The 288,358-nt window shown below is 35.7% G+C and overlaps 1 long non-coding RNA gene and 1 pseudogene across 1 annotated transcript; both read right to left on the bottom strand.

The window, feature by feature from the left end:
* Nucleotides 1–84,475: 84,475 nt before the first annotated feature.
* On the bottom strand, nt 84,476–211,536 carry LOC109678579 (pleckstrin homology domain-containing family A member 3 pseudogene; annotated as a pseudogene).
* A 9,365-nt stretch (nt 211,537–220,901) lies between these two features.
* Nucleotides 220,902–263,355, bottom strand: LOC141423375 (uncharacterized). The gene is made up of 3 exons (XR_012448174.1): nt 263,165–263,355; nt 261,627–261,708; nt 220,902–225,611 (listed from the first exon to the last, which is right to left on the bottom strand). It is a non-coding gene; the product is annotated as an uncharacterized lncRNA (long non-coding RNA).
* Between the last annotated feature and the right edge of the window lie 25,003 nt (nt 263,356–288,358).

Below are 288,358 nucleotides of genomic sequence, written 5' to 3'. Positions count from 1 at the left end.
TATTGTGTAATTCAAGGTCTCTTTTCAATGTCAAGAGATAACATCTGATATCAGAGACTGACCAATGTTCTTTCTTATAATGTTCTAACCCAAACAGGTCCTGTTGTATCAATGATCATATCAGGAAAAGTAAATCTTTACAGACTGAATAAAGGAAAGTCTGGGATAAGCAACTATCAAGAAATGAACTATTCAAGAAGTGAAAATTAAAAGAACCATAAGAATATTTCAGGAGAATTAAGCCTGATCTTTTCTTGAGTATCTTGGTTGCCAATTTATCTAATTATCCTAGATCTAATATTGTGCTTTGCAAAAGTAGTTAGTCATGTATTTTACGTGTCACACATGTATAGATGTTTATGTGTTTTTTCTTCTTGTAATTTGCTTGCATAAAATCAAAGTCTGTCTTGAGCTTTTGTCTTTTATTTTGGGTAAGAGCAGTTATCTTTGCTTTTTTCTGATCTTTTTTCAGATCAGAGTGGTTTCTACTGGAGCAAAATCATAGCTTCATTAGTCATATCTTAATATTAAGAATGACAATGAGCTTGTGAGTGACTTTAAAAACCAGAGATTATACTTAAAGCATAAACCCCAGGCTTAAGGAAAATTTCTTCTCTGTGTTAAAAAAAATACCAAGATGGAAATACTTAACTCCCTTGAGTTATTTTGAGAAAATCAATTTCCATAAATACATTTTATTGCACAGTTATAAATTTATGCTTCCCTCTCCCTCACTCTCCAACTCAGTAATTGGTTTCCTGCATGGAGTTTAGCTCCATGCTTTGTTTTCATAAGAATTTTATCCCTGATATTTGTCTGGTCAAGCAGTTCCTCCATTCCTACAGCTCTTCCTGCCCAGAGGATCAAGTGCAAAACTTTAGCATGGCACTGAAGACTTTTCAAAGTAATCCCATACAAGTTTTCTATTTTCACTCCCAACCCCAGCATTCTTTATCAGTTTCCTTCAAGTTCCTTCCTAATTCCAATAATGCTTGCATTCTTTGTTGCTCTTCTTCCTTCAAAATATTTTTTTTTTACACATGTTATCCCCCAAAGTTAGGTGAGCCATGTGTGTTACTTACTGGTGGCTCGGTATCTGCAGTCATTTATCACCCACTTATTTGCTCCTTTTAGGTGGATGACCTACCCACTAATCTTTAGAACTTTTAAAATTGTGATCAGATATTCATTCCATAAAATATAGCTTGTTAGCCATTTTTATGTATACTAAGAACCTTCACATTGTTGTGTAACCATCAGTACCATCCATTTCTAGAACTTTTTAATTGTCCCATACTGAAACTCTGTACCCATTAAACACTAACTCTCATTGTCTCCCCTGATCCAGGTCCTGCTAACCTTTATTCTACTTTCTGTTATCATGAATTTTGCTAGTCTAGATATATGTTGAATCATATATTATTTGCTAGTTCACTTAGCCTAATGTCATCCATTTTGTAGCATGAATCATAATTTTATTTCTTTTTAAGGTTCAGTAATATTCCATGGTGTGTACATGGTACAATTTCTTGCACATTCATCAGCTGATGTAAATGTGGGTAGTTTTTACTTTTTGGCTATTCAGGGTATGCTGATGTGGACGTCAGTGTGTGTTATGGTTTGGATCTTAAATATTATCCAATGCTCATGTACTGAAGGCTTGGTCCCCAGTCAATGGTGCTATTGGAGGTGGTGAGACATTTAGGAGGTGAGCCCTAGTAGAAGGAAGACAGATCATTGGCAGTTTGTCCTTGAAGGCAATATTGGAACTCTATTCCCTGCCTTGTTCTCCTTTAGCTTCCCAGCCACCTGGAAGATTAGTAGGTTCATTCCACTGTGTGCTCTCTGTCCTGATGTTCTGCATCACCACAGGCCCAAAATGATGGGGAAAAGTGACTATGGATTGAAGCCTCTGAAACTGTGAGACAAAATAAATCTTTCTTCTTTTAATCAATTGCCTCAGGTGTTTTGTCACAGTGATAGAAACCTGACTAACATGGTGCAAATACTTATGGCAAGTCCCAGCTTTCAATTGTTTTGTGTGTATGCCTATAGCTGCAACTGCTGAATTAAAATTGTATTTCTATTGAAGTTTGGAAGAATATTCATACTGCTTTCTACAACATTCATCACATACATATATGTAATAGCCATCCTATCCTGTTGGATGTGAAGTGGTGTCTCTCGACTTGGATTAGTGGCGTTGAGCATCTTTTCATGGGCTACTGGTCACTTGTATATCTTATTTGGAGAAAATAATTTGGATTATACCACTTTTTAAGTTTGAATTGTTTTGCATTGTTGTTGAATATTAGAGGTTCTCTATGTGTTCTTGATATTAATCTCTTTATTAGATAATAATTTGCAAGTTTTTCCCATTGTATGGGTTGTTGATTAAAGATTTTTAACTTTGATACAATTCATTTTACTAATTTTTATTTGTTACCATGTCTTGGTGTGATGTTTAAGAATTCATCACCAAATTCAATGTTGTGAAGATTTTCCCTTAAATGTTATTTAAGTGTTGTATAGTTTATGCTCTTATTTTTAGATATTTGGTTATTTTTAGTTAATTTTATGTGATGTGAGGGAAGGGTCTAAGTTTATTCTTTTGTGTATAGTAATCTGGTTTTCCCAACAACATTGTTGAAAATATATTTTTTTCCCAATTAAATGGCCTTGGAAACATCATCTGACTATAACTGCAAGAATTCATTTCTGGGCTCTTTATTCTGCTACATTTATCTGTGTATATGTCTTTATGCAATATCCACATTGTTTTTATTACTATAGATTTTTAGCAAATTTTGATATCAATACATATGAGTTCTCTAACTTTGTTCTACCTTTTCAAGATTGTTTTGGCTAATCAGGGTCTCCAGAGATATTGAGTGTGAATTTAGGGTGTATTTTTGAAAAAAAAAATGTCATTGGGATTTTGATAACATTTGCACTGTCTATAAATTGCATGGAGGTACACTGATATCTTAGCAATATTAAGTCTACAAACTCAGGGTGTCTTTTCATTTATTATCTTTTTAATTTTTTCTCAGCAATGATTTTTAGTTTCTTCTATGCAAGTCTTTCACCTCATTGAGTAAGCTAATTTCTAAGTATTTTATTCTTTTTGATGCTATTAGAAATGGGGTTGCTTCCTTAATTTATTTCCTGACTATTATTAGTTTATAAAAATCTTTCTGATTTTGTATCCTGCTTTCTGTCTTGCTCAATTTATTACTTCTAACACTTCCTTTATGGACTATTAAGGGTTCTGTACAAGTTAGATCATGCTATCTGCAAAACAAAAGAGATAATTTACTTCTCCTTTCCAAATTATATGGCTTTTATTTCTTTTTCTTATTCATTTGCTCTGGCTGGAATTTCCAAAACTATGTTGACCAGAAGTATGAAAGCAGACATTATTGTCTTGTTTCTGATCTTGGATATAAAGTTTTCAGCACTTCATCATTGAGTATGATGTTACCTGTGAGTTTTTCATATATGGTTTTTATTGTGTTAAAGTTATTCCCTTTTGTTTGTAATTTGTTGAGTGTTTTGTCACAAAAGGATGGTGGAATTTATAAAATGCTTTTTCTGTGTCTATTTAGATGATCATTTTGTTCTTTCATTCTGTTAGCATAGTGCCTTATATTTATTCATTTTCGTATGTTACATTATTCTTGCATCACAGGAATGGATCCCATTTGGTTACCTTTTATGATGACTTTAATATTGTTGAGTTTAGTTTTCTACCATTTGTTGGGAATTTTTGCATTAGTGGTCATAAAGTATATTGGTCTGTGGTTTTCTTTTCTCAGAGCATCCTAGTCCAGCTCTGATATCATGTTAATGTGGACCTCAGAGAATGAATTAAGAATTTTCCTTCTCATTTAATTTTTTGAAAGAGTTTGAGGAGAACCGGTATTAGTTCTTCCTTAAGATGTTTTACAGAATTCACCTGTGAGTCTATCAGGTCCAGGGCTTTTCTTTGTTGCTATGTTTGTGATTACCAAGTCAATTTTCTTTCTGTTTTAGATCTTTTCAGATTTTCTATTTCTTTATGATTTTATCTTGACCTACTTCAAGGATTTGCTTACTTCATCTAGGTTACTTAATTTGTTGTCATGGAATTATTCATAATATTCTCTTATAATCCTTTCTATTTCTATAGATTTGCTGGCAATATCCCCACTTTCATTTCTTTTTTTATTCATTTATTCACATGTGCATACATTGTTTGGGTCCCACTTTCATTTCTAATTTTAGTTATTTGTGAGGAAAACATGACGAAAAGTATTTGGCCAGATAAGAAACACAAAGGCAAAAAGAGAATTAGAAATATTTTGCCCTGAAATTTTGACCAGTTGTAGGAAGAATCTGTGGTGGGCATCTACAATGTTGGTATCTAGTTTCACAACCCCAAGCAGGTGTCTGTGAACTCAGCAAGTGAGATGGATCCAAAGCTGTGGTGTTCATAACCCGTATGCTGTAGTGGCCAACTTTGGTCACTGGAGTACTGGCCTGATACTTTTCCCTCCAGCATTATTTTCTGAAGCATTTTTAAGCCAAGGTATCTGACTAAGATAAGTCATGTGGACTTACTGGGTAGTCTTGAGAGAGGGAAAAATGAAGTCGGCTTCAGTTTTTCCTTTCTTTTCTCCATAATTTCCATTTCTGTCTCTTGTTTGTAACTCATAAAGTACTAAGAAGGCATCAGTAAAATTCATAATTAATACCCAGTGATTTTCAAAATCAAAAGTTTCACAACTCACTCCAGAAAGTCTAGTTTTATTATTTGTTTATACTTTTTTTCCCTTTTACCTTAACCAAGGCTGTCCTTTGCCAAATTTAAATAAAATTTGCCCCTCATAGGATTTCAGAATTCAGAAGCCAGAAGGACTTAGAAACATATGTTCTAAATGCTATAGAATGTGTCTGTATTTTAATGGCTGTTTCATAATATACAAAGCCAGGCACATAAAACAAATTGTGACACATTTTCTCAGCATCCATTTAGAGATCATACCAAATGAACTTACCAATTAGGTTTTACATGTTTTAATGAGCAATAAGGAATGTGCCTGAATAGTCCAATTTATCAGAAACATTTCCAGATAAACTTTCTACCAGCTTCTCCTAGTAAAGAATACTTCTTTCTTTAAAAAAAAAAAAAATCAAAGATCAGAGTTTACTCTGCTTCACTTTACTTTTCTTTCTTTCTTTTCTTTACTCTTTCAGGTGATAGAAGGCCTGAACATCATTTGCATTAATTATTTTTGGTTCTTCCTCACATAATACCTGAAGAGAACATTCTATTTGTGGGAACAAAATTCCTTAGAAATATTTCCAAGCCCTTTAAGCAGAGGTCAGTACACATATTAGCTGGGGGCAGAAGAAATATTCAAGTCCAGGCATCACTTTTGAATTCACAGCTGGGATTTATGCAGCTCCATGCTGTTGGCCTGGTCCCCTTGGTTACCCTTCACCTTGCTCATAATAACCAGACAGCATGTCAGGGCCCATCTCATCTCCACATATCAACACATGTTTGTGGAGGATCAGTTGTTCCCATGGTACCCGGACTGGGGGATTTGTGGTAGAATGTGTGGTGTTTCTCAGATCCCAGGTTTTCAGCAACTGTTCACATACAATTGCGGTGTTTCTAGGATTGCAGGATGTTGCTCTAGCTTTTTCACACTCTGGGTCCTAACTCCCCATTATAAGATGCAGGGATTAAGGAATTCCTCCATCAGACCTGACTATGCTTGTCTTCATAGGACATTTTTTCTTCTCTGTTACTTTTCTCCCTTTAGGGTAATTCCCAAAGAAATCCTAGTTATCATTTCCTCATTTTAAATCTTTGTGATAAAAATTTCAAAACCATGCTACCTTCATTGGAAAAAAGGTAGAACTTTATTATCTTGGTGGAAGTCCTCCTTGGTGCATGTTATCAAATCTTATTTTCTTGACTAGGGATTTTACATCATTAAAAAACCCCAAAGTAGATGGCTATTGATCTCATGTAGCAATAAATACAGCATGGAGTATTTTTAATTAAAAATAAAATGATGTTTACAAAAGTCAAATGACATTCAGATAAGATAATGGCAATATATTTTATGAAAAAATTAAAAATACTTACCTTGAATTGTGAATAAGCTTAATATATTATTGCTTATATAAAAAACGTTTAACTCATTGATAGCTCTTTGGTCTAAGATTGAAATGTGGATTTGAATAAGAAAAATAAGCAAAGAAGAAAACTTGAAAAAAATCACACCAGATTTTAAAAGAAGTAGCTTAGGAACTGATAAATACACAGATTCCTGGTTTCCATCCATGGTTGTGCTCCCATACAAACTAAACATTTTTTTATAAGGAAAGAATAAATCCAAAAACCTGAGATGGTCAGATATAATTGAATTTCAGATAAGCAATGAAAAACCTTTTAGTGTAAGTAGGTCCCAAATAGCATGAGAAATACTTGTACTAATATGACATTTGCTATTTATTTGAAATTCCAATTAAACTGGATGTCATATTTTATCTGTCAACGTTAATAACTGAAAATTCCAATCAGTTATGTGTGGGTGTGGGTCCAAATGGTTGTACTTTTTTAAGTTGTGCATAAATTCTGATGAGAAGTCAGATTTGGAAACCGCTGGATTATTATTTAAAGACAGAACACACACATTCACACACATATGCAAACAGACACACACACACACATGTGCACATGTGTGCACTCCCATAATAGAGACAAAGCAGTCGTTCCAAAGTCTATATTTTCTTTAGATGTATACTACAAATTGGGAAGAATTAACAGTCTGAAGTAAATAGAGAAATGAAACTACATCTGATCTTGTCGTTTGAGAGCCTGAAACAGGTAGCCAAATATGCAGGCATTTTTCAAGTAATAAGCTAACCTACAGGTTGTAGAAATTATCAACATTGTCATCATGATCATTATTGTCTTGGCTAGTTAGCCTGAATTTGGGTTATCAAATACTGATTGGTTGCTATTGAATGTTCTTGCTAACTTTTATGATTTATAGTGAACCATGAATTATAAGTAAAACCCAAAATATTATATATGATTGACTAGCTTTTATAAACAGAATACAGGAGATCACACCAACAATAAATCCAGACTGAAGGTCCATTAATTCACTTATCATGCATATATAAAATATCTGGCATGTTGCACTAATGAGGGGTAAAAGGTAAACAAGACAGAATACCAGCAGCCCAGGCACTCAAATTAATGGAGAAGAATCACAGCAGTTTACAGTAGGACTGAAATTCCCCATGATAAGGTGATTTGCATAGGGTTTTATGTACAAAAATACCAAAGTAATAGAATCCTGATTCAACAGAACTTAAACGTTATACTTATTAATCATGTAGTAGTCCTACTATATAGCTTCATAAAGAAGAAATTCCTCTTCTGTACTATTGAAACTGCATGGTTTGGTGAAAGAGAGATGACATTAAGGCTCTTTGGACTTACCAAATTTATGTAATTGAGAACTAGTTATACTGTTAGTACTAGATGATACATTTCTATAGATCATTTTTTACAGGAACTTTTCTGGATTATTTTTTCCTATCAGAGTATCCATTGTAACATGGAAAGGATGTGCTATGTGACTTTTTGTAATGTTTAAGGTAAGCCTTATGTCATGGATACTTTAAGAATTTCCCATAGTGCCTCCCTCATGTGGACATGACCTTAAGTCTTTTGTCACCTAGTTGTTTGACCTGGACATCACTTTAAAGATCACAACACAAAAGTGAGCCTTGTGGACAGCAAATGCTTTTCACAGCATCATGGGTGTGTCCTGAGAAACAGCCATATAAAAAGTAAGACCTCAAATGCTCCCGGATGAGTGAGGATTTAGGCAGTAATTATTCTTTCTGGTTCACCGGAAAATGTCTTTCTGAAAATTAAGTCTACTACAATATGAAAGTTGCTTTGTTTAGTATTCTGGTTTGCACACAGAGGACTATGTCTGAACACCTGATCTCAAGGATCAACAAGTTCAGGTGTGTAGTTAAGACAAATGTGAATGAAAATTTAATTAAAAGGAGAGTTTATTAGGCCGCATGGGAAGGTGATTTCTTAACTGCTAAAGGAGAGATATGAAAGATTTGCTTCCCATTTTCTACAAAATCTTATTTTCCTGCTCTAGTAAAAATAAAATGGTAAATATAATTGTATCCTTCTTCTGATCAGATTCTTCTGATCTTGTGTATTAGGTCAATAATATTAACAATAATAGTATGATAGCAACCAATTTTGAAGTGCTTAATATCTTCCATCAATATTTTAAGAACATTTTATAAGTTAACAATTTAAGCCACTCAACAGCTCTAGGAGCAAGCAGTTATACCTCCACTTCACAGATAAAGAAGTTATAAGTTGCCCACTCAGCCGTTAGGTAGCAGAGACAGGCTGGGTCCAAAGCTCAAGCTTAACAATGGCTCCAATCTACCATCTCTACTTCTGCACTATCATCTCTCCTTGTGCCTTCTAAAAATATAAATTCCAGAAAATGTTTCCTCTTCTTTTGTCTCTTTGTGTTAGAGTCAACTGAAAGGAAAAACATCTGGTTAGTAGATGATTCTTACAAGAGATGCTCTGTTTTGGAGTAATTGCAGTTTTACATCAGTGAGGCCAAGAGAGTACCTAGGAAAGGTCAGAATATAAGAGGTGGGAGCAGAAGCAAAACAAACATTAATGTCCCTTGACAGTCCGTATGCAACAGAAGAGGTTTTCTGGGGCAACAGAGAACATATAGCTCCTCCGGGAAAAATACACCATATTACTAAGCAAGAAGCAATTCTCTGTGAGTAAGGAAGGTGATTTTGGCATGGAGAAACTATTGAGTTAACAACAAATGGGGGAAGTAGTGAGCTGTCTCAGGCTTTTGCAACATCTGTTACAACTGCACCTGCCTCAAAGATTTCCTGGTTCCTATTCTCAAGAGAAAGTCAGTCAGCAGGAAATGAGGCAAGTGTACAATGACTTTACCGAAAGAGATGGCTCTTAGCTTTTCCTTGGCCTTAATTCCTGAAAATATTACACATTCCCTTTGTTGTTCACAGTATTTTACAAGGCAGAAGATGGTGAGGTTGGTTGGGGGGTTGGGAAAGGGACTAAAAACAGATTTATAGAAAACAGGAATGTCATAGGACCACCGGTCAACTGGGTGATATCAGTGCATCTGGCTAGTTAGTCCTTGCTCTGACTCAGTGGGTAACACATGGAAACAAAGCATGTTTCTACTCACCAGAACAATTCAAAGCCCACTTTGTTCTCCTCTCTTTCTCTAATTCAATGGTTCTCAAGCTTTAAAGTGAATCAGTATTACCTGGAAGCCTTGTCAAAACACAGATTGCTGGATCTGATGCCTATAGTGTCTGACTTCATGTGTTTGGTGTAGTACCTATAAATTTGTGTTTCTTTAAGTTCCCAGGTGTTGCTGAAGCTGCTGATCTGACTACATTTGAGAACCATTGTTCTAATTGATTTAAACAGAAATCCCTCGTGCTTAGTATTCTAGGGTTTCTCTCTCCATCAGGTTTATCCAGGGCCTAGAGAGTTTCATCTTCTCTTCCTGTGGGTACCAATGATCAGGATCAGGCTCTCACGTTCTTCTACCCCCAGCCCCAACATTGCTCTGCAGCTTTGAAGACATTAAAAATGTGCTTAGAATATCAGAATAATATATTAGTTACACTCCTACTTTAGATGAAATCACTTAAAAAGTGAAATATCTAAAATCAGGATATGCATAAAATATATCAAAATACTATATAACAAGTTATATTCATAGTCACATAAGTGAATTGTTGAAAGGTAAAATACCTACATGTAGCATAATTTACATAAAATATGCATACATAGTATTAGTATTATATATGTAATATTATAATAAATAGTATTACTTATTATTTCTAACAAGCACATTTTCATTATGCATGTCTCTATTTTGTCACATTAGCATTAGTAAAGTTACTATCAATAATCTTATTAGAATGATAATTTGAATAAGCAGGTATCATTCAATGATGGAAAGCATATTGTATTTCCCTAATAAATTAAAGAATGGAAACTATAAACTTGGAGTTTTGGGTTTATATTCAGTCTTTTTCTTTAAATGCATTTTTTAAAGAAGGGGAGTTGTAATTAACTTCAGCTTCTACCTCTAAGATGTTATGTTAACTACACAGATGTTTTAAAAATTGATGTCACTTAACATAATATTTTTCAAATTTTTTCAAATATTATGAATGACAGGATTTCCTTTTTTTTAAGGTTGAATAGTGTTCTAGAGTGTGTATATACCACATTTTCTCTAGTCATCCACTGATAAACACATCTTGATTATTGTAAATAATGCTGCAATGAACATAGGTGTGCAGACATCTGTTAAACATAGTCCAAACATTTTCTTGAAATTTATATTCAGTAATGGGGTTGCTAGATTGTGTGATCTTTCCATTTTTTTAAATTTTTTTTTAGTTTGAGTCTCCATTCTGTTTTCCATAATGGCTGTGCTAGTTTACATTTCCACCAACACTGCGCAAAGGTTCCCTTTCCTCCACATCTTTGCCATCAGGAGTTGTTTTATCTTTTTGATAATAGTCCTAACAAATGCAAGGTGATATCTTGCTGCAGTTTTAATTTGTATGATGGTAGATTTCAAGTGTTCTTACCACAATAAAATGAAAACATGTTAAATAATGTACACATTAATCAGTTCAATTTAACCATTCCATGATGTAAACATATTCTAAAACAACCTGTTGTTTTATTTGCCAATTAAAATAAAGAAATACATTTTAAAAGAAAACAAATGATATTTTCAAGGCTTATATTGAGGAAAAGAGGACCAGACTGATAGAAGTTATTCACAAGCTTCTGGAAGGCTTGGCTGTTTGCATCATCTTTCTACTTTCCACAATGGTGCCTGAAATCCCATCAGGCCAGCATTTCTGAGTAATCACTGGGGTTGCTCCCTCTTAATGAGTAGCCTTTTTTAAAATGCTACAGTTTCTAAGAGGGACACCTACTTGTGAATTCCATTATCAGGGTCATCTTCTGATGACCTGTGAAGGCTTTGGGTTATTTGGAGTTTAGCGGCACTGAAAATACACAAATAGAAAGATGAAGAAAATTCTTCCAGCTTCAGGCCTCTATATTATTCCACAAAGTAAAAATAATGAACACTGAGATTGATATTGTTTGTCTTTTCTTTAATATTTTGCCAAACTAAAGGATGATATTATCAATTTTTATGGTTGTAGCAAGACTTATAACTGAAGAACCTAATCTAAATGCATGTGCTAATGAATATTGAACCAAAGCTTAATCATCATGCCTCGTGGGGAAAAAACCATATGCATGGAGAATTTAGTCTGTTATTAAGGGTGACTGGATTAAACCTTGGCTCTATTTAAATCTCCAAGCATTTTAAGTGGGCAACCACTTAAAACCAGACACACAGTGATGATTATAATAATCCCTTCCACTTGTTCAAAGATTGATGGTATACACTGGCTTTCCAGAACATTTTCAGATTATATTAAGGATGTTTTCTCATTTAAGACTTAGCCTAAGCCAACCCACTAATTGCTTTTGTAGCAAACAATTAATAATTGTATTTTACCCAGGGAGAAACTAAGACTCAGTAAGGTAATTAAATAACACAAGGTCACACAACTAATAGACTATAGATTCAAGACTAAAATCTACCCCTTTGCAGCCAGTACACTTTCTGCCCTACCGTACTCTCTTTGAAGATGTTTGGGGGCATAGGATAAATCATATGTGCTGCCTAAGATCAGAAGAGCTACTCTGGGATTCTAATTAGGAGAAAAATTGGAAACTGAATGAGCACAACTGAATGGTCTCCTCACTACATGATTTTGATCCCCTGTTCTATCTCTGTTAGGGAGTGAATTGTACCTCTTCCCCACCAATTCATAAATTTAAGTCCTAAAACCTGCAGTATCTCAGAATGTAACAGTATTTAGAAACGAGGCACTTAAAGGAGGAATTAAGCTAAAATTAGGTCATTAGGGTAAAATCCCAGTCCCATATGATTGGTTTCCTTATAAGAAGAGGAAGAAATGCCAGGGGATGTGGAGGCATGCGCAGGACCACTATGGCGAAGAGACAGCAAAAGGGTTGCCATGTTCCAGCCAAGAAGAGAAGCCTAGAAACAAACCCTTCCCTTTAGGGCCTTCATAGGAAACCAACCCCACAGTCACCTTGATCTTGGACTTCCAGCCTTCAGGGCTGAGAAAAAAAATTTGTTTTATATTTGAGGTGTTTTGTTATGGCAGCCCAAGCAAACCACTATATCCTCATCTCCATCCCAAGTCTCTTTGAATCACCCCATCCAATCGTTTTTGCTCTCTTCCTCCTCGTTCCTGCTTTACTCTTTATTTTGTCTCTCCTCCTTATCCTACCTTTCCTCTCTCTTCTTAAAACATTTAACTTAAAAAACAAATTTTCACTTCTTTTTATCCTAGTACAAACATCCTTCAATATATAATACTCCAGGGGTGTTTTCTCTGAATTCAACAGGTATTTAAGTGAAATAAATGACTCAACCCCTAGTATAAAGATAGTCATCAGAAAACAGACTTGTATTTGGGGTGACCTTTCTGACATCTTTAAATTCATGCTTCCAGGTAGATATGTAGTACATCTATTCAAAAGTCCTTCTGCAGACAGTTAAGTTAAAATTATTTAGGATTCCTGGAGTGTTTCCGATATATTTAAAATATTCTAAGTCAGTAGGCAAGGAAGGAAGGGGTTGTAAGTGCTGGCTGGCTAACATGACGGAAATGACAGTGATTCTTGAACCTATAAGATCAGGCCAGACTATGAAGTTTTTTTTTTCTTTTATTATTCATATGTGCATACAAGGCTTGGTTCATTTCTCCCCCTTGCCCCCACCCCCTCCCTTACCACCCACTCCGCCCCCTCCCTTTCCCCCCCACCCCCTCAATACCCAGCAGAAACTATTTTGCCCTTATTTCTAATTTTGTTGTAGAGAGAGTATAAGCAATAATAGGAAGGAACAAGGGTTTTTGCTGGTTGAGATAAGGATAGCTATACAGGGCATTGACTCACATTGATTTCCTGTGCGTGGGTGTTACCTTCTAGGTTAATTCTTTTTGATCTCACCTTTTCTCTAGTTCCTGGTCCCCTTTTCCTATTGGCCTCAGTTGCTTTTAAGGTATCTGCTTTAGTTTCTCTGCGTTAAGGGCAACAAATGCTAGCTAATTTTTTAGGTGTCTTACCTATCCTCACTCCTTCCTTGTGTGCTCTCGCTTCAGACTATGAAGATTAAAACACAGCTTGTCGGCACACCTCATACCTTAGGTACAGGTTTGCCTTTTTTGTTGCATTCCATGCCATATTAATGTAAGAGCTATAAAATGGAACTCTCTTAACAGTGAAATAACATTGGAATTACCAGACTCTGGCTTCCTCTTCATAGGAAACAAATGGTGAAGAACCTCTCAGCTTGTCACAAAATTTAGCATTCTCAATTCTCCACTCCAGGTTTTTGAATTTCATTCTCTATACAAAATAGTGTACCTAAAATCCATAAAAAGAAATTTTAAATTATGAGAGAAATATGGCTTAACACTTCTCTTCTGGCCCAAAGAAAATAATTGGTATCCAAGTAAAGTCATTATTAAAGGTAATGGATGGGCAAAGCCTGGAAAAATCATTCTTGAAAAATTCAAAACAGGACGAAACAGGAAAATGTCTGGGTTTCACAGTGTTATTTAACAAACACATACTGTCTGTCCAGGGGACCTGCACCTTCTCAGTCATTAATTAAACATCATCTTCTGGTGCCCCTTCTAATGAAGGCAAAATATGTGATTTCCAAGTTTGGTTTCAGCAAGAAAGATGAGAGAGAGAGGGGAGGGAGAGAGAGGAGGAGAGAGAGAGAAAGAAGTTTTAAGTACTGTAAGTATTAATTACCATTACTATAAGTATTAATTATCTTGAGTGACAAGTGAATGCGAAAATGCAAAGCTCTGTGAGATTCTCAGATCCATAGAAAAGGAATCCTTTTGTTTTGATGGTCACAGGCCACTTGTCTCATAAGTTAATGAACCAACAGGGCACATCCTAGGCTAAATTTTGAAGTCATAGAAATTCACCATCATTTATTCCCTAGCCAGCCCTTATGAGTTTCTGGAAATATAATCATGTATCACATACCAATAAGGATATGTTCTAAGAAATGCTTCCCAAGACCATTTCATTTTGTGTGAATATTGGGGAGTATATTTACACATGAAATGTACGAGGCTATTGCCAGTACAACATAGCATACTGTTTTACAGGTAACTTTTTTTATAAGTCATATACTCTAAATCAATGATTAAAAGGCATAGTATAGGAACTATATAAACCAGTAACACAAGCTACTTATTAGCATTATCAAGTATTATGTATTATACATAATTTTATGTGTTATACTTTTATTCAGGCAGCACGGTAGGTTTGTTTACACCAGGATCACTACAGACACATGAGTAATACACTGCGCTTCAAAGTCACAATGGTTACCAAGTCACCAGGTAATGGCATTTTCAACTCCATTAGAATTTTATGAGGCCACTGTCATATATGTGGTTTGTCTTTAACCAAAATGTCATTATGTGTCATAACTGTATTTTCCCTTCAAATTTTCAGTCTTTCTTTTCTTTTCTTGTTCCATACTCACCTATATATATTGGTGTCTCTTATAATGGCATTGATACCAGGTAATGATACTAGTGATATCTTCACAATCTGGTGTTATGGTGCTTCAACTTGTCAACATCCCTGAAGAGAGACCATAAGTCACCATCTATAGTAGTAGCATGAACATACCTTCCTTAGGGTGTCCATGTCCACAACTCCTGCCAAATGTCTAGAGCAGGCAGTTCTGTCTATAAAGGACCTTATAGAAGTCTTATTTTTTATTCAAGTTTCAGCCAGTCTAATTGCTGATTGAGAAAAAAAGAAAGGAAGAAAGATAATAAGCAAAACCTAAATTTGTGTCCTTCCAGAGTGTCATAGCCTAAGCAATCTATTACATAGTAATCAAAAATTAAAATTTAGGTTCATAAGCAGGAAGAAACACTAAAACAAAAATAAGCAAAATTTAAATTTTTGTATAGCTATTCATCAATTTATCTGTATTGAACTGTATAAAATATGAATGTCAGATATAGGAGGTCTGGAAATATAAATAACAGGTTTATTGAATGAGTTGTAAATATAGCAAAAATATGTGCTGGATTATCTAGATACTACTTGATTCAAATATCTGCTCCTAGTTGATGTAAATACTCCTGCTATTGTCCTCTATTTGCCTTCCTTTAATTCTAACAGTTGTCATAAGAAAAGGTCACTGAGCAATCTGTAGAGGTGGAGACAAATCCTGCCTCAATCATTTCAGCTATAAACTTTTCTTTTGTCACACTGCAGTGTCATTGAGCTTTCATTCAATAATGTTGATGGACAAGTCACATTTAGAAGGTCAAATGAAAATAACCTCTCTTTCAAAAATGTGCCTCAAATTCTCTTTTAATATCATCTCAATCTTCTATCTGTTTATTCTTCTGTCAAATGGCCAGTCACAAACATAATCATTTTGTGAAACTTATTCGTATCAACTTTAGTCTACATTACCTCAGATATAGGCAGAAGGAAGGAAATCCTCACAATGGAACACAGAGAATGTGAAGTTACTGATGTCTCTTCTCCTGGCTGTGTTGGCATGAGGCTCTGGATTTGCCTCTTCAAGACATGTGACACAGAGAGCAGACTGAAAATAAGTGGAGGCCAATATATGCAGGGCTTATAAACCCACACATGTTTCCAACTTTTCTAAGTGGTTATGCCATTGTTATTTATTGATAATAGTTACCCAAGAATCAATTATTTATGTTTATTATATTTTCCAGACTTGTGTTTATCTTCCTCATCTATCAAGTTTTGGGATATTACATTTTAGTCATTTGGAAAATAATCATTTCTTATCTCATAAGGCAGAAAAGAGAAGTGAGAGGTACAAAATATGCACCTATATGCATTTATATAGACATGATAGATGGGTAGCTAAAATATATACATATATGCTCTGTGTGGGTTTTTTGTTACTTTTTGTTCACTGTTACAAAATACTTGACAGAAACAACCTTAAGGAATATGGATTAATTTTGGATCAGTTTCAGAGATTTCAGCCTACAGACCTTGGCTCCATTTAGTCTTGGCCCTTTGAGGCAGAGCATCTTGGCAGTTGGGAGTATGTGAAGAAGGAAGCTATTCACCTCAAGGCAGACAGAAAGTGGAGAGCAAGGGAGGAACTGGGAACCAGGTATAACCTTCAAAGTTATACCCCCATTAACCTAAGCTGTCCAATGATGCCCTACCTCCTAAAGTTTTCAGACCCTGCCAAAATAGTGCCACCATCTAGTAACCTAGCATTCAACACTTAAGCCTGTGAAGAACATTTCATATTCAAACCACACAATGATATATAGGGTATATGCATTATGCAAGCACACACACACACAGGAGTATAAACACTTATAGTTCCTAATAATTTTAGCCCCTAAAATTATTAAGAGAAAATCTTAAACTAAACACACAGATGGAGTTTTGAGCTTATCAAAAGAAGTTTTCTGCCTCCCTAACTAAGTTTCCTGACTTTTTCATATCATTATCCCCTGGGCAATTTTCAAGTTTGCAGAGTATTTGTTTTTATCTATGTGTCAGGTGAGGAGATGGTTACTTCTCAAAAGATAGACTGGTTTCAAAATTGACAGGTTTCAAAACAGTAGCTAACTCTTCTTCTACATCATAGGAGAATCATTTCCTTGTGATTTTATATGGATTTTTCTGAACCTGCTTGCTACCTTTTGGAGAATCTTTTTCAGTGTGAAGAGAGGATACCCTTAGATAGTTAAAAAAAGATAGATAATCTTCTAAAACAGAGTGGCTAGAAAGTACAAAATGATTAGAAAACAGATTAGGACAAGTCAGGAGAGAAGTATAGTCTTGATGCAATGGACATTCAACTAGAAGTTAACCTTTTTAAAGAAGTGGGAGAATAAAGGAAATCATGACCAGTTAATTCACTGGAATATAAATTCGCAGAAGGAGATATTAACATCTGGTGTTGTTGTAATACCCAGAGACCAATTGTAATAATACTGGTGAAAAGTGAATGCGCACACTGTTGAAGAAAAGTATAGATATGCAGAAGATTATTGATGAAATAATAATTTCACAACTGGATATGTTAGTCAGCTTTCCATTACCATAATGAATCCTGTGTTAATCAAGGTAAAAAGGAGGAAATGTTTGTATTGGTTTATGGTTTCAGTCCATGGTTACTTGCCCCTGTTGCTTTGGGCCTGTGATAGCACAGTACATCATAGTTGGAGTGCGTGATGGAGGAGGCATGTTCATCGCATAGGCAGCCAAGAAACAAAGAGAAAGAGAGGAGGGAATGGGGTTTCCATACTCCTTCAAGGGCACATCCCCAATGACCTAACTTTTTTGCACTGAGTCCCACCTCCTAAAGGTTCCACTGTCTCCCAATAGTGTCACCAAGCATTTAACACATGAGCCCTTGGGGGGCAATTATCCAAACTATAGCCCTGGTCCAGTGGTTTCCCAATCATCTAGACAGCTTTATTCATGCTATGCACAGGTGTCTTGTCTAGTCCTGACATTGAAAACTGTTGATCTAGGTCAACAGTCATTTTATAGATAGAGAGTGACTTAGAGAGGCTCAGTGTCTTTCTGAAAATCAAATTGTTGCTTATGATCATATTGGGCACAACATGAAGGCATATGGATTGAACCATTCTGGAAACACTAGGATGTCTTGTTTTGGGGACAGGAGAGTATTTTTCTCTTAAAATCATAGAAATGAGGAAACACTTTATTTTTCCTGTACTATTCCTAAATTTGAGGGAATTGAGCTCTAACATGTTTCCTATCAAAATACTCTCACATGCAACCCACATTTGCATGCTTGAATCACTCAAAAGCTGAAGGTTTTGAACTCCGCCTCTGTTTAGCAAAATACAGTTCTCTCCAATGCTATCTCTTCTGTACTTTGGGAAAGCTGACCATCTTTTCTTACTGAATGGAACTGGTTAGTTTCTTCCCTTCAGCTCTGTGAAGGATGTATTTTTCCTTATGTTCTCTGTCAAAGATCTTTTTTATACTTCCACGATAATTAGAGACAATAATCCCTTATTTCTTATATTTAGCAAACCTCAAAGGCTTTTTTCAATCACAGTCTGGTAAAGCCTTGGTGCCAAGAAAATTTCAGGTGGCCGTGGCCACCTGAAATTACATCTTATCTGAATGATTTGAGTTACAAACTTAGCATTCACTAAATGGAATCTTAAAACTCTTATTAGAATATTGTCTGGGATCCCAGCCTTATTCTACTGATCTTGACCTATTTCTCAGGTATTCATCAAAATGGACTATTATTTAGTAAGAGGAAGGTACAGGTACTACTTTGAAGAGTTGCAAAAGGAGGAATTTGGAACCAACAATGGAAGTTTATTGTAGACAACTGTGTTTATGACAAAAAAAACCACACATCATATTTTGGTTTGCTAAACCCCTCTGGTGTTTGGTTTCCAGCTTGTTTTCTTATATATTCATGAAAACACCCTACAATGAAGACTGAACATATCCCTCATCCCTGAAAGTTTCTTTATTCCCTTTGTTATCCCTCTTTCTAGCTCTTTCCAATATTAACCTACTCCCCCACCTATGCAGAGCAACCAGTGATCTGTTTTCTGTCTGTATACATTATTTGCCATTTTTAGAATCTTACTTAGCTAGAAGCACACAATATACATTATTTTTTCAATCTCCTTTTTGTCTTATTAGCAATAATTATTTGTTTTGTTATTTTAATGGCTGATTTGATGTTTATAGTAATATATCTTTCAAATTATTTTATATCACTTCAGATGTAGTATAATAATATTATGATTTTCTTCTATTTCTCCCTTTCCATGTACAGGACTAGTATAATCACACATTTTACCTATATGTGTTATAAAACTCACAACATTTGTATTATTTTTGTTTGGACAGTTAATATCTCTAAATAGATTTAAAGAATAAGAAGAACATCTCATGTTTTCACATGTAGTTATTGTATTTATGGTGCTATTAATTTTTATTGATACATCCACAATTGCATCTAGCCTTAGTTTTCTTCTTCCTGAAGGTCTTTTTAAAAAAAAAAACATTTCTCACAGTGCAGATCTGCTGTTGATGAACTGACATCACTATTCTCTGCCATCTCTAGCACTCCACTGTATTTTCCAGCATTGTGAGGGCTGAAAGGAAACCCCCATTTGAATCTTTCCTGTGGAGTGCATTTCAGATCCAGTTGAGATGATCTTGGGTTTTTAGCTCTCCACTTGTATGGTAGTCTCTACATTTGATTATGTTTGCTTCAAAATTGATTTGCCTATTCTATTTAATTTTTAATAGGATTTTAAAATTAAATTACTGGTGCTCACAAAAAAGTTTTTACTGGAATTTTTAACAGGATTGTGTTGAATCTCTAAAACAAACAGAGGAAAGATATCTTAATATTGAGTCTTGAAACCATGATCCCAGTATAGCTCTTCATTTATTTATGTCTTCTTTGATTTCTTTCATCAGGGTTTTATAAGAGTTTATACACAGATCTTGTATATGTAGTCACACGTTGCTTACCAATGGAGACACTTTCTAAGAAATACATCCTTATGTGATTTGTTCAGTGTGTGGATATCACAGAGTGTTCTTGAACAAACACAGATATGATCTCACGAGACGATACAATCTTATGGGACCACCATTGTGCATGTGGCCCCTTGTTGATCAAAACACTGTACGTGGCAAATGTCTGTATATAGAGTTATTCTCAAGAACTTCATCTTTGGACTCTATCATAAATGATATTATCATTATAATTTTAGATTCTAATTTTAAAATGGGAAAATGATCTAAATAAATATTTCTTAAAGGAATAAGTACAAATGAACAGTAAATATATGAAAAAATGACCAATGTCATTAACCATCAAAGAAATGCTAATCAAAACCACAGTGAAATTATCAAATCACTTCAGTTAAGACTGGCTATTATCAAATAGATAAGAAAAATGCTGGCAAGAATGGAACAAAAAGGAAGTTCTCATATACTGTTTGTAAGAATGTAAATCAGTATAGCTGTTACGGAAAGCAGTATTGGGGTTCTTTTAAAAAACTAAAAACAGTTCTACTTACAACTTTTGAGTGTATTTCTAAAGAAAATGAAATCAGCTACCAAAGAGACACCTGCATTCCCATATTTATTGTGGCATTATTCATAACAACTAAGTTATGAAATCCGTCCATCAACACATCAATAAATTCATGGAAATGTAGCACATACATACATGCATATTACATATATATGAATTATTCAGCCATAGGGAAGAATGAAATGGCCATGCATAGAAAGAAAAGTACTCTCTCATATACAGAAAGTTTAAAAAAATGGTTGACCTGAAAGCAGTAAATATTTGCAACACTCTTGACTATTGGCAGCTTTACTATTATCTAATATTTCTGAGAAGTTAGCAAGTTTTCTAAGATGACATCTTCAAGATCTATTATAACTCCAATCTGAAATTTATCTCTTTTAGGTATTTAAGGACATTGTTCATAATTAGAAATTCATTAGTATTTTAACCTAACTCAAGTTAAATTTTTCTCTTTACGTTGTTTATTACATAATTATTTTTTGATAGTACTGGGATTTGAACTCATAACCTCATGCTTACAAGGCTGGTGTTCTACCACTTGAGCCACTCCGCCAGTCCCATAATTTTTAACTTGAAAATTGAATTTATTTGATGAAATATATGCAAGTATTAAAGTGAGCATCCATTATTTATAATTTCTTGTTAAAAACAAGAATTATTTCAGGAGCAATTATTCAAATTTATAAATCTATTCTGATTTGCAACTGCAATGATTGCAAGTTTCTCTCTCTTCCTCTAGCTTGGAATTTTTGTTTATGCTAATAAATTACAACAATTATACTGATAAAAGAATAATATTGACTCGGAGTATTGAATGAATTAATCTTTTCACAAATTGAATAATCAAAATTGATAGTCACCATGTCTGTTTTGCAGCTGTGCTCTAAAACTTAACTGGCAGGTTGACAAATCCTCAATCTAAATCACTATTTTAAAGTAAAAATTTCAGGTTTTAAAATAACATCTTTAGTGGAGAATATCTAACCCATATTCAGTACCAGCAAAATATAACCACAGTTATATCCTCTGTTTTCTCAAGGAAGTATAGATAATATAGTAATAGCATGAATATAGAAGATAGGGGAGATAGAAATATGTGATGGATATGTTCATGTTTATGAATGAACTTACAAATGTATAATGTAATATAATAAACTCAATAGATATTTAAATTAATGGCATCTTAAGAAATTTTATTTTTATGCTTAGTTTATAATCATATAAATTTTGACCTTGAAGCATCACAGTAGTATAGCTTTATTCACCAAAATTAATAACATGTGTTAATTATAAATTTTTTCAGCATATTTATAGGTTCCTGTAGATGTATCATTTGAGGAAAGGGAACAATGCAAGACTTTTTAAACAATGAAATAAATTAATACTGAACTCAACTTTGATGCTAGATTTAGACTTTGACTCTGTTTTATTTGTTCTTGCATTTCCTCCCTCCCTCCTTCCCTCTCTCCCTTTCACCCTTCTTTTCTTCCTTCCTTCCTTCTTCTCTCCCTTCCCCACTCCTTCCCTTTCTTCTTGCATTTCCAAGTGATTATGTTCCAGTAGTTCTGATTTAATGCTCCCCCACAGGCAGATCAATGTGCTCCTGTATTAGAACTTTGTACCCATGACCCATATCATCAGCAAGACAGCACTATGGTCTCACTTTGTCATACTTCAAACAGTTTATGGTACCATGTCTGTCCCAGTTTTCCTTCTTCCCCTCCAATCCTTTTTTTTTTCTATGTCTGTTCCCTTTTCCTTCATGTCATTTCCAGTATTGTGTTACAAAATTCTCCTCTTGGCCTTCATCTCGGTTTCAACCTCCATCACCCTGCTGGGTAACTTCATCCATTATTATTATCCCAGTATTAGAGGTGGATTCTTTTTTAAAAAAATAATCTTTTCTTTTCCTCTCATTTTGTTTTACAAATTTGTATTTATCTCCATAGAAAGTCCCTTTAAGATTGGGATCGTAGAAGTATAAGAATGAGGCATCACAAGTACTAGATCTCCTTAACACATGTTGGTCTAGCATCAAGTAACAAACTCTTTTCAAGCTAAGCTGTAGAAGGGCAGTAGTTCAGAGTCTTACAGAACTTTACATATAGATTTTTGAGCCCCATACACATCTACAGAATCTGCATGTGGGGGGATATGAGGTCTAAAACCCTGAATGTTCATAAATTCCTCTGTGATAAGAGGTGGATTCTTAACTCAGTAGTTTAGATCAATATTCTGTATTTCAGACCTACATTTTCAAATGCCTTCTAGATGCTCTCAACTATGTGACCCAAGCCCATTCATCCCCTTATTCATTTTTTAAAAAGAAGACTTATTGGGTCAAACTTTGTGCTTAAGGTTCTTCAGTTAACAAACAGACAATGTTCTTTGCCATTATGAAGGCTACATCCTGTGTTGTGTATATTTGAAAGAGAGAGATAAACAGATAGACAATAAATTACTTGCATAATAAACAAGAAAAGTAAACATTTTACCATAAAGTTGTACTAGGAATAATAATTCACTTTGGTTTAGATGGTCAGGAGTTTCTGAAGAAAATTTGCAGCTTTAAATACATTTGTCAGGATAGATCCTGTCTTGAAGGTTTATTTAAGCAAAGACTTGGAGGAGATATAGGAATTTTTTTGCATTGCATATCTGGGGAAGAGCACATCAAGACAGAGGAACACTGTACAGAGGCTGTATGGCAGGTGTGGGTCTAGGCCTTGTGAATGAGGGCATGAAGTAGAAGACGTTGGAGAGGCAAGTCACATCCTGCAGTTCTATGTGAGGTGTTGTGAAGACTTTCGCATTTGCTCTATGTCACTCCAGTGTTCTGAACAATGGAGAGGCTACTCTGCTGCTGTGTCATATCACCGTCAACCTATTCAAAACTTAAATAATCTCACCTACTTTCTTAGTGTATTCAAGCTGCTATAACAAAATACTATAGACCAAGTGTCCTACACACAATAGAAATTTATTTTTCATAGTTCTGGAGATGGGAAAGCCTTAGATCAAGGATACAAGTTTGGTGTTTGCCAAGGTCAACTTTTTAGTTAACAGATACTTCTCCTTATGTGGAAGGGGTAAAGGGACTCCCTTGAGCCTGTTTTATAAGAGCACTAATCCTTTTCATCAAGGTGCTGCCTCCTGACTTATTTACCTCCCTATAGGACCATATCTTTATACCATCACCTTGGAGGTCAATACAGGAGTTAAAGGGGGCATAAATATTCAGATCATAGATCTCGCTTCATTTTCCAACACAAGTCTACTATTCATATTAATTTGATATGAAATCTATCATGATTCCCAAACCAGAATTAAAATAAAAGTTTACTTTTTGCTTATATATAATTACCCAAGTTAGGCATTTCCTATCTGAATCAGCCATGATTGTGTCCTATGGAATTATTAAAGAACCAAGGTTCTTTTCATCAGATGACTCTGCCATCTTTAGGGTTTTGTTGTCGATGGTCTTCAGCAACAGAACAAAGAAGGCATTGCCTTCCAGAAATGACATAGGCCATATTTGATATATTCCACTGGTTAAGAACTCTGGCATATGATCCCAGTTTATTTTTAAGAGGTTGGGATATATAATTTAGTGAGCAACTCAGAGATAAAAAGACTTGAAGAGCTAAACATTCTTTACGCTTTCTAATAATTATTAAATTGATTCTGTCAACTAAATATCTTCCTCCAAATATACACATCAATATATACATCACTTTTTCCCTTAAAATTTTTTCTGCTTTATTCAGGTCTCATGCTCTCTACCCAAGTTTATGCAACCATGTTCTAAGGTTTCAGACACTCTATCTTCCAATTCATCTTCAGAGTGACATGAATAAAGATGTGTTGTTTCTTACATGCAAATTTGGTCCTTTTCTCATTTTCCAAGTTTTCTAGGAATTCCTTATAACTTGTTACACTAGTACTCAAGGACTTTCATGATCAATTTTGAAGACTTGTTCTATTTTCATACATGAATACAAGATATTTTCCCTATAATCCCCCTCCTTTACTTTTTTCTCCAGCTCCCCTCTCCCACTAGTACCCACCCGCAGACAGGACGTGTCCTTCATTAAAAACAAAAAAGTTACTTTTGTTAGTTTATGATAGTTATACAGCGTTTCTTTGGTGACATTTCCATAAAACTGGAAAGGGTAAAACTAATTAAGACATATTGTAAGTACTTATATAAATGTCACAATGTACCCCCTGTATAACTATAATATGCTAATAATAAAAAATAATAAAAAAACCTTGTCTACCCCTCTGAGATTGTGTGTTCCTACAATGTTGTATAATCACTGCTTCCCTGTCTTCTATGTCCTTGTCATATGCTTCAAGTACTGCATCACACCATTGACATATGAACCTGGCAAGCCAGCTCTTCAAGTTCATCCATTTTTCTGCAGAAGGACCTCAAAACTTGCCAGAAGTCCCCAGAGATAAGTGGTAGTCTTGATGTCCAACACCTACTTTGCTATGACCTGGAACATGTCTTCTGACCTCCAGGCAGCATTAGGTGTGTCAGCAAACAGGTATATTTCATTGTTTTCCAAAAGATTGATTCAATGTAGCTCTGCCTCTGTCTCTGTCTGACTCTTCTCTCTCCCTCTCTTTCTTTACTTTCTCATTTTACTTAGACAGTGCGTTACAAGTTTTGGGCCAGAGTATTTCAAAAACATGGGTTGACTAGAATAGCATCCAAGTTTTCTTCTAGAAGAAAGAATGATGGATACTGAAGGTTGCAAACATGAGGCCTCATCTTTTATACCACCTGCATCATGGTGCCTGGATTGAGTTTGTGAGGGCACGTTCCCTGAAGGCCCATGAATGCTCTCCAGAAACTGCAATCTACACACATCACATTTCTTGGCCACAAGCCATCTGATCAATATTAGATTTCTGGGGGGTAAAGATTTTCAGATGCTATTTAAACAGCATGACCCTTGGAAGGTCAAAATGAATGTCTGTTCTCATCTTGCTCTCTAACCCATCTGAAAAATATTTGGAAATTCAGCAGGTGGGTAACATGTGAGTTTTCTTCATGATGGAATTTCCTATTCCTTTCTGTTCAGATGGCCAACAGCGTTTTTGCAATTAATTTACTATTAGATGGACATGAAAAAATGTATTTCTCATCTCTGCAGGAGACAAGATAATGGGGGACATATTATTCTTTTATGCTAAATTTGTGATATTTTTCATGTCTTACATCAGTATTTTCCTCGTGACGTTCTGGCAGAGGGGCAGAAGTGAGTGTATATGGACCTATCTTATATAACCTGGATGCTTCCCTAGAAGTGGCTCAAGGTTTGTTTATCCGAACTTAATTGTGATCCACTGGATTTATAGCCATTACATTATCTTTTAAAATTGTTTTAAAAATGTGTAGAAAGAAAAGTTTTATAATACAGTAGTATTTTGTGAGAGGAGAGATCTTAACTATATTATAAACACAGTGACTAGTTCTTATTAGCCACTCAATAAAAATGGGTGGAGTTGACTATGTTCTTCCCTCGTACTTTGTAAGACAAAGCCCATTAAACTAACCAACAATAAAATAAGTTTTAACAAAAATTCTCCAGGTTGATATTTTATTTTTTGGCAATACTGGGATTTGAACTCAGGGCTTTGTGCTTGCTAGGCACCACTTAAGCCATACCCCCAATCCTTTTTGCTTTAGTTGTTTTTCAAATAAGATCTTGTGCTCTTTGCCCTTGCCAATATCAGACTGGGATCCTCTTTCCTACATCTCCCATATAACTGGGATTACAGATGTGTTGCACAATGTCTATCTTTATTTGTTGCAATGGAGTCTCACTAACTTTTTGCTGGAGCTGGCCTGGAACTGTGATCCTCCAAATCTTCAAATTCTGAGTAGCTGGGATATAGGCATGAGCCACTGCACCCAACCTCAGTAAGAATATGAAAAACATTCTTTCTCCTTATTTGTCATAAACAGAATTTTGGGAAATTTTAATTCATATTTTTTCCTCTATTAAAGTCAGTTTCAGGACAAAAACCTAACTTATGTATCACCTCCATGAATCTTCACAGTGAGGAATGTTGACTTCTGCATGGACTAAATCACCACAAACTCATGATTTTGTTTCATCATGTTAAAGCCATGTGAACATGCATTTATAAAACACTATTTATATCTTTTTCTCTATATAAATTCTTTCTAATTTACTTATGGAAACTATTTTCCCAATTAAATCTTTTTGAGATTTTTAAGTGTTATTAATATGTTCATGGTGACCTGAATGGTTCAAATCCTCACTTAAATGTTTTGTAGTTGCATTGAAAGTAAAGCTAAAACTTTAATTTTTTCACCAGTAATTCACCCCTGAGAAAAATGGCTTTATTAGTTTAGTTGTTGTGAGAGAGAGAAAAGGTGTGTGTGTGTGTGTGTGTGTGTGTGTGTATTTGTGTGTGTATGTGTGAGAAAGAGAGAAATTGTCTAGTTTCTTTTATCATCCCCTATCTCTTGCTCTCATATTTAGCCCTTCAATCCACTTCCTATTAATTTCATCTCCAGTTTTTTTTCCTTTATTGCTGTGCTGGGTGGGGGGTACACTGTGACATTTACAAAGGTTCTTTAATGTATCAAATATAATCATACTTGAATTCATTCCCACTACCATTCTCCTTCATCCCTACCTCCTCTGATTCCTGCAACAGTTTTAACAGGCATTATTTTTCATTTACATACATGAGTACACATTATTTGCACCATATTCACCCTCCTATCCTGTTTCCCCATCACCTCCCCCTCCCACCAGTGCCAACCCCCTCTGCCCACATAACCTGTTCCACCCTCCTGTTCTCTGATTTTTTAGAAGAAAAAAGATAAAAGTTAAAAAGAAGAACATATTTTGTCTAGTTTTGCTTTGGATGAACATACTGTTTACATCCCTTCCTTTGCAAGCCACCATTTCCAAATTTCTAGATTGCTATAAAACAAAATTCTATTTGTAGACTACTCATAAATTTTTTTCCTTCACACTTATCTTGTCAAATATATTCTTTAGAGGGAATATTCAAAATAACCTTTTTTTTAAACCTGAAGATAACATATACTGCCCCATTTCTTAAAAGTCTGCAATGTCTTCTCCTTGCACTTATGATAGTATCCAGTGTTCTTACCATGGTAGTCCTGGCCTGCTTTGGTCACTGCCTACTTCGCTCCAAAATCACCACAGCTGGACTTGCTTTGGTTCTTTCACAAAGCTAAGTCCTTTTCTACTGTGTTCAGATTATTCTTTCTGTCCCTTTCAGTCAGCTTCTCAAATTGTAGTGCTGTGCTTTAAAGCTAGTTGTCTAGAAATAGCTTTGTTGATTATTCTAAATATTAATATTTATAAACAACTAATGTGTTTCCCATCACTATGCTTTTTAATACTATGCACACTTTCCATGTAGTATAATTGTAGTGGAAAACTTGTCATTTTATATAACTGGAACCACTAGTTAATTGGATAATGCAACCACAACAAATAAGATAAGGAGTAGAATTAACAAAAGGTGCAGCCATAAATTAACAACTTATTTTAACTTAAAACATACATATGTGCTTTGATTTACTGATCTTTCTCTCATATGGTCAAGAACTTTTAAGTATCCTGTTTAATGCTTAGAGTCATTCTAGGTCTTTCTTATAATAGCATAACTCATATTGCTTGGCTGTGATTTCTAGCTGCTGTTGTTTAAGTCAAATTAGACCCTAAGAACATTTATGGAGCTATCAGAATCTCAAGTCCTTCCAGATTTTGACATTTTTGTTTACTTACAGATGTGTCTCCCACACCTAATTTGACAGTTGTTGTTTGTTATCATTTTGTTTTGTTTCCAGTGAATTGTTCTTATTGAGTTTTTCCAAAGATTTTACTCTGTTTTTTTGTCTTTCTTTTGGTACTAATCACACAGCGTCTCATTCCATCTCATACTTAGTTCTCAGGGACAAGTTCTCATTGCCTAGACCTGGAAATAGCAGGCATTTCTGCCACTCACAATCTCTTGGTTGGGCTCATTCACAGATCACACTTAACTGCTAAGTAGAACAAGAAATGGTATGAAAGTATGTGTTCAGGAAGAAGAAGAAATTGGTATGATTAGCAGGTAGCTAGGCTTGAAAAGACCTTCCTTTAAGTCCACTTCAAATTAGGATATAACCATGATCTATTCAATAAGTTATATTCAGAAAAGCCTATTAAGTTTTATAAGAATTGATTTGTTCTACAATGCCAGTTCTCCTTATCTCCTTGTAGGTATTGCCTGTGAAAGCATCCTAGTTGGAGATATTCTCTTTTGTCATTGGTGTCCATTTTTAGAAATTATTCTATATAAATAGGATCAGAAAGAATCCTCCTGAAAACAAAATTAAGCAAATATTTTAGAAGGATCACAAGTTCACCTTGTAAGTAGAATAGTGTAATAGGCATGAAAATCTTTAAAATAGTATCACTATTTCCTGGCTTACCAATCCATTTTCCTACCTCTCACTTGTCTATTAGCTGGATGAGATTCATGAGATTAAGGAATAAATAGCATTGATGGCTGTATCAGAGTAATTTTGTTGGTCAGAAATAGCCTACAAAGGTTTAAGCTTGTGTAGACCTGTTTGAAGGTATTGAGAAGATGACTTCACTAAATATTCATCAATTAGTCACAATTCCTAAGATCCACTATTAAAGTGACTTTGCTAGATTCATCATTATCTCCAAGAGATTCCCAACAAAATCCAATCATCTTTACCAGAAGCCATAGTAAATTAACCCAGCATTTGCATTGTAATTTCATGATGAATGAATGAATTAAATTACATGACTCTCTAAACAAGTGATTGAAGGCAAGTAGTAGAAAACAGATAAAAAAAACTATTGGTGAAGGTTGAGTAGAACAGAATACTGAAGATATGGGTATTAAATTAAATAATCTGGTGGGTAAGAGGCAGGGCTCAGGGCACTAGAAGAGTAAAGAGGTAGCACAATTTATAGATAGATATACATCCATCTCTGAACAAAAATATGTATTTCTTGCCAGGTTCTTCTTGATGTCTGTGTTCCTTTACTGTTTCTGCTCCAAAGAGCAATTGTAAGTCTCTTAGAGCATGCAGTGGTCACTTCCACATAATATGCAATGATACCCTCCCTTGGTCTTATGGCAACATCTAGCAGAGACTTGTCAGTGGGCAATCAAGATAGGTTTCTGATACACACCACAGATTGCAGAGCTGCAAAAAGAGTACAGAACCTCATTCCAGAGTGCCTGAATGCAAATCCCTCGTGTCATTCACTAGCCACACAAGCTTGGTAAGATTGCAACTACTCTTTGAGCCTAGTTTTAAAAAGTTAAGAAACTCTTTTATCCTATAGTGGGAGATCGCAATTAGTTTAACAATTCCTTTAAATTAGGAAAACAAATTGTCAATATCTCTTAAATTTTCTAATTTGTGAGTCTGTGGGCTCATAGACTCCCAAAAGAAACCCTCGCCTATCTACATCAGAACACATTTATGTGGATGTACAAGGAAAAAAGTGGAAACACATGTTTCACATAGGGGAATTAATAAAAATATTGTTGGAATATTTGCAATGAATGAAAAAATGTTATTAAAACATATACAATATGGTAACATTCATGTAACTCTTGCAAAGCATCTAAAATAACATATACTCCTATGTCTAAATGTGCAATGAGGTAATTAAGATAAAATACAAACCTTAAAACATTCTAAACAAAACAAAACAACTCTGGAAAGCTGTTTTCTAGTTTTTAGCAAGTTAAACACATATCTGTCTCATGAACAGCAATTTCATTTCATTTTTGTGCAAGGGAAATGAATGTTTATGTCCATAGAAAGATTTTATGAGAAGGCTCCCATAAGCCAGAAAGTAGAAGTAATCCAAATGTTCATCGAAAGAAAAATGCCTAAATTCCAAGTGGTTATACATGGTAGTTCCACCTTGTCTACAGTTTTGTTTTCTGTGATTTTAACTATTGGAAGTCAATTGCAGTTTGAAAATATTAAATAGATAATTCCAGAAATAAACAATTTAAAAGTCTTAAATTGTGCACCATTATAAGTTGCATGATGAAATCTCAGACGGTCTTGCTTGGGATGGGAGTCATCCTTTTGTTCAATGTGTTTAACTTTATACACTAGTCACTTAGTTACTTAATAACTATCTTGGTTAACAGATCAATTGTCACAATATCACAGTGCTCCCATTAAAAGTAGCTTCCATTTTTACTTAAAAACAGCTTTGGAGTACAAGAGTAATGATGCTGGCATTTCAGATATGCCAAACAGAAACTGTGAAGCACTTCCTTTAGGTACAGTAACATTTCATATCATCACAAAAAGAAGGTTTACATGTTCCACTTAATTATTAGTTGTCATTGTTAATCTCTTACTGTGCCTAACTTAATTTATTATGTATATACAGGAAAAAACATAGTGTATGTAGAGTTTGGTACTATTCCACAGTTTCAGGCATCCACTGGAGTTCTTGGAACATATCTCACACAAATAAGGGGCGACTACTATAATAAAATCATGCACAGCAATAAAGACAATTAGCTATTGGTATACAAAAACATAATTGAAATTCAAAAAATCACATTGAGCAAAAAAGCCATACATAAAAGTTCACTACATTATACCATTTATACAAAATCCAAGAAAGAGAAAATAACCCCGTGATGGTAGAAATTATCTTGCTGGTCACATAGGATTTGGCTGAGTTTTGATTTGAAAGACTTGTGACAGAATTTTCTGGAGTGATAATATTCTATGCATTGATCTAGAAGATGACTGTATGGTTGTTTATGTTTAACAAAGGTCATGATATCTACCCATAATATTTCAGCATTTTGATGCATATAAATTATACTGAATGCTTTTAGTCTAAAAATTACATTACTTTTGTTCAAAGAGTATTACTGTGAAAAACAAAAATAACAATTGCTCTATAAAATCATGAAATTCAAATTTAATCTGTATTCTTCTACCTGTGGCACTTATTTCTGGTAGACATCTGGAGCAGAGAGAATGGAAGAATACATAAAGTGACAATGCTTTAATTTTAAGTCTATGGGTGCAACAGAAATTAAATAGAAACACCAAAGATGTGAAAAGAAATATTAATTAACAATGGAGCATTTAGAAATGCTTGTGATTTGAAGCACGTGCTCTTGTAAAAAAGACATTCATGGTAAATGTTTGCACCTTGAACACGATTAGGGAAAAAATATACACATCTGTTTTCCTGCTATTGGGTGTGAGTTTTAAATTTTGGGCCCAGATATTTAAATCAATGCACTTACACGCAAAGGATTTACAATAAAAGCTCAGAATTCACTGTGGCCCCTTGGCTCTCTCTTCTGAAGTGGAAGGTCTGACTTAGCATTCAGAGAGAACTTTAAAAGACTTAGATGTAATAGACTTAAATGAATCTCTCAGCATTACTTTGTCAAGCTAAGGGAAGTCAGCCAAGTTAAGCTTTCAGATCTGTCTAGGATTGATGCAGTTTTCCCTAAGATATTTATAGGAATTGTGCACAAAAATTAATGAATCAATGACAGTGTTACAACACAGCCTTCTAATAGTTCTCCAGTTGCATAGCTTCAAAATTATCCACTGAAATTTTTTAGAAATAAAAATGATGGCAAACAAATTGCAAAGACTTAGTAAAAAAATCCTGCTACACTGTCCTATTTTATAGTCTTAAATAAAAAGCAGAAAGAAAATAAAATGATACAGAACTATAAATTAATAGTTGCAAGAAAATATGTACTAAATGATAAACTACTTATTCGGTTAGAAAGAGACGGATGATCACGTCTGAAAGCTGCCTATTAATGAACAGATATCAACTTGGAAGGAGATTTTTCCAAGGTAACTTACAGGAATTGGACCTTGATCCTCTTTTGTTGACCTACTCAAATTTACATGTCAGTGCTGGAATTCAAATCACTTAAATAGAGCTGTGTAATAAATCATCTCTTTATTAGATATCTATTGCTACATAAGAAGCCTTTATAAAATGTTGTGGCTACAACAATTTTATTTCCTCATGATCCTCTTGGTCAGCAATTTTGGCTGGGCTCATGAAAAATCAGCCAGCTCACAGTGTCACTCACACAACTGTGAGTGTTGTGTGGGGGCTAGTTGGGCTAAGGGGCTCAGCTGGACGTGGTATCAAACCTCCTGGTCTCATTCTCCTGTTAGCAAGCCTGGGCTTGTTCACTGGCAACAGCACTCCAAAGAGAACAAGGGGAAGTAGTAAAGTCTCTTGGGACCAATACTCAGAAGCTATACAGTCTCCAACAATGTTTCATTGTTCAAATAAGTCAGGAGGATAACATGAATTCAAAGGATAAAGAAATAGATCACCTATCAATGGGAGGAGCTAAAATAATTGGTGATCATTTTAAATGAAGCATATGGTTATTCTTGGTCACAATAATTTAAGTTTTTTTGCATGCAAAAAACCTCACTACCTCCTGAGATTAGGTAAAGCAGTGATTTTATATATATATATATATATAACAACCGGCTTTTGCTGTGTGCAGAAGGCCCTGATATGAAGCGCTTACTCGTGTCTGTGGTGTAAATTCTACCACTGTGTCTAGTTTCAAGCTACTGATATGACATCACTGAGTGCAAGAAGGGAAAACAAAACAAAGCAAAACAAAAATATGATTTGCCGTTGAAAGGAGATATAAACTGGCCCCTGAATACCACTGCCTACAGTGTCTCCAAATATGACCTTGTACCCACGTGCACTATGTCAAAGTCTGCAACTAGTGCAGATACATATAGATGGGGCTCCTTGACTTGGCTTTTCTTCATCTATAGGCCTATAGAAAGATCTAACATATCCTTCCCATGTTCCCAATGCAGAATTCTGAGATAGTGATGAAATAACCAGAGGAAGCAATGCCATTACAAAAGTGGTGGTGTGGCTCAAGAGGTCAAACACCTGCCCAGCAAATGCAATGCCCTGCGTTCGAACCCTAGAACTGCCAAAAGATTTTAAAAAAGAAAAGAGGAGGAAGAAGAATTACATAGCAGACCCTAGCCCATAGCAGTATCTATACTGAGAACAAATATCATTATATTTCCCCACTCTCAGAGCTAGTAAAATTCCTTGATTAAAGACTTCTAGGCTGGGTGCAGAGGCTCATGTCTGTAATCTAAGCTACTTGGTAGGCAGAGAGAGGAGAGACATGGTTTGAGGCCAGCCTAGGCAAAAAGTTAATGAGACTGTATCTCAAAGAGCAAGTGAGGTGTGATGACTCATGCCTGTAGTCTCACCTACTCGAAAGGCATAGGTAGGAGGATTGCAATCAGAGGCTTGCTGGGCAAAAAGCATGAGACCCTGTCTGAAAACCACTGAAGCAGAAAGGAGTAGAGGCATGGATAAGGTGGTAGAGTGGCCCTGCGTTCAAACCTTAGTTCTACCAAAAAGAAAAAGAAAGATCCCGTCTGCTTCTTGGGACTAACTCCCTAGTCTAATGTTCTCATATTTAATTTTCTGTAACTTTGAAAGATTTTATTTGTATTTTTTAATTGTACAAGTAGATTTGCTGTGATGTTTCAAACATGCATATAATGCACTTTGATCATATTTATCCTCTATTACTCTTTTTATCCCCCCATTCTTACAGTTTTTAATGTATTTTTTATTTTATTTTCACTCATGTGTATAATGTACTTCAATCGTATTTGCCCTCCTCACGTTGTCTTCTCTTCTCAGCTTCCTCCCTCTCACTGGACCCCCCCAACAATCCCCTTTTCACATTCAAGTCCTTAGTTTTGTTTTGGGTCTATATTCTGCATATCAGAGAATTCTGAATGTCATATGCAGTATTTGTTTTCCCAAGTCTGACTTATTTTGCTTAACGTGATGATCTCCATTTTTCTGCAAACAACATTTCTTTCTTCTTTGTGGCTGAAGAAATCTCCATGGTGGGTGTATATCACATTTTCTTTATTCATTTATCAGTTGATGAGCACCTAAAATGATTTCATAGCTTGACTATTGTGAATAGTGCTGCTATAAACATGGGTGTGCAAATGCCTCTATTGTATGCTGACTTACTTCCCTTGGATATATGATCGGGGTAGTATAGCAGGATCATGTGGTGATTCTACAAGCAGAGTTTAAGAAACCTCCACATTGGTTTCCACAGTGGAGGCACTAGTTTACTTTCCCACAAACTGTTTGAAGGTTCCTTTTCCCCTTGCATCCTCACCAGCATTTGTTGTTTGTTTCTTTGCTGATTGTCATTCTGACTGCAGTGGGGTGGAATCTCCTTGTTGTTTTGACTTGCATTTCCTTTATGGTTAAGGATGTTGAACATTTCTTTTCTTTCTTTTTTGTGGTACCGTGGTTTGAATCAGGGCTTCATGTTTGCCAGAAAGATGCTCTATTACTTGAGCCACAACTCCAGCTCTGACATTTCTTCATGTATTTATTGGCCATTGTACTACTTCTTTTGGGACCTGTTCAATAAAGTTGCCCATTTACTAAGTGGATTATTTGTTCTTTTGGTGTTTAATTTTATGAGATCATTACCTATTCTGAATATTAATTCCTTGTTCATTGAAAAGCTGGCAAAGATTTTCTCCCATTCTGTAGGGTGTCTCTTCAATTTGTTTCATTTGATGCACAGAATCTTCATAGCTTGATACAATTCCACTAGACAATTCTTGCTGCTATTTGCTGAGTTTTTGGAGTCCTATTTAGAAAGTCCTTAACTATTTCCATGTCTTCAGTGTTTTCTTTATGTTTTTCTGTAGTAATTTCAAAGTTTTAAGTCTTACATTAAGATCTTTGATCCATTTTTAATTATCTTTATACAGGGTAAGGCTAGGGATCTAGTTTCAGTCTTCTGCATGTGGATATCCAGTTTCCCCGATACTGTTTGTTGAAGAGGTTATCTTTTCTCTAGTGTATGTTTCTGGCACCTTTACCAAAGATCAGGTGGTTGTAGTTATGTGGGCTTATTTCAGCATCTTCTGTTGCATTCGTGTCTGTTTTTGTGGCAATGTCATGCTCTTATTGTTACTATGAAGTCAAGTATTGTGATACTTCCCTCCACATTGCTCTTTTGGCTCAATATTGCTTTGGCTATTTGGGGTCTTTTATAGGTCTATATGAATTGAATTTTAGGATTTTTTTTTCCTTGTGTCTTGACATTATCTTTTGTACCTTTGTCTCTGCCTGCTATGATTTTTGTTAAGCTGCCTGAGATGTCTGTCTTTTTCCATAAGAAATGTCCTATATTTCCAGCTGAGACACTTTCTCATCCTTTTTCCTACTTAGCAAAAATTAAAGGCCCTACAATATGTTTTCATTTTTTACTTCCTATGTGTTCAAGGTGCTACAACTCCCTAAAAATTACTTTGTCTTCCTTTATATAAGATTATATATAGAATATATATTCATATATACATATGTATTAAAATCAGAACCATAATTTTTGTCACCTCTGTTTTTTTTCTAGTGCTGGGGATTAAATCTAGGGCCTCATACATGTTAAGTCAGTGCTCTTTATCACTGTGTGGCCTCTTGGAGTTTTTCAGAGATACTTCGGAATATGGCCTCGGTGTGTATTGCTCTTAAATTTCTTTGAAAAAAATTTTTTGTGTGTCTTCGACAAGATGTATTTGATAGCTTAAATATTTTAGAGATATTAACAAATGATCTTACAGCTATAACTTTGGTTTGATATTGAACCTGAAAAAATTTCTTGATTTGTGCATATTTGACTGCTAGTAACACTAGAGATAAGATACTGTATTATTTTCCATCCTATCAAGTCCTAGATTTTCTTCATTTCTTCCAAATTCTGCTAGCTAACTGCATATGCCCTTAGTTCATCTCTCTTTTCTCATATATTATTAAATGCAGTTTAAAAAGAAGCTTGTACACAAATCTTAGCTATATCCACAAGTCCATTAGAGTGATGGATTAGGTACTACATAGGAATATAGGGAGGGGTTTAAAATTCATAATGGTAACCTGTTGGAGCAGAAGAGACATTTAAATTGATTCTTAATGCTGAGTAACACTTGTTCAGAATAAGTATAAGGCACATCTGTAGGATTCTTCATATAGTTCAAAATGACACCAGTATGCATCACCAAAAGGTAAGGGCTAGATGAGATTCCAACTGGGTAGATTTTTTCACTACATCTTAAAAGGAGAAGTGGGAGTGGGGGGTGGGAAGGTTTTAACAAGGACAAGGCAATGAAACCTATAATTAGAAGGTTCATCCTAGCAACACTGTGAATAAAACTTAGAGGAAGAGATTCTGGACAGGAGACTGTCCCAGCCATTCAAGCATGAAAAGATGGTGTAGCCTTATTTACATGAATGGGAATAGCACCAAGGCAGGAAAGCAACATTAAAAAAACTAGGGCACACAAATGCCAAGACTTAGTGTTGACATGGAGGCTGAGAAGAAAGGAATATTCAAGAGTGACTCTCCTGCTTTGGGCTTGGACAGCTTGACTGGGGATGATGCATTTACCAAGAAGGGTCATCGAGCAGGTTTTACTTGAAACACAATGTTTGGTTTGAGATGCATTGCCTGAGAGGAACGTATAACACACCCAAGTGGAAGTGATGGACAGGAAGAAATATTATGACCTTTTCACCACTTGACATCTTTACATCTTATTATACTGAATATTCTCTCAAATCACAGAGCTGGTCTGGACCCAATTCTGCTATCCACACATTTCACAGACTTTGTTGAGAGTCTAGGAAACATTACAGTCTATTCTATAATACACATGGGGGATCAGAACTACATCTCTCATACCAAAGCATGTTTTCTGCATGTCATTATCAAATACACACACACACACACACACACACGCCCTCCATTCAAGTATTGAGAAGTAGTAAAACAAAGTGCTAAATAACATATAACACAGGAACTGTAGTCAGATCCCTGGAATTCTAATTTAATTTTGCTACTTCCCAGCAACAGATTTGGAGTTTGTAACCACAATTCCTTTTTCATGCTCACTTTATAATCTGAATAGTTGGCCTTGCAAATAAAGTACTAATAGTCACCCCTGCATCTCAGATAAAACCTGGAATTTCTGAAGTATATACTTCTAAAGGATATATTTACTCCAAGCCAGTAAAATTATACTTGAAGATAATATTTAGGGATCAAATGACTCACTAATCCTTGTTTAGATGAAATAAACAACATGGAGACCATGAGATGTATAAACACACTCTTTACACACAGGTATACATACTTGCATGCTTCCATCCTTCCCCTAAATGAGGGAATGGAGAAAGGCTCATAGTAAACCCATGGGCACAACAAAGTGAAGGAAAAGCCTACCAAATCCAATCAACTTAGGCAGTCTTTGAAAAACTTAGACTATCAAAATTCTTTTTTTTTTAAAGTTTTAACGACAATTTATTTTTTAGTATAACAGTATGTAAGTAGGGAGAAATGGGGGGGGGGAAAGGAGCATGATGAGTAGGAAATGGGAGTAAGACTCCTCAAGATTCTTTCAGAAAATAATAAATTCTTCCTAGATTTACTTTAGTGGGTCAAAGGAAGTAGATGTCCAACCAGAAAGATGGAATCAATGAACCATTTGTCAAAGAAGAAAGATTAACTTCTTCCTGGCAACCCAGATGGTCTCCTTTCTCTAGTCCCTTTTCCATTTGGTGTCTTGGCAATAAGCTGGTTCACTAGGAGTAGATCTGGGATTTCTACTCAAAACTTAGCATCAATATGGTAATTCCTTGAGGTGATAGGAAAGGTCTAGAAGATCATTTCAGCAGACCAAAAGAGCAACTAACTTTCCTGTAAGTGTATAAAATGGTGGCAGGGGAATGAGGCCCTCTCCTGGATCACAATTCATAGTGTACTCAACCCTGTCTGTCCAAGTGCGCCTTTCTGTGTAACAGCTTGCCACCCAAATTTATCAGATTTCTGCTGACATTTTGCCCTACACATTTCCTGCAACAAACCTCTACTGATTCCAACATTGTATGAAACCAGTGGTTTTTGTCCTAGCCCTTAAACTTAACAGTCAGAGGCACTGATCTGAGAATTACTTTAATTATATTATTCTCCTTCCCATTTTACCATTATTGTCACTTAAACAGTTCAGAACTTCCCTATTCTATCTACATCCTTGAAACATTTTACTTCTGACTGTCAAAAGCAGGTATTTACCTGAAGCTTCTTAGAATTTCTGACTATTGGATTTTCTACCCCAGGTAGAAATTCTTCTATCTTAAGTAATTTTTCCAGACAAAAAGAAACTAAGAGCCATACCTGGTAGTGCATGTCTGTAATCCCAGCTATGTGGGAGGTGGAGGTCAGAGGATCTCAGTTTGAGCAAGAAGTACAGACCTCTTTGAAATTAAACTAAAGCAAAAAGAACTGGGGTCATGACTCAAGTGTTAGAGTACTTGCCTGGCAACATGCAGGGCCTGAATTCAACTTAAGTACCACCAAAAAAAAAAAAAAGACAAAATATTCTACTGTGAACTCTTAAGGTAGTAAACTGATGGTTTACACCTGTAATCCTAGCTACTTGGGAGACTGAGACAATCGGAAGGATCATGATTCAAGGTCAGCCCAGGCAAGTTCTTCACAAGACCCCATCTCAACCAATAGCTGAGCACAATGCTGTATGCCTGTCACCCCAAGCTACTTGAGATGCTGAGAATGGCAGTTCTAGATTAGCCCAGGCAAAAAAGTTTGCAAGACTCCATTTCAATGGAAAAAAGGTGGATGTGGTGGCACGCATCTGTCATCCCAGTCATGGTGGGAAGTGTAGTGTAAATAGGACAACCACAGTTCAAGGTGATCTGAACTCCAAGACTATCTCTAAAATAATCAGAGCAAAAAGAGCTGAAGGAGTGGCTCAAGTGGTAGAGCATCTGCCTAGCAAATGCAAAGCCTGAGTTCAAACCCCAGTACTGCCAAAAGAAGAAAAGAAAAAACTATTTGTATCTGAATCAAGGAGGCTAACTAATGAAAAGAGGTAGATTACCTCTGCTTGGATCTTATTGATCTGGCTGATCTCATCTGGGACCTGTTGCTGCATTTTATAGTTTAAAATTGATGAATGTAATGATTTGTGGTTCTCAGCATTTGGACATCTATTTTGTTCAAATTAAATCCTAGAAGGAACATACAGTTTTTAAATGAGAAACAAAAGTAGTACTGTTTTTATTTCCTTTAATGCTTTTAGCATAGCAAACCTTGAAGTTTTTAATCAGAGGGAAAACTAAGAAGTTTCTTTATTCATTAACATATTTGCCATATTATATATAATATATCACTTTAAAATAATTATTGAACTGGCTTTTGCATCTTTTAAAATAAAACAGATTTTATTATTTGTAAGAGAGAATTGCTATGGAATTGCAGAATTGATGTATTTTTTTAAAAATTTAATTTTATTAGCATATTATTATTGTACTAGGAGTACATTGTGACATTTACAAAAGTGCTTACAATATATCTTAGATTCACCCCCTCCATCTTTCTCCTTTATTCTCCCTCTTCCCTTTCAACAGGTATTGTACCAGGCAGTAGTATGTACACATGTATCTTCATTTTTGAGGGACTATTCTATACTGTGCAATTTTGAAAAGGTAGGAGAGTGAGTCTTGGTACTTTGCTATACCAAAAAAGATCTATCCAATAAAATTTTCTGCAATCATAGAAGTATTGCAAAATGTTTTGTAATATTTGCTGTCTGATATGGTGACAAATATCCCCAAAGTGGCTTTTGAGAAGCTCTCAAAATGTGACTAATGTGGCTGATTAACTGAAATGTTCATTTTATTTCACTTTAATTACTTTAAATTTAAGTGACTACATATGGATAATAACTACTGTACTGGAAAGTGTAACAGCTTAAATTTGTTTTTAGAGGGAAAATGGCTGGTTGAATCATTTTATATGAAAAAGCTACTGTTGAAATTTTAAGACTATAGGACATTCATTAGCCAGATTATTGGCGTCTGTAAGGATTCACTTTTTAAAAAGTTCTCTTCAATTAGCTTTCAAATAATTCATTTAAAAGAAACAATACAATCTGAATATGGGTTAGGTTATGGGGGAGAAAAGGAACAAAGGACCTAGTCAGCAAGAAATCTGCAAGAGCTAATGTTTAAAGTACATATTTTCAGTGTTAAATCACTGCAAAACAGAAATTGTACATTTAATTTACCTGGGCAAAGCATGAAAACCTTTAAGAAAATGTGTTCATAATCTCAGTAAACTTTTGCTATACAAAACATTGGAGGTGCAAAGCATAGAATAATAAGAGATCAAGAGACTAGTTTCTTATTTTAGCTAAAGGTTTTAGCAGCATCTTGTAAGGCCAACAAAAGTTTTATCATAGGGTTTGATGCTTAAAACTGCTGATTTAAGCTAAATCGTGTGTAGGATTTTGCTTTTGGAATATCTACTGTAAATGCAGTGACAAGATTTTTGTCCACCACATTTTTTCCTACACTTAAGTGTAGAATAAGTATAAGGGACTCAAAAAAACACTCAGTTTCTTGCTTCATCTGTTGTCTGAGTGTCCTTATGACTGATACAGCAGTTGGCTTAAGCAAGCCATACAAAATGGATTAAACCCAAAACTGAGTTGCAATTTTTGCTAACCTAATTTTAGAAATGGCATGCCATCACTTGCCCTATATCCTTTTGATCTCAAAATCTAACCCTCAAAGACTGTGTCAGATAACTACAGTGTTGAACACCAGGGAGTAAGAATCACTGGTGGTCAGCTTGTAGGCTATCACAGATGATAAGTGAATTGGGGTCAAAAAAAACCGCAGCAATTTATTAACTTCATTTTCTTTTTAAAAACTGGTCACAGAATCAGTTAGAGTAGTGGTTGTCAACCAGCAACCCTCCCACCAAGATATTTGTTAATATTTGGGGGAATTTTTCATCGTAACTAAAAGGAGGGCACTACTAGCATATAGCAAGTAGAGGTTAGATGTGTTGTTAAATATACTACAATGCACAGGATAGCCCATTGTGACAAATAGTTATCCAGTCTAAAATTCCAACAGGGCCAGCCATTGCTCGGAAGCCCCAAACTAGAAGCTTACATATGCAGCAGACATTTTGATTATCAAAAAGATTTTTCAACTTAATCCCATTCAAAGGATGGTAAATATGCAAAGTAATTTACAATTGCACGTACACTCACAACTACAGTTGATGGAATCAAAACTCAGGAGTTATAAATCATAGAAGTCATCATCCATTGAAATAAAAATTAGAATATTTTGGGGCTGTCATTGGTAAATAGCTATTGATGTTAACTAGATCAGTGTGATGTAGTCACAAAAGTCATTGAAAAGATGGGAACTTCAGCAGAAAATGTGATGACCTTCCTCTAGTGAGTTCTGTAGATACATTTTTCATGTTTTTCTTTCCTGCTCTGTGTCCTGATGTGATCTGGTCAATGACTACACTGCCTCAAACCCACCAATCTGTGTGAAACACTGGCAGGAGACTGAGGCTTGGAGAAGAGTAATTGGATTATTTCCTTCTCCATCTTTTCTTTTTTCTGATGCCTGGAGTCCTGCAGTGGTAGTGTTTCTCAAGAGCAGTAGCTCCTACCAGTGCTTCTTCCTACCTTCACCAGTTTCTAATGTGATTTTCTGTCTTTGCTGTTCTCACGTTCTGAAGTAATAATGGATTTTCCTTGTTGTTGGTTTCTGAGACTCTTACCATCTTTTTCCTGTGATTATTTTTTTTTCCCGAATCCCACCTGGGTGTGTCTTTCACTCCCTACTGAACCTGACAAACACCTGATGAACACAAAATCCTAATACTAGATCCCACACAAGGTGCAGATAAGCTCTGGATGGAAAAAAGTGGAGGAGGCACAGCTGATAATGGAGCAGTCTGACTAGAGACACTGTCAGGGGCATAAAATCTTTATAATTAAGTTCCTAGTTGTTTAAATGTATCCTGTTGTGCGATAAAAAATATTTCTCTTTGTCTCTAGTTTCTAGCACAGCATTCGTAAAACTTTTGGAATTTCCTAGTAGGAGTGTCTTTTGGTGTTCATATTACCCTTTTCCAGTGTAATTGAATTTATGTGATTAAGGTGACTCAAGGCAAGTTGAGGTGAGTAACCCTAGATGGGTTCAGAATGGAGGCAGATCTCCCTAAAGGTGAACATCCAATCCTGGTTAGGGCCAGGTGTAGGAAAGGTAAAGATGTAGTTTAATCACCATTGACAAATGATTTTGTCATTCATCTTTATGGAATGAAACCTTGAAAAAAACTTTTCAACAATTAGATTGGGAAGTCTCTGGGTTGGTGAACACATTAACATGCTGACACAGTGGCACCACGAGAGACAATGAAAGCTCTAACCACTCCCATGTAATTCATATCTTGTTCTGTACATCTCTTTCATTGGTTCTTCCTGAGTTGTATGCTTTATAGTAATAAAATTGTAATAGTAAGGTTAACTTTTTTCCTGAGTTCTAACCTGAGAGAGTATAGATGTTCCTTAATTTGTAGTCAGCAGAAGTGTAGGTAATGTGGGGACCCCACTTGTGGCTGGCATGTGAAGAAGAGTTGTTCTTGTGGGTCTGAGCCTTAACTTGCAGGATCTATGTTACCTTTGCCTAGTCAGTAACATAATTACATCAAATTTTATATAACCAGTTGTTATTGGAGAATTGGTTTCTGTTTAGAAAATAAGTAATCCCTTGGTATAGTAAGTATAAGTTTCCTGAAGACAAGGAAAATGCCTGACCCATTCGCCATTAAACACTGCTATACTGGCCTCCAAAGCCCCAGATGTTAAAGGCTTGGTCCTCAGTGCTATTGAATGTAGTAGAACCTTTAAATGGTGGGGCCCAGGGAGAAGACTTAGATGATTGGGGGTGCCCTCTTTAAGGAGACTATGGGATACAGGTCTGTTCCTCTCTCCCTTTACTTTCTGGCTGCCATGAGGTGAGCAGTTTGCTCCATCTTGTGCACCCACCATGATGTACTGCCTTCTCGCAGGCCTAAACAAGATGGAGCCAATTTTTCATAGACCTCCAAAACTGTGAGCCAAAATAAATTCTTTCCTCTTTTTAAATTGATTAACTCATGTATTTTGTTACAGATAATGCAGTATTGATTAATACTCAGCACTAGAACACGAATCTAAAATTATTATTTTATAAAACATGGTGGTCCTAGGAGAATTAAAAGAAATAAGCTAGACTAATGCAGGGTCAAGTTAGGAAAACATATAATCTAAAGTGCTTTCATATTCCTTGAAGACTATGACATGATTAAGAAAGAATTCTTTGTTTCAAGCATTTTTTAGTACCCTACTGATCTAAATAAATATGAGAAAAATAAGTAAAATATAAGTTTTATTTCTTCTCTGTCTCTAAATTTAGTCTTCTTCTCTCTTCCCCACTACTGACACATTATTCAAAGCCTTATTGCTTTTTGATAGACTAATGAAAAATTTTCCCATCTGTTCTTGACCTTGGATTTCTGGCTTCCAGAAGCATGCAAAATAAATGTTTTTTGTTTAAGCCACAGAGTCCACCAAGTCTATGGTACTTTTATTATAACAGCCTGAAAACTAAGATAATGTTCTTTTCCTTTTCTTTTCTGCTGTAGAAATATATCCAGATATAGATGATATAATGCATTTCTTTCAGAAATATTTACTTACTACTGAATTTTATCTAATTACTTGATTGATAATTTAATAATTGAGTATCACTTGCTAGGCTGTCAATTATCTGATTTCAGTCTACCAATTAAGACTTTGGTCTGATCTTTCCTTTTACCTACCTTCTCACCAGTCTTGCCAACATCTAGATTTCTAATACTCTCCTGTCTTCCTATCCCATTGTCTTTGCCTAGAATGTCTGCATTGTACAACTCCATCAAAATTTGATCTATAGTTTTTAAGGTCTATGTTTAAGGCTGACTCTCTCATAAAGTATTTTCTGGCCCTACATAAAGACTCCTGGACCTAATCAAAGGGCTCCTCCTAGGCCTTGCACTTGCTTAATGAAAGTATCAATTTTCTTTGAGGGCTTGTTATTGATGTTCCCAAAAGTCTGAATCAGGTAGTGATTGAGCTTGTGAACTTGAAGTCACTGTGTGGGTTTAGAATCTGGCTTAGCCCTGGGTAAGTTATTTAACTTCTCTGGGCTTCAGTTTCCTCATCTGTACAATAGGGATAAAAAGAGAACCTTGTGCAAGCGATCATCATTTTGACTTTTCCCTATCAGTCCTGCCAACACCAAAGTCCAAAGCAAAATCATCTCCCACTAAAAGAGGATTATTAAAAGTATATTTAAATATTGATTCCTGGCCTTTTGACTAAGATCAATTGTAGTAAAATATATTTATATATCAAGATCTCTCTCTTTTTCTCTACACACAAACACACACACACATCATTGATTCTGTTTCTCTGAAAAACATGAATACATTCCATTTTCAGCATGTCCATTCTTTTTGCTATTTGTTATCATGTTTGAGAACTCAGTACAAATTGAGTTGCTTTGTTCCACTCTCTAAATCAAAGTTCCTATCTCCTTGAGTACTTATCTCCACTTCATTCAACATTCATTCATTCTATCATTATTTCATTTGCATTCTTACATTCTGTAATATTCCAAGCTTTGGGTATGTACCAGTGGTATAGACTCACAAAATATATTTATTACTATAATTTCCTGATATCTGTTTGTCCTTTTAGATGATAAGTTCATAAAATCAAGGATCCATGTGTCAATCACTAACCTATACCTGAATTCTAATTCAATGTTACAAGAATGATAAATGCTAATGAAGTAATAAAGATTCTGAAGGGCAGGAATTTTGTTTGTTAACCTCCTTCACAGTATTTTTCTTAGGATAGTGTATATGCACATAAGAAGATGTTCTATAACTCAGAGTTTTCTTTTTGCATTTTATACATGCAAAAATATGTTACCTTAACCTCTCAATTATTATGGATGCTAAACAGAGTACAAAATATAATTTGCAAACAATCAGAAGGGGTAATTTGGGGACCAGAGTTTTCCAATGGATGGAGGATCTAGCTAATACATATTCTAGAAGCTCAAATCTCTCTGCTCGGATGAGTAGGGCTTATTGAATTAAGGTAAAAATCATGTTACTTTATCAGAGGCTGTAAAAATTATGTTCTACAAGAAGAATGGGAAGGAATCCAACATCTATAAGAACCTGCTATTGTGTGGGCACCTGGAGTATTAGTTCTCACAAAAGCTCTAAGAGGTTGATACTTATCATTAGCTCATTTTAAGTGATGAGAAGACAGAGACTTAGGGATGTTATATAACTTGCCCTGCCCAAGTCCCTAGAGCCATCCACCAGTAGAGCTGAAGCAAGAAACCAAGCCTGTTGGATTGATGCCAAGGCCCATCCTAGTCAATAGGATAAGAAAGATGACACACTATTGCCTCTCATTTCAAATAGCCCCTATTGAGTCAGGATACTTCAACCAGATATGTTTCCTCTAGAGAAAGTGATAGGGGAGAGCTTCTGCCAGATGAAGAGAGAATCACATTTACTGAATATCTGTACATCTATATCTCTATATAATTAGTTAGATAGATGATAGGTAGAGCTTCATAATATATTCACATTATAAACTAGAGAATAAAATTTGGGAGGGTTTATAAATAAACTTGTTCTCTTTTTGGTCTGTGAATCTGGCTCTGCCAAGCCTGGTTCAGATTGCCTTTGAACAGAGATGATATAGTGTCACCAATGACCTTGTCCTTGTTAATATCTTTCTCTTCCTTCCGTCCTCACTCTATCCCTCCCTCTCTTTATCTCTTTTATATTAGGGCCTTACCTTAACTTCCAATGTAGCATACAGGATTCCTTTTATATTTCTGTTTCCTTCCTACAACAGTATATATAAGGTGAATTGTTGAAGCCAATACTCTAGAAGCATTAATTGAAAATATTCATTCTAGGGAATCAAAAAAAAAAAATCATGACAAAAAAGAACACAAGAACTTGCCTGGATTTCGAGATCTCACTTCTCAGAATGTTGTCTGTGAACTACAACCAAAACATGACCATGGCAACAGATTAGACATTTGTTGAATTGGGACAGGGAACAGAGATGTATCTATAATACATGTCAGAATGTAAGGGTGACATAAGCGATCAAAAGAGAGGGAAAGTGAGAGGTCAAAGGAGAAAACTCTCAGCTTATAGGTACTGAAATATTTCCATGAGATCAACTACATTCCAAAGTGGTTGCAGGCTAGATGGGGAGCTTGTGGAGGCATGTTGCACAGCCCAAGAGAGAGTCTTTGAAGGTTAACACCCACCCTCATTTTCTGGAGATTTATGAGGCCATTTTAGACTCTGTCTTGCCAGGCCTACATCAAAAACATACATCTATACTTTTCTTAAATGAAAGGATAGACACCACAATATTGCAAATATTAAGGGCTGGGCAGAAATTAAGCAGATTTCACTCCTCTTTAAAAAGACAAAAAGATTGCCTTTGTAATTATAAAGAAAAGGAAAGGATTAACTCATTTATTGATGATTAAATTCTAGAGCCTGAGATATCAACATTATGTTTAGTCCATGTGATTTCTTTCTTGCATTACTTTTTTTTATCTTTTTTCTTCATTTCTTCCTCACTCTTTCCTTCTTTTCTTTCTTCCTTCATCAAATGTTTATTGATGTGTACTTTGCCAAAGCCCTGCTGTGAGGGCTAGGAATGCATTAGTAAGAAAACAGACACAGCCTTGAAATCATAGAATTTACCTACAGTGAGAGCACAGATTGTTTAAAGAAGTTATTTGAAGCTCCTATATGTTTATGTGTCTAGGAATGGTCTAGCAGTTCATAGATAAGAATACAAAGAACTTAAAATACTCCATAATTAAGAATGCATGCCAGAATGACTTGATGATTTATAGAAACTAAGATGACAAAATAGGATAAAGTATGTGATTGGAAGAAATGTTAATAGCAGGAAGCATAGAACAGTCCTGATAGGTGGTTCTTTGCCCTCTGGAAGGCACACGGGTACTTGAAAAGTGATGCTTTTGTTCAGAGATAGAGCACATGCCTGGAGAATCTTCACCTGACACTCACCAGTAGGTAGGTCTGGATTATGGCTGGAGGATATATGGAAAGATCAAAAACACAGAAGAAAAGGTCAGAGTGTCTAGAAGGCAGAGAGCGGGACACATATGTGAAATGGAGCTGTTAAAATAGGTGGTGACTAAATCCCACATTGCCTTGCAGGTCATTGTAAGAATCTGGTTCTGCATTCCAAGTTAAAGGAAACTTAGACTTGTTTTCAATATAAATTTCAACATTTTTCTTTTTTATTAGCATATATTAGTTGTCATACAGGGGTTTTCATTGTGATATTTACGTATTCAAATGAGTTTTAAACATTCTGGTTGTGTGTGTGTGTGTGTATGTGTGTGTGTGTAGAGAGAGAGAGAGAAAGGAAGAGAGAGCAAATGCTAGACATACCACCAAGTAAACTGTGGACAAATAAAGCAGTAGGGTGGAATAAGGTTAAGTACGGGAAAAGGGGTTAGAGTTGCCAGCTTTATATGATGTGAGGAAGACAAAGGCTATAAGATGTTCCCACTGGATGTATTTGGTATGAGATTTAAAGGATGACTTGTAGGTTTCTAGATTATGTAACCATGTAGATAAGTGTCATTCCCTGAGACAGAAAACACTGAAAGTAAAGTCAACTTGGGGTAAGGACTTACTTAGAACTGCTGAATTTGAGGTGCCTTAGTGATGCCCAAATTGAGATATTAGGGAGGCAGATGGATGGATGAGTTTTGGGCTCAGAGGCAAGGTCTGTAACAGAGACACTAATTTGTAAGTAATCTAGAGTGAGAAGAAAATAGAAATGATTGGGCCAGATGCAATCTCTTTGTTTGAATGGGGAGTACAAGAAGAGAACCTAGACACAAACCTTGAAAAATAGCATTTCTTGACCAGGTAAATGGAATTAAATCTGAAATGGAGATAGAGTCAATGTAAACAAAGATTCAATGAGCAAACCAAAACGGCCAAGTGTCATAGAAATAAGAAGAAAATGTTTTAAGAATTAGAGTGATCTGGAGTGTCAAGTACTTTTGAAAGGTAAACTAAAGAGACAGTTCAATATGCTCGATGTAGGGTCAATGGTGACCCAGAATATCATTTTTATATAGAAGGAACACACTAAAGGCCAGAAAAAAATGAGATGGGGGTTTATATACGATATTGGATAGAAAAGACAGAACACACATAAAATAGAAAAGATAATGATAGAAAGGATAGAATCCAAATGTTCCATTGGCAGCAAAAAGGTTAGCTCTAAATTTATATTTGAGAGATAAAGGATAAGGAGATATAGATGTAAGAAGTTTCTAGATTTCATGGAGCTAAGTTGAGGGAGTTAGCATAAGTTCGTCTTCATTGTGTCTTAAAGCATCTGGCTAATTTTTGAGAGTGAAATGAAACAAATTACTTTGTGATCACAAGCAAACCAGAGAGAAATCACAGGAGTTTCATGTTAGCTATCTACTGTCACAGCAATGCTGTGAAACAAAGAAGCCCAGAGAGAGTGACTTAAAGAAACCAGCTTCTACTGGTTCTCTATTATCTGGATTAACTTCAGAGTGCTTCTGGAGTTGTCTGAGTTGGATCACATATTTTGAGACTGGCTAACTGCCACAGGTATAAGCTGGCTGCATAAGGGTCCCTTATGGAATAAGTCCTCTCCATGTGTCCCTTTTCTCCAGCAGGCCAGCCCATGGAACTTTACAGTCAAGGGAAGATGCAATAGCCAAATGAAAAATGTGGCAAGCATGTTCTCAAGTGTCTGTCTACTCTTCATCTGCTAGCATCCCATGGGCCACACCACGTCTTATGCTCAAATTCAGGATCAAAAAGAGGAGAAACTTCTTGTCGTCCTCTTCCTCTTCCTCCTCCTGCTCTTTGTCCTCCTCCTTCTTTTTCTTTTGAGACAGGGTCTCATACTATGTGGCCCAGGTAGGCCTAGAACTCACAATGTAATCTAGGCTGGCATCAAACTTCTCATCCTCCCACCTCAGTCTTCCAATTACTGGGATTATAGGTAAGCACCACCATGCCAGGGTAGACCCTTCATCTTTAGCGGTGAAAAACTGTGAAGTTACAATACTGTGTGACACAGAGAAGGTCAAAGAATTAGGACCCTCGATACAAACAATGCACCAAGTACTCAGTAGTACCAAGAGCCCGTGCATAATGTTTACCATCAGTTGATAGCATAATCCAACACCCTATTGTGTGAATTTCTCCGGAACATTTGATTGCTTGTGTACAGAACAAAATCAATTTAAGTTATATGTGGTATTGTTAGAAAGTGAGTTAAAAATGCTGAAAGATGGAGAACACCACTTAAGACATAAGGCAATTATTGATAAAAATATGAAATATCTCAAAACATTAGCTGGATAATGAGGCATGTGTAGGAGTGGGAACATAGAAAGAAAAGATGCTGTGAAACCAAAAGAAAGTCATAATGAAAGCAGTTTAAACCATAATATTGACAAGGAAGTGGTTAAACTCAGAAAGAAGATGCTTAAATTTTTGAGATGGAAGAGTTACATGAGATAACAAGGTTCAAGGAATGGGTGGGGAGCTGAGGTGAGGGCATGAAAAAGAAAAGAGGAAGAAAATGAAGTAAGTTCAACGTGCAAGTGTTGCATCATTTTTGTATTAGGGGAAAACATGGAAAAATATGACCCAGTGTTGTCATGCTGGCTACATGAGAGGGGGTTAGCAGATGAGAGTGTAAGCAAAGGGGAAAAGCTATAACCAAATGGCATGGGTTTCCAGAGGTGAGGTTTGTTGTTGGATTGATATTATTGTTATTGGTTTTGGAGAGAAGGTTTCCTGAACTAGAAATAAGTGGAGGAAAAGATATCATCCCACTTTTCTCTCCACTTTGAAACATATGAACAGCAATTTAAAAACGAAAAAGCAATAGCCATTACCTGAGAGAGCAGCAATCCTGGTTGTAGGTAAGCCAAGATGGAGACCTATATTCTTCATAGAGAATATATACAGTTTTGGAACTAGAAGAGTACAATATTGGATAAAGTTGCCTGGCAGCTGTAGCTTGAGTTAGTTCTAACCAAAGGAGACCTGAGTGCTCTGGCATAGGACACTGATGAAGATGGGAAAGGAAATAAGTTAAGGAAAGACGTTAGAGATCATCTCAGTGGTTCATTAGCAAGAAGTCAATACTGAAAGTAACCCCTTTCTCACCATTCTGACAATTGGTGATCTCAGGCTCTTGAAGAAGCATCATTAAATATTGTGGAGAAGATGGTTGTAACACATGGAAAGCACTGTTATATTTATTTTCTTTATGAGACAGAAAGGAGAAAAAATAAGATAATCATATCTATTTTATTTTTTGAGACAGTTTTGCTGTGTTCAGGCTGGCCTTGAACTCTTGATACAAGTTTGCATGACCATGCCAGGGAAACATATGCAATAAAATGTGGTAAAAACATATCCTTTAAATGATAATAAGAGTATCAGAGATTACAGACTAATAGACTAATTTATATAAGAAGATCATTGAAGTGGTAAGGATTAAATAGTATACAACATTGCACGTGACTTGGGTTCATGTCCAGTCCTGTCTTGATCATACTTAGGTTTCCATTCTCATAAGGACATAGGTTCTGAAATATATTAATGCTTTATGAGTACATTTGTCAAAAATCATGAACAAGGTGTTAGTCTCTGGGACAAATATACTTAGGCCTTTCAGAAACTCAATTTTCACATTTCTGTTTTCCTGATTAACAATTTCTATCTAAACCATTGTCAGTACTATATGAGATAGGATTAATGGACATGGTAGACAGTAATTGCTAGAAAAGTTCTATTAGACTCTAAGTTTGCTTATGTGAAGCTGAGATGTGAATAAGGCCTGTTTAATCACTACTCAAGTTCTGTTGCTGTCTTCTACTCCACTTGCATTTTTACCCAAGCTTTTTTTCAATATAAACCAACAGGAGTGATATTTTTCATAAGGCTAGCCTATCATATTCACACACACATACACTCTCTGAGGTAATCTTCTGCCAGGCCCTTTTGATTCTATTTCACTTTCTCATGCTGTTGTCCCCTTGACGTCATCTGGAGACACAGTAGCACTGTCGGTCTTCAGAGGTTCAATTCATCCTGCCATCCGGAAACCCTGCCGACAAGGCGGCCAGTGTTAGGAATTAAGCTTGTGACATGGTGGAGTGCAAACATTGGTTAGTGCTTCCTCTCCTAGCCACAGAGGAAAGCCACACTGATTGGCCTTCAGGAAAGGGACCTCCTGTTTCGAAGGATTCCTTCATGCTGTTCAGCAGTGCTGTTTAGGGTGGATTTTCCCATTTGAACTGCAAAGCTTAAACACAAATATTAGCTACCTGAAGCTGCAAATAGCAGCATAGTACATTAAAAAAACAATGAATATTTTAAACAGCCTTTGCCCAACCAAGAAAAACATTCTGCAGAAATGAGGCTGATTTTAGAAAAATGCCCAAGGAAACATTTTTTTTTAAAGTTGAGTTTCCTTTCAAAGTTTGTTTTTGCTAAACATTCATAGTTTTGCTTTTTCCAATTCAATTTTTATTATAAGGAAGATCTACCACATGTGTACCTGGCATTCCTTTCGAAGTAATCAGTAATACACAAAAATTCTGGAGATGGTGGGTGAGTTCTTAAGTGACAGGAAGAAAAGGCAAGATACATTACAAAGAAGGGAAAGCACTGTGCAGGCATGTGTGTTTGTAGCCTCTTTATAAGTAAGGTTTTAGGTCCTCCATTGCTTTGTATTTACATTTTAACTTGACTCATTTGAAGAATCTAAAAATTTTTAGTTTTCTTTTAAATCGACACATAAGTATATACATTTATGGGGTATGGTGTGATGTTTCAATACATTTAACAATGTTTAATGATCAAGTCAGGGTATTTAATATATCATGTTATTTCTTTGTGCTCAGAGCACTCAAAATATTCTCCCAGTTATTTTCAAATAAACGATGTAATATTGTTTACTTTAGTCACCCTGCTGAGCACTAGAACACCAAAATTTATTCCTCTTAACTAGCTGTAATTTTTGTACCCATTGACCAGTCCAGTCTTCCCTCTCCTCAACCCTTCCTATTTATGATAACTATATTCTGCTCTGAAATTCTTTTAGGTTTCACAATTGAGTGAAATCATGCAGTATCTGTTTTTCTGTACCTGGTTTATTTCAGTTAACTTAATGTCTTCCAGGTTCATCCATGTTGCCACAAATGACAGGATTTCATTCCGTTCTATGGTTGAATGCTACTTCATTGTGCATATACATCATGCTTCCTGTATCATCTATTGATAGGCACTAGTTGATTTTACATCCTAACCATTGTGAATAGTACTGCAACAAAATGGAATTCCAGATGTTTCTTTGACATACTTATTTAATTTCCTTTGGATATATATACTCTGTAGTGGGATTGTTGGATCATATGGTTGTTCAGTTGTTGTTGTTGTTGTTTTTGTGATACTGGTGTTTGAACTCAGAGCCTACACCTTGAGCTACTCCACCAGCCCTGTTTGTGTGTGTGTGTGTGTGTGAGACAGGTTTTTTGAGTTAAGGTCTTGCAAAACTATCTGCTTGGGCTGGCTTCAAACTGTGATCTGCCTGATCTCTGCTTCCTGAGTAGCTAGGATTACAGGTGTGACCCACCAGCAGTGCCCAGCTCAGTTATTAAATTTCTGAGGAACTTCCATGCTAATTCTTAACTGCAGTTTCTCTTCCCATCTTACCTCACCTGTAATCAATGGAAGACTTGGATATTTTACAGCAATGATTCTGGGGAAAAAAATGAATAAACCTTCAGATGCCTGTCAGACAGCTTCCTTGGAATTCATTTCTGTCCTTGGTTGAAGATCAAAACAACATTGTTCAACAATTCTCATTTTCAAACCAGGAAAATAAGCATGTTATACTAATCTTAGTGAATCAAATGCTTTTAGAGCACTTTTATTCAGGCTCTTTTACTCAATACTTTGCTTATACTTCCTTATTAATTCATCATATGTGGTTGGTATTAGTATTAACTCATTTTCAAGGTGAGGAATTTGAGGCACACAGAGATTAAAAAACTATTTGAGTGTCTGAGTTAGGATTCCAGTGTCAGTGGTCCTAACACCCAGGCAATGCTTTGACCATCACTTTATAGGTTAAATTTGGGTTAAAGTGGCTAAAATAGCTTTCTCTGGTTTTCTGTTAATCTACTCTCATAAAAGGCTTCTTGTTTGTTTTATTTTTATTTTTATTTTGCTTTATTTTTCTTATTTGTGTATTACATATCTTATAAAAATGATAAACATGAGTCAGGTTACCTTGATTTTAGCTACAACTTAACTACTGACTCTAAATAACTTTAGATATTGGATAAATTCAGTTTCCCTCCTATGAAGAAAAGAGTTACAGCATCCATATGTGCTCATGGCATTTTGTCCTCCAAACTGACTTTTGTTAATAGGTCTTAAATAGATTTTTTGTGGTACTGGTGTTTGAACTCTGTGCCTCAAGCTTGCTAGATAGGCACTCTACCACTTGAGCCATAGTTCCCACCCCACTCTAGTAATAAACTTTTAAATGTTTTACTGATGCTTCTTTCCCTAGGTAAGAGAACTATAACAAGCTGAAGTTCATACCATTCTGTTTTTCCACTTCATTATTAACCTTCTAAGACCTTTTGTTGTAGAGGATATCAAAACTCTTGGGAGAAAGAGTGGTTTAAAATTATTGATGGACAGGGGAAAAGGAAACTTCATACTCTGCTGGTGGGAATGTAAGCTAGAAAACAATATGGAGGCTCCTTAAAAATCTAAACATAGATCTGCCATATGGTCCATCAATACTACTCCTAGGGATATACCCAAAGGAGTGCAACTCAGGTTATTCCAAAGGCACCTGCACGCCCATGTCTATTGCAGCACAATATTCACAATATTCACAATAGCCAAGCTATGCAAACAGCTAAGATGCCCCATTACTGACGAATGGATTAAGAAAATGTGGTATTTATACACAATGGCGTTTTACTCAGCCACAAAGAAGAATGAAATTTTGTCATTTGCAAGTAAGTGGATGGAACTGGAGAACATCATCTTAAGCAAAGTTAGCCAGGCTCAGAAGGACAAACCTCACATGTTCTCCCTCATATGTGGATTATAGACCCAAAACAAATGCAGCAATGTTATTGGACATGGGTCACACACTAAGGGGAGAACATGTACAGGAGGAATAGGGAAAGGAAAGGAAACCTAAAACTTGAATACGGTTGATGTTCTCCCTGTAGAGGAACACTTAAAGTAATCATAAACTGGCAGAGGCCACTATGGGAAGGGGACCAGGAAGTAGCAAAGAGGTCTGGTAGAGAGAAACTAATGTAGGTTGCAATACACAAGTGCATGGAAGCAACGCCAGGAATCTCTCTGTATAGCTATCTTAATCCCAAACTAGCAAAAATGATATGTCTTTCTTACTATCTCCTGTTTTCTCTTCAACAAAGTCAGAGAACAAGAGGATGGAACAGGTTCTGCCTAGAAGTGGGGGTGGGGTGGGGAGGTGGTGAGGGGAGAGGTGGCACAAGCAATGTATACACATGTAAGTAAATGTAAAAATGATAAAATAAAAGGAGAAAGAAAAAATAATAAAATTCTTGATGGATTTTTATCCATCCTTTTGTTCTTCATCAAGAACTAGTCAAGAATAAGTTATGACAAGTATTGGAAACAGTTATGAACAATGACTTGACCACCTCAGTTTCTGTGTATTAGAAATGTGTAAATATCTACCATGATAAACAGTGGGTAAAATGAATTTTTGACTGCCATGAAAGACTTTGTGCTACTCTTCAGGAATTGCTGAATCTATTTATCAGAGACCATATCCAGATACAATCCACAGTTGAGAGGGTCATCACAATATTTGTGAGTCCTTGGTATAAATTAATTTTCAGGCTATTTTAAGACAATTTATTATGTTTATTCCCAAGCAGGTTTTTAGAAATATATTTCTTCTCACCCACAGAAGGAAATTTATCTAAAGCCTCAAGTTCTTTTTCTTAGTTACTTCCTTGTATATCAGCCTTTCCACCTCACTTTGGAATCAATTTCCTTGATTTTCACATTATTTAAAATAATGACCCCCTGCAGGCTAGTGTTGTTCCATGAGCTATGAAAATACACTATCAATGAAGGAAAAGCCTAAGTTTAGATATTCTGTCTTGCTATCTGACAGGGACAATTCCTCCCACATTTCATTTAACACAAGCATCTGAAAGGATGTGGTCTTCAAGCCAGATGATTTTATTTGAGAAATTGGGGCCCCATCAGGTTGAGTCATTGCACACTGTGCCTGTGGGTATTTTTAATTCCTTCCATCTGAGACGTTCTGCCCCTTCCCATACTTATTAACTTAGCTCTGCCATTCCTTCATTTGATGTCTGACAAAGATGATGGACTATAATAAACCACCATAGTATATTCAATGACTTATTTACTAAGTCATTCTATAAATATTTAGTGAGTACCTTCTGTATGCAAGAACTGTTTGATGTACTAAGGATATTGTAATTAAAAGCCAAATATTTATTACTGCCCACACAATGCTTACATTGTAGGGATATCAGACACAGAAATAGAAAAATGAATTATCCATCTTAATACTTGTTTAAATGAATATATAAATTAATGAGTATGCAAGTCAATTTAGATTATGATGTAAAAACAGAGTAAAGGAAATGTGATAGAGGTATCTGGGTTGAGATGGAATTACTTTCACATAACCAGGCTGTCATAATTATGAAACTATCCATATGAAGAATATTTCAGGTAGAGAGAAGAGTGTATATAAATGCCATAAACTAACAGTTAGAATGTTGAGAAAGAAGAAAAGAGGAAATGAAAGTAGAAATAGCCAAGATGATATCTAAGAGGTAGAAGAGGATTGTGCCACATGGAACTCTGTAGGTATTAGAAAGAGCTGTGGATTTTGTTCTAAGTACAATAGCATATGGCAGTGGTCATCAGTTTTTGTGTGCTTTGGAATCACTTGGGTGACTAAATCATTTATTAATAGGTTCACCCCTAGAAAATATGGCCCGGTAACACCAGGGGGGTGCTCAAGAATTTACATTTCTTACTGGTGATGTTTATACTCCTGTTCTAGAGACAACACTTTGAGAATTATGCTATGGTAGCTATCTGCTATTGGTGCCTGATTAGAATAGATTTTGCAACTAAGCCTTGATTTTTCTTGTGAAAAATATGGAAAAATAACAATGTGTAAGTCTTTTCTGAACTCAATGCAGCCAATGTATACTGTTATACAATTAGCTGTTCAAGGTTGGGCATATTACTTTAGGCAGTTCATTGAAATTCAATTCAGCAACACTCTTAAAACTTTAAGAAAATGAAAAATTTCAAACCACTGGACAAAAAAGTGGAAAGCAATATACAGGAAAAATTTCTGCAAGAGTTTAGTCAGTGCAAAGGAGCACTAAGTTGAAAGATGACAAGAGAATGAACTCTGATCTTGATACTTCTGTGAAGCCCTTGGATCCAGCCATGCCTACCTTGATTCTACTTCTGTGTTTCTCAGATGCATCACTCATCTTTCCATTTTGTGCATTAAGAGTTTCTCTTTGGTTTCTGAAGCTTACAAACCAAAAGATAGAGATAAATAAAAATCTATTGTAGGTAACAACTTTTAAAATATTAAATGCATCTTGGTTCCTCACAGAGGAGAAAATAGAGTTTAGATTGCTCAGTAGTACTAACATATTTATGTAACTAAATAATCTTTATAGCAACCAAATTCAAGACATTTTAAAATAGAATATTTCAAGCAAATAGGATGATGAAATAGTCAAATGAGTACAAGAGTGAGCTCACAGCACTTGATTGCACTATACCCTTGCCAGTGGCACCATTATTCATAATATAACTCTAAATAAAATTTATATTTGGATCCCTTTTCCTTCTATGTGCAATCACATGTTCTTCACAAGTTGGTGCATGTTTTCCATTACAAATATGTGTGGCAGAGTCTCAGTATAGAGTTTTCATCTAAATGTGATCTCTTCAAATAGTCTTCCTTGGCTGGCCTATTTCACATATCATCCACTCAAGTTACATTCTATTGTCACCATATTTCATTACTTTCTGTAAGAACTTTACATTTCTTCTTCATGATTAGAAATTTTGGTGTCAATAACCACAATTCTTCATTGATATACATACTTTATCACATTGCCTTGCATAGAATATAAATGTACAGAAACCTATCGACCAAACGGATAGATGAATGCATATTTAAGAGTAGCAGTCCCCATATATACAGATATTTTCATATCATATATACTCTTGAAAACTGTGACCTATCCGCCATAACCCCAAACTCTTAATTTCCATTCTTATTGTATTGGAAGTTCATTGAAACCACACAATATTCATAGAATGAAAGGGGAGGGGATGGGTGGAGGGAGCCCAAACAATGTATACACATGTGAGTAAATGTAAAAACAATTAAAAATGAGTGCAGATATTCAGAGAAAGCATAAAATGAAGAGGAAAATTGGTTTAAAAAAGGTCTTTGTTCAATAAGATGAGTGAAAAAAATATAAAGACTGTCTGTAATTTTGTATTTCCATGTCAGTTTTATAATTCCAAGGTGTGCTGCTGACCCATTGGCCATAAGTGGTTCAAAGTGTTTTTCTGCAGTGGCAAAGGATTTGTGCCAACCTGTCTGTGCTTCCTCCCTCATTCAACCTTATGACCACTTCAGTATGGGCTTCTGAGACAGGGTGTGGGCATTGGCAGACCTGCCACATTTGGGAAAGGAAGCTGATTTTTCTGGGGCAGTGGTAAATCTGTTTTTAGACACGTTATTTGTGAGGTGACAGCAGGAGAAGTCTACATGTACGGAGTTCTGTGAAGTTAAGAAATATGACATTGAAGATACTATGAGAGAGCTGACAGTTGGCCTTGATTAATATTTGAGAGTAATAAGCATACAGTCTTTAAAAAGTATGCATGAATTAAAATTTTATTTCAACATTTAAGTACAGGTTTGTTATCACTACTGGGGAGAGGCATAGGTAGGCAAAGTAATATTTGGAAAGACTCATTGAGGAATGATATTCAAAGCTATTGGTAATCTTTTATTCACGATACAATGGCATGTTTTATTATTATCTTCAAAAAACATATTTATCTATATAAGTTGTATATGAATGATTCGTATTTCTCAATAAAATGTATTTGTTTTGCTTTGTGTTTGATGGTACTGGGGATTGAACTCATGGCCTTGTGCTGTCGAGGCGAGCATTCTACCACTTGAGTCATGCCTTTCTGCTATTAGTTTGTTTTTCAGATAGTATCTCATGTTTTCCCTTGGCTTACCTTGACCTACAGATCTTCCTACCTTCACTTACCATGTAGGTAGGATTACAGATGTGGGCCACCATGCCTGACCTTCTGGTGGTTTTCGAGACAGGGTCTCACTCTGTAGCTCAAGCTGGCCTGGAACTCACTATGTACATCAGGCTAGCCTTGAACTCATGATCCTTCTGTCTCAGCCTCCTGAGTCCTGGGATTATAGGCATGTGACAGCATGCCCAGCTATAAAATGTTTTTTAAAAGAATAAATAAGAATTGCCTTTATAAAAAAGTACATAATGCCAAAAGTGAACTTTTAATATTTCAAATGTCTTTTTCAATTTTATCTAATGTGATTATTTGAAGTACTTAATCGAGAGAATTCAAGTGAGAATATTTTGCCTCTGTAGCTCTTTCAGGAATCCTATTTTAGTGTAAATGAACTGATAATCTTTCCTTCAATACTTCTTACTATTGTGTGAATAAATATAACTTTATGAGTTTCATTCCTTTTCACTCCAATTCTTGCTTCTTTATAAAAGATGACTTCCATGAATCTATAGCATAAAGAATTGGAAGAGTCAGCACCAAATTGGAGCCTATATTAATCTGTGCACAACACATGTACCTGTTACTTATTGACATAACAATGTTACAAAACAAATTATCCTGATATTTACTGGCTTAAAAATAGGCATTTTTAAATCATGAGTTTGCAAGTTAGCTGAGAGACTCTTATAGTCCTGAATGGACCCATTCCTGAACCTGCAGTTTGCTGCAGAAGAGCTAAGGGGTTCTGCTGATCTTAACTAGGGGCTTTCTATGTCTGGGATACCCTGACTGTCATCTTGTATAGGAGGACTTCTGCTGGAAAAAATGGACAATTCTTCTCTGACTTATGTCTTTGCTTCTGAACACTTTCTTATGGCAATGTCAGAAGGATGTGTTAGAAAGAAGACACATTCAAGAACTTTTCTGGAGTTCTTATAGATATTTCCTGCTTTGGTTGACACCATATTTGCTAACAATTGCTCAAAATAAGAATCTAGGGATAGAGCAGAATACTGCTCAAGTTGGGAGGGCACTGAATATTGTAATACAAAGGGCACTAATCCAGGAGAGGGAAGAACAGGGCCATTGATGTTATTTATCTGCTGCCACATGGTCTTCTCTCCTCATGCTCTTCCTCTTCCTGTGATTTCCTGTCTATCCAGACTCTATCCTGACTCAAGTTAGGTGTCTTTGACTCTATCTTAGATTATTCAGTCTTCCTTCCCATCTAAGACCTTAAGGCGCTTGCTGCTGTCCTCCATCATTTCCCCTCTTGTATCTATGTTGTTGAGTGTTGTTTCATAGTTGTCTAGTCAGACAATGATGTTTTCTGTAGAGTCTGACAGAACCTTGATGGAAATTAGGCCTAGATCAGTAGTTTTTATTCTTTGTTTATTGATTCATTATTATAAATCTATTCAATCATAAATTCACATGTCCCCTTTCTAGAGTTCTGGTACACTACCATTTCTTCTTCTTGGTGACTGGGAATATCCCACCAATTACTTCTCTCCTTTCCTTCCTTCTTTTCTCTCCCTTCTTGCTTCTTCTTCCTTATTCCATTCTTTCTTCATACCCACTCTTCTCTCCCTCTCCCATTCCCTCCACCTTTCCCTCCCCTTCCCTCCCCCTTCCATTCTCCTCCCTTCCCTTCCTTCCTTCCTTCTGTCCTTCCTTCCTTTCTCTTATTTTTGTGCTAGGGATTGAACCCAGGGCCTTATTCATGCTAAGCATGTGCTCTACCACTAAGCCTCATCCCCAGTTTTTCCTTAAAGAAATTCTTTAGATATAAATAATTTGACTTTTTACAGATAAAGGCAGTAAACCATTTTCATCAAAGTTAAATATATTTCTGACTTGGACTCCACAGCCAATATTTTTTTAGTTATTACTTGTGTACACCCTAAAAACAGGTATCAAAACACATTAAAAGGACATATTCCTAAAACATTAAAGAAGACAGTGCTTTTTGTTTTCATAAATGCCACCACAAGATACAAACCTATCTAAATCAGTCACATGAACTATATTATTCATCAAGATATAGATAATTCAGGTACTTCCCTCAGTTCTGATCACATATTATTGATACATGTCTAAAATTCTCGCCAATTCAAATCTCACTGTCTGAATAATTTATGCAAGACACTAAATAATTTGAGGGCTTTTGTAGAGATATAAGGTAAAAACTCAGAAGTGGAAAATAAAAAGGGAACAGTTTAAGTCACGTTTGGCAGACTGTTCAAGGGTAAGGCACCCTACACATCAAGTGAAACCCTTCGGTCTCACAGTGAAGGGTTTAAGCAGGATATTTAGGACACAGATCTTCCACCATGGTAATGGTCTTGGCTCAAACACCAACAATAAGGATTAGAAAAACACCAAAAGCAAAATCCACATTAGATTTATCACAAGTAAGCTGGATGATGAAAGGGGAAAGGTACCAATAAAACACACTATTGAAATCTTGCTCAGTTGGGTAAGAAATACAATAAGGCATTATTAAGTTCATTGTACAGTTGAAGAAATACAAGAGAATAAAAGAAAGAAGTTGAATGTCTTGCTCAAGTACACAGAACTAGCAAGTACAAAATAATCCAGACTACTGGCTCTAGAACACTTTTTTTTTTTTTTGCTTCCTCAATAGATGGCCATATTTGCTGAAAGCCTAACATGTTATATATGTAAAACATCCAGAGGTTAAATGAAAAAGGACTTTCTGTCAGCCAAAGTTAGTCCACTGGAGAGTAAGCCCAGAAAACTGACCTTGGTTTATGAAAACATAGCCACACACTTTTATTAGGTAAGTCAGTGCAACCTGTTGCCATTTCATGACACAGATAAGAAAAACAAAAGGAAGGTAAAAGGCATGGGAAAACAGGGAGTTCATCTTGTAGCAAACTCTCTTTGGTAAGGATCTCATTTCTCACTCTTCACTTTTCCACGTAAAGCCTTACTAAGACATTTAACACTGCGTTTTTGTTTGTTTGTTTTAGTGACAGGTTATCTTTTTTGTTGTTTTTTCTTTTATCTTGAATGAATTCCACTTCTTAGCCCACCTTGAACATTCTCATATAAAATCAGCCAGGTTGGTCTGTCTGATCACATCCTCCCTGTTCTCCTAAGGAAAGAGAAGGAGGTTCGATGCTTGGAGTGTGTGAAAAATGGGGTAAGGTGAGGGCAGAGCGTGGCGGGCGGGTATTGTGCTGAGGCCGTGAATGGATAATCACTCCCATCACAGCAAATAGATTCTGTCATGAGGAATTCCATGGTTTTCCAGAGGAAATCAGCTTTCCCTGCAGGCTGCCAAGCCCAAATGAGCTCCTTACAGCACCTGCAGATCTGAGCATCAAGCAATTATTCCACGATCTTGCCCAAAAACAAAGGCTATGCTACCCTTCAGCAACCTCTGACCTTTTCCAGTGAACATAAACTAATTATACTTGCAGCAGGAGGGGAGGACGGCTCTTGGGTTCCTCCATGGGAGTTGTCCTTCATGCTTTGTACCACACTGTCAGTTCTGGCAATCCAAAAAATGATTACCCTTCTCAAGGGAGTTGCTGGAGGAAGCGCTTGAAGAGATACAGGGAGGCCCTTATCACAAACAAATCTCACTGTCTGAGTGGCCGACATGTCCATTTCCAGTGTACAAGGGAATCATTGTTAAGTGTCACTCCGCAGCAATTATAGCCTGGTCAAAACAGTTTTCTTATTTTGTTTTGTTTTTGGACAACTTGTTAATGGAGCTGTGATTAGGTGTAAGGACTAACCCAAGCCACAGGCACTAAAGCAAGGTTAAAGGTTAATTGAGAATTTTTATCCTAACAATCCGAGATTTTGTAAACTTTTGCTGAGAGAACAGTCTTAAACACAAAGGAAATAATATGATACAATTAGTTGGAAACAGGGGGGTCAAAATTCCCAGATGAGGAAGAAAACTGGCCAAGGAAATCGGACCAGAAGGACCACCTGGGCACTTTAGCTGCCAAGAATATCTGTGGCCATTCATGTGGTGAATGAGGCAGAGAGTGATATGCCTGCCATTCATCACATCCCTCATTTCTACAAAAAAAAAAAAAAAAGTCAATGCTATAAACAGTAGGCATCCCAGAGTAATTGAAATTCCAGAAGCTGCCTCATTAGAATAGTTTACAGGCCATTAGGATTTTCTTTTCTTATTGAAGGTAGATTCCCGTCTTGACATTTTACAGCTAGCCTTCTGAGGGGTAGCTGAGATTACAGGTAAGACTTTCTGATAGTTTTGAATGAGTGTGTCTAAATAAACAATTGTTGAGAGGAAGTGGCCCAATAGAGCCTCCTGGGCTTGTTGGCTATGGCACACACACACACACACACACACACACACTCTACAGTTGCTCACTCTCTCTTCACTCTATTCAAAGGGCCCCTCTTTCTCTAACCCTTCAAGGTCATAATCAACATTCTGTGTCTTAAGTTCAGCAGCCACTGCTCTATATCTGGTAAATCCAGAACCTCGAAACTGTTATTAGAGGTTTCTGGGCTTTAATATTTCTTTTTTCTTTAACCCTTTCTGTTGCTCCCACCCCTAACACAAACTTTGGCACATTCAGCTGGCAGATCCCTCTGACTGGAAGTTGACTAAAAATTGCCAACTCATTTTCTTTTCTTTTACTTTTTTTCCCTTTCCAGTGCAGCTGGTGCCAAAATGTGATGATTTGTTTTGCTCCAGTCACTGAGGTTTTTGTTTTCTTTTATTTCAACCCCATGCTGGCTTCCCCACTTGATGCTGAGTCATCTGGTGCAGGTGTTCTGAGCGGCTGGTATTTATGTCTCTGGCAGATGGTTTGGGTAAATCACACGATGTTCCTGCAGCTCGTTGAGGCTCTCTATGCTCTCTTTGATCCTGGGGCTTCCTGTGGGTTCTGCACATGTGCAGAACTTCAGGGCACTGGGTGAACTCTTGGATGGATTCTACCCAAAGCTGGTTGGGTTGCTATGGGCCCCACAGATCTAACTGAGGCTAAAAGAGGTTGACAAGAGGAAAAATCCTGTAATCACAAGGTACCATGGCTTACAATACGTACGAAATTACAAACTCAATGTGCAATAGAACGTGAGAAGTTAATGCTATAGCTACAAAAGGAAATTGAGATAAAAGGGGCCATATTTTTGTTTCTGATGAAGGGAAAAGCTATTTTGGAAAAGCAAGAGCTGGAGTGTAAATCTATTAAGTCTTAGAAATATTCCATTTACTATTTTCCCTTTTCTTGCCCCTTGTCTAACCGTAGCATCTCTGGCCCCCATTTCCATGCCCAGTTTAAAAACTGGTTCCAAGGACAATACCTGAAAATCTCATTTTATTTATCCTGTAGACATACAGCATAGATCATGAACCTCCAAATCCTTGCTCCCTTTCATCTGAGAAGGTGATACATTTCATTTGAGAAGGCTTGACATATTTTCTTCTTGTGCAGATTTACAATTTAGCAAGGAAATCCCTGGTTTTAGTCAAAGACATCAAGTATCCATTTAAATGTTCAGAAACAGTCATTTGGGGAGACCTGTTCCTTCTCAAAACTGCAGAGATCCTGCTATATTGTTTCTCACAGAGTGATTAACTATCCAAGGGATTTTCCAGTAAGAATGACATCATTGGTAAGCAGTCCTGGCAAACAGTGGCTACACTAATGTGTGTATGTAGAATTACAGAACTTGTTAAAATGTAGATCCTTGGGCCCCATTCTCAAAGACAATGATTCAAGTGGTCTGGGTGGGGCCAGAAGATCTGCTTTTCAAACCACTTCCAGGGTGAAGGTAAAATTGCCAGTCAAGACTGTCCTTTGAGTTGTGATCAAAGCACCTATTCTACTCTTTAACAACTTCTGAAGAGGAACAGATTAAAAGTGAAGAGCACAAATCAGGAGCAGTACATACAATACAGAAAGGCATTCATTTTTTAAAGTGACTTACCCTGAGTGCATCAGGAAGTTATTACCACAACAAAAAATAATCACAAAATCTCAGTGGCATACCACAGTAAACATATTTTCAATGTTGAGGGAAAGGTAAGTAGAATGTGGTTCAGCTGTTCTCTACAAAGTTTATCAGGTGTTTCAGTCTGTAAGTTGGATGTAGGTGTAGGTATTTTCCACTAATCTTTTTCTGGTAACCTGATGCATGTTTTTCTTTCACGGTAGAGGTCAGAAGTAGAAATGTAATATGGCACAGTATCATATTCACATTTTTTTTTTTTTGGCTACAACCAGTCAACTCCCAAATCAATAATGTGGGACAATATGCTTTTCTAGGGAAAGTGGGTAAAGAGAGAATAAATACTTCCTGATCGATAACCTAATCTACTACAATGATCTCAGAGTTTGAATATACTTAGTCTGATGACAGAAATAATTTATACATGTCTCATAATTTACACCCAATATTTCTTCTTTTATAATTCTTTTATAATTCAGGTAAGGAACTGAACTGTTTACTAAACACTATAATACAGATCCATCCAACTTACTTTACCTTTTAAAGAAATTTCCTTGATATTTCACTTCACTTGATTGTTTTGAAGAAAACCAAATGGAACATAGAAAACTCAATGTTAAGCCATGTTATAATTTTTTTAGGAATAAAACTATTATTTTATTATATCCAAAACATCTGTTTCTTGTCTATTTTTTCCTCTGAAATTAGAAATCAATTAATGAAACCTGAAGATTCAGTGGCTTTTCCCAATATAATTATGATAATTATAATATTTCATATGACAATATCATGTAGAAGACTTGTTTAGAAAGCACAAATAACTATTTAAATAAAGAATCATTTAATAAATAATTATTTAAGACATTATTTTGATGGCACACACAAACATATTGTCTTTTTGGAAAAGACCACAGTAGCACCATCCTGTTCTTTAACCTTATAAATTGTTCATGATTTTGGGCAAAAGCATTAAATGGAATCTATCCATATAGTAGGCTTACAGGGTATTTGTTATCATTCATGTGGCCTTTAAGATGTTCAAAATTTCCAAAATGTTGATGTTAGCATCTATTGCTCACTGAATAGAGTTTTTTCAAAAGAGTATTTGACTTTTATTGTGTAGCAGAACACTTTATGGCAGTTGGAGAAGTCATTTGCCATTTGGATGGCTCAAGAATCAGACACTGAGCCATAGTCGAATTTTCTATTTTAAAAGAATGGTCAATTTCTTAATGTTATAACTTAAAGAAGACTCTGAGTTATGTGTCCTGGTATCTGTAATTTTGTTGTTGGATCCAGGTGACCTTCACACAACCATGGCAGGAGATCACTGAACACAGTATTTGCAGCTCTCTGGCATTGCAATATATCTACCATTCACAGTTCTCATAGTAACCAATGAAGGACCATTGGTCATCAGTTGGGATTATTTCTTCAGAGAGGACTAAATTAAAACTGTAGCAAAGTGTCAAAGGTAAGTTCTATCTTGTGCTTCAAGATATTTTATGGAGGAGATACCATGTTAAAAGTAGATGAACATAACATCTTTAAAGAGGAAAAGCAAGGAGATCATATTAAAAGTTCAGTGTACAATCTAATAAGTATGCAGGGCAAAGGAGATGGATACTATTTGCAAGCATCTGCTACCCAAAATGGTCTCTCTAGAACTGTGCTGTTCAATATTATTGCCACTAGGTACAGGTGACTATTGAAAATTAAATTTAAAGTAAGCAAAATTAGAAATTCAGGTCCTGAGCCATATTAGTCACATTTAAAGTGCTCAATAGCTATATGTGGCTAGTGGTTACCATATTACAGAACACAGTTTTGGATTATTTTCATCACTACAGAAATTTCTATTGGACAGTAACAGTCTAGAGAATTTTGGTATTGAAGAAGTATTGGACTTATGGCTTATATAAGATCACAATTAAGAAAATATATTTGAACTTAAGGAAATTGCTTCCCTTTATTTGTGCTTGTTTGTTCTTGTCTTTTTTAAACTGACATCAGTTATTACTGAAGTCACTTGACTATAGAGAATTAAGCAATAGCTGCAGAATGTGGAGAAAAGAGTAAAGACTAGTACTCTGAGAAAAGGAAAACAGAAAGTGAAGTGTATTTGAAGTTTTACCAAATAGGAGGAGTTAGAGCACACTCAGAAAAAAAAAAAAAGGCAGAAATTCAGTAATAAGATCCAGGCAAGCATATAGAAAGATTACAATTAAGAGATTTGTGGGTTTCTAGGCTCACCCTAGAAACAAGTATCAGGGCAAGAGACTCATGTGGAAATAGGCAAATGGTCAGATTAGTATCCTAGTGTCCTCTCAAGATCAAATTGGGCCCAGTTTATAGACAGAGATTTAGGAACATGTGGTTGTTTGTGGATTCCTATTTTCGAAGTCTTGGACAAGAAAATGCACAACCCCTTCATTTTTCTCAGATTAGCTATGAAATTCCAGAGCAAGAGGATGGCCCACATTCCATGTTCGGAGATAGAGTGGAACACCATCAGAATAAGAAAAAGTCACAGGGCCATAGAAAGAGCAGAAGGATTTGTTGAGTGTTTCTTACACTTCAAAGTGGTTAATAATGAAAATATCTTACCATGTCCAGTCTATAGCATATTGCTTTCAAATAATGTAATCCATTAAAATCTTGGAACATCAGGGATTTCCCATCATTGTTTTATTGCAGAAAGTCTTTCCATGGTGTTTGTATTTGGAAATGTTTTCTTACACTGCAAAAAGAAGGAAAATATAAGGTCGTCAACACCTGGTTTTATTAGTGAGGTATAACTAAGGTAACAATATGATTTATCGTCTAAACAGAGACACTTTTGAGAATGAATGTAATTATTTATAATTATACCAGAACTGCAGGTGTAAACCAGAACTGTCTTAGGCAAACCAGGGAACACTCACCCAAGGTATGGACCACAGCTGGATGCAATTGGACTTATGCCATTTTCCCACCCCAGCTGCTGAATCTGACCTAAAGACTGCTCTTGGCTGTTAGCTGATTTACAAGCTGATTGAAATAATGATGTAAATGCACAGTCATGAAGATGTCCAATACACTTTCAAGTTAAAATAACTAGCACAAAGCAAAAATGTGATTATTATTGTTGAGTTTTTATTTTTAAAGAAACAGTTACTTGACTCAGTACATTTAAGAAAATTGAATAACCAATCACCACTCAGCATAGGAGAGTATTTCTCTTCAGTTTTTAAAATTGATCCATTGCCTGCCTACCTTTCTTTAAGGCATTCAGTTAGATATTCTAGTTCCAGTGCATCTTTAGGCATGAGAGCAATGTGGAGGGTACTTTGGTTGTCATAATAACTGGGGAGCAATACTGGTATTTAGTGAGTGGGGATCTGGAATCATACATGTTCCTATAATGTGCTGGATGTTCCACATGATAAGGAAAGGTCTTAGCCTCACCTGACCTTTAGGTGAATGAAAAACATGTTCATAAATGCTTAAAACTAAAACTTACCTCCATTGTACAAATAAATACAAAGTAGTTCATTACACTGTATTGATATCAACTACCACCCACACTGAGTGAATATGTCCTTGATAAGACTTGTTCACTATTTCAGAAGAAATCATATCACAGAAGTCAGAACTTGTAGTTGAGTGGCAGCCAACACAGCTGCCTCAGTATCTGACATTCAAGGTGACCATATGGATGGATATAGATGTTGACAACTTTATATCTCCTGAAATAGTGATGCCTAAGCACTTACAGATTGAAATACTATTTCAGCATAAACTACTTTTAATTTCTTTTGCAATTCATCTCTATGATATAATTAGAGTATTATATTGACTTAAAAATAAGTGTATGAATAGTTTATGTTACTTATAAAATTAATTTTACTACAGTAAAGGCTATGTTACATAAATCTATGCTATCATTAGGGATCTTTGGGGCTGATAGGGCTATGGACCAGGGCTCCAGCCAGGGTTACCCTAGTGTAGTCTCAGAATTGGCAACAAAGTGTTCAGTAGAAATGCAGGTTTTCAGACTCCACTCAGTCCAACAGAATTATAATCTCTTAGGTGATATTGCAATGATCTGTGATTTAACAAGCCTTCCAGGTGATCCTTATATTGCTCCTCTGCATGCAATGATTTGAGGATTATAGCTCTAGGTAGGACAAAGATGAGTAATATATTGTATTCAAAGAACCTATAGTCTAACATGAGATCTAAAGATATCTTCCTACTTGAGTTACATGAGTAAGAAAATCCAAGGGATCATGATCACCAAATTCACAATAGAAATTTGGCAATAACTTAATTCCAGAGACTGATATTACCGAAATGACGTATCAACAGCAAAAAGCTGAGACAAGTTTAAACTACACAACTCTGATTAAAACGAACAGGACTCATGCTGTTAAGACTCAGTACAGTCCTAAATACATACCCAGCGAGCACTTAAGCTGTTCCAGAACACGTCATTCTCTACTTTTTAACAGGGAGCAAACAGCTGGGATGTGTTATTAGTAAGCCATGTTTTCATAGGCTTTCTGGTTTTCTTTAGCCAAAGTCTTACAACAGTCTTCAGACAAATTAGTGCCTGAAGCTGTAGGAAGTCTTTAGCGGACTTGAAGAACTGCTGAGTAAGTCAGGTCTCAAAGACAACATGGCCACAAGGATTTGCTTTTTGCCCCCTTTGGCCTTTCCACCTTGGCAATACCTTCACAACCAATTACACTATTCTCACATGTGTATTTACTTTTAATGACTAGTTAAATGTTAAGAGTTATTCCAATAACCCAGTCCAAGACTAGCAAGAAAAGTTTACGTAAATCAGTAGATGTAAATGGGAAGCTTTCAAATAAAGGAGCAAGAATCAAATTAACTTCTTAGTAAAAGAGCAACAGATTGTTGTGTGCCTATGCATTGGTGGTACTGAGGCAAACCTCACCTTTTAAAAGGTCTTAAAGAGATTAATGGAAGCAGCCCTGGGAAAATGACTTTCTGGTTTTATATCTTCTCACATCCACGTTTGCTGTGGGGAATTGTGTATGGTGTGTGTGTGTGTGTGTGTGTGTACATCCACACGCACGTGTGCATGCAGATGTGTATGTGTGTGCATTTATGTATGTGTATGTTTTTTGTTATAATCACAGTACAGTGATCTAACTGTCGTGGGTTCACTAAAACAACTCCTAGAGATATTTTTTTCTGAATTTTGTGCTGGGAAAAGATCCTGAAACATTTCCTTCTCTTCTATGTTCAAGAAGGCAGACTCCATAAGGTTCTCCCTGACTTTCCCTCTTTGTGTTGGCACCTACATGGGTGTTTGTTTCAACTCTGTTCTGTTTTCAATGGTGCTCATCAAACCTTACTGAATCTTAGCAAGCTTGTTTATGTCATCCTACAAAGTAAGGTGTTTTCCTTCTGGTGTCTATTTATTATGGCCTATGGGTAATTTCCACAACTGTGTAGCCCCCACTATTCATGTTTAAGTATGTGTGTGCGTGCATGTGTGTATATGTATATGGTGTGGTGAAAGGGAGAGAAGCTTGCCAACTTTTTTGATATCTTACAATGCAAGACTCTATATGCTTAAGTCATCTGGATAAATATATAAGCTTACCACTGCTCTGGCTGAAGACAGTTTCACACTAACATTCACATCCCTTTGGTGCTAGTTGCTGCTCAAGGAAGCATTTAGTGACAGGTGGTCTTGGTTGCATGCAAGCTATTCCCCTAGGGAACAACACACATGCTTATACTGTAGATTCCAAGGCCAGTAAACCCAAGACAAAATGACAACTCCCAGTAGTCAGCTCATTTACTCTTACATGGTAGAAATCATCCCTTTGTAGGAGTGGGAAATGTAATCCTTCTTAAAAAGGAGAGATATTAGAATAGAAGGTGGGAGAAATCATTGAAAGTTAACAAATTTAAGAGGTGATAAAAAGTCTTCCAATAATTAGCTTTGGGATTTTGGAAAAAAAAAAAAACTTTAAATTTTCTGTTCATTAACCAGGCAGGTCAGTGAGTACACAAGTTAAGAGGTTTAAGAATTCTGGATGGCCTATGAAAGTACTTTTTGAAGTGCACATATACATTAATTTGGACAAAAATTGGTGCATGTCAGAACATTCTTTTTACTATTTTTTGCAAGAGTAGACAAAAGTTGAGAATCATAGGATTTAATTTACCCTCCTAATAGTCTATTTACTTTATTTCGACAAAAAATTTTTGAAAACTTTATACAGACCATCATGCTGTATCTGTCTCTTGAAATGTATAGAACTTGTATACATGGTATAACTATGTATATATATAGACCTTATCTAATCATTTACTGTTTCATAGCCTCACAACTCCCAACTATAGCACCATACTTAATGTCTATTGTAATCAGATTTCCATGCTCAAATTTACTACAGTTTTAAACTCAGAGGTATTAGTTGTTTTCTATTGTTATAAAAAATACTTAGATATTTTATGCAGAAAATAAGCTCATTTAGCTCACATTTTTAGAGGTAGAAAGTTCAAGATTAAGGGGGTTCCATCAACTCATCTTCTGGAGAAGGCCTCCTTGGTTGTGTCCTGACCTAGCAGAGTGAAAAGGGAACCAACTGCATGCAGAAGGGATCACATGGAAAGACAAGGAGCCAGGCTTTTTATGATGACACACTCTTGTGGGAAATAATCATGGTCCGATGAAATTACACTAATTTCTCCCAAGGGCAATACTCCACTTCCCAGTAGGCTCCAAATCTTAAGATTCTTCCACCCTTTAACATTGCCGTATGGGGGACTGCACACATGAACCCTTGGTGGATAGTGCACATCCAAACCATAACATCAGAGTCCACAGGTGACTTTTATTCAAAAAATTGAATGTATTACTGAGGAACATCTGCATCCTCTGGGAGTTTATTACAAATGCAGCATCTCTGGTCTTAACTTAGATTTCTTAAACTATTATAATAAGATCATAATTCATATGCATGTTAAAATTTGAGAAACTAGTCTTTAACAGTCAGTCATTCAACCTCACCCTTCTAAACTACTGATATGACACAATCCTTGTTCTAGAAAAGCTTCCAGTTTAAGTAACTTTATTACTTCTGTCAATATAACATATTCATACTTTACTAAACATTATAATAATAATATAATAAACTATAACTAATTGGTAGGCAAAGAAGAAATCAACCTTATTTCTATGTCTAAAAATTTCTTGGTTTAATATATCGAGCTACAAGGTAAAATTGATATCTTGAGTATTATTATAGTTCATAGCAATCGCTCAACAAATTTTGAATGAGTGACTATCAGAAAAAATATGACAAAATAAGTTATCAGAAATCTTTGGTTTAAAAGAGGAGGTCTCTTCTGCTTCTTGAGTAAATGGAACCATGGATCATAAAATATATGACAAAATAGATATTGGACATGAAGCACCAATGAACAGTGATCTCTGAGAGACAGAGTATAAATAAATGATATGAGCTTTCTAATTAAGAGAAATGGCTGTTTTGAGATGGTATCCAAGCCATCGCACAGTGGAGTTCCTAGAAAGAGTCTATCAGATTATTCTCTGAGGGTAGACAGGTCAGACATTCTACAGAGAACAATGTTGAAGAACAGAGTACCTGACAGAAGAAAGAACTCTGGAGATTCATGGAGAATCCTTGTGTACATTTTATCTTCCATGTGTGCAAGGAAACTGCTTGAGATTGAGGAAGGAATTCCCTGAAAGACTACTCTGTGTAAGTGGATTCCTAACACACTGTTCTGTCCCTGTCAGGCTGACTCATGGGGCATTGTGTAGAGTACATTGAAAGATCTAGCCCCAGAATGACATGTTTAGACCCATTTAAGAAATAATAAAGACAAGACTTAGGAGGAGTAAATTATTTCAAGTAATTTTCTTGTATTTTTGAACAAAACTCAAGCATAAATAGAAATATGTAAGTGTTCAGCATCCAAGAAGACAAAATTCTCAAAGTCTGATACCTAGTCAACAAGTACATGCATGTAAAGGATAAGGGAGCTACAATTCACCACAAAGAAATAAGCTAGTTATTCCAAATCAGCTTGAATTGTCTCATATGTTACAATTAGCAGACCAGGACACTATTAAATTAAAAATTAAAAAAGGGGGTGCTTTTTAAAAGTATCAGACTTCTAGGAGAAACATCACCATCTGGTGGTATATTCAGGTATTGCCAGTAAAGATATTTAAAACAGGAAGTATGATTATTCTTGGGGTTTACAAATATTTGTATAAATAATTACAACTACTCATATAAATAAACAGTTAAAATTGTGAGGAATACTTATACAAGTTGCATTCAACCACTTGTATAATTTACATATGGTGTTATATTTATATATCCACATATATTTATAAATATGAGTATTCGGAATTATATAAATTGAAGATACAACTAAATCAACTTTCTGAACAACTTGTTCTGAGAATTAAATTTCATTCATTAGCTAGTAGAGAAGCTTTTTTACATTACATCCTTATAGCAAAAGTTGTATTATTACATGTAATTTGCACATGACTTTATAGCCACTCTATCCTATTCCCTGGCTTTTTATTCTTCATATAAACAGTTTTAATCCAGTCACATATATTGGTTTATGTGTCTATTGTGTGTTTTTTTTCTATTAGAAAGAAAGTTCTCTGAGTTTCTTCTCTTCCTGCTGCATCCCAAATGAATGCCTAATCTCTGGCATGTGGTAAACATTCAATGAACAAAATTTAAAGAATTATTTTACATTCATTTAATTGGGTATACTGAGCCCTGATGTTTCAATCCTCAAATGCAATTAAGATAAAGGCATCATATACCCCTGTATATGTTGTGAAACCATGTATATATGTTATAATCTCAATCCCATTGTATTATTAAATTACTACAAATCAGATATGCACTTTATGACCAAGTTTACTTTCCAATCAAGCAACTATTGTTTTTGCCATTAAATGTTCAACAATGTAGTATTTGACAGCCTTTGAAGCCACGAGACTCAAACCATTACTCTACCTCCTACTTGCTGTGTACATTGACCAAGCCAATCTATCAGGCAACAAAAACCACTCCAGGCATTTTCATTCTACATAATTTAATATAAGGATTTAATTACCCTGGGGTATAGAAGGAGGTTTAAGCCAAAAGCAGGGACTCAAGCTGTCAAAAACATTAGGAAAAGCTGGAAGACACTATCACCTTTAAGGCTAAAAGTTCAACAGGCAGGGACTATGTTGTAGGAGACCTAGAATGGGGCCATCTAGTAGAAGACAAGATCATCAGACTTCTGAGGATCAAGGCCAGAGGGGTCATCAGGTGGGAGTCATCCAGGGCACACAGATCCTGACAGAGATACAATCTAGTTAGATAGAGGAAATGGCATAAATACCTTGGCAGGCTCCTTACTGCTTTCCTCTGATCATCTGCTCTAGCATCCCACTGGATAAAATAACCAAAAACAACTTGGCAAGGAAATCTGAGGAAGTAGTTTGCAGGAATCACTAGTTACCCACCTTTAAGTTGCCTGAATCATCTTTTTGTCCTCTATCTTTGCCTCAGGTTTATTCCATAGGTACTCTCATTCTGCAGCAATCTTCCTTCTCCTCTTTATTTGGCTATTCTTGCTCATTCTTCAGACTTGACTTTACCTGTCACCTCCTCTAGCAGCTTCCTTAGATACCATAGATTACATTATGCTTCTCTATTATATACACTCTTAGAGAATTTGCTATGCCCCTTAACATAGTACAAGTACAAGGATGTGCAATTATGAATTTACTTGGTACTTATGTACAGAATGTCTTACTCTTCCACTAGGTGACATGCTCCATGAGTCAGTTTCCCTTAATTATGGATATTTCAAAACCCAACCCAAAGTTGTCATTCAGTATATGTTTATTGGATGACACTTTTTTACTCATTTTCATCCTTATGCTTAATACATATTTAGGTTCCAGCCTTCTCAGAGAAACCAATTGCAAGTTTGAATTCCTATATCAAATTCAAGGACATGTAAAGGTACAAAGTCATCACTTAAATCTGCTTTTTTTTAATTCTAAAAGCCAAAAAACACTTCTCAACTCTATATAGGTTTTCCCTATAAAAATCACAACTAAGGAACTCAACACTATACCATTCAAATTCAATGATAATTTTAAAATCTAATTACAAATGGATCCCAAACAAAACCCCAGAAACAATATGGGATGTGTATATGTTTTTATGTATACATAGATACAGATAGAGCAATATGATTGATAGATAGCAGACAGACATATGTACGCATGAAAGAGCTATAAGAAATCCACTTGTGCTTATGAGGCTGACAATTGTCAGCATCTTCAGTTGACAAGGTGGAGAGCAAAGAGAATGGATATCATAGTTCTAGTTTGAATGCCTGCAGGCTCAAGACCCAGGAAGAGCTGTTGTTTCAGTGTGCATCTAAAAGCAGGGGGTAGGTACACAAATAAAATACAGTCCCAGCTTGAAGGTAGTCAACCAGAAAGAACTTCCTCTGCATTGCAGAGGTAGGGACATAGCTTTTGATCTATTTGGATCTTCAAATAATTGGAAGAGGCCTATTCATATTAAAGAGGGTAAGATGCTTTATTCAGTCTATGGATTCAAATGTTAATATCATCCAGAAAAACCCACACAAACACATACAATAATTCTTGCCCCAGTATCTAGGAACTCTATGGCCCAGTAAATTTGCTATATAAAATTAACCATCACAAATCTACCCATCATCATCTTTGTACCATACACACCTCCTTAAACCATACTTAATCTCCAAATAAGGACAAGGTAGTAAAGTTTATTCCTATCCTTGATATTCCATAACTTAAATACTATGATAGAAAATAAATAACATTAAAATACTACAATATACAATTAATACATTTAAAGTTATATGAGAGAAGTGAATGAGCGAAGGAAAAAGATGTTGGGTTTTTTTTTATACACACTAACATGCTCCAAACAACATAAGGAGGAAATATGATATGACAATTACTGTCTTCATTTTAGTAATGATCACATGGTTATAGCTTGTATTTTTAACTACCTTCCTCCACTACTCACTTTGTCTTCAGCAAGCATCTCAGCTGATGGCTGTTTTTTACCTGGTGAGATGACTCAAAGCTTCATTCCTGAAGAGTCTGGATTGAGTTGTAATTTTCCACTGACTTTAATCACAGAGCATGGTAATGGTAAGACACTCTCCCCTTGGGGGTATGCTGTACATTCTATTCCTTACTGCCATTGTGGAGAAGTAGTCGGATTACGCCCTTGGCTATCAAAACCAATCACTCCAGTCATCAACAGTAACTTACTTCGTTTCCAATTCATTCACAGGCAGGGAGAGCCCAAACTCTCCATGCAACAGTCTTAACTTCAGGTTTCATGGAATCATTTCTCCATCTCTTACTTGAAGTAATCATACCTGTGAAACTAGGACCTATAGTCCAGGAGCACATAAGGCTATGAAAAGAGGAAACGAATATTTTCCTAGTGTATCACTAAGGGATAATAGGTAGTGGTGCCACTCCTATTTCCAACCCTTGATTCTTGGGCCTCCAACCCATGTACTGGATGCTAATTCAGAGGATTCATAGCCCTCTAGTGAACCTTTCCCAAGCTCTGAAAGGCACTGGTACTGTAACTGAGTCTCCTCATGGCGATTCCACAGTTCTAAAAAGCCAGTTATTTCAAGATCATGGGCTACATGGTAAGACCACTAAATTCCTTAAATTTGGGCCATTGCCATACTTCATTTACTGTGAAGTTAGTTCCTTGATCAGAAGCAATGTTGTATAGAACATCATGAGGGGTAGATAAAGCATTCTATAAATCAGTGGGTGGTGGTTTTGGCAAAAGCATTGCATGCACTGAAAGTAAGTCTACCTTCAGGATGTCTATTCCAGGAAGAACAAAATACTTCTTCCAGATGGAAAGGATCTAATGTAATTGACATTGTCACTAGGTACCTGGCTGGTCACCACAGGTGATGGTGCCATATCAGGTTATGAGTCCACAGACTAATAATAGGAGTGGTTGGGAAAGGAATTTTATAAGAATCCACAGAATAGATGCTTTTCTTAATCCCAAAACACAATCCTGAATGCCATAATCTTGAAAGTTGAAATCTTAAAAGATCAAAATCCATATAGTCTAAAATCCCAATATTTAAAAACCTTGAAAATCTAATTCTAAAAGATTTAAATCACAGATGTTGAAATTCTGAGAACCAAAATCCCTCAAAAGAAAACTCACATTTAAAAGAGCTATATAAGTGGTATAGAAAGTCAGACTCTAGAAAAGGTATTGACTATGTAATACAATAATGATGAAAACTTCAGTTTTGAACATGCATTGTTGCCCATATTGGCCTTCCTTCCTACTGATGAAATTCCAGGAGCTTTTACTGAATTAAAGCTGCATTTTCCTTGATGAAGCCAGTGAAGTTACTGAACTGTTCAAGTATAATTAAGTATGCAGTAAGATAAAGAGATACTTCTGCAACACTATTGCTTTTTGATCACCAGTATTGTTTCTGCCATATTTGTGGTCTGTATATGAGTGGATATAAGTGTATAGGATAGATTTCCACATACCTCAATCAACACAGAAGCATGGCAGAGAAGATGAGAATATTTAATAGGTAATGTTTATGCTTGTGTATATCATATCAGAAGATTTGTCAGTGTATATCAAATCATATTTCAAAAAGAGCAGCACCAAATATAAAATGAATGTGAACCTATTCTCCAAGGAGAACTATACTCTAAAAGAAGAAAATCAGTTATTTATCAGGATGCATGACTTCAAAATACAATTAATGATCATGTAAATCTTCCAGTTTTTATGGATTACCTCCATGCAATTACCCATAGTCTATTCTTGTAATACAATTTTTTCATATGTCAAATTTTCCCTTCTCTACTATCTTTCAAGGGTGTCTCTGAAAGGGGCTGTAGTGTTGTAACTGTCTGTGTCTGGTTATCTCATTCATACCATGTAGAATCATCTGTAAACCAATCCTATAAGCTATAGTTTGTGCGAAACTTTATCTCCAATGCAACAATACTTAAGAGGTAGAGCTTTTAGGAGATGTCAGTCTCAAGTATTTTATCAAAGCAGAATGAATAGACTAAATCACAGAGGCTTCTCTTCCTCTGTCAACTGGTCTTAGGAAACTTCTTCTGAAGCCATTGGTACAAACTGGGAGAGAGATGGTAATGTGGCAGGAACCATTGGGCATTTGAGCCATTTCTTCATGTAACTTACTTGAATTTTCAGTCAATTACATATTTACCAATTTCCTTTGATGATAGAGGGTTGCCATGTATACCCAGCTTCATGGAATGGTGGATCAAATACCATTCAGTTCCTAAGGACAACTCATGTCTAATGGTAACTTTGTGGCTAGTCATTAAGCATTCAGGCTCTACTAAGGCCCAGTAGTAAGCAAGAACTATTTCATATGCACAAAAGGAGTAGTTATCCATAGAGGATGGCACAACAAAGGATAGGTTCCAGTAACTTTGAAGACTGTGCAATGAATTGTAGGGCCAAAGGCTGAAAACAAGACCCAAGTCTAACTAGGTGCTGAACTTTTCCTTGGTTGAAGGGGCTGGGGAACAGATGCAACAAACTGTACTTCACCTTAGAAGGAGTTCATTAACATGCCCCATTCCACAGGCCCCCTAGGTACTAGAACTGAAACAGAATACCCCTGAGGTTTTGTAGAATTTACTTTCTACCTCACAACCCACAAATGTTTTGCCAAAAAGTTTAGTGTAGTTGCTAATCCTTACCCAGTAGGTACAATCAGAATTGTGTCATCAATGCCATGGTATCTTGTTCAAGGGAAAGGCAATCCTTGAAAACTAAATTATGACATAGAGCTGAAGAGATGATGTACTTCTGAGGTGGGACAATGAAAGTACATTGCTGGACTTGCAAAGTAAAGCCAATTACTTCTGGTGGTCCTTATTGACAATGATGGATTTAAAAAAGCATTTGCCAGATCAAACGCTTCATGTTACATATGAAAGGATGAGTTAATTTGTTCAAGCAGTGAAATCACATCTGGAACAATATCTGTATGAGATCACCCTTTCTTAAATTTACAGTAATCCACTGTCACTCACTCAGATCCATCTGTCTTATGCACATAGAAGTTGAATGAGAATGTGGTGGCAATCACCACCTCAGCATCATTTTGCAATCCCTCCAGAAATGAGGTATTGCTTTTGATTTACCATTTTTGCAGGAAGAGTTACTTCTAGTTGCTTCCACTTATTGTGGCTTCTCCCATAATAATACCTGTCACATGACAGACCAAGGAACACATACTGAGATTGTTCTAGTTGCTGGATATGCTTATTCCAATTACACAGTCTAGATCTGGAAAAATAACTACTAAATGGGTTCAGGAACACATTGGCTTTGTTAGGAGAAGGACCTGCAATGAAACTCCATTATGTGCCTTCTGTAAGCCACTATACTTACTGGAGGACCACACTGATATTTTAGGTCTACTGGGATTATACAGAGTCCAGTAGTTCCCAGAAAGTTTGATTATGTATCCTTTTCCCCAGTGCACAGTTACCAAGGTAAAAGGTCATGGTAATTGGCAAGAGGTGGGAAGATTAACAATACCTTTTCTTTTTTTTTGGTGATACTGGGGCTTGAATTCAGGGCCTCACACTTGCTAGGCAGGTGTTCTACCACTTCTGCCATGTTGCCTAGCCCTTTTTTTTTGCTTTCATTATTTTTCAGATAGGATCTCATACTTTTTGCCAGGACTGTCTGGACTATGATCCTCCTACCTATACTTATGTCTTCTAGGTAACTAGGATTACAGATGTGAGCAGTCACCGTGTGTAGCCCCCTCATAAATTTTTGATATTTTACTAGGATTCTTCTTCAAAGGTAACTGTTTTCTTCTATATTCAGTGGGTTCTGAAACTTTAAAGAATACCACTGTGGGAACTAACTGGTAGTAATAATCCTCTGCTTTATGATTTTGATTACATTTTTGTTCCTTGACCTTGAATTCTGGTTATCTAGGTCAAGAAAGAACATATTAGGTTTCTTCTCTCTATTTCTGTTCTAGGAACACTGTGATTTGTTAGACAACACCAAAGGTCTAAGCAAATCAGACTCTTCTGATAGCTGCTTTAACTTTGCTGTCCACTACAGTAACCACTTCCACCTTGCCTATCTTGGGGAAGTGCCACCACTTGGCTTCTCTTACCCTGGGATCCAATGACTGCTCTTGCAGTATTTTTCCCAACTCAGTGAGCACAGTTTCCCTTGTAAGATCTTCCCTACAGAGAAGATCAAGACAGACCTCTTCAAGGATGCCAAGACTCCCCTTACATATTTATTACTCACAGCTGTGCTGAAAGGTACATCTTCTAGACACTCCCAGGGTGAATGAGTAGCTTTAAATGACAAATCCACTGTAACATTAAGATCTCCTTAAGCCTTTGAATTCCTTCCTCTAAATTAAACCAAGGCAAGCCTGGCCTTTTTAACTTGCTCCCCATGAACCACCTTTTGTTTCATGTTTCAATTAAACAGTTAATTTTTTTCCTAATGTATTCTGAAGTACAACATTAAATGCAGATTTTTTGCTTAGTGAGTCCATCTCAAAGAATTCATCCTAATTCAACTTTATGTTACATATGCCATTATTCCATATCTATAATAGCATTTTTCATTTGTTTTATATTTCTGCCTATATAAATTAGAAATGTAAAACTTTATTTATTTTTTTGGCAGAACTGGAGTTTGAACCCAGGGCTTCCTGCTTGCAAAATAGGCACTATACTACTTCAGCCATAATGCCAGTCCATTTTGCTCTGGTTATTTTGGACATGGGGCCTCCCAAACTATTTGCTCGGCTAACCTCAAACTGGGATGCTTCAGATCTCACTCAGCCTCTCAAGTAGCTAGGATTATAGGTGTGAGCCACTAGTGCTCTGCCTAAATACTTCTTAAGGGTAGTTGATTTCTTTGCAGGTCACACTTTGTACCTCACCTTAGGTATCCCATGATACTTGAATCTAGTTATAGGTATATAAGCAGAGGAAGAGGTGGTAGTAGTACCTAGAGAGAATCATCATTGCTGGGGAAATCACTATAGCTTCTCAGGCAATCAAGTAAAAGGGTGTGGAGAAGCCAATTCCATTGGGAATGGCAGACCTCTTCTATTAGGAATGGGAGGATATTGAAAATCCTCAGCTTGATCAAGGTCTTCCTCCATATTCCGTATCAATTCTTTTCCAATACATTCCCATACTCTAACATTCAGCACCTTACAACACTAGAAGTTCAACTTGCATTGTAATTTATCCAATTATAGGATGAGATTCTGGGTTTGGTTTTAAGCAACCTCAGTTATGTAGGTAAAAAAGATTAGGGCCGCCTTCAGGGCACATATAGAAAATTTCAGATCATTTTTTCAGTGGTCAACCTGAAAAATATTAATCCCTTGGTCATGTTTTTCTTTTTCCACTTTGTCCAGCAGCATTAGGATCAACCAGCCAATCTCATTATATTATTAAGTTTGACAAAATTATTCAAAATGCTTTATATATAGTAAACTAGATCTTTGATTCTTATAAGCATTGCTTAGGAGTATCTAATGGTGACATTTTATGTATTTTTATTGCCCAATTGTATTATATTCTAACAATGCTAACTCTACTAGCACACATAGGCCCACTACCATATTTAAATCTAGTTAGATGATAGGCCCAACTCAAAAAACTTATATTTAAAAATTTGATTCTCTAGAATCATCCTCAATACCAAAATTGGAATTAAAGGTTCTTTAGAGAAACAGAACCAATAATTTATCAATAGCTCTTGTTATCACATGGGCCAATTCTTTGATATCCCAAGTCTTGTTGTTGGCAAATTGGAGATGCAGGAGAACCAATGGTAGAGTCAGCTCAAATGCTGGTGAGTTTAAAAAACCAGGAAGAGACATCAGTATAATTCTTTTTTTCCCCTTTATTGTTGTGTTGTTAGGGGTACATTGTGGCATTTACAAAAGATAATTCAATTCTGAAGTCAAAAAAAAGTCAGTTTCAGCTCTAAGCCAACATGCAGAAGGAGTTCCTACTTAGTGGTGAGAGAATTTTATTTAGGCCTTCAACTGACTGTTCCACCCACCTTAGAGAGGAGAATCTTCTTTACTCATTTTATTGATTCAAATGTCGAACTTACTCAGAAATGTCATCACAGACACATCCAGAATATTTCATCACATATCTGGGAACATCATGGCTCTGTCAAGTTAACACATAAAATTAAACACTCCAATATCTTCTATGTACCAGTCATCATATTAAATTTTAGAAACCTGATATGGCCATATATATATTTCCTCATGAAGCCATATACTCTTTGTGGATGAACTAACATACACATGATTAAATACTGTGAAAATAGCAAAGTTTTCTGCAAGAATATATTCTCAGTAGAGAATATTTGGCCCCTGAGGATGAATAAGGGTCCCAATTAAAACTTGTGTTAATGCCTTATGGCTAATCTCTGCTTCTCCCCAGAACAGATTCTGTAATAAGTATTGAAGTACAAATGGCTTATTTAGAAAAATATCCAGAAACAGCAACATTAGATTGAAGAAGTGAAATAGGGAGGAAGAAGGAGCCATTATAAAGTGAATTAACAAACTACTCTGAGCAATTGGGGTTTAATCTTACTGGGAAAGAAAGAAACAGTGTTGAATATACTCTCCAGGTTTCTTGCTATGGAAGGGTGAAGAGGTAAATATATATTTATTGTCTAGTTCTCAGCTAGTCATTGAGAGCTATTGCTATAGTAAGTATCAATTCCTTGCCTTCCCTTGTACACAAGCAGAGATGGCTCTGGTACCTACAAAAATACTCAGACAAGGAGATACAGTGACTAGTATTTCTTACTAAGATTTGCATATTCTGAAATAGCAGAGCCTACAGGGAATGGGAAGGGTATCAATAGCATTTCTTAGATTGAAGTAGGGAATTGGGACTTTACTCTGTAGACATTGCATGCCATGAAATGTTCTTAGAATGTAGGATAAAGAGAAAGTAAAAGAAGACTTTGTATCCAATGGATATAGAGGAAGAGAATGGAACTAATTCTGTAAACTTGATGCTTCCTTTTACATTTGATCACTCCACATGTGTGTGTGTGTTTGTAAGAGAAAAAGACAGAGAAAAAGAAAGGGAGATACATAGAAACAGAGAAAGAGAAGAGAGAGAGAGAGAGAGAGAGAGAGAGAGAGAATTTCTCAGCTTTATTATCTACTACCATTGTTTGGACAGTAAAATTACTGATATTTTCTTTGGTTTTACAATTGTCATTAGAAGTCCCTATACTTAGCTGTTAGCTATTGTCCTAATAAGATTAACTCTGAAAGTCAGAACTTCACTGAGATCTGTTTTAAATTTCAAATCTTATCTGAGGCCACTTCTGGATATTTTTTGTATTAAGTCTATATTTTCTTTCTCATCCCATGCCACCCAGTCTCACACAGATCCAGCCATACTAAACTTCACTTTATTTTTTTTTATTGCATGCCTATATGCCATGGTGACATTGTAGCATGCTCTTCACTTCATCTGAAATTCAAGTTTTCAGTGTCTCTTCAGGTACTCACAGATCCCTTATATCCTCAATGCTTGCACAATGCATATTATGTGGTACATGCAATAAAGATTTGTTTAATGAAGAACATAGGAGAAAATAGCAGACACTGGGAGAGACAATGAGCATGCATTTACCCCCTATCAATCCTAACATGACTGTGTCATTGGACAAAGAAATGAACAACAAGAGATTGGAAAGGGATGTCTTGCTACCAGGAGGGAATTAAGTAGCATGCACTTGTTTGAATCTGATTTTGAAAAGAGAACATATTGTATGAATCATAAAGCATAGGTTTTCTTCTCCTATGCTCTTCACCCACACTTCATTCTAGCTAGAAAACATAAAGGCTTACTTGCACAACAAACAAACTATATATAGCAGCAAAGAACGCACTATTTTAGGGCATCTTCAAGGCAGAAAAGTTTGGGGGCAAGTAGGAGATCTGAAAGTTCAAATTAAAGAAAAAAATCTTTACTTCTTCATCTAGATTCTTCCATATTCTGTTGGGACAAGTTTGAAAAAGCCATACGGATTCTGTCTTGCTTTTCTTTCTCACTTTCCATTGACATTCCACATGCATCATGCTGTCGAAGCCCTGCTGATTCCTAAGTCATAGTTCAAATCATTGTTGGGTAAACCAATAGTGGATATCTTGGTAATTAAGGAAGGTTAACATATGGAATAGCTTCTCCATAAATCAAGTTAACCATATTAGGCAAACTTAGAGGAAAGCACTATTGTATGACCAATGGATTGTGTATCTGCATATCTACCATTTCATGTTCCAGAATGAGATTTGACATTTATCCTCATAAGAAAGCCTGTTGAGTTTTGTTTCATCTAATGGGGTAACTTTCTTTCAGCAACACAGCCACCACCAAGTCTAAAATGAGCAAACCATACACAAATTTTATTACGTTCTTGGCCATTACAGAAACAGATTCTTTATCCAGAAATTTTGTCAATTTGTCAGTTTCCTCTCTCTGATTTTGATTTACCCATATTTCAGTAATAAAAAAACTACCTCCCAGGATCAGCATGTGCTGGAATATGAATGTACTAAACCAAACATCTGAAAATCAGACAAATATAAATAGCAATACACTTCTTTTATTGTTGTTACAGCCAATGAAAAACTTTGACATTATAGAATTACCTAGATCACAGATTCTAACATAAAAAGACATCTGGAAACCAATGGAGGCATACTGCAAAGAAGAACAATAAACTAAGCCTAATCAAGAGCAATGTGAGTCCCCAGAAGCAAAAGTATACAGGAAAGGCCTCTTCCATTGGAAGGACATATGGGAATCAGAAATCAAGGCAGGAGGTGCCTCTGATGAAAAGGATGTGGGAGTCTTTGGTTCACTAACAACTGTAAGAAGATGTCAAAGATGGTTTTATAGTAAGGAGAACCATTCCCTATTTCCCCTGCAGCCATGAAGTATGGTCATTTGGCTTAAATTTCAAAGCCTACACACAATTCTTTATAATTCCATGGAGGAACGTTGCTAAATAAGGGTCAGGGGACTAAGGTTGTATTTGTAATATCAGGAGCAAATGTTGGAAGCTACTTTATGCTATCACATAAGGATGGTGAAACTCTTAAAGATATGCCAATTTAAATGCATTTATAGCCTCTTAACACATGGGATTAGTTCAGTCAACTGGTTTATCATATACAACAGTTTTCCACCAATGATAACTTTCTTCCTCCACTAAATTATAAGAACAACTTTTACAAAATATTTATTTCTCTTTTCTTTCTTTGCTTCTGTTACTGGTGCTTTTTGGGGCCATGTCCAAAAATAAATAAATAAATAAATCTTTGCCCAGATCATTGTCCCAAAGCATTTCCGCTATGAACTTTTCTTCTAGTAGTTTCATACTTAGGAGTCTTACATTTAAGATTTTATTCACTTTGAGTCAATTTTTGTATATATCGAGAGATAGAGATCTGGTTTTATTCTCCTGATTATAGGAATCAAATGAAGAGATTATCCTATCTCCAAAGTATATTCTTGGTGTCACAATAAAGCTGTAATTGTGTCAATTTATTTCTGGATTCTCAATTCTATGTGTCTGTTTTTTATGCCAGTAACTTCTTGTTTTGGTCACTATAGTTTCATAGTATTTTTTTGAAGTCAGGTATTGTGATACCTGCAGCTTTTTTCTTTTTGCTCAGGATTGCTTTGGCTATTTGAAGCCTTTTGTAATTCCATATGAATTTTAGGAGTATTTTTGTTAAGAATATCATTGGTATTTTGACACAGATGGTATTGAGTCTGAGATCCCATTGGGTTGTATGGACATTTTGACAATGTTGATTCTTCCAATCCATGAACATGGGATGTTGTTCCATTTTTCCACTGTCCTCTTGAACCTCTTTCATTAGTGCTTTATAGTTTTTATTGTAGATTTCTTCCATTACTTTCTTTAAATTTGTTTCTAAGCAGGTGCTCTACTACTTGAACCACTCCATCATCCCTAAAAGTATTTCTACAGCGTGGTTGCTTTCTTACTTTCCTTTTCAGTTTCTGATGGGATTATATCAAACTTAAAAGTTCTGTACTGCAAATGAAGCATCAACAAAGTTAAGAAACAGCTACTGAGAGCAGATCTAGAGGAAATCAGTCTGTTGAAAATATATCTGCACTCCCATGTTTATTGTAACACTATTCACAATAACCATGATATAGAATCAATCTAGGTATATATTGATGGATAAAGGAAATATGGTATATACACACAAAAGAATACTATTCAGCCATAAAAAGGAATTAAATCCTGTTGATTAGCAATTAAATATATTTTAAAAAATTAATTTCTTTGCACAATTTTCAGTTCCAAAGAGCTTTTGTAGAGATTTTTGTTTAGGGCTCTGATAATGATTGCTTAGTAACTAAGATGAGCACTACTAGAGTTTTCATACCTCATTTCATTAAGAAAAGTTTTTTTTTTTTTTTTTTTTTAGATTAGTTCTCTTATTTTTATACCACACACCAAAGTTCAACATGAAAACAAATGCCAGACTGCTCACTTTCCATGACTGGCACTTTCCCTCTAGTCTCCAAAGGTAGACCAGGGCCGCTCAGAGTAACCAATGGAAGCCAAGCTTGTGGCATTCCTACCAGCAGGTCTCAGAGTCATGGAGAATCTGGGGACTTCTTTACACAGGGGACTTGGAAGTGGTTTCCATACACTTCAATGTCCATATTAACAGTGGACAATTTTGTGTCCTAGAGGAATATACAATTGTAAGAAAATCATCCCAATTTTCTTTGTTTTCATAGTTTTAGAACTTTTCACCCTCATGCCATTGGCTCATGCTGTTTTCGGCCCTAAATTTCCAGGAAGAGACTGAAAAGTATAGTCTCAGCTCACTGGATCTGGGGATTTGATTTTCATATGTGATCAACATGAGGGGACAAGCTTATACGTTGTACATAATACGTGACTGACTCCAGCAAGCTGATTGAAAGGCTCTCACACAGACACGTTCAGACATTGTCATTGGATGCTGACTGGTGGTCAGCTCTTTTTCTGAGTTGGAAGGCCAACCCTTATTAGCCATGTGGGATCTCCAAGCAGTTATCATTTTTTTTCTTCTGTCTTTCTTCTTTCCAACACTGTGATAAAATTCTTGAGATTATCAGCTTGAGGGAGGGAAGATTTTTTTTTTTTTTTTTTGGTTCACAGTCTTAGAGATTTCAGTCCATGGTCACTTGGCTCCACTGTTTCTGGAAGAAAAAGTTAATGAACATTTCATCACATTGTCAGATATTCTATTTACAGAAGCAATTATTCTGCCTGCTGGTAATTTTAAGTTTTTCCTTACTTAGCACCACAAAATAATGGCATTCTTGATAAAAAATGTAAAGAAATAAATGAGTTGCATAATATACTGCTTTCATTATTTTTGAGTATCAAATCCACTAAATCTTTTACCTTTTCCAGTCTATGCACTCAAAACCATAATAGTGACAAAATCTGAGATTTCCAGTCAGCACAAGTCAATATATGTTTGCCCTGTGTTGCTTTTTGAGTTAACCAGTTTTTTGTTTGACATCACTGGAAAGTTAAGGTAGAAGTTGAATGACTGTGCATATAAATGCAAACTCAGTGTTTAGGGCGCAACTTATCCACAGCTCTCCACAGTCATATGACATTCACTTTTATTACCTCTCTTCGAACCATTTCACCTCAATTCTTCTTTAAATCAAGAGTCAGAAGTTGACACTTATTAACCTTGCCTTTACTGAATACCACCATGTCTTAGGTAATCAATGAGAAACAGTTGTGAGCCAAAAGAGACACATGGACTATGTACCTGTTCATGTTCTCTCTTTCCCATTTCTGTCATTTTTTCATATTTATTTCAGGACAGAAGAAATGTCCTCAATTAAATACACAAACTCTGTTCATTTATACACTGGGTGGGTGATTCCCCTAAAGAATTAGCCCCCAGTTAAGAATGTGACCTAAAACACTACATAAATCTCACATCCTACTTTCTGCTGTGCTATGTGTTATGCCTGTGAGCATGACCATACAGAACTGTGCATGTACAGTTGTAAAGAAAAGCTTCTTCCTTAGCAGGCATTAGAAGGAAAGGGGGACTCATATATAGTTAAATGAATTTGACCTTTACATTTTAATTGTTTTGTGAATATGAAAATTATTGCATCTTCAATAGTCAGAGCAGGAAGGGCACCTGGGCTTCAATTCCTTCTACTCCCTTATATTTTCATTCAAAAACTCAGTTACCAACTTGTTTGGTGTCTTTGTTCACACAGGGCTTGCTTGAGAATCAATGTCAGGGAAAGAAATAGTGATAAAATCTAAGCAGAACTCATATCTGGAGGCAAGTTCATTATTATGAAAATACAAGTTTAATTATGATGATAAATTATTATTATTCTAAATAGGCAAGCCTCTTTAAAAAAAAAAAACCCTCAATCATTTACTTAGGAAAATAACTATAATTTCTTCTTTAAAATACCAAAATTAACAAAAATACTTCTAATTCTCTGGAAACCATGGGAAAAGGGGACTAAAACACAATTGTCCATAAACATGTGCAGTTAAGATATTTTTAGCCTCTATGAGGAAGTGAGGCTTTTTTTCTTGGACAAAATGTCTATGATATAATCTGTTTCCACTTTTTGAATAAAAGTAAGTTGGATTTTAAACACTCTTACCTTCTTTCTATTTCTAAAATTGTCCAAAGACAATGTGAATCTTGTAAAATGGCCTAATGTCTAAAATCATTTGACAGCCAATGACTAATTCTAAACCTGATGTTCTGGAGTAATGTGTGGCCTAAACCATGCCAGAATGTCTTGTTTTATGTTTAAATGGTCACAGATTTAATAATGGGCTACAAAAAAGACTTGCATTTAACTACATCCTTTACTTTTAGAGCTCTCATCCAAGCATGCACAAACACAGGGGAATGCCATACGCTTTAAATTCACATGCATCATGGAAAAGCCCTACTCTGGGCTCTGTACACATTAACAAACTATGTCCCATTAGGTCAATGTAAAAATTAATTGTGAGATTCTTTTCAAATCCACATTGTTTCCTGGCTCTTTTGTGGGCTACTCAATTAGACACCTTTCAAAGCCTTTGTGTTGAACTAAACGCAGTTAATTGTTCCATTTCTGCATGGAGTGATTCATCTCCCAGATGTCTCAAACCTTTCAGCAGCTCTGCCCTACCAATATCTTGACATACAAAAATAGACTTATTTGGGATCTGGGCATAGGGGAGAGATTGGGAAGCAAATAGAGCAGGGTATTCTTTACCCCTGCCCTTTGGTATGATTAATCTTTAGTGAAAAAGGACTTCTGAATCATTCTCTTGACAGGACAACTCCCTCACCCTATCTGGCTCACTATGTGAGAAGCGATGGATGAATGCTTCCTTTTTTCCCTTCCTCCAGGTGCAGTCTTATTCACACTTAAGCCTGACAGCATATAATAGAATACTTGCCTGTCGCTTCAGTTCTGTACTCTTTTCTCTTCCAGTGTTTCTCATATGTTCACATCTCAGTGAAAGAGCCAGTCAAATTAAAAATGCACAAAACTCAATGATAGTTGCTTATTTCCTGGAATCAGTTTGTGTGTGTGTGTGTATTTTCTTACAGTAAACATGAATTCAGAGTAAACTCTATGAAGAAAGATCCATACAACTATAAATTTTCCAGTTAGCTTGAACTTTTTGACTTCAATTTTGAATTTTTGCTTGGTTTTTGAAATTTTTGTCCAATTTTTTTCTCTTTTACTCATAGTAAATAGAATCATTCATCCATTGTAACTATTTAGTATATAATAGTTAATGCTCTGGAATAGGGAGAGATATCCAGACCTGCCATATGTGGTTTCAATCCTATTTAAAGGAGCCAATAATGAACCATTATCTAATTTATTTTTAAATTGAACACAAGTTGGCAAAAATCTTCTGATTTAAAATGAGGTGAGAAATTGGTTGAGAAAAACAATGGCTTAATTTCATATGGATCCATACCTAGAATAGTCTGGTCTGTACTGAAAATAATTAAGCTAAACATTATTGACCTTCGTTTCAGTTGTCTGAAGATAGACATTGAAACTGCAGTGTGAAGTGATCAGAGGAAGTGAGTTAGGGGTGATCAAAGGAAGGAAGGAAGGAAGTCTCTTGGGGGTGTATTATCAAGCAAATTACCACTGTAGGCAGATAGACCATGGTTCCAATGGGAGTTTCAAGAGGCTCTATGAAGCCTGCAACTCAAAAGTTACCCCATTTGTGGAGAAAAAAAGCTGGAGTGTTTATACACTGACATGTACCAGCCAGTAGTTGACTGCTGCTTCCAACAGATTTAATTAAATTAGTTTACCAAAGCAGTGTAAACTCTGATGACCAATCAGTCGCCAGGTAAATCCATAGAGATGCTGTTGTTGAAGGGTTCCTGGAGAACACTAGGATAGCAGGGCACCAGCACTGTCTATCTGTCTTTTCAGTTTCTGAAACTTTAGCAGGAATGATTATGAGTTTTAAGATGGTTACTGAGACCCTGCACTGCTATAACATCTATGGAAAAAAACCCTGACTTTGAAATGTAAGTTATACTTGACTTTTTATTTTGTTGCATTAACATTTCTTACTGCCTTTCTCTGTTCTGACTTATTAACCACTGGCATGGCCAATTAGCCTGAGATCACTCTAAGAGAATCTGTTTATTTCTTTTTCCATGTTCAGTGCCAATATTTTCCCTGAACCATTTGAGAGTAATACACTAACCTAATGTCCCAATACCTTGAATATTTTAGTGTATTTTATGTAAATAGAATGTTCTCTCAACCAAATAGCTACACTATTCCTATTAAAATTAGGATAGTCAAACCTTGAGATTTCACTCAAATTTTCTGATTGCCTCTGTAACAACCTTCATAGAAAAATGACTCATTTCAGAATCACATGTTGCATTGTAGTTCTTACACCTCTGCGTTCCTGGTTTTCAATCTCTTTGAGGTCCTCAATAATTTTTTAACTTTTAAAGTCTTTACATTTAGTTTATAGGATTCCCTTCAATTTGGGTTGTGTTTGTCTTATTTTTCTTCATGATTAAGTCAATCCGTGGATCACTGGCAGAAATAGTTGCGAATTAATGATGTGTTCTCATTATTTCATACTTGTGTCACATGATCTTCATTTGTCTCATCCCTGCCAGAGTTAACTTTGATTATTTGATGAATATGGTATCTTCCAGCCATCTCTATTGTAAAATTATTGTTTTACTTTTGTATTTAAGAAATATCTTGAGGGGAGATACTTTGAACGTATGTGCATATCTCATTACTCATCAAAATTTAATTATTCATCTGTTTTTAAATTTATACACAGAAGATGGAATATTCTCTTCGATTCCTATTTGAGCTATTGGCTCATCATCTTTACTATCCTATAGATCCTATTCTCAGCTTATCATAGCTTGGGCCAGCAGGAACCACTTCTATATGGCTCATCTATCCCTTCCACATGTCCCATCAGTCTTTGAGCACTTCCTGGGAGGACTTTTAAAGCTAAGCAGCTAATCATTTTTTTCTTTTACTATTCATATGTGCATACAAGGCTTGGGTCATTTCACCCCCCTACCCCCACCCCCTCCCTTACCACCCACTCTGCCCCATTCCTCTCCCCCCCACCCCCTCAATACCCAGCAGAAACTATTTTGACCTTATTTCTAATTTTGTTGTAGAGAGAGTATAAGCAATAATAGGAAGGAACAAGGGTTTTTGCTGGTTGAGATAAGGATAGCTATACAGGGCATGGAATCACATTAATTTCCTGTGCATGTGTGTTACCTTCTAGGTTAATTCTTTTTGATCTAACCTTTTCTCTAGTTCCTGGTCCCCTTTTGCTATTGGCCTCAGTTGCTTTTAAGGTATCTGCTTTAGTTTCTCTGCGTTAAGGGCAACAAATGCTAGCTAGTTTTTTAGGTGTCTTACCTATACTCACCCCTCCCTTGTGTGCTCTCACTTTTATCATGTGCTCAAAGTACAACCCCATTGTTGTGTTTGCCCTTGATCTAATGTCCACATATGAGGGAGAACATAAGATTTTTGGTCTTTTGGGCCAGGCTAACCTCACTCAGAATGATGTTCTCCAATTCCATCCATTTACCAGCGAATGATAACATTTCGTTCTTCTTCATGGCTGCATAAGATTCCACTGTGTATAAATACCACATTTTCTTAATCCATTCATCAGTGGTGGGGCATCTTGGCTGTTTCCATAACTTGGCTATTGTGAATAGTGCCGCAATAAACATGGGTGTGCAGGTGCCTCTGGAGTAACCTGTGTCACAGTCTTTTGGGTCCATCCCCAAGAGTGGTATTGCTGGATCAAATGGTAGATCGATGTCCAGCTTTTTAAGTAGCCTCCAAATTTTTTTCCAGAGTGGTTGTACTAGTTTACATTCCCACCAACAGTGTATGAGGGTTCCTTTTTCCCCGCATCCTCGCCAACACCTGTTCTTGGTGGTGTTGCTAATGATGGCTATTCTAACAGAGGTGAGGTGGAATCTTAGCATGGTTTTAATTTGCATTTCCTTTATGGCTAGAGATGGTGAGCATTTTTTCATGTGTTTTCTGGCCATTTGAATTTCTTCTTTTGAGAAAGTTCTGTTTAGTTCACATGCCCATTTCTTTATTGGTTCATTAGTTTTGGGAGAATTTAGTTTTTTAAGTTCCCTGTATATTCTGGTTATCAGTCCTTTGTCTGATGTATAGTTGGCAAATATTTTCTCCCACTCTGTGGGTGTTCTCTTCAGTTTAGAGACCATTTCTTTTGATGAACAGAAGCTTTTTAGTTTTATGAGGTCCCGTTTATCTATGCTATCTCTTAGTTGCTGTGCTGCTGGGGTTTCATTGAGAAAGTTCTTACCTATACCTACTAACTCCAGAGTATTTCCTACTCTTTCCTGTATCAACTTAAGAGTTTGTGGTCTGATATTAAGATCCTTGGTCCATTTTGAGTTAATCTTGGTATAGGGTGATATACATGGATCTAGTTTCAGTTTTTTGCAGACTGCTAACCAGTTTTCCCAGCAGTTTTTGTTGAAGAGGCTGCTATTTCTCCATCGTATATTTTTAGCTCCTTTGTCAAAGACAAGTTGGTTATAGTTTTGTGGCTTCATATCTGGGTTTTCTATTCTGTTGCACTGGTCTTCATGTCTGTTTTTGTGCCAGTACCATGCTATTGCTATTGTAATTTAATTTAATTTAATATTTGCTATTGCTTTGTAATATAGTTTGAAGTCAGGTATTGGGATACCTCCTGCATTGTTCTTTTGACTGAGTATTGCCTTGGCTATTCGTGGCCTCCTGTGTTTCCATATAAATTTAACAGTAGATTTTTCAATCTCTTTAATGAATGTCATTGGAATTTTGATGGGAATTGCATTAAACATGTAGATAACTTTTGGGAGTATCGACATTTCTACTATGTTGATTCTACCAATCCATGAGCATGGGAGATCTCTCCACTTTCTATAGTCTTCCTCAGTCTCTTTCTTCAGAAGTGTATAGTTTTCCTTGTAGAGGTCTTTCACATCTTTTGTTAGGTTTACACCTAGGTATTTGATTTTTTTTGAGGCTATTATAAATGGAATTGTTTTCATACATTCTTTTTCAGTTTGCTCATTGTTAGTGTATAGAAATGCTAATGATTTTTCTATGTTGATTTTATATCCTGCTACCTTGCTATAGCTATTGGTGATGTCTAGAAGCTTCTGAGTAGAGTTTTTTGGGTCTTTAAGGTATAGGATCATGTTGTCTGCAAATAGGGATATTTTGACAGTTTCTTTACCTATTTGTATTCCTTTTATTTGTTGTTCTTGCCTAATTGCTCTGGCTAGGAATTCCAGTACTATGTTGAATAGGAGTGGAGATAGTGGGCATCCTTGTCTGGTTCCTGATTTTAGAGGGAATGGTTTCAGTTTTTCTCCATTAAGTATAATGCTGGCTGTAGGTTTGTCATATATAGCTTTTATAATGTTGGGGTACTTTCCTTTTATTCCTAGTTTTCTTAGAGCTTTTATCATGAAACGGTGTTGGATCTCATCAAAGGCTTTTTCTGCATCTATTGAGATGATCAAGTGGTTTTTGTCTTTGCTTCTGTTGATGTGGTTTATTACGTTTATTGATTTTCGTATATTGAAGCCTACCTGGGATGAAGCCTACCTGGCCATGGTGAATAATCTTTTTGATGTGTTGTTGAATTCTGTTTGCCATTATTTTGTTTTCACGTTATACGGAGAAACCAGGAGGGCCCCCGGGCCGCCAGTCGCCCATTCCCAGACGGCTTGGGAAGACGCAGACAAGGTGAGCTAAGCGGTACATGGTACTCCCACAGACAAGCCTAGGCCAGATCAGCATAGCCCCCTGGACAGACCGACCTCCGCCCAGGGAAAAAAGAGAAACTGAGTAATAAGCAATAAGAACAATAAAGACATGTTGCAAAGAGGGTGGGGCGCCGTGAGTGCCGAAGAGGGGGGAGGGGACTCCTTCCCGGAACTGTAAATAAACAAGCCAGGCCTGGCCAGAGAGGCTCCGGCAGGAACAGGAGCGCACACCCAGCAATCAGGAGGGAAAGCTTGTAAAAGCGGCAGTGGGAGGAAAACTCCACAGGAGAGGGGGGAAGACCCACTTCCCACGTGAACTGTAAACAAACACGCAGCCCAGAGAAAGCGGGTGCTGTGTCACCTCCCCCAGTGTGCTTGGAAAGGGGAAAGCTTGTAGCAGGGGCTGGCGCACAGGAGAACTCTGAGTAAACAAATCTGCAGGGCCAGGTGAGTGTTAAGCTCACCCCCGAGATCTGCATAAATAATGCCTCCAGCAACAGCAGGCTGACAGCAGCGGACAGGCAAGCCACAGCCACAGATAGGCATTCACAGAACTGTCTCCAGATTCTTTTTTTTTTCTCTCTCCCTACCTTTGATAGAAAACAACCAAACTACACCTGAATGCTGAAAAACTTACTGAAACTGTATTGCATTTGAACTTGGGACACTTTGTGGGGTTTTTTTTGTGTGTGTGTGTGTGCAGTTTTGTTCTACTTTATGCGTCCCCTTTGATGAGACAACTACAGAACAACATCTGAGGCACGATTTCCAGAATTGGAGACTGAGATGGACACCAAAATTATTAAGAGTGAAACATCATTGCATTTGAACTTGGAGGTTTTTTTTTTCTTTCTATTTTTCATTTTGTTTTATTTTATTTTATTTATATATTTTTTCTTTCATTTACTTATTTTTTATTTTTATTCTTATCTTTATTCTTTTTATTTTTTATTTTCAATCCTCTCTCTGTCTGTCTAATGCGTGCTCAGCTTACTGTTGATTAGTACACTAATGCTCCCTGTTTATATCTTTGAAGCTTTTTTGTTTGATTCTTTATTTTGTTTTTTCCTACTTGTCTGTTGTATTTGTTTTTCCCTTTTTCTTTAACTTCTTTGCTTTCCATCTCCTCTCACCCTTCCATTCTAAATATCACCATTGTTATTATTATAGGCTAGAAAATGCTTAATCGCACACAGTACAGGGACAGTAACAACAACAAGGACAATGACAGGAAGACAGAAATAACAGGGAAACCAGTTTCCCCACAGCAAAAAATTAGTACAGGAACCAGAGGGAAATGAAGAAAACAGATACTCAGATACAGCCTCCAACAAAATGAAGATAAACTATGCCAAAGAACCCAATGAAGCCCACAAGAATAATTGAAAAGAAGACATATTACAGGTACTCAATGAGAATTCTATAGAGATGATACTGGATATGGTCAACCAAAATGTACAGGAGACACTCAAGAAATTCCAAGACAACAAAAATAGAGAATTTGAAAAAGCAAAAGAAGAAATAAAGGAAACCATAGAAGCACTGTATAAACACCAAATAAAACTGCATCTATTGAGATGATCAAGTGGTTTTTGTCTTTGCTTCTGTTAATGTGGTTTATTATGTTTATTGATTTTCATATGTTGAACCACCCCTGCATCCCTGGGATGAAGCCTACTTGGTCATGGTGAATGATCTTTTTGATGTGTTGTTGAATTCAGTTTGCCATTATTTTGTTGAGGATTTTTGCGTCAATGTTCATTAAGGAGATTGGCCTATAGTTTTCCTTTTTGGAGGTGTCTTTGCCTGGTTTTGGGATAAGTGTAATACTGGCTTCATAAAAGATGTTTGGCAGTTTTCTTTCCCTTTCTCTTTCATGGAACAGTTTAAGGAGGGTTGGTATCAGTTCTTCTTTAAAGGTCTGATAGAATTCAGCAGAGAATCCATCAGGTCCTGGACTTTCCTTTTTGGGGAGACTCTTGATTGCTGTTTCAATTCCATTTTGTGTTATAGGTCTATTCATGTGATTAATTTCCTCTTGGTTCAGTTTTGGATGATCATATGTATCTAGAAATATGTCCATTTCATTAAGATTTTCAAATTTATTTGAATATAGGTTCTCAAAGTAGTCTCTGATGATTTCCTGGACTTCCATGGTGTTTGTTGTTATCTCCCCTTTTGCATTCCTCATTCTACTAATTTGGGTTTTTTCTCTCCTCATTTTAGTCAGGTTTGCCAGGGGTCTATCGATCTTGTTTATTTTTTCAAAGAACCAACTTTTTGTTTCATTAATTCTTTGTATGGTTTTTTTGGTTTCTATTTCGTTGATTTCAGCTCTTATTTTTATTATTTCTCTCCTTCTATTTGTTTTGGGATTTGCTTGTTCTTGTTTTTTCTAGGAGTTTGAGATGTATCATTAGGTCATTGATTTAGGATCTTTCAGTCTTTTTAATATATGGCCTCATGGCTATAAACTTTCTTCTCAGGACTGCCTTAGCTGTGTCCCATAGGTTCCAGTAGGATGTGTTTTCATTTTCATTGACTTCCAGGAACTTTTTAATTTCCTCTTTTATTTCATCAATGATCCATTCTTCATTAAGTAATATGTTATTTAGTTTCCAGCTGTTTGCATATTTTTTGTTTTTACTTTTGTTGTTGAGTTCTACTTTTACTGCATTGTGATCAGATAGTATACACGGTATAATTTCTATTTTCTTATATTTGCTGAGGCTTGCTTTGTGCCCTAGGATATGATCTATTTTGGAGAAGATTCCATGGGCTGCTGAGAAGAATGTATATTGTGTAGAAGTTGGATGAAATGTTCTGTAGACATCTACTAGGTCCATTTGATCTATTGCATATTTTAGATCTTGTATTTCTTTATTGATTTTTTGTTTGGATGACCTATCTATTGATGATAATGAGGTGTTAAAGTCTCTCACAACCACTGTGTTGGCGTTTATATATGCTTTTAGGTCTTTCAGGGTATGTTTGATATAATTGGGTGCATAGACATGGGTGCATACAGATTGATGATTATTATTTCCTTTTGGTCTATTTCCCCTTTTATTAGTATGGAATGTCCTTCTTTATCTCATTTGATCAATGTACTTTTGAAGTCTACTTTGTCAGAGATAAGTATTGCTCCTCCTGCCTGTGTTTGGGGGCCATTGGCTTGGTAAATCTTCTTCCAGCCTTTCATCCTAAGCCTATGCTTATTTTTGTCGGTGAGATGGGTCTCCTGTAAGCAACAAATTGTTGGATCTTCCTTTTTAATCCATTTCATCAAGCAGTGCCTTTTGATGGGTGAATTAAGTCCATTAACATTAAGCATTAGTACTGATAGGTATGTGGTGATTCCTGTCATTTAGTTGTCTTGGTTGTTTGAAGGTTTGATTGTGTTTACCTAAGTTGAGGTTACGCTCTACTGTCTTGCTTTTTCTTTTCCTGTGGTTTGGTGCTGCCTGTGTTTTCATGGTTAAGTTGGGTTTCACTTTCTGTATGCAGAATCCCTTGCAGAATCTTTTGTAGTGGTGGCTTTGTGGTCACATATTGTTTTAGTTTCTGCTTATCATGGAAGACTTTTATTGCTCCATCTATTTTGAATGATAGTTTTGCTGGGTAGAGTATTGTGGGGTTGAAGTTATTTTCATTCAGTGCCAGGAAGATCTCACCCCATGCTCTTCTTGCTTGTAATGTTTCTGTTGAGAAGTCTGCTGTGATTTTGATGGGCTTACCTTTGTATGTTACTTGTTTTTTCTCTCTTACAGCCTTCAATATTCTTTCCTTAGTTTCTGAACTTGTTGGTTTAATGATGATATGTTGTGGGGTAGTTCTATTTTGATCTGGTCTGTTTGGTGTCCTGGAGGCCTCTTGCATCTGTATGGGAATATCTTTCTCTAGATTTGGGAAATTTTCTGTTATTATTTTGTTGAATAGATCATGCATTCCCTTTGCTTGTACCTCTTCTCCTTCTTCAATGCCCATGATTCTCAAGTTTGGTCTTTTGATGGAGTCAGTGAGTTTTTGCATTTTCTTTTCACAGGTCTTCAGTTGTTTAATTAATAGTTCTTCGGTTTTTCCTTTAATTACCATTTCATCTTCAAATTCTGAGATTCTTCTTCTGTTTGTTCTATTCTGCTGGATTGGCCTTCCATTTTTGTTTTGCAGTTCTGCTCGTTCTTTTTTCTGAGGTTTTCCATATCCTGGGTGATTTCCTCTTTAATGTTGTCTATTTTCATCCTGAGTTCATTTATCCGTTTATTCATTGTGTTCTCTGTTTCACTTTGGTGTTTATACAGTGCTTCTATGGTTTCCTTTATTTCTTCTTTTGCTTTTTCAAATTCTCTATTTTTGTTGTCTTGGAATTTCTTGAGTGTCTCCTGTACATTTTGGTTGACCCTATCCAGTATCATCTCTATAAAATTCTCATTGAGTACCTGTAGTATGACTTCTTTTAAATTATTCTTGTGGGCTTCATTGGGTCCTTTGGCATAGTTTATCTTCATTTTGTTGGAGTCTGGATCTGAGTTTCTGTTTTCTTCATTCCCCTCTGGTTCCTATACTAATTTTTTGCTGTGGGGAAACTGGTTTCCCTGTTTTTTCTCTTCCCGTCATTGTCTTTGGTGTTGTTACTGTCCCTGTACTGTGTGCAATTAAGTATTTTCTACCTTGTAATAATAACAATGGTAATATTTAGAATGGAAGGGTGAGTTGAGATGGAAAGCAAGAAGTTAAAGAAAAGGGGAAACAAATACACAGACAAGAGGGAGAAAGCAGAACAAGATCAGACAAGAAAGTTTCAAAGGTATAAACAGGGAGCTTTAGTGTACTAATTGACAGTAAGCTGAACAGACATTAGAGGGACAGAGATAGGATTGAAAATCAAAAATAAAAAAAAATAAAGATAAGAATAAAAATAAAAAATAAGTTAATGAAAGAAATATCTATATATAAAAATGAATTAAAATAAAATGGAAAATAGAAAAAAAAAACAAAAACAAAACCCAAAAAACTTCCAAGTTCAAATGCAGTGAAGTTTCATTCTTAATAATTTGGGTGTACGTCTCAGTCTCCAATCCTGGAGATGGTGCCTCAGATGTTGTTCTGTAGTTGTCTCATCAAAGGGGTCGCATAAAGTAGAACAAAAGTACACACACACACACAAAAAAAACCCCACCAAGTGTCCCAAGTTCAAATGCAATACAGTTTCAGTATGTTTTTCCGCTTGCAGGTGTAATTCAGTTGTTCTCTCATCAAAGGTAGGGAGAAAAAGAAAAAAAAAAGAGTCTGGAGATAGTTCTGAGAATGGTATCTGCAGCTGTGGCTTGCCTGCCTGCTGCTTTCAGCCTGCTGTTGCTGGAGGCGTTGTTTATGCAGATCTCTGGGGTGAGCTTAGCACTCACCTGGCCCCGCAGGCTTTGTTTGTTCAGAGTTCTCCTGTGCGGGAGCCTTTGCTACAGGCTTTTCCCTTTCCAAGCACTGGGAAAGGTGACACTGCACCCGCATTGTCAGGCCTGCGTGGGAAGTGGGTTTTCTCCCCTCTCCTGTGGAGTTTTCCTCCCTCCACCAGTCTCACAAGTTTTCCCGCTCCTGGTTGCTGGGCACGTGCCCCACTCCTGCCAGAACCTCTCCGGCCCGCCTGGCTTGTTTATTTACAGTCCCTGGAAGGATTCCCTTTCCCCAATCTTCAGAGCTCAGTGTGCCCCACCCTCTTTCCTGCGTGTCTTAATTGTTCTTATTGCTTATTACTCAGTTTCTCTTTTTTCCCCGGGTGGAGGTCAGTCTGTCCAGGGGCCTATGCTGCTCTGACCCAGGCTTGTCTGCGGGAGAACCATGGTACCGCAAAGCTCACCTGGTCTGTGTCTTCCCAAGCCATCTGGGTGCGGGCAACTCGCGGCCCGGGGGCCCTCCTGGTTTCTCCGTTTAACATGAAGTGGAGATTCTCTACGCTGGCTGGAGGTGTGGAGGGGTTCAAAGTTATGCCTCTTCTCAGTGAGCAGCTAATCATTTGTGAAGTAATTACTGAGACCAAATCTTATTTTTCTAAGAGAAAACAAAAGAATATTACTCAATGCAACCCAATTATCATGATGAAGAGAATAGTGAGGAGAAAAAAAATCAAATCCATATACAAGTATCTTGACTAAAACATAAAGGCAACTTCTATAAGTAGAACTATATATATTGAAATGGAAATTTCTGATCCTAAACACCTAGAAGCAGGAACATACTCTAATGTTTCTGGAATTACTTAGATATAAAATATACTCTGCTGATTTTAAATCAGTGATCTCATAATATATAGCAATAGCTCATAAAACTGATTTGGTGTGAAAGAGAATTTTTTCATATAAACAAAGAATTAAAGAAGAATAACAAAATAACCAATTAAAAACAGTTAATGAATAAATTTATCAAGTTAGCAGTGCTATCGTAGAAAGAGCTGTATTTGTACAGGCACAAAGACACCCAAACCCATCCATATCCATTAGTTATTTTCCTTGAAATTTTGAAGTAGTGAGAAGTAAGAAGACATTCATCAATGCCAAGGGAAAATAATGCATTTTGATCAGCTCAGTTTCTAAGACTAACCAGAACAAATATTGAAAAGACTGAGTCTCACACCTCCCATCTCTAATCTCAAGAATTATTAGTTGACCACTTAGTGCAATCAATGCACAGCATATTGTAAGTATAGAGAGACATAAGAAAGAAAACTTCCTACTCTTCAAGAGTTATTGCAGAAACAGAGCCCCTATTTAACACATAGTCACCCTGTTACTCATATCTGTGATCAAGTCAATGTGCTGAACTCAACATTGCAATTACCAAGTCTTTCTCAGCATTTTGGGAAGTAATTATAGTGGTGGACTGAGAAGTAGACAGAAAGTGCTTCTTTTCCTACATATTTGTAATAGGATCTAAAGACATTGTCAGCACAGCTCATTTAAAGATGGAGCCTTTAGTGGTGAGAAATTTGTTCTACAAATAAAACACAATTAAAGTGAAATTCCATCTACAAAATATAGACAAAGGAAAATGATAATGTATGAATGTGTTTCCTAAAATTTATTTGAATTTAAAGAGTTTTATACATAACATTTTTTTTCTTGGTGACCTCTATACATGTGGGATTAGGTACCCCTAACTCATACAGGTCATACACAAAAAACAATTCTAGCCAGGTGTATAGGGTCATGGGTTCAGTTCATTCAGTGGATATACTTGCTTGGGGCTCAGCCAACTAAACCTAGTGCAGAAGAGAACTTAATAAAAGAAAGGAAATCCTACTAGGACCTGTTCCAAGGAATCTCATGGTTTTACACCTATTGCTTAGGCTCCTTATGCCTTCAGGTTAACCATATGTAAACAATTGCTACTTTTCACACCAGAAGCAGCTTACCTTTTCAAGGTGGACTGATTGCTTGACCATAAAGTTTATAAGTCCACCAGCTGCATTTATGAAGTGCTCAGGGATCCTTTGGAAATGAAAGGTGCTGTGTAGTGGCAGGGCTCTAGGGTGGGAAGGAAAGGAAATACAGCCAAGAAACCTACGTCTTATTAGGCTGATACATTGCTTTTGCAATAAAATTATACACATTCTAAAAGAATTAAGTCTGATCCAAAGCACTGAAATGCCCATAAACTGGTAAAGCACACTGCTGTTTTGGAAGGCTGTTAAGCACTAGAAAACCTAAAGAGAAGCTTGATGGAGTACAATTAAATCAAATTTGGCTGCAATGCATCTTGTCCCTGCTGTGAACTTCAGGAACCTATTCAGGAGGAAACTATTTTCCCCCTGAGGTTAATGGGAGTGCTATAGAGACTTAGAGAAGGATTTGATGCAAATTTTCTCCATTTTTATCACAACTTTGACTTTCACCAAAGCCCATTACTTCTACATTTGTTCCAGAATTTGGTAAGACATTCCTTCCTTAGTCAAATGTCTTACCTGAATTTTCTCTTCCTTTTAAAGATGAATGGAAACTATTCTCTATCAAGGTAGCACAATTAGTTTTCCTATAATATATAATTCTCCCAAAATGGCTTCAACTAACCATCTTTAATTTTCTGATGGTATTGTATTATGTATTGAATGTGTAGCCCCAGAATTCTTATGTTGAAGCCTTATCCCCAACGAGATAATATTTGGAGGAGAGGCTTTGGGGAGGTGATTAAGTCATGAGAGTACAGCCTTCACAATTGGGATTAGAGAAGATATGCTGAAAAAAACTATTGGCTATATACCAGGAAGTGGGCCTTCAAAAGATAAGAATTTGCTGATACCTGATCTCAGACTTCACAGCTTTTAGAACTGTGAGAAATAAATTTTTTTTTCATTAATTCATCTAGTCTGTGGTATTTCTGTTATAGCATCATCCTGAACAAGTTGAAACATCTTATAAATTGGCATTTGGGGTTGTCTTTAGCTAGCCTTGCTTCTCTCTACTCCATAAGGTGTTGGTAGAGTTCACCCATCTGTTTATGATCAGTTTGTGGCTGATGGTTTCATTCACATACCTAGTGTTTGGATAGCTGGCCAAAGGTATGGAAGTAATACGAGCATGTATCACCCATTCCTCAGCTAGCTAGCTGAGGCTCATTTATGTGGTAGTAGTTAGAGTTACTGAGTAGCAAGAGAAGAAAATACCTAGAGCTCAAGCACTTTTCAAGCTTCTGTTTGTATAAGGTTTTCTCATTTTCCTTTGGTCAATACTTGTCACATGACTAAATACATATTTAAAACTGGAGAAGTAAATTCAATTTCTTGTTGATAGAAACTGCTTAGTCACATTGAAAAAAAAAAAGACATAGAGCTGAGACCAGCAGGCAAAGTGTCTTAGTCCCTCAGTTCTCCCCCTGCCAGTGTGCAACTCAGTGCTCAGTTTGTCCTACCCTCCACTCTCTGATGCATTAAGCAGACAGTCCTCGATTTGGATGCTTGCTGCCCCAGGAAACACAAACTGGGGGACTTGTGGAGCAAGTAGGAACCTGCTCAGTCCCCAGGCTATAAAGTTTCCTGTGGCCAACAGGCTCCCTGTACAAAAAGTAGGGAAGCTTCTGTAGTGATAGTAGCAGCCCAATAGCGAGATATAGCACCTTAACCCTGCTGCTACACTGTCCAGCCTGAACACTGAGAGTACTTCAACTAAAAGATTGCAGGTGATTAAAACTTCGAACAAATGACTTGGCTTCAAATGTGCAAATCCCAATGAAGAACTACAAGAATAAACAAGGCAACATGACTCCTCCAAACTCAACACACACAGTAAAACACTGCAAAGACTGTGCTAAGAGGGAAGTATATAGCTATGAGTTCTTATATTAAAACATCAGGAAGAATCTCAAATAAAGAATCCAACAAAGCACCTCAGGTTTTAGGAAAGTAAGAACACATCAAGTCCAAAAGCAGTACACAGAAAAAAACAAAATGGAGACAAAAGAACAATACACAGAATCAAAGGAACAGAGTTGGTTCTTTGAAAAGATAAACAAGATCAACAAATACTAGCCAAACTAACCAAAAGAAAGACAGAGAAGATCAAAATAAAAAAAATAGAGATGAGAAAGGGGATATCACAAGATATAGAAATGAAATTTAGAGGATCATTTGGGAATACTTTGAAAACCTATACACTAATAAAGTGGAAAGTGTGAAGCAATGGGTAAGTTTCTAGATGCTTATGACTTACCAAAATTGTATTAATAGGATATAAGTTACTTAGCAGATTATAACAACAATGAAATTGAAGAAACAATAAAGAATCTCCCAACAAAGAAAAGTTTTGGACTAGATGGACTTATTGGTGAATTCTACTCAACCCTGAAAGAACAAATAATACCAATGTTCCTCAAACTATTCCATAAACTAAAGATGGAAAGAATGTTTCCACACTTATTCTATGAAGCCAGCAGGACTTTGACACTAAAACCAGATAAGGAACAGTAATAAATGAATATTATAGATTGATTTCCTTAATAAACATACATGCAAAAATTCTCAATAAAATACTTATAAATCAAATTCAACAACACTTTAAAAAGATCATATAGCATTATCAAATTGATTTCATCCCAGGGATGTAAGGATAATTCAATGTATACAAATCAATAAATGTAATGCAACATGTAAACAGAATAACAGACAAAAATTACATAATTGCCTCAATAGATGCAGAAAAGGAATTTGACAAAATTCAACATCCCTTCAGGACAAAAACCCCAAACAAACTAGGAATAGAAGGAATGTACATCAACATTAAAAATACTATCTACATTAAACCTATAGCCAACATTGTGCTAAATGGGAAAATACTGAAACCATTACTTCTAAAGTCAGGAATGAGACAAAGGTATCTACTCTCATCACTCTTGTTCAATTCAGCTTGAATTCAATTTGAATTCTTAGCCAGAACAATAAAGTAAGAGAAAGAAACAAAAGGGATATAAATACAAAAGGAAAAAGTGCAATTATTCTATTTGCAGACAATATGATCTTATAGTTCAAAACTCTCTAAAGAGTTCACCAAAAGTCTTAAAACTTATAAACACTTTTAGCAAAATAGCGAGACACACACACACACACACACACAAAAACTCAGTAGCTTTTCTATACATCAATAACAAACAGCTTGAGAAAGAAATCAGGAAAACAAACCCATTCACAATAGCCTCAAAAATTTAAATACCTAGAAGTAAACTTAAATAAGGAAGTTAAACAGTTCTTACAATGAAAATTATAAAATTGTGAAAGAATTTGAAGAAGACACCAGAAGATGGAAAGACCTTTCATGTACATGAATTAGTAGACAATTGTGAAAATGGCTATACTACCAAAAGCAATCTACAGATTAAATTCAGTCCCCATCAAAATCTCAAAGTCATTTTTTCACAGAAATAGACAAATGAATTATAAAATTCATATGGAAGTAAAAAGTCACCCAAAAGCTAAAGCAATCCTGAGCAAAAACAGCAATGCTATAGATATCACAACACCTGACTTTAAATTATATTAGGAAGCCATAATAACAAAGACAACAGGGCAGTGACAAAGACACATCACATAAACCATGGGTTAGAATAGAAGATCCAGAGAAAAGCCCACACAGGTACTGCCATCTAATTTTTGACAAAGGAGCCCAAAACACACATTGGAAAAAAGGCACCCTCTTCAACAAATGGTGTTATAAAAACTGGATATCCACTTATAGAAGACTGAAACTAGATCCTTCGGTCTTATCCTGTGTAAAAGTCAATTCAAATGAATCAAAGATTTTAATGTAAGACCTGAAATTTTAAAGCTACTACAGGAAAGCACAAAGGAAACACTTGAAGGTATAGGGTTAGGCAAGGAATTTCTGAATAGAACCCTTATTGCTCAGGAGACAAATGCAAACATTAACAAATGGGACTGTGTGAAATTAAAAAGTTTCTGCACATCAAAAGAAACAGATACCAGAATTAAGATACAGCCTACAGAATGTGAGGAAATCTTTGTCAGCTCTTCAAAGATTACTACCATTATATATAAAGAGCTCAAAAAACTAAACACCAAAAGAACAAATAATACAATTAATAAATGGGCAAATGAATTACATAGACAATTCTCAAAAGAAGTAGTACAAATGGCCAATAAATTCAACATCCCTAGCTGTAAAGGAAATGCAAATCAAATTGATACTGAGAGGGTTCATGGGCAAGATGGTGGAGGAATAGATACTTCCTATTTCAGGCCACATGAATAAGAGGTTAGATAATAAAGACACTACATACAGAAAAAAAACAAATAGAGGAAAGCATGAAAGAAATATGAAAGAGTAAATGGATATCTGAAAAATACACTGAATCAAAAGGACAACACAATTTGCAGCACCTGCCCATTGTTGCTCCCTTGGTGGGGAGGAGAAGACTACTGAAGATAAGCCATATAACACCCTGGCAGAATAGCAAAACAAGCTCTGGAACAATATTTATGCCACCCATAAATCCTAATGCCAAAGCAGGGATATCATGAGACAGAAATTTCTTCCTGCACGGCAGATCAGCAGTAAAACAGGACAGCCTTGCATTTCACATACTTCAGAGGACTTTGGCACCTGGCTTCTCAAGACACCTGAATTGAACTTGCAGCTAGCTAAGAAGTTAAAAGGTACTGGGGTAGGAATCTGGCAACTCCACCTAAACTACCTGAGGGAATTCATCAATGAAAATCAGCCAGCCTTGTCTGGCAGAGAGATCAGATATCTGTAGCTCCTTGCAGGTAGTCCAGTTTGGAGACTGAACATTTGCAGTGATAGCAAAATCACAGACCATAGATTTCTGGGTTTCCCAGACACATTATTAGTGTAGAAACCTTTCCACCAAGAGCACCCCTGGCAGGAAACACTCAGAGGTCTGTGACCCTGCCCAAACTTATCATTAAAGCCCCATTGAATAAGATCAATTTTAAAAACAAACATCCAGCTCCCACTGACTGAGATCTCTAGTTAGAGCAGCTGCTTAATAGTAATAACAAGCAATAAGCATCTAACTGAGCAAAGGTGGGATTTAAAAAGTCATACCTTGAGACACTCCAGGTCTCCAAACTGCTGTGTCTGCCTGTAAATCCACTACCAGAAGCAGACACAGAAAGGGGGAGGTTTGGACTGGATCCAAGTGGGAAAGGCAACTAGTGGACCTGCCATCTCAAGCCACTGGCCCCACATCACAGGAGTGGCCTCAACCAGTTCTGAGTTCACCACATTTCCATAGGAAGTCTCAACCTCCTTCCCCCCATCTATAAAAGCCTCAGTAACCTAAAACTACTCAGAGGGCAAAACTCTTAAAAGGAATGCATACATAAATATATACATGGAAGTGCCACAAGAAAACTCCCTGTGTAGCTATCTTAAATAAGCAAAAATGTCAGGGTTTTTTTTTTTCTTTTATATAATCAAAGAACAAAAGGGAAGAACAGGTGGAGGGAGTTGGTACCAATGGGAGCAGGGAGGAGGTAAGGAAAGGGTGTGGGAAGGTGAATATAGTGCAAATACTGTGCACATATGTATGTAAATGGAAAAATGATACCTACTGAAATTATTTCAGGAAGGAAAGAAAGGTAAGATAAAGGAGAATAGTGGAGGGGGTGAATTCAAGTAAGATATATTTGATATAATGTAAGAACTTTTGTAATTGCCACAACGTACCCCCACCCTGCACAATTTTTTTTAAAAGGAATTGATTGTTTTAGTTGCTCTTCCCTGAAGCCCCAGCTAGAAATACAACTGTGCCTTTTAGAAGCTGCTTTCCATAACGAGCAGGGCAAGAAGGTCAGGGAAACTCATCATGGACAAGAAGTATAAGCTTTTGTTGTTGTTATTGTTTTATGTTATTGTTTGTTTTTTTAAAATTGGTTTGTTCTGTTTATTTGTTGTTGCTCTTATCTTTTTTTTTTTTTTTGATTCTTTGTTTAATTCCTCTCAGCCAATTTGTTCTTGTTGAACTGTTTCCTCTTTCTCCCATTCTCTATTTCTCAGTTTCTCATTCTCTATTTCTATAGTATCTAGAGTCCTCTGACGTTACTATCTCCTACATCTCTTTCCCCTTTTTCCCAATCATCTCTCCTCCCTTTCTCACACAACCCCACAACATTCAATTTCCAATCCTTATGCCCTTCAACCAGTGTTAAACTCCTAGATCATCCTCCTAAAAATAAGAATTTTGCTCCCATACAACCTTACTGGAGAAATAGATTCAAATGTCAATTGTTCCTTATTCATTTAAATACTTGATTTATTGCTGAATTGCTTACTTTGCTTCCACAGTAGTTTCTCCACACACAAGGAAGTAAAAGGAATACCAGACCAAGAAATGTGCAAAACACAGGGTAGAAATTTAAATATGAAAAACCAAAGAAATATTTCACTTCCAAACTCACACCACAACAACTCAACATCTGAATCCATGAATTGGCCAAAATATTGCAGAGAGAATTCAGAAGCCTGCTATTAAAAATGAGGACTTAAGTAAACAGATAAGTGAAGTTGGGAACTCATTCTAAGATCTAGACAAGAAGATCAGCACTATGGAAGAGAAATTCAGAAAGGAAATGGAGATTATGAAAAAAAATTAAGTGAAATGTTAGAAATAAAAGCCTCAATAAATCAAATGTAGATCACAATGGATGTTATTATCAGCAGACAAGATCAAACAGAAGAAAGAACATTAGAGATGGAGGACAAGTTTGAGGAGCTTGCAGGCATACAAACATAAAGAAAAAAATTAATATATATGAATATAATTACAAGAACTCTGGGACATGATCAAAGGACCAAACCTAGGAATTCATGAGGTGGAAGAAGGAGCTGAGATACAAACCAAAGGGATAGAAAAATCTATTCAATGAAATCATAGAGAATTTCCCAAATCTATGTAACAATATAGACACCCATGAATGGAAGGCATTTTGAACTTCAAATAGACATGATTAGTAAAGAACAACCCAATACACTTCAGAATTAAATTGCCAAATTTAGAAAACAAAGGATACTTAAAATGTCAAGAGAAAAAATGCCAGCTTACATACAAAAGTAAATGCATAAGAATCACCTCAGACCTCTTAAAAGGCAGGAAAGCATGGAGCAATATAATTCAAGCTCTAAGAGAGAATAATTGCCAACCATGAATACTTTATCTGGCAAAGCTCCCCACTCTCTTCAATAGACAGAATGCCCAGGCAGAAAATCAAAAAGGTATCCTAGAACTAAACAATGCCTTTAACAAAATGGATTTAGCAGAACTTTATAGAGTATTTCATCCTATGACAGCAGATTACACATTCCCCTCAGCAGCCCAGAACTTTTTCCAAAACAGACCATATTCTAGGTCACAAAGCAAACCTCAACAAATGCAAAAAACTGGAAATAATCCACTGTAGACTAGCAAACCATAATGGAATAAAATTAGAAATCAATAGCAAGGAAAACCACAAAAACCATTCAACGAATGGAGACTGAACAACACACTTTTGAATGATCAATGGGTCATCGAGGCTATTAGGAAAGAAATTAAGAAATTGGTAGAATCAAGTGGAAATGAGAACACAAGTTACCAGAACCTGTGAAATGCAGCAATAGTGGTCTTCAGAGGGAATTTTATAGCCATGAGTACCCACATCAGAAAAGTAAAGAGATCTCAGATAATCTGATGATACATCTCAAAGTCCTAGAAAAACAAGAGTAAGGCAATACTTGTAAGACAAGTATTACAAAAAAGTAATAGATAGAAAGAAAATATAAAAATCAGGGCAGAAATCAATAAATTGCAGACAAAAAATTCAATACAATGAATTGATGAACAAAAAGCTGGTTCTTTGAGAAAATAAACAAATTTGTAAACCTCTAGCCAAATTGATTAAAAGAAGAAAGGAGAAGACCCAAATTAATAAAATCAGAGATGAAAAAGTAAATATTATAGCAGATACCAGTGAAATTCAGATGATCATATGGGAATATTTTGAAAACCTATACTCTTGCAAACTGGAAAATGAAGAAGAAATTAGATTACATTTCTTAACACACATGACTAGTTAAAATTGAACCAAGAGGTTATTAATAACTTAAACAGATCTATAACAAATAATGAGGTTAAGACAGTTACAAAGAACCTCCAAACAAAGAAATGCTCAGGCCCTGATGAATTCATTGCTGAATTCTACCAGACTTTTGAAGAACTGACACCAATGCTCCTCAAATTATTCCATAAAGTACAAAAGGAAAGAATGCTACCAAACACATTCTATGAAGCCAGTATTGCCCTAATATCAAAGACAGCTAAAGACACATTAAAAAAAAAGTTATAGACCAATATCCTTGATGAACATAGACTCAAAAATCCTCAATAGAATACTTGCTAACAACATTCAACACCACCATGATCAAGTAGATTTCATTCCAGGGATGCAAGGATGGTATAATATTCTCAAATTAATAAATGTAATGTACTAGGTAAACCAAATCAAGAACAAAAACTACACCATCATATCAATGGATGCAGAAAAAGCCTTTGACAAAATTCAACATCCTTTCATGATAAAAACTCTGAAGAAATTAGGAATAGAAGGCACATTTCTCAACATTATAAAGGCTACATATGACAAACCTATAGCCAACATCATACTTAATGAAACTGAAACCATTTCCTCTAAAAACAAGAAAAAGGCAAAGGTGTCCACTCTTGCCACTCTTATTCAACATAGTTCTAGAATTCCTAGCCAAAGCAATAAGATAGTAGAAAGAAATACAAGGAATTCAAATATGGAGGGAAGAAGGCAAATTGTCCCTGTTTGCAGATGATATGATCCTGTATGTGAAAGATCTTAAAAGCTCAACCAAAAAACTTTTAGATCTTATAAAGGCTTTCAGCAAAGTTGTAAGATACAAAATCAACATACAAAAGTCAGTGACATTTCTATCTCTAAACAATAAACTTTCTGAGAATGAAATCAGGAAGACAATACCATTCACAATAGCTTCAAAAAAATTAAAAACCTAGGAATAAATTTAACAAAGTAGGTGACCAACATATATAATGAAAACTACAAGTCACTAAAGAATGAAATCAATGAAGACATCAGAAGTTGGATGGACATCCCATGCTCACAAATCAGCAGAATCAATATTGTGAAAATGTCTATATTACCAAAAGCAACCTATATGTTCAATCAAATCCCTGTCAAAATTCCAACGACATTCTTCACCAAGAGAAAAGTCAAATGGAAGCACAAAAGACCTGGACTAGCCAAAGCAGTCCTGAGCCAAAAGAGCAATGCTAGAGTTATTACAATACCTTACTTCAAATTGTACTAAAGAGCTATAGTAATAAAAACAGATGGTAGTGGCACAAAAACAGACATGAAGACCAATAGAATAGAATAGAAGACTCTGACAAATGCAACTTTAGCCATCTGGTTTTCAACAAAGATGCCTAAAATATGTCTTGGAGAAAAGATAGCATCTTCAACAAATGGTGCTGGGAAAACTGGATTTCCACCTGCAGAAAACTGAAAGTAGATCCATGTCTCACCTTGTACTAGCATCAATTCAAAATGGATTAAAGATATTAATGTGAGATCTGAAACAATGAAATTAATCCAGAAAAAAATAGAGAACACATTGGACCACATTGACATAGGAAATAATTTTATGAATGGAGCTCCAATGGTTCAGGCAATTAAGAGAAAGACAAATGGGACTACATGAAACTAAAAAGCTTCTGGATAGCAAATGCAACAGTCAAAACACTGAAGAGGTAGCCTACAAAATGGGAGAAAATCTTTGCCAGCTATTCATCTGACAAGAGATTGATAACCAGAATATACAAGGAGATCAAAAATCTAACCTCTCAAAGAATCAACAACCCACAAAATAAATAGGCAAATGAACTGAACGGACAATTCTCAAATGAAGTACAAATAGACAATAAACATATGAAGAAATTCTCAACATCCTTGGCTGTAAAGGAAATGCAAATCAAAACTACATTGAGATTCCACCTCACCCCAGTTAGACTGGTTATTATCAATAACACAAACAACAACAAATATCTGAGAGGATGTGGGGGAAAAGGAACACTTCTACACTGTTGGTAGGAATGTAACTTAGTTCAACTTTTATGGAAAGCAATATGGAGGTTAGGTCCCTCAAAAAACTAAAAATAGATCTACCATATGATCCAGTGACACCACTCCTTGGCATGTATCTGAAAGAATGTACTGCAGGATATGAAAGAGCCACTTGTACACCCATATTTATTGCAGCACAATTTACAATAGACAAGCTTTGGAAGCAGCCCAGATGACCCACAACTGATGAATTGATTAAGACAATGTGGTACAGAGTGGGAGAAAATATTCACCAGCTATACATCAGACAAGGGACTGATAACCAGAATATACAGGGAACTTAAGAAACTAAACTCTCCTAAAATCAATAAACCAATTAAAAAATGGGCAACTGAACTTTTTATTTTATTTTATTATTCATATGTGCATACAAGGCTTAGGTCATTTCTCCTCCCTGCCCCCACCCCCTCCCTTACCACCCACTCCACCCCATCCCTCTTCCCCCCATCCCCTCAATGCCCAGCAGAAACTATTTTGCCCTTATTTCTAATTTTGTTATAGAGAGAGTATAAGCCATAATAGGAAGGAACAAAAGTTTTTGCTGGTTGAGATAAGGATAGCTATACAGGGAGTTGACTCACATTAATTTCCTGTGCATGTGTGTTACCTTCTAGGTTAATTCTTTTTGATCTAACCTTTTCTCTAGTTCCTGGTCCCCTTTTCCTGTTGGCCTCAGTTGCTTTTAAGGTATCTGCTTTAGTTTCTCTGAGTTAAGGGCAACAAATGCTAGCTAATTTTTTAGGTGTCTTACCTATCCTTACCGCTCCCTTGGGTGCTCTCACTTTTATCATGTGCTCAAAGTCCAATCCCATTGCTGTGTTTGCCCTTGATCTAATGTCCACATATGAGGGAGAAGACACGATTTTTGGTGTTTTGGGCCAGGCTAACCAGACTCAGAATGATGTTCTCCAATTCCATCCATTTACCAGCGAATGATAACATTTCATTCTTCTTCATGGCTGCATAAAATTCCATTGTGTATAGATACCACATTTTCTTTTTTTATTTATTTGCAAAATAATTATTTATTTATTTATTTATTTATTTTTCATTTTTCTTTTATTATTCATATGTGCATACAAGGCTTGGTTCATTTCTCCCCCCTGCCCCCACCCCATCCCTTACCACCCACTCCGCCACCTCCCTCTCCCCTCCAATACCCAGCAGAAACTATTTTGCCCTTATTTCTAATTTTGTTGTAGACAGAGTATAAGCAATAATAGGAAGGAACAAAAGTTTTTGCTGGTTGAGATAAGGATAGCTATACAGGGCATTGACTCACATTGATTTCCTGTGCGTGGGTGTTAGCTTCTAGGTTAATTCTTTTTGATCTAACCTTTTCTCTAGTACCTGTTCCCCTTTTGCTATTGGCCTCAGTTGCTTTAAGGTATCTGCTTTAGTTTCTCTGTGTTAAGGGCAACAAATGCTAGCTAGTTTTTTAGGTGTCTTACCTATCCTCACCCCTCCCTTGTGTGCTCTCGCTTTTATCATGTGCTCATAGTCCAATCCCCTTGTTGTGTTTGCCCTTGATCTAATGTCCACATATGAGGGAGAACATAAGATTTTTGGTCTTTTGGGCCAGGCTAACCTCACTCAGAATGATGTTCTCCAATTCCATCCATTTACCAGCGAATGATAACATTTCGTTCTTCTTCATGGCTGCATAAAATTCCATTGTGTATAGATACCACATTTTCTTAATCCATTCGTCAGTGCTGGGGCATCTTGGCTGTTTCCATAACTTGGCTATTGTGAATAATGCACAATAAACATGGATGTGCAGGTGCCTCTGGAGTAACAGTCTTTTAGGTGTATCCCCAAGAGTGGTATTGCTGGATCAAATGGTAGATTGATGTCCAGCTTTTAAAGAAGCCTCCAAATTTTTTTCCAGAGTGGTTGTACTAGTCTACATTCCCACCAACACTGTAAGAGGGTTCCTTTTTCCCCCGCATCCTCACCAACACCTGTTGTTGGTGGTGTTGCTGATGATGGCTATTCTAACAGGGGTGAGGTGGAATCTTAGCGTGGTTTTAATTTGCATTTCCTTTATGGCTAGAGATGGTGAGCATTTTTTCATGTGTTTTCTGGCCATTTGAATTTCTTCTTTTGAGAAAGTTCTGTTTAGTTCACATGCCCATTTCTTTATTGGTTCATTAGTTTTGGGAGAATTTAGTTTTTTAAGTTCCCTGTATATTCTGGTTATCAGTCCTTTGTCTGATGTATAGTTGGCAAATATTTTCTCCCACTCTGTGGGTGTTCTCTTCAGTTTAGAGACCATTTCTTTTGATGAACAGAAGCTTTTTAGTTTTATGAGGTCCCATTTATCTATGCTATCTCTTAGTTGCTGTGCTGCTGGGATTTCATTGAGAAAGTTCTTACCTGTACCTACTAACTCCAGAGTATTTCCTACTCTTTCCTGTATCAGCTTAAGAGTTTGGGGTCTGATATTAAGATCCTTGGTCCATTTTGAGTTAATCTTGGTATAGGGTGATATACATGGATCTAGTTTTAGTTTTTTGCAGACTGCTAACCAGTTTTCCCAGCAGTTTTTGTTGAAGAGGCTGCTATTTCTCCATCGTATATTTTTAGCTCCTTTGTCGAAGACAAGTTGGTTATAGTTGTGTGGCTTCATATCTGGGTCCTCTATTCTGTTCCACTGGTCTTCATGTCTGTTTTTGTGCCAGTACCATGCTGTTTTTAATGTTATTGCTTTGTAATATAGTTTGAAGTCAGGTATTGTGATACCTCCAGCATTGTTCTTTTGACTGAGTATTGCCTTGGCTATTCGTGGCCTCTTGTGTTTCCATATAAATTTAACAGTAAATTTTTCAATCTCTTTAGTGAATGTCATTGGAATTTTGATGGGAATTGCATTAAACATGTAGATAACTTTTGGGAGTATCGACATTTTTACTATGTTGATTCTACCAATCCATGAGCATGGGAGATCTCTCCACTTTCTATAGTCTTCCTCAATCTCTTTCTTCAGAAGTGTATAGTTTTCCTTGTAGAGGTCTTTCACTTCTTTTGTTAGGTTTACACCTAGGTATTTGATTTTTTTTGAGGCTATTGTAAATGGAATTGTTTTCATACATTCTTTTTCAGTTTGCTCATTGTTAGTGTATAGAAATGCTAATGATTTTTCTATGTTGATTTTATATCCTGCTACCTTGCTATAGCTATTGATGATGTCTAGAAGCTTCTGAGTAGAGTTTTTTGGGTCTTTGAGGTATAGGATCATGTCGTCTGCAAATAGGGATATTTTGACAGTTTCTTTACCTATTTGAATTCCTTTTATTCCTTCTTCTTGCCTAATTGCTCTGGCTAGGAATTCCAGTACTATGTTGAATAGGAGTGGAGATAGTGGGCATCCTTGTCTGGTTCCTGATTTTAGAGGGAATGGTTTCAGTTTTTCTCCATTAAGTATAATGCTGGCTGTAGGTTTGTCATATATAGCTTTTATAATTTTGAGGTAGTTTCCTTCTATTCCTAGTTTTCTTAGAGCTTTTATCATGAAACGGTGTTGGATCTCATCAAAGGCTTTTTCTGCATCTATTGAGATGATCAAGTGGTTTTTGTCTTTGCTTCTGTTGATGTGGTTTATTACGTTTATTGATTTTCGTATGTTGAACCACCCCTGCATCCCTGGGATGAAGCCTACTTGGTCGTGGTGAATAATGTTTTTGATGTGTTGCTGAATTCGATTTGCCATTATTTTGTTGAGGATTTTTGCATCAATGTTCATTAAGGAGATTGGCCTATAGTTCTCTTTTTGGAGGTGTGTTTGCTTGGTTTTGGGATAAGTGTAATACTGGCTTCATAAAATGTGTTTGGCAGTTTTCCTTCCCTTTCAATTTGCGGAATAGTTTAAGGAGGGTTGGTATCAGTTCTTCTTTAAAGGTCTGATAGAATTCAGCAGAGAATCCATCAGGTCCTGGACTTTTCTTTTTGGGGAGACTCTTGATTGCTGTTTCAATTTCATTTTGCGTTATAAGTATATTCAGGTGATTAATTTCCTCTTGGTTCAGTTTTGGATGATCATATGTATCTAGAAATCTGTCCATTTCTTTTAGATTTTCAAATTTATTTGAATATAGGTTCTCAAAGTAGTCTCTGATGATTTCCTGGACTTCCATGGTATTTGTTGTTATCTCCCCTTTTGCATTCCTAAATCTACTAATTTGGGTTTTTTTCTCTCCTCATTTTAGTCAGGTTTGCCAGGGGTCTATCTATCTTGTTTATTTTTTCAAAGAACCAACTTTTTGTTTCATTAATTCTTTGTATGTTTGTTTTGGTTTCTATATCGTTGATTTCAGCTCTTATTTTTATTATTTCTCTCCTTCTATTTGTTTTGGGATTTGCTTGTTCTTGTTTTTGTAGGAGTTTGAGATGTATCATTAGGTCATTGATTTGGGATCTTTCAATCTTTTTAATATACGCACTCATGGCTATAAACTTTCCTCTCAAGACTGCCTTAGCTATGTCCCATAGGTTCCGTTAGGTTGTGTTTTCATTTTCATTGACTTCCAGGAACTTTTTAATTTCCTCTTTTATTTCATTGATGATCCATTCTTCATTAAGTAATGAGTTATTTAGTTTCCAGCTGTTTGCATATTTTTTGTCTTAACTTTTCTTGTTGAGTTCTACTTTTACTGCATTGTGGTCAGATAGTATGCACAGTATAATTTCTATTTTCTTATATTTGCTGAGACTTGCTTTGTGCCCTAGGATATGATCTATTTTGGAGAAGGTTCCATGGGCTGCTGAGAAGAATGTATATTGTGTAGAGGTTGGATGAAATGTTCTGTAGACATCTACTAGGTCCACTTGATCTATTGCATATTTTAAATCTTGGATTTCTTTGTTGAGTTTTTGTTTGGATGACCTATCTATTGATGATAATGGGGTGTTAAAGTCTCCCACAACCACTGTGTTGGTGTTTATATATGCTTTTAGGTCTTTCAGGGTATGTTTGATGAAATTGGGTCCATTGACATTGGGTGCGTACAGATTGATGATTATTATTTCCTTTTGGTCTATTTCCCCTTTTATTAGTATGGAATGTCCTTCTTTATCTCGTTTGATCAATGTAGGTTTGAAGTCTACTTTGTCAGAGATAAATATTGCTACTCCTGCCTGTTTTGGGGGGCCATTGGCTTGGTAAATCTTAATAGAATTTTCTCAAAAGAAGAAATTCAAATGGCAAAAAAGCACATGAAAATGCTCACCATCTCTAGCCATAAAGGAAATGCAAATCAAAACCATACTATGATTCCACCTCACCCCTGTTAGAATAGCCATCATCAAAAACACCACCAGCAACATGTGTTGACGAGAATGTGGGAAAAAAGGAACCCTAATCCACTGCTGGTGGGAACACAAGCTGGTACAACCACTCTGGAAAAAATTTGGAGACTTCTTAAAAATCTAAACATAGACATGCCATATGATCCAGCAATCCCACTCCTGAGGATATACCCAAAGGAATGCAACACAGTTACTCCAGTGGCACCTGCACACCCTTGTTTATTGCACAATAAACATGGTCACAATAGCCAAGTTATGTGAACAACCAAGATGCCCTACTATTGATGACTGGATCAAGAAAATGTGGTACTTGTATCCAATGGAATTTTACTCAACCATGAAGAAGAATGACATCTTATCATTTGCAGGTAAATGGATGGAACTAGAGAACATCATTCTGAGTGAGGTCAGCCAAGCTCAGAAGACCAAAAATTGTATGTTCTCCCTCATATGCGGACTTTAGATGTAGGGCAAATGCAATGATGTGGTTGGACTGGGATCACATGACAAGGGGAGAGCACATATGGGTGATATAGAAATAGGAAGAAAACCCAAAACATGAAAGCATTTGATGTCCCCACTCCAGAGGAGCTAATACAGAAACCTTAAAGCTACAGAGGTTATCATGAGAAGGAGATCAGTAACCAGGGTAAAGATCAGTCAGAGTTGAATCAACATGGGTCATAACACATGTACATGGGTCATATCAAGTGTATATGAAAGCAGTGGTATGAATATTTCTGGATAGCTATCCTTAATTCAACTAGCAAAAACACTTTGTCTTCTTTATTATGCTTTTCTTTTCTTCAACAAAACTAGTGATAAAGGCAGAACAGAACCTGCCTGGAACTGAGGGGGGGAAGGGGGAAGAGGTTGGAAGAGGGGTGCAGGGGAGAGAAATGACCCAAACAATGCCTGCACATATAAATAAATGAATAAAAAAAAGACAATGTGGTACAAAAAATAGAAAATATAGTATATATACACACAACAGAGTTTTATTCAGCCATAAAGACGAATGAAATTATGTTTGCAGGTAAATGGATAGAACTGTTGAACTTCATGTTAAGCAAAGTAAGCCAAGCTCAAAAAATCAAAGGTCACATGTTTTCTCTCACATGTGGCAGCTAGACATATAAGTTAAATGTATATAGAGAAACATGTATATTAGATAGATAGAACAAAGTTGAGTCTGTCTGAGGGGGCTACAAGTAGTGGGAGAAAGAAAATGTTAGAGAATGAAAAATACTGAAACCACCCATCTATCTATGAATAATGCACTGTACAGTAAGCTGTTGAATATTAAGGGAACATGGTGATAGAGAATGAGTAAGTAACAGAGGGAGGGGGTTGATTTGATAAAAGCATGATTTATACAGACTTGAAGTACCAAGACAAAACCCCCTTGGACTACAAATATACACTTAATTTTTTTAAATGAAGGACAGGAGTTAAAAATAAATCTTTTCTGAGGGTGGGCACCAGTGGGAGGGATGTGGGCACAAAGAAAGGGGCAATGAGGATGCATATGGTGGATGTGTTTTGCATCCACATATAAAAATAGGAGAATGAAACCTGTTGGAATTGTTCTAGCAAGGGGAGAAGAGGAAGAATGATGAAGGAAGTAAATCTAAGATACATTGTAAGCACGTATATAAATATCACAATGTACCCTCCCGTACAACTATTATATGCTCATAAAATCATTAACTAAATGATATTGAAATTCATCCCAGTCAGAATGGCCATTATCCAGAAAACAAACAACAACAACTTCTGGTAATGGTGCAGGGAAAAAGGAACACGAATGTAAATTAGTGCAGCCACTATGGAAATCAGTGTGCAGGTTCCTCAAAAAATTAAAAATAGAACTACCATGTGATCTTGGTATACCACTCCTGATCGTAAATCCAAAGGAATGTAAATCAGCATAAAATAGAGATACATGTACACCCATGTTGTAGCAACCCTTTTCATAATATTCAAACTATGGCATTAGCCTATGTGTTCAACAACCAATGAATGGATGAAGAAAATGTGGTACATATACACAATAGAGTTTTATTCAGCCATAAACAAGAATGAAATTCTTTTTTTTTCAGGGAAATGAATGGAACTAGAGATCATCATGTTAAGCAAAATAAGCCAGATGCAGAAAGACAAATATTAAGTGTTCTTTATCATATAAAGTACGAAATATAGACCAAAAAATGACATGAGTTTAAAGTGGGAGGTAGGAGGGTGAAAGGAGAAGGTGCCGAGGGGTAATTATGATCAAAGTATTTTATTAAAAAGAACAGTGGAGGGGAAAATTCAATACAAGTATATTATATGCATTTATGGGGAAGTACCACAATGAAATCCCTGAGTACAATTCATATCCACTAATTAAAAAAAAAGACATAGATATAAGAAGAGAAAGAATTAGTGGTTAATTTTGAAATGATTATATAATGCAAAAAGTGAAAATAAAGTTGAATATATTTCTGCCATAAATGTATTCAGAGTCACCTGAAGTGATAGAAAGTAATGCTGGTGGGGAGACCAATAAATATGGATGCCATATTTATTTTTGATATATATTTACTATTATTAGATGATTTTAATAATGATTCTTTTCACTCTATGTCAACAGAGAATTTTTAGTCTTTCATAATGTAATTTTCTTTTTTGCCTGAAATTTCCTTCCACATTTTGTGCAGGTTAATGAAGTATAGTTGTTTCCTAAAAACAGAGGCTCATTTCCCCCTCAACAACAACAAAAAACAGAAGATAAATAAAAGAGAAATAGACAGTTCCATCCTGATTTCTTTCTTCTTGTATTCTCTCTCTCATATTTTCCTCTAAAGAAAATTTAGAATGCAGTGATCCCATTTAATAACTTCATGCATTTATTTTTATACATGAAATAAAATTATTATTGTTCCAATTCTGACACTTAGCAGCTGTGTGGCTCCTGAAAATTACTTAAACCATTGATAGTTTTCTCATCAGTGAGATGAACGTAATAAAAAGTACTTTCTTTGAATGTTATAATTAGAAATAAGAGAGCTATTATTTGAAAGCATACTGACTAGTGCCTAAAATATAGCTAAGTTGAAGGCACTATTACGTATGTGTCTGTTAAATAAAAACAACAAAAGATTAGTGTTTGCTATGACTCCAGGCCTATCCAGGGTATAATTAAGGTCAATATACTGTGCCAGATTTAGGAGCAAATTCATTTTCACTTATGATAATAATTTAGGCAAATTCTATTACCATTTGCCTATTCTTATTTGGCCATTGTTAGATGTTACCTCAATAATAATGTCAGCTCCACTGCTCACCTTTAGTAGCTTTTCCATCTATTTTCATTGATCCTTGCAGTGGGGTATGCATAGAGTCATATCAGCGGTATCTGAGGGCTTTTTCAAAATATTGGCCTTAGTCCAAAAAGAACTGAGTGGGAAAGCAAAGGAAAAAAGAAGGAATTAATTCTTCCTCTTTTGGTAACCTGATAGCCAATGCTCCTTGCAAAGCTGCCAACATTTTGTTCTGCCAGTCTGAATTTTGCAACTTGCAAAAATCAGGTGGAAGCCATGATATTCACACTGCAGGTAAAATTCATGAGTTATGATATGTTATTATAAATAGAAGGAAATTACCAGAAATTCTTTATGACCATTGAAAAGCCCACGTTAAGAGTATCTAAATTTTGTTTATACAGTCAAAAAAGGAAAGTGCCTTTGGTGATCTAGGTGGGAATTTTGTATGTCTGGTACATTTCTACTGTTAATATTAGGATTTTTTTGCTGTAAATAACCGAATTCTCAATAAAAATTAAAGTTTAACAGTAGAAGATTGCTTTTTAATCACATTGAAAATTCTGCAGGTTGCTATTGGTCAGCTTTGCTAGAACTCTTGACTCTTCCCCAGTTTTTAAGATGTCTGCAGTAAATTTAATCCACATAAGAGATCTGCCACATGCAGGAAGGAAAGGTAGAAGGACTTCTTGCCACACATCTCTCTATTCTTGGTGGAGAGAACAATTTCCCCTCTGATACTTCATTGTCCAAGAGTAGATTACATGTCCACATGATAGCTGCAAAGATGGCTGGAAAAGCAAGATTCAATTGTCTTAAAGTATTTACTTGGGTCGAATTGGGAGGGAGGTAGAGAGGGTGATAAGAACAGGTAAGAGAGGGTGAGGGAGAAATTGTCAGTAATCTGAATTGTCTCTCTAATATATTTGAGTTCCAAACATCTTTACAAGAATTTCTCATCTCCTCCACATCACCATTATACCCCATTCACATTTGCATAATATTTTATGAATAACTAGACCTGAATTGTCATAGGGCTAAGTGAATCTATCCAGATTTAATGAAGCTCTGAGGACCACCTAGTCCACATAGTGATAGATATATAACCAAAGATGATATCTTGGTACTATATGACTTAGCTGCCATCTTAATAAAGTAGCTTAAGTCCTTATTTTTATAAATGTATGTTTTGATCTATGTTCCTAATGTGTCTTCATAGGTCTTTCTATTCAATTTAAGGAGTTGCAACTGGGAATTTTCTTACTTACTGCCTTTTTAAATTTAAGATTAAACCGAACCATGTATATGTTTTTCAGTTGCAATATGAAATAGTGTAGTGATTTTTAGAATACAATTTGTGGTGCTCTAGCATTCTGTTGAAACCAGTGGGTAGGTTGGAGCTGAAGATTGCCCATGCTCTGTCATATTCATCTATATAGCTCAGCCATTGTCATCTTTTTTAAAAATTTGAAACAAAGAGAGTTAGTTGTGCTTTAAAATGAGTTTGCTAAATGAATTCTACAGTCCATTATGTAGTGGAAGGAGTTTAAGATTTTGACTTGTAACTTGGATGAATCTTAATACAGACATTTGTTAGTATACTAGAGGGCTATGGGCAAGTTTGAATCCTTCCCCCTGTAATGGTGGTTTTTTATATTTTATTTTATTTCTAAATTATCATACATTAATATTATGAGGGATTTCATTGTATGATAATTCCATGCTTGCATACAGTGTACTTTGAACAAGATTATCCCCTCCATTTTATTTCCATCACCCCACTCTTACCCAACTTTTTGCAGTATTTGGTGGGTTTCATCACACTATCTTCATAAGTACTTATGAAGCATACTTTGATCTTCTCATTCCTCAGCATCCTTTCCTTTCTTACTCTCCCTTCCTGCTGATTCCTTCAAGACAGTCTCCCAATTACATTCATGCTCCACTGTAATGGTATTTTAATGACATTGTGCTCATGAATTTTCAGAGATAGAAGAGTTCACAAATTCACCTGAGCCTTTTCTAAGTATAAAGTATGCCCAAGAACTACCAATATATTTCCTTATTCACATTTTTCTTATTTTAATCATAACGCAATGCTCCATTGTTAGTGTTCCATGATTTTCTTTGCCAAGGTAAGTTGTTTCAAATGCTTTCTTATAATGATTATCATTCATGCAGCAGTGTTTGCTTTGCCATAATGTTCCCATGGAATAAATTGTAGGAAGTGAGTTTATGGATGCAAGGATATGAACATCTGTTTGCTACTCAAGACTTTTTGCCAGATTTTACTTTTCCTAATAAAATTGTAATGATTTATAATGCCATTAGCAATGTATCATTGTACCAGGTTTAAAAAAACTTGCCAATTTTAAATATTTCTTTTATTTAATTTTGGCAAATGTCTCAACTATAAAATAATATTAGGGAGTTGTTAAATTTGAAATGGTTTTATTACTGGAGAATACACATTTTTCATTATTTTTTAGAATGATTTTATTTTTTTCCATAAAATGAAGCAATGGTCATTACTAAAAATGGAAGTAATTAATAAACTTATAAAGTATAAATTAATAAACCAATTTCACATTTTGATATATTTCATTTCAAAATCAACCAAAGATTATTTCAGAACCATCTCTCTTCTTTTCTTCTCTCTCTCTCCTTCTCTTTCATACATATTTCCAAATAAATTGTTGATTTAGAAAGATAAAAATAGGAAAAGCAAAAGATATTATAAAAATTGAATGATCTTATATAAATACACTTCATAATTTAAAGTATGATTTCTTTTATAAATGTAATTAAGTGATAAATATAAAACTAAATTGAGTAATTTCAAGTTTTATTTATAATGCATTTTTTCACTTGATGTTATTTCTACATTTATCTCTCCAAGAATAAGTCAAAATATTATGAAAACCCTTATTTTTAAAAGATCTTCATACTTTTCTGCTCACATTTTCTTTGTACATTAAGTTTTCAAATATTTATGTACTTCTACCAATATTTAAATGTTAATATTTTACTTTATTACCCAGATCATTTTTAAAGACATAAAGTAATACAGACATAACTTAAGTCTAGCATTTGAATCACCTTCCTTTCTTTCTTCCCTTCCTGCTCAGAGAGAATTGCTATTTTGAAGTGAGTGTTTTTTCTAGTTCTATGCAAATGTTTATGATTTTACTTTACTCACAAGGTCATGGGCAATGTATAGTAATGTCACAGATATTGTATACTTAATTTTAATTCTAGTTTTTCTAACTACAATAGTTAAGGTGATGTCAATTATAAGTTGTGAGCATCTGTTTCATGAAGTTTTTTCTTGTGGATAGTGTGAGGTTGAACTTTCCTTTGTTCTCAGTGCCAGTGCTACATGTCATAGTGGATACCTTCCCAGACCTCTCTCACTGCTGCTGCTTCTGGACTCTGCCAGCAACAGGTGTTGGCTACCAATGGTTATAGCTGCCTTGTTCTCTAAAGGATTGCCGTAGCTTAAATGGAAGCTGTATCCCTATTTGGATGGCTCCCATAAGCCAGCTGGTAGCCAATAACTGACAAGTATGTGTTGAGGGGAGGGAAGACAGGTCAACGTGGATGTCCTCTTTGCTTCTTAATGAAATAGGTACTGTGATTTACTCATTCTCCAGAGCTCCTTTTAGGATCAGACTAAGAAGAGACTCCAGCCAAAACCATACCTTTACTCTACTTTTTCCCTGTACTTCCTTGCTTCCCTTCCTCCCCTTCTCATAAGAGTCATCTTCAGATAAATCGCATACATTCAAATTCATCTCTCAGGCTCTGTTTGCAGAGAGACCTTCTAAGAGAATGTAGTTTCTAAATTCACATATATTATATCAATTGTATATTATAATTACTGTACATAGTTTAGCACCTTGCTTTCTTCACTTAAAATGATTTTGATTTACCATTGTTGATATTTGAGGTCTCAGGCTATTTATTTTAGTTGTTACTAATTATTCAATTTTAAATGAGTTTATTCCCCCATTACTCTTCAAAGGTCCCTTAAGTGCCTGTTGACTTATTCTGACATTGCAAGCACTGAACAATCTTATACAGGTTCCACTGAACATGAAATCTGTCTCCAACATCGATGCTCAAGACTGGAATGGCCAGGTCACAGGCACTACAGGCCCACAACCTTCTCAGATATCGTCAGTTTTCCCTCTGAAGTGAACATCCCGAGTAGGGCTCAAACAGCTGTTAAGTTGAATTCCTGTTTTGTATCATCCTTGCAAGCATTTCAAATTAGTTTTGGTACCTTTATTATTATTGCTAATTTTTAAAGAAATTAAACTGGTAAATTATTGTTTGGGTTGGGATTTACCTAAGGACCAGTAATATGTTTCTTTTAACATGTGGATTGGAAATTTAGGATTCCTTTGCACTGAAATGTCTACTCCTAATTTTTTTTTCATTTTTCTCTCATATATATATTTCTTATTGATCTGTTGATTACATTTATATATCTGATTTGTAGTATGTTTTTATTTATGTATTTTTATGTTTATATTTTTACTTATAGCATGCAATTTCTTCTCTTGGTTAATAGCTGAGCTGGTTATCTTCAGCTGCTTTCTGGAAATATCCATCTTTCTATACTCTGCTCTCTATTAGAGAGGCAGAACTTATTGTGGCTGATCTGTACAGATATGTTTTCCTGTATAGTTTGGCCAATGGGAACCATATCAAGAGATAAAGAGAGAAAAGTAGAAAGTGAGACATTTATATTTTGGCGCCCTCTCTGTGCAGTTGGCATCATCAGACTACATCTTTTTTATGTCCCTCCCCCCCACTGACTTGCTAAGTGAATAGACAGAAATGTCAGCAACCTCTGGCATAAAGTTTAAGACGTTTATGTATATATAGGAAGATATGGAGGAATGAAGTTTGGGAGGCAGCAGGAATATTGGAGAATAAAGAATCACTGAGGACCTCAGCCTAAGCACCAAGTGAGCTGTCCCCAAAAGGCCATTGGAAGGGACCAAAGTTTGTGAGAGTTTCTGACAAAGCTCTCACCTGCTCCTCAAGCATGCACCATCAAAGCATGTGTTCCTGAGAAAGCTGAAGCCCATGAGAAAAATCAGCTTCCCTTCTGCTAATTTTTACTTATGGCAACCTCTAACCTAAGAATAGACAGAGAACATTCTTGGAAAGGAAGCTCTCAGCAGCTCTTCTGAAACTGGCAGATGATATTTGACAAGAAGAATTTTAGTTTTATTAGATTTTATATTGAGCTTTAAAAGGTCATCTTTGAACTTGAGAGTTTAGACTATCAGAGATTGGCAAACTTTTTCTACTCTGGGCCTAACAGTGAAGGTTTTAGGGTTTGAGATCCACGGTTTCAGTGGCTGCCCTTCCCCAACCCTTCCTCTTTCTTTTTAATAGCCTTTAAAACTGTAAAAGCAATTATTAGTTCTCAGGCAGTACAAAACATACTACAGGCCTCTGACCTGGCCATGATTTGCAATCTCTAACCTTCATATACTGTCATTGCTAATATATTTAGGTCCATTCAGCACCTTTTTTGTTCTTTCTACTTAGAAAAACATACTTATTTCTCTTTACTGACTCCAAATGAATCATGCTTTGCTATATCCTCCATTTGAATTGAAAGCTGAACTTTATATTTTTATTATTACCTTAAAATTATTTTTAATCATGTTATAATTCACAGATCATATAATTTACTATTTTAAGCACACAGTTCAGTAGGTTTTAGCTTTTTCTCAAGACTGTACAACCATTGCAACTATTCAGTCAAGAACACTTTTACAATTCCCAAAAGAAACCCCGTACCCACCAGCAGTCACTCCCCATTCTTCAATTTGGATCCCCTGGCAACCAGCAATCCTCTATTGATCTTTATGCCTGTTCTGAACACTTCATATAAATGGAAACATACAATATGGAGTTTTCTGTTTCTGGCATAGCAAAAAGTTTTCAAGGTTTATCTGGGTTGTAGTATGAAACACAGTAGCTGAATAACAACTCACCTTAAATTTTAAAATATTATCTCTGTAAAATATTTTTTAAAATTGAAAAATAATAGAACCTTTGTCTTATTATTATTATAGGAATTTTATGATAACTTAACTAATCTTACCCCACTGTCTTACACAGTATTTTAAATATGTCATGTATTTAATTATATATAAAGCCATCATCCTAAGATCTCCTTTATTATCAGTGCAGAAATTTCTTGTTACTCTCCTGAAGATACTTCTGCCTTCTGTGTATCATGCCATCTTCTTTTGATATTTAAAAAAATTTAACTCTTGTTCTGTTGGGGAATGTTCTACAGCATTTATTTGAAAAAAATGAATGCATAAAACAAAAAATTTAAGAACTTGAAATTTTTCAAAATTTCAAATTTATACTATTTGCATACATGTTGGGAAATTTGCTATGCACAGATTTCACTGTTTACAGTCATTTTCAACCAAATGTGAATACCTCCTCTGTTGTTACTGAGGAGATACAGTTACCATTTTAGATCCTTAAATGTGTTCTTTCTTTCCTTCCCTCTTTCTTTCTTTCTCTCTCTTCCTTCTGAAATTTCTTTGCTTGTCTGTCTTTGTTAACTTATAGTTTTTGGGATAGTTACTAGGGTAAAACATAATTATTATTAAATAAAACAGATTCAGTTGCTCAAACTGTAGTATGGTAGATTAATTTCAAAGTGAAATTAATTCTTTGCCTAGTATCCCTCCACTTTGTAATATACCAAACCATCACTCCCATAAAGAGATGGGGTCCACTGTCCCACTTCTTGAACTTGTACTGGTTTGTGACTTGGTGTGATTGATAGAATGTAGCAGAGATACAGTGTGCCAGTTTTGGATGTTAGAGTTGGGAAATCTTTCATGTTTCCTGTTTCTCTCAGAACCCAGCCAATTCATCATGAGCACAAACTGGGGGTAGCATCTTGGAGGCTGAAGTAATGTGGAGCAAAGATGAGCTGTCCCCTGAGGATTGCCTCGTCTGACCAGCACTGAGCCTGTCTTCCCAGTTCATTCTTGATCAGAATGAGCAGCTGGCTGCACGTAGACACTTGAGCTAACAAAATGCTAAATGCTGAAGCCACTGAATGTGGGTGGTATTACTACACAATATCAGAGTAACACATATGGACTACAGTGAAATTACTTTAGAAACAAAGGTGCAATCCAATAATTCAAATTGTCAAAATGTGTTGTGCCTTCTGTACCATCTTGGACATACTGCAAAAATCCATCTGAATTCTAGAAGACAACTATGGTGACCATGAGCTCAGTTACTCGTACCTGAATTTAGCATATAATATCAGACCAGATTTGGTCATTTATTTTTAAAAAATTATGATTATGGGTATATGAATAATCACAGGCTAAGTAATATATGCACTTGTAGGTTAAAAATGTCTCTCACATTAGCTATCCTATAAAAGAAATATCCTTTCAATAATAATAAGTAGCAAACTTCAAGATACTCATGTTGAATAACTAATATCACATTAGATGCTTTCTCTTTTGTAAAAACAGAGGCTTTTCCCTCCTTTCTGCCAACCGTACTATTATAAAGTATATTTTATGCACTTAATTGCATTTCCACAAACGTCATGTCTAATGTGTGAGCATGCCAGAAATCTATGTGAATATTTCCTCTCTTGTTGTCATGCCAACTTCAGTGTAAATTAATTTTCTGAAGATCTTGAAAATGTCTCATTTAACATGCTTTCAGCCCAAACCTGCCTAATATAAACTTACACAAGTGGTCATTCTCCATTGGGAGATTGGTTGAGCAAAGATGTCATTTTGGAAGGAACTCTTAGCTTGAAGTGAGTCTCTACATATATGCTTCCTATTACCTGCTCTGGTTAGCTTTCAAACAAATAGCCAGCAATTTTAAACGAGTACTTTCCAAAGCAAATTACTCACACCTTCCAGCTCATCAGAAAGTCTCAGCTGAACTAATATTTTAAAAGACTGTTCTCAATTCACCATTCTTATGGAACAAAATTGATTTTTTTCCTGCCCCTCATTTTGCTATAACACTTTTGCTGCTTTTACCACATGTCACTATAATATGCTACCAAAAATAAAGTCCTGAGTTGGTGACATGGAATCAATTCTGGTATTCATCACTGTTATTCTCGAATGCTCCATCCATTACAAATCATGGAATGTTAAATAATCAAACTTTTTTTCTTTTTTGCCTATCTTATTTTGGCAAGATGTCTTAGTCTTTCAAGAAAAAATGAAAGCCATCTGTTTTGAGTGCGTTCCATTGCAGCATGATTACTGCAATGAAGACATTTTATTGTGTTAATTTTCATTAAATAAAACCCTGTTGAAAGCCAGTAGTTTTTCAAAAACCCATATGATTTATGACACACTAATGTTTGCAGGGAGACACTCTGTTTCAATTATAAGGAGTAAGTGAGGCCTTTCAGAACTCAGTAATATTATCACCCATGACTACTTTAATTTTAGACACATCGCATGGGTGTGAGACCTGGGAACTTATTGACAAAATTGTCAGCTTCTGCACAAATTTAATCTTCATCACCTCTATGCTATGTTTAACATCAGCTGACTATGCTTGCACAGACTCCAATAATGTGCTTCCAGAAGGCAAGCACTTCATAAGCATTAAACACTGGGTTTGCCGTAATTCAAGCATATTCCTTTTTCTTTTCTTTACAGCTTGCAGAGTAAGAGATACTGTGTTCCTAAGGGAGGTGTCAGTGCATCTGAAGGAAATGGACTATTTTTGATATCCTTCCCTTGCATCTTGCATCTCTTTCTGTTTGGTTTGCCTATCTCACTTAATGACTTTTATCTCTTTCTGAAGATTCTGGCCCTAAGTGAAAATTCATTAAAGAAAAACAATGTATTTTTCATTAATCTTATGGGAGAATTGAAAAGTGTTTTATTCTAATTCCAAGTGTGCATGAATTTATCATATATAAAAATATGTTAAATGACCAGAGAGAACAAATTTACGTAAGGAATAAACAGCAGTTTGAAAGTACTCAGGAGTGTGAGCATAACATTTAGTGAAATAAGTTTTCTTGTACCTGCTAAAATATGAAATGAAGACTTGATAGTGGATAGTGGATATTGACAGATGAATTTCAAAGGGTCATATTTTTGGAAAATTCATTTTGCTGCATCATTTTTTCACTAATATTGAAACTTTTCTAACTCTTATAATTCTCTGATATTCAATTTGAAATTTAAAATGAAATTAAAATACAGAATATCTTTGGTAAAATTTAATACTAAATGTTATAAAGGGGTCAAAACACACAGAAACAGGATATTCACACAACAGCCTAAAGAGTTGTGGAATATGATTCCTTTCCACTATTCCCTCTTGGTATAAGTATGTGAAACAAAATTCTTGGTGTTGATCCAAACATGGCATATAATTCTAATTTGTTCCATATGATGTCCTCTGACTCTTGTGTCAAGTGAGTGAGTGTGATTTTGCCTGAAACCATAATGTGGAAATACCCATTTTTAAAAAGCCATGATGGTAAAACCATTACCTGAGCAGTCATTACTGAGGTAAGTCAGTGTTGAGAGAGAGTGGGCTGTTCTTGGCTCTTACAGTTCTATAAAGGAGAAAATGTTTCTCTGCTCCTTTTATCTTCTGATTGCTATTGTCCCCAGATGATGGATACTTCAAAAAAGTTGATGAGCTGAAACATTTAGAAGACCATATTCTCTATCTGGGTGGAGAAATTGGAAATCCCATTAAGCATTTTCAGCATCCAATACTATCACTTTGGTTCTAAAATAAGCTATTGTCATGAAAGAACTATTAAGCAGAAAAAATTGAAACTAATCATGCATGATGATTCTTGGTTGGTGTGTAAAAAATGAGGAAAATGAATTCCAAAACTTGCCTATCTGTAGTGATCAAAGGGTAACAACCAAACTATCCCAGGAAATGGTGGGTTAATTGATACCACGGTGACCAAATCATCAGAATAATTATTCATTTTAAAATTCAATGTCACTTTTATTACAATAAAACACCAATATTTTAGCTTACCCACATTTAGTAATTTATATTATTTATTTGGCAGCACTGGGATTTTGAACTTAGGACTTCATGCTTGCAAGGCAGGTGCAAGCCATTCCACCAGCCCTAGTATTTTATATTTTTTAACCTCTAAATAAAGTAGATGAATTCCATGTATTTTGGAAAAAATAGAACTCGTGCTTTGAGGATTAACTTAATGATTTCTTGAAGAAGGGTCAGAAAATTCTCTATAGATTTTTCCATTTCTTCACCTCATTCAGAGAAAATTATCACTAAACATTTTGCTTCCTTTTCTCTTTTGATTTTCATTTTAAAAAACCCTCCTTTTTGTAGAGGTATACATTATTTTTTTTTTTGAGACAAGGTCTTGCGATGTAATTCAGGCTGGTCTCAAATTCAAGATTCTCTATATTCAACCGCTCAAAAGGTAAAATTACAGATATAATTTTTGTTGCAATGTTTTTAAAATTAAAGATTCATAAACTAATTAATATACATATATAATGACAATGACAAGGGTGTATATAAAAAACAAATACTTGGAGCCAGTATTAGTAAATAGCTGAACTGATGTACAGCTATCACACATACCCACCCACCCACTCACCCCCTGCACACACATATAGAATAGGCTCTGAAATATTGAAAGGCCAAAATAAAAAAACTAAGCCTCAAATTTTATATCTGTTACATGAAAAAATGAACAATACCTATCATATGGTTGTCATTTGAATTATATGGGATATAATATCAGAGGTACTTGGCATAGCACCTATTATATAGTCAATATTCAATAAATATTGGTCTTTTTTTTCTTACCTTTATATAATTTTCCATAAGGAAGTTCTCACTATAAAACTTTGTAGGATGCCTTCTTTATCTTGAGGAAATCTTGTTCTCACTTTCTTGTCATTCACTATAATTCATGCCACCAATTTTATTAACCATAGTTATGTTCCATATGTGTTGAGGTCTTAGTGATTGCCTTTAGGCAATTATCAGATTTTAAATATAGTTTTGTAAATGGTAGATAAAAAAATTCTGGTATAGGAATACTTTTGCAAATGCAAAATGTTCCCTTTAGAACACATTCTTCAGATTTTGCTGACACTTTATTATTTTAAGTTTTATAAATTAGCATAAATTAATTTTCCAAAAGGTTTTCATTTTGAACATTTTACTTCTTCATGTATGTTTGGTCATTTGTACTTCTTCTCAGAACAGTGTGTGCAATACATTTGCTTATTTATTAATTAGATTATTTGTTCTTTGTTGTTTAATTTTTTTACCTTTTATATGTTATGGATATTAGTCCTTAGTCTAATGAATAGCTTGCAAGATTTTCTCCTACTCTATGGGTTGTGTCCTTATTCTGGGAATTGTTTCTTTTGATATGCAGAAGTTTTCTAATTTGATTTAATTCCATTTGTTAATTTTTCTTTTATTTCCTGAGGAATTGGAGTCCTACTCAGAAAATTGTTGCCTTTGCATATATCTTTAAGTACTTTCCTGTTTTCCTGTAGTAGTTTCAAATTTTAGGTCTTACATTAAGCAATTTGGTCCACTTTGAATGGAGAAATAGGATCCAGTTTCAGTCTTCTACATGTGACTATCCAGTTGTCTTAATACTATTTGTTGAGGAGGCTGTCTTCTCTCCAGTGTATGGTTTTTGCTCCTTTGTCAAAAATCAGATGTAGCCATTTGGGCTTATTTCTGGGTCTTCTGTTCTATTTCATTGGTCTGTGACTACAATTGCCATGTTTAAAGTATTTGGTGAGTGCTATCAGGAGTTATATTGATTTACATTTTCTCTGCTTGCTTCAGAAAGAGCCCATTTCTCTCACAAACACTTTTTCTATCTGCATTATTTCTAGTCAATTTTATATTTTGGTATTATTTATAACTTATATTTTATTATCTTTTAGATTGTATATGTTTTAATGTTTATTTCTTTTAGCTATCTTCTTTGATGAATTAATATTTTACATATTTTACTTAATTTTTCTTGCTTACCTCTCCCTGTTTTTATTCATGATATATAAAAATATTTTTGTACAAAAAATATTAACTCACTGCCCCAATTGATTTTTGTTACGTGATATTTCTAGATTTTAAAACTCATATTTATTAAATTGTTTTGTATGCCTTTTAGTTCAGATGACACTGTTAAAACATTATTCTCTTACAGAAAATGATGAAAAATATTTTGTCATGTTTTCTTCTTTTATTTTTATTTTCATTAAAATTTTTTTACTTGTTCAATTTATTTTAGTAAAATTAACATAGTAAACATCTAGTTTTGATGGTATTTTTAATAAATAATCTCTTTTTCCTGCTGTTTTGAAATATCACAACAATTAATAAGTCTATCTGCTTCTGTGTGCATAAGCAGATATAATCTGATGATTTCTTTCTGTTATGGTGACAATACTGTACTGTTTTAATAATCATAGTTTTATACTAAAAAACCTATGACAATTTCTCTGTCTCCTATATTTTGAATAGAAGGTTGCTATGATTTTTCCTACATTAGCTAAATGGTTTTCTCAGAATATTGAAAACTCAAAGGAAATTGGAGTTACTGTGCTACCTATCAATCGATAGCCTATGGCACTTTAACACATAGTGTGATTATATGTAGCTGATACAAACATATATTTATATGCACATATACATGTATTAACACAAATGCAAATTAAGTTTATGCTAATTTAGCATATTTCATAATTCAATACCTCTGCCATAGTAATGGGAAGTCTTCTAATGCTTTAGTACTTGGCTAACACTCTGTTAATTGCTGTGTGCATGGTTTATTATTTAATATTTAAACATATGGTCAGTGTTCTTACCTTTCTATTTGAAAACCAAGGAAACAGATTCATAGTAGTTTTTTTTTTTTGATAAGCCACACAACCCACCAAACTTCAGTGTCCATGCTCTTTCCACAGGTCTTCCCCACTTCTGTGCCTAACAGTAAAGTCTGAGACAATTCTTCAGGGAAGATTGTTCAATAGGAAATAATATCAGAAATAAGTGGCATATTTGAGGAGAAGAAGGTTGAAGTAAAATAAATCTGATGGGTCCTTTGTATTCAGAGAACCATCAACATTTCTTTACATTCTGCTTATTTAACTATGAGAATTCTTATTTAACCCATGAGAATCATCGTTTTTAGCACTGTACATGAGGTCACATAAAATTTGTGTTTCTTATATCCTTACAATTAACTTCTTCAAAAAAGAAACAATAATAAAAATTTTAGAAACATCACATTTATGTACTCCAAGTAACAAAAAAAGAAGGGGTATCAGACAGGTCTAGTAATGCAGCAATGACGACCAACCATTTCATCATTCTGAATTCATCATAAGAGGATGTGCTTTACCCTGCTTTATGTGAGTCCTTGTTCCTTAAGTCCCTCTATGCATTAATGGCTATCAAATAGGCAGGTGTTTATTTTGCAAGGGAAGCCCATCTCCATAGACTGGGCTATTTAAGAATTTTAAATAAACATTCCCTATAAACCCTAAAATGATGCATTTGCCATGACTACTATAAAGATCTCATTTACATTTATGTGGAGAAAATAAACAGAAGAAACGATCATTTAAACTTGGTGTTCAACCTCTAAGTTCAAGCTCCAGATACTCCCTTTCACATGAGGTGCTTTATGGATACAGTAGAAACTGAGGTGGGTTGGCTGAGCTTGCAGTCCAGTTATACAGACTTTCCAGAATGAGCTAGGAATCCTTTTGGATGCTAAGCAGCCCCCAAGGTGTAGTCCATTTATATTTCCCACTTTTTAACACCATATTGCTTAATGTAAAGATTCATGGTGCCACAGGGAAGTAATCATTGGTAGAACCACACACTGTAATTTCACCCTGAGAAGCTCCTGATGTGGAAAGAAATCACAGGTTGCCCTGCTCCTTTAATGGGCTTCAGCATGTCACATCCATTTATCAGTGAGTGACATTAATATTGTTATGAAGTCAATGAGTAAGCCTCTTAGGGCAGTGGAATCTCTAGGAACAGAATATAATTATGTGAAGACATCATTCTTTTTTGAAATTAGAAATCCTAATGTGTATAAAGAAAGGATTAAGCAAGGAATAGATTAGTTTTCTTCACCCTACCAGTGCTGGTAACAGAATGTTCATTTTTGTCCTTCCAACATGGAAAAACATTCAACCTTTTTCAATAAATTGTGAAAGTTATCTCCTCACTTTGTATAACATTTTATTACATACTTAGAAAAGTCATGCTTGCAATGGAAACTCAAGATAATGCCATAAATATCATGACAAGATATTTTCAATCATCATAATAAATAAGAACATATCTAGTTGGGTGAGAGTTGTGTGAGCTTACAAGTATTTGGAAATAGAGCACATTACCATTGGGTTGGGTGTGGTGCTCACATCTGTATTCCTTGCTACTAAGTAGATAGATATTGGGAACATTGGGGTTCATGGCCAGCCTTGGCAAAAGTCATGGAAACCCTATCTCAAGCAACAAGCTGGGTGAGGTAGCACATGCCTGTGTTTCAGCTATGTGGGAAGCACAGATAGGGATTGTGGTTGGAGGCTGACCCTCGGCAAAAACACAAGATCTTATCTGAAAAATATCTAAAGCAAAAAAGGGGTGGGGGCATGGCTCAAGTAGTACAGTGCCTGTCTAGGTAGCTTGAGGCCATGAGTTCAAATCCCAGTACTACTACCAATAAAATAATAATAATAATAAAATAAAGAATAAGAATGAATTACCACCTTCTTAAAAACAGTCTTTGGGCTTGAGGTTAAACAACATAAAAAAACTAGTTGAAAAGTGAAAATTAGGCCTTCAATTTATAAATCTATCTTATTCATAAGAAAATAATTACTTTTACTAGTCCAATAAATTAATAAGTTTATTCTGTAAAACACTCTGTGAACATTTAGCAATATTTGCCTAAATAATATTTCTCCAACCATTTTATTCTATATTGATAAATAGAATATACCTGATTTTCTCAAATATTAAAAATATTTACTAGGCCAACCTTATACTCAAAGAAAAGTCTTCTTAAGCAAGCTTATATGTGTAATAAATTTAATTTAAAAATGTGGTTGGGGCTAGGGGTATAGCTCAGTGGTAGAGTACTTACCTAGCGAGGCCCTAGATTGCATTCCCAATGCTCCAAAAGAAAACATGTGATTGACAAGTTCTTAAAGTACTTTTTAAACACCTTATTGTGAACAAAATGTATTACAAATTTTGTTAAATTTGTATAAGTGCTGGATACACAAAAGCATAAGTACTATACAACATATACTGGGATGTGTCAATCTGGAGCATTATCTGTTGTTATTGGAAAGGTTTATGTACTTTTTTCCAACATATTCTATTTGTCCTTTTTTAGTACCATTGTGGATTTTTAACTTTTCACAAAATTTTCTTTTCTTTAGAATTCCCATATCTTCACAACTTGGTCAGGGAGAATCTCTTTTAGGTAGGCTCTGTGCTCTTTCAGAAACCTGTGACAATAGTTTTTCTCTGAGGTATCAGGTTGTTCTTGCTTATCTTGGTTTGCTCTGCTCTACTGTGATCAGCTATTCTCCTGCTTTCCAAAGCCTGGTGGCAGGAGTGTATGTCTCCTTGTTTTTCACAAGTATTGGTTGTAGAGGACAAGGCTTACAGATTGCTCTACCAAATGCACTGGAAGAATATATCTTTTCAAAGTGCATGTGTTTGATGTCTCCAACTTAGATCCAAATTTACAAAGTCTGTGTTCATTAAGTATTGACATAAAATATTGTCAATCTGTTTCATTTTATTTCTTTTCTGGTCATATATGACACTTTTAAACATTTTATAGGCTATATGAGGTCAAACTTGGTGCCTAAATTGTAACATTGTATAACCTTTTTATAATTTAAATGAATCCACCCAGGTAACCTTTACTTTTGTTTCCTTTCTTTTCATATCTTATTATAGTTATATATCTTCTTGAGCATTTTTCTGTAATCACTTACTCAGCTGCAAAAGTTAAAGAACATTGCCACTTAACTTTAGAAAGCTTTAAACTCTAATTCTACAAACTAGAACATCATGAAAACATCAATGTGGGCTCATAGAGAAACATGCTGTTCACCTTTCTGACTATCATCTATTAGGACAACAGCAACTTGTGCATAAAATAAATTAAAACAATAGAAATGGCAAAGACTCTTTTCAGGAGATTTTATTTGAAATAATACTTCTAATTACTTTTAAAATCCTTATACATGATTAAAATATTTCAGCAATTTATTTCACCTAAGAAATAAACTAAGGCTGGGTGTATAGCTCAGTGGCAGAGCACTTTCCTAGCATGCACAATATCCTGTGTTTGATCCTCAACATCACAAAACCCAAAAACAAACAAAAGAAGAATGTACAACTATTAGCATTGTATTGGCATAGGACTGCAGGTTAAGAAGATTCTAGCTTGGTAGGAATGCATTCTGGTGCAACCACTCTGGAAAAAAATTTGAAGGCTTATTAAAAATCTAAACATAGATCTGCCATATGATCCAGCAATCCCACTCCTGGGGATATACCCAAAGGAACGCAACACAGGTTACTCCAGAGGCACCTGCACACTCATGTTTATTGCAGCATTATTTACAATAGCCAAGTTATGGAAACAGCCAAGATGCCCCACTACTGATGAATGGATCAAGAAAATGTGGTATTTATACACAATGGAATTTTACTCAGCCATGAAGAAAAATGAAATCTTATTATTTGCAGGTAAATGGATGGAACTGGAGAACATCATTCTGAGTGAGGTTAGCCAGACTCAGAAGACCAAAAATTGTATGTTCTCCCTCATATGCAGACTTTAGATATAGGGCAAATACAGCAATGTTGTAGGACTTGGGTTACATGACAAGAGGAGAACATATACGGGAAGTATGGGGTTAGATAGAAAACCCAAAACGTGAAAGCATTTGATGTCCCCACTCAAGAGGAATTAATACAGAAATCTTAAAGCGACAGAAGTCAACACGAGAAGGGGATCAGGAACCAATGTAAAGATCAGTTAGAGATCAAATCAATCTGGGTTGTAACACTTTTGTACATGAAAGCAATGCTAGGAATCTCTCTGTATAGCTGTCCTTATCTCAACTAGCAAAAATGCTGTCTTTCTTATTATTGCTTATTTCCACTCTTCAATGGAACTGGAGAAAGGGCAGAACAGGTTCTGCTTGGAAAGGAAGGGGAAGGTGGGAGAGGGTAGGGGCAGGGGCAGGAAGGAGAAATGACCCTAACAGTGTATGCACATCTGAATAAATGAATAATAACAATAATAAAAAAAGAAGATTCTAGCCTGTAAAATTCACATAATTTACACACCTTTCTGTAATACAAAATGAAGAAATGACCTGTTTTTGTGAGTGTTCAGTGCATTTGTTGTGGTGAATGGTACTAAGTATCAAACTGCATAGCTTTGAAAAAAGGCAGGGCTTAGGGAAGGTGAAAACCAAGATCAACTTAGCAAAATATCAAAGAAAATTACTTATGATTGAGGACTGAAAATTTTCAGTAAAATAATTCAAGCCCCAATCATACCTTATACACAACTGAATAATTTGAGCTAACCTGAAAAATCCTCTATCTGGATTGCTTTTTATTTAATAGAAAATTAATTTTCTAAAAAGTGGAATACCTGACTCTAATGGCTACCTTTCAAGTCTCAACTCTCCCACTCTTCCTTCTGCCCACATCTGAGCAAACTACTTTTGTAGTTGCTCTTCTTTGGGTGCTAGTAGAAGCATCAAACTACACAAGGCTCTATTTCTCATGGGAAACCACTTTGGCCTCACTCCCTATTTGCCTTAAACTCCACACCTGCTTTCCATCTTTGCTTTCTCAAGCATTTTTGTACATGTTTGGGAAGCTCATCTTTCAATGCTGATTGAGTCTCCCAGGTAAGTAACAAGCATGTTGAAATCTTCTTGGTGTGTGTGTAGTATCAATAGTCTCAGTATCTGGGAAAATTTTGAGAAGGGGACTCTTTCTGAAGAATGACACAATATAAAGTCATGCACTTTTGTCATAGAGATTTTGATGACTGTAAAGTACTCAACAAAATTGCTTCATGGGAAGCATAGTGTGTGTTGGAAACCTAAAATGAGCAGACATAATTCTTTCAGTTAGAACAGATTAATAATTACGGGTAAATAACAAGGATGCTTGGCCAACCTGAAGCTTATCATTTATTTCAAAACTTCTAACAAAAATTATCACTCTATATTTGCTTAAAGCTCAAATTGTTCTATGGAAATTGCATGCTACATCACGAAATATGTATTTATGCTGCTGACAATTGTGAAACTCCTGCACCTTATTTGGCCTTTCCTAAAACACCCCATAATAAAAATATTGAGAAATGGCACTTGGAAGAGTGTAATCTGCTGCAATGCATTACTGCATTAATCCTTCACTAGGTCTTAGTTTTAAAAAATTTTTTATTAGTGTGCTGGGTGGAGGTTCATTGCGGCATTTACAAAAGTTCTTACAATATATCAAATATATCATATTTGAATTTACCCCAGGTCTTATTTTTGTACCTAGAAAGCAACTCTCTGTTCACACAAACCATAGTATATTGTACCATCAAATTCTATTAATATTCCAACGCTAAATGAAATACAGATGGTTAGATAATAGAACTCTAATGCCTCCATTAAATACAAAAGTCTAATCTTTTTTTCTTTTAGATAAAGAGAGGGAGGTGTGACTATACTAAGTTACCTGGTCTATTTCAGTCAACTAGTGGATACTTGTGATTAGTGTCTAGAGTTGTCTAGGGCTATTTCTCTTGTCTATGACTGCTGCTCCACTTTTTCATCCCTCAGCATATCACACACTTATCCTTCATGCCAATCAGTAAATGGAAAACAAGAGATGATCTCAACATAATGCTCACAAGCATTAAAATTTCAGACAGTGCATCTGTTGAGACATGTCTATTTATGTCTGTTTTTTCTGTTTTCTTTGCTAAATATATAAGCAGTCATTTTCCATACACATAGCTGTGGTTATGGAATTTGGTTGTGACCATAAAATAGAGCAAGGATAAAAAAATACAAAGATACCTTTCCCATGTGGGGTTAAGCTGAGTTCAGTGAAATCCTTCTCTCCTTTTCAGGTAATTTAAATCTGATCTTTTTAACAAATGATCACTTGTCCATAACTCTAAGAGAGTCTTATAAATGCTGTTTTTGATGTGTTATATTCATTTTGAATGCAAGACTATCAGAAATGTTTCCGTGGATAAAGGAGAATGATGGAAGGGGTAAATTCAACTATGATATATTGTAAGTACTTTTGTAAACATCACATTGTGGCCATAGTATAATAACAATAATAAAGAAAAAAAAATTCCACAGCAATGTGACAAATCAAAGGAAAATTGACCAGTTGCCACTGACAGTATCAACAAAGAGCAATCATGTCTATTTAGGTTGTAACAGTGTCAATATCATAATAAAATGAATAATTAGTGTCAATATCATAATAAAATGAATAACAGTGTCAATATCATAATAAAATGAATAACAGTGTCAATATCATAATAAAATGAATAACAGTGTCAATATCATAATAAAATGAATAACAGTGTCAATATCATAATAAAATGAATAATAAGTAGTAAATATGCTAAGCACATTGCTACTTCACACCTATCATTCAATTCGCTCTACTTTAATGAAGATTCCTTTATTTCCCTGATTTTATGTTAAAATTTTATGTTAAAGTAGAGGAACTACATGCAGCTATCGAAGAACCAGCTGCTGAATCAGGGAAGCTGCCTCTGGATTTCAAGGTCTCATCTGTAGGTTCTGTCCTCACTACATTAATCCCCTGCCAATTTTGTTTAATTCCAGGATCTTTCATTGTACCTAACATGTAAGACAAGCTCAACAAATACTTGCTACAAGAAAAGATAAATGGTCAGCCATGGATAATTCTCTTTCTGAACTTTGCACGGAGATCTATCCTAGCTGAATGCAAGAACTGTACTCATTCATGTGCCTGAGAAAGTCAGTACGCATGTCTTTGCTGAAAGAATTCCTACAGCTCTCCAATGTAATGTGTTTTACCTTGAAACTAGTAAAAAAATAATCATCAAAGCCTTGTGGGCATAGCCTAGCTATGAAGAAGTTCTCATAGCTCTAAGAAATTGCATTAAAACACCCTCTATGTGATTGTTTTAGAAAGAATTCTTCTTACTTAAGTATGTCTTGCCATATCCATACCACAGGATATTAAAAAGGCTCTATCCTTGGCTGTACCCCACAGTGGATGCTGTTTTAACATGAGAATGCAATTAACTTATTCTCCTCCTGGGAAGTGATCATACTTCTGGGAGTTTAAACAAATTAATAAATTTGTCGATTAGGAAAGAGAATTTGCCAACTTGCTCTGTATATTTTTATTCAGCCTAACACACACACATAGAGCTATGTTGTTATTCTCATCTAATGGCTGTTGGGAAGGACAGTTGCCAGGTACTCTAAATGCCCAGTGCTGTAATAGCGAGCAAGATTTGTTACCAGTATGTCATTAGATCCATTACTGCAAAAATTTGCTGTTCAGTGAAACTCTTTAGTCTTCAGAATGGATTGTTGAGGGATATGGGAAAGATAAGGATAAGAAAGATGAAGTATTGAAGTGTAAGAGATTATCCCTTTCCTACACGACAGTCTTTGTTTTTGTTTTTTTCCCCATCTTTGCATATTAGTAGTTCTCAAGGGGTGCATAAAGACAAAATGGCATCTTTAAGGGAGCTCTTAAAAACCCCAAGGCCTAGGACAAACTGTAAACCAATTAAATAAGGAACTCAATGGGGCAGGACCCAGTCACTAATAGTTTTAAAGCTCCCCTGATAATGTAAAACCAAGCTGTAAACTAGGGGAAACTGCTGCAAGGGAAGTTACTGAAGGCTGAGGAAGGAATTTTCCACCAAGTCTTGACACTTTGATCAGGGACTCCTTGGTCCAATGCTTGATCCTGAGCCAGGCTTGCAAAAAAAAAAAAAAAAAGTGACAAGAGTAACTACTTCTTTAAAGAAGAGCTGGACATGAATGGAATCAAAACATTCAGATGGAGAACTGTTTGAGGTCTGGGACACTAATAAACAATTTGGGGCTTTAATTAAGGGATTTATTGGGTAAACCCTGTTCCTAAAACACCATGGATGTAGGGTTCAACAATCATGAAGCAAAAAGCTCTCTGGTACATCCAATCAACCTCTTTTTTTTTTTGTCCTGATTTCAATTCCTTGTTTTATTTCTTACGGGGTTTACTGATCCAAGTCTTAAATTTAAATATTTAATGCATTGATATGATCCATACAATCAATCTTGAACCTGTAGTGCAACTGTTAATTTAAACCAAGTAGTCATATTTTCTTGTGAAATTCTGAGGCTTTTATCTTTATCAATTCCATACTTGTCTTGGGTCTATGAAACATTCACAGATACTATTCTTCCTTTTATAAAACTCTGTATAAACAACAAATACATAAAATTTCAATGCTTTAAACTAATTATATATGGGTTATTTTTTGATATCTTCATCATGTATGTATCTTTTATTAACTTTTTAATGTGTTAATATATATATAACATAAAATTTACTTTTTAAACATTTTTTTGGAATTGGAGATTGAACCCAGGGACTAGCACGTGCTATGCCAGCACTCTACTTTAGCCATGCCCCTAGCTGTTGGCAATAATGGTGCCGTTGGTTTTGGTTCTTACTGTACACTTAAGCTTTTGTTTCCCAGGGTCACGGTCCTGCCTCAAGTCTAGCTTGAATTCTCCTTCTGCCCCAACCTCCAATCAGCATGAACCATAAGATCCTAACCAATCAGATCATGCTGAGTCTCACTGAAGGGTATTTAAGCCCCTGCCCCCCTCTCCACTTCTCTCTCTCTTGGCTCTCTCCCTCTCCCACCTGGCAATAAAGAATCTCGTGGCCAGATCACTCCTCTCCACGTGGTCACTTTGGAGCCTACATTTAGTGTCTTGACTCGGATTGGGTTTCCCAACTAATCCTGGTGGGACCCCGATTCCGAATCACCCCACAACCACCCTGAGGGCATGACTGGCCAGGACTCATCCTCCCAATAGCCCTTGCTAGCATCCAACACCAGACATTCTTTGGTGAGTCCACATACCCTTATTGGGCTCCCTTTGTGGTCTCTCCCTTCGGTGTCTCCGGGTTTTCAAACACTTCCCCCGTTTAGCTATCTCTGGGAGGCTCAGGCAGCAGAGGGATTCCCTTCATTGTCGGGCTTGGATCAATTTTGTCACAGGTCTCAGAGACCTGTTGTTGAAAAGCCTGGACCCAGGTGACCCATAGCCCTTGGCCCTTCGGCCTGCACGCCATTAGAACTCAGTGATGACTGATTCTTATGTGCCTTGTACTGTTTTTGGGTATTTGAGTCACGTGGGGATGCCCCACAATTCATAATACCCCTGTCCCCCATTACAGGACCAGGTCCCATACAATGGGTGCCTCTACATCCTCTTTGCCGTCTGACTCCCTGCTGAAATGCCTCCTCAATAATTTGGACACCTTGGGTTTGACCCCAGATATAAAACCAAAAAATTTAATCCACTTTTGTACTCAAATCTAGCCCACTTATCCTTTAGACAACCAGAGTCACTGGCCCCTTTTCAGGTCTTTAGATCCCAACCTTTTACGGGACATATAACTACTGTGAGCAATTGGGATGATGGGGAGAGATTCCATTATGTCCAAGCCTTTTCATACCTCCATCTAAATCTGGCTCTCTGACTTCAAACCCTCCCTCTGTACTTTCTGTTCCCCTGTGCGGATTCTATCAGTCTGTAAACCAGTTTCTAAATCAGCCAATTCCTCTCCAAACCTCCTCCTTCCCCACGTAAACAGACTTCTTGCACTGCTTACCATACCTATCTCCTCCTATCTTCTTGAAAAACTTTCCCCATCATGGAGTTAAGCAAGCCACTCCTTGCCAATTCTGGCCTCAAGGTGGTTCCAGCTCTAGGAGAGCTCATGCTCCCTTATTGTGGGCTGAGACCAAGCCCCAGATTTATTCGGTGACTGGAGAATGGAGGTGTCATTTTGCTAAAAACCTGCCAGTACCAATCAATGGGAGCAACCTAGAGACACAGGTGATGGCTAATCCCATAAGTATGTGTCATGCCTCCAGGCTCTGCCTTCCCCTCCCTTCCCTAAGATGTCAGCTCACATTTTCTGCCTCCTCCATGGTCTCACCACATGTCCTTTGTCTCTGTCTGCCTTCCCCTCCCTGGGCTTACTGGGACCCTGCCTCCCATGAAAAACTCATAGCATGGTACCTTATGACTGAAGTTATTCCAACTAGTTTGCCAGGCCTCTCAGTCTAAAGTAACTTTGAATCAGCTGCTTTACAAAAGCACTTACAAAAAACTGCAGCTTCCATGCTTACATTCTAACTCTGCCCCCACAAGGGGAGGAGGGAAAGCAAACAGGAGCACCTGTGCACAGGACACAGCAAAACTGCCTGCCATAGCTAAGAAAATCCATAGAGAGGACCCAGCACATCCTGGGCTGCCAGCCACACATGGCGATGGCTGCAGCCTACTGCCACTTCCCCTATAATAAACACATGCAGAGTACACAGGAAGGGGGGAAGGACGACAGGCCTCAGGATCAGGCCTAGACAGTCAGGGTCATTTGTCCCAGGTGTGTGTGGAGGGAGTGGTGCCTTGCACAAGTCCTGCTCCTACCCCCATCTCACATCTTGGGGCATCAGACCCAGCCCTTGTAAGCCAATTGTTAGTTCAAGGTTATAGTTCCAGAAATAACAAAATAGACATTACTGTGGTCTCTAAACTTCTTATTTAGAATTTTCTATACCTTTGGCCTCAGCATAAATTTTTCCCTCCAAATATTAACACTAGTTGTCCCGTATGGTACTGTTATTGGCCTTAAATGCCCTCTAAATGCCCTTCTCTAACTTTAGAAATGATATATTTCTTTGTTAAAAAAGGTAGCGTTTATTAAAGAGGCTGCCTGCTGTTAGCTAAAAGACAGGATCCTAACATTTTGTTCTTTCCAGATGGAACCTGCATCTTCCAGTCTTCTGGCTGGTAGATGTTAAAAGCTTTGTACTGAGGCCTGGCCTCAGTATGTCTTAGGTGACCAAGAGAAGTGGCCTTCACGGGTTCCTTAAATTACAATACCATACTCCAATTAGACCTTTTCTATAAAAGTAAAAAAAGTAAACTGAGGTCCCCTATACAAATTTCTACCTTCTAAGCCACTCCAGTACTCAGAACCTCTTAATGAGTGCTTCCCTCTCCAACAGGCAATGGCAGGAAGAGGGCAAGTCTTATGTTTCCTTCCAGTTATCAGATTTAAGGGAAATTTAAAAACATCTAAACAGCTGTACTGATGCCCAGACAAATACATTCAAGTCTTTTTCTCTGTGATCCAAACCTTTTAACTGACATGAAAGGATATTATGCTTCTACTAGACCAGACTCTTATCTCATTAGAAAAGCAATGGGTTCTGGCCCAGGCCACTCAGGTTGGAAATGATTATATGGCTCAAGCAGCAGAGTGCTGCTTTACAAGAAGAAAGTCCTGAGTTCAAGCCCAGTACAGCCAAAGTAAAATCATAATAATAATAATAATAATATTTGGGGCTGAGGAAGTAGCTCAATGGGAGAATGTCTGCCAAGCATGTGCAAAGCCCTGGGTTCAATTCCCCAGCATTACTTAAAAAAAAATAAAAAATTATAAAGAAGATAAGTGGCATTAATGTCACTTCAGCCATCTCATAGTAGAAAACATAGTTTAACCTAGACCAGATCCCTCATTCTTCAAGTGAGGAAACTGAGGCCCAGAAAAGTTCAGAGACTTGCTCCTCAGAGCATCAGGTGTCAATGTAGAATAACAACTTTACTTTACAGGAACAACCTAAAAAAAAAAAAATTCCTCTTACCTTTCTACAGCATCTTAAGGATGCTATCAGAAAGCATACCATGGTGGACTCAGAGTCACAGGTGAGAGAGGTTCTCCTCAAAGATAAATTTCTAAAAGTCAGCCCCAGATATTCATGAAAAACTCAGACTGTGACTGAAGGGAAAAGTTACTGAACCAAATAATACAGCTAGCCATGTCTGTATTTATAGCTATGTCTGTATGTCCGGGACCTTACTAACAGGAGAGAAAAAGATAAGAGACACCATGGCCTTATTGCTGCTCTCAGAGAGAGCCCCACCTGACTGAGGCCTGTATCCTGAACTTGCTACCATGGTGGACAGGAGGGGCACTTCTGCAGAGAATGCTTAAGGGGGGACAGCCCGGGAGATAGCCCCACCCCCAATCGGGACCCTGCCCTCTGCAAGGGTAACCACTGGAGGTCTAAGTGCCCCCGTCACCAGATGGAAGGCGAGGTGCCTCCTCCTGTGGATTGAAGGGTCCAAGCCTCCTGTCTACACTCCACTTCTTGGCATCAGTGTTTAAGAGTCATAATGTCAGAAAAACAAAAGGCCTTTTTCCTCCTAGACAGTGGAGCCCATTTCTCTGTTTTACCTTTTTCTCCTGGTTCCCAGTCCAATGACAAAAGTTATCGTTCGGGGCAAATCTGGCAAGTCCCTAGAGCGCTAGTTTACCTGGCCTCTGGCCTGCTCTTGGGGAGACCTCCTCTTCTGTCACTCTTTCCTCATAGTACCTAAAACTCCAGTGTCCCTGCTGGGACAGGATTTACTATCTCAATTAAAAGCTCAAATTCTCCTCCCCCCAGGCAGCTATCTCTGCTGCCCCCTCCTTCAGGAGCAAAGAGACTCCACAGTGTGGACTGATGAGATGAGTGTAGGGTGACCCAGGACGGCCCTCCCTATTCAAATAAAACTCAAAAATCCCTCACAGTTTCCTCACCTAAAACAAAATCCCCTCAAGCCTGAGGGATGATGAGGCCTTATGCCTATTCCTTAAAACAACAAAGGCTACTAATGAGTTGCTCCAGCCCCTATAATAAATTTAAAATTCTTATAAAAGTTAATTTTAAAATACAAGTTACAAAGTAAACAACTGGAAAGGACATAGATAGGTAATAAATGTATTTTTTTAAGAAGTTAAAGGAAAAAGGAATGGTTTTTTGGATGAGAAGGGATTTTGGAAAGAAGGGTTTGTCCTAAAGATTGTTTCAAATAGGAAGGATAAGGACAAACCATCAAAGGGTTTAGTATGTTGTATGAAGGTCTGAGTAAGTTTGAAAAGTGTATAATAAAAGCTTCAGTGTGTAATAAAATTAAAGTTGAATATAATCTAAGAAGTTGCCTAAAAGATTTTTCGGGTCATGTCAAACTAAAATCAAATCCTCTATGTCTATGAAATAACAAGGTTATCTTAACATTGTTCTGCTCTGAGTAACATCTACAAAAAACCATTACAGAGAAAGATTTTATCAAAGAAATTATTTCTGTTTTCTGCTGATCTTGTGAAGCTTTAAGTACTACTAAATCAGAGTTCATTTACATATTTGCTTTTGTGTCTTAAATGACCACCTTGTAACAGTGTTATGTTATACTTTATCTAAATATGGTACAAACATTTAAAAGGTTAAAAGTGTCAATTTATATAAAATAATGAGCTGAAGCTCTCTTTTATCCAAGAGTGTTACATTTAAATCCTGACAGCCCCTGCCTCCCACAGGTCACCTACCTAGGTGTGGCCTTAAAGGGACAGACTCACTCCCTCAGTCATAAATTTATCAACCCAATCTTCCATTTCCCAACCCCCATACCATTAGACAGCTTAAAGCTTTCCTGGCAGTTATAGGATTTTGCAGAATTTAGATCCCTAGGTATGCAGTCCCTGAACAGACACCTTTTTATGTTCCTCCTAATATTCCTATTTGGGTCTTAGATAATGTATGGCCACCCCTTTCTCTTAGAAAAACTTGCCTCCAACAGACTCTGCTCCTCTGGCTGACTACCTGCCTTCTCAGGGAACTTCTCAGAGAGCATGCAAACCAGATCCTGCCCCACCCTAGAACAATTTCTGTTAAACCAGGGCATCTTGTTCTCCAAAAAGGATCTTTTACTCTCTCCATTGAGACTTCGATGGACCAGCCCGCATCTGGTCATTCTCGTAACACCCACTGCTGTCAAGCTCAATGAGCTCCCCCAATGGTGGCACCTCTCAAGAAACAATTAGAAAATGGAGAAGGGAATTGCAGGACTCTTGAAATTGTCTAGGGACAACATTTCACAGTGGTTCTCCTGGCCAATGCCCATCCTAATGCCTGTGTTCTTGCTCTCCTATTCTTAAGCTTCCTCCCTTGTATTATACTACATGTCTGCTATTGCTAATCAAAAGTTTAACCAGTTGTACCTCCAGGGATATCAACCTCTCCAAATCGTGAGGACAGTTGGCTGATACCCAACCTGCAGAGGTTGGAGGATTGACTCGAGACTTTTTACGACATGTGGCTGCAAGGGACCTTCATCAACTTCAGGGAAGAAGAAATTTTCATTTTCAGAGCCTGGTTGTACACCATCATGAGGCTCAGCACCCCAACATTGTTTGCCAACTAACCCTCCCTTCCCCTACGCCGCCCCTTGCCAGCTTGAAGAAGCCAGAGCGAACACAAGGCCCCCCTTCCTTAACAAACAAAAAAGGGAGGAATGTTGGCAATAATGGCACCGATAGGTTTCAGTTCTTATTGCACCCTTAAGCTTCTGTTTCCCAGGGTCACAGTCCTGCCTCCCAGGGTCACAGTCCAGCCTCAAGTCTAGCTTGAATCCTCCTTCTGCCCCAACCTGCAATCAGCATGAACCATAAGATCCTAACCAATCAGATCATGCTGAGTCCCACTGAGGGGTATTTAAGCCCCTGCCCCCCTCTCTCTCTCTCTCTCTCTTGGCTCTTTCCCTCTCCCACCCGGCAATAAAGAATCTCTTGGCCAGATCACTCCTCTCCACGTGGTCACTTTAGGGCCTACATTTTTGGGGCCTACACTAGCCCTAAGTTATCTTTAAGTGTACAATTCAGTGGCATTAAGTACGTTCACATTCACTATCAGCCCTCTCAGAACATTATCACCATTCTAAACTAAAACTCCCATTAAATAATAATTGCTCATTACCCGCTTTTCCCAGCCCATGCTAAGCAATATTATGCTTTCTGTTTCAATTAATTTGACTATTCTCAGTACCTTATACAATTGGAATCATATTATATTTGTCCTTGTCTGGCTCGTTTAACTTACTATGCTTTCAAGATTCATCTATGTTGTACCATGTATCAGAATTTTCTTTTGAAGGATGAATAATATTCTATTGGGTGCTCATGTAATTGTAGATTCACACAAAGATTTAAGACATCCTACATAATGTTCACCTAGTTTTCCCCAAGGGTAACAACAATAATGTTATATTTGGAATATAATATTGATATAAACACTTGTTTAGAAGTACTCATTTGTGTTTGCTAGATGTGTACATGCAAGTGTGCATGCACATTTAATTCCATGCAACTTGATGATATGTTAGATTATCGTATGAACACTATAGCCTACACATAAGGATTTCTCATACTACACTTTTATAACAACACCTTCTTGCCTGTATACCTTTTTTACTAAGCACTAGCAATCATTGGTATGCTCTCCAGCTCTTTTATTTTGTTGTCTAGAGAATGCTATATAAATGGAGTATGCTTATATATGACGACTTGAGATTAGCTCCTTTCTATCTGCATAATACTCTGATGATCCATCCAATTTATTACATGGAATAATACTTTGTTCCTTTTTAAATTTTCTAGCAGTATCCTACATTATAAATATACCACAATTCTACCCATTGAAGAACATTTCTAGTTTGGGGCTATTAAGAATAAAGCTTCTATGAGCATTTGTTCATTTGTATTTATATGAACATAAGCCTTCATCTTCTGAGATAAATGATAAATGAAGGGATCAGTGGCTAACTTGTTTTGTAAATGCATGTTGCCAATTTTCTTATTGGATCTTTGGTTTTTGTATTTATTCCTAATTTGAGAGCTATTTTTTTTATTCTAGATACAAGTCTTTTGTCAGATAAATATGTGCAAATATTTTCTTCTAGTCTATAATTTGTCTTTTTTTACTGATTTAGTAGTCTTGCTCAGACAGAAATATTTAAATTTGATGAAATCCAGTTTATCAACTTTTCATGTTATAGGATATATTTTTTGCTTTAAGCCTAAAGACTCTTTGTTCAGTTTTAGGTCCTAAAGATTATCTGTTTTTTCTAAGTTTTATTCTTTTTCATGCTACAGTGAAGTTTATAATCCATTTTGAGTTTATGTTTATGTAATTTAAGAGATTTAGGTGGGACTTTTTTGTTTCCTTTCAACCCATGTATGCCTAATTCCTCCAGTACCATTGAAAAGTTATTCTTGAAATTTCTGGTTCCTGTTCAACATGTATAAAACTTGAAAGCTGTCACCCCATACTCATAACAAGAAAAAAAAAAAACACCACTTTTTTTCACCAGAGATCTGAGGTCACAGGGAAAACTGTTGAGCTAAACAGTAGAGAGAGGGGTGAATACAGAATCTCAGGAGCAGAACCTTTCTGTGGCATCCAGTACCAATTGGAAAATTTACATTTTAATTGAAGAATTACTAGAGCCTCAGTATTTCCTAGGATAAAAGTTAAAAACGCCTAGAGGATACCCAGTTTTAAGGAGTCCCTTCATTAGTTGTAACTCTACCTCTAGGACATGTAGCAAATATTCACTGTGAGGATCTGTGGAAATCCCCAAATTCTATTAGAAGAAGGATAAAAATAATGATTTGAAATATGCTCAGGGAGAAAGTAACCATTTTGAAATATAACCACAGAATTCTGTTCTTCCTTCTACTCTCTATAATGAAAGCCAGTTCTCAATGGATGATAGTTTACAAAAGTCTTGTCTGACTCTACTCAGCAATAAAATAAACCTTATTTCATTTTTCTCAAAAGCCCGCTCTCATATTTGTAAATTCACACTGAGCTCAGGGACCAAACTTTCAGTAACAATAAAGGAAGTATCAGAACTGGACTCAGATAGAGAAAAAAATGTAGAATCATCAAACAGAATATTAAGTAACTATAATGATATGCTAATGGACCTAAAGAAAAGTGGAAAGCATGCAAAATCAAATAGGTAATGTAATCATATTCATTAAAACTGAAAGAAAGAATAAAAAGAAAATACTTAAAATAGAAACAGAGTAACAGAAATATAGAATACCTTTGATGGGTTCACCAGTAGACAAGAGATTGCCAAAAATGAATTAATGAAGCTGAAGATATGTCAAGGGAAACCACACAAACTGAAATTGAAATAAAAAAAGAAGAAAAAGAAGCAGAACAGATTGTCAAAGAACTGTGGGACAATTACAAGAGATAACACATGTAAAATGAAGTATTAGAAAGAGGAAGTCAGGAAGCAAGGGGAAAATGCTTATAGTGATAATGGATAAGAATTTTCCAAAATGTTTGCTAGACCACAAACCACATCAAGGAAGTTCAGAGAAAATCAAGTATGTTAAACACTAATACATATCATATCCAAATTGCAGGAAACCAAAGAGAAAAACCTTCAACAAGCCTCCAAAAGTGGAGCAACTTACCTACTTCTCTTTACAGCCAAGCAAACAGGAAGAGAGTAGAATGAAATATTTAAAGAGGTGAAAGGAGTAAACAACAAACAAATATTTAAGGAATAAATTATATCAGTTTTATTTCTACTAGAAACTAGAAGTATACAGAGAATAATTCTAATTCACTCATGGGTCAAGCATTATCCAAACAGCAAAACTACACAAGGACATAGGTGCAAAAATCTTCAACAAAATATTGCCAAACTGAATTCAATAACATAAAAAATAATTATACACCATGACCAAGTTGACTTTATTCCTAGTATACAAACTTTCATTTTCACAAGTACCATATCCCCCTGTTTATTACAGATTTGTAGGTAACCTTACCATGGGGCAGAGTGATCCTCACACTTTCTTCTCTTTTTCTTTTTGAAAGATTGTACTGGTCTTCCATGTTATGTTGTTTTTTTTAATATAATAGGATGAGCTTATCTATGTGTAGTTTTTTCTAGGATTGTTGTAGGCATTTCCTCAAACATATGGTTAAATTTAGAAAGAACTGGCATATTTTTTATTTTGAATCTTCCAATCCATGAACATGCTATGTCTTTCCATGTATTTACATGTTCTTTGAGTCTTTTCAGCAGTATTTGTAAATTTCAGCATACTAACTTGTTTATACTCTATATGAAAGCATCTTATTTTCTTCAGCACGGTAATAAATGGCATGATGATATTAATTTTTCCAAGTTGCTTACTGATGGAGATTTATTTTATTTGCAGATTTTTATACAAGCTGGGTTCCCTTGATATTGTTAGCAAGTTTTTGTAGATTTGACATTTTCAACATAGCCACTCATGTCATCAGGGAAAGTTTTAATTATTCATTTCTAATCTGAATTCCTGTTTCCTTCCTCTCATTTCATTGTGCTGAATAGAATGCCCATTGGTGTGTTGAAATTAAAAATCACAAAAGTGGGTATTTTTGCTGGTCACTAGTGTCTCATGCCTGTAATTCTAGCTACTCAGGAGTCAGAGATCAAGAGAATCATGGTTCAAAGCCAGCCCAGGCAAATAGTTCACAAGATGCTGCCTGGAAAATACCCAACACAAACAAGGGGTGGCAGAGTGGCTCAAATGGTAGTCTGCCAAGTAAGCATGAAACTCTTGACTTCAAACCACAGTACCACTCCCCAAAAATTAACCAATTAATTAATAATAAAATAAAAGGGGATATTCATGCCTATTCCACAACCTCAGAAAGCTGAGGTTAGTCTCTTACTGTTAATACAAGGTTACCTATAGGATTTTTGTAGATGCTATTTATCTGGTCAAAATATTTCTCTCTATTCTTAGTTGGCTGAGTTTCTAACATGAATGAAGTTTGATTTTGTTATCCTTTACTGCATAATCTGATATACTCATATAATTTTTCTTCTAAAGAAAACACTTAAAGCCTGTTGAAATGGTGGATTATATTGACTGAATGTTGAATATTGAACCAGACTTGCATACCTGAATAAATTCAACTTGATCCTGGTGCATGAGCATTTGTACACATTCCTGGATTTGATTTGGTGTTGTATCCTTGGACTACCTCCATTTATATTTTTGAGGTATATTAGTTTGTGCTTTTCTTCTTTTGTGTGTCTCTTTTTCAAATTTTGGTTTTTGATCTTACCTCATAAAATGAGTTAAAATATTTTTTCCAATCTTCTATTTCCTGGAGCAGTTTGTGTAAAACAGTGTCAATTTTCTTTAAATATTTGATGGAACCATCCAGATTTTTTGATGAGTATTTTAATTACGTTTTTAATTTCTTTAATTGTTATACATTCATCTCTGTTCAATTTTTTAAAATTTTTGAATCTATGAACAAAATAATCTCTTTAATAGCTTTAGGATCTATAGAGATCATCCTATTTTCTTCTTGATTTTCTTTCTGATCCTAGTGATTTGTGTCTTCTTCCTTTTAATCTGTCACCTCCCAGCCTCAACCCCATTATCCTTATCTATTCATCTCCAAAATACTAACCCTACCTTGATTTTCACTCTTCTTCAAACCATGTTCCATATTGATAATGTAACAGAGATCTCTAGACTCAAATGACAATGTGCTATGTGCAACCCCCATCCTTCATTCTCCAGGGGTCAATAGTTCTGCATAAAAATTCTTTAAACTTTCATGTAAGACCTTGCATAATTAATTTTCCTTCTAACTTCTAACCTGTTATTAGTCTTCAGATTACCAGTGTTCTAATCAGAATAGAATGCATGCACATATATTTTTTTCCTTTTTTAGCATATATTAATTGTACAAAGTGGTTTCATTATGATATTTCCATGCATTTATATAATGTTTTGAATATAATTTCACTTTCTACTGCTCTTTTTATTCATCCTCTCCACGTTTTTAAACAATGTTAACAGATTTCATGATGCTATTTTTATACATGCATATGAAATACTTCAGTCATAGTCAACCTTGCCTCTTATTTCACCCTTCCCCCTTCCAATGCTTCCTACTTCCAAATATTCCCCCTACTTTACATTGTGTTACTTTTGGGGAGGTCTAGATTCTGCATGAGAAAGAAGATGAAATACTTGTTTTTCTCAGTCTGGCCTATTTCACTTAACATAATTTGCTGCTCCATCTACTTTCCTGCAGATGACATAATTTCATTCTTCCTTATGGCTTAATGATACTCTATATAATCCCTATATACCATATTTTCTGTATAAGTACCACTGGAGTTCCTATGCCATATTTTCTAATGGGTACCTAAGCTGTTTCCATAGCTTGGCTATTGTGAATAGTGCTGCTCTGAACATAGGTGTGCAGTTAACTCTATTTTATGTTGACTTACACTCCTGTCCTCTGGTTATATGCCCCAGAGTGGCATAGCAGGATCATATGGTAATTTTATTTTTAATTTTTTTGAGGAACCTCCATACTGATTTCCACAGTGGCTAAACTCATTTACATTTCCACCAACAGTTTATAAGGGTTCTTTTCTCCCCAGCATCCTTACCAATGTTTGTTGATTGTTTTCTTGACAATTGCCATTCTCACTAGAGTAAGATAAAAATCTCAGCATAGATATTTTTCTAATTTTTTATTGTTATGCTGGGTAGGAGTATATGGTAGCATCTACAAAAGCTCTTACAATATATCAAATACATCATGTATTTCCATTATACCTAAGGATGTTGAACATTTTTTTCACGTTGAACATTTTTGCTTCTTCTTTTGACAACTATCTGTTCAATTCATTTAGCCATTTGTTAATTGGCTTGGCTTTTCTTTTGGTGTTTAATTTTTGAGTTCTTTATATATTCTGGATGCTAACCCCTTATTCAATTAATAACTGGCAAAGATTTTTTTCCATTCTCTAAGTAATTCTTTGCTGTGCAGGAGATTTTTAGTTCATTGTAATCTCATTTGTCAATTCTTGCTCTTATTTCCTGAGCAATTAGAATCCTACTCAGAAAGGCATTACCTTTGCTTATATGTTCAAGAGTCTCCCTATGTTTTTCTTTAGAAGTTTCAAAATTTCATTTCTTACATTTGTATCTTTGATTCATTTTGAATTGATTTTTGCACAGGATGAGATACGGGTTCACATTCAATCTTATACTTGTGGATATCCAGTTTTCCTGACACCATTTTTGAAGAGTCTGTCTCTTCCTCATCATTATGGTTTTGGTGCCATTGTCATTAATAAGATGTCTGTAACTGTGTGGGATTTTCTTCTGGATCCTTTATTCTATCTCATTGGTCTACAAGTCTGATTTTGTATCAGTACCCTGCTGGTTTTGTTCCTATGGCTCTGTAGTATAATTTGAAGTCAGGTATTGTGATATCTCCAGAACACATATCTTTTGAAAACAAGTGTTTCTTTATTGTTTAGGGGTTAGTTTATGCCAGATAGATCAATAGCATCTTACTAGGTTTAATATAACCTTTTTTAAACTCTCAGATAATTTCTTCTCTGAGAAAAAAAAACATCATGTTTTCTGATAGTAGACAGTAAGTAATTGTACTGAAAATTGAATGGATGAAGGAGTAGATGAATGAGTGAATTTCTTATTTTCATTTTCATTTCATAGATGAATGGATTTCTGCTTCTAGAACTGATTTGGTACCCATCCAATGCTGGAGCCATAGGAAAAAAAATAGGTGCTAATATACTCAATAATTGTTGAATGAGTATCTTCCTGTAAGTATGAAACATAATAAGCCAAATAATGTCTCCCAAGACCACTATTTTTTGGACAGTATCTCCTTTAGTAATAATAACAACTCTGTATTGTATTTTTATTTGAAAGTTTGTGTTTGACATCTAATGTGGACAATAATTGCCTAAGTAAGTCTCTGGCCACTCCTCCCACCTTCAAAGGAGCATCTCCTTTTGTACATTTTTCTTCATCAAGGAAATGAACTTATTTACTTAAGTAGTTTATGGGTAAACAAGCTCACAATGCTAAAGTAGAATATTTAGGCATTTAAATCTTATCTTTTTATAAGTCATAGAGGTGAGACTTTTCTTATGTACCAGAAATTTATGTATAAGGAACATAATTTTGCCTCTAAGTCCAGGCCAAATGTTCTTCCCCCACCCCCAGCTCTGGTCTTAACAATTAGTAAGAGTTTCCTACCTTAAACTTTTTACGTGTACTGTTTAACCCTTACAACATTTCCATTTTATATACATTAAATGTTTTTCTAGGAGACAAGTTTCTTTTCCTAGCCTCAAGTAATCTGAGCATATACTGGAGTGTGCAGGTGCAGAGGAGACAAAATCTAAGAAAAATATGGAACTGGCCCCACTCTGTGGAATTCAACTTCACTCCAGTTTTCACAGAAAGACATATTTATATATGAAAACCAAATTAATACAAACATGCTAAAAAACCTATTCTCCAGAATTCAAATTATGTTTCAGACACTCTTTAGAAATTCCAAATGATGCACTGATCATCCTGCCTCTCATCTTTGCCCACAAGGAATCTTAAAAGAGATGATCTCTTGAACATGTTGGCACTCAAAGATCTGAAAATATTTCACATAACTACAGTTCATTCAGAGGAAAAAGTGGGCGGGACACCATGCTTCCTTGTGTCTAAAGGCATGACTTTCTTCCTTGCTTTTCACCTTTTGGAGATAGAATTCATGAAATAAAATGAAATTCAAATGAGCACACCAGCATTCTTTTAATTTTTTGCTCAGAGTTTGGTTTTGGCAGGAATTACTTTTTAAAAAGTCAAAATTAAATTAGTTGCAGGTGTGCATAAATAACTCATATCCATTTTGTTGGAAGTAAACGAAAATGTGGACCTTTTTACTCGTCTAATGATGAGGCACTGCTTTTTCTCTCCTTGAGAGATTTTGGAAGAGGCTCAGCAGCAGCCGTCATGTTTCTATTACTACAATTTAACCATATTAAATATGATGCTATTTCTCTACTGAGAGATTTTTACCTTGTTGAAGAAAAAAAATCCTATTGTTTCCAAAGTAGTAATGAAGGTGACTCTGAAGATGAAATCATGGAATTAGAAAAGTCCTTAAATAGCATCAGTTTGCAAGTTGTTATAATACTAGTCAGACATCTCTAGCACAGAAGATAAAATGACTAAAATCACAAAACAACCACAAACAAGACCCATCTATTATTGCTCCAAAAACTCCCAAACTCATTTGTGATCCATCAACTATTCACTCAACAGCCATCTCCTTTTGCTTATTTTTCTTATCTCCATAGTGTCAAAGTAAAATAATTATTTCATACATTTAAAATGTATGAAATAATTAATAAATAAGATCATAATAAACACATGTAATAAAATTCTCAATTTCCCAAATGATTAATATTAACAGTCCAAATTCCCTAATTCCTCCTCTTTAGTATAAAGGACCTTCATTGATAGAAAGTTTCTTGCCAATGTTTGGGGTAGTCTTCTTCCTTTTATTGTAAGTGAAGCAAATGTCACTTATTTTAAAAGGGACTTTTATGAGGGAATGAAAATACAAAAACACAGCTAGTTGTGGATACATAGAGCATACAATTCTTATTCTAACTGATGTAATAAATCCCCTGAGCAATTAAAACCCTGTCTCAAAAAAGTGACAATAAAAATTTAATATCTCTTCACAGACATAATGTAAAAATATCTTCAAAAAGGAATTTCTGAATAGAGGGTGATGTGTTCTAAAAACTTTTCATGAAACAGGAGATTTTTGGCATTGTTTTAACAAAAGTTATCTTTGTCAAGGTTTTGAAAGTTAATTTTATTTCTGTATAGTAAATACTGACTCTTTTCCATTGGCATTGCACTTATATCTTTTAAATTAGATATCGGCACACAGTTTTTTTTGGACATAAAATACTAATGGGAACAATAGTCATATACTTTACCCTCTTTATTCCTTAATTGTGATAGATTTTTAACATAATATATTCTGAGAAGTAACACAGGATTTCAAAGTTACATGAAATATAACAGAATGTAGAAGCTATTAAAATTTCCAGAAAATAGTGACTTCCTATAAAAAAACACAAATCAGACCAAATGAAACCATGCTTAACTACCAATTTCAGAGCTGAGGAGTACGTTTTTACTGATCTCAAGAAAAAAGAAAATATTTATATCTAACTTCTAAAAAACAGCCGAAATGTTAATAAAGGGCAAAAACAAAAGTTATTCCCAGCTATTCCAAGATTCAGAAACAGCTAACTTCCATACCCACTTTGTTATATTGTACCTGTACGTGATAGTAATAAAACATGGAGAAAAAAACTACCATGAAATTGGTTGATTTTTCTCTGCCCTTTAATTCTGCACTAACTTATGGAAAAATACTTCAAACCTTTCATTCAGATGAATGGACAGGAATTATTTTATTTACTCAACACAGTACTTCAGAATTCATAACATGTAGAGAAGTATGTACTTGTAAAGGAAATCTTGGTTTAAAATATGAGGGGTTCAGAAAATGGATGTTTAACTTACCTCAAGCACTTTTAAAACCATGTTAACAATAATTAACAGAAGTGGAAGAAAGCACTTTCTGTTCTTTATAATGGTCTCAGCAGGACTCTTGCTTAGGCACACTACCATTGTACTAATTGAGTTCCCATTGCCCCCAGTTGAAGGTAAACATATGGTGCCTCTTTTAACATTTTTCTTTGATTCCAGGTTCAGGCCAACCCTCTCTGTAATTATTTTGAATTGGTGGAATTATGGTCCATTTGTTTCTTCAGCAGTTTATTAATTTTTTTTCATTATGGAAGAAAAACGTGAATGCACATGTCCTGGGAGTAAAAATTCAAGGAAATAGTCTCATCTAAGTTATTTCTGATGTCAGATCATACAACCCAGAATTCAGGCTATAATAAAACATAAAAAGAATAAGCTTTATTAAAAGCCACTCTAAGTTACAGGAAATTGCAATTAGGTGGTATATTACTAGACATTTCATAAGACATTTCCATGAGATGTAAAGGCAGATTTCCGGCCTTTTTATGATTCAAGTATACTCTGAGTACACTGTATCATAGTTAACGGATTTAAAATTAAAGTATGTTAATAACAAATGTTATTAAAGCATGTCTAGCCTGTTTTCACAGAAAATGATGAAGCAAAGCAGAATAAAAGAACATCACGGGTCTGTCTTAATCGAAGTTTGGAGAAAAATATGTAGTGGTACAAAAGGAAAGTCAAGGCAAGCATCTGTCAGTAAAACCTGTTAAAAGAATTAGTCGCTTTTCAGTGTCAAAGGTAAATCAAAACACATTTCTCTAAATTACTGAAACTCTTTTGTGAAAATTCAAAGTAATTAAAACTGTGAAGTCACTTCAGGGACACAATTCACTGTAAACATGAAATGAATGTTTGATACTACTTAAATATAGGTATAAATGCGTCCTTTCTATAATCAGGATCTATGTTTATTAAACACAAACAGATGTTCCTTATATATATATAACCATTTTATAGAAATCATTTAAGGCAGTGAAGGTTATTCATAATTTTATTTTAGTAGTTTATTTGTACATTTTTATGACCATGCCAATAAACAGAGAAGTTCAGAAACCAATATTTTCAACACCCTGCAGCTATCACCCACATTTAACAAATAATGTTAACATTTGCAAATATTTGCTTTCATGTCATCTCTCTTAAGCAAAGCAGTTATATAGCTGTTGGTACCATCTTCTCTTCCATTTTTTTTCAGAAGTTACTTCTATACTAAGTTGGTGACTGTCATTTTCCTCTCCAGGGTTTTGTTTGTACTGCTGATGTGAGTGTAAACAATAGAATTTTCCATATGGTTTTTATTTGAATGTATATTAGTATCCATATGTATTCTTCTGCAACTTATTTTATTAATTCAAGTTATGATTGCTTCATGGTATTTCATCATACAAACACCACAATGTATTCATTTGTTGACTTACTGGTGTCATTGATGTTGTTCACAATTTGTTGAATTTTTAATCACTATGATGCATTATCTTTAAATAGACTTTATTGAGTACATGTTCAAGAATTTTCTACAACACTTAACTCAAAGTGATATTATTGCTTTGTTGGCTGGAAACATCTTTATATTTACTAGAAATTGCCATTGTGCTTTCCAAATAGTTATTATTTAAATTCTCACTGAAGAAAATATGAAATATGCCATTTCTCCATATCCTCACAACATTTGCTATTACTTTTCCTAATATACACAACACAATATAGAAAGAATGTGTGTATACTTTTACATATTTTCCAGTTGGATAAAAGTAATACAAAAAAGTTTTGACAAAAGTACTGGGCTGGGGATGTAGATCAGTGATAGAACTCATGACCTGCATGCACAAGACTCTTGGGTACAATCCAGAGCCTCTCAAAAAAAAAAGTGCAGGATTTAATGAGTATCAACTACAAGTTAACATCTGTACACTCTATCAAATTTTATGGTCCATCTAGATTTTGAAATAGTTGAGTTACATCAATTTATTGGCAAATAAATAAAATTTAAAAAAATGAAAGCTACACCACTTTTAGGCAGTCTTTCTTCAGAACCACTTTCATAGATACTATTTACTGTTCAGAAAACACACTTTTAAACTTAAAACCTGTTTCTAGTGTAAAGCTTACAAATGTTATATTTTTGTCTAATTTTATACAGTCCTAAATATATTGACTCTTATTCTTAAAAACTAGCAAAAAGCTCAGTGGTATGAAGTCACTGACTCTATCACATGAGTGAGTGACAGAGTCCAATCTGGACATGGTTCTGTTTCTTAGCCTATTACTCTAGGCTTTTAGTTTATTTGTTGATTTTCTTTTGTTTTGACTTAGAAAACTAAGACAGTAATGTAAAGACTGTCATGGGAAACTGGTTAAAGGTGAATTTAGATTAATTTCAGAAAATAATCTAAATTTTCTCTAATTTTCCAATACCTGAGAGAACACGGTGTCTTAATTATTTGTATAAATAGTTAAAATGTGCACAAGCAGCAATGTAGTCAAGGCCCCCTCAACCCCCCAACCTCATGGGAATAAATGGAGCTTATAAAAGTTAGGGAAGGGGATTACAAAAGGGGGCATGGTGGGACCAGGTCAAAGCTGGAATCAGAGAGCGTGTTTCTCTTTTCCAGGTACTTTTATTTTTATTTTTATTTTTTTGATAAATTTTTTTATTGATTTATTTATATGTGCATACATTGTTTGGGTCATTTCTCCAGGTGCTTTCAAAACTTATGCTAACCTATGGGCAGGGAAGAACCTGGTAATTTCCAACCAATAATCAATGAGCGAGGAGAGGTATGGATAGCCCTTGGGCCAGGAGAGTGTGGTTTTAGTGGTCCTTGAGCTAAGGTGTGAATAACCTACACCTATTTGCAGTTGAAAAGAAGGCTCAGAGAAAGAGAGAAATGTTCAATTTGAAATATGATAGTAAATCATAAGAGTCCTGAACATTCTCTATCTCAAGCCTGCCTCAACTTCCTACTGAGATACAAGATTGCAAAAAATCTTTTGAGGTTGCTCAGGAACTGGTATTCTCTTCTTCTGAATCTGCTTTGAGTTGCCAAAGGGCAGCAAACTTACCTACAAAAGGAAAATTATCCCTCCTTCAGGGTTCATTTGGACAAAAGGTAACTCCTGTTTCAGAATTATTTTCCAGCATGATTAAGGTTGCTCATGGAGATCTTGTTCAGCTGCAGAGATCAAAAGCCCTATTGTCTCATGGTTTTGGTTCTAAAGGCTTCTATTCTAGAAGAAATAATCTGATTTAGAAGGCATGACCTGAACACGAATACTGATAGAAGCATCAGAAGGGGCCTTGCCTTGCCAGGTGTAGGAGCAAGGATAAGGAATCTAAATTTTCCTTTTGAAAAATGACAACCATCAAAGTCTATTGGTTACTTTTCCTATAGGTATCTATACCTGTAACTATTTCTGTCTCTTGAATGGCCCTTTTTGTTTGGACTACCACTGAAGAGGGACAGGTTAAGGCATGATTATTTGGGGTAATATCTACATTAGGGACAAGGCAGCCAAGTTTTTATAAGTGTTCCTTCTGACATCTCAATGCTGTGTGTCATCCTGTCTCCTTTCAAAAGCCTAGAAACCCTAAGATTAAAAATCCTGTCTGCTTTGGATTCCCCATTTGTAAAATGAAGATTTTGGTGGTTTGTATTTCCTGAACCTTAAATAAAATTAAGCAGATAAAAAATTACTAAAATACTTGGCATCTAATAAATATCTGACACATGTTAAGATGGTTTCTGGAGATTCCAAGATGGCGGCTAGAGGGAGGAAGCAGAAAGTGAGCCTCCCATAGTGAAATCTTGGAGAGACACTGGAGACACATTTTGCAGGCATAATCACTGAGAAAAGTCATAACTTTGACCCCTCCACACATCCAGCCAGCACAGAGAATCTCCACTTCACGTTAAACGGAGAAACCAGAAGGGCCCCTGGGCTGCCAGTCACCAGTGCCCAGATGGCTTGGGAAGACGTGAACCAGGTGAGCTTCATGGTACCATGGTACTCCCACAGACAAGCCTGGGCCAGAGCAGCATAGCCCCTGGACAGACTGACCTCCACCCAGGGAAAAAAAGAGAAACTGAGTAATAAGCAATAAGAACAAATAAGACATGCAGGAAAGAGGGTGGGGTGCACTGAGCACCAAAGATTGAGGGAATGGAATCCTTCCCGGGACTGTAGATAAACAAGCTGGGCGGGCAGTAGAGCCTCTGGCGGGAGTGCAACCAGGAGCAGGAAAGCTGGTGAGAGTGGCAGAGGGAGGAAAACTCCACAAGAGAGGAGGGAAGACCCACTTCCCACGTGAGCTGTAAACAAACATGGCAGCTGGCAGGGGCAGCAGCACCACCCAGTAATCAGGAGCAGGAAAGCTTGTGAAAGTGGAGGTAGGAGGAGAACTGCACAGGAGAGGGGGGAAGACCCACCTCCCACATGAACTATAAATAAACATGCAGGCCTGAGAACGTGGGTGCAGTGTCACCTTTCCCAGTGCTTGGAAAGGGGAAAGCTTGTAGCAGAGGCTCACACACAGGAGAAATCTGAGCAAACAAAGCCTACAGGGCCAGGTGAGTGCTAAGCTCACCCCAGAGATCTGCATAAATAACGCCTCCAGCAACAGCAGGCTGACAGCAGCAGGCAGGCAAGCTACAGTTGCAGAACCTTTCCCAGAACTGTCTCCAGACTCTTTTTTTTTTCTTTGTCTCCCTACATTTGATGAGAGAACAACCGAATTACACCTGCAAGCTGAAAAACTTACTGAAACTGTATTGCATTTGAACTTGGGACACTTGGTGGGGTTTTTTTGTGCTGGTGTGTGTAGTTTTGTTCTACTTTATGTGTCCCCTTTGATGAGAACAACATCTGAGGCACCATCTCCAGGATTGGAGACTGAGATTTCACTGCATTTGAACTTAGAGGTTTTTTGGTTTTTTAAAATTTTCTGTTTTTTCATTTCATTTTAATACATTTTTATAAATAGATTTTTCTTTCCTTTACTTATTTTTTATTTGTATTCTTACCTTTATTTTTTTATTTTTGATTTTCAATCCTCTCTCTGTCTCTCTAATGTCTGTTCAGCTTACTGTCAATTAGTACACTAAAGCTCCCTGTTTATACCTTTGAAATCTTCTTGTCTGATACCTTGTTCTGTTTCCCTCCAGTTTGTGTATTTGTTTTTCCCATTTCTTTAACTTATTCCTTTCCATCTCAGCTCACCCTTCCATTCTAAATATTACCATTGTTATTATGACAAGCTAGAAAATGCTTAATCGCACACAGTACAGGGACAGTAACAACACTAAAGACAATGAGGGGAAGACAGAAAAAACAGGGAAAACAGCTTCCCCACAGCAAAAAATTAGTACAGGAACCAGAGGGGAATGAAGAAAACAGAAACTCAGATCCAGACTCCAACAAAATGAAGATAAACTATGCCAAAGGACCCAATGAAGCCCACAAGAATAATTTAAAAGAAGTCATACTACAGGTACTCAATGAGAATTTTATAGAGATGATACTGGATAGGGTCAACCAAAATTTACAGGAAACACTCAAGAAATTCCAAGACAACAAAAATAGAGAATTTGAAAAAACAAAAGAAGAAATAAAGGAAACCATAGAAGCACTGTATAAACAAATTTTCACCAAAGTGAAAGAGAGAACACGATGAATAAACAGATAAATGAACTCAGGACAAAAATAGACAACATTAAAGAGGAAAACAGCCAGGATATGGAAAACCTCAGAAAAAAGAACGAAACAGAACTGCAAAACAAAACAGAAGGCCATCCAGCAGAATAGAACAAACAGAAAACAGAATCTCAGAATTTGAAGATGAACTGGTAATTAAAGGAAAAACCAAAGAACCATTAATTAAACAACTCAAGACCTGTGAAAAGAAAATGCAAGAACTCACCGACTCCATTAAAAGACCAAACTTGATAACCATGGGCATCGAAGAAGAAGAGGTGCAAGCGAAGGGAATGCGTAATATATTTAACAAAATAAAAACAGAAAATTTTCCAAATCTAGAGAAAGATATACCCATACAGATGCAAGAGGCCTCCAGGATACCAAACAGACCAAATCAAAATAGAACTACTCCACAACATATCATCATTAAATCAACAAGTTCAGAAACTAAGGAAAGAATATTGAAGGCTGTAAGAGAGAAAAAACAAGTAACATACAAAGGTAAACCCATCAAAATCACAGCAGACTTCTCAACAGAAACATTACAAGCAAGAAGAGCGTGGGGTGAGATCTTCTGGGCACTGAATGAAAATAACTTCAACCCCAGGATACTCTACCCAGCAAAACTATCATTTAAAATAGATGGAGCAATAAAAGTCTTCCATGATAAGCAGAAACTAAAGCAATATATTACCACCAAGCCACCACTACAAAAGATTCTTCAAAGGATGCTGCACAGAGAAAGTGAAACCCAACTTAACCATGAAAAGACAGGCAGCACCAAACCACAGGAAAAGAAAAAGCAAGACAGTAGATAGTAACCTCAACTTAGGTACACACACTCAAACTTTCAAACAACTAAGACAACTAAATGACACGAATCACCACATACCTATCAGTACTAACACTTAATGTTAATGGACTTAATTCACCCATCAAAAGGCACCACTTGACAAAATGGATTAAAAAGGAAGATCCAACAATTTGTTGCTTACAGGAGACCCATCTCACTGACAGAAATAAGCATTGCTAAGGACGAAAGGCTAGAAGATTTACCAAGCCAATGGCCCCTGAAAACAGGCAGGAGTAGCAATACTTATCTCTGACAAAGTAGACTTCAAACCTACATTGATCAAACGAGATAAAGAAGGACATTCCATACTAATAAAAGGGGAAATAGACCAAAAGGCAATAATAATTATCAACCTGTATGCACCCAATGTCAATACACCCAATTTCATCAAACATACCCTGAAAGACCTAAAAGCATATATAAACACCAACACAGTGGTTGTGGGAGACTTTAACACCTCATTATCATCAATAGATAGGTCATCCAAACAAAAAATCAATAAAGAAATACAAGATCTAAAATATGCAATAGATCAAATGGACCTAGTAGATGTCTACAGAACATTTCATCCAACTTCTACACAATATACATTCTTCTCAGCAGCCCATGGAATCTTCTCCAAAATAGATCATATCCTAGGGCACAAAGCAAGTCTCAGCAAATATAAGAAAATAAAAATTATACCATGCATACTATCTGATCACAATGCAGTAAAAGTAGAACTCAACAACAAAAGTTAAGACAAAAAATATGCAAACAGCTGGAAACTAAATAACTCATTACTTAATGAACAATGGATCATCGATGCAATAAAAGAGGAAATTAAAAAGTTCCTGGAAGTCAATGAAAATGAAAACACAACCTACCGGAACCTATGGGACACAGCTAAGGCAGTCCTGAGAGGCAAGTTTATAGCCATGAGTGCATACATTACAAAGACTGAAAGATCCCAAGTCAATGACCTAATGATACATCTCAAACTCCTAGAAAAACGAGAACAAGCAAATCCCAAAACAAATAGGAGAGAAATAATAAAAATAAGAGCTGAAATCAACGAATTAGAAATCAAAAAAAACAGACAAAGAATTAATGAAACAAAAAGTTGGTTCTTTGAAAAAATAAACCAGATCGATAGACCCCTGGCAAACCTGACTAAAATGAGGAGAGAAAAAACCCAAATTAGTAGAATCAGGAATGCAAAAGGGGAGATAACAACAAACACCATGGAAGTCCAGGAAATCATCAGAGACTACTTTGAGAACCTATATTCAAATAAATTTGAAAATCTTAAAGAAATAGACATATTTCTAGATACATATGACCATGCAAAACTGAACCAAGAGGAAATTAATCACCTGACTAGATCTATAACACAAAATGAAATTGAAGCAGCAATCAAGAGTCTCCCCAAAAAGAAAAGTCCAGGACCTGATGGATTTGCTGCTGAATTCTATCAGACCTTTAAAGAAGAACTGATACCAACCCTCCTTAAACTGTTCCACGAAATAGAAAGGGAAGGAAAACTGCCAAACACATTTTATGAAGCCAGTATTACACTTATCCCAAAACCAGGCAAAGACACCTCCAAAAAGGAGAACTATAGGTCAGTCTCCTTAATGAACATTGACACAAAAATTCTCAACAAAATAATGGCAAACTGAATTCAATAAGACATCAAAAAGATTATTCACCATGACCAAGTAGGCTTCATCCCAGGGATGCAGGGGTGGTTCAACATACGAAAATCAATAAACATAATAAACCACATTAACAGAAGCAAAGACAAAAACCACTTGATCATCTCAATAGATGCAGAAAAAGCCTTTGATAAGATCCAACACCATATCATGATAAAAGCTCTAAGAAAACTAGGAATAGAAGGAAAATACCTCAACATTATAAAAGCTATATATGACAAACCTACAGCCAGCATTATACTTAATGGAGAAAAACTGAAACCATTCCCTCTAAAATCAGGAACCAGACAAGGATGCCCACTATTTCCACTCCTATTCAACATAGTACTGGAATTCCTAGCCAGAGCAATTAGGCAAGAAGAAGGAATAAAAGGAATTCAAATAGGTAAAGAAACTGCCAAAACATCCCTATTTGCAGATGACATGATCCTATACCTTAAAGACCCAAAAAACTCTACTCAGAAGCTTCTAGACATCATCAATAGCTATAGCAAGGTAGCAGGATATAAAATCAACATAGAAAAATCATTAGCATTTCTATACACTAACAATGAGCAAACTGAAAAAGAATGTATGAAAACAATTCCATTTACAATAGCCTCAAAAAAAAAAATCAAATACCTAGGTGTAAACCTAACAAAAGGTGTGAACGACCTCTACAAGGAAAACTATATACTTCTGAAGAAAGAGATTGAGAAAGACTATAGAAAGTGGAGAGATCTCCCATGCTCATGTATTGGTAGAATCAACATAGTAAAAATGTCGATACTCCCCAAAGTAATCTACATGTTTAATGCAATTCCCATCAAAATTCCAATGACAGTCATTAAAGAGATTGAAAAATCTACTGTTAAATTTATATGGAAACACAAGAGGCCACGAATAGCCAAGGCAATACTCAGTCAAAAGAACAATGCAGGAGGTATCACAATGCCTGACTTCAAACTATATTACAAAGCAATAGCAATAAAATCAGCAGGGTACTGGCACAAAAACAGATATGAAGACCAGTGGAACAGAATAGAGGATCCAGATATGAAGCCACACAACTATAACCAACTTGTCTTTGACAAAGGAGCTAAAAATATACGATGGAGAAACAGCAGCCTCTTCAACAAAAACTGCTGGGAAAACTGGTTAGCAGTCTGCAAAAAACTGAAACTAGATCCATGTATATCACCCTATACCAAGATTAACTCAAAATGGATCAAGGATCTTAATATCAGACCACAAACTCTTAAGTTGATACAGGAAAGAGTAGGAAATACTCTGGAGTTAGTAGGTATAGGTAAGAACTTTCTCAACGAAACCCCAGCAGCACAGCAGCTAAGAGATAGCTTAGATAAATGGGACCTCATAAAGCTAAACAGCTTCTGTTCATCAAAAGAAATGGTCTCTAAACTGAAGGTAACACCCACAGAGTGGGAGAAAATATTTGCCACCTATACATCAGACAAAGGACTGATAACCAGAATACATAGGGAACTTAAAAAACTAAATTCTCCCAAAACTAATGAACCAATAAAGAAATGGGCAAGTGAACTAAACAGAACTTTCTCAAAAGAAGAAATTCAAATGGCCAAAAAACATATGAAAAAATGCTCACCATCTCTAGCAATAAAGGAAATGCAAATTAAAACCACACTAAGATTCCACCTCACCCCTGTTAGAGTAGCCATCATCAGCAACACCACCAACAACAGGTGTTGGCAAGGATGCGGGGGAAAAGGAACCCTCATACACTGTTGGTGGGAATGTAAACTAGTACAACCACTCTGGAAAAAAATTTGGAGGCTACTTAAAAAGCTAGACATTGATCTACCATTTGATCCAGCAATACCACTCTTGGGGATATACCCAAAAGACTGTTACTCCAGAGGCACCTGCACATCCATGTTTATTGCGGCACTATTCACAATAGCCAAGTTATGGAAACAGCCAAGATGTCCCACCACTGACGAATGGATTAAGAAAATGTGGTATCTATACACAATGGAATTTTATGCAGCCATGAAGAAGAACGAAATGTTATCATTAGCTGGTAAATGGATGGAATTGGAGAACATCATTCTGAGTGAGGTTAGCCTGGCCCAAAACACCAAAAATATTCTCCCTCATAGGTGGACATTAGATCAAGGGCAAACACAGCAATGGGATTGGACTTTGAGCACATGATAAAAGCGAGAGCACACAAGGGAGGGGTGAGGATAGGTAAGACACCTAAAAAATTAGTTAGCATTTGTTGCCCTTAACCAGAGAAACTAAAGCAGATATCTTAAAAGCAACTGAGGCCAATAGGAAAAGGGGACCAGGAACTAGAGAAAAGGTTAGATCAAAGAGAATTAACCTAGAAGGTAACACACACACACAGGAAATTAATGTGAGTCAACTCCCTGTTTGGCTATCCTTATCTCAACTAGCAAAAACCCTTGTTCCTTCCTATTATGGCTATACTTTCTCTACAACAAAATTAGAAATAAGGTCAAAATAGTTTCTGCTGGGTATTGAGGGGGTGGGGGGGAGAGGGAGGGGGCGGAGTGGGTGGTAAGGGAGGGGGTGGGGGCAGGGGAGAGAAATGAACCAAGCCTTGTATGCACATATGAATAATAAAAGGAAAAAATAGATGGTTTCTATCTTCTAACATCTTTCAGACCTCTCTCACTATGTATAGTAAAACTTTAAATAATACTCTATCACACACAGAATAGCCAGTATAGTACATGGCATCACTTAAGATGCACTCCCAAGTACAAAATGCACTTTGGCAAAGCCCATATTGCAGGTGTCAAGAGAAAGAGAATTTTGAATGTGTCAAAATTTTTCAACATCAAAGAAATTCAAGAGCTTCCAATTACAAGGAATTTGTTTGGACTGAGATGATAAATTGTATGAATTGTTGTCTTCTCACTCTCTCCTCGCACTACTGAAGTGACAGAAAATAATGCAAAATAGAAAATCAATGAGCAACTGCATGGAAAGGAAATGATATCTTCATCAGATTTGAAATTTAAAATTTTTTTCCAGTAGATGCAAAATGGCTTAAAGCTAAGTAAGTAACCAAATAGGGTGAACACAACCCAAAGTAGAGAGGACAGAGGTTATGGAATTGCTGAGCATTTCCTAATAAAGCCTCAAAATGTAAGAAAAATGACCTTTTCTATCAAAATATATGTCACCCTCTCAGATTACTTAAAAATTCCTCAGGTCTCCATCTTAGGTGACTTGCATTGTTTAAAGGATCCCTGTTTCTTCTTCCAGATTCTTGTACAGGCCACATTTCCCATGAAAATTGCCTGCCAAACTGTATGCCCTAACCCATCCCCCAAGCCTTTTAGCCAATCAAGGGAGATTGTAAACATTTAACCTGGGCAAATCCCAGGTAAGCGGCAGGTACCACTGCATCAGGGATATAAGGAGGAGCCGTTGCGAACATTTTGTGCTTGTGTGTCTGCTCAGCTAGAGTGAGTACATGCTTGCACCCTTTTGATCAAAAGAAATTGCCTTGTCAAGATTTTCTCTGTATCTTGTGTGTCTGTTTTAAGCACTGGAGGGTCATTAATTCCAAGAGGAAGTCCCCAAAATTCAACAAGAACCACAGTGGCTCAGGGGGTAAGCATTGAGAGAGTTAATTAATTGAAAGCTGAGTTTGAAAGAGATATCCCTTATCCATTTACACACAGTGATTGTAGAGCCAACAGTGTTTTCCCACAGCACAAAATCCCTTCTAAACAAGGATAAAAATTAGCCTTAGGTTGGTTTTCTCTTCCTTGTGAGTTTTGGGGCAGAGATGTTGAGCAGAGACAAACTCATTTACAGATTGCTTTCCTTCTTCAGAATAAAGTTGCTGCTATCACTCTTAATTTAGTTGGTCTGACTTACAAGATATATAAAGCAAGTGCTGGGTTAGAGAGCAATTGATGCACAGGCACAGGGGGTGACCAGACTGCTCACACATAGAAACAGTTTCCTCCACCTTGTGATCTGTTGTGAGTCCTACCTGTCTCCCACAAGACCTACTAAAATTAAGACCTAAAGACAATTTATTAGATTGAGTAAGAACAATGCAGCTACCTATTTGTGCTAGTTGAATTTCCATTACTTTAACAAATACTTGAGATAAATCAGCTTAAAAAGAGAAAAAAGTTCATTTGGATTCACAGTTTAGGTTTCAGCCCATGGTCAGTTGGCCCCTTGCTCTTGGGTCTGTGCTGAAGAAACACATCATGGTGGGAGCACATGACAGAGGAGATACTCAGCTCATGGTGTTTGAGAAGCAAAAGAGAGAAACAGGAAAGGGATGGGAAACTAATATCTCTTTCAAGGGCATATGCCAATGACCTAACTTCATTCTGGCAGGTTCCACCTCCTAAAGGCTATACCCCTTCCCAACAGTGTCACATCTGGGGACCAAAATATTATACACAGGTCATCGGGGGGCATTCCAGATCTCAATTATAGCACTCTTCAGTTTCAATCTTCAAACAATACTTGTTCAGATATCCAAGGAACATTGCATTAGAATAAAACAATCTCTTTCAAAATCATACTATGCAATAAGTTTTCTACAAGTTAGCCTTCGGAGTTACTTAAAAGACCATTACATCCATTAAGAACAGATGAGTCATGACAAAGGAAAAAGTCATTAGCATTCTTAGAAATTATACACACACGACATAAATGTATGCAATTAAAAAATAACATATGTACTGAGTTGCACAATAGAATGGGTCACAAAAATATTCTTAAAGAATGAGCGATGAAATTTAAAAAGTAGAATTTATGAGGTAAAACTGATATGAAGAATAACATCTCCCAACATCTGTTTAACAGGAGTTTAAAAATGGAAAAATAAAATAGAGGCAGAGAAAATTATTTTTTAAATAACAAATGATTGCAAAGAGCTGAAGAAGTATTAGATCTTTAGATTGTAATGTCTATAAAACAATGACAAAAATTGGGGAGGCAGTAAGACCCTCACTTAAAACTATCTTACTTCCAAATTTCTCATGTAAAAAAATAGAACACCTGATTTGTGTGAGCCAATTTTTGACATCTATTCCTATCAATTCCATGTAATTTCTACTGAATATAAAACCCAAGACATGTCAATAATGACAATGATTTTGCTGTTTAACCTAGAAAATACAGAATTCCAACTAAGTATGCATACCAGTAAGCAAGCACATGAAAAGTAGTAATTTGCTATCCCAAGGAAGATATTTTAACATACTTTGAGCTGAAGGCAATGGAGAAGAATCAGAGACAGAGTAATCTGTCTGCCTTTCTCCCATTCGCTAAGAGTAGGAAATTCATAAGTGCCCCTCTCTCCTTTCAGCCAGGAAGATCAAAGGTTAGCCACAGAAGAAAAGTTTAGGACCTCACTAGCCAGTAGACTTCACCAGAGGAATCTATATGACAAACTAATCAGCCTTTATCAACCATTAGTTTCCCATAGTTTTGCCTTCCCACAATTCCCTTGAGTCTTCTCTAGAGATGTGAGTTCTTTTTCCTTTGTCCTGGTTCTTTGCTAAAGATATGTTGTTCTTTGCAGAGAATACTAGATAAGCCACCTGTTTGAGAACTACTCATTCCCTGGGTAACTGCTATAGGTTTGTGAGATATATATGGTAATAAACTTTTGAGTTTTTTCTTGCTATTAATCTGAGGGAGGAAAAGAGTAATAGTATTGAATAAGAAAGGAATTCAAAGAGGAAGTTATTTAAGAGGTAAAAATTAATTTAATATCAGATACAAATGAAGTTGACATTTTTGTCACAAAATAGTACATCCAACTCCAAACTAAAATACTGAAAACCTGGATACTTATTTTTATGAAAAATATATCACCCAATTGTACTTAGGAAGAAATAGAATACAAAAGGAATTTCAAAAGTTGCCAAAGAGATATAAGAAGGCTTGTGCTATCCATGCCTGCTCTATGTGCAGTTCCTCAAGAAGAGATTGAATAAGTACATTTTGGTACATTTATGTAATACCAACATGAGTAGAAGATAAATAAATGTATAAGTGGGATTGTGTCATAAGATACATTTCATTAAAGTTGCATAATATATTCAGCATGATTTCATTTGTATGTCGTGATATATAAAACTATTGCACACATATTCATATATTCATATATTTTTGTAACAGTGTAAAAATGCATAGAAATTATGAGCCCCAATCTCATGGTGTGATGGTTAATGTTTGGGTTCTTTTTGGTGGCACTGGGGTTTGAACTCAAGGATTCACAGCCCTGCTAGGCAGGTACTGTACCACTTGAGCCTCTCTGCCAGTCCAGTGTGACTGTTAATCTTCATTGTCAACTTGATTTGATTAGGAAGCACTTAAGAGAATAGTAAATCACACCTCTGGGCTACATCTATGAGAGTGTTGCCAGATGCATTAACTAAGAAGTAGATTTTTCCTGAATGTGGGTGGTACCATCCCATAGGCTGGGGTCCCAGATGGAATAAAGGGGGACAAAGAGAAAATGACAAGCAGCAAGCAAAGGCATCCTCTTTCTCTGTTCCTTGGCCATCATGTGGTGAGCTGCTTCTATGACATGTTCGTATTACCATGATGTGAGCTGCTTCACCATACCCTTCCTATCATGATTCCCTGAGACCCTGAGCTTAATAAATTTTTCATCCTTTAAATTGTTTATGTATTTCATCACAGCAAGGATAAAAGTAATTAATACACTTAATTTCTTGATAGTGGTATTACTGACAAAATAATGGAACTTAATGTTGTTATTCATAGGGCTTCAACAGTGTTTTCTTTCAAGAACATGTGAAGCAGCAAGGCATGTAGTACACACCTGTAATTCCAGTATTCAGAAGGCTGAAGGAGAAGATCACAACGTGAGGTCAGCCTAAACTACATAGTGAGACTCTGTTTCAAAACCAAAAACCAAACCAAATCAAAACAACCAACGAAACAACTAAACAAACAAAAACGTAAAAGAATAAAATGTTAAAATGTTGTGAAGCTAATTAATAGGCATTTTATTATTACTTTCCATTAGTTGTCACATTTAAATATTTAAAAATAAATACTTACCCAAAGGGAATTTATTGTAAGTCATCAGAAGTAACATCTAATTTAGTAAAGTGGTCAGGTATAAACACAACATATGAAAGTAACAGCTTTCCTAGAAAGCAGACATGACCAATTATAAAATGTGACAAAAAATTATAAATTCAAGGAAACAAGCATTTAAATTATAAGTAATCACTCAAATGGAAGTGTGTAACTAATATGAAAAAATCTTACACATATTAATGAATTTTTTTTCAAAATATGAGAAAAATGAGTATTATAAAGTGTTCTAATTTTTATACAGTTAATCTATAAGTATAATGTACCTCTAAAAGGCTGTATTGCTTTTTATGGAAATCAGATTTTTTAAAAATAAATTTGGAAAAGCAATTTATGAGGATAAAAATCATATTTTATTTATTTTTATTTCTATAGCAGATTGAACAAAGTGCTATCTTTTAGTTTTTATTTATTTTTTATTATTGTAGTGTTGGTAGCACATTGTGACATTTACAAAAGTTCTTGCAACATTTCATAGTTGAATTCATCCCCTCCATCATTCTCTTTTATCTCCCCTCTCCCCCATTCCTGGAATATTTTCAACAGGTCTCATTTTTCCTTTTGCATACATGTGTACACAGTATTTGCACCATATTCACCCTCCTACACCATTTCCCCACATTCTCCTCTCTCCCACTGGTACCAATCTCCCAGACAGAACCAGTTCTACCTTCCTGTTCTCTAATCTTGTAAAAAAAAGAAAAAAGACATTTTGTTTGTTTAAGATATCTATACAGGGAGTTCCCTTGTGACATTTCCATTTCTCCTATTTCCTTAGTCACCTTTTTATGGTATAAAAATCATATTTTCTAAAGGAATTTATGCTTTTAATATACTTGATAATCACATTCTAATCTATTGAACAAAAATGAAAAATAGTTCAGACATTTTTGATATGCATGCAGAATATGAGACCTGCCATTTAATGTATACATTTTAAAAATCGACAAGAACTGAAAGAATGAGTGTTGGTACATACACACACAAATAGAACTCTGGAAGAAAGGCAGTCTTTAGTACTTATTGGAGGATTGCCTTCAAACATTGGGAAAATAAATCTCTCTTCTTTACACCATTTTTTAAGAAATGAATTCCAAAGTAAACAACCATAGAAGCAAAATCTTTTGAATAGATGAGGTAGAATATATGGTACAGAGCTGATTTTATGAAGAATTTTCCATGATAACAAGAGGGAAGAATAAGATCCAAGGAGATATTTGGATTCAGTGGTAGAAAACTGAGCAGTCAGCTAGGACTATTTAAATTACAAATGCCCTTTTTTTTCTTCACCCCATTATTCTGTCTGGCCTCAAAGTTAGAAAAAAGTACTCAGCCAAGCTTCACAATTTTTCTCTTTTAGTCATATGCCTGCACTGCCATGCACCAAAGGTTAGAAGCCAAGGATATTATTCATCTATAAGTTCATGTGTAAGCTCTAGAACTACTTGCCTATGACTCACAAGATAGTTCCTGAATTACACTATCTTCCATTTTCTTTTTAGCCAAATTTTGTTGTTTTATTTTGTTGTAGTTGTTACTGTTTTCTTGAGCTTAAGGTTTTTATTACATGGGCTTGGCCCTGTAACAGCTTGGTTAAGAATTATAACCAGCCTGAAAATTACTTCAAATCTGCATCTAAACAGTTTTTAGGGTTCATATAAGTTCAATGGAACTTTTTTGTTTGATTGTATGCCTTGGCGTGCAGTAATTTCAGCCAGAAGAGAAGCAGGGCTTCCAAGTATGTGAAGAGAGCTTGTTCCCTTGTTTATGGCTGGCTGTGATTGGGAAGGATGAGAACCCTTTCAGGAGGTTCATCTCCTGTGATTTCCAGACCAGGGAGGTTTGGATACTATTCAGGGAAGTACTCAAACCTTGTGATGTTTATCTGTCTTCATGGACTCCCTTCTTAAATCCACTCATCTCCAATGATAGCATGCATTCTACCCAATTTCCCTATGGGGTTTCTATGGAATAAGTTGTTCTTGGTTGCATTTCTGTTTGGAATAAATATTTGGACAAAATCACTCATGAGGGTCCCATCAAAGAGTTTCTAACTTCTAAGGAAAGCAAGAAATATTTGCAAAAGATCGCCATCTTTTGAAACTAACACTGGTTTTATTTACTCACATGATTATTTTAATATCACTGAAGTCTAGTCATTTGTAAGCCTGATATTGGATAGCAGATAGTTCAATCCAGGGGTTACTAGAGATTGCCTGAAACTAGTTTAGGCATATGATAAATTATTTATCCCTACAGTTAATCTAGTAATGGGTTTTGATTTAGTCACTTGATTCCTTTTCACTTTTGTTCTATAATTTTCATGGAACCAAGAGACTCAGCAATGATAGCAATAGTGGCTCTTATTAAGAACAAAGAGTTAAAATAAACACCATTGATTGAGACATTTTGAGAAAAAATTCTAGAGGTATCAATTGAATGAGTCATTTGATTAGCTATCCAATTAATATATAATTTGAAACTTTTGCTTTTCAGCAAAATAATATAGCCTCTAAGTTTGTAAAATAAATTAATATTTCTTTTAAATCTACTTAGGTATCATAAAAATGTGTAAAAAATACAGAAATATCGTATCACTCATACTCATTATAGCAACATTTTTAGTTTGCTATGAAGACTTATGTGGTAGCACACACCTATAATTCTAGCATGTGGGAGACAGAAGTAGGAGGAATGGGAGTTTGATGTGTGCCTTGGCTATATAGTGAGACTCTGTCTTGGCTGGGGTTGGGGGAAAGGGAGCCTGATAAAGTTGCTTTAAAATTCTTCTTATTGAGATACATTTAGTTCTTAAATTACTTGCTTGAAAATCATTTGATTTAAACTTCAAATTCATATTCTTCTCTGCTTTTAAAGTGCTATTTACTCTTACAGAGCTTGTCTTTGCCACTGAATCCCCTCTAACATCTCCAGCTCAACTTAGTCTCTCTCTTGAGTTCTTATAATGTTGATACATTACTCTGCAAAAATGTATTGAAATATAATCTTTCTCATTATTTTTAAATAACTCCCCATCCAGAGGAATGTTTTTAGAATAATTTCCCTTTTTCACTAAAGGTACACCCTGGACAAACCCAGCATGAAACATGTATTTCTTCATCAATTTCTGAGCACATCTTCAAGGTTAGACTTTTAATTTTTTTGAACTAAAAACAAAAAATACTCTTTTTTGTTAGCTAAGGGGTATGAAATAAAGCCAAACACATCTCAGTAATACACTATCAGGTCCTATACACAAAAGATTCATGGCAAGTGTATTTTGTACATCTGGGATTATCCCAGCACTCTGGAGACAGAGGCAGGAGAATCACCAGCTAAAAGATGACATGGGCTACATAGTAAGATGCTCTTTAAAAAAACAAAGTGCCCACATGCTGTCCTTAATTAACTTACTGACTTCCAAATATCTCCAAATAATAGCAGTATTGCTTCTCAATATTCACATATAAACTCATTATTTGATTATAACTATTTTTGCTTCCTCTGAAGAAATAATAGAAAACACAGTATGTTTTCAGAACAACCTTTAAAATTCTTCCTTAGACTGTGTGTGCTGCATTTGCTTAGAAAGTATTCATCTCTCACCTCTGGAGGCAATGGCACCCTGTGGAGAACACCTTCCTCTCTCCAACCACCTCCACAACTGGCATTGGCTGAATATCCCTGGCAACAGCAATTGGTTCTCAGATAAGCACATGATTCATTTTGAATAATTAGAGAAGATATCAGAGCATTTTTGGAATCATTAGGAAGGAGACACTCCCTTTCCTCTAAGGTTGCCAAACTGGCAAGGTGTCTGCTCATTGTTGTCATGCCAAAACATTGGAAGTGCCTGCATGGAAATGAAGCTAATATGCACGACCATAAGAGAGCTGAGAGACAGAAATCAAGAGACACTGTATTCTAAAAACACAGTCCTCTGAACCTGACTGTAGCTGAAGTCCATGCTGAGGACTTGCAACCACGCAAGCTAATATTGCACATGTTTTCTCCTTTAAAACATATTGGGTTTGGTTCCTATCACACGTAATTAAAATTGTGCTAAGTCATTGAGATCACATAGATATGAAATACTAAAACATTTTATTTGAAGGGCTCTCCATGCTAGGGATGCAATTAAATGTAACAAAAAGAAAAATGAAAAAAAAAATCAGCCCCACATTCTGTGTTCAAAGAGAGAATAGATTATTTAGGTGAGACACCTTCCACAGATGAAGGGGAGCTTAGAAAGAAAAAAGATAAATCATATTAAAGAAAACATGCCATTGGAAATCCTGCTTGTGCATTGGGAGGCTAAAGACCATGATTAGATGACCTTTTGTTTTGAAATACACTTTACAGAATCTTTTTATTCAGGATAACCCAGGGAAATTTCTTGTGTGCCTCCTTCCAGCCATTAAACTTGGTAACAGTGATTGATCATTACCCTAAGGAATAACCAAGTGGATTAACTATGCTCATTTTTGTACTTTGTTTAGATGTAAAAATATATGCACACTTTGTGACCGGCTCTCTTCCTACAATATTTGGTTTGTGAGTTTTAACCATGCCATTGTATGTAGATAATTTATTAACATGTTAAGGTCTAGTCCTTATTTGAATGTTCTTAAAATATTTTTTATATTTGAGCTATTTACTGAAATATTAATATTTTCAGGTGGGTGGTTATTTGTATTAAAAATTATTCCTTACACACAAATACACACACATATATGTATCATTTGAGAGAGATACATAAACAATTAACAAGAGTAACAAGCTAAAAATGAAAGAAAAGTTGTATACATGAGAAAGCCCTGAGGCTCTCTGAGAAATTTTTGATCTCTCTTTATGTTTATTTGAATATAATATTTTATTGGATTAGATTCCTCAGGTAATTTAAGCTATATACTATCATGAGTGACTATAATGAATTATAGGATTTAAGAGAATTGCTAACTGCTTATCTAGATTTAGCTTCAGTAACTACGAGGATTTTAATTAATAGAACTGTTTTCCCACCTGAATTCTGCTTCAGCTTCAGTTCCCTGTGAAATGGAGAAGCTGGACAAATTGACTTAAGGACTCTTACAAATTTCAATTTCTATTTCTTAGTGATTCCTGTTACACTACAGATAATAAATCTGGTTGTGCATTCATTTCTTCTTATGAGCCAAAAATGCAAACAAAAGTTATAGCGTTAGTGTCAAAAAATTTTAATGGAAGTTCTATGTTATTACAGGCTTCTACACCTCTAAGGTCATGGTCACATTATTAGTATTTTTTACTGTCAGATAATAATTGTAAATGTTTATGGAGTACAATATTGTGGTTTGGTATTGTTATTGAGTTTGGGGTAGTGTGTTGTGCTGCTTTTCATTACTATAACAAAACACTTGAGATAAACAACAAAAAGAGAAAATGTTTCTTTTGGTACACAGTTTCAGATGGTCCTGCTGCTATTGGTCTGTGGCAAATCAAGGAGCACATGGTAGAGCAATCTGTTTACCTCATGGCAACCAGGAAACAAAGAGAGAGGAAGGGACTGGGATCTAAACATACTCTTCAAGGGCACACCCACAGTAACCTAACTTCCTCCCACTAGGCGTTACCTCTTAGAGGTGTCACTACTTCCCAATAATGCCATTGGCTGATGACCAAGACTTTAACACAATAAGCCTTTGAGGGATATTTACCAAACCACAGCAGGGAGAGTGAACCTTTCTGCTGTCATGACTACCTGTTATGATCTTTAATACATGTACACATTTCTGTTTCATATATACTTAGTTGCAAGTTACTGGAGCACAGGTTACACTTGTTTAAATTCTAATAACAGCAAAAGATTTTCCATTGTAGCTATAACAATTTGCACTCTCGGTAGCTGTCTATGAAAGTTCTGATGGATCTATATCCTAGCCAAAAACTTAATAGATTTTATTTTCTATTTTTGTTTTAGTGGTTGTGATAGATTTGGAGTGGTGTCTCATTGTGGCTTTTACTTTGTTTCTTAATGATTAAAGGTAGTTCAATATTTAGTTTTCCTTCACCAGGATATACTTTGACTTTATTCAGTTTGTCAAATATTTCTAAGCAATCATGAGTTAGCAGATATGCAAAAATGTCTAAAATACCACGTGAAATGATAAAAGTTTTGCCAACCCTTAGGAGGGTTAAGTAAAATTTGAAATATTTAACATGGTCCCATAATCTTGGCATTGTTTTCTAAAACAATCAAGCGTAAAAAGAACAACAGTAGGATTTTAATGAACCACTGCTTTGAGAGATGGGGTAAAATAGAGTAAAACACAACCCTTAACCTCTGCCATCTCAGTCTAGTTAAGAGAAAAATCATGTAAAATTCAGTTATCAAGAAGGGCTAATGCTGAAACAGAAATAGTCACAGGGCTATATTAAATTGAAGAGACTTGCTTTCTTGAAATTGAATGAAGAATTTATCCAATAACATGCAGATATACACATATGCATGTATAAACATATAGACAAATACAATTATCTTACGGACTTCATTTAAAAATTTTAGTCATATTATAGGTACAATATGATAAAACTCAGTTTATAAAAGAGCATATGGATCAAAATTGAGGTTTTGCAAATTGGACAAGATTACCTGCTCATCTATTTTTACAAATATTAGTAGGAAAGGCTTTTAATACTTTATCTGCCAAATTTCCAATTATATAGCTCATTCTGTCTGTCTCTCTCTTTTTTTCTCTCTCTCTCCCAAGAATCATCATCTCCCTGAAGTTTACATTTCAAAAGGTATGGTTCTGGGAAGAAAATTTGCATCAAGGTGAACTGAGGGACTACTACCAGTTTATCCTCAGCAAAAGAATCATGCCAATAAAAATGAGAGGGAACTAGGGCAGCAGAGAATAGAGTTAGCAGGAATTCCAGAAGGGGACTTTTAGTTAAAAGATTGGTCCCCATGGGAGGAAAAGGACCCAATAGAGAGAAGAGAAAGACATAACAAATTGTACCTAGAAATCAACTTAAAATTGTGGGGACTTCTTATACAGCACTTAAAATTTTTTTTAAACATCTTATTATAAAGTTTCATACTGGACAAACAGCAAATAGTCCCTTCTTCCTTCCTTTTCTTTCTATACAATTCCATTTTAGCTTAGAGCAGAAGATCTAACAAACAAAAAGTTACTATCATGCTGTAAACACAACACCAAAGTTCCAACTCAAAGGTATATTCAACAAAGGACTCAAGACTAATAAGCCTTTTATAGCTTTAACCAAGGCCTCCAAGTAGGGAGGGAGCAAGATGATGCTCACTTCCAAGAACCAGAGCTACTCCCAAAGACAGCCACTCCCAAAGGAATGAAAGGTTTAGGCAAAACATTAAGAGCTGGCATCAACCAGTATGCTACTCACAAATGGGATGCAACCTATGTTTCTGTCTGCCCAGGTTCTCAGGACTATCAGCCTTTTCAGTTGACCACCTTCACACTTAGGTCCTATAAGTCAAGTGCCCCCAAAAGACGGAAAGTACAAAAAGACCAAAAACTGTCTGTGGGAGGGAAAGGATCATTAATAAATGCATATTCCAAAGCTAAGAGTCATAATTCAAACTAATTCTTACAAATGTTTCTTTTCTGAACTAAAGGAATTTACCAAGGAAATGGAGCTAGATTTAGAGCAGAGTTTAAATTGAGGGCAACTTATATGCATTTAAAAATTTTAATTTTGGTCTACATCTGATTTCTGCTTTTTTTTAATCTTGTCTAGGGGGACCCCCAAGGCTAGTGGTACAATCTTCCGTGTCTTTTTGATCTTCTACCTACCAATAAAAGAGTTGTTTAGAGTAAGAACTCTTTCTTTTTTGAAAAAATTTGGAAATCATTCCAATTTAAAGAATCTCTCATCTGGTGATTGATATGTAAGATCTATAATGGTGTATTTATTCTAAAACCAATTTAACTAATAAGCCTTTTTTTTTTCATAGAAAAATCAGATGGCAACTCTCTAGGCTTAAAATAAATTTTTACTATGGATGCAAGGTATCCCTAAAGTGGGTGTAGAAGATGCATCCCCTATAATACCCCCAAATTACTCACAGAAATAGATGAAAAAAAGGCAGAGATCTTTTGTTGCCATAGGTGGTTAAGGGTAATGCTGTGTAGACAGTGTCTTCAGTCTCCCAAGAAAAATGAGAGATGTCTATAGTCACAAACCCATTCAATCTGTGACACTCTTGAGAAAATAGTGGAGAGGAAGTTCCATAACACTAGCCAGTAAACAAAGCTTGAGACAACAAATGACCTTTATGGACAAGGAATTCTTATTGAGGCAAATTCCCCTGAGAATTGAGATCAATCAGTGGGAGAGAAGGAAGCTTTGCCACTTTGTGTCTTGGGTTTGATTGGCTGCCTGACTCAAGCCAATACTTTTGCCTTGTAGTGGCAGAGAGTTCTCATTGGTTATAAAGTCAAATTCTAAGGAGACAGACAAGAAGAAGAAAGAAACTCATTTTTTTTTCTTTTCTTCCTTTTTTTTACTTGGGGATCCATAGCAAAGTTAGTGTAAACAAATGTCAGTCTGATGAGAACCATGAACTCACCAGTCTGTGATGCCAGCTCAAGTATTGGGCTCAAAAAGGCCTAAGCTATGTGCTGCCTTATGATTCTCCTCTTTATGACACATAATATGAAAGACAGAAACAAAGGACGCACAGACCATCTTTAGGATGACAAGGATCACAAGAATACAAAAGATAAAAACAAAAATACCAAAGTCACTGGCCATAAAGGAAATGCAAATCAAAACCACACTAAGATTGCACTTCACCCCTGTTAGAATAGCCATCATCAAAAACATCACTAACAACATGTGTTGGTGAGGATGTGGGGAAAAAGGAACCCTAATCCACTGCTGGTGGGAATGCAAGCTTGTGCAACCACTCTGGAAAAAAATTTGGAGACTTCTTAAAAATCTAAACATAAATCTGCCATATGATCCAGCAATCCCACTCTTGGGGATATACCCAAAGGAATGCAACACAGGTTACTCCAGAGGCACCTGCATACCCATGTTTATTGCAGCGCTATTCACAATAGTCAAGTTATGGAAACAGCCAAGATGCCCCACTACTGATGAATGAATCAAGAAAATGTGGTACTTGTACACAATGGAATTTTATTCAGCCATGAAGAAGAATGAAATCTTATCATTTGCAGGTAAATGCAATGGAACTGGAGAACATCATTCTGAGCGATGTCAGCCAGGCTCAGAAGACCAAAAATCATATGTTCTCCCTCATATGCAGACTATAGATCTAGGGCAAATGCAGCAGTGTGGTTGGACTTAGATCACATGACAAGGGGAGAGCACATACAGGAGATATAGGAATAGGTAGAAAACCCAAAACATGAAAACATTTGCTATCCCCACTCCAGAAGAACTAGTACAGAAACCTTAAAACAACATAGGTTATCATGAGCAGGGGATCAGGAACCAATGTAAAGATCAGTTAGAGTTGAATCAACATGGGTGGTAACACATGGGTACACAAAAGCAATAGTAGGTATCTCTCTGTATAGCTATCCTTAACTCAGCTAGCAAAAACTCTTTGTCTTCCTTATTATGCTTATGTCATTTCTTCAACAAAATTAGTGAAAAGGGCAGAGCAGGACCTGCCTGGAACAGAGGGGGGAAGGAGGGGAGGGGGAAGAGGGGGAGGAGGGCAGGGTAGAGAAACGACCCAAACAATGTATGCATATGTGAATAAATGAAAAAAAAAACTGGAATCACTACATTCAGTAATTTTTTCACAAAAATATTTTCTTCTTGTTAATCCAAATTTGGAAAAGAAAGAATGGAGATTCCTACCACCCTTGCAGGCAGAGCTCCAGGACACTGGATATTAAGAAAGATTACTTTTTTTTTTTCAGTACTTGAGATTGAACCCAGGGTCTTGGACATGCTAGGAAAAGTGCTCTACCACTGGACTACCATTCTAACCTAAAACCTCACACTTTTGCTGACTTTACTAAGTCCCATGGCCTTCCAGCTATAGCATCAGGAGCAAACAAGGTGACTTGGTCTTTTGGCTAGCTGACTAAAACTGTAAGGGAGAGAAAACTTTTTCTCTCTAGCTTCTGAAGGTTTGATAACTAAGTCTATGAATCAAACTGACCATAGATAGACATATTAATAGGATAAAACTATTTAAATAATGTAAATACACACTGATGTCCCATAAAATGTAAGAGGCAAAGAGGGGTAGGGTTATTGAAGCTTCTGTAGCACCCTGAACTACAGAAAGAATTGGGGACTGTAGTGCCTGGAGGGAGCTGGTGACAAGTATGGGAAGGTGAGAGGAGGATATGTTGGGGTGAATAAAGATGGTCTTGTTATGCAGATAAATTTTCTCAGGTAATAAAAGTTGTCTCTGAGTCTCTCATAAGAATAGGTGATATTTTGTGAGGAAGTCTGTTTGGACAAGGTGTCCTCTCTCTGTGAGTTAATCTTCCCTAGTTGATTAAATACCCGTGATGGGTTTCATGATAGTGACTTCCTTCAGAGGATCTGTCTTAGGCTGATAAGGGAACTTCAGAGCAAGACATTTGCTGGACCTTAGGCAAGAAAAGGTGAGAGACCCAGAGGTAGAAGAAGGTCAGAGAGACCTTGGTTCTCCTTCAGTTCAAAGCATTCAGCACACCAGAGCCCCATACTTTGAGATACCATTTTCTGAGCAAAAGGAGGAGCAAAAAAAATTAACCTGAAGAAGGGGAAGAGTGTGTTTGTTTATGGCTCCTGGTGAGTCATTCTGAAAATGTGTATCCTGAGTTCTATAGCCTGGTCTGGAATCCCTCTTCAATTACCACTGCCTCATAGTCCCCAGTGTTTGACTCAACAAGCTCAGAGATAGTAAAATTTTGTTCCTTAATCATTTGGGCACATTGCTTTACAATTGCTTGGATAATTTTCAATGAATTAACAAGATGATGAAATAAGTGACACCTTAGTGTTTAGGTAGGATTTGTGTGTTTTTATAAATTGGTTTTCATTTTTAAGAGAAACTAGTGTTATGGAGTACTTTGGCAGATGCAGTTTATGACTGCAACTTGAAACAAATGATTGATATGAGAACCTTGATTTTAAATTTAGAGGTAGAATAATAGAATGAAATAGTTTATAAATAATATCAGGATGCTAACTCATCATATTTATAAGTTTGAGGTTATAGTTCTAAAGAGTTACTTCAGTACTTGGAGGGATTTTGCTTAATGTTGGCAAGTTTGTCCTTAAATGCATTAGAAGTTTTTAATGAAATTAAATATATTTGAGAAGTGATTGCAATTCAAAATGTTTAAAAAGAGTAAATTAAATGAGGTTAACTACTGAGAATGTTCAATATAATAAACTTGAGTTAATTGAATATTTACAAATTAAAAAGTTCAAATTACTGAATGTTTCACAGACAATACCTTCATTAGTAAAAATAGAGCTTGAAAGCTTAGCTTGGCATTTTAAGAATGAATGACATGATTTTAAGATTTGTAACATTAGTTAATAGAATATTATTTAGAACCAAGTAATTCTTAAGAAGGTATTTCCTAACAGTAGGCTTCACTCAGACTTAAAATAACATTCACATTTTTAAGCAAAGATAGAGAGATAGAGGATTTAGGATTGAAAAAGAAGTACTTCATCTTATTTTATTTTAAATAGGTTTAAAAAACAGGAAGAAAGAAGTGACAGAGAAAAAGAGATTGAAGGTATAGACATAAACACAGGCATACACTGACTGTTTTCTTCTTTATAAGAGAAATATATAAAATAAATATTTTGAATGAAGAATTATTATATTTGCATAGAACTTTTGAGGAAGCATTGACTCTAACAGAACATGGTAACTATTATGGGAAGTTCTAATTTTTTTTTTTGTCTTTGGAGCTTACTAACCTAGAAGCCTAATAGTAGAAACTGAGTTCTGATGATACAAAATGCTTCATTACTTAAAGCTAATGGTTCTGAGAGTCATTTCTTATACTCTGATATACTTCAGAGACTAGAAGCATTAGGATGCTTTCACATTCAGAGATCAAATATATACATACATACAGGTATATATTGATGTATGTATATCATAAATATCATGTATTTGAGATGGGGGGGTCTTGCCCTGTTGCCTAGGTTGGCCTCAAACTCCTAGGCTCAAACCATTTTCCTTCCTTAGCCTCTTGAATTAACTGGGACAATAGGTGTAGTCACTGCATCTATCAACAATGTAAATTTTAATAAAAATATAGAAGAATATCTAATATCTTCTTGATTTTAAATATCATTTATACAGACTAAGTATAAAACAAAGTAAAATAAACTCCACTGGTTTTTTATTTTTGTATAAAAATATTTTCCTCCATAAATGACAGACTATATAATCTGTTTAATGTCTTGTCTGGTAATCAGACCATATCATTTTTTTTCTTTTCTGCACTTCCTTTTTACAGACCCACTAGCCTTCTCAGTCTGATGAAACCATCCTACCTCAAGGAGAATTGAGATAGTTGAGGCAAAAAAAGAAAGAGATAGACTCAATATTTTTTCATTTCCAGTCTGGGCTCCTAAGCTTCTAAAGAAAAGGTCATGGTCCAATTGAGTGTGGAGAAAGTAGAGAGAAAGAGAAGAGGCTGGAAAGCCTGCTCTAGCCCTCCCCTCAAAACTAGTCTATGGAAATCACCTGAGTTGTAGAAGGTCAAGCATGACCTTAGCATGGTGGCCTCAAACTTTAGCATATGTTAAAATTACCTGGATGACTTGATATAAGAGAAGAGTCAGCCCACCTTCCAGAGTTATTGAAGTACAACTGGGTCAGGGCACAAGGCTTTGCATTTCAAATTAGTTCCCAGCTGATGCTGATGCTGCTAGTCTGCAGACCATACCCAGAGGAACAGTTATTTAGAAGATGGGGGAATAGCCAATGGCAAGAAGAAGATTTGATGAATCAAAACTTTCTGCTGAAACTTATAGCTCTGGAAAGCTATGTGTAAATGCAGTCTGAGCATGTAGATTTTCTCTCAGCCAATCAGGGACTTAGAAGATATCATCTAGTCCCTGTCAGTGAGGAGCCATCATAACTGCCAAATGCTGGCATATGGTCTTTAGTAAAAGCACTTGGCTCTGCTCTGAAATTTTGTGAAATCCCATCCAACAGTCTCTTGGAAACTCACTGTTTTAAGGCTCTAAATTAGTTGTAGGTAACTGGAAGCAGATGATGCGGCTCTTCATGGACATAAGTATTGATATTCATGTGGAAAAAAAGTCTCAGCAACATACTTGGGAATAACCAGATGTGGCAAATTCTCTCCCATTATACTCCAAGATTCCTTTCATGTTTTAGATACCATGGCTTTGTATCTTACTTATAAGTGTTATGACTTTCCTATCCTCCTTACTCATGTTTTTCCTTACAATCCCTCTTGGTGGTTTTACAAAACCCACCCTTCTCTGATATTAGCCAGAAGCACCCAAATTTCATTTGAGTGGCGAGTTATTTAACAGTGACTAATTCCAATAACTATCACCATTGTTTACATGAAGACATTTCTATACTTTTCTGTATCCTACTGAATTTTCTTCTTCAAAGTTTATATGGGCACAGAAAGGATACTTCTAAATATTTTTCAAGTCTATTATGCCCAACATCTTTTGATTTTTATCCAAACATCTTTACCAATATTGATCTCCAGGGAAGACACAATCTACTCCCTGCTGCTCCCCAGATGTAAAAGAACAAGTTATGCCAGGGAAATCTCCTTGCTGGTCCATATGGAACTAAATGCAAATACAAAAAGCTATTTTTTATAACATCTCCTTCTAATCACAGGAAAACTTGGATCTGGATTTAACATGTGGACATCAGGCAGTGAACAAATCCTGATGGTCTATCTGGCAGTCATTGTCCTGCATAAAGACTAGGAGGGAAAACAGGCCATGAAAAAGCTATACTATGTCATAATTTAGCCCATCCCTAAATCTGGACCCATGACATGCAACTCATATTCAAAGAATGAGATCAAGCACATCAGTGACTTCAACATGGGATAGGTATATTGAGGATTAACCCATGTTCGAGATGAAATACATCCTAAGATTTGTGGTCCTTATACATCCCTTTGAGGCCACTGACATTGCAATGCCCTATTATTTGATCATACCAAACAAGGAATATACAATGAAAGGAATGGAGCAATGTGTAACCTTTGAAATAGCTCTCTTTTCTGCAAGTATAAAGTATAAAAAGTTTTTAGGTGAAAGGAAATCTTCTGCAAGGTAAAGGTGAACCATATCTCTGTAAACATGTTTTTTGTGTATAAGTATGCATGTTACAGAGAACTCTTCCCGGTGGTTTTACTGCATAACACATCATCCAATAAAACAATAATAATAGTATTGTGTTCATGGATTCTGTGACTCAAGACTTTGGAAAACATACAAGAATATTATATTTCCATTTTGATGGATGGGAGCTTGAATCATATGTAGACTTATTTATTCATCTTTCTGGTGTCTAATCATGATGGTGGGCTCTCAGTTGTACTTATTGCTGGAGCACCTAAACAGGTACTCTTCATAGGGCTGCTCAGGTTTTTTGGGGATAGTGTTTGAAGAACAGGGGCAGGAAAAGAACCAGTCAGAAGTTGTATCACCATCTGTGATCTAGCATTGGGAATCACATGGACTCATTTTGGTCAGTGTCACAAGCCAATCATATTCAACGTGAGACTGTATAGAACTGCATCTACCAATGGGAGAAATGTCAATTCATACTGTAGGAATATGTTGAATGAAAAATATTTTGTAGTTATCTTTGGAAAAATATAAAAACATAATCTTCAAAGGACTCAGATTTGCTTTTTGTCCTTTGGATGGTTTAATTCCATTGTTCCTTAATGCTGGGACAATGGCATGTTCTACTTGAATCCCTACTTCTGAAGTTTAATTTGCACAGTTAAGATTCAACCAGACACACAATGGATGTTGAAGCAGGAATTTTAATTGGAGAAAAGAAAAGCATATCTTGAGCACAGCAAAGGGGAAGGTGACTTGTTTCCATAGGTCAAAAATGGAAAACCTTTATGATTTTTTTGGACCTTTGGCCCATTCACTTTACCATGACTTGGTGGGAAAACATACTTAACGTGAAGAGATCAGATTAAAAATTGTTTTCACTGATTGCTGATAACAGTTGAGGAAATATTCTGCAACCAAATCAGTTAGTTATAAAGCTAGAAGTGGGACCATTATCTGAGAAGCCTAGACACTCCATAGAAAATGGAAATGTTGTCAATAAGAAGTATTTCCTATGTCTGGTGATCCTGGCTCAATACATTGCTATTCCTCATATGAAAAGGACCCCTGAAAACCCCAAAGTACTGAAGACTTTGAACTTGGGATTCCTAAATACAGGCTTTGGGCTCATTTGTATCTTTTTGTCTCTTCCTGAGCTCACCTTTCTGTGAACTTTATTAAAATCAATGTGCAGGAGTGAGTTCTGAGTTGCAACCCTTTTCTGAGCTGCCCTCTCCTCTTTCAGCAGTCTTGGAGATGAGACAATGGGTTAATTGAAGCAGCTACCTGCATTCAAGCCCTGCACAAACCTATCTCTCTGTTATTTTTGGACTGTAGTCTAAGTAAACGGCCTCAAGAATATTTTTTCAGAAACTTTTGCCAATATTGCAATTTTCCATCAAGGCTTTTGAGGAAAAAGAAACCCTCAGTGGATTGTTCATAAAAAAGCAGAACTAATGCACCAGGCATTTTATATATTATATTTTATAGTATGTTTTATATATCAAACTTACATATATTATATATATATACATATATATATTACACATTGGCTTTTCTTTCATTAAGAGACATTCTCTAACATTTAGTGTGTATCTTGTTGAATCTTAATCGTGTGCTCCAAAGCAATTTATCCTACAGAAGTAAGGGTCATATCTTCACAATGGAAGAGTCATGATGCTATAAGGAAGTCCCAATTTACACACACACACACACACACACACACACACACACACACACACACACACAGACACACAGACCATAAAGTGAGGATAATAATAGCACCCCTGCTCTGTGAGAGGATTAAAGTTTCCCCAAGGAGAGGCTCTTCAGGGAGGAAAATTGACTTATTCTTTGCCTTCAAAAATTAACAATTATTTTAGGAGCATTTAGACCTGATAACTTTTGCCTTCTTTCACCTCTGTTTGTGTGTGTGTGTGTGTGTGTGTGTGTGTGTGTGTGTGTGTGTGTGGTACTAGGGCTTGAACTCAGGGTCTACACCTTGAGATAGGGTCTTGCAAACTGTTTGCCCAGGCGGGCTTCAGACCATGATTCACCTGATCTCTGCCTCCTGTGTAGCTAGGATTATAGGTATGAGCCACTGGTGCCTGGCTTCTTTCACCTTTAATGAAAGGTGAACATTTGAATTGAGTACTTAAGCTATAAACACTTTCTCTGTGTAGAGCAAATACTCTCAAACACAGAATGCATAGAACCACCACATTACATTTAAGGACTGCACTTCTGAGATCCCCTGCTTTACAGTCTTCCTACTCAAAGTATGGTCTGTAGACCAGCAGCATGGGTGTCACCTAGGTGCTTGTTAGGAACACAAAATCTCAGGCTCCAATTTAGGGATGGGAAAATCAGAATTTGTCTGCTAACAAGATCTCCAGGGGATCTACATGCATGTTTGATATTGAGAAGCAAAAGCAGTATTCTAAAATAGTTTGTACCATTTCCTACTGTTGCCATTTAAAAGTATAATAACTTCCTTGGTGTTTTTTTTTCTCCAAGACAAAATTAAGAAACAAGTTTCTTGATATTATTGTTTCCAATTTTTATGCCAATGTGAATTATCTGAAGATATATTTCAAAGACAAGTTTGGATTGATGAGATTTGGAGTGATGCCAGGTAGGGACCTTCCTGTCAATCTCTCAGGTGATGCCAATGCTGATGTCCCCTGAACTATTTTTTGAATACCATTCTGTACATCAACAATAACCAAGTAGAAAAGATAAAGAAAAAAACATCATCCTTTCCCAATAACTGCACAATCCCAGAGTATCTGGAATTAAGTCCAAAAAAGAATTAACAAAATAGTACAAAGAAATATTTTAAAGTCTTATTTAAGAGTTAGAAGAATTGAATAAATGGAGAGCAAAATAATGTTATACATGAAATAAGGAAAGCATGGTAATTTTGTCAACCCCTGGGCATATTCCCTTTTACCTTTGTATCCACATGCTTCACACAGGACAAAGGATCTACCATGAATGGAAATTCCATCAGCTTGGAGGGAATCCACCACAAAACCAAGATGGTATCATTGATACTTGCTTTGAAGCATTGCTGACCATTTATTATACATTTAAAACCTAACAGAAATTGTTACGATCACAATAAACTTTTAGAATGGTATATTATAATTTATAAAGTGCTCTCTCTTGCTTGCTCTCCCTATCTCTCTTTCTCTCTGTTTTATCTCATTTGTTCAGTAAGTGCAGTTTTTGGAGCTATCATTTGAGGTACAAGAAAGAGAAAGTAAAGCATTGATAAGGTAATGTGACTTTTATTGTCAAGGGACTTGTAGATACAGGAAAGGCAAGTAGCATTCCTTAATGTCTTAGGGATTTCTTCTACCATTCTCCTGAAGGTGCTGTTACAACAAACCTGACCAGTCCACACTGTGTTTTTCACTCTTTAATCCCCTATTCCTCTTACCCTCTTATTGCTGAGATTCCTTTTATAAGGGTTCTCACATTGATTCTCTCTTCTGGCCCATGTCCTACCTGTGGATTTGTATGTTACTCACTTTTCTTTGCCCTAGATGTACATGTGGGTGCTTCTTGGGTTCCAAAGTCTAGTTAAAATGAAGACTTAACCACTTGTCTTTTCAGTCTATAAAAATGCATGTTGATGATTGGAAAAGAAGTGCTTACTAATGTGCCATCTTTTGTCTCTGTATTTCAGATTCATCAACTAGGAATGCAAATGATGTTACTTATAGAAATGTTCTGAGAAAATCAACAAGTACAAGATATTTTAAAGTTTTTCACTCATAAAAAGGGTGCATATGAAATTGCAATTATTGTGAAGCATAACAGACCAGATTCAGAGTGTCTGCTGAGCATTCTAGAATAAGTCAGCTGGAACTTTCAGACTCACAATGAAAGAAAATAAATAGACATTGAATCTAAAGAACCCTGCAGGCAGAAGTCACTCCTAATTCTAGCAGGACAAGTCATGGGGAAATAGTTTTAGAAATAAAAATAATAGAGGGAGTTTACCTGCTACTTCATTGGCACAAGACTTACATTTCTGACAGTGTCCCTTTAACTAAGAAGCACACTGTTTGTTATCCACAGCCAATCTTTCAAACATTAATGCAGAATCTGTGATTTATTAAGCATATTTTTGCTTGAAGCTTTTCCACTGACAATCTTGTTTTTTCCATACATTTACCACAAATATATGTATCAAAGCAAGTTTCCAGCTTCTGCTAATAATTTTTATGGTGTCTGGATTATATCCTCTCAAAGAATATAAAACACCTTGGGCTTAATATCGGTTGTCACCCAAATGTTCTCTTCATGTTCCAATGACAAGTTATGATACCTTGTTCCATCAGATAACAGACAGTTATTGTAGAAATAGATGTGTGAATTACTAATGGGAAACTGAGAACAAGGACATGAGGGGTTGTGTCACAATAGTGAGTAGATGAGACCTTTTAAGGACATATCATTGAGATAAATTATTTTTAGAGTACCTAAAGACATAACACTAGAATATCTGAAGACATAATACTATCCATATTTATTATATTCACTTTAATAATCTTGAATAACATTTCATTTTGTCTTTTATATTATTAATTATCAATCTAGTATTCACAGCTTAAAAGCAGCCACAGGTTTACCATTGTTGTTTTAGTATTAAATATATATGTACTGATGACATTCATTGGGTTATATTGCAAAATGCCACCCTTTGATATCATGTTCCTTTTTTTATTTTTATTTATTTATTATTTATTTTTTTAAATTATGGTAGAAAAGCTATGTATGGAGACATAAGAGGTTTTCTGCAATATTTGCTTCACGTTCCACCCAAAATAGCAGTTTATTTCTCTAGAGAAATAGGTATGACAAGAAAATACTTTTCCTTTTGGTTTGAGGACCAGTTATATCAAATTGTTAAAAACCACTATTTCAGTTGTGTATAATTAAGAAAACATTTATCAAACAGGTGGTCCAATCTAAAAAGTTTTGTAAACTTTATAAACAAAGCACTCACTAAGAGTGACTTGTTAAGAATGCATTTTGGGATAATCTTTCATGGACATAAGGCCTGGTGCCAACCTGAAGAAAGATGCAGTTTGGTAATCCTCACCCAGGACTGCTCAAGACCAGGGGTAAGAAACAGTAGAGCCAAAACCACTTGCTACATTCCTTATTTATGTAAGCAACATTGTTTTCATGTATGTGAGCTATGAAACTTGAGAGCCAGCACGTATTTTCTTATTATTTTGCTATTTTTATGTTCACTTTCCAATGATTTAAGTGTCAGCCACCCTCGATTATATTATTAATATGGTTTGTAGAGGAAAATAGACCTTTTGGAAAACTCCACCTGTATGTATACCAACAAAATGCTATACTTGAGGTCAAGCATTTTATAGAAAATTATCCATTCTTATGGAAATAAAATTTCAGAATTAGAAGACAATATGAAGGAACCAAATAATACATTTCAACTGAGCACTTGACAATATATGCACCCCAGTCACATCCCCTGTCTGCGTATTATTGATAAGGCTCACCATATATGCTGGAACTCAGCCCAGTCTGTTAAAAGAAAACAGATAAGAAAATGTTTAGTTAATTTGTAGCACAGAGCTTCTCAGCTAAAGGAGAAAAAAATTAAAATACAACCATGAAATTACATATCATGCTGCTATCTTGTGAGTGATAGTATTTATGTATGAACAAAGCCAGTAAACTACAGTAGCAAGAGTGACATCTCACAAGTCTTTCAAATGATAAAATTCACTATGTTTTTTTATCAGTTTTAGTAAGTACTGACATTTCTGACTCTAAACTCACCAGAGACTTTAAAATTTTACCAGCTTCATAGTAGATAAAAGATTTCTGTAAGATTTTCTAAAGAACTAACTCACAGAAAATAATTTTAACATTATTAATATTTATAACAAATAAATCATGTTATGTTTCAATCATTTCTATGGGGAAGGGTTTGGGGAATGTCTGGTACCTATAGAACAAACACAAACCTGAACAAGATATGTCCAAAGTAGCTCAAAGTGGAAATTGGGAGACTCAACCATGAACAAACCAGTTAGTTGATTGGCTTTATGAGCCATATACTCAAACACCATCACCATTTTCTCCCATCAAACTAGCATGAAGAAAAACACAATAGATTTCCCCCTGAGACACCTGGGGAAAGCATCCCAGTGCCACCCTGAATGTGATGACTATTAAACTTCCTGAGATTTTGTCAGTCTTCCAGACAGAGAATTGATGCCAGCTAGAGAATTTGGCCTAACATTGCCTAGGTTGTGTTCTAGAATAGTATTTTTGGAAAAGTCAGTAAGTCTCAGATAATATCGTAAGACTCCAATTCACAAGTTTCTCTAACACTTTGGCTACATAACTTCATATCAAAGAGAAGCATTGCTTCATCTTTGGGATAATTTTCTTTTCTGTTACCTTAGGGATTTATTATTCATGTACCATCAGTCAAAAGGCTCCACTGTTTTAAAATCATAGAGAATAAAGGAACCTCGATTTGGAAAGATTTACTCATTTCAGTTCAGTTTAATTAAACAAACAATTAATGTGCAATGTCTGTGTGCCAGAAAAATTTTTCAAGTGCTTAAAATCTGGGATGGAATAAGCAGACAGGATCACTGATAGGTTTTAAAATGTACATCAGCTTGCACACTATGTTCTTCAATATTTTTATTTTCTATAGGGAAAAGTAGAGTTCAAAGACCGTCATGAGTATCTTTTAACAATATTCATGATCAAGCATTTTCTTTGAGTGCCATTACAAAATAATCATCTAAGTTAATATAAATCAAATCCAGCCAAAGATTCAGATATGTTGCATGCTAAAATGTTAGTCAAACCATAATGTACTCACAGCTCTGTCACTACCCATGCCACATTTTTATACCCTCACTTTCTCTTCTAGAAATCTGGCATAATAAAGCTCAATCTTTCTACACTCTTCAAAATGTTGTGAATTGTATCATGACCTATGATGGGTCAAGAGCATTTTAATTTAGAGATTGAAGGAAACTTGCAAAATTTTAAAGAAGAACTCTTAGCCATTATTACACCACATTTGGTGAGTATAGGATTGGATTGTTCTAAATCTAGCATGATTTAATACACATAATACAGTTTATAGCTTTCCATTCTCTCCAAAAAGTAAATGAGCAAGTCTTTAAATATCATTGACAGATTTTCTGGCAGATAAGATAAATCAAGTGCTCTGCAACTAATCATGTTTTTCCTTCCTGTTTTTTTTTTGCTTCACAAGACTCACTTGTAATTAATTCTTGCCCTGTACTTTCTAAAACTAAGTTGTGATCAGTTTTTTTTTTTAAATAAAGAAAAAGAGCTAGATTCTGGTGGCTCACAACTGTAATCCTAGCTTCTTCGAAGGCTGAGATCAAGAGTATTGCAGTTCGAGGTCAGTCCTAGGAATAGTTCGTGAGACCCCACCTCCAAAATATCTAGAGCAAAATGGACTAGAGGTGTGTCTCAAGCAGTACAGTATCTGCTTTACAAGTATGAGGTCCTGAGTTCAAATCCTACTTTCACCAAATAAATAAATAAAATCATAGCAAATGAAAGGAGAGAAAAGAAGTACAATCTATGTGTATGGACAATCATAAACTTTTGAATGAGACTCATTGTCTTTATGTTTAATGTCAAGGTCATCACATAAGTTAGGATTGGATCATATTTATAACAAAATTTTTGTATCTTTCTTAACACTCATATCTCCTCAACCAATGATTCTCAGTGTATGGTCCCCAAACCAGCAATATCAGAATCACCTGGGTAGTTCCCCTGTCCCACCCTACAATAGATTAACTAATGGCCCCACAAAGATGTCTGCATTCTAATCCCCTAAATCTTTGAGTGGCAAACCTTACATGGCAAAGGTATTTTGTAGGTATGATCAGAAAAAAGGAAATGTGATGACAGAAGTACACCTTAGAGTGATGCAAGGGGGGAGATGTAGGTGTCTTCTGTGAGAAGGAAAATGGAAGAAAATTGATTCTCCCCTGGGACCTCCAGGACTACAGACTTGTAGACTTCCTTGGGCTTCATACCTCTGTAATGGAATGATAATTCTTCTGTATTGATTTTAGCCACTAAATTTGTGATGATTTCTTATAGTAGCATAAGGAAAGCAAAAAAATCATTAAGACTAAGCATCCTACAACCTAATAAATTCTCTAGGCAACTTCAATGCATGATAAAATTTGAGAGTCACTACTCTAAATCATTCAGTATAAATTTTGATGTAGTAACAATGTAGAGAAGGAGTTTGTCAATGGAATTATTACATGGTAAATAATAAAAATAATAATAAAAATGTAAGGAGAATTCTGCAGAGGCCCAACAGCAGTAAGAAGAGAAGACCAGGGGAATCAAATGGTGAAAGAAACCCTGGAGAAGGAGGAAGTGAAGAAGCTTAGCCATGCCAGTGTTGTGATGAGATGTAAGAGAAATGGACTGACTGAGGCTTTTTTCTCTACCAAGCTGTCTGACTCTGCAGACTTGTTGTGCATCTTTATTTTATCATTTTAAAAACGAGAAAAAAAAGACCAATTCATGCCTTTGGTGCCCAATAGTCAAATGACCATTATTTTTCTTAGCTAAATTCAGGAAAAGTAGTCTGGGGACCTGGTTGCAGAAAAGAATCTTTATTTTTACTAAACTCTAATTAAGGTAGAATATTTCTTCCAATTTTGAATGTAAATAATAAACTATAGTAGTAATGACAGAAATTTTGGTCACCAAGAAAAAAAAACACACACTGGTATTTTCCTATTACATTTTACTTGTGTCTTATTATTATAAATTAATTTATCACAAATATGTATTTTTACATTTAGACAAGTATCTTTCAAGTTTTTTCTTTGAAAATCATATATGTATGTATATCTATGCATGTATATGGGTATATATATTTTAAAATCATATTATGAGAAACATTTCTAAAGTTTCAACTTCTCAATAAATTCATTGCAAGACAATGATACAATGTGTGCCTCACATTATTGTGTAATATAAACAAGATAAGTATGCTTATGATGTCACATATATAAGTAATGAAACAGAGGAATGTTTATGTGACCTTGTTTAAAGTTCACATAAGTTGGGCTAGTCATAAACAGCATATGAACATAATATATTTTAAAAGCCCAGGTCCAGGTGTATTTTTCATGTTTTCTCATATGTCCTCCTGAGCATCTCTGGCACTTTTAGATGTCAAACTGACATAATTTCTGCCTAGTTAAAGATCTTTGAAATTCCTTGTAAGTTTTGAATTACATTGATCTACACATCTTAAAAACTTGAAGAAAGTGTTCTAAACGCTTTGAGAACTAGCTATCCCAAAGTTCTCTTCTCCTTCAGTTTTTCTGGCTTCAAATCCAATTAATGCCTGAGATATTTCCCACAGAATGAGCTCAACTCTCAACTAAGGACTACGGAAATAACAAACTCTGAGATGGGCAATACAATAGTTGAAAAGATGGCTTTGAAATAGGATACAATCCACTGAATAGCTTTCCAGAATGTAGCTTGCTCTTACCATGCTATATAACTAGAAGGGACTTTGAAGTCCACAGTCAAACTACAACTGTTTGAGTCTGATGCAACAAGATATTCTATGAAATTAGGATAGATAGATGCATTAGCCTGTGGATACCCAATGATAGATGAACCATGCATGTTTGAGAGTTCATAGTTAGTTTAGATGATCCTCCAAAACATTATCTGATCATCCAGAGCTTATCCAAATGATCTGAATTTCATCACATTCCAAATTCAGCTGACACTCTTGTGAGGGTGTACTTTCCCATGAGATTTCTCTTTCTACTCTTAGCCAGAAACATTTCACTCACTTTCTCAAGGTCATACAGCTGACAGGTCCAAAGTAACTGAAAAACAAAAACAAGCAAAAATTAAATAGCATCTAGTTATGGAGAGTTAATTGAAATCTAGTTGTGCACACTTAACATTTCAAGTGAATACTATAGGTCTTTACGTACTATGTTCTATTACATCCTGAAAGGATGCTATAGGTGTAACTACTTTAACTTATACTGGAAAATAATGCCCTAATCACTCTTGCTACATTGTCCAAAGTCTAGCCTCTACCATGAAATAGCAAAGTGGGAGAGTTAGAGAGGTTATAAGAAATAGGCACAAAGATAAAGTAAGGCCTGGGGATTTAAATCTAGAGGAAATTATTCAAAGAATCTGGACTATTCATCACAGAAGAAAAAACTGAGGGGAAATGAGTAACATTATACTTACGAATAAATGAAATAAAATAAAGCTGAAAAATATTCTAGACAAGAATAGAGAACAACTGTGGTTCATTTATCCTGAGATCAAAACCAAGGGAAAACATTGTTAAATTACTCTGAGAAATTGACTGATCTTCAACTTGTTCAATTTCAGGGTGAGTTACTACAGGGAAGTGTGTAATCTCCTCTCTTAAAAACTTTGATTGAAACACGATTTTCTAACTGACATCACTTGAATGTGCTTTATCTTGATTTAAGAGAATAGGCAAGATTTCTCAAGGTCCTTACAATTAATGAACTCTAATATTCTGTACATTATCCTATAGTAAAATGCAAGCATTAAGAAATCTTGCTTATAGAAACTGCCATGTTTAAACAGGTGTCCTAAAGAGAAATCGCTCTAAAAATGGAGGTTCCAGTTAGTGATGGATAGAAAACTCTGCACTCAGAAAGGGGCATAGTTTGCCCCAAAATCATTTCTCAGACACACTTACATTCACTAAAATTGTTGAATGACTTTGGGTCTTAATATAAAAAGTGTAGTTATTCACATAGGCACACACTCCTGCCTCATGATTACATAAGAGTTCTTAGAATGTTATTAGGTATGGTGATATTTACTACTCAATTGTCCCCCAAGTATCAATGGCTTTTTTCACATTTTGTAGCCTGCTTGTGCTTCCATGGGACCATAGGACTGGTTCTTGCTAATAACCTATGAGCAGAAATGATATATGGGATATCATTTCTTCACATGTCTCTTTTATAAAGCAGTGATTCACCTAGGAAACACATGCTAAGAAAGCACTGTAAGACAGATCCTGATTGGATAACCACATTTCCAGAACTGCACTTGTTCTTGGCATGAATGATAAATAGAAGTTGAAGAATTAAGCACTGACTATTCTGAATAACAGTCCAATAATGCTCGAGATAAAACATTTCTACTGTGCTCTCTATTCTCTCAATAGCCACTCTTGTAAAAAGAATCACTATTTTTGGCTATGAGTAAGGAGGTGATGTTTTAATTATGATGCATGGAAATTTGAAATCATCTGTCAGTCACAGTCCTACATACTAATCACAGATACCACATCAATTTTTAAAATTATGAATATTACATGATCTATTTAAATAATTATAAAAAGTGGGTCCATATGAGCATACCTCCCATACATATGTCAATAGAATTCCACATTTATTTAGTATTAAAGAAGCAGTATTGTTATTTGTGCATTTGCTGAATGTTCTCTCCACTTACATGCTAAATAAAACTATCTAGGCATAGAATCATTGTGTATACACACATCTAAAAACATCAGTAGGGATTTCATTTTTATGTAGTAAACATTAGTATAGAGCATATTACACAATTAGGAAATTATGTTTTTGTTCCTTTGCCATGGTAGAAAAATTATCCAAGATTTTGAGCCCAAATTTTCTAAATAAATAATATCTAGTAAATGTATAGCATTAAGATTCTGATTGAATAAAATTAACCTACATACAAGTTGTTAGAGTAAGCAAAGTGTTTTTTACTACCAACATGGCTTCATCTCTTTAATTCTCATATTTCCTACATATAGGGATCCTTATTCTCACTTTATATCATCTAAAATAAGTTTTCATAGCAAGAAAAAGATGGAATTAGGACTCAAATCCAGATTTTTATACTGTGTATCTACCATGCACTAAGGAAGTCTCCATACTGTGTCATTAGGATTGTGGCAAAAACTCATGGCTCAAATAGAGCTCAGTAAATGGAGAGTAGGAGGTAGTAAATTAACTATTGAAGATGTGTAAATGTGGTTAAGGGAAACCATGGCATGATAAAATACCATGGAGTTTTAAATAGCGAAGAAACCTGGAGGGCAAAAGAAGAAAACAGTTATAGGATGAAGAAGAGCCATGCTAGTAGTAAAGAGGACCCTTTGCAACACTGGGGGTCCTTGATAAAGTATTGGCCACCATCAGCTTGTGTTCTTTCTCTTCCTTCCAGTGGAGAATTTCTTATCTCCCAGGTCCAAATCCACTGAGGACAGAGGGCAAAGGAGCCTGGCTTATGCATCTATTCAGGTCAACCTCTTCTCTAGAAGGGAAGAATGGATCTGAAAGTGCAAAGATAGCCATTATCCAGCCCATGTGCCAGACACTCTCATACACAGAGAAATCACTTAAAATATTTACATCAAAATAAACTATCATCTTGAAAGGAACCTTGAAGTGCAATTAAAAATTAAATTGAATCAGAGATGACCCATTTCCTAGGCAAGGATTTTTCACGTATTAGTCAGAGAACACAGCTGAATCTGAGAGGGAAGAACCTTCAGAATATTAGCAGGTGTGTGAGCCTGGTGAGAATAGGGAAATGAGTCAAGAAAAACAGCTGAAAGAAAGGAAAAATGGCAAAAGAAGGGAGGGAAGGGATTGAAGCAATTTGATTCCATGACAGAAAGATGTCATGATCATGACGGAATGACAGCTGGAGTAAGATCTTGTCAACAAGAACTGTGCATACAATTGTTTTCATTATTATTCATAGCTTTGTGGAAAAATAAGTCTGTATTTATTAGCCATAGTAGGATATGTTGGCTATTAAAAGAACAATGAGTTCTGAGTGGATTCAGTGCAAAAAATTATGATGAAGTTATATAAAAATTCTGTATTACATGTCTTCTTTCTGCTCTCTATCTCTCTTTAATATAGCACAATTGTATTTCCACAAGGATGTAATGAGACTAACAGATCATGTTAAAAAGAGAGAGAAACAGAGAGAACCTTTAAGCAAAAATCTAAGGATTATGAAGATAAGTAAGAGCCTTGATTCAGTTGCATGATATCAGACTACAAGCTGCAAAGGTGACAGCAACTTCTTGATTGAGCACATAAATATGTTTAGAACAGAACTGATTTGAAGTAAATCCAATATTTGAACCAGTCTATTCCAGTTAGGAGTAGATATACTTATGCCTTTAAAAGATAACCACATCCTCACATCCAAAAACAGCCTCACTATGTGTGTTTGCAAGTTCTGGGTCAGGTCAAATAATTCTCCAAATTTTTTCCTGCTTTTTTGAACCATGTTAAAATCATCTGAATTCCATCAGTCATGCCAAATTCTTCAAGTTAACTAACATGCTGAAACTTCTTGAAAACACTGCAGGGTACTCTTGCAGTAAGTGATGCTGGTATCTCCCCTTCTTCTCTGCTTCCTCTTTTTTCTTCTTTGAAGTATTTGGTATAACAAAAAACCGTTCCTTTCCTTCTAGAGTCAAAGTCCTCAGCTATCTTAAGTCTGGGAAGGATTTGGGCTGCACTGTGCTTTTAGGATGAGGCACACATTCTCCTCTCTTTATTATTATTGTTAGCATAAAATAGTTGTTACAAGGGGAATGCATTGAGACATTTATATATGTGCTTATAATATATCTTAGGTTCATCCCCTCCATTATTCCCCTTTATTCCTCTTCCCCCTAAGAATAATTTCAACAAGTTTTATTGTTCTATTTTCATGCATAAATACAAAATATATCCACCATATTTTCCCTCCTTCACACTCTCCATTTACTTTTCCTCATTCTTCTGGTATCTACTCCCTGACAAGACCTGTTTTACCTTCCTGTACATAATTTTTAAGTGTGTACTGATAGTTCGAGGGGATTTTGTCTTGGTATTTCAGACATGTATATGTCACTCCTGAGTCAGATTAACTCTTCCCATTACTTATACTTCTCTATTGCCCTGCATCCTATTACTCAACAGCTTACAGTGCATTACATTATAATACCTTCATACACAGATGCATTGTGTTAAAATATTATTCACTATTGCTCCCTTTTCTTCTCCTGCATCCTTACAGTCCCCTCAGACACTAATGAAATCATGTTATCTCATGTGTGTGTGTGTGTGTGTGTGTGTGAGTGTGTGTAAAATCATCTATGTATTTTTTATGTGTACATTTACCTTATAGGTCTAGCTTCCACATATAAGGAAACACATGTGACCTTTGGCTTTCTGAGCCTGGTTTATTTGGCTTACCATGATCATCTCCAACTCCATTCATTTATCTGCAAACAACATAATTTTATTCTTCTTTATGACTAAAATAATACTCCATTGTGTGTATAAACCACATTTCCATTCACCAGTTGTACAGCATCTCAGTTGCTTCAAAAGCTTAGCTATTGTGAAGAATGCTGCAATAAATATGAGTGCATATTGGGTCCTGATTTACAGGATGTAATCACATGCCCAGGAGTGGTATTGCTGCACACCACAGAATATGCAGGAAGCTCAAAACCTAACCCCTCAAAGATCAACAACAACTATTCAATAAACGGGCAAATAAACTGAATGGACAACTCTCAAAAGAATTACAAATGGCCAATTAATGCATGAAGAAATGCTCAACATCCTTGTCCATAAAGGAAATGCAAATTGAAATGACACTGAGATTTCTCTTCACTCCAGTCAGAATGGCTATCAATTATAACACAAACAACAACAAATGCTGGTGAAAATGGGGAATGAGAGGAGAGAAACTCTTATCTACTCTTGGTGGTTTCCACTATGGAAAACAGTATGGAATTTCATTAAAAAAAAAAAAGAAAGAAAAAACCTAAAAGTAGACTTACCATGCATGTTCTTTACTGTAGCCTGAACCCTTCCATATGAATGCTCTTACTTGCAAATTCAGTTCTATTTCCTGCCAGGTCCCTTCTGGCATTTAATTGGTCAACAATAATTCAGTCAGTCATGATGTATAATGTGTCATAATTACAACTTTATATTGTGGAGACACTCATAATTCTAAGGAATACACAAAGGGTTCCAGCAAAATTTTCTTTCAGGTTCCATGAAGACCTAAGTAAAGTGTGGCAGTGCTGCCTACTGCACTTAAGAAAAGTGGCCACTTAGGAAAAAATTGACATAGTCACCTAAATTATTGACATTTTTGTTGCTGTTGTTGTTTGTTTGTTCTACTAACACTTATGTTTAGTTCAATATTATGACAGCTTGGAGTTTCATTTGAAACCACTGGAGAATCCAAAAGACAGATAATTTATGCAAGAAGTGGGACTGATTTTACTGTGTAGGCAGTATTACCAAATATTGTTTTCTGTTCCTGAATAATTGCTGCTCAATTAAGCATCAAAGTGACAATAGCCATTTGGCTGTCATTTGTTTTCCAAAAATCATTTGGCTCCATGTCTGTTCATTGTATCTGAGTGTTCCTGTTACCCTGACATCCAGACCAGCCCTGGAGTTGCACAATACAAGTTGAGGAAGCAAAAGAACCACTACTAAATTGGCCCATTCAGATTTCTGCTGGCATATTCTTCTCATCTGCTAAGATTTTCCAGGGCCTGGGGTCACCTTTTGCTTAGATATTAGCATGGGTTAGCGTTACACGGTTGCCCTGTCAAATAAACTCAAAATTTCTGCATCAACAGTCACAACAGAGGATAGTAAAAGGTCTTAAATTTTTTGGTGTCATGGATCCATCTGGGCAAAACCTACCAACATTTCAGAATAATTCTGTTAAATGCACAAGATAAAGTATAAGGATTTATAAAGAAAGCAATTACACTGAAATGTAGTCATCAAAGTACTAAACTGTGGGCTGGGGATATATCTCAATAGTCGAGAGCTTGCTTACCATGTGTGAAGCCTTGGTTTCTTTACCTACCAACAAAAAATACCTTAAATGTGATAAATTATATATCATACACACACTCATTTATTAATACATTGAATATAAACATCGAACATATATTTATTATAGTAACTTTAATAATAATTTTGAAGTCTGGATATTTAATGAGATTCTGAGATATTTGCAGAAACCATCTGTGGTATGACAGTATCAGGGGTCCTGTTGATATGTGGTTTGCTGCTTATATTAAAAACTAAAGGAAATGCTAAATTTCAGTTAGAATCTGATTTTTAATAAGGTTCCTTTTTTTCTTATTCAAATTCATAGGCCGTGGAATTCTGTTTATAGACCCTTTGGAGATCCATGGACCCCAGTTTAGGAATATTCAGGTCCATAGTAATAGTATAAAAATTGGACACCTGTACTATAAAGGTCATTTTGGTAGTGAAAGAAAATTGTATAAGGTAAGTTGGAAAATAGCTCAATCTGATGAGCAATGTGAAAGAATAAAATATATATTAACACAACTTTTAAAAGATAATGTTTTGGATTCAACCATCTACTTAGACAAGGACAAAGAACTACTTAAGCTTATTATTTCCCAGTTAACTGATTGATGTTCTTCCTACTAAGCTGCTAGTATCTTGGTCTAAAGTTGATAGAGCTTGGGTATGGTGGTACACACCTGTTTTCCCAGCACTCGGGAGGCTGATACAGAAGAATCATGAATTCAAGGCCAGTCTGGGTTATGTACTGAGACACTATCTCAAAAAATCAAAACACATAAATAAAATAAAGGTGAAAGTCAAAAGGGCTCAGTGATGGGTGCAAGGAATTAGTATAGAGTTAGGAATAAATACAACATGATTCCATCATTCTAGCAAGCAGGCAGTGTGCATGGGTTCAAGAATGCAGACTCTTCAGCCAGCTTTTCACTTTGAAGAAATATATTGCAGGGGTTGATGTGTGTTAGCACTCTTTGTCTGATTAGGGAAAAAACCAATTCCAAAAGGAATTATAGTTAGTCATTCTCTCCAGTTTTACTTTCCTTCTGGAGTAGCCATATCTTATCTTTCTCATTTCTGAGTTTCTGCCTGACTCTAATCAGCCTGGGGATAAGATAAAGAATCAGAGATAGACAGGCAGATCACTATTTCAGAATCTGCCTGTGTTTCATACACTAGATTGTATATTTCTTAAGAGCATTGAAGGAGTTAAAAAAATTCACCCTCCATAGAAAACAAAATTCTAAATCGAAATTTTTGAATGAGATCCTTTCAGACAAAACATTTTAGAATCATTACCATATCAGAGCACTCAATAACTGTTTATTTTTTCTCAATAATAACAACAACTTGTTAAAATGCTGTGCAACCAGTCTGAAAGCTAAGCCCAGGAGGAAGGGGTGCTTGTCACTGCCGCCTCTCCTTTCAAGCCACCACAAATATTATGCTCTTGCTATTTTGTTTAACTTGGGCTGAATTCACTTTACAGAGTAACAGGGAGGGAGAGTTGGGTCCATTAAGAATAAATTTCAAAAGCCCTCTGGCTTTGGGGCTTTCTTGTGTTATTCCACCTCAAACCAGAGGATATGAAAGATGGGAAGATTAGCGAAGGTTTGCCCTGGCTGTTCTTTTACTGAATGGCTTCATAAATGCCAATTGAAATAATTATCAAGCCATTATGATGATTTGCATTAAAAATGGTAACTTAAGCAAGCAGCCCCTGTGTGTGGAGAAGGGCAGCTGGGGAGGGGGGTAGTTTGTAATGTTATAAAAGGGCCATTGAAGCCATACCAGCTTCCTGGCTTCCCGAGGATTACCACACTGTAGTTCACAAAAAGGTTATTCTTCCAGCTCTATTTATACTCACAGTACTTACAGTACATGTGCCCAGCACACCCATTCCTGGTATTGATTTGTGCCTATGCCCAAATTATCATCTGGCACAGATGAGGCAGGGGCTTCTGGAGATGGTGACGCAATGCTTGGAACGTGGCAGAAGAAAGGGCCTCTTCTTAACAACACTTCCTTTTGACCTAACATGAAGATACCAGAGGCTCTGAGTACCATTTCCTTTTTTTTTTTTTTTAACTCAGCTGTCTCATTAAAGCCTGTGGCTAGTGGCCAGTTGCTCTACCCTCTTCCCCTTTTGAGAGTCTACTTAAAAGAACAAGGCAGGATATTGTAGGGATTGAGTTTTCATTTAATTTGCCACTTTTCTCATTGAGGGAGGCAGTTTCTTAACAAATCAACATTTGTCAATGATGGTTTGTAAACATCATACTCCACTGGGTGAAAGATCTGAGAGAAGAGAGGACAGTACATTACTAGACACTGCTTCACTTTTGAAAGGTACAGGAGGAGGGACAGGGCCTAGATGAGGGATCATGTGGTCCTGGAAGCTATCTCAAGGCCGTGCTATAAACAATTGTTGAAGTTATCCAAAGACAGCCATGGAGCAGTTCAACTATTTTAGCTCCACTAGCTGTCAAACTTTAATGTGTCTGAAACTGCCTCGGGAGATCATTAATCATTCTGTTTTGTAGCCTCCATCCCCAGAAAATCTGATTCAACAAATCTGTGAAACCAGCAAGCTGTGCTTTGTAAAAGGACCAAGATGATTCTGATGCAGGTGGAAAAATGAACATTGCTTTTAAGAGTAAGCTATATCTAATAAACGTTTCTTTTTTTTTTTTTACTGAAAATCATTTATCTCTGATGTGAATGAGCCAGATCACTACACCATTAGCTTCTTTTGTAGAACAGTGTTAATAACAACCTACATGTGAACATCTTAAATTTGGTAGATGATGAATGTTATGATGAATGTTAGAATGCAGTAAACAATTTAATACTTTAATCTAACATTTGACCTTTACAAATAGTAGTGTCAACTTCAGAAGGACAACACAGTCGTTTTTTTTTTTAAAAGTTCAAATATTCAGGATATTTGGGTTAAAGATATTTAGAATATTAAATGCTGTCTTTTTGCTTAAAGGAGTATGATATAGTCACCATCAAGCTGCTATTGTAACTAATTTTAAGCTGGGGTAAAGTGACTTTTTGGACGATGGCACCAGTTATGTATATATCACATTTTTGTCAAACTTAAGCCTTGTAGGATTTCATGCTTATAAGTAACAATACACAAGGATCTAGCGATCAGTCCCTTGTTTCTCTTTAGAAAGATATCTACCTTTGTCCTTATAGATGTCAAATGTTATGTCATTATTTTTTTTAAAGGTGAACATTCAAACTGTGGAATTAGGAAAATACCCTTGCAAATAAACTACATAAAGGTAAAAATATACTTCAAATGTATATGGGTTGTTTTTGTTTATTTGTTTTACAATATTCTATAAAGTACACAGAAATCCTAAGTAGAGGGAAAAACTACTTCCTGTGATAAATGTAAGTCCACCAGTTTTGCATAACAATACTTAGAGGATAGTGGACACTTCAGTTTCCTAAGGAAGAGAAGAATGGAAGAGGATCTTCGATTCAGATTTTTTTGGGGGTGCTGCAAACCACTTTCTTTAAGAATGATTAATGGAAGTTGCCAAATCTCTGTTAAGTATTGTATTCATTGAATAGTGAAATACACTGGGTCTTCAAGGGGAATTTTTTGCAAGAGTCTGTATCTGAGTAGGTTCATGTAGACAATGGTTCTTGGATAGAGTAACTACTCCTCTCTAAATTGCAAGAACCGGGGTGGCTGAGAAACCCTATGTCATTTAACAGGAGAAGGCAACAGAAGAAACTAAGGTATCCTGATGGGGCAGTTGAAGCATCTCAGATTTAAACTTGACTTCCTCAAGTGCTGTGATAAGGAATTATATGTAGCACTAAAAGAGGCTTCATTCTTGCTCTGTATGCTGGGAGATGAATGATTCTCACCTTGATGAGCAAATTCCTAGACTGTACAGGGCTGCTGCATTAGGAGGTCACAGTAGAGATGACATTCAATTTTGGTTTTCAGATTCACTGGTTTCACTTATTTCTTTTTCTTTTTTAGTTTTAGTATCAATGAAACATGCTTTGGAGCTCTCCAGGGCAACCTCTGTCTTTCAGCTCCATTTACTGCCTTCATGTAGAAGAAATGATGCTCTCCATTCCGAGCTGTCTGCTGAATGGACTTTAATTTCCATCTTTATTTTTCCCTTTCTCCCTTTGCAAGGATCATTCTGTGAATCATAGTACGGTAGGATTCCACTATCTACAACAACCCAGCCAGGCTGGCCCAATTGTACAGAACCCCTCCACTACCTACAACAACCCAGCCAGGCTGGCCCAATTGTACAGAACCCCTCCACTACCTACAACAACCCAGCCAGGCTGGCCCAATTGTACAGAACCCCTCCACATTTCAGAGGCTGCCCTGTGCATTCTCTTGGCAAAGATCCAGCTGCACTGATGGAAGACACAACCAGGTCTGGGCAGCCCCTGGCCAGCCTCCTCCTCTGACCTTCATAGGACCACATTTCCCTCTGCTGATGCCACTGGGACATGGTGGCCTTAGGTGGCCCAACGGCAGGCTCCAAGTGAAGCTCCAGATCTGAAGCTTCCTTTCTGAAAAACAAAAAAAATGGTACTTAGTATTCACCATGAGGTAGATGGATCTTCTACAAGCAAGCACTCCAGAGTCTGTTAAATCATTATTTTTAGGTTTTGGATATTGGTGTCTTTCCTCTTAATGATCCCAGGATTCTAACACAGAACCCTCTTGAGACATTACAGTATAATTTTTAGGTGTTTGTTTAATTAAATCCTCAATGCAAGCAACATCAACAAGAACAAAATGACAGTTTAGGAAGAGAAGTTGGAATAGACTAAAGGAAATAGGTGAATGTCCAGGAAATACCTGTACCTAAATGTGTGCTTTTTAAGTTTTATCTGTATTTCTTCATGGAAAGTGTGAGGATTTTTTGTTCACTTGTTTGTTTGTTTTTAGATAAAATTTCAAGTGGTTTCGATGGTAATTCAAGAGCATTATTTAGATGGGTTCCAGATCACTGGGGGTGTGCTGTTCCATGTGACCTCTGCTCATTACTATATTCCCTGGAAACACGTGATCTACGATGGCCTGCTGTTTAAACTCAAAGCTAACCACTCAGTGTGGTTATTTCCTCCAAATACATCTTCTTCTACTAGGTTAAGTGTATTTAGTGATCACATCAATATTTGAAGTACTAACTGTGCGTACCTCTGCCTCCAGCATATGTAGTAGCAGGTCCTGACTTTTGAGGGCAATGTATTTCAGGTTTATTTTCCTGTAAAGTTTTTGAGGATGGGCTCAGAGATTCCAATGATCAACTACTCAGGTCTTCTCATTCCTGTTCTTTAAGGTACATTGGCAGTCAGAGCCTTCTTTCCCATTCATAAATTTTTATTTTTGCAGTGCTGGAGACTGAACCCAGGGCCCTGAGTGTGCTAGACATGTACTCTATCACTGAACTACACCTTAAGGACATCCAATATTTTATAATAGTTTTGGCATTGAGGAATTTCAAAAGAAGCCCCATAAATTAAAAGAAATGATAATGGTGACCATCTAAAATTTAACACCATAGTTCAAAGACAACCATATTAGAATCTCTAGCAAACAACAAATCATTATATACCTTTATTATTATTATCATAATTATTCCATGAAATTTTGTGTTCAAAAAGAAATGCATTATGTGCCAGTTTGATTGTAAATTTTCTAGACACTCTTGAGCCATGTTTCTAGACAGCGATATTTGCTATTCACAACTCAGTAATTATAACAAAACACTGGAAATAAAATAATGTGCAGTATGGACATTAAAGTGTACATGTGTCACATTATTAGTGATAATTCCTTTTGTGAGAATCTCTTGGAATTTTTCTTCAATGGTTTTGACTTTCACAATAACCTTCTGTCGTAGTTTGTTTTTTCTCAGAAGAAAACCCTGAGCTAAGGATATGGGTATAAGTGATTTACTAAGGAATAATTCCCAAGAGAAATCAGTAAGAAAGTGAGGATAGAAAGATAAGGAAAGAAAGAATCTGAGTGAGTGCTTGCCTGGATGTCTTAGAAATAGCCTGAGACCTTGGAGAACTGTGGAGTGTAAGTAACGTCTCATGTGCTTCAAACTCACCTAGAAAATGAGGCAATTCCATTTCCCAAGGACAATCAACTGAAGATTAAGAAATAAAAGATAGCAGGTAAGCTTATATAGCTGACCAAAGGAACACAGGGAAATCTGAGCAGGACACCAATTGTCTGCTTTATGATTTAATCATTGTTTTTGTTTATTTGTTTGTTTGTTTTGGTGGTACTGGGGATAGAATGTACATGCTTAGTCAGGCACTCTAACACTTGAGCCATTAATCATTGTTACCATTTGAATAGTAATAATAGAAAAATGGTATCAGTATAATTTCACCAGGATACCAGACAGCAGAAATCCACTTTAGCATCAATAAGAAAATGTGGATGAGTCAGCCACAATGCTATCAAATAGCCCAGAAGTGAAGGTGCCCTACAAGAGTGTTTCTTGAAATTAAATTAGAATCAGTGGCTCTTAATCCTAGGAAAGAATAAATCTCTCAGAATGAGGAAGCAAAAATATTTTAGCCATACAGGGAAATCAGAATTTTGATGGTTATGTGTCCAATATCAATCTGTTAAGTGGGTCCTGAATTATTTGAAGAATTGAGAGCCATGTCAAGTGCTTATGTCCTACTCTGACACAATTCCTTTATTTCCATCACCATTCCTCTTTACAACATGTTAGCTGGGATCACCTAGAAATGTTAAATTTAAATTGGAAGATGGGCATTGGTCAAGGTACTTCACTTCTTCTAACCTTAATGTCTTCAGTGACAGCACGAAGAAAATAAAACTTAATTCCCAGGATTTGTGTTATGATTAGATAAATAAGTAAAGTACATATAATCATGCTCACAAATTTTGTAAGTCAAGAATTAAGACAACACAATGGCTTCTTTGGATGGATTGATTCTACATTTTTGGGGGGGTGGTAAGCTGGAGTTTGAACTCAGGGCTTTGCACTTGCTACCCAGGTGCTCTACCACTTGAGCCATGCCTCCAGCCTGGATGACTTCTTTCTGTTCTGTGGTATCAGCAAGGAATACTAGATCGCTTGGGCTGCTGAAGAGGAATTCTCTGGAGGCAACTTTAGCATCACATGCTGCCTGTCAGCTGGAGATCTGTTGGGACTGTCAGCTGGAAGAACTCACATAATCTCTGCATGTGACCTGGGTTTCCTAATAGTATAGTGAAGTTCAGGACAGTCAGTGATCTTAGGTGGCCTCTCAGGGCTCCAAAGGAGGGCATCCCAGTTCAGAAGCCCCATATTGTATAATACAGTACGGTGATTGTAGTTAATGACAATAAGATATATTTCAAAATAACTAAGCAAGAAGATTTTCAATGTTCTTATCACAAAAATAAGGTAAATGTTTGAGATAATGGCTATGCCAACTAACCTGATTTAATCATTACAAAATGTATACATGTATCAAAACATGCATTGAACTTCATAAATATGAGTAATATATTTAGTAATTTTAAAATGATATAAAATTAAATAAAAATAACCCCCAAAGGCCAAAAGTATATCATCTTTTTTGACCAAATCATGCAGTCACTTATGGTCCAAACATCCTGACATGCAGCTCTGCTCTTACTGAGTTCTCTGAACTCAAACATAAACTCAGCCACAGGGCATTTTACTCACTGATAGAATCTTGCCTAACAAATAGAATTTCTGCTTTTCCAATAATTAACAGCAGGAAAAGGTCCATAGCACACTGAAGTTCTAAGTGAATGATATGCCTTAATAATTTCATTTCCCTGGTTGTTTTGGTGTAAATGAATAAAAAGTCAGATTTTTAGAAGCTAACATTTTCCATACTGCATCCTATGGAAAAATATTGTCTCTTGATATGGCATTAGTTGTTCTTTGAAAAATGTATGCCTTGCAAATAGAGTTTGTTGAATTATGAGACTGAATTACATGAAGCCAAACTGAATTCTGTTTTTTCCTTTATTGTTGTGCTTGGTAGGGGTACATTGTGGCATTTACAAAGGTTCTTACAATGTATCAACTGTATTCTCTTTATCCCCTCCTCCCCCCATTCATAGAATAGTTACAAGAGGTATCATTTTTGCATTTCTGTGCATGTGTACACATCTTTTTGCACTGTATTCACTCTCCTACTCCTTTTCCCCACTACCTCCCCCCTCCCACTGGTGCTAACCCTTCCTCTCTGGGCATAACCTGTTCCACCCTCCTGTTCTCTGATTTTGCAGAAGAGAAAAGAGAAAAGTTAAAGAGAAAAAGATGACATTTTTGCTTGTTTGAGATAAAGGTAGTTATACAAGGAGTTTCCTTGTGATATTTCCATGTATATATGTGTTATACCCCCATTTGGTCTATCTTCTCTAATTATCCATTCTACTGTAGTCCCTTTCTTGTGGTGGTTTCAGCTAGTTTAAGATTTTTATATTTACTCTTTTATAGAGAGTATATCAACCCTATTCAAGTTCTTAGTTTCCTTCTTTTTCCCTACCCCTCCTGTGCGTGACCTCACCTTAGTGTGACCAGTGTTTCATAATATTGCTGTGTTTGTATTAGGTCTATATTCCACATATGAGAGAGAACATGCAGCTTTTGGTCTTCTGAGTCTGCCTAACTTCACTTAAGATGATGTTCTCCAGTTCCAACCATGTACTTGCAAATGACAAAATTTCATTCTCCTTTGCAGCTGAGTAAAATTCCATTTTATATAAATGCCACATTTTCTTAATCCATTCGTGTCAGTACTGGGGCATCTTGGCTATTTCCATAGCTTAACTATTGTGAACAGTGCTGCAGTAAACACGGGTGTGCAGGTGTCTTTGTTGTAAGCTGAGTCACATTCCTTTGGGTATATTACTAGGAGTGTTGTTGGATCATATGGCAGATGTATTAGTTTTTTAAGGAGCCTCCATGCTGTTTCACATAGTGGTTGTACTAGCTTACATTCTCATCAGCAGTGTATGAGAGTTCCTTTTTCCCTTGCATCCTCGCCAACATTTGTTGTTGTTTGTGTTCTTGATGGTAACCATTCTAACAGGGATGAGGTGGAATCTTAATGTGGTTTTGATTTGCATTTCCTTTATGGTCAGAGATATTGAGCATTTTTTAATGCATTTTTTAGCCATTTGAACTTCTTCCTTTGAAAACGCTCTGTTCAGTTCATTTGCTCATTTCTTCATTGGGTCATTGTTTGGGAGTTTAGTTTTTTGAGCTCCCTATATATTCTGGTTATCAGTCCCTTATCTAATGTATACCTGGCAAAGATTTTCTCCCATTCTGTTGGTGAACTCTTCAATTTAGTAATCATTTCTTTGGTTGTGCAGAAATATTTTATTTCATGTAGATCCACTTGTCAATCCTTTCTCTTAGTTGCTGAGCCAATTGGAATTCTACTGATGAAGTCATTGCCTATGCCTATTGCTTCCAGTGTATTCCCTGCTCTTTCCTGTACTAGCTTCAAGGTTTCAGGCCTTATATTAAAACCTGAAATTAATTAAATTGATTAATAATAATCCACTTTGACTTGATAATTGTACAGGGTGACAAACATGGATCTAGTTTCAGTTTTCTGCAGGCAGATATCCAGTTTTCCCAGAAACATTTGTGGAAGAGGCTGTCTTTTCTCAATCATATATTTTTGTAAAATGGATTCTTTATTGTAGAACTTTCAGAATCTTCATTTTGGTAATGTGTGCTGTGAAATTCCAAGTGGTAGCTATCATTTGCAGCTCATTCCCAATGTATTTAACAAGAGTCAGAACACTTGGTTATCTGAATAAGACTTGTGACATGCTGGATGAGACTATTGATATGGATCATCAAGAAGATGAGGTGTAAAGATAGAAGATCTTTTCAAGTAGAGAGAGCATTGTATCTTATCCCCATATATATCTAATGAGACCAAGACTACTAATTTTGTAACAGGCTAACTGTTTGATAAGGCTGACATAAAGGGAAACTTTCTGTTGTATCTTAAGTGCCTGTGTGTATGCTTCCACAGCTTTTATTGGGAAAATCTGCAGTATTTATAAAAAGATAAAATTGAATCTTGCATCATTCAGTTCCCCACTGACTCTAACCCTATATTAAGTCCATTTTTATGTTCCCTAAGCCCCATTTTCTTTTTATTCCTTCTCTACTCAATATATTAATAAAAGTGAGCAATGAGGTAATTACAACAGTAGACCATTTTAAAAAACTGAAAATTCAGCTACTGAATAATACAAGTCACTATATAAATCATTGATAATCACACTAAATTAGAATAGCAACAAAAACTGTGAACTTCCTATGGAAATATCATGTTTGTATTCATAATTTAATCATCATAAGAAGGATGATTATAGTGCAATATGCTATTTTAAGAGACAAATAGATCTCATTTAATTAGTTTTTTTTTATTTCTAGGATATTACTATAATCATCTGTTTTTATTGTTGTTGCTAATCTTACTGGACCTGATTTATAAACTATACTTTATCATAGATGTGTATGTATAGGAATGAAACATAGTATACATAGGACTCTGAGCTATCTATAGTTTTAGGCATCCACTGAGAATTTTGGAATGTATTTCTCCCCCACAATGGGACACTATATATATCCTTCCATAGGTATTTTACAGCCAGTGATACCACTTTGTTATAATTGTAAAATTGTAATGTCTTATGCATATGTTTTTCCTCTACACATTTCCAACCCCTACTCAAAAGTAGCCAGTGTTAACAATTTCATGTTTCCTACAGATTATTCCAAGGCTTTTAAAATTCCTATCAATGATCTCATAGAATTATTTTGTTTCATTAGTTTTTCTGCATAAATAAGATTATAAGTTTATACTCTTCTTAAATTTGCTCTTTGATATTTAAAATATGGCTTAGCCACATTTTCATATCAGGACTTAGACACCTCATTCATTTTAACTGACCAGTATTGTGTATTAGACTACCATTCTTTCATTTGTTCAGTCACTAAGGAATCATTTATTACACATGTAATAAGTATCAGGTATTGTTATAGATAATGGGAATAAAAAAAGTTAATGTCCTGTCTTAAAGAGTTTATTTTGAAGGAAGTGTGAAACATGATAAATAAACATACAGTATAATTTCTAATATGATAACTGCTCTGAAGCTATAAAAACTGGGCCAGAAAAATAGGAACCTACACAATCTAGGGTGTAATTTGAGAAAGTGGTCTGGAGTGGCTCTGTGAGGAGATGACATCGATGATAATGGAGAGAATAAGATGCAACCATCTCATTGCTGATGGTAGAAAAATCTCTTGTCAGTTTCCCACTGCACACCCACACTGTCCTAAGGGTTGCATATTTTTTTCCTGCAATCCCTACCATTGCTTTGCAGGGAGCATAGCTCCTCTGTTACAAATGAGGAGAATTAAGCTTTTACCAGGTATCTTGCTCAGCACAGCACGTAAACAGGGCATCCTGCTTCTAGCCTTGGGGCTTTGCATTCATTCACTTATGGCCTCTGGCCTTAAGTGAGGTCCAACTTTCGTCAAAGTTATTGTGACTGGATCACATGTGAGATTACCTCCTTCAGGATGGAAGATTGCTTTAATTTATAAAAATCTCCTACTCTGTTACTCTCTGCTATAGACTTATAAAGATTCCATGATGACAGACAGGTAGCCCTTCTCAACAGAAAACACTAACGTGATTTTATTTCAAAGCAACTGACCTTTCTTCATCCTGGGTACCTGCTAATTTATCAAATATAGTAGATAAATTTTAAGCCACCATGTGTTCTATTAGGTGGGAAGAGTGGTCCTTGCTGCCAGGCACTACCAACCATACTTGCAGGTGTTTGATACTGACGGTGCAACTTCCTAATCTTCAAGAACTTTAAAAAGGGTTGGGGTCTCTCCTAGAAGATCCAATAGAAATTACAAAGATTTTCATCATCCATTCTTCTGAGGTAATTCTGCAAGCAGCTCAGAGAGGAAAAGAAATGTTTTTTTCCCTGCATGCACCACAACAACATCCAAAATCAAGTCATACAGGGGCCCTGTTCAGAGGCAGCTTCTGATTGAAATCACAATGTGCAAAATTACTCTATGGAGTCCCTGTAGGGAGTTATACTCCTTCTCTAATGGTGCTAAATTGTGTAAGCTTCCCTAGAGAGATCATTCTCATCTTTAAACACATGAAGAAAATGTCTGCTGAGAGTCTTTCCCTAACAATGACCTTGTACAGATCTTTGCCTTCTTCATTTTCACATCCACTACTGGTTTGCTCTCCTAAAACATTTCATTTTCTTTAGTAAATATGTTACAAAAATACTTCATTTCACTGTTGTTGCATACCTTTGGAAATTTTTATGCTCATGGGTATTTCTCCAGGTTGACAACTAGAAGTGAAATTGATGAAACAAAGGACATGTACATTTTTAAAATAATTTAATATATCAAATTCCCTACATTAAAGACTTTACCAATGTACTTTATTAGTGTTCATTGCTTCCTAGTTCCTCAATTGTCAATGATACAAAAAATGTATTAATGAATACTAATGTAGTTGAAAACTACAGCATACTCTCATACATTTCTTAGCCATACCCATTCTTCTACAAATTCCTTGAATATATTTTGAATGTTTTATTTTCTTTCTCTTTCTTTGTTTCTTCTCTCTCTCTCCTCTTCCTCTACTTCTTTCTATGTAATGTTGTGCTGTGAATTGAACCCAGAGTCTTTCATATGATAGACAAGCACTCCACTACTGAGCTATATATCTCCAGCCCTATTTTGCCCATTACTTTATTTATTACTTAATGGAACTCTCTTACAAAACCAATAAAGGATGAAACCTTTATTAGGAAATCATGATTGACTTATTTTCATTCCTTCCATGGTTATCAGTATTTAATATGCCTTTGACAACTGTTTTGCCTTTTGTATTTTCCTGGAAAAATCATTGAACTACTCTTTGTTGTCAATCAACTAATAAGAATCCTGAGTACCAACACTCTTCATTAATTAACTGTGCTAAAATTATAACTGTAGGAATGTACTATTTTGGGTGTGCAAGAATTGCTTAATCCCAATTGTTAAAAAATTTGAAGTTAATCCCATTCTTTCTGAGTTCCTAGGTTGTTTACTCTTGGGAAAGAAACACAAACAAAAAAATAACAAAATAAAGAACAATTTCCTGTTTCTAAGAGATGTGGCTTTGCAAGACATTGTGGACATCAAATAGCTCTTACAAAACATTTTGATGAGCTAAGTGTAAACTATTCTGAAACATATGGATTAAATTTCCTTAGGAATAACTTGGGCTTAAAAATTAAGTGAAAAACATTCAATCAAACTAAATTTCCTTTTTGCCAACTACAAAGATAGTTTAAGATAAATGACAAATCCCAATTATGGGATTTCTTAATAAAAGGATGTGTGAATGCCCTAATAAAAACTCAACTTCATTCTAGATCCTTCGTATTAGAGGAAAGAATCTCAACTTCTCTAACTCTAGACCCTCTGACCTAATGACTCTATTGGTGATAATAAAGGTTAAATAAACATAACTTATAGTAAGATTTATTTTATTCCTTGGAGAACAACTTTCAGGGTTGCCTCTTCTGACCAAGATATCCACCACCATATTTCTTGTTTATAAATTAAAGTTCCTGGCTGAATTTTTGTTAATTCCAGTGCATACCACTTGACCTCTTGGAACAGTTATAAATGGTTGTCCACTTCTATCTAAATCCAGGTGTGGTAACTTGAGCATCCATCCAGCTTAAAACCTGAGTCAGTCTTCTAGATATACTTTTCATTATACATAAGGAAGAAAGTGGAAAGACGATTTTAAGCTCCTAGAGCTAAATCCAAGAGAAAATTTCTCTTCTATCTGCAGAGTGTTTTCTAGACCAGGATTACTAGAGCCTGAAACAAGACCTATGCATTGCTTACTGTGCCTAGGATGTTTTGAAAAGTCATCTAGTGTAAAAGATGTGACTCTATGAGATGAGATGCATTGTACCAATTATTATTATTTTAAGGGGTAAAAAGACTGCAGATATCTACACAGTCTATGGAGACTGACAAACAGATAAATTAGATGCTGATTATTTGTATTAAATAGTTCTCCTTTGGAAATCAAATTAACCTACATGAGAATTTCTTTCAAGATATATTTTATAAATGATACATTTCCTAACTGCTTCAGAGAGACTGCTGATAATTTATTATGAAGTGTTCTCACTTCAAACTCACTACAACTAAATTAATTCCTGGGTATTTCTTCCCAAGTCAGTACTATTTTTGTTGTCCAAACTATGTTCCTCCTGTAAGATACATGGAGCAATGGCATAGACATAGGATACAGGATCAGAGGACTGAGTTTGTGTACTGACTCTGATCACTTTAGCTGAGCATCCTTGGACAAACAATGACTTCTCTGATTCTCATTTTTCACTTCTGGAAAAAAAAAACAGAAGAAATATCTTCAACCTATAAAATGAAATACAAATGTCCTCATGCTTATGTTTATTCTCCAATTCTAGTACTAGTATCCTTTATTCTCCAATGACCTAGACTTCAATCATTGCTGTTTCTTTTTTGAAATTACATCTTTTCCCTCCTCCAGATAAGTTACCTCCTATGGTGTGACGTTATCTCTGTTACCTCTTCCCAACTTGTCCTTCATACCACCTCTAGGTAAAGATAAATTTTCCTCACCACAAAAAGTAACCATGTGAAGTGACAGGTTAATTAACTTGATTTAGTAACTTCATAATGAATACATAAGTCAAAATGTCATGCTGGGAATCCTAAATATATTCAGTTTATATTTGTCAAAATAAAATTTTAAAAAGATGTAGATATAACTTTCTGAATCATAGTTTTGAAGGAAGAACACAGGTAATTATTACGCTTATTTACTCCCTATAATTTCAAATCCTTTAGCCTTATAAAAGATGTGGAGATAGAGATGTATTTCTTTATACACACACACACACACACACACACACACACACACTTGTAAAATAAGACTAAGGAGTTCTTTAATGCCTTTCTGAGATTAAAATAACAGAAACTTGGAGCAATGACAGTTATTTGAACTTTTAAAAAATTTTTACCAATTATCAAAATAACTAATATTTATCAGGTAATTATATGTACTAAGTATTTTTTTTAATTCTGAGGATGAATTAGTAAACATTGATCCCATAGAGTTTAAAGCCCAAAAGACTAAATGATATTAATCTAATAATCACATAGGTAAGTGCAAATTGTGATGAAAGTAAGTAGCGTCAGTCCTTAAAAGATATTTGCAGAGAAATTTGATGAAGTCAGGGAGTTCAGACAAACCTCAGGATGAGTAATGATTGACATGAAGTACGTCACAATTGCAGAAGCTAAATAGTATACTAAATTTGGGAGTGGATGTTAAGAGTTGAGAAAATCATTCCAGACATAGGATTGAGCAGACACAAAGGTTCTGTGGCAGAATGAGAAGTTTGAGAGACAATGAGTGACTGAACGTAGCTAGTGCAGAATGACTGAGATAACCTGGAACCTCAAAAAGACTGGAGATAAAATTTGGGGTTTCAATGAAGATTCACTTTGTTAAGTACTCTAATTAATTTAAAGAGAAGAGACTTATTACAGGAACTTTAATTAGTTGCCAGAATTTTGGAAGTACAAGAGCCAGGCTTAAATTCTACACAATTAATAGGGAACCCAGACAGGGGAAATTGCAGAGAAAATTGCATAATTTCCACTACTGATGTTTTAACACCTGCCCAGACAGAAGGTGAACACCAAAAACACTACTGTAGCTATTCCCAAAAAACAAATACATTCACCACCACCTTGTTTAGCAAGAGAACAACCCAATTTTGCAGTACTTGCCATGCACCTTCAAATACCACAAGGAAAGAGCTGCTAGGTGGAAGCCAGCCACATGTCTGTACACCAGCAATGCAGGGAGCACGGGCAGTGTTGGTTAGGAATTCCGTTTGAGGAGGAAAGATTAAGAAAACAATGAATAATTGTAATAGGAAGGGGAGGAGAGAGATATTCATTCAAAAGGTTTAGGGCATTGAAAAATGACAGATTTTGCACAAAGGTAAAATCTGGCTGGAGATCCATATTTGTGAATTAGTGACACTATTATTGTAATTAAAGCTGAGGACACAGATGAGAGCATCAGGTATGTATATGAGTTCATCTGGAGTGGGAGATTCTAGAATATCCTCTCTGTAGATGCTTGACAGGCAATGCTTCAAGTGCTGGAAGTAGTCCATAGGAATGTGACACACAATTTTCAAGCAGATAATTATAATATAGCAAAGGTAAATTACATATTTAACATTTAATAATTATGTTAAAATCATTTATAGGGTATTCAGAAGAGAATTGCACAGTGTTTCTCAGATAGAGGGTGTTCAGATAACAGAGGAGATGCAAGGGAATCCAAATTTGTATCTCTCTTCTTATTCACTTATCCAACTCCCAGCTACAGACTAGCCCTCTGGTATTTTACCAGCATTTCACTTTCAATGTATCCAAAATTATATTTATTACATCTTTTCCTTCTTCCTTTTTCCTATTTGTTCCTATTTCTGCATTTACTCTCATGACCAACTACCTGATTTTTTGTCCAAGTTAGAAATAATATCTCCCCAATCTGACATCTCTCCTTGATTCTAGTACCAGAGCCCTGGGTTAGCCCTGGGGACACATCCACAGCAATTGCAGAAGCCTCCTAGTAACAATCTCAGCAATCAAATCTCTTCTATCTCTAGAGAAGGCACCCAAAATTTTTTATGTAAAAAACCAAAGAGTTTTGGCATTGCAGGGCAAAGTCTCTATTTTAAGTATTCAACTCAGTTCTTATAGTGAGAGAGTAAGCACAGCAATCTGTAAATGAATAGGTGTGGTTGTGTTCCAATAAAACTTTTGAAGTTTGTTGACAATTCTTGTGGAAGAAGCCCTTAGAGCACTGCCCTTTGCAAAGCCTCTTTATGAGTTGCTGCTGAGCTACTCTGCTTCTCCAAGCTGTATTCAGCTGTATTGATTGACTTTGTTTCTGTGCCTTTGCACATGCCACTTTTGCCCTCCTCCTATTCTATCTCTACTCAAATCCTTATCTTTTTAGACCCTATTAGAATGTGAATGCTCTCTGTCTGAGCAAGACTCTCATTATTTTTCTCCAGAATGCTATACCTAGCTATAGTGGAACTTGATCAAACTCTGGTGTGAGTGTCGTGTTGAAAACTGTTTCTCACACTTGATAAGTACTTACAGCATTTAACACAGATGTCTGACAAAAAATCAAATGTCTGATAAAAAATGAGTGAGAAAATAGCCAGAAAGGGGAGAGAAACAGTGCAGAAAATTCTTTAAAAAATTTGAGTTGACAAATAAAAAAAGTTAAAGGAGAAATACTCTATTCTAACAACTATGATATAAGACTATCTATAGAGCTGATGGGTGCAGCTCAGTGGTTGCTTGCATGTCTGAGGTTTGTGTTTGATCTCCCAAACTGCAAAACCAACAAGCCAAAAGGCTAGATGGAATAAACTAAATTCATAGGAAAAAATCAGGAATTTCCATAATTTCAGGAATTGAGAAAAATTCCCAAGTCTGTAAAAATCCTACAGTGTTTATTTTACTTTTATTCTGCACACTTTGGTGCTCAGTGATAATTTAGCCCATGATATTTTTATTTTAAAAGGTAGTGTCAAAGCAACAAAGTATTAGCTTAGGAAAGAAATCTATAGTGTGGAAAACTCTAACACAGTGGACAAGGCAAATTGTATGCAGGGGTCTATCTCACACTTCCCTTGAAATCCTATCAAGCACAAAATTCTGAGTGAGCTACACCCAGAACTCTGTCTCAATGAAGAATTGTTGCCATTCATCATTTCATATCCTCCTTCTCAAGATACACCACAAACACAAGCTTGATGTTAAATGAAGGAGCACTGATCCGTTTAAGAGAACATATTTAAAATTTAATGTTCAATAATAGTGAAAAGAGTAATTGATGTGTGGGTATCAGACTTTTGGGTGGTTTTCGGGAGTTTCTTCTGGTTTGTTTTCTATTTTTTGCATACTAGGGTTTGAACTCAGGGCTTAGGGCTTTATGCTTGCTAGGCAAGTGTTCTACCACTTGAGCCATGCTGCCAGTCCTTTGTGCTTTAGTTTGTCCATGGTCCAGGCCAGCCTTGGACCATGATCCTCCTACCTCTGAATCCCAAATAGCTGGCATTACAAGTGTGCACTACTATGCTTGGCCAGATTCATCTTCTTAAGTCTCAGGGTGACTCTATCTATATCTCTTGGGTGTGACACAGGTTGAGTCATTTCACAGTTGTCAATATTGGAGAATACTTGAAAAGAGAGAAAACTAATAATTTAGCATTAACTAAACAGATGGGAATATGTCTATTGAATAGTCATTAAATGTCTGTGGTCTTGAGCTACAAGGGCAACATTTCTTTCAAAGGTCTCTGCTTTGGCCAGCTCCTTCTCTTGTATAGAACACATTGAGTCATTAGAACAGGACACCGCTGGTGCTCTGCCTATGTCCTCTTTAGAAGGCTCATTCCCTCCCAGCAGAGAGAGACCTGCTGTCCACATTAGCTGCTACAGCTTTCTAGATCATGTCTTCTCTCATCTCTGGAGAGTTGTCCTAGGCTGACCAGGAACCTCTTCTTCAGGGAGATGGGGTGTGCATGCCTGGCCCTCTCTCTTGCCTTGTGTTGGACCAGGGCTGTGGAGCGGTTGACACTGCAGCGCCCACTGTGAGATTAGGTTAAGGTCAGACCCTACACGACCCCAGGCCTTTGTTCAGCTTCCTGCCTTGGCCTGGCCTGCTTCCTTAAATCTATCCTTGAGGGCTCCTTTAATACCTCACATTGCATATGGAGCCCCATCCCAGGCTGCTGTCTTCTAGAACTTTCACTCTGAAGCAATTGAGGCATCTTGTGATTCCTGCAAGGGTAGGGATCATCCAGACGACCTAATATGGAGTAAAATTATGGAAAAATAGAGGTATGTTGCTAATAAATGAATTCATTTATGTCTTCAAACTCTCTTTAATCAATATTAAATGCTATTAAGAGCTTATTAATCTTTGGACTTTTATGCTAAAATTAAAGTTCCAAAACTAAATTTAAATAATTATGTCAAACACACACACACACACAGAGAAAGAGAGAGAGAGGATAATCATGAGGATTCAGAATATTCTGGAGCTCTGTTTTCTTTCCTTTCCCCTTTCTTATTTTTAAAACCATCACTAGCCAGAATGCCTGCTGCTTCCACAGGGCTAACACTAACAGACCAAAAGAGCCACCTATTCTCAGCATAATTTGCCTTCAAAATTTTTAAATCCCCAATTATCTGGCTTGCTATGACTTACAAAATCTTGTAGTTATTTTTAAAGTATCCAGTTTATCTCCCTGCATTGAAAGAACCCTTACACATAGAGAAACTGTGTTTCCTGTCAAAGCTTTGGATCTACTTAGGTCTAATGGAGTTTCTTTGTTTCTTGAGAAAACCTTTCACCCTCAGACCAGCTGCTAAAGTCGAGCACCACAAACGTTTCTTTCAAAGTGATTCTGGAAAACCATATGCTGGAATCTAAATTTCTTAAACTTTAACACACAAGATCAGAGCTCCACATCTTAATAGCCATATAACTCTATAAAGAAATATCCCTGATTTCTCTGATAGCTCATCACCACATAAGGAAGGAAAAAAGGCTTCATGAAAGCATTCCACCTGTATTGCTGGCAGATGACTTATAAATGTCGCACAGACACTGACAGGGGCCTACTACTGGCTCGTAGAAGAAGCATTAAATAAACGACTGGACATCTGCTGATAAATACACAGCAAACAAAAAATGCAGTCCAGAGCCAAGCATGTGCACAGTGTGGGCCCCATCTCTGCTCATAAACCAAGCAATGTGTTCTGCTAATCATTAGCAGAGTTATTGATTTTAGATGTGTATCACACAGCTATAATTTTGTCAGAGAGTAGACCACATAAGTTGTTCTTTTTCTGGTTGTTTCATTTTGTCTTATTCCAAGAGTCCGTAAATTGACGACCGGGACAAAAATTATAATTGACATCATCTGTGGGAAATATTTCATAAAACAACAGGCCCAGATGTAGGATTAAAGCCATGTGGTAGTAAAATACCCCACTGCAAAAGGGCCAGGATCCATGATTTCTTATGAAAACAGATGTGCTCTTACTCCCTCTCCTTGTTTTTCAATGCTTTTTTTTTTCAACTCGAAATAGTTCCTCCCTCCAACTTCTCTCTCTGTCTCTCTCTGTCTCTCTCTGTCTCTGTCTCTCTCTCTGCACGTTTGCACTGGAAATAGTTCATAAATGGATTACAGATGCAGGCATGTTCTTTAAAATCCTAACCATCGCAATCTCTGAAATAAAATAAATGAAACGTTTGGGGACATTACATTGAACTATGGTGAAGGTAATGAAGATGGTGCAAAAATGTCTGCTTGGCATCACTGACATGACGGTATGATCTCCTTCATAATGCTAACTGGGGACCAGAGAGCAGGAAGTAATTCAACATGTGTCCATAGCTGCAGACATGGGGAACTCCTTCTGTAGATCTCAGTTCTGTTGGAGAAGCTCTCATCCTTAGAGTTTGGACAAGCTGGTAGAAGGTCAACTGTGGACTTTCTATCTTCTGTGAAGACAGGGTACTGGAAAATTAAAGCCCTACATGTCTATCTTCTATTGGTTCAAATTTCTTTACTTAATGATTTCTCCTTTGGAAATGTTGGGAACTGGAAGACAGGAACCCTGTGGCACAAGACAACTAATGTCTAAGTGCTTTGAAGAACTGTGCACAATCGTGCTTCTGCCAAAGACTCCCATGTCATATGGAATTCATTGCAATATCACTGATTATAGTCAATTAATTCCACATTTAACTCGGCAGCTCAGCCTCAACCTCCAGAAATGGGCCAACATGGCTTAGGGTTAGGAGACTGTAATAAAGGGTAAAGGAAACTAAATTTCTATCATGTCTCCCTGCTAAGATTTCATCAGAACAGTGACACTTTCCAACTCTCCCCTTTCAGCCTCTCAAATGCTGAAGCAAACAGTACATAAATTTGTTTAGAACCAGGAAGGCCCTTATTCCAATTTCCCTACCAAATTCGTTTCTTCTGTCTTCTTGGGGTTGAATGCAGACTAGAACTCAAGGCACCAGCTGGATTTCAGCAGACTTGAGCTGAGTAAGAACTCAAGATGCTCATTTTGATGTCCTCTTCTTAGCATCCTTCCTCTTGCTAGTTCCTCAGATGTTCATCTCAGAATTGAATATCTTTGTGTGTCCTCTGTAAAAATGCATTAAAGAAGACATGAAGAAGGAAGAGGGGTACAGGATGAAATGACGATAAAGGGCCAGGGGAAAAAGCAGTGATTATGACTCTTCCTCAGGTATCAAAGAAAATACAGAATATTTTCATGAGTTTTTATGACTCTTTTTCTTTTGTTATTACAGAAATGAAGGCTGAAAAAATAAATGATCCATCCATCTCAAAGTAAGTTTAGTGTATTGTTTAATGAGTAGGTAGAGGGGAGGGAACAAATGGAGAAACTCAACCAAGGGCATTAGCCATGTACTATATTGACCACTGATCACATAACTGTTAATGTGGTGGCCGCTTTTATAGTTTTAGGATGTTTAATCATCTGAATAGCCATATAAGACAGATATTATTACAAACTTTACAAATAAGGAATTTGAATCTCAGAAAGAGTAAGTTGCTTTTCCAACATTACACAGAGAATGGATGAAGGAGACAGTCCTGAGATATCCAAATCTTACCCTGGTCTGTTTGACTCAAGATCCACATTCTTATCTTTGACATAGCACTGCTTCTCAGCTTTGGCTTCAGCCACTTCTGTTAGCAGTATAACCTAAGTTATCCAGAAATCTCAATCTTATTCTAGATACTTGGGAAAATGACTGTTTTCAGTTGTGTCTGGGTGAAATGCTGCTGGATGTCTCTACTTTTTGCTGGAAGTACATTTTTATTCTGAAATTTTATTGTGACAAAATGTAAATGTATAATATGCTATTTAACTATTTTTATTTATTTATTTACTTATTTTTGCTGGTCCTGGGGGTTTTGAATTCAGGACTTTGCACCTGCTAATAAGTGCTCTATTGTTTGAGCCATGCCTCAGTCCTTTTTTCTTTAGTTTGTTTTTCAGATAGGGTCCCATGCTTTTATCCACATGGGCCTTTGTCTCCAGAGTAGCTGGGATTACAGGGATGAAACACTTTTTCTTTTTTTGAGCCACAATCCTCTTTTCTCTGCCTCTTGAGCAGCTGCATATGCCACCATGCCCATTCCTAATTATGTTTAAATGTACAATTCAGTCACATTAGTTGCATTTTCAATGTTGTACAGCCATCATCATCTATTTCTAAAACATTTCCATCACCCCAAACAGAAACTGTACTTATTAAAGCACTAAGTCCCTATTCTCCTCTCCGTCCTTCCCCTAATAACCTCTAATCTACATTCTTCCATGTGAATTTCTATATTGTATGTATTTCATAGAAGTGAAGTCACATGGTATCTGTGCTTTTCTGTCTGGTTTATTTCACTTAGCACATCTTTAATGTTCAATGATTTTTGTAGTGTATCAGAATTTTACTCTTTCTTATGGCTGAATAATATTCCACTGTATGCCTGACATTTTTTTAGCCATTGATCGGTCAGTAGACACTTGTATTGTCTCCACCTTGAGTTACTGTGACTAATGCTGTTATAATATTGGTGTATAAGTATCTGCATTAGACCTATTTTCAGTTCTTTTATTTACCTAGGAATAGAATTATTGGGTCATATGGCAATTCTATATTTAAATTTTTGAGGAACTATCAAATGGCATTTCACATCAGTGGCACCATTTTACATTCCCATGAAAAATATACACGTTTTCCAATTTCTTCTTATCCTCTCCACTACTTGTAGTTTTCCATTATTATTATTGTCTTGTTATTATTATTATTTTCATTATTATACTTTTAGGTAGTAGGTGGTATCTCACTGTGGATTTGATTTCCATTTCCCTAGTGACTAATGATACTGAGCATTTTTCCAAATGCTTATTGGCCTATAAAGGTCAATAACTACTTTTGAAAAATGTTTACTTCCATCCTTTGCCCATTATTATTGTATTTTATTTTTTGAAGTGCTGGGGATCCAACCCAAGGTCTCATGCCTGCTAGGCAAACACTCTATCACTAACCTACATCCCCAGCCCTAACCAGTTTTTAATTGGGTTGTTTACCTTTTTTTGTTGTTTGTTTTCTTTTGTAGGAGTTATATACATATTTTCAATATTAAAACCTTTTTCTGATATAGTATATTAAAATATTTCCTCCCTTTCTTTAGGCTGTTTTTTTTTCACTTTCTTGATAACCTTTGGTGCACATAAATTTTAATTTTGATAAAATCCAGTTATCCTTTTTCCCTCTTTTATTGTCTGTTCTTTTGGGGTCATATATAAGAATTCATTACCAAATTCAAGTTTATAAAGGGTATCTCCTAATGATTTTTGTGGTTTTAACTCATATATAGGCTACTGATCCATTTAGAATTACATTTTGTAATGTAAACTAAGATAAAAGTCCAAGTTCATTCCTTTGCCATGTTAATAACTGTTTTTCTCAGCACCATTTATTGACGAGAGTATGTTTTAATTTAATTCCCAAAGCAAGATCTGAGGGCTAAAGTTAGGGTCCAAGGATAAAAGTAGGAATGCCTCCATGGAATTGTTTTTCCAGTAACCGTGCTGTATAGATATACTCACATTTTATACACAACTGACTTAATTCAATGATTATTCTGTTCAAACACAAAATTTTATTTACTTTGTCCTTTAACGAGCACTGCTGAGATTTAAAATTGTAGAACCATAAAGACAAAGTGTTTCTATAGTCACAAATGATTGGTTGTTGGGGTATTAGAATGTGGGAAATACATCTATAAATTGGAGAGAAAGTTACCTGTTATTAACTATAGGGGGACATGGCCACCTTTGTGAAGTTACTGTTTGAAATCTCAGTAGCAGAACTGGAAACATAGCAGCAAGTTCTAGTGGGGATTTCTGATAGGAAAAGCTTTAGCATTTGTCTCTGGGCTCCCATTCTTGGTTTACAAGAAGAGTATGTGAAATCAGTCCTGCCTTGAACTGGTGGAAAGGCAGTGATGGGTGAGGTGAGCAAAGAAGCCCTTTAGTTTCTAATAACCACCCAGTTTAAGTGAGGAATTAAAGTCTTGAATGGGAGAATGAGTGGAGGAGTCTCATCCTACCTGCAAAGTAGGTGAAAAGAAAGATCACATCTCAGTGAGATCATTCATGTCCTATGTAGAATTAAACAGTCGAATCAAGAAACTGAGGCAGGAACCAACATAGAGATTGGAAAAATCCTAGTGATGTGGGCTATCAGACGTTGAAGATCGAGGATCAACAGCCATATCTGGTGGTAAAGATTATGTTTTTAACTCCAATCTCCTGAGAATCAGTGGCACTTGAGTTTAAACACGAAGAGTGGTGGTTCTGGCAGCCATGCTGGACTGGTAAGTCAGAAGCCAACAGGAAAGAAGGCCAGAAACACTTTGCTCCCTGTAGCTACAGTAACTTCTTAGCCCATCTGTCTATGGAAAAGGTGATCACATAAAAACCTTTATTTATGAAGTCAGCCTGACATTACATTTATAAATTTCATTTTCCTGGAGTTAGAGATTTCAATAGTGTATAAAAACAGGGCATAAACAGAATGACCATACAACTTGATGACAGTTTATTTTAGGATACAATGTCACAGAAAGGACAATTTCAAGTTCTATCTGTGATCGCATGGTCATCCTACATGGTCATCTACATATTTATGTCATCTTTGCAGCAAAGAATAGTTTGAAGTAACAGAGAGTCAAGAATTCCCATGATAAAAAAGATGAGAGTAAGTCCCTAGGATATATTCCTCCAACTCACTGTGTGTGTAAACCAAAACAACAACTCTTCTGGGAAACAATAAAAAGTGCTAAAAATACAAAGAACAGTTGACAGAGTTTTCAAAAGGAGAAAAAGACTTTCAGGACAAGAAGTGACTACACTAATATCTTTGGATCAGTCCTTAATGTTCCAGTTCTGCTATTTACTTGGATTAGACCTTCCTTGAAGTTTTCTTGACAGTTTAAGTTTTTCACCAGACCCTTGCAATACTTGCTGAGCCTCACTTGGGAGGCAATCTGATGAAATTCATTGCTGTTTCATCTAACAGCCACTAGAACAAATTGTTTGAAATACTCTTTGCGTTCCTCCAAGTAATGGAGGGCCCCATTTAAACACCAAATGGCAAAGTAAAGAAATGTGTAAAAGAGGCAGGACTGTTCTGGTGTCCTCTATTTTAAAATGTGATGGGAAATGACTTCAGAGGAAATATTTTTATTTCTTCTTCTCCAATGTCTAAAGCAATAAATGTGGTTGGGAGAATTGGTGACTACTGAATTATTGCTCCTTTACATCAAGCTTCTTGCTCATGCACACAGTAGAGAAAGGCAAGACTTGGTTTCTTAAAATGCTGTTTCCATCTCATTACTTCCCAAGTCAAAACCCTTAATTGCCTCTCTATAGAACACTGGAAAATGACCTTGAATAATGTATTTTCAGTCCTGTGAAATGTGTGTGTGTGTGTGTGTGTATGTAATCCTAGTTCCCTTCCCTTTGACAAAAAAAAAAAAAAAAAAAAAAGAAGTTAGTGTCCATGGAAGCTAGGTGAATTAGTACAAGCCAGGTACTTAATTAATGAATGATCCAGTCCTAGACCAGCTTCTTACCTTCTAGTCTCATGGTCTTTATTGAATTGGATGGCTACAGGCTATTCAGAGCCCCACAACATATCAATGTATTCCTTTTCAGCTTTATCACTAATGATAGCTCCTCCAAATTGTCCTTGCAATTCGTCAACCACTCCAAGTAAGCCTGAACCATCTCTCATCTTCTCCCTCTGTTCAAATATCTTCCCATGTGAAGACATGCCTACACTTCCTAAGAATTCTTTTTGAGCAACTCCAGTCCCAGGAAGAATTAATATTAGTTACATTCATTTGTCAATGGTTTTCTATCTACTTTTGTCCCTATTAAAAGTTTATGTAAACATAAAAAGTTAAGGTTTCAAAAGTGATGACTTTTTTCTGTTATATCTCTGTATCTACTAATCACTCAATCATCATTTAAAAATTTAGAAATCTTTTACCTTGCCAAATGATACAATTGAATGGATAATGCTGTAGGTACCTTCTTTGGTACATACAGAACTCTCAAAATTCCCTAAAATAGAAATTGTTAATATAAACAATATCACTTTATTTTGGGGAATGATATCAAGATGATTTTATATTAGCTGGATAAAAAAATTTTAATGTATATAAGTAAGGAATACCCTAAAAAGAAAGGATCTAAGATTCAAAGGTTAATAAATTGAGTCAAGATCAAACTTGATGACAGGAAATAGAAATCAAAGATTCTGGGTCATTTTGCGATGTTCTCCCCCAACTTTCTGATGTTACTTTCATAAGATTTTTCTTCACAGAATAAAGATGAGAAAGTCCTTCCAATAAATAATGCAGAAACAAGTTCACACTTGCTATGCATTCTGCTAATTTAGGCCTCACCAGTGCCCTATGTTTGAACTAAAGTTTTGCAAACAGATATATTCCAAATGGATGGGAATTTCACCAGTTTTACCGATTTGACCAAAGTTGTTAGCATCAGTCTTTTGTTTTAATATGGAAGTATGGTTCAGTTCCCATGGTAACTGAACATGCAAATTCCATCATCACCTAAGTTGAAAATCAGCTGTACACATAGTTCATGGTTTCAGCAGAGCAGTTAGATGAACTGGAGCCAAAGTACACATTAAAATCCTCTTACAAGTTGCCTATCACTTTATTCAGTAAAGTAGTTTCATCTCTGGTATAAAAAGAAATAGATTTTGCAGAAAAATAGGAAATACTACTGACCAAATGCATTCTACAGAAGACAAAAGTAGAGAAATGACAAGTTTATAAAGTATTATTAAAATAAGTCTTATCAAGGGAAGGAGCAATTGAATTTTCTTAGTTTAAGTGAATGCAGAGACTTCTCTCTTAATGGGTAGTAAATATGTTTGTATCTTCATTTGTGTTAAATTTTATATTTGTTTGACCAGTTACAAAAATTAGAAGCTGCGTTGGCAAAGCTAATTTGAGCAAAGCCTCTCTCCCTATACTTTAACTGGGAATGGTTTACTAATATTTCTCCTATGACCCAAATCATCTTTGTATGATTAACTTAGTCAATGATTGCATGGGAACTAACTGAACCTTGAAGAAAAAGACCAGTATGTTATACATTGACAGATGTACTGGGGAATATTAATTACTCTGCTTTTTCTTCCTATTTGTATGTGAAAAATACCAAGTTAAGCTACTGGACATTGCCTTCAATTGCCCAAAAGAGAAGCAGAGGAAGACAAAAAAAAATAGTAACCCAATCAGATTTACAGAAAGAAACAAATATTTATAGGAAGTTTTAAGTCAGAAATAAATCCAGAGGTTTAGGTATGGTTAGGAAAACCAGCAAAGGATATAAAAGCAATGAAAATAACTATGCAGAAGCCTTACAAGCCAAAGGCTTGCTACTCCCTTAAACAAGGGTAGTGAGTGGAGAGTGGAGTTACTAGAACCTAGAAGGTCCTGCAGTCATGGATAGAGAAATAGAGTCACCTCTAGCACTGTGACCCAGATGGGAGGGAGCAAGGAGAGTAATTACCTTACCATCTTTCTCTTAGGAACTTCGAATCCTTTGCAGATGCATTCCATGGCTGAACCCAGTGGGAAGCCAGAGGGCATAGACTCGCAGGTGTTGCAATTTATAGAGGATAGCTTTCTGGGACAAAGATTAGCAAAAATCATTTTTCAGGAAGGGCAGATGAAGAGTAGACTCCATACCTGGATTTTAAGTTCTGTAACTTCTTTTAAAAATGTAATTTCATCTTCAGATTGTGTGATAATAATATAAATATGTCTTTCTATTCCTAAGTATAACTTTAAAGCCTAGACCAGATAGACAGATAGAGAGATAGATGTATATATATATAAAGACTTCAAAAGATGGAGAAGAACGTAAAATATCTAGAAAACTCAGGACTGAAGGAATGGCATGATAATGAACTCCTCAAGTTTTCTTTCTGCCAAATGTATTCTGAATTTGAAGCTGATAAAGTTAGCAACTCAGAAACTGCAATCTGAGCACACAGAAGTCACAACATACCCCTGCTTCCTCTAATCAAATGAAGGGCAGTTTTCTGAAACCAAGAACAAAACAAAAACTTTTAGACAATAACTGGTCTACTACAGCTAAACCACCATTAGAAAATAAACGTCAGGCTTCACCCACACCCATTCCAGCAAAGCTGAGTGATGAAGTAAAATATCCACTTTTCACGGTCTATAACCAGGTACCCCAATACTCCTGGTTGGCCACAGAAGACTAAGCAAAGAGCCAAAATATTCTTCTCTGACATGATTACGAGCACTCTTTCTCCACAGTGTCAAGAAAGGTCAAAGGAGAGCCAGGAATTCCATTCCGACTTGGCATTAATAGGTGAACATCTCTCTCCCTGCTGGGGCGGTATGGGAGGAGGCTCGGTGAAGACTCAGGATGTCTCCACCACCTATTGATAACAAGTCATGTGGAAAGAAATAGTAATTCCCTCCTACTTCACAGCAGAAAGATATCATTGGAAGTCTAATGGAGAACCAAAATTCCTAACCTCATCAAGTAATAGTGAGGGATGGCTCCCTCACTCATCTGAGGAAACTTAGTGAGAATATTCAACTTCTATGTCTGACAGTAATAAAGTTATATCCCATTTTCCTGAGACCAAAGGTTTAGATAATAGTTGAGTCTCACAACATAAATTCAAGTTTTCATTAGGAAAACACTTATCATACCACGAACCAAGAAGATCCCAAGCAAATGAAAAAAAAGAAAAACCAAGCAGCACCAAAATGACAGGTGTTACAATTAGCTGACAGAGATTTCAAAGCACCCATGATAAAAATGCTTTGAAAGGCAATTACTTGAAACAAGTTAAAAAACAGAGAGTCTCAGCAAAGACAAAGGTATATAAAGGATCCAAATTTGAATTTTGTAACTAAATGATACCAAACTGAAATGATCTCAGTGAATTGGCTCAGCAGTGGAATGGAGGGAAAACAGAAACAAGTAATTGAGGGAAAAGATACAACAACAGAATTAAGAAATCTGAGCAACAGAGGAAAACAAAAAAAGAACAGGGCCTCAGAAACTCTGGTGACTATAAAAAAAAAGATAAAAAGGTTATTTCATTAGGAAGGAAAAGAGAGAGTAATAGCTGGAAACTGTCTGAATTTTTCAAAAGACATAAGCCTATAGAATAGGATTAAGAATCTGAGTAAACTCTCCACACCAAAACATTTCCTCATCTTATTCTTAGTGAAAATACCATTCAGGAATGAAACAATAAAGCAAGACATACTCAACGATGGAAAAATAAAAAATTTTTTCACTAGGAAACCTACACCAAGATAATGGCTAAGGAAATGATGAAAGAAGATATCTTGGAAAACTATGAAGGAAAAATAAAACAGCAGAAAAGAATTAAAAGGTGACTATAAATACTTTGAATTTTCTGAATTGTGTTTCAAAGTTGAAGGTAAAAGTATAACACTGTCTAATGTTTAAAATCTATGCAAAAGAAAAATCTAAGATAATTGCATTATAAATGGGAGAAGACAAAGAAATAAATGCAAGTCAGGTTTCAACACAGCACTCAAGACTGTGAAAATATAGTCAGCAGTAGACTGTGATAGTTACACAGCTATAAAAATCACTATAAAACTATCCAAGATGATATACTCAAAACATATTCTGATAGGTTTATTATAAAGAAATCAGAGAGAATTTTTAGGAAAGATCTAGGTAGACAGTAGGAAGTTAAGAAAAGGAAAACAAAGGAAAAAAATTACACAGAACTCACACAAGCAAAAAGTAAAATGAAAGATTCAAAGCCAGGCACAGTAGTCTCAGCTACTTGGGAGGAAGATACTGGAAGGATCATGGTTCAAGGTCAGTCCAGGCAAAAATTTAGTGAAAGCCTCTCTCAAGTAATATGCCAGGCATGGTGGCATGCATCTGTGATCTCAGCTAATCTGAAAAATAATTAAAAAACCAAAAAGGGATGAGGATATAGGTCAAGTAGTGCTTGCCTTATAATCCTGAGGTCCCAAGTTCCCAAAACCCTAATACCACCAGAAAAAAGTAGTTTAAATCTCTAGCATATAAATAATTGCAATAAATATACATAGTCTAAAAACACCAACTAAAAGACACAGATTGGCAAAGGAGGTTGAAATAAACATGACCCAACTGTATGTTATCTAAAAAAAAACTCACTTCAACAATATAGGCAGATGAAAAACACACATATCAATAAACACAAGTTAGAGGGCAACCACCCTTGAGTTCCAAATAGGAATTGAATTTCAGGTACTATGGGTAGGGCATATATGCTTGTGATGCTTAATAATCTCTTAGGACCATCTCTAAGGGATCACTAGAGTAAAGGAAATGGAATAGGATAACAAGGCAAAAACCCATATTAAATAACAGTATGATGATGTTACATTTTGAAGCTTGGATATCATATATATGTGTGTGTGTGTGTGTATAAAGAGAGAGAAAGGAGATAGAGAGAAAGAGACAGAGAGAGAGAGAGAGAGGGAGAGAGGGACAGAGAGAACAAGGCATATATTTAGAGCTTGCTTTAAATAAAAATATTGCCAGGATTCAAACACAGGGCATTTGCTTTGAATTATGTGTTCCTCCACACAGGACTGCAATAGAGAAGGTTCCAGGGGATGGAACAATGTTTTGGACACTGAAACAACTGCTCAAGGGATAAAAAGCTTAGGGATCAAAGAAAGCTTCTCTCCTACAAAGATGAAGGAGGTCACTCTAACAATCCAAACTATTCAATCAGAGGAGAATGCTAAGACAACTCAAACCTATTTTCCAGGATAATGTTTGCACCTACAGCCCTTCTCAGAACTGCATACCCGAAAGAGTAAGACATTGACATTTGTCATTGCAAAGAGATGAAGGAGAGATGAAAAAAAAAAGGAGAAACAAACAAAAACTGGAATGTGCCTATAACTACTTAAGAAACAGAATGTCTTATCTGAAATCTTATATAAGGAAATTCCAGGCCCAAATAGATCAACTAGTGAGTTTTGCCAAATGTTTAAGGAATAAACAACAACTCTCTTTTTGAAGTACTTTTAGAGTAAAGTAAAAGAAGCATATTTTAAGTCTAATTTTGATACAAAAACCTGGAAAGACATTATAAGAATGGAAAATAGATCATTCTCTCTCATAAACATTGTTGGATAAAATATACATATATATTTAGCATATTAAATCCAGGTGTGATGTGTGAAAATTTATCTGTATCTATCTATCTATCTATCTATCTATCTATCTATCTATCTATCTAGCTACCTATCTATCTACCTGATAATATAGATATAATAATCAAGGTCACATAAGGGTTAACATTCAGAAATGTATTATAGTTTTAATATTTGAAATCAAATAATTTTATTGCTAAATTAACTAAAGGGGAAGTAATTATATTTCTATGAATGCAAAAACACTGTAAAATTCAAGGCACATTTATAAATTTATATAATTCTTTAAAATGTAGGAATAAAAGAGAATGTTTTTAATGTGACAAAGTTTCTCACTGAAAGCCCATGAGTGAAATATTTAAATCATTTTCTCTAAGGCAGTAGAAAAACAGATTACTACTACCACTGTGATTTTCAACTCTGTATTAAGGATACTAGTCAATGAAATCAAGCACTTGATAGATGAATTGATGCAGAGGTAGGTAGATAGATGAATAAAGAACAGAAATTAGTACTAGTATTTTCAAAAGAATCATGTAGAGCATGAATTTTCAAAAGAATCATGGAGAACATGAATTTAGCATAACCTACAACATTAATGGACAGATTTAGCAAGGTCATTGAACACAAGACCAATATACAAAAGTTAATAATAACTGGGCATGGAGGCATGTACCTATACTCAGCACTCAGGCTGGGGCAGGAGATGTATTTTATGGCCAGACTGCTACATAGTGAGTTCAAGCCCAACCTGGGCAACAGAGTGACTGTCTTGAAAAAAAAAAAGAACAAAATAATAAAAATAATTGCATACCAGTTATGGCAAGTCAAAAATGACTTCTTAAAAGACACCATTTACCGTAACACCATATGGTTTTGGTTTCCTTTTATTTCAGTTTATTTTTTTAGTGACATATTTTTGTTATACTGGGGGTACATTGTGACATTTACAAAAGTTCTTACAATACATCATAGTTGAATTCACCCCCTCCATCATTCTCCTTTATCTCCTCCTTCTCTCATTCCTAGAATAGTTTCCACAGGTCTCATTTTTCCATTTTCATACTTGAGTACATAATATTTCTACCATATTCACCCTCCTTCACTCCTTCCATACATCCTCCCACTAGTACCAATCCCCAGACAGGGTTCTGTCGAAATCCCCATGAGAAGGGTACTAAGGTAGAAAGAATAAAATTGGGGGGATGAGTCAATTTGGGTTATAATACATGAAAATGTCACAATGAAACTCCCTGTTCAGGCATCTTAAACAAAGAAAAAACCTTTTGTCAAAAGTGGAGAACAGGTTGTAGTCTCTTTATCCATGTAATAGCTATGCAAAAGTATCTGTAATACTTCATCATCTGTACATTTCTGATTTGTATGCTCTTCTGTGTCTATAAATGTTAATTAGAAAGGTTATGTGGACTATATGTGAACATTTCATTTACCCAGTCATTCTCATTTATTAATTTTTTCAATAAATGTGCAAATGTCTTCTATATATCAAGAAGTATGCTAATGACTACAGTTAATGATAAGTAAGACATTTATTAAATAATTAAAATTAAGAAAGTTAATTTTTAAAAAACTTCAAAAGTTAAATGAAGAAATTTTGTTGGTTGGTTTTTGTTTTGGTTTTGTTTATTTTTTTGAGCTAGACCCTTGGTATGTAGCCCAGGATGGCCTTGAACTCATGTTCCTCTTGCCTCCACTTCTTGAGTGCTGAGATTACAGGCACATACTACCATTTCTAGCTGAACGAAGAAATTTCAATCTTAAAATTAAATTAAGAATAAAAGAAACTACAAACAATAAATGGTAGGAAGGTAAATTTCAAGTTGTTGTGAGTTTATAAAAGAGAGGCTTCAGGAAGGAATATCAGAAAGAACTTCTCTGAGAAGGCTGTAAATTGCCATCTGACAAATGAGGATGAGGTAGCAAGTTTAAGGGAAACAGCACCCTACAACATTCAGTAAAGGGATTGGTATACTATTGTTGAAAATGGTGTATTGTCTAAGATAAGTCAGGACCTGATTGTGTGATGTTTGCTAAAAATTTTGGCATTAACTCTCAAACTGTCTAGACAAATAAAGATACTATGGATAATAATGTTATATAACTTACTTGAATTTCAAATAAATTCCTCTATTATCCTGAACATGAACAGACTGACAGCAAATGAAATAAGCCTTGTTTCAGTTTTTGTATGCTACAGGATTTATATATCTATGGGTTAAAATGGAATGGTGATGGCAGAAATTGACTTGGAAGGACTTGAAGTCTCTCTGGGAGGTAACTTTGGCAGAATTTGCTGTTATATTGCATCTTGGGGGTGGGGTTAATGGGGGTGCCAAAGATAAGTCTCAGATTTCTGACTAGTGGAAACAGGCGTCGGGGGATTTAATTCACTGAGAGAAAACATTGAAAGATGACCTAACTTTGAGAGAGTGATCATTAACTTCCTTAGGGATGTGTTCAGTTTGAGATACCTTTCATGTATAAAAGCAGAGGTGTCCAGAGGTCAACTGCATTTGGGAATTTGGAGCTCAGATAAATCTTCTAACAATAATAATAAACTCTGATATGTCATAGTGCTTTTAACTTGACAAGCACTAGTCTATGTACTTTACATACATGAATTCATTTATTCCATTACAGAACTTTATTTGATGTTGTTATCTTCATTTTCCACGTGAGAGAAGAGAGGTCCAGAGGTTAAATAACCTGAACACAGGTAGCACCTGGTAGTACTCAAATACATGGAGTCTAGGCTGTGTCTGAAGCAGTAACTTAGTAGGTATCTCAATCACTCAAAAACATAGAAAATGCATTCTTTGTACAATAGCAAACCCAGACAAATGTAGCATCATAAAATTATCTTAAAATACAGTTTTTCAAAATGTTCCTTTCTGTGCATTTTCACATTTGTGCATCCTGTTTCTTACTTCTGCAAGAAAGAATGGCTTTGCCTACATGGGCTATGCTTTTTGGTTTGTTTGTTTTTGTTTTTTTATAACCACCTTTGCTCTTAGCATATATCACTGTGGTCAGACCTGCATTCCATCAAAACAGAATCCATTAATATTTGAGAATACCATAAACCCCTCTTTATTTCAGTGGGGAAGTTCAATTTGCTCCATTTGAACACATCTAATTGGTTATTTCAATGGGATTTTGAGATGTTAACAAGCTTTATAGATTAGTTTATTATCGTAGTACTTTAAGATTTTATGATGGAGAATTTATGTTTTGCACCAAAGCCATTATTCTGAGAGACTCTAATTGTTAGATCCTGAGTCCAACAATTTTATAATTACAAAAAAAATGAAGAGGTTAATATTTACATTCCTATGGAAAGTAAGAAAGTTGATATTTAGAAATCATACCTAAGCACTCCAGGCTCTTTTTGCTATATGATTCTTGTTTTCCATCCCATTTCAGATTGACACTCATTATCCTTCCTCCATAGTCACCAATCACTTAAAGTCAGAGAAAGATGAAATTTTAAAAAGTGTAATAGGATTGGACATCGATGGCTCATGCCTGTAATCCTAGATACTTTGGAGACTAAGATCAGGAGGATGGTGGTTCAAGGCCAACCCAGGGAAATGGTTCATGAGACTGAGACTCTTTATCCAAAATAACCAGAGCAAAATGGGCTGGAGGTGTGACTTAAGCAGTGGAGTAGCTGCACTGCAAAGCATGAAGCCCTAAATTCAAACCCCAGTCATGCCAAGAAAAAAAAAAAAACAGGTCATCAATATAGCAAGCTCTTCATCGTAGTTATAGTAGGCATCCATATAATGTCTCAGAATTTCAATTCCATATGCCATATGAAATGAAGATCATTTTCCCTTTGTTAGTTAGTGTTTCTTCTATAGAGTGGTCAAGGATAACTTGTCAAAGCTCTTATTTGGATGAAGGAAGAGAAATAAAATATTTACATTACAATGTGACCCAAAGAATAACTTAAACCAGCAGAGAGGGTAAAAGTAGAACCCAGAACATCATCAGTGGCCATTGTATACCAAATTCAAAATTTAGATCTGAGGAGGAGGAGGAGAACTAATTTAGGAAGGAAAACTTGGTCAAAGGCTGAAAGCTTTGAAAAGAACTTGTTATATTAATTTAGGTTTCTCCAGAGGCAGATCTTCAGACACACATTTCTGTGCAAACCATTTAATTTTAAGATCCATGGTATGAATAGGAGCATAGGGAAGTGGGTCAAGTAATAGAAGGCAATGAATGTAAGATATCTCATTACACCAACAGTCACAGTGGTAACTGGAGCTTAACTCACAGAGAAATTCTCTCTTCCCTTTCACCAAGAGGTGAAGGAGATGTGATGTTTATGTATCAACTCTTAGTCACTGGTTTCCCAACTCTTCCCATGGCTGTCAATTTCCCAGTATTTCTGGTCTGCCACTCTCACAAGCAGAATAACCTTTATAATTCCTGCTGGTGGAAAAATCACTCACTGTGATGCAGATATTGGCAACAGGAAGCCAGCTGAAGGATATAAACAGATCCAAGGATACGAGCTGGACATTGACAGTAATAACAATGTTGGTAGAGTTACCAGGAGCTCTCTTACATGTGTAAACCCAGTTTAGGGAATTGGAGACATATCTCAAGTTCTGAACTACATAGTCCTATTATAAGCCAGTTGACCTATCTCCAGACTCTTATTGATACCCAGAACCCAGCTTAGGGTCTATGCTGAAAGGGCAAGTTTTGAAAAATACTCTAAAATACACAAGGAAGAGATGTGTTGTCTAAGGACTGTTTAAGATCTTATCTACATTTGCATAGCATAGCTCAGAAATCTATTATGTGTTGCATTGACTCATTCTTTGAACAAATTGCCAGCAATTAATAAGTAAACTAATAGGCACAAGTATGATCACCTTAAGCAAGGAAGTATAAGGGATGATAGAAAATGAACTTCCTTTCAGATCTAATTTTTAATGTTGAGTTGGAGTATTAACTTGAATATAGTACTACTTCCTCCAGCGTTACTGAGGTAGTGCTGGCATTCAATTGATGAATATGAGTATTATAATTTTAAGAATTAGTTTTTTTTCTCTGATATCTTTTGTTTTCTCCATTTACTTAGTCCCTTCCCCCAGTGGAAGGCTGTCCATAATTTCAGAAAAATGTAAATCTGGAAATATTCCAGTGTCTACTTATATGCCACATTTTCAGGTCTTGATTGTGGGTAGTATATCAGATAAACAAAGTTTTCCTTCTTTTACACAGTTAATCAACTCATTCACTCTGGTATGTGAATTTTCAACAGAAGCTAGGTTTCCTGTAATTTAACTCAATTCTAACATTATCTGCCTGAAAAGCATCAGAACATAGGTGGATAGTGGCCTGAAGCCTGACCCCACTTCAGATGCCAATTATAAGCCCGAAGTTGTAGCCTGAATTTCTGAATGATTGGCTAAAAATTGGGTCCCCACAAGTGCTCCTCATTGATTTATTTTCTAGAGCAATTCAAAGAACTTTACTTACATTTACCCATTTATTATAAAGGATTTACAGACAATACAGATGATGAACACCCAGATGGAAGAGAAACATAGGGTGAAATATATGAGGTGATAGAGCATCCATTCCTTCTTTAAGTTCAACAAACTCTGTTCTTTGGGGCTTTTATGGAGGCTTCATTGTATAGAGATAACTGATTAAATCATTAGTCACTAGTGATCATCTCAATCTGAAGCCTCTCTTCCCTCCTCAGAGTTTGGCAACAAGTTCCCAACCCATAGTCAGTAGGAAAAAAGATATTGCTACCACTAAGGAAACTCCAATGGATTTCAGAGTCTGTGTTGAATGCTCTGGTTATTCAGAAAATTACAAAGGTCTTAGGATATCTATGCCAGGAACTAGGTTCAAAAACAAAGTATTAGAAGATGAGATTGTCCTAGCATCCCCATCTACAGAGTCTTAAGTTTGCTTCAGGAAATGAGGGGCAAAAACCAAATGTATATATATCCTTAACATTGCTTTTTTTAAATAATATTTTAATGGGTTTTATTATGACATATTCAGTCACTGTGACCCTCTCTCTCCATCCTCCTCTTCCCTCCCACTGATCCATTCCTCTTCCCAAATAGTCCCTGTTATCATGGAAGAAGAGTCAATTTTAGTCATATTTGCATATAATCTTAGTAAAAATGCAAAGGTTGAACAAAAATAGCAATGACAATTACTGAAATTTCCTAACTGAAAAATATGCAAATATAAAACATACAGGAGGCCTCCTTTTCATCATACCAAAATTGCATAGAGAATCTTTCATTATTTTCTGTGGCTATTTCTGGGCTTTGAGTCTGACTCCCAGAGTCCTTGGTAGTATGACCTCAGCTGATCTTTTTGATTTATCCCCTGCCATTCCCTAGGCTTATTTTCAATAGAGTAATAGTTTTATTACTATTGAATTACATGAGTTCCTTATTATATATACAGTGTATTTGTCAGCTTTCTATTACTATAACAAAATACTTGAGATAATTAACATATAAAGAGAAAAGGTTTGTTTTGGTTCATAGTTTTGGAGGTTTCAGTGCATAACTAGGTCACTCCATTATTTGGGGTCTGTGGGAAGGCAGGACTTCATGGCAGAAGTGCATGGCAGAGCTAAATCACTTATCCCATGACCAGGAAGCTAAAGAGAGAGAGACCATCTGAGGTCCCACGATCTCCCTCCCTAAGGTCTAAGGACCTCCCACTGACCTCACCTCATAAAAATTCCACCACTTCCTAGTAGTATCACCCTGAGGATCAAGCCTTTAATACATTAGCATTTGGGGTTAATCAAGATCCAAATACTGGTATATAACATGCAGGCTTTTTATTAGTCCATAGGTTCCCATTTCACTCTTGATTATTTCCCTAGCTTTTTATTTTGATGTCTCAGTTTTCTCATGGTTTTTTTCCCCCAGTTTGTTGCCTAGGTTTTTAGAATCATGTCTATGAAACCATTGCCAAGACCAGTACAATGACAGTGTTCTTCTATGACTGTTTCTCAATGTCAGTAACCATCAGGAAAATGCAAATCAAAACCACAATTATATATCACCTCATACTTGTTAGGATGGATACTATCAAAAACAAATGAAAGGCAAGAGTGTTGGAAAAAATTGGTGAAATTCAAACTCTTTACACTTCACAGTAATGCAAAAGAGTGCAGCCACCGAAAGACAGCACAGAGGTTCCTCAAGAAATGAAAATTAGAACTAGCAGATAATCCAGCAGAACCACATCTGGGTAATTATCCAATAGAATTGATATCAGGATCTCAAAGAGATATTTTCCTGCCCATATTTATTGAGTATGCTACTATTCAAATTAGCCAAAATGTGGGGAAAACCTAAGTGTCCATCAACAGATCAAGGGATAAAATAATAGGTGGTATATTCATTCAATGGATATTATTTGGCCTTAAAAACCAAATCTGCCATATGTGACAACATGGATAGTTTTTAGGACATTGTGCTACTCTAGTGTTAGATTTAGGATTCTGGACATTATGGACATAATTGATGACAACACTATGATAACCAGTCAGAGGATAAATACCACATGATACCAATTATAAGAAGTTATGTAAATGGTCAACTGCATAGAAGTGAAGAAGAGAATGGTGGTTGCCAGGAGCTGAAACAAAAAGACTGTGAGTTGCTAATCAGTGGGCATAAAATTCCAATTGTCCAATATGAGTTATTTCTAGAAATCTGTGGTGCAACATTGTACATATAAATTTCAGGCAAAATGAGCAAGACCCTATCTGAAAAACAAGCTAAAGCAAAAAGACTAGGGGCATGGCTCAAATGGTAGAGTGCTTGCTTAGCCAGCATGAAGCCTTGAGTTCAACCCCTAGTAATGCCAAAATATCATGTGGCATTCCACAAATATGCGTGGTTTATATGTAACAGTTAAAAATCTATTTTTAATTTGCTAAAATATCCATTCTCCTTCTAGATCAGAAATTCAAAGCCTGTGAAATTATTCAAAAAGTGGTTTTAAAAAGTCAGTAAAGATTTTTCCCTACAGACAGAACAATAAACAGTCCTCATTTGTATCTAATCTCTGGTTGACAGCTCTGGACCTTGCTGAGATCTCTGAGGTAATCCCTTCAGAAGGCAGCAGTTGCCTTGCATTTTCTCAGGGATTTGTCTTCCTTGGGATTCAATTCAGAATGACTGCCATTTTGGATTAGATATCAGAGACACTGTTTCAGTTAGCAAAAGAAGTGCTTCCATAAGGAAAAAGGAAATAACCCAATTTTTATTTTGTTTGCATTAACAATAGCTAAAGCAGAACTTCTTTCAGAATTCACGATGAAGTCCATTAGTCATTCATTTCAGCCTCACTCAAGTCTTTCCAATTTCTATTATAATTTGAAACACATTTCTGAAAGTTACTGATATTCTGTTCATGTTTTGAATTCTACAGAAGGTTTTGAATGCTTAAAACTGCTGGGAAACAATACTTCTTCTGAGGTACATGTCTAAAAGGCATGCTGGGGTCAGAGGAATGGATTTCATGGACTTTTCTCTGCAGAATTTCAAGGGAGAGTCTCTCTTAAAATATCTGAAAAGTTGGAAGATGTTTTTAGCAAGAATGTACATGACACAAAATGAGAGTTGATGTTTCTATAATATCCAGATGAAAAGAATATGACATAGTCCTATTTTGTAATTCTTTATAGATGTCACATTCAGAAATATTGTGTTAGATATCCAATATTTTTGATAATGATTGAATTTTAAATAGAATTTTAAAGGTATGTGCAACATTTTACCTGAATATGCTACTGATATCGCAAACTCAAGTTCAAAGTGAAATTAGCAATCCTCACCATGAACATATTACTTACTATTTATGAAAATAAATGAAATAATTTATCTGTACAAGCTTTCAATTACCCAGGCTGAGAATTTAAGATTATTTTCACTTCTTTCTCTTTCTTGGTCCCAATACGAAAGGGACCTCATGATCCCATAATTCTAGCTTGTGTTAAGTCACACAATATTTGTATTTCCTTTATTCTGTAATTATTACTGCCATTATGGCATTAACTATCTCCTGGAGTTAAAATAACATTTATTATTATAATGAATATTCTACAAATTTGTAGTTTTATAATTAATTATTTATTGGAGTTTTCTAAATGGACAATTATGTGGTACAGATACATAGGGTGCTGAGAGTTTTTATAATGAATGGGCACTGGATTTTGTCAAACACTTTTCTGTGTCTCTTGAGAAGAACATAGGTAGTTTTCCTTCATTAGTCTATTGATGTGAAAGATTGCATTCATTAATTTTCTGATATTGATCAGTCTTATATAAAAGGGATAAATCCTGCTGCTCATGATCTATGATAATTTTAATATATCATTAGACTCAACCTCCAAATATTTTGTTAAGAATTATATCTATGTTCACCATAAACACTGGTTTATAGTTTTCCTTCCTTGCAATGTCTTGTTCTGGTTTTGGTCTTAGGGTAGTGCTCATAGAATGGTTGGGAAGTGTCTCCTCTGCTTCTATTTTCTAGAAATGAATGCACAGAAGTAATATAATTTCTCACTCAAACATGTAGAATTCTCTATTGAACCCACTAGGACCTGCCACTTTTTTTCTGAATATTATTAATTATTTTTAATAATTACAAGACTATTGTCTATTCTGTCTTGGGTAAGTTCTAGCAGATCATGTTTTTCAAGGAGTTGGGCCATTTCATCTAGTTTATTAAATTTTTGGGCATAGATATTCATAATATTCCTTTGTTATCCTTATTGTAGCTATAGAATCATGGCTGATAATTCTTCTCTCATTTCTTATGCCAATAATTTGTCTACTCTCTATTTATTTTCTTCCTTAGACTGGTGAAAGACCTAACAAATTTTATTGCTATTTTCAAAGCAAAGGCTTTTATTTTTATTAATTACTCTTCATTGTTCTCTTGGTTTCAGTTTGAATAATTGCTTGTGTAATTTTGCTATTATTTTATGCTTGTCCTATTTTTGTAATGCTTCTTGTATTTTGCTTTCCTAAACTGTAAACTTTGGTTATTGATTTTACATTATTCTTCTTTCCTAATATACTGTGTATTCATTCAATGCTTTCCATCATAGCACTGATTTCACTGTTTCCCACAAATTCTGATAGTGTCCATTCTTATTTTATGTAGTTCAAAGTATTTTAGAATTTTTTTGAAACTTCTTAGTTTCATGTGTATTTAGAAGTATGTTGTTTAATCTTTAAGTATTTTAGGTTTTTCCAGCCGCTCTTCTGTTACTGATTTCTACTTTAACTCGAACTATACTTTATATGATTTCTATCCCTTTTAGATTCATTGAGATGTGTTTATGGCCCAAAATGTGGTCTATCTTGGTGAATGTTCCATGTGAGCTTGATAAGATGTGTATTATGCTGATGTTGGATAAGGTAGGTTATAGACAGCATGTGTATCCACACATATAGTAAGTGGTGATAAAAGACATGGAAAGACAATAGCTACCAATTTTGTTGTCTGTCTCAATGTATAATAAGAGAGAGTGAACATGGAGTAAGAAAGAAGACTTATGAATCTTATAGTCTACCTGAAGGAAGTATTAAGAAATCATGCCTTTACACTTCTGTGTGAAGAGTACTTTCCTACAAATATTATGGAAGACAATGAAGATAGGCTCTCTAGGTAGATGACATTCAAAGTATGACCTACAGCATGGACACAAGTGGAGGGGGCAGAGATTCATCATTAGTGTGTGGGTAAGTTCCGAGACCACAGCAATCAAATGGTCAAAGGCCTGCGTTATGTGGAGGAGGCAGTGGATAAAGACAAGCATAGAGATCTGGAGTGCATCATTTTGAAGGTATTGGGAAAGAAGGCATCAGAAGGAAGCTATTCTGAAGGTATTATGGGTTTTAATTGTGGAAGTGGCATGCTTAAGTTTAATTTCAAGGCACCAACTCTGGCTACTGAAGAAAGTGTAGATTGGTTGGAGGTGAGGATGAACCAAAATGAAGAAAGGTAGCTAAGTGATTATTTTAGTTGTTCAAACAAAGATATGGCAGTGATCTGAATAAGGATAACGATAGCAGAGAAAGTGGACTTGTTTAGTATCTTATTGCTTTGAAACATTTCTACCACCCTTGTGGTAGTTTGCATTTTCTGCAGATGTCTTCAACCATAAACATAAGCTTCTTATTCTTCAATGTGACCTCATCCCTTCCTTATCAAAAGACAGTCTCTCTTCCCTTCAGTTACATTTGGGTTAGATGTTTTTTGTTGGTTTTAGTTCTGGTTTTGGCATCATTGAGGTCTGAACTCAGACACTTTGTGCTTGCTAGCAAGTGCTCAACCATTTGAGCTACAACCCCAAGTTATTTGTTGCTTAGTTATTTTTCTAGATAGGGTCTCACATTGTTTCCTATGGACAGCCTGAAACCACTATACTCTTACCCATGGTCTCCAGAGTCACTGGGATTATAGAAGTACACCACCATGCCTGGCTTATCTGTTAAACCAGGGGTCTTGCTAAGCTTGTCACCTGCCTCTGGGCTAGCCTGAAAATGCAATTCTCCCATTCTCTGCCTTCTGAGTTAGCTGGGACTATAGGCAGAAACCATTGGGTTGACCCTCTGGGTTGGTTTATTGACATGCTTGATCAATAGACTATAACAGAAATAACTTTTTGGAAGTTTGAGGTTAGGTCATAAGAAGTCTCATGGCTTCTTCCTGGACCTCCTCAAATGCTTGCTGTTATGCATTCCCTCTCAGAACCCAAACCTCGCTGCTAGAATCCCAGACCATGTGGAGTGGTCACATTGTTGCCCCAGCAGGACAGTCTTCACTAAAATTCCTGACTGACAGTCAGCAACAACTGCCAACCCTATGAGTTAGCCATTTTGAATATTTATTGCAATTGAGTGCTTATTAATGTCTGACTGTACTAGATGAGAAACCTTGTGAACTTAGTGCCCAGCAGAATCCAGTTAACCCAAAGAGCTTTGAACAATAATAATCAGGTTTTATTTTAAGTCAAGTCTTAGGGCTTAGATGCTTTGTTCCACAGCAAAGACCAACCAAAAACATCTTCAACACTTGCCATAATCAAATTCTACCCTTTCTCTCAAGTATTCTTTCCACATCTCCTTCTACACTCTTCTCAATCTGTAGCTGATCGACTTCCATTGACTTCATTTAGTGACATGCTTCTTTTCCTTAAAGTTTCAATAGCAAAACACCATTGTCTCTGGATCTCCCAAGAAAGATTTTTTTCCCCACTCACTACAGACTAGAATGGAAAATTCACTTCTGAGAAAATAGTACTGAAATGAGTGAATTTATTAAAATTATGTGTTCCTGCTGTGCATCTTTGGTTCTCAGAATAAGGTATTTGATTACTTTATCTTGATTGACTTGTAATGCTCATTATGTCAGCTAAATTAGAGACGCAAAGATAAGTACAGGAAATCTCACTAGGAATGACCTAAATTACAATAAAAACAAAATCTTTGAAGCTTAATATTCTACAAGCTTAGGCCAATTTCTTTATTTACTTGATTTTTTTCCATTTAACATTCCAATTTGAGAGAAATACTGAACTATATCCAATATGGATTACATATTCTTCATCTAATTATAACTTAGTATCTAGCATTATTGTCAGAATTCATTGCTTGTGCTGCATTTTAGTTGCTGTTGTTACTGTTTTTGTTAAATTGAAAACATATAAATCATTCTAGGGAAGAGAGGCAATTATAAAATGTAAGCCCAATTTTCCATAGCTAATTTTGGAGTGAAGGAAACTAGCTAAACGATTGCTTCAGCAGTCTGGGTAAGACATTCACACAGTAAGATACTGTTCCTATGCTGAGAAACATCTGGTCTACAGGGAGTCAAACATAGTAAGCAATAATGCAATATGGTAGAGTTAAGTACTAAGCTAAACTCAAAGGCTAATGGGAACATACAGAAGAAAGTCATCAACTCTCCCTTCAGAAGTGATGGGGGAACAGGTGGAACGTGAGCCACATTTTATGCAGTGGGGAAGAGAGAAAGGCAATCCAGGAATGTGACTTACACAGGCAAAAGCAAGGAATTGTTAGGGTGTCTATGGCATTAGAACAGGTCTGAGAAGTTAGGTTGACTTGAACTTGAATTGTGTGAGGTCATAGTAATAGTTTGAGATAAGCCTGTGATGGTAGGTTTCCAGCAGATCACAGAACATTATTTGACATGCTAAGGAGTTTGAGTTGTGTTCTATACTCAACTGTTGTTAATGAAGAGCAAAAAGAACATTTCCTTTGCATGAAAGTGGCAATCCGACTGGGGGTCCAAAAGCATAATTGTAGTACTGTTAAGGAGACAAAGCCCAGTTCCAAAAGCATATGTAAGGGAACATCATATTACATTCTGACAATTCCAATGACTTTCAAAATACCCTTGGTGACAATTTCATAGCTTTTTATTCTCTCTTCTAATTCTGATACTGATATTCACTCCAAAATAATAATTTTACTTGACACCAAATGGGAAAAATAGAGCATTCTGAATAGGATTTTCACAATATCTGCCTCTCCCTGAATGCTCTGCCTTTTCTTCTATGAACAAACTAGCCATCCTCCTAATGAAGACCAAGCCTTCTGCTTGCCCTCTAGATTACATCTTCTCTGCCTTCTCTAATGTATTCCGTTCCTTGAGTTTAATCGCATGGTTCCTTTTTATGGAATCTGTTCTATCATCACAAAATGTTGCCATTGCTGCCATTTTAAAATACAAACATCCTTTGCCTAGTTCCTGCCTCATGTCCTTCCTTCTCCCCCCAAAGAACTGTCTATATTCAGTATCTCTGAGTTTCCTTCTTCTGAGCTCTCAGATCAAGGCTGTGTCATTTCTTATCATAAAACTCCTCTGTCCAATGGCCAGTCATTTGTCCTCATGATACTCTTCATGCTTTCTGTACTTGGATTCCAGGATTCTACTGACCATTTTATTCTTCAGCAAGTGGAAACTTCTTTTAGGTCTCATTGTAGCTTTTCTTACTGACCTTTGAAATGGAGTCTTTGGTGATTCTGTCCTTGAATATTTTCTCTTTACATACAGTTCCTCTGTGTAATTATTCAATGGGGAGCAATGAATGTTATCTATATACTGATGAACCCAAGTTCATTTTTCATCAGAACAGAGGCATATATCAACTGACCTAAGAGCTCTGCCTCTGTGCCTAATAGGTGCAAATTAGACCGCTTAATCTTTCCCTACTATCTACTCTAGTTACAGTCTTCCCTACCTCACTTAATAGCAAGTTCATCAGGTATCTCTGGCCACAATTTAAATATCAAACTATTAATGACCTAAACTTGTCTCTTACTGTCATACCCCATATCTGGTTAATAATCAAATATTATTGATAGTACCTTCAAAATGCAAATATAATCTGATCACCATCACCACTTCCATACTAATGTGTTAGTAGGGGCCACTATCAATTGGTCCAGTCCATCCTCTTCTTAACTGGAATTATAATTATAATAGAGCACCCCTTGCCTCTGATTTCAATTCCTCTTTTTCTCAAAATAGCAACAAGATTTTAACATTTATAATAGAGTGTGATCATATCTCTTCTCTGTTCAATATTCTGAAATAAAATGAGTCATGTAAAAAAATCCCAAATAAAAAACAAAGCCACTGTGGTGAGGCTTTATACTGTGAGGGTTCCCTCCATTCCACTGCTCCTCTGGCCTCATGTTGTTTTCAGCTCTTCTTGTCAATCCAGTACACCTCCCCTCCACTGGCCATTGCATGTTCCTTAAGCTTGCCAGGCATGCTTTCATCTCAAGGTCTTTCCTCCACCTTGAATTCCATTTCTGGAGGTGTTGACTAGGCCTAATCCCTTATCTTCTCTAGGAATTTAATCAAAAACTACCTTCTCTAAAAAAAAGTTTCTTTGGGTATTTTAAATATACATATATATGTGTATGTATATGTACATATGTATGTACATGTTATGTATGCTGTACTGAATTTTAAACTCAGGGTCTCTCGCATTTTCTAGCCCAGTGCTCTACCACTTGAGCCACACCCCCAGGCCTTTTCACTTTGGTTACTTTTGAAATAAGATATCACTTTATGTCTGGGATGGCCTGAGGCACAATACTTCTTTATGCTTTCTACATAACGTGGACGACAGCCACACACCACCATGCAAAACTCTTATTGGTTGAGATGAGGTTTTACTAAATTTTTGCCTAGGCTGGCTTCAAACCATGATCCTCCTGATCTCTGCCTCCCAAGTAGCTAGGCATTCTATTTTAAAATTACAACTTTCACTTGGTGACCTTTCTCAATCCCTTTTCCTGATTTGTGTTAATAGCATTAATTATCTACTTATATTATTTTTTGTATCACTTATTGTGCTCCATGAAAGCAATATTTTTGCCTATCTTGATTATTGTCTTGTTCCCATTACTTGAGTAGTTTTAGATAAATAATAGGAATCTAAGAAATATCTGTCAAATGAATGAATTAAAAAACAACTGCAAAAGGATATAAGCAAATATAGAAGGCAAATTGGGGAAAATGTAGCATGTGTGTTGTGGGGAAGAGATTAATCTCACTTACATTAAAGAAGGTTTACCAATTATTAAGTCCAATACTCAAAAAAGAAAATAAATACATGTAGCCTGAAACTGGAAAGAATGAAATTATCAGCAATTAAAACATATAAATCAAGACAATAATTACAGACATTGTTTACAATGGTAAAGATGTGAAAGAAATGTGTTTGCAAGGCATATAAAACTAAGAAATGAAGAGTATCTCTGATTACAAGGAGAAAACAGATTAGCTAAAATCAGAGAAAATTGAAAATATGCATCAGAAGTTAAAGACTAAGTCTGCCCTTCAATGTAGAAAAACCCTTTCTGAAATTTATTCTTTCATTCACTTACATTCAAAGTGTGTGGGCAGAATGAAGAGCAATAACCAGAAGAGTCCTTCCCCTTGAATCTCAGGTTTGAGTACTCACATTCATGTCAATTGGCATAGAAAATAGCTTTAAATTATATCTGGAAGATTGTTAAAAAAGAGAGCTACATTAAAACCTGAGGTTATAAAAGTCTATAACTAAGGATTTGAGCTATTTTGAACGTCAAGGAAGACTTTTTAAGAAGAGATTATTTTAGAATTGAAATCTTATGATAAGCACAAGCCTTAAAAGTTTACCAAGGCAGAATAGTGACTAAATTGACTTTTTTGCCTACCTGTTAAGTAGATACTTGCTAAGCACAGAGGCTGAGATAATGAATGAGACAATCATAGGCCCAGCGATCAGTTTCCATATCTAGTGAGAGATAATTGTGGTTTGTGTGGCAAGAGACTATTGAGATGAAGGAGAAGAGGGTCCATTTGAGATGTTTTTTGGCATTTCATACAATGGGCTTGACAATGGATTTGTCTTAGCAAAGAAAAAGCGGAATCTTAGATGTCTTTTATAAATTTAACTTACCACTAGATTAATTAATGTGTGCCATTTATTGCGCTGGCAAAATGGACTTCATTGGAGATAGGAGCATCAAAGTTCCTAATATAGACTATCAACTTTAAACTACCTCTGAGATACTTAATAGAAGTTGACAAATCATCATTTTTCTAAGAATACTAAAAGTAGGAAAATCAGACCGGGTTGTTTATATAAATCCAGAAGATGGGAGAATAGAGATGGAATTTTACACTACTACACTGACTAAGGGAAACAAAAAACAATGAAATAAGTATAAAGTTAGAGGAGTGATGAGAACATGAGAAACAGCAAGAAGTGAAATGAGAAGAGAACAAAAGAGAAAAATAAATAGGAAGAGAATTAATAAGCCCAGAAGGAATCAGAACATTTTGAGTTTGGCCAGCAGGAATGGAATCAGAAAAGTTCACAGAGAGAGAGAAATGTGTGAGCAAAAAGAAGGCAACAGGCTCCAAAGCCTCCCAGTTGACAGAACTGACCTTCAATGGAAAACTGGAAGAGTATGGCAAGTTAGCATCTCTCTTTTCTCAGAAGTGAATAAGATAAGCCAGGAGTGTGTTGTGTGTTCAGTTTCTGCATGACGGTGAAAATGAATTTGGGGGAATTACCTTATGATGGCTATTGTATTCTCCATGAAGTGTGAGCTCAGTCATCTCTGAAAATATGGAGAGAGGATGGGAAAATTTGGAAGTTCAAGGAGGATAAAGTTTTAAAATAAGCAATAGTAGAGTGGGAAAATATGGCCAAACAGAAAATTTGGGTGATATATGTAAGCTAATTGATATAAATACATTGTAAAGCTGATTTTGTCTGTCATGTGATCTTTTTTATACAACTACAACTAAGAAGAACCAGAAATAAGATAACAGGGTAAAGTTAGTGTTCAATTTCTAGCACCTGAGGGTGATAAACAATACAGAGGACTAAATAGAGTGCTTTAATTTGCTGATAAGAATTATATTAAATTATATAGTAGCCGTACAATTATATAATCTTTGTTTATAAAATGAAATATTAAAATCTGTACAAATATTCATCAGCAAAGAATTGGTCAATAATACTTAGATACACAGTCTAAAAGGTTATTACACATAAATTTAAAATGATGATTTTATATTGATGTTAAATGATGTCCAGGATATACAGTTAAATGGGAAATGTGGACTACCAAAATGTAACCAAGATATTATTTCCTTTATTTATATTTCATAACAATTCTTTGACCCTAGGTGTTGGCAAGGAAGAAGAGCAACTGAAACAATCACTTCTTGCCACTGAAGATGTAAATGGTTATTGTCACTTTGGAAAATCCTTTGAAACAGAATATTAAAAACCATATGCATATCCATGGAAAGCACCAATTCTACTCCTTGGTATATACTAAACAGAAACATGTCCACCAGTTCCATCATAAGGCATCCACTAGAATTTCATAAAAAAATATTTCTAATAGCCCCAAATCTGAAGCAACCAAATCATCAAAAAAGTTAAGTGTTATACATTTATATGATGCAATTATAGGTACCAATGAGAATAAGCAAATTACAATAACATATAACAATGTGAATATTTCTTATGTTCCTAATATTATGCAAAATAAGCCAACATAAAAGAGTGAAAAGTGTATGATTCTATTTATGAAAATTACAAATAAGAAAAACAAGTCTATGGTTAAGTTAGTAAAAATAGCTTACTTGTGGTGGAAGGGGTAGTGATGGGAAGACTTATGGGTAGAGATCTCAAATGTTCTGTCTCCAGAATGCATATCATTACTTCACTGTATATGTATGCTATGCTTTAATAACCATTACAGAAAATAATTTTCATTAATGAAAAACATATCCAGAGAGAACTATATTAATATGTTCATAGTTATGTTATCTCTATGATTAGTTTATTGGTGCCTTCTATATTTTCCTCCTACATCTTGTGCCATGTGGATTTTTGCATTGCAGCTATATTACTTTTGTCAGAAAAAAAAACCAAGGAAGTTCTTTGCTTTTTCAAAACATGAAAATGGTTTTTAAGAATTACCACTCTAAAAGCCATGTAGTTCATTTTTCATCTTTAAAAAAAGAAAACAGCCTACATCTTCAAACACTTTTGGGATACTTAAAAATAAAATTAATATCAGTTCTTATTATTTTAGTCAGTTGTCAGCATTTGGCCTCAATAATTTAATTTTTTATATATTAAAAAAAACAGCCTAATACTAAAACAAATTGTTTGCCTATTTCTGGCATTAACTTTTAAATTGGGCAGGGACCATCTATTAAAACTGAGCTAATCTCCTTATATTCTTTACTGTGAACTCATTTTTTTAAAACACCTACTTATATTTCACCTCTAATGGAATGGGAAAGGATACTGCAGAAAATGCTCAATTATTGTTAATCCTCTCCTTTCCCATGCCCGTCATATCAATCTCCTTAAGTGTTTTCCCCCTTCACAGTGCAATGGTCTATTTAACAAAATGTATGTAGTTAACTTTGTTGCTATAATAAAGCTCAAGAGGATGGAATTAGATTAGTTTAGGGTAATTATTTATAATTAGATATTCTTAATGGAAACTGAATAAGTCCTAAGTTAGTCTAAAAACTTGCTTGCTTAAATATGCTGCTCTGTTGACAAATCCCCCCTTTTCCTTCCCACATGGAAACAAGAAAACTGCTCCCCAGTTCTCAAGGCAGTCCTCCATCTGCTCAGAAAATAACCCAAGCCACATTCAGACAAAGTTTATAAAAAAATAGTTATTGGTCATCAATTAAAGTACAGCTAGTTAAAAGCTGGAAATTTGCATTTTTATAGAGGCAACTACCTCTTCATTTTCCAGGGGAAGGGTCGAGAAAAGGAGTCAATGCTGCAGTAAATGTGACTTACATCAAAAAAGTGCAGTGAACTGGGAGGGGCAAATGAGGGACAGAAGCCTCTGAGACAAGAAGGTGTGATTACCTATTGTCTATTCAGTTAGACTCCTGGAGATGAAAGTCTCTTGAAAACTATCAGATAACTGTCCATATTTGAGGATGGGCAGAAAAACTACTCCTGGGTACTGGCCCAGTTCCATGAGGGTACCTGTGAACCACAGAACTCTTATGATCAATATGGTATTTAGTGAGCCATGCCAATGAAACAACATCTGCTTTGCATCAAGGAAGTCTTCACACCAAGTGGGTAGAAGAGATAGCCAAAGACACAAACAGCCAGCACTCCTATAAAATCACCAGGACTTTGATTTTTATCTTTGTCTCATCAAAACCACAGAGAGGTTAACTTCTCTAATTGACAGATGTGTAAAGTCTGGTGCAAGAAGATGCCTGACATGCCTTACGAGGCTCTAGCAGAAGAATGTTTTCATCCCTACCATGTGAAAAATTTACGTTTAAATGACTTCCACATGGAGGACTTTGTGTTAGGCCATGTGAATCCCTGGCTTTTGTCTTTTCCATGCTATTGCTCCCTAAATTAGATTTGTTCATTTGGTTAAACTCTTTTATGTAGATTCCAAATAGTAGATTCCTCTTGATCCCAACACAATGAAACTTTTGGGTAAACACCTCTTAAATCAGAAAAGAGAATCAGATTTGAGCAACCAAGAATTCTGATTGGACTAGAGAGATTCTGCAACTATAGTTGTTAAGTATCTTATAAGTATCTGTCTAACATTAAGCAGCAGAGACAGAAAAGAGAGACAAACTAGGGATACTCAATTACTATAAATAACAATGTCTAGTTTGAGGACCATAGTTAATTTTCTTTTTGGTTCAACATATAAAATTTGAAGGTTGTCCACTATCTCTTAAGGAAAATCACAGTAACTCAGATTCTAATATGTCTTTGAATTATACATAAATAAATAATAGAAACTGGTACATTAAGTGAGAGAGTTATGAAACATTATTCCAATGTTAATTGAGCACTGGCCTTATAATATGAAACTTGTATATATACTTACTTCAGCCGCAATGTAGATATCAATCACTCCTTTTTTCAGAGAAAATCACTGACCAGCATAATTTAATTTGTTCAAGGTTACACAGACAATAACAGATGGAAGAAGGTCAAATCATTATCTTATTTTAAAGACCATGTTGGTATCTTACACTACTTTGAGTCACCTGGGTCTTTGGATTATTATGTATGACATTTTAAAACATGCCCACAAAGTCTTTGACATTCTTTCTTTCAAAAGAAAGGATTTTATTGTCTTCCCTTGAATTTGCTCTTAACTCAATGATACATTTGAAGCCAATATACTACAGTTCAAGTGATATTATATGGCTTCTGTGGCTAAGCCAGAAAAAGACCTGTGGCTTCTACCACATTTGGCATATTCTGAGAGAAGCCATCCTCCATGAAAAACATCTGGCTTTCCTGAGATTACCATGTTGGAAAAGCCATATGTAAGTCTCTGTTTGACAGTCTAGCTCTAGTCAAGCTACAAGTCAATAGCCAGTATCAACCTCTAGTCATTTGATAGAGCCATCTTAAAAGTTCAATCAAATTGAGTTTTACACTGACTGTAATGTTGAAAAAGACACAAATGAATAGAAAGATTACTCATGTTCTTGTATTTAAAGAATTAATGTTGCTAAATGTGCATAATTTTTCTTACCAAGCGTGACTACAGATTCAAAGCAATCCTTGTCAAAGATTTCATTATCATTTTTTCATGAAAGTAGAAAAAAACAGTTCTAACATATGGAAACCACAAAGTGAGAATAGTCAAAGAATGCTGAAAGAACAAAACTGGAGATATCATGCCCTAATTTCAAAATGTACTACAAAGCTATAATAACCAAAGCAGTATGGGAATGATAAAGAAAAACAAGGCATATGAACCAATGAAACAGAATAAAGAACCACGAATTAAACTCATATATATATACAATAAACTAACCTTTCACAATGGTGCTAAGAATATACAATAGAGAAAGTATAATCTTTTCAACAAATGGTTTGCGGAAAATGGATATTCATATGCAGAAGAATAAAATTATATCCTTTCTCATACCATATACAAAAATCAACTCAAAATCTCAAGATGGATTGAAGACTTAAACATTAGACTGGAACTATGAAAATATTACAGGAAAACTGGGGAAACCTTTCTAACCCTGGTTTGGTTAATGAGTTCTTAGACATGCAATGAGGCATATGCATTTTAAGAAAAAAAATTTCAAGTAGAATTATATTAAACTAAAAAGTATCAGACAGCAAAACAATCAACAGTTAAGAAACACCTATAGAATCAGAGAAATATTGACTGACCACATAACTGATAAAATGTTAACATCTAAAATATATAAGGAATTCAAATAACTCAATAGCAAGGAAAAAAAAAACAAATCAAAAATGGGCAAAGGACCTTTCTCAAAAGATTACAAATGACCAACATTTGAATTAATTTTGTCTGTTTAAACTTTATTCTTCTACTACTAGCTTATACTCAGTATCTATCCTCACATATGTTCCCTTGATGTCTGACTATATATTTGAAACTCAAGTAATTCTTTTGAGTATAGTCTACCACCTCATGGATCACACTTTGTATCTTACTGTTAAGGTTCTGCTTGAGCTTAAGTCTAGTATAGGTCCACAAGCAAAGAAGAGTAGTGAATGGTCTGTTCATTTATGTGGCACTGAAACTGATAATTCAAATCCCTGAAATAATCCATTTCTTTGTCCCACTTCATCTAGTGACATCAGCCATTATATTCATTAATATGCCAAAAATGTTTGAAAGTATTATATTTATAATCACCTAGATCTGTACTTATAAGAGGAGACTTAGAAGTGACCAATGGTGATATTTTGTGTATCACTATTGCTATATCACTGCTTTTCTTACTCCTAAAAATAGTGTTATCAGTGTCTTTTAATATAAAAAGATAACATAGCAATTCTAGCAATCTTAGAAACAGTTCATAAAACTCATCCTTAAAATTCTGTCCCTTTATAACTATTCCAGGCACCCAAATCTGAATTAGCTATGTTTTATTCAGAGAAAGAAAAACAGTGTGTGTATGTATGTATAGTAATTGGCTCACCTGATTATGGAGCCTAAGAAGTTTCAAAAACTGCAAGCTATAGACTCAGGAGAGCCTATAACATAAACCTGAAGGCATGGGAACCAGGAGTGCTAATAATACAAATTCCAGTCTAAAAACCTTCAGGCTTGTGATCTAAGATGATTCAATGTTACAATTTGAGTCAGAAGTCAGGAAAGACCAATGTCCTTCAATTAATCTCCTTCAGCTCAATCATTCGGGCAGAAAGAGCTCCTTTCTATTCATGGTCAAGTCAATCTTTATGTTTCATTGTGACCTTCCACTAAGGGGATGTGGGATGCCCATAAATTATTCAGCCTGCTGGTTCAAGGGCTTATCTCATCCAAAAACATCCTTATATAGAATAAGGTTTGACAAAATACCTGGGCAGGCCACAGCTCAGTCAAGTTAACCCACAAAATTAACCAACACAAATACTCAAGAGTTTACATGGAGATTTAATTAGATAATGAACATGTGTACCTAGTGTACGTGGTGTAAAATAAGATTTCAACAAATTTTAGTCATTGTCAGCATTAATCGTTATTGTTAAGTACAATATAGAAAATATGTTCAGTACTTGCTCAGAAATTACAATATCAAGCCTGAAGTTTGGCTACTACTTTACCAGATTCTGGAAAACCAAGGTCAAGAATGATTTTTTTCAATGTCATTCTTGCACTAGATTCTTCTTAGGAGTAAAGGTCTCTTACTTACTAGTAATTCCTTTTATCTCCTAATTTTGAAGATTAGTTGAAGCCAAATCTTAACAGCCTCATTACCTTTAAACATAGAAACTTAAATGGAGAAAAGGAAATATTGGAAAGAGATATCTACATTTAAATAAAAACCTACATCAATTTTTAATCCTAAATTACATCATTTAGTTTCTTAATAGAGATGGTCTCCAACTTAACAACTTTTGATGTTACAATGGCATGAAATCAATATGCAGTCAATAAATCATACTTTGAATTTTGATTTAACAACATTCGGTATTGTGGTGATTAATCTTGGTTGTCAGTTTGACTAGATTGAGAGACTCCTAGAAAATTAGCAAAACATGTTTCCAGTGTGTCTCTGAGTGTATTTCCAGAGAATATTGGCATATGGGTTTGCAAACTGTGAGAGGAAGCCCCATCAAGAATGTGAAAGGCACCTTTCAATCTCAGATGGAACAAAAAGCAGAAGAAGGGGGAAGCTTAAGCAAGCATGAGCACAGGCTCAATTCTTCTTGAATGGGCCTATTCTTTTGGTGGCTGCCATCATCCATGGACATCAGACTCCCTCTTCTTCAACCTTTCAATGTGAACTTGCACCAATGACTCTCCAGGGAGCTTGCAGGCCTTTAACCTCAGGCTGGGGCAGCACCACTAGTCTTTTCTTTTTGGAGGATTCCAGTTTCTTGGACTGACTTAACAGCTACTGGTTTCCCCAGCTATCTTGCTTGAAGATGCCTATTGTAGGACTATCCATGCTCTGATGGTATAAGACAATCTAATATATCCACTTTTATAATTTTATATATTCTATTTATTCTACTCCTCTGGATAACCCTGATTAATCCAAATCCAATAATCTCTTACTAACCTGGGCAGCAGCAGTAAGCCACAGTTTCCAGTCAGCCACATGACTCCAATGATAAACAACTGATACTTTATAAAGTACTATGTTGCAAAGAATTATGCTTAGTAGATTAGAGTGCTAAATGTAGTTTTGACTTGCAATATTTTCAACTTCTAGTATGTTCATCAGGAAATAACAACATCATAAGTAGAGACAGGTCTGTATAGTTAATGTAAACTTCCTTTAACTTCTTTCTAGCAAGAATAACATCATGGTAGGGTAGTGAAACTTCCACAGACTAATGGAAAATTTTCCAAGTATATCTGGTTTCAACAGTGATAGCACTGATTGGGGACATGCACAGAAACATACTTCATCATAGTTCTTACATCCTGCATTTTAAAGCTTTGCCCCCCCCATCATTCTTGCACAGTTTGTTCTACATGGTCACAATCTTGTATCTGTGCTTATTTCTCAGTTTTAAATTGTACAATGAAACCATAGTTACAAGTGCATATGTCGTAAGTATACAGCTCATTGAATCTTTACAAGCTGCACATAGTCTTTTAGCCAGCATCCAGAATAAGAAATGCTTATGTTATTTTAATTGCTATTTTCATTCTGTTTTAAGAATGCAGACTCTTCTAGAATTAAAGCAAACAGCCATTCAGTAGTTAATAATGAAGGACATAAGTAAGATTCAGCATTCAACTCTTAGCTCCACCACTGGCTAACCCTTGTCTGCCTGACCATTCTCATTCATAAAATAGGCACAATAGTATACCTACCTCTTAAGGGTATTAAATGAGTTAATACATGTAAAGAGCTTAGAAATTTCTGGGTCATAATAAGCTCTAAATAAATGTTAGCCATTTTTATTACTTGGTTCATTTCCCCTTATTCTACCTGTTACCAGATGGTGAGTAAAGTGATGTGAAGTGCTTTCTGAATGAATAGGAAGGAAAAATAAGAGTCTTTTCTTTAACAGAATATAAGGTTTCAATGAAATTACACCATGCAGAGAAAGCAATTTGTCCTGCTTATATGGAAGACAAACAAGGAACTGGACTTTGACTATAAGCAGTGTGAATGGAAGATGGCAGTGCTTCCGTGACTCACATTCACATTCAATAACAAGACCAGAGAGAAACTGCTTTTAGGAGCCCAACAGGGATCGTCACCTAAGTGTTGCTGTTTGGCTAAACAGCCACCCCATTCTTTTCTTCTACAGAGCCATTCCTTACACCTTTCGACTGTTTGGCCATATGACTCTCCTGAGATTGAGAAAGTGTGTCAGATTCCACTGATCCTTAACATAACAGAGGAGTGGTGGCCACAGTATACCAGAAAGGGCACTTTCATCGGTCTGGAGCACTCTGTTTCCATCAGAGGGAAGAATCTCACAACCAAACTGCCAGAGGGCTGAACAGTCAAGTAAAGCACTGAGCAAAGTGGGGTCACCTACATATCCAGGATAAGTCCCAATTTAACAAAAGAGTAAAATTCATGAAAAAGAAATTTGCCATAATGAATACCAAATTTTCACCATTTCTACACTCTGTTGAGTTACCAAGCTGTTTCAGAAAAAAAAAATTCCAAAGCTTGTTTCCCATTCTGAACAGGCATTCATTCCGTGAGACCATAAACTTGGAAATCATAATACACGTGACTTACTTGTTATCGCGTATCAGCAGAGGGTGTGCAGATACCCATGCAGTGCTCGGCGTGCATGTGATACAAGTTACCCATCGTGTCACTGGAAAATTGAAATACAAAGAAAAGTAACAAAAAAATCTTATAACTGAGTGCAAACACCTTTGAATTGTTACCATTGCTAGGGTTATTTTTCTGTGCATTTGTTCTCAGTTTCTTCCAGAAGCTTAAATTAGACACTGTCTTATTTTTGTTTAGTAAACCATGTTCATTTGTCACATTTACACAGTCCCCAGACTCTCAAAAGCAAACTACCTCATTTTCTGGCAGAGAGCAGAGGATGAGAATTGAAGCAATAGACTTTATACAAAGTACACTCTGTACTTCCTCCTCAGGGTAAGAATAGTTTCCATCCCAGACATACTCCAAAACCCTCCATGATTTTGATGACAGTAGCAGTAAAATATCATTTCTTATGTGCCAAAATGGGCAACAATAAATCTCAAGTTTCTTTTCACAACTTTGACAAGTTTAATTTACCAATTGAGATTTTTTTTTACTTAGTGGGACTCTTTGAGAACTAGAAAGGTATACTTGAATTTGTCTCTGCTCTACCAGATTAAATCTAGTTGTTCTCTATGTACCACTGCATCAAGTAGGATGCAGGTGTAAAAGAGTGCTGGCAAGAAGGGTCTCTTGGAGTTGTAAACCATATATAGACAGATGAGTGTCTCTCTGTGTTTGTGTACGAGAGACAGGAAAAACAGAGAGAGAGAGACAGAGAGAGAGAGAGAGACCGAGAAAGTGTAGGCCTATAGGAAATAAAGTAGGATTGAGTTATAGACATACTTTTTTACCCTCACTTGCATATATAATAACATAAGTGCCTAAAAGATTAAACAAACTATTGATATGGATATGTTAACAATAAAGGAAACATTAATATGGGTGAGATAAAGAGGCCAACTATGGGCCAAAGTCCTTCATTCATATTCCTTTTGTTTACTACTTAATGAAAACTGCAATTTAAAAACTAGGAAACTAATAGAAATAAATCACAGAAAAAAAATTAAAAATAATTAAAAACCAGGAAACAGAGATTGGCATCAGTTAAGTAAGAAATTTATAATCTTATTTACCATAATTAAGTAGAAATGAAAGTTTGAAATACACATTTATATACTGACTCCAAAGTCTGAATTAGGAAAAGAATGGAGAGGTGTAAGCATTGATATGGTAGTGACGGCAGCAGAGTGCCAGGTGAACTCTATCTGATTGCGAACAGTCAAGAGGACCAACACCTGCCTTCAGGGAGCCTGTTGGCCTTTTCTCTTGTCTGTACTAGGGTTTCATCCTAAGGGATTGAGGAGCAGGACATGGCTTGTTAATGCCCATATCCCCAGACAATACAGAATGACCACAGGTGGGGAGGGAGTTAGACCCTTCACAATACCTCCCAGTTTCATGCATTTACAAATTTCTGATTTCTTCCTAAATTTAAATTACCATCTTTTACCACCCATACCTACCACCTTGAAAAAGCAGTTTGCTGTACTTACAGTTCTCTTGGTCTTAAAGTAAAGGACAGATTGAAATGAGACTGGTACTATCATTGGTGTCTGTAGTGCAAGAGGATTTAGCACTGTGAGCTTAAATACAGGAGCAACAAAAGAGCTTTCCCCCCTTTTAAATGTTTTATGATTCAAAACAGCTTAAGAACCTAAATTAAAGTTAAAGTTTTAACTATAAGGTATTTCTGTCACAGATTAACATATTTCTCCCTGAGGATCTCTTCATAATTCTTGCTTTGTTTAGCTTGGTCTATTTGTTTGAAGATAATCTTGAAGTTAGACTTTTTCTTTGAACACAAATGCCCTCAGCAGTTGAGGTTAATGTCTTCAGGTCTCATTTTAACCACTCTTTTTCCACAAATCAGGCATTTATTTCATGTTCAATTACCTAGAACAGAAACATGAATCTCGAAGCTTCACCCCAGGCTATCCCATTGGTCACATTTTAGGAAACAGACGTATGTCAAAAGGTCCTCTTTCTCACCTCAACCAATTGCATTACCATTGAAAAAAAAAGTTTTATAAAAGAGACATGATGTGAAATAAACTAAGCTGCATATTTTTAAAGATAAACAATCAACTATTCAACTAGCATTGATTCTATACTTTTTATATGTCAGGTATTATGCTACATTCTGACACTGTTAAAGAAATCTAAAAATCTTTTGAGGGTCTTGAGGTGTGGCTCAAGTGGTAGAGCATTTGCCTAGCATGCACAAGGCCTTGAGTTTAATCTGCAGTACCTCAACAATAAAATAAGATAAACCAAAATAAAATTCTTCTGAGGAAAAAAGACATGAACAGAAAAATGTTTTTAATAAAACAAGCATGGAAAAGATTACTCATGTATTTTTTTATTTGCTTTTTATTTATTATTGTTGTGCTGGGGTACATTATGACATTTACAAAAGTTCTTACAATATATCATAGTTGAATTCACCCCCTCCATCATTCTCCTTTTCCCCCCTCCATCCATTCTTGGAATAGTTTCAACAGGTTGCACTTCTTCATTTACATCCATGTGTATACAGTATTGGTACCACATACACCCTCTCCCCACATCCTCCCCCATCCCACTAATACCAACCCCCCAGGAAGTACCTGTTCTGACCTCCTGTTCTCCATTTTTGTAAAAAGCAAAATGATAGTTTTGTTTGTTTAAGATAGCTATACAGGAAGTTTCCTTGTGACATTTCCATGTACATATGTATTATAACTTGATTGGTTCATCTCCTCTGTTTTTCTCCTTTTTACCTTAGTTCCGTTCTTATGTTGATTTCAACAGGTTTAAAACTTCTATATTCATTCTTGTATAGGAAGTACATCAACCATACTCACCTTCCTATATTCCTTCTTTTGCTGCCCCTCTGTCATTAGTGACCTCCCCTTAGTTTGACCTGTTATATTTGTATTAAGTTATATTTGTGCTAGGTCTGTATTCCACAAATGAGAGAAAATAGGCCAATGTACTGAGCGCCTGCTGTATTCTAGGTATTATTCTGGAGCTATAGCAGTAAACAACAAAGTCCCTCCCTTCATGGAGGTTACTTTATAATGGGGGTGGGAGAAAAAGACTAAATAAATGAATAAACTATAATATGTCAAGTAGCACTCAGAACTGTGATGAACTATGAATTAGGGCAGGCACTGGGAAAAGACAGACAAACTACCCTTTGTTAGAGCTTACATTGAAGTCCTCCTAACATGCTAAAATCTACATAGACTTGGATGAAGTACTCTGGGGAAACAAGGGAATTTCTAACTTGGCTAGGAAGAGATGTAACAGGCTTTCTTAAAAAGTATGTTTGAAGGATAGAAATTAAACCAATAGAGAATAGATAGGCCAATACTTGGTAATCCAAAGATCAATCAAGTTTATCTTTAGAAAATATTAGAAATTGACTACCTAGCTTTGGTAGGAAAAGATGAGAGATTAGTCAGCACAAAAGGTCAGGCATCTTTCACTGAAAGTAGATGCCACAAAAGGTATAATATTAAATGCTGATTAGGTGGAATTTTGTAGTGGTTTGTTATTTCTTTCAACTTACAACTGGGTCCTTAGGGCAATTTCTTCCCTGGGACTTTGTTCCATAGATGTGGAAAATTATCTACTGTTCAAAGGATCTGCCATTGCATCTTTTTTTTTTCATATTCAAGTTATTTATGTTTAATTTTATTTTATCCTTTTTACATTTACTTACATGTGTATACATTATTTGTGCTCCCCCCTTCAGCTTCTGGCCAGAACCTCTTCCACCCTCTTGTTCTCGGATTTTGTTGAAAACATGAGAGATAATAAGAAAAACATGGTGATTTTGCTAGTTTGAAATAAAGATAGCTATACAGAGAGATTCCTAGTGTTGTTACTGTGTATTATAACCCAAACTGGTTCATCTCTACCAGACCTCTTCACTACTTCCGAGTCCCCTCCCCATAGTGACCTCTGCCACTTTAAGATTACTATATTGGCTTCTATACAGTGAACACATCAACCACATTCAAGGTTTAGGTTTCCTAACCTTCCCTATTCCTCCCCTTAGTGTGTCAAATAATATTTTTGTATTTGTTTTAGGTCTATAATGCGCATATAAGGGAAGACATGCAATTTTTAGCCTTCTGTGCCTGACTAACCTTGCTTAAGGGGACGTTCTCTAGTTCCATCCATTTACTTGCGAATGACAAAATTTCATTCTTCTTTGTGGCTGAGTAAAATTCCATTGTGTATATAAATGCCACATTTTCTTAGTCCACTCATCAGTAGTGGGACATTCTGACTGTTTCCACACTGTTGTTGGTGGTGTTCTTGATGGTAGCAATTCTAACAGGAGTGAGATGGAATCTTAGTGTGGTTTTGATTTGCATTTTCTTTATGACCAGGGATGGTAGCAATTTTCATGTGTTTTTTGGCCATTTGGACCTCTTCCTTAAAAAAAGTTCTGTTTAGTTCAATAACCTTCTTCATTATTGGTTCATTAATTTTGAGGGAATTTAGTTTTTTGACCTCCTATATATTCTGGTTATCAGTCCTTTCTCTGATGTATAACCAGCGAATATTTTCTCCCACTCTGTAGGTGGTCTTTTCAGTTTAAAGACCATTTCTTTTGTTGTGCAGAAGCTTTTTAATTTCATGTAGTCCCATTTGTCCATCCTTTCTCTTAGTTGCTGGGCTTCTTGAGTTTTACTGAGGAAGTCCTTACCTATACCTATTGCTTCCAGAATATTCCCTGCTCTTTCCTGTACTAACCTCAAGGTTTCAGGTCTGATTTTAAGGTCATTAATCTACCTTGTGTTGATACTAGTACAGGTTGACAGGCATGGATCTAATTTCAGTTAAAATTAAAAGCAGATAACCACTTTTCCCAGCAACATTTGTTGAAGAGACTGTCTTTTCTCCATCATATGTTTTTGGCAACTTTGTCAAAAATAAGGTGGGCATAGCTGTGTGGATTCATAGCCAGGTTCTCTATTCTGTTCCACTGGTCTTATCTGTTTTTGTGCCAACACCATGCTGTTTTTATTGCTATGCCAGCACATCTTTTAAGAAATTGAAAATAGAGTTCTTTAATGTATATGTGAACTGTCTTCCATATCATTGCCTCAGCTATGAAAATGCAAATTTCTGTGCTTTACCTCAGATTAATGAATTGGAATTTCTCAAGAGCAGCCTGGAAATTTTAATTTTCAGTATGCATGAATATCAGGCAGAACTCATCTTAAAGAAGAAGAAAAGAGATCTCTTTAGCCAGAATGAACAATAGATGCAGAAGTTCTGAGGTTGGCTAGTTCTAAGGAACAAAAATGTCCATTTGGCAAAAATGTATATTCTCAAAAGGGAAATTTTTGAAAGATAGGTCAAGAGGTACATAGTACAAACCAATTCGTGTCTCCTCCCATGGCATGAAATCCCCCACCTTGACCACCTACATAGGCCTCTGGAAAGTCATTAAATTTATTGAATATAGGAGGATTGGTTAAAGATCAAAATATAAGTGGAATATCAAAAGGGAAAGGTTTTCAAAGACTACAAAGAAATCTTACATCTTGCTGGTTATTAGTTCTTGTGTGCTGGAGGATTAGGATAAATAATATTGAATTTGTAGCCTCATTTTGGCCAAAACAAACCAATTTTTTTTAGGATAGCACTCCCTTAATGTATATTCCAGAAGCCACAAAACTGCAGGTAGATAGAGAAATTATCTTGGGTTCTCTCGACAGTATCCATCATTGTCCTTTAGCATAGGCAAGTTGATATGCTATATCTGTGGCTTTATGCATGGAATGGCATACAGGCTCTGAATGAGGCCTCAGTATACCTTGTAAAACAGGAGAGAGCTAATCTTCTAAGAATGTCACTGGTCTATTTCTCATTTTCATCATTCACTTTTATTAGACATTACCAAAATAAATAATTGAGTATAAAATGCATAAAATAATATACTCAATAGATTGAGTTCTCAGCTAGTATAAAAATAGTTTCACAAGAAAAATAGATGGAAAGTGTCTAGTGTGAGATTTGGAGAATGGAGTTTCTTTTTTTTTGTACCTTGAGAAAAAGAATTCAATGTTCCTACTGTACAGATAGTGCTTGAAAAGATTGTTTTGGGTTTCTCTAAATAAAATAACTGCTACACCAGTGATTCCTAACAAGGAACAAGTTGTTCATGCCCCAAGGAAGTATTTGTAAATATCTGCAGACATTTTTGATTATTACAGCCAGAGGGTACTACTACTGTTCAGTAGGCAGGTTCCAAGAGTGTTGCTAAACATCCCAAAATTCACAAGACAGTCCCTGCCCCACCCCCAGCATGACAAAGCTTTACTAAGACCCAAGTGTTAACTGTGCCTAGATCAATTAGCCCTGAACTAAAATTTGGCTTTGGTAGGAATCCTCACCTACCAAATAATAAAACGGAGGCCCCAGGCTACTGCTGTGTAACACTTACATGTTTGCTAATGAAGATGATGAAGTTGACGGACAGAGAAAGGATTTTCATGCCTTTAACCATATAAAATTGAGTGCCAGCAGGTGTATTCCAGAATGCAAGAGGTCAAATCAATTCTGAACCACTATCTTTTGTAGGAAAGAACAGTAAGAGAAATAAATCAGAACTGTCCATTCATTCTTCCATTCTGATTCTATCTATCTACGATTTTAAAACAAGATACACTCTCTCCGAGTTTCAACTTCCTTCTTCTCTGTAGGTTGAGAAAATTAGGATAGTCAGTTATAATATACTTTTCAGCTCTTATGATTCCAAGATGTGGTGGGTATTTTGTTTTTGCTTGTTTGTTTGTTTGTTTTACTGGATCAGCATAGCTAAGTAGGATCTTCATTTTCTAGACTGGGGTTCCACAATCTTGATGGAGTTCACACCTCTAATGACTTAAAGCCCTACCTCGCTAACATCCACAGCACATCCCAATATTGCCACCCTGTGGACCAAGCCTTTACATGTGGACCTTTCGGGAACATTACCTATATTCAAACAATAGCAGTGGCAAATAGTGCCAGCTTCTTCACTGTCAAGTTTAGGGGCTAGTAGACAGATGTGTGCTTCCAGCATGTCCTTGCAAATTCTGGTTTGTTCTTTTGTTTGGACAAACCTTTGCATTTAATCCTTTTTCTTTGGTTCCATTTTGTCTTCACTCTTTCTTAATTCACATCCAGGTTTCTTTCCACTAGCCTTGACCTATAACAACTTTAGGGTCACCAGAGGTACGACTTTTCTTAGTCTTCTTTGTCATCTCCTATAATTGTGTGAGATCTAATGCTTAATAAATACTTTATTCCATATCACTCTTAAGAATTCTTCTCTCTTACCTAACTCTCCTGACTCATATTGACTGTATGAAGTCTAATAACTGAAGGAATGGAAATTAATTCCCACCAGGGATTATAAAGAAATTAAAAGAGGAAAACCACAAAATGAAAAAAGATGTTAAAAGGTAATCACATCAGCAAGTGTTTCTTTCCATGTGTTCCCCTAAAACTCACATAACAATGATCATTCATTTTTCAAAACATTAAGAAGGTATGTTAGACCTTGAAGAAAGGTCTATATATACTTTATAATATATATAGTATACTATATATATTATACTTTATGTAAGAAGCTGAAACTACAACCCCGGAAATAATCCAATTAAGCTAAAGTAGTCAGCTCCAAGAAGCATCTCACTGAAAAATAGTGATACTCAATTTTCTAAGTATACAATGTAATAATTATTTGGGAAAATATTGTCTACTTCAATCTGATTTTGAAAATAAATTATGTGCACAAAAGTCTAGCAAATAAGGAAAATTTTAATTTTATCTAATCTGACATTTCCCAATTTAATTAAACAGTATTTTTCACTTCTACATAAATACATTAAAATGAAAAAACATTTTGTTTGGGAAATTCTGTACTTGATAACATAATAAAGTACTGTACGCTAAAAACACATGAGTAATCTCGATCTCATGGTATGGTTTATATAAACATGAGTATGATTTATAGTGGGATGAAGGATAAGAAGTACTTGGATGTATGTAAAGGAGAACTATTAACATTTTAGAAGTCCTGGGTGATAAAATTAGAGAAATTTATAATATAAGGACTAGGCCAACTTTATTAAAGAATTACCTGATGGGGTCTGTCAGATGGCTTTGAAGGATTTATAGTTTTATTGATGGGAGTTAAGAACACTTACAGATTTTTGAATTATTAAATGTTATGACAATTTTAAATATTTTCCCCAGCATCATTTGAATAATAAATGGTAGAGTTAGGGTTTAAATTCAGGAGTTTGGGCTCTAATGCCTATTATTTTAGCTTCTGATATTATTTCTTAGCAGGTCCACAAAGTAGTAAGTACATTTGGGCAAAATGGATTCATAGACAATCTAAGAATTTGGATGACAGGTTTCCTCATAATGGCATATACCTAAAGGAGCATAGAAGTTCAGACAGGTATTTTGGAAATATTCACTGAACAAGTTACAAACCTGTGTCCTGAATGTATTTGGGGAAGATCCATGAGCTCACTGCGGTCACAGAGCTGAACTTGAAGGAATTCATCCAGTTGAAATAAAAAACAGAAGCTACAGAATTAGCACCAAAAGACAGAAATGTAGCCAAGCCCGGAGATTTCCTGGCAAGGATAAAGGGTTATGGAAAACTCATCTCCTGCTTGTCTAGTCTAGTAAAACCTGACTGAATTATTAGAAAAAGGTAAAAAAATTAAAATAAAATGATCCATTTGCAGTATTCCTACCAAGGGAACTTTTTTGGGTTGGACCCAAAAGCAGAGATGTAAGGTACAACTGATTCCAAAACAGTAGACAAGTTATGAAACCACTTGGACAATTATAGTTTGCCACTGTGTTTCTGTCTGGATCATAAACTGGAGCATATCCCTGCTAAATGCACAGAGAGTTCCCCAGTTTGTCAGAGCAGGCTCCTAAGTCTGCTGAAGTGATTGGAGAAAAGACATAGACTGAGAGCCACAGTTGATAGCTTTAAATTTGGTTAGTTTACTAATTCTTTTTTTTCTCCTTATCCATCTTTATTACAAAAATAAATTTTATTACAATACCCTAAAGAAATAGGATAGAATGAGTTACTAATATAGAGTCTAAGCTGTTCATCTTAGCCGATGCCTATACTAAACTGTGTTGTTTGTGTATAAAATAAGTAAATGAGACAGATGGGGGGAGGGAGAGAGAGAGAGAGAGAGAGAGAGAGAGAGAACAAGTAGTGTAGGATTCAGTGTGTTTTGAATATATAGTTTTTTCCCCTCTTTTTATTTCTGTGAACCACATTTGTTAAAGGATAGATAAGGGAGTAAATTTTCCAATAACTTCATGTCAAGAACTGTGGAGTAAGTACTTATGCTTACTTTTTTATCAAAACCAACATTGTATAATGAGCTACAGCAAATGTATAAAAACTCTTGAAATCAATGTACCATCTGCATATCAGTAATTCCCAGCAATGTGTAATTTCCTCTCACTCCATACATATTCCAAGTGCCTGGCATAAGTCTCTTGTTTCTGATTAAAATTCCAAGTGATATCATTTTTAAAATGTTAAACCCACCTAGTAAGAGCTCACAGCGTGAGATTTGGGCCTTCTAAGAATGGGTCACTTAAATCCCAAAAAACATGGAAGAGAAGACTCAATAGAGCTGGAAGGTATGAATAGCAAATATAGCATCCATTTATTGGGTATCCAAGGAGAGATCAAAACAGCAGGACAAAAATGGAAAGCAATGTTAGAATTTTTTTTAACCTACTGTTTGCTAAGACGTTGGCCTGGCACAGTTTTGTAAATGCTGACAGATGACATAAGACCTCTAGATCTAAGACAAAATCTTCTGAAACTCATGGCACAGCAAGCAGTATGAGCACACTCACATTTCTGCCAGTTTATCTTTACCTCAAGCCCCACAGGATGACATGAAGTTAACCACATGGATATCTGTTCATAAAATAATAGGAAACTGAAGACAGATAACTTAAACCTTTTACAAGGGCAATAAGCATGTAGATTGTTTTGCTACACCTTTCCATGCCATATACAAAACTTCTGTGTGCTCTAGATAGAAACACTATCTTTATATTCCTGGGCTGCTTAGTGTGCAGTCAAAAAAGTGTATTTAAAAAAGTTAGTATACAACAAAGATCAATCACTATATCTGCTCATAATATGTGCAGATGGAAAATTTTTTCTAATAAACGAAGTAATCAAAGATATGTTAGAAAAAATATCCAAAAAGCATTAAAACTTCTAATAAGGATCAACAAAAAATTAATAAGAAAAGTACAAAGATAGCATTGGTAACATTACTGAATTCCTGGGATAAAGGAAAACCCTGAACACCCCTCATCTGTTTATAGACCTTGTGCAATATTCTATTGTGAAATGGTTAAGATAGAAGCCATATTGGCCACAATATTCCTCCCTGCATGATTATAATTTGGAATTGGCAAAGGAGGAACTTGCAATAGATTTTAGAGAGATGGAAATGAAACATCATTACACCGTGAAGATTGTTATGATTAGGTAGGATGAGAGTTACAAAGGTGCTTGAAAATTTCAACTTGTCTTTAATTATCTCCTCTGTTCAATGTCCAGCTCTTCTTTACTTTAGTAATTCCTACTAATTAACAAGTGCTCCAGACTCATCATGAAATTCTTAGTTCTTTGTAGTCTTAGATTCTCAAAAGCAAAATTTCTTTGTAGATTTCTTCATTAACTTCCTCTTTACCTTATCACTTGGTAGCTAGAAATGCTAGGTTTACAAAATGGAATGATTGTTGATTTAGTGATCTTAAAATTCTTTGCTTCAACCTTTCAATTCCTGAACTCCTCCCATAAGTACATAAAGTTGAATTCTTTTGATAACTCCTTTATTCCATAACCCATAGAAGTTCTGCTTTCCTGATTGAGTGCTGGCTGATGCAAACTCAAAAGGCTTACAAACTAGAATAATCTTAGTCCCTGAAACTTTATTCAAGTAATACTTGAAACTAAGGCCTTTAGAGAACTAGCAAAAAAAATCAGCAACAAGAACAGCAATGAACAACTTAAATCCTTTCTGAAGGAAGTTAACAGCATTTATTATCTGAAATCTCAAATTATTTTGCAAGTCAATTTTTGCAAATTATCCCACAGAATCAAAAGTTAATAAGTCAATATAGAAGAAGATAGAAGATAGCTATGATCATGTATAGACTTTTAAAAAGCTCTGCTTATCATTTTTGATTATATAAAAATGAGATTAAATGTCAAGTAGAAATTGAACTTGAAATAAAATTAAATGAAATGTCTATCATACTTAAGATCTAGAATTATATATAATAATCATTCTTAATGAAAAGATGATAGAGTACTGGCACCCAATGATCACTCACATTTCTGGAAGATAAAGTTTGATCAGTCAGAAGGCAGGGACTCTTCATGATGGGTGACAGTGGGAAGGCACTGAAGGGTCCATGAAGAAAAGATAGAATCATATTTTTAAAAAATAGAACATTTTGGAGAGTGGAACAGATGGAAAGAAAGACCATTCAAGTGGTCAGAGTATGGAGGTGGAGCATAGAGCATGCATAACTGCAGAGGGCAGAGATTGAGGTAAAGAAGGAAAGAGTGAAAGCCTCAGAAAACACACTGAAGTTTCAGTTGTGAGCAAACAGAATCTTATTTTTTAAAAGAATAACCAGAAATTTTTGAAAGAAGAAGAAGGAGAAAGAGAGAGACAGAGACAGAGACAGCTTCATCGAGCAGAACTGACAGAAGTGGCCCAGCAAAAGGAGGGGGTGAAGGTCAAAGGGAGTATGAGAGACTCAGAAAACATAGTTAGCTCTACTGAGCAGATTTCAGACTAGCCACTTGGATCACTCCAGCCATATATTTGAAGGTACCAGAGATGAGAACCTGCAGATGGATAGCTTGCAGTTAACTCCATTCAGGCCTGAGAAGCTGGAGGACCACTAAGAGTAATTACCATCGGTTCTGCCCACAAATCATACCTTCTGCTTGCTAGGTGTACAACACAAAGGAAAAAAGAGGAAGCCAAACATTACACAGACTCAACTTTCACCAAGTGGTGCATAGATGAAGTGGTCACAGAAAGAAAATTTAATTGGCATTGATCAAGATTTTTCTTGAGGAATGGAAACATGTTCCCTTTTTTAAAAAATTGCTTTTATTTTTTCCTTCTTTTTGTCTTGTTTTTGTTTGCTTTCCCATAGATACTTTTAAAATTGATCTGATAAGTTTAAATATTTACATGTAACTTTTTCATTCTATTTTAATACAACTTAGTTTTCTCTTTACACTTATATTTCCTTCATTTTCTTCTCTTTTTAATGTTTAATTATTTTGACCTTTGATCTGTTTTATCCTGTTCTGTTTCTTTTTTTATGACAGGCTCTCACTGTGCAGACCAGTCTGGCCTAGGGCTTATGGTCTCTCTGGCTCAGCCTCCTGAGTGGTGGGATTGTCGATATGAGCCACCAGATCCAAATTTTGGCATTTAATTTTTAATCATCTCTTTTTTCTCCTTTTCACACCACATTTTATTTTCTGTCTTCAGTTACATCAACTCTCTCTCCTTTCTCTCTCTCTCTCTCTTACCCCCTTCTTCTTCCCTCTTTCTCAGTTCTTCTTTTTTCCTACCTCTATATTCTTTATTTTGTTTCTGGTTGTTTGTTTGTTTGCTGATTTTTATTTCTCACTTTATCTTTAGTTGGATCTTCTCTATCTCTTCCCTTCTTTTATTTATTTATTTATGTATTTATTTTTATTATTCATTTATTCACATGTGCATACATTGTTTGGGTCATTTCTCCCTCCTGTCCCCACCTCCACCCACTCCCACACCCCCTCCCTTCCAGGGAGAACCTGTTCTGTGCTTTTCTCCAGTTCTGTTGAAGAGTAGAAATAAGCAATAATAAGAAAGACATAGCATTTTTGCTAGTTGAAATAAGGACAGCTATACATAGAGATTCCTAGCATTGTTTTCATGTACAAATGTGTTACAACCCAGGTTGATTCATCTCTAACTGATCTTTACACTGGTTCCTGATCCCCTTTGCATGCTGATCTCTGTTGCTTTAAGGTTTCTGTATTAATTCCTCTTGAGTAGGGACATCAAATTATTTCATGTTTTGGGTTTTTTATCTAATCCCATACCTCCCGTATATGTTCTCCCCTTGTCATATAACCCAAGTCCTACAACACTGCTGTATTTGCCCTAGATCTAAAGACTGAATATGAGGGAGAACATATGATTTGTGGCCTTCTGAGTCTGGCTAACCTCGCTCAGAATGATGTTCTCCAGTTCCATCCATTTACTTGCAAATGATAAGATTTCATTTTTCTTCACGGCTGAGTAAAATTCCATTGTGTATAAATACCACATTTTCTTGATCCATTCATCAGTAGTGGGGCATCTTGGCTGTTTTCATAGCTTGGCTATTGTGAATAGTGCTGCAATAAACATGGGTGTGCAGGTGCCTTTGGAGTAACCTGTGTCACATTCCTTTGAGTATATCCCCAGGAGTGGGATTGCTGGATTATATGGCAGATCTATGTTTATATTTTTAAGAAGCCTTCAAATTTTTTTCCAGAGTGGTTGTACCAGCTTGCATTCCCACCAGCAGTGTACAAGGGTTCCTTTTTCCCCCCATCCTTGCCAGCACATTTTGTTGCTGGTGTTTTTGATGATGGCTATTCTAACAGGGCTGAGGTGGAATCTTAGTGTGGTTTTGATTTGCATTTCCTTTATGACTAGAGATGGTGAGCATTTTTTCATGTGTTTTTGGCCATTTGAACTTCTTCTTTTGAGAAAGTTCTATTTAGTTCAGTTCCCCATTTCTTAATTGGTTAATTGATTTTCAGAGTCTAGTTTCTTAAGTTCCCTGTATATTCTGGTTATCAGTCCATTGTCTGATGTATAGCTAGTAAATATTTTCTTCCAATTTGTGGGTGGTATCAGTTCTTCCCTTCTTTTAAATTCCCCTTTTATATTTACTTTTCCATCTTGTCCTTCATATTTTCTCATTTTTAGTAGTATTCTCTAGGATTTCTTATCTTTTCATTCTTGTCTTTATTAACTAATATATTCTTAGATCATACAATATTATCTTTTTTCACCTAATATTATTTGATTTGTTGTGGTAATCATTTTTTACTTAATAATAACTGAGTTTTGATAGTGGGTTTGTATATCAGTTCTGGTTGCTTCTACATTTAGGTTTCTTCTCTCTGAGTTGTGCTGGGAATTAAGTCTCATGCCCTGTGCATGTTGGGTGAATGTTTGGTCACTGAACTACATGTCCATCTCAGGCACAACAAACTGCATTTCAATTCTGCCAAAGCATAGTCCTGCTTAAATGTTCCAAATACTTCAACTAAAAGAAGAAAAGAAATGAAAACCTCCAACTAACAACCGAGTCTCAAATGTGCAAATCCCAAGACAGAAGCACAATATTTATGAAAAACACTAACATGATTGCTCCAAAAAGTTTTGATTCCAAAGTAACTTATTTTAAAGATAGTGAAGTGAATTGTGGACAAGGAATTCAAAAGAATATTTATAACAATGATCAAAAAATCAGAGGACATGACTAAACACCTGAATTGATTAAAAGAGAATTCTAACAAAAAAGTGAACAAAATAATTAAGAAAATGCAGGATATGAAAAAGGAATATAAGAAAGAGAGAGAAATTCTGAAAAAGGTGAAATTAAAGTTTTTGAAATGAAAAGCTCACTAAGTGAAATAAAAAACTCAGTTGAAATTCTCACCAATAGACTAGATCAAGTGGAAGACAGAGTATTGGGGCTTGATGACAAGGAAGATAAATTAGAATATTCAGACAATAACAATAATAATAACAAGTATGAACAGAATATACAAGAACTCTATGACACTGTTAAAAGACCAAAATATGAGTTGTAGAAGAACAAGGAGAGGTACGACTTATAGGCAAAGAAAATGTTCAATGAAATAATAGCAGAAAACTTTTCAAATCTTAGGAAACAGATGGACATCCAATGCTTTTAGAATACCAGACAATAACTGAAATGACCTTCCTGCATCATATTATGGTTAAAACATTAGGTATACATAACAAATAGAGAATATTGAAAAATACAAGGAGAAGGGCCAAGTCACATATAAAGGCAGACCCATGAGAACAATAGTAGATCACAACAGAAACTCTAAACTCCAGGAAGGCATGGAATGATTTACTTTGAGTTCTGAAAAGAAAATAACTGTCAATCTAGATTAATATATCCAGCAAAATTGTACTTTATAAATGACAGAAAAATAAAGATCTTCAAAGATAAACACACACTACAGGAATTCATAGCCATGGAAAAGCAGTACAGAAAAAAACTTAAAGAAATCCTACACACAGAGAAGATATACACAATAATAAGAATATAGGATGGACAACAATCTCACTAGAATAGTAGATAAGGAAATAAGACTGGTGGATTGGACTAAAAAAACAGAACCTAAACATTTGCCATCTATAAGGCACATACCTTGCTGACAATGACAAACATAGACTGAGAATTAATGGATGGAAAAAAATAATCCAACTGAATGGAAACAAAATGCAATAAGAGTATCTATCAGACATCTCAAACCAAAATTAGCCAAAAGAGAGAAAGATAGTCACCTTGTATTGACAAAGGGAATAATTCATCAATGAGATAAAAGAATGATAAACATATACACTCTGAACACTGCTACATCCATTTCATAAAATAAACACTACTGGACATAAAGGCACAGATAGACACCAACACAACAATGGTGAGAAACTTTAATATCCCAGCCTCACCAATAGATAGGCTATACATATAAAAAAATCAACAAAGAATCATCAGAGCTAAACAACATTATAGTTCATTCAAATGGACTGAGCAAACATCTACAGAATATTCTACCCAACACTTGCAGAATACACATTCTTCTCAGCAACCCATAGAACTTTCTTCAAAATTGATGCTATTTTACAACAAAAGGAAGCCTCAACAAATAGGGGAAAATTAAAACATCTTCTTATGTTATAAGATTACAATGAAATAAAACTACAAGTTGACAGCAAGAGAAACTATAGAAAACATACAAACACATGGAGATTAAGCAATAAACATTTGAATGATCAATAGGTCATTGAAGAAATCAGAGTGGATACTTAAAAATTCCTAGAATCACATCAAAATACAAACACGATGTACCAGAACTTGTGGGATAAAGTGAGAGCAGTTCTAAGAAGAATGTTTATATCTGTAAATGCCTATATTAAAAAATCAGCAAAATCTCAAATAAACAGTCCAATGATAAACACCAAAAGGGAAGGAACTTTCCAAGTACTTCATTCTACTAAGCCAGTACTACCCTAACACCAAAACCAAATAAGGACACCACAACCACAAAATACAGGCCAATTTCTTTATTGAGTATAAATGCAAAAAATAAAATGTTTGTAAACCAAATTCAACAACATATTAAAAAGATCATACATCATGATCAACTTAGTTTCATTTCAGGAAAGCAAGAATAGTTCAACATATGAAGTAAATAAACAATGTATCATATGAATAGAATTAAGGGTAAGGATCACATAATTATGTCAACAGATGCAGAAAATGTCTTTGACAGATCCAGTATCTCTTCCTGAGAAAAGTCCCAAAAAAACTAGGAACACAAAGGATATACCTCAACATAACAAAGTTTATTGAGGTACAGTCAATATTACACTGAATGGGGAAAAGCTTAACGCATTTTCTCTTTAATCAGGAATGAGACATTGTCTACTATCACCACTCTTACTCAATACGGTGCTGAAATCTTAGTCAAAGCAATAGTAAGAGATGAAACAGAATGGTACAAATAGGAGAGGAAGGAATCAAATTATTCCTGCTTACTAATGACTGATCCTATACTTAAAAGATGAATTACTGCACTGAAGGACTCTTAGATCTGTAAACACCTTCAGCAAAGTAGCAATATATAAAATAAACATACAACAGTAAGTAGCTTTTCTGTATGCCAACAACAAAATCACTGAAAAAGAAGTCAGGAAAATAAGCACACTCATAATAGTCTCAAAAATACCTAGGCATGAAATTAACTGAAGATATTAAAGACTTCCATAATGAAAATTATAAAGCACTGAAGAAAATCTTGTAAAAGAAAGTAGGTGGAAAAATCTCCCAAGTTCATGAATGAGCAGAATTAGTATTGGTAAAGTGGCCATTTTACTGAAAACAATATACAGATTCCATACATTTCCCATCAAAATTCCAATGAATTTCCTCACAGAAATAGAAAGTATTACCCTAAAATTTATATGGAAACAAAAGACTTTGAATAGCCAAGGAATCCTGAGAAAAATGAGTATTAATAATATCATAATACCTGAGTTCAAACTACACTGCATAGCTATAATAGCAAAAACAACAATGTACTGCACAAAAGCATGCATGAAGACCAATGAAATGGAAGATCCAGAAATAATCCCACACAACTGCAGCCACCTGATTCTTAACAAAGGTACCAAAAATATACATAAGGAAAAAGACAGCATCTTTACAAGTGGTGTTTGGAAAACTGCATATCCACATATAGAGAACTGAAACTAGATCCGTATATCTCATCCTACACAAAAATCAACTCAAAATTTATTGGAGTCCTTAATATTACATTTAAAACTTTGAAATAATGAAAGGAAAATGTAAGGTAAACACTTCAATGTCTATTCATAAACAATGACTGTAAGAATAGGACTCCAGGAGCTCAGGAAATAGGAGCAAGAAGTGACAAATAGGATTATAGCAAATTAAAAAAAAAGGTTCTGCACAGTAAAATTAACAATTACCACAGTGAAGAGACAGCCTACAGAGTGAGAGCAAATCTTTGCCTGCTATTCATCTGACAGGAAATTTTTATATATATGAAATAAATGTGTAGGTTTTGGTTTCAGGAGAAAATGAATACTACACAAAATTGATATTAAATATAATAGTTCAAATCATTGATTAGGTCAGTCCCACAAGAAGATAATCATCATGAATATCTGCCAGGCTTTTGCCACTGGAGAGAAAACAAGATATGTTCTATGTCTTCTCTATCCTGTTCTCTTATTTTAGTACCTGATAAGCAATTTTTCTATAAAATATAACAGGGAAAAATTAGGTATGGGTTATCCTGAAAGTCATTGGCAAAATTAGGACAGGCAGCAATTTCCAATTCTAACTAGAAAATCATGCACATTTCTTAAAATATTATGGATCAAATCTTCTGTCCTTATCTCCATATATCTTAGACATGAGTAGAAGAAAGCTTTCCCAGTGATCAGGCAGAAATGAGCAGAGAATTCAAGATTATACTAAATTCAGACACTGAAATGTCATGTGTTGTTTTCTAGTCATCAGAGTCCTTAAGGATAGGTTATTCATATAATCCAAAGAAAATAATATTAATATAATCATCTTGTTTTTGACTTATTCGATAAATAGGATAGGTTCAGATAAATACTTAACTATCTGTGTTACATTAGAAATAATGTGTTTGTCAATATTCATGAAATACTGTATGTTATTTTGAAAGTCTTTACTATATGCTACATAGGGTCTTAGGAACTTCACATTCTATCTCTAGAACTTTTTTTCAATATTGGGGTTTGAACTCAGGACCTACACGTTGAGCCACTTCACCAGTCCTTTTGTGTGATTTAGTTTTGGGATAAGGTGCTCTCAAACTATTTACCTGGGCTGGCTTCAAACCACAATCCTCCTGATCTTTGCCTCCTGAGTAGCTAGGATAACAGGTGTGAGCTACTGGCATCTAGCTCTATCTATAGTCTTAGTGACACAAGAAGTTATACTTAGTCCTCCATATCTAAGGGTTCTGCATCTGTGGATTCACTCAACCATGGATAAAACATATTTGGATAAAATAACTGGGTCTATTTCAACATGTATAGAATCTAATGGATGTGCATAGGATATGCTACCTCATTGTCTCAGATCTACAGTAAGAATGTAGAGATAAATATTATTAGTTGAAACTAATATGCAATAAGTTAATAACCAACAGATTATACTGTCTGTTAAGTATTGTTTGACAATAGTAAATACCACATGACTTCACCACGACAAAACTATTTGTGAATTGTTGGATCATACTGACTGATCCAGGAAATCAACTGTTACACTTCGTGGTCCAATTTGTTGAAATGGGGCCAATCTTTCATTGCCAGTATCAAACTATTATGCATTCCTATGCAGAAATATTTATCAATCTCTCTATTGCACAAAATTACATTGAACATTATAAGGCAGTGGAACTGTTGTACCAAGTCCTAGTTCAAAGTGTTAGTCTCACCTCTGCTACTAAAAATAATTACCTATAAGAATTTAGACAAATCTCTTCACTTTTCTTTTCCTCTTATTCTGAAATATAAACACAGATGTATAGAGTTCTAGCAGCTAAAATATTTCTCTTGCAAGGGATGAAATTCTTGCTTATAGACAATCCCAACAGGAAATTTATTGACTTAAATAACTGAAACATCTAAGAGTACTTTGGTTGTAGCTAAATCAGAACTTCAAATTACCAGATCTTGCTTCACTCTTATTTGTTTTCTTCCTCTTCATTCATAAGTTAGTCCTCCTCCCTGTAATGGAAACATGGATCCTAGAGTTCTGGATATGTTATTCTTGGCACTTATAACTTTTGAAAAAAAATGCTCTTTCTCAAGAGATGGACCAAAAGTCATGAAGCTCCTGTGATCTTAGGTCTATGGTTGGTTGGCCGGGGTTGGATCACAGGCCTACCCCAGAAATGAGTGTGATCCCTTGACATATTATAGTAATTAAGTGTGAGAGAAATGATTGCCTGGCTTCCAGAAAAGAGTTCAGCAGTGAAAATTAAACAATACCTACACAATGACCTAATCCATCTCACATGAATTCTTACATGCCAAAATTTAATATTATTTGTAAAATCTGAATGAAATGACTAGTTATACAGTAAAGAAATAAATAGTTGAGTTGGAGAACTCACTCAAATTAGTTAATTAATACTTGTTTGACATCCCCCAACTTATATCTCCTACATGCATCTTTATTACTTTCACTTATGCAAAGTAGACAAGATGAATTTCCTTAACTAGTTAGAAATTCTGCTTTGGGAAATATGTGCTGTATATAGCCATAAAAGCACAGAGCAAGACAATACTTTAAACTTATCCTTGGACTGTTGTAGGAGGAAAAGAAAAACAGCTAAGAATTTTTTAAACAGTAAGGAAAATGTACCAAAAGAAAATAAGAGCAAAGGGAAATTGCCTACCACTACTTGTTTAATCATGGAGGTCCTAGTATTAGATGGGCTAATTTTGGATCAGTTTTGCATTTCAGGAAGCTGGAATTAAATAGAAGAAAGCAAACCTTTGCATATGGCCCTTTGTATATAGTTGTGCTCAGATTTTCTTTTTAAAACTTTATGCTCTGGCCATGGTGCTGAATGTTGGAGGGCCACAACTTGGGTAACCCCAGGCCAAATTGAAAACTGCAGGTTCAGATTGTAGATTTAGAGTCACATGGATAATTACTTATTAGAAGAAGGAGTTATGACAGTCTCTGACTTTGTTGAGAAGCAAGAGCCATGGCAATGTATATGTAAAATACCAAATGATAAAACTTCTAGAAGAAAAGCATAGGAAGAAATCAGATTTTATTAAATTAAAACTCTCACACTTGAAAAGACACTGATAAGATATCAAAAAGATAAGCCACAGTTTCTGAGAAAGTATTTACAAAACATGTATCTAATAAGACCCATTGTAGAATGTACAAGTAACATAGTACTCAGCAATAAGAAAATAAACAATTCCATTGAAAATGGGCAAAAGACCCCCTGGGCAGATACATCACTAAAGAAGATAAGAAGATGGCAATTATATGAAAATATACTCAGCATCATAGGTCATGAGGAAAATTCAAATTAAAACAACGATGATATATTATTACACACCTATTATTATCAATAAATTACAGAGGAGGGGAATTTAGCAATACCAAACACTGATGAGGAAGTGAAGCAATAAGCATTCCCATTCAAGTCTGAATAGAATGCAAAATAAAATAAGCCCTTTGGAGAGATAGTCTGGAAGTTTCTTACAAAGTTAAATGTAATGTTAAGAACATTCTAGGAGATGCACACTTCAGTTTTCATTTGCAAATTTATAATATAACCTTACTAAAGCAGGTTCAGGAAAAGTAGTTGACCTAAATAACTTTGGAAATGAGTAGAGATTATAAGACTAAAGACAAGAAAAACTGTATATAAGCACTGTACTAGAGTTGATAATTTTGTTTCCCACTGGGTTGAATGAAGATTATCCATACTGAAACCACTACATATTTACAGGGACAGCACAAATAGACAAATTACTGATGGTTCATGGGAAACAGGTTTCTCACATTTGTAGAGAAGAATTATAGATAAGCTGGGGGGAGGTTAGAATGAGCAATGTGGTACCAATGACAGAGAAAACACTACTATCAATTTGCACTTACCTTAAAATAGATACACATAAATATATAAAGGTTCATATATATAAATTTATTTCTTAGTTCTGTCTACTGAGATGACTCCAAAGTACTGACCCCCAGGGGCAATGAACATATCCAGCACCCAGATTTTGTTTTACAATTCAATTCTCCAAAAACAGGAACTCCTTTGAGAAATTTTTGATTCCAGAGCTAAGAATCAAAATATATCAGATGACCCTGAATATCTTGCAATGGCAGAAAACAAAGGAATGTTTAACAACCAAAATATTAGGGATATGTTGACATGACAAAGTGACCTATTGCAAGAGCTCCTATGGCCAAAACACCTTGAGCAACAGGATAAATAATGTAATATTAGACAATAGCTTAAAAGTATAAAATAAGTATCTATGAGTTCATAGATACATAAATACGTGGTTGAATAATTTACTGTATAAATGAGAAGACAGAGAAATCTCTCATACAGGTGAATTGCAAATAATTTATAAACCCTCATTCCTTAAGTGTGGGTTGTGCACAGGAAATTTTTCCAAAGAATATGGTATGGAGATGGGGAAATAAAGAATAACTTTACAGGGGAGAAACCTGACAAGCACTATCAAGGCCTATGAAGACGCTTTATGCCTTCTGTTTTAATCATGCTGATCCTTGATGACGTAATGAGAATGGCATTTAACTCCTGAGGTTCCCCCACTCCTGCTAAAATCTATAACCCAAGTCTAATAATGAGAAAATATCAAACAGATCCAAATTGAAAGACATTCTACAAAATGCCTGACCAGGACTCAGAAAAATTCCTAGTCTAGAAGAATCTAAGACAACATGGAGGCTGAATGTACTATGGTATTCTGGATAAGATCCTGGAAGAGGAAAAGGACATTATGAAAAACTAAGGAAATTCTCACAAGGCATGGACTTTAGATAATAATGATGTGTTAATAATGGTTCACTGGTTCTAATGGACAAAGCATGGCAATGTTAAGGTAGGGTGATTAAACATGACTGTTTCATTTCTGCTTAGTAACTACGTAAGTTTATATAAGTTTTTCTTTATTGATAACTTATGCTTCTAAGTTTTGTATTTGGGAGCATGTAGATGAGCAATTAATCAATGCTTTTTTTCTTTTTTTGTTGTACTGGAGGTACTTTGTGACATTTACAAAAGTTCTTGCAATATATCATAGTTGAATTCACCCCCTCCATCATTCTCTGTTATCCCTCCCCCCATTCCTGGAATAGTGTCAACAGGTCTCATTATTCCATTTTCATACATGAGTATATAATATTTCTACCATATTCATCCTCCTACACACTTTCCTTATACATTCTCCCTTTTAAAAAATATTATAAGATTTTAGATAATTTGTCCACTTCAATTTCTTGAGAGTACTTTATAAACTACATTAAAATCAAATTGCTTTATTTTAGTCACTGAAATAGTAATGGAAATATGTTAAGTTTTAACATATTCAGGAGTGATAACTGAATGGTTAGTGATGAGTAATAGTTCATATATTTCAAATTTTATTTCTGTAATAATTTTATTGATCTTTGCTTGGAAAAGATGCATGGTGGGAGACATAGCAGATGTCTTTTTGTACAAAAACTAGATTTTGTACATTTCTTTTCTAAGAAATGAGAAATGAAGTCATCTAATTAGCCCTTTCTCATAATTTTAACCCTGAAACTTACTGTTATGTTGAAGTTGGAACATATTCCATATATGTCTTTATACTCTTGTTGTATGTATATACTTATGAACCATGAAAGTTAAGGTATTTTTTAATTTACAGTATTACAAGCCTGATTTTGTGCTTTGGGGATCATTTAATAATTTACATTAACTTAATTCACACTTTCAAGGTGTACCTACAATGATGAAATAATTTTTTAATTTTAGTTTAAGCACTCTTTACTAAAACTTGCCCCTCCTTAATGTCATGTGCAAGTGTGCCATCTCATCATTTATATATATGTATATGTGGCAAGAGATAATGGTGTATTGACCAGGTCCAATTTTTTTTTCCTCCTGAGTGTGACATTTGACTGCACTTTCCAGTCTTCCCTGCAATGAGGTGTTACCAAAAATTGTCCTGGACACATTTAAGTAGAAGAGAGGTATGGTCCAAGTCACTGTGACCAAAAAACATGTTTTCTCCATGGTCTCTTCTCCAATCTTCCACTTGCATGGGGAGTTGTCTGAGGATCTTGAAAAGAATTAAGCTTCAAGATGAATGACCTCATCAGAGACTGAATGACCAGGAACATATCCCCCAGACTTGGATATAAATAATTAATAAAATTTTCTTATATTAAGCCATTGCAATTGTGAGCTTCTATTTCAATTGATGTTGCTCCTCACCACCTTAATTATATACATTTTCCTCCATTCTCATCTCTTTCAGACTTGTATTTTTTATTTCATTTTGATTTTTATAGGACAGATTACTATACAAATTTATTATGCCAATTTATATCTCTCTGCACTAATGAGATTAAGTAGCATTTTCCATGCTTATTGGCATTTGGTTTTTTCCTTCTTAAAATTGCCCATTCATCTTTTGTCCAATTTTCATCACATTATTTACCATTTACCATTTTCTTATTGTTTTGGAGGAATGCCTTATGTATTTTGGCTACCAAGCTTTTCATGACTATGTTCATTGCTACTATATCTGCCTGTCTGTGCTGTGAATTTTAACTTTGTTCATGGTGTAAAATCTTTCCACAGATTTTATTCATTTTAGTATGGTCAATTTATCATTCATTTCCTTTATGGTTGTGCATTTTGTCTTGTTTATGAAATTTCATTTTATTTTGTGGCCACCAGCGATTTTCTTGTAGGATTTCTTAATCATTTTAAAGTGTGTGTGGTTCACATTTAGTATTTTACTCTGAAATTTAATTTTGTACATCATGTGGGTTAATATAATTTTATTTTTCAGTTGATTTTGTTCTCAATAATTTATAATGCCACTTCTATTACAGAAAAAGTATTCATAAACATTTGGTAGACAAAACTTGTGTCTCTCCAGTCTCTTCTTAGTTTAATGTGTGTATATCTGCATGACTTTTCTCTGTTGTGTATCCCAATATCATATTCATCAGGACAGTGATGCCATTTATCTAAGAAGATAAATAATTTTATTGCTTTTATTCATATTTACCTTAAAAGTTTTAAACCCCATTTTAATTCAAAAGATTTTAGGACATAACATTAAGCCTTCACCCATGAACATAGCAGCTGCTTTAATATATTTTAATAATTTTCTTAATAGACATGTTTTAAAACTCATTTCATGTCTTGATATGTTCTTAGTTTTTGTTCCAATGATGAGTAAAAACTTTATAAAATGTATTACATTTTCTAATCGGCTTGGGCTGAAGTATAAAAGTGACAGTGATTTTATATTCTATAGTGAAACCTGATAAAATTTTACTTTTCCCCAGATTTTGCTACTTAAAAATATACAGTTTGTTTTCTTCTGGCTATTTTTTTTCTTTTTAAATATGTTATTGTTGTACTGGGGTACATTCTGACATTTAGAAAAGTTCTTACAACATATCATAGTTGAACTCACCCCCTCCCTTGTTCTTCTTTATCACTTCCTCCCCCCCATTCCTGAAATGATTTCAACAGGTCTCATTTTTCCATTTTCATATATGAGTACATAACATTTCCACCATATTCACCTCCTACATATTTATCCTTCCTTATATCCTCTCCCCTCCCACTGGTACTCACTCCCCATTTAGGACCTGTTTTGCCTTCTTCTTCTGTTTTTGTAAAAAAAAAATTACTTTTTTGTTTGTTTGAGATAGCTATATGGGGTGTTTATTTGTGACATGTTCACATATATATATGTATTATAATCCAAACTGGTTCATGCCCTCTATTTTTCTCCTTTTTACCTTAATCCCCTTCTTATGGTGATTTCAATAGGTTTAAAAATTCTATATTCATTCTGTACAGAAAGTACATCACCCATATTCACCTTCTTAATTTCCTTTTTTTACCTTCCCTTTCCCATTAGTGCCCAACCCTTAGGTAACCTGTTTTTCATGAGATTGCTTGTCATGTGGCCTTTGTCTTTCTGACCCTGGCTTACTTCACTTAACGTGATGTCCTCCAATTGCATCTATTTACCTTCAAACCACATGGTTTCATTCTTCCTTATGGCTGAATATTTCTAAGGACCCATTGCACACACTTTGTTCACTGTTTCTTGGTTTCTATTATTCATTCAAATAACTTGTTTTTATTATTCTGTTCCATTGCTATTCCTTTCCAGAACATTTGTTTATTCCTTCTGAAATATTATGTTTTTAATTATAGTTTTTCCTTGTCTTCCATGATTTGCAGTTTCCCTACTAAATTTCTACTATTTACATGACTGTCCCTCACTGTGGATTGTTTTTTTGTGTTATTTGTAATATTTGTACTTTAATGGATTTTAATCTCCCCACATGGGTTATTTAATGATTTTCCTGGAAATTTTGTGTCCTCTTTCCTCTACAAAAGTAGCTACAAAACACCTACTAGTTTGTTTTTGTTTTTGTTTTTGTTTGTCAGACCCTAAGTAATTTGGGGGATTCTCCCATCATGTATTTTGCATAAATTAGACTAGAGCAATACATAATCCTGAGTTCTGTACTTCTCAACTAAGATTTTGGCCCATATACAGATCCAGCCTCCCCACCCCCCAAAAAAAAAAACCTTTTACTTTTCTCTTCTGTGGATTAGTGGATAAAATTTATTTATTCTTTCTTTTTATGATAGATAAGGTTCTTTTAGGGTCCTAGCTTATTGCAAGGTTATCAGTTTAACCACTCTACCTTCTATCAAGGACAAGAACAGATTATCTACTCTTGTTGCCTTTAAGGAGTCTGACTTCTATTTAAGAATCTGTGTGAGCTTTTCCAGTCCCATCCATAGGCCATTGCAAGGCTCTCCTGTTGGCCTCAGGGGCATAGCCAATGTGTTGCAGTCTCTGAGGGAGTTATGATTAAGGCTGACCCATCCTGGCACTCATGCTCTTCACATCATGGCATCCCTAGCCCTGTTTTTTGTGCTTATTATCTGTGGCCTGGGC

The sequence above is a fragment of the Castor canadensis genome, chromosome 5 (genome assembly GCF_047511655.1).
Source record: "Castor canadensis chromosome 5, mCasCan1.hap1v2, whole genome shotgun sequence".
Classification (NCBI taxonomy): Eukaryota; Metazoa; Chordata; class Mammalia; order Rodentia; family Castoridae; genus Castor; species Castor canadensis.
Note: the sequence above shows the minus strand (reverse complement) of the source record. Positions and strands in the feature narration are given on the sequence as shown.